The sequence below is a fragment of the Pseudochaenichthys georgianus genome, chromosome 10 (genome assembly GCF_902827115.2).
Source record: "Pseudochaenichthys georgianus chromosome 10, fPseGeo1.2, whole genome shotgun sequence".
NCBI lineage: Eukaryota > Metazoa > Chordata > Actinopteri > Perciformes > Channichthyidae > Pseudochaenichthys > Pseudochaenichthys georgianus.
Genome location: NC_047512.1, coordinates 18755765 through 19044122, shown reverse-complemented (window position 1 = coordinate 19044122; position 288358 = coordinate 18755765). Strand labels below are relative to the sequence as shown.

The 288358-nt window shown below is 41.1% G+C and overlaps 2 protein-coding genes across 7 annotated transcripts in view; one reads left to right on the top strand and one right to left on the bottom strand.

Annotated features, from left to right (window-relative positions):
- Positions 1 to 25081, top strand: part of klhl4 (kelch-like family member 4) — a 32783-nt gene extending 7702 nt beyond the window's left edge. The window contains exons 2-13 of one of the 5 annotated variants that reach the window (XM_034092774.2): positions 1966 to 2850; positions 11994 to 12161; positions 13304 to 13440; positions 13777 to 13973; positions 16757 to 16969; positions 18057 to 18243; positions 18321 to 18545; positions 20692 to 20854; positions 22135 to 22347; positions 23779 to 23850; positions 24182 to 24353; positions 24753 to 25081. In XM_034092774.2, coding sequence (XP_033948665.1) covers positions 2390 to 2850; positions 11994 to 12161; positions 13304 to 13440; positions 13777 to 13973; positions 16757 to 16969; positions 18057 to 18243; positions 18321 to 18545; positions 20692 to 20854; positions 22135 to 22347; positions 23779 to 23850; positions 24182 to 24353; positions 24753 to 24812 — 2268 coding nt within the window. In that variant the 5' untranslated portion in view covers positions 1966 to 2389 and the 3' untranslated portion in view covers positions 24813 to 25081. Of the gene's footprint in view, positions 1 to 1965; positions 2851 to 3674; positions 3995 to 9869; positions 9937 to 11993; positions 12162 to 13303; positions 13441 to 13776; positions 13974 to 16756; positions 16970 to 18056; positions 18244 to 18320; positions 18546 to 20691; positions 20855 to 22134; positions 22348 to 23778; positions 23851 to 24181; positions 24354 to 24752 lie in introns of those variants that run through there. The other 4 variants (XM_034092777.2, XM_034092778.2, XM_034092775.2 and 1 more) reach the window with 4 other exon arrangements.
- Positions 25082 to 107699: 82618 nt separating this feature from the next.
- pcdh11 (protocadherin 11) lies at positions 107700 to 257865 on the bottom strand. Of its 2 annotated transcripts, XM_034092901.2 has the most exons (7): positions 257121 to 257865; positions 250980 to 251560; positions 242290 to 244797; positions 206995 to 207054; positions 171935 to 171970; positions 159982 to 160180; positions 107700 to 109608 (listed from the first exon to the last, which is right to left on the bottom strand). In XM_034092901.2, the coding sequence occupies exons 2-7, from the start codon at positions 251517 to 251519 to the stop codon at positions 109148 to 109150; spliced, it is 3804 nt and encodes a 1267-aa protein (XP_033948792.1). In that variant the 5' UTR covers positions 251520 to 251560; positions 257121 to 257865; the 3' UTR covers positions 107700 to 109147. The 2 variants fall into 2 exon arrangements, with proteins under 2 accessions (XP_033948792.1, XP_033948793.1); XM_034092902.1 differs by lacking the exons at positions 107700 to 109608; positions 159982 to 160180; positions 171935 to 171970; positions 206995 to 207054 and adding an exon at positions 235745 to 237772.
- Between the last annotated feature and the right edge of the window lie 30493 nt (positions 257866 to 288358).

Sequence of the window (288358 nt, the reverse complement as noted above, 5' to 3'; positions counted from 1 at the left end):
TCAGTATTTACATTCTTACATTCAAAGAAAATCAGTAATATCTTTAAAAACTACAGTCTACTACTGTGAATTAGATCAAATGTAAAAGTCAGCCGAATTAGTGTTGATACTGCAAGGAGACGTATTGTGTGAAGAGAAATTGAAGATGTTGTTTAATTGTTGAATATATTTATGATCCACGTCAAGTATTCAGTTTCGGCGGCATTTTCTCAGTTTTTCCAAAGGTCTTCTCATCAGGGCTCTATACATAAAGAACTACGGCAGATCTGTAATATACAATGCAGCCGAACCGTGTATTACAATGCCGTTATGTGATGACTTTCAAAGAGAAAAGCAAGAACACTCGGAATTAAGTATTATTTTATTCTTTTAAAATGTTTTCCGGATTTCATATCATATAAACACCAAATCCCAGCATGCATTGCGGCTAAAACATCCAATGAGCGAGCTTAAAACCATAGCTGAGGATCTTGGGTAATCGCTCGAAATGCCTACGTCTGGTTCCGGTTATTTTTATTTTGAAATTCAGTTCCTGACGGACGCCAAAAAAACCCGAGATTATGGAATTAAACCAATAAATAAAAGCAAGGATAATTGAGTATTATTGGTGAGTAAATAACAGTGTGTTATTTTGAAAAGAATAACAAATTAGAAGGAAAAAAAGATTTAAAAAATACAGATTTCAGTATCCTGAGGCTCTGAGCCCCATTTATTTTCCTCACAGACGGCAACAACAGTCCGAAATTATAAGATTTCAAATAAAAGCAATAACTGTGGCTTGATATTGAGTAAGAACATGTTTTTATGAACCACACAGCTTCCGGTCTTCCTCGACCCGACCGGAGAAAAAGACGTGCTGCAGGCAGTAGAAATACATTGCTTTTAAAATCGTGCTGTGCAACACGAAAAAAAAAGGTGCAAATCGTGTTGGTGAACACGAATCAATAGATTAAAAATCGTGTTGGTGAACACAAAATGCCGTGAGACTGGGTTGGATATATCCACCTTGGGACCCGTTATCGTTTGCAGGGTCCGTTTCCGAGTTTCCGTACGGCCTTGTGTGAACGAACGGGCTATACGAAAGAGAAAAGTAGCGGATACAACCGTTTGTGTTCTCGTGTAAACAGCACAAGGTGAATATTTTTTCTGTATGGCTACATATACTAAGATATTTTCCCATGGGATTCAGATTGTTGTGGAATAGCAGACTGCATACAGTAGATGTGTATTGTGATTTACTTTTCACTTGCCTAGGAACGAGTGTGTTGATTGATGAGAGTTACTAATGTATCCTGCTTTTTTGTTTATGGATGAGCATGTTAGTGTATTTACATACATTAATGGATTACAAGCTCCTTGTAATAGTCCTGATAGTTCAGCCTATAGTCTTTCTCTTTCCCTGCTTGAGCAAGCAGTGATTTACTTTGTTAAGGTGTGACCTCATCATCCTGCCTCTGTGATACCCCACCTCCCTCTAACAGCAAGAGCAGTGGGCCCTGTTATCACTCACATTCACATGCTTACACACACACACACACACACACACACACACACACACACACACACACACACACACACACACACACACACACACACACACACACACACACACACACACACACACACACACACACACACACACACACACACACACACACACACACACACACACACACACACACACACACACACACACACACACACACACACACACACACACACACACACACACACACACACACACACACACACACACACACACACACACACACACACACACACACACACACACACACGAACAAAGAGAACAGCATCAGCATCAGAGAGGAATGGGCATGGCTTGGAAGATTTTCTGATTTTATTTTCAGAGTATAAATGTCTATATCTCAGTGTGTGTGTGTGTGTGTGTGTGTGTGTGTGTGTGTGTGTGCGTGTGTGTGTGTGTGTGTGTGTGTGTGTTTGCAGAGCAGAGACAAGACAAGGAGAGAGGGAGAGAAAGCGAAACAGGGGAGACGAAGGGGAGGGAGTGTGGATCATGCATGTGCATTAACTCAGCTCCAGCGGCACAGCAGCAGCAGAAGCAGCAGCAAACAGAAACAGCAGTAGCACAGGAGAGGAATAGAGAGAAAGACAGAAAGGGAGAATTGGAGGGAGGGTAGTAGTCTCAGGCACAGGAACAATAGCTGCAGAGGACTGCTTTCCATCTCCACTAAAAGAACAACGGAGGAGTCATAGAAGGAGGAGGGGATGTTCATGATAGTAGTGAGGCAATAACGAAAGAGAAGAGTCACATTGTAGGCACTGAGGACTGGAATCAAGGCTCTTCTCTGCTCTCCATGTTTTTGGGGACTCAACATACCATTGCCTTCGTTTCCAAACCCAGAGGAGGATGTCTGTGTCGGGGAAGAAGGATTTTGACGTGAAGCAGATCCTCAGGCTCCGCTGGCGCTGGTTTAGCCATTCATCCCAAGGTTCGGCTGGCAGTGGAGGCGGAGGCGGTGGAGGGGTGGGTGGGTACATCCAGCAGGATGGCCTGGACCACAGAGGGACGCCCGTCCAGGGCCGGCTGAAAAGCCACTCACGTGAAAGAGGCATTGGAGGACTACGAAAGAATAACAGCCCGGTTCACAGTATTTTGGCACCTACGCCAGGGCCCACACCTGTCTATGTCAGAACGGGTCAACAATCATGGCACCATCAGCAAAACACCATTCAGGGTCTCCAGGTCAACGAGGAATCCTCAAAGAGCAGCTCCTCACCGAGCACCACAAGAAAGGAGGACACCATCACTGGCCAGGAAGATGTAAAAAGCAGCACAGAGGAACCTGCAGAGGTGGAGGCCAGAGAGAGGTACGACGGTTAGGAGTCATTTGATTCTTAGGAGACAGATTCATGCTACATCAGTAACCTTGTGTATTCTTGATTAGCCAAAACCCGATACTGCTATTCTGGTAAGAAGTTGTCTCTTCCAGTTTTGTAATGAAAGTAAAGCTGCTTCAAAATTATGAATTAATTAACAGTTTTGATGATGTTTTGTTAAAAAAATAGCCCAACACTACTTGGATGTTGCTTATTTAGCACATACCAGCCATACTTTAAATCTATTTAAAATATTTCTAAATGCATACATAGTATATCTAGAGCCTCTCAACTTCATTCAATATTTACACTTTCATCCTGTCCATTAATCAAGCAAAATGTAAATACATGCACAGCTTTCATTTTCCAATGTACTCTTGCTCTGCAGCTGCTCTCATGGCTCACCTGGGGGAAGATCACTCTTATTGTCCACGGCATGATTAGGCAAGGTAAACCAATATAGCACCATTTTAATTATTCATCGGACCAAAAGCCAAGGCTTTATCTGTTCCATTGTCTGTGTTGTGGTCCAGATGACATGCACTCTATGACTTTACTTGATTCCTCCAGATTCTTAAGTTTGTACACATTACAATAATTCATTCTTCCATGGAGTTAAAAGCGATAAATAGCTATTGAATCACATAACCATGTGCAGGAACTAAAAAGAGGAAACATTGCAGTGACTTGAATTTCTAGATTTTTTATTTTAATTTTTTTATTTTGATATACTTTATTAATCCCCATGGGGAAATTGTTTCTCTGCATTTGACCCATCCTAGTGTTAGGAGCAGTGTGCTGCCATTTTGAACGGCGCCCGGGGAGCAGTGTGGGGAGCGGTGCCTTGCTCAGGGACACCTCGGTAGCACTTGGTCTTGCCGGGACTTGAACTGGTGACCTTCCAGTTCCATATTGCTTCTACAACCACTTTATAAGCCAAAAGCTCTCATAGCTAGAGGCTATCACGGGTATTATTTAATTAATTTCCTAATAACATCTTTTCACAAATCCTGATACCAATCATGTCATCCATGTTTATTTTCCAGTAATAAATCCCACCCCCTGCTTTTCCAGGTAGTGTTATTTTCCCCCTGTCTCTTCTGTGATGCTACATCTTCCTCCAGGAAGTAAACAGGTTAGAGGTGTGTGTGTGTGTGCGCGCGCGCGCGTGTGTGTGTGTGTGTCAGTAAACTAAAAGCACCCCACATCAAGGATGAAAAGCCCAAGTCTCCCTTTTATCTGGTCTGTGACATTCTAAGATGATTGGTCCTTAGGCTTCCCTGTGTGCCTTTGTTTTCATGCACCTGTGGGCAATGATAGTGTACCTATCCCTTTGTTTTACAAAGAGCTCACCGTGATTAAACAGGTAATTCTGAATACAGACTCTCTGTCTACAGCCAGAAATATGTCAATGTGGATTAAATCAATGCCACGAGCAGTGGACGGTTGAGTTCCCTGAACAGAGCATGATTTATTCTGAGTTAAGATACCGTTTTGGAATCAGCCTGACATTCGGCATCCAGTGTTGGTATAATTGGCAGATGTTCATGTTTGTGGGTCCCTGTATGTGAAGAATGCATGCATACAATATGTGCCTCAAGGTACAAATGTGTAACTCGACAGCTCTCAATGCAGACCTTGAGTTCAAGATGGCCATGTAAAATATAGCACAGCCATTATATTTTGACAATAATACAGAAACATTAAAATGGTTCTTCTCTGGTGGATCATAAATATATCTCGGGTAGACTTGTATTGATATCCATTCATGAATATGATAATCAGCAATGTAATATAACAAACAAAAAGTGTTTTGAATTATTTGAGGATTTTTCCCACCCGAATTGTCAACAATGTCAGAGAAACAAATCCTCTGTTATTCTAGATAACACTGTATAGAATATTGACAGACAGTTCCATCAATTTATCCCTTCATTTAAATAAATACATCGTCCTCTGTGCCTATTTTACATAATTATTCAATCAAGACATTTGCATTTTTCTGTTTATGCAACAGCAGGCTGCCAAATGAGTTTGACCAGGGCTATCAGGGAAGCACATCATTTAATGTGGTGAGATGATACGGATGTTCAATTAAGTGTATAATGTTAATGCAGTCATTTCTTACCTGTGAAGCACTAGTTTCTGAGAGGTTTGGACAAGCACTGCATTTAGATGTAAAAGATTGAGCTAGTGACTGTGTGATACATCATGGCTTGTATGTTCTTCCATGGCTAAGTAGATGTCACTGAGATATGCACATTCATTTACTCCACCAGCTGGGTGGCCCTATTACGTCTCACATCATAAATCCTTGACATATAATTTGTCACAATCCCTCAGGCAGAATGAAAAAATTAGTTCTGCTGGCTGCGAGTTATACAAAAGTTGTAACCGTTCCTTTGTAGTTGGAAAAATATGTGACAGTCATTTTGTGTGACGTGCCCCTCAGTGATTATTAGTATCATTCAATGTCTACCGAAAAATCTGTCCCACCACTTTATTCCTTTCTTCTATAGATGTGTTTCTCACTTTTGTTATTCATATTGCAGATTGCTGTCAAACTGAACTAACTGGCACATTCAACCAAAATATTTCATCCTAATTGGGTGGTTGTACTATTGGACAAAATACTGTGGTCACAGTGGCTATACATTTAGCATTGTGCCTGAATTTAAGAAAGTATTCTTAGTATTAGTCGGCTTATTAATCATAAATGTATAAGAAAATGTATATCAGTTGAGAGGTTATTCAGCAGCAGGAAGGGTATTGGCAACATTACCATTGAGCTTGTGTCTTTTTTGTTATTATTTTTGTTGTAGTTATTTAAGTTTTGTCACACATTCTAAAAACCTGCCTTGATGAGTATTGAAGGAATTTCAAAAGGTAAATTGATGTTGTGGTCTATGCTGATCTACTTATTGTTGCTCTGTTAGCTTTCTCTTGAATGTATTTTAAGGTTGTATAAATAACATTCAGAACATTAATGAAGCAATAAACGACTATGTGCTTTGTAAAGACATAGTGGAATATCGCCATGGTTAGCACAGAATGAAGGCACACTTCCCCTGTTATTGTTGTAATACAAGTGTTTCTGTTCTTTCTTTATGTAACCGGGTTGGCAGTGCATGCATGTTAGTGCATGTGAGTCCCATCATAGATATACTCTGAATATATTATTTAGCCTATCCAACCTTTTACATCTGACTAACTGGTAGTTATCCACAGAGTTGTTCAATCAAATGTAGTTTAGTAAGCAGCAGATAATACCACGTTGTTTTCCACCCTTGCTCCTAATGCTCTATATTCAAATATATACTGTATATTTGTTGTGTCCTCATGACTCATCCAAATAACCTCTCCCCATCGTTGACAGAGAATATATGACAGAAGTTAACCTGATTGGAATAGAAACCCTGACCTCTCCCACATAAACACTAACAGAGGATTGAGTCAGCGGACTGTTAGTTTGAATGATATCTCAATTCTCTCTCCACCGCCTTGGAAAAGAAATACCACCACCTCACGCCCTGTCAACAGCAGTAATTCAGATATTTGTTGGATGTCTCATAACACCACATTGCTTACAGGGTCTCGGTCTCCTTGTGACACATCCAGAGGATGCCTTAAGAGGCTGTAAATGGCAAAATACAGTATATCTGTTGTAATATCAAAATGACATCTTCAGGGATGTAGGAGATATTGCGATCGCATATAATTGATTCTGAGCATGCTTCAACTTTGCCAAATCAGCATTCTGTGTGCAACAAGGCCATTGCAGATGGAAGATAAAGATCAAACCAGAGGTTTTAGTAACCCCTCCTTATGCTTTTGCAGAAGGCTGTGGACAGAGGTACGGTTTTATTTTATGCTGGACACATTACTAATTTCTGTTCAAATGCAGATCAGTCATCTTTTCCACCCGAATGGACCCAGTTCAAAGCAAAATATCCCTCACACAGCTTTCTATGAATGTTACACCGGCACTATGAGTAGGGGCTATGACTTCTGAGGCACTCACGTTAACTTATTTGCATTGAAGAAGTTTCTTTGAGGCGCAGACAACTGTGATCACGCTGAAAATGTCATAGTTAATCATATCCGACCGCAGACAAGTGTTCAGTATTTTTTTCTGTAAAATGCATGGTTTGCATATTCAATAACATTTAGATCTGTTGGAGGATTTCAGGAAAATTAATTAAAAAGATGTGGTTTTAGTCACCAAATAAAAATGGCACTTAAGACATTTTTAAATCTGAGTTTTTAACCCTCTAAGCTAGAAAGGTTGGAAATCCATATTGTATCTGGAGATCTAAATCTATCTAATACACAGTATAAACCAAATGCATGCAACCCAGGCTCCACGGTTTTAATAATATGGATTAAGTTGTTTACCCACTAACATCCAATGTAAATACATTACAGATGTAACAATGATGACAGACTATGTGAGTAAACTGCCATCAGCAAAGCAGGTAAAAGCTTTCTGCTAAGATCTGCACATTTTTCACTTAGAATACACCCACAACACACACACATACACACACACACACCCACACACACACACACACACACACACACACACACACACACACACACACACACACACACACACACACACACACACACACACACACACACACACACACACACGCACGCACGCACGCACGCACGCACGCACGCACACACACACACACACACACACACACACACACACACACACACACACACACACACACACACACACACAATCACATTTTCAAGCATTATAATGCAGAGCTCAGCATTGTATTCAAAGTTAATCTGTAAAGCCCCTGTCACACTGTCCCGAAATTGACCCCACATGGACACACGAATAAGGAATTGTGAATTTTGCACGAAGATGGCCCGAACCACACACAAAGGCAACATTTACATTACATTTAAGACAAACAACTGCATCGAAAGTAACAAAAACAATTATGTTAAAGTATTATGATACTGTACTGATATGTTCAGACTTTCTTCTTTACTTTCTCCGTCTTTATATGTAGAAGATATTAAGTTTTCTCCATCATGTTGTTTCCATAGCAACAACAACTTCCTGTCAACTCGCCTTCAAAATAAAAGCATCTAAATAAAACAGGAAGTTAACCTAAATTACATTTAAGACATACAACTGCCACGAAAGTAACAAAAACAATGTCATATCCTTTTCATTTTCACAGAACACAAATTGGGTTATTTACATAATATGTTTACATGATTTTGTTGTGCAATAAAACAACCCGATGGACACACGATAAAGGAAATGTTCAAATTAGGCTCTGATCGTAACAACATCGGGCCATTCGTGAGGGCATCTTAAGCCATCGTATGACCGCCGGTGGAGTTTCTCAGGCTCCGGCAGCAACTTCGTGAGCGGTGGCAAAATCTTTGGCATGCCAAAAAATTGCCGATGGACCTTGCGAAAGGTTAATTTTCGCGTTGAATTTGTGTGTCCATTTTGCCGGGGCGAAAAATGCCCGATGGCACCGATGATCAGACGAAGATGACACGATTTGACAAGATGCCCTCACGAGTGACTTACGAAGGGCAAAACGGACACACGAATTCAACACGAAAATGAACCTTCACAAGGTCCTTCGGCAATTGTTTGGCATGCCAAAGATTTTGCCACCGCTCACGAAGTTGCTGCCAGAGCCTGAGAAACGATGGCTTAAGATGCCTTCACAAATGAGTTCACACACACGATATTTCCTTTATCGTGTTTCCATCTGGTGTCAATTTCGGGACAGTGTGACAGGGGCTTAAACAATGCCATTATTGAAATAAGATTTACCAACTCATTAAAATGTACCATTCCAATCCCAGTGTTAATATTCTGTGTTTAGCAACACTCAATTATAATCTCTATTTTGAAATATGTTCATCTACTGGCACATTATTCCTCAGTGGCTTCAAGCAGATATTTCCCTTAAGTTTTCAAGTCAATTATGTAGATTTTCATTATTAAACGGACATACTTTGACAAATGATTTTCATTTTTAATGTGTAAGATGTAACTCCTCTTGCAGTTTCTTAATATTCAAAACATCAATTAGTATGCCACCTTACCTGAGATGTTCATTAGCTTTTTGCAGAAATTCTGCTGACATGACTTCTCCACCATCACTTTTTTCTTTACAACGTGTGCGGTTTTGGTAAAAGCTGTAAGAAGGCAATATGTGATTTCTGTTAATAGCAGTGTACATTTTCCACCGCAGTCTCTCACATAAAGAGCCCAGAGGCCACATTCAGAGCAGATTTCAAAAGACGTGGATCCCATATGCTGCTTCATTTCCTCCATCAATTATCAAGCATGTCCGGTATTACAATGGAATGAGAAGAAGGAAGTCTGTTGCGAAGCCTCAGTGAGATAGTAAAGTGCAGAGAGAAAAATCTATTCCTGTCCAGAGTTATCATCTCAGCCTTACTGCCGGGATCAAGCTATTACAGTCAGTGTATATATTTCTCTCCACACAAAGCCGAATGACAGTAATACAGACTTTCAAAGCACAGAGGCATATAGAGATCTCATGGAATATATAGACTTGGCACATGCTGCATGAGGATTTGTTGGAGTTGTTAGATTCTCAACCCAACCCAAGCTACTCAGCAGCCTTTAGGGGCAAATGGCTATTATAATCCATTTTGAAAGAGACATTTCACATTTGGCCCAGGCAGGCACGACTTTCCCTCTTGTAAAGGGATGGAATTGACATTAGTTGGAATAAGACTAAGATTTTCAGCAACATGTCTAACTCATAACCTTTACAGCTACAGGCTAATCCTCGATAACCAAAGTGTATCAGGAATTGTCCCACTTTTCAACTAGGATGACCGTTTTGACCCATCGAGAATTCAGAATGATTATAGGAACACAAACATGATATTTAATATGCTGTATAACTCATATATTATTTGTAATGAGTGTTGTATCTTCACCTAAAAAGCTTTTCAGGTTTTTTAAATGAATATGTTTTTCTCAGATCCAATTTGACACGTTGTGGTGTGATAACTTCAGGAAGGTGTGAGGAGATAATGACAAGACTTCAGGTGATATGTGTTCAGTCAAGGAAGACAACGTCACATGTACTGTAGGGTGAGGAGGGATGAAGCCCTCTATTTTATTCTATTAATGCATATAGGCAATTTTACTATTGTTCTATACTGTTCTACCAATACATGTTTGCACATTGAACGTTTGTAGATAACAACATAAATCTACAGGCCCTGTTAGGGTGTGTGACTCTGTGAATGGCTCAGTATTATGTGATGTACATCAATGTACCTACAGCAGTTTCTCTGGAGTAAGGTGTTCTGGGGCTTTAGTGCCTTAATACAATTGGGCTATACCTCTGATGATCCAACCCTCTACTGAAAGTGAAATATATCCCTCAGAGAAATTTACTGCTCCCTAGAATGTGATACCAAAGCAATTAGTGTCGGAGAGATTGGTGGGCATGAAAAATCCTTACAGCATGCTTTGGAGCCAATACAAAGGCAATGCATCTCAGTTTTACGGCCCCATTGCTTATTCAGTCTTGTTTGGTGTTCCTCTCCAAGACTCCAGAGTCAGTGGGGAATTATCGTGACAGAGCAATAAATTACTCTTGCATTTAGCATAAAGTCTCCCAATAAAGGTTAGACTATAGGATTCTGCAGTGACCGGGGGGCAGTATAAACAAATCCCCAAGGGAAAATGTTGCTTTTGGTAATCAAAGAGGAGAAATCGCACACCAGGCTAAAAACTTTATAATAGTGTCTTAATCAGGATATCTATAAGGGCCATCACTCCCTTACACCCCTCCTGTGTTATCAATCTTTGTATGTGCCAATATATTGTGCAGCCAAGGGTTTTCATTTAATCTTACATTACATTGCATTTAGCTGACGCTTTTATCCAAAGCGACTTACAATAAGTGCATTCGACCAGGAAGATACAACCTTGAAGAAAACAGAATCATATAAGTACATCAGGTTTCTTAGAGCCAAACATTTCAAGTGCTACTTAACTGGCTTTAGATGAGCCAGTCCTTTATTGGTATCAGTGCATTGTTAGCAGTTCTTTGTTAGTAATTCTATCGCTCATTCTATCGACAAATCTGTAACTTTGCTAGTTTATGCAGCTCTCATGTTGGTGCATAAGTGGTAATGGGCAGGGATATTAAGTGTTGATTTAAATAGCAGTGAGTTTTTTTTCCTTGAGCAAAATCAGTCTTTAAACAGCCGTGAGATGACAGTAAATTCCCCCGGGAGAGGCAGCTTGGGTCTGCTTATGTAGCGTAACAAACAACCCTAAATGTCAATGAGTGGACTTGCTCTGTGAAGGACACCAAAGTGTCTGGGCTGCATTATTTGTCACATGTATGAGGGATTACTTGGGTGCCTGTAGAGCCGCATGTAATCTAGCAGCCTGTAGGGACAAGGACTCAGCCTCAACGAAATGCTGTAAGAAACAGGCTTGTTCACTTGTTAAGTCCCTGTCTTTGGAAAACCAACGTGCACACACAGATATATAGATGCACACAGGAACAGACACAAAGGCATACACACATTACAGACACAGTGACTTTCTGTCTGGAAAGCTGTTGCATAGATTGGGAAGCTCGCTTGTCCCATCGGACTGCAGTGCTCAGTTATCGACTTATGTATGGAGTTGTGTCCATAACAGTTTTAATTTCAGCTTAAAGAAAGCTGCAGATACACCTCAGGGAGTAGAGTGCGATGTGTTTGACTAGGCCTTTTTGTGTCCTCAATAATATGTTGCTTATCTTGCTTCGTACAGATTTTTTATTTAATTTTTGTAATTAATGTTATATTTATGATAGGGGACTGGGAGAGGAAACAAAAGTTGGTTCAATTAATTAGTCCTCCTAAATTAAATGTCTTTATTATTTCAGTGTCCGATCTTTTCTCTTTGTTTTTGTCCGCATTATGCGAAGTCCTCGTCAAGTGAAGTCATGCTGACGACTAATTCTTACATATGTCTATTTCCAAAATAAAAAATAAGAGGAAAGCTCATTGCAACAAAACCTTTTAAGCAATTTAAGTAAATATTCATGCTTTAGTGCATTGTTTTAGCCTTAAACCATCTCTCTTCTCTTCCACAGGTTGGCCCTGAGCACCTTCTCCAAAATGAACACCAACTCCTCGGATGAGTTTTTCCAGGCCACAAATCATGCAGAACAGACTTTCCGTAAGATGGAAACCTACCTCCAGCACAAGCAGCTGTGTGATGTTCTCTTGATAGCGGGGGATCATAAGATACCCGCTCACAGGTTGGTGTTTGCGCTTCAGTCCTCTTTGATTTCATTAATTACACTGCATCGGTTTAGTTAAGAGATACAGAAGCTCATCTGAATTCACTTCATTTGGTTGCAGATGCGAGCGCCCAGGATTTGGTCTGGACCACATTTCGCATGTTAAAATATATTATGTCAGTCCCGATTCATCTCAGGAATAATCGAATAATCTTTAAAATGCAAGAGCAAGATTCTTCAGATGTTTCAGTGACAGGAAAGATATGCATACTCTATGCTCACTGGTTGGCATCTAAATCATGCACACTGCTTTAATCTAATTACACCACTGCACTTCCTCATTTCCACGTTACAATTGTGCAGTGGAGGAGAGCAGTGAGATTCAATACGTATGTCAATATTGATGCATCAAGCCCTCGGCTGGCAGAATTGAACATATCGCATGACATCCCCAGAATGCAGAGAGGCATCACGTTCACTGAGTGCATCTTTTTGTGTACGTCTTGCTACCGGCACATTTTGTTAGTTCATCAAGACAGATTTATAAAACAGAAACCAGAATACTCCACAGAGAGGAATTATAAGTGACTGACCTCGTTGAAATAGTCAGTTCTCTGTCTGCCGGTTCAATGTGTGTATATTTGTAAACCAGGTAAAGCAGGAACGGTGTGTCGACAGCCAAAAAGAATACAGGATGAACCACAAATATTGAAATGTAGATGTCGATTGCTGGACTGTCCTTTCCGCTTATCACAGTGTGATCTCTCCTTCTCTTCATGATCAACCATTGTGTTGTATGAGCTAGGCAAATGAGAAAACATTAGGAGTTGGAGCAGAGTAACTATTAGCAACATTAAGTCAATGAGATAACTTAATTCATTATACACTGAACGAGTTGAATGTGGGGGGGGGACAATACCAAAAATGCTGCAAGCACAGAAGCAGAATAAATCAAGTTAAGAAACAGTTATACATGAAAATACACAGAACATTGAAGCCGAATATACTGGAAGGATATGCCCTTTTTTGAGGAAACACAATGATTGATTCACTTACCCTTTGGAACAATTCTGCATTCAGATCTCACTTACGGTATATTGTCAGACCAACTAATGTACAGTACACAAGAGCAATAATTCACTGTGTTTCATTTATGACAGACTGGTGCTGAGTGCTGTGTCGGACTACTTTGCTGCTATGTTCACCAGCGACGTGAGAGAGGCAAAGCAGGAGGAGATCAAGATGGAGGGAGTCGATCCAGAAGCCCTCAGGTCCCTGGTTCATTTCGCCTATACCGGTGAGTGCTCGTAAAGACGTTCACTAGCTCTTGTAAGTAGTTATGAGACTTCTGAAATCCAGCATGATTAAAATGGATCAATAAGGTAATTCACCACTGGGCTTACTGACTGCAGCAATCCAACAGTGTTGTTTTGTTTACTAGACAAATCCCCTTTGATAAGTCTGTTGTTGGGAATATCCAAACCCCCATTTTTTTAATTCTATAATACGGTAAAATAACCCAATGTTGTTGATCCAGTATGAGATGTTAATAATTATCTCCACAATGTGTTTGTCCTTACGGCTACCACCCGTCATGACATAAAAATACATTCTTTGTGTCCTGACATTGCAGGTGTCCTTGAGCTGAAAGAGGAGACCATTGAGAGTTTATTGGCGGCAGCTTGCCTCCTCCAGCTTTCACAAGTCATCCAGGTTTGCTGTAACTTTCTGATGAAACAGCTTCATCCCTCCAATTGCCTGGGAATACGCTCCTTTGCAGACGCCCAGGGCTGCGTGGACCTGCTCAATGTGGCTCACAACTACACCACGGTAAAAGAGCGAGTAGAACTAGAATATATTTATATGGCTGGGTGGGCTGAATTATTTATTTTGTAACTACAGTTTGCACCCTGACAGTGGTTATGTTTTGCATACACAATAGCTGCGGCAATGGAAGCTTTAACATTAAAAAGATGATCTAAACATGTTGTTTAATCAACGATATCCACTTTCACAGGACAGGCGATCACCATTGTAGTGAATCAAAATGAACTCTGTATGTAAGAAGCTGAGGATTCAATTTCATATTTGTTTCTAATTTAAATGTATAGTAGCCTGTGTGATAAGCATTATTTTGTCAATGACGTCAGGTTTTGGTATAATGTACATAACACAGTGAATTATTGTGACCATGGCTAGGCTAGCTAAGTCAAATAACATGTCATGTTATTTAATGTTATTTAAAACATGTCAACCTGTAAAAGAATGACATATTTGTTTCTGGGTTATTTATTTAATATAATTTGAGTAGAGAAACGGAGGACGTCCACATTTGAATAGAAATTGAAAATGTTCATGCTTTCACTTTATCTAATTTGGTTATGTGGCTGTCAGTACCAGATACCACTACGCTTCACATTGATTAGTGCACTGCCAGACCTAAGAAATTGCAATTTTTATATATATGCCTGCAAAGAGTATTTGCATTGGATTAAGATTCATGCACACATTTGTCAGATAACGTCTTGCTGGCCATGCAGAAGTGACAGCATGAGGCAGGCGTTATCTCCTAGAGGACATCTGCTCAGTCTGTTTACATAGCCCCCATCCAGGACCAGGAGGTTAATCTAATCATCAAACTGCACAAGAGGGCCAACTTCCTGTTCAATCACTTGTGTAATGAGCAGCGAGAGCTGTGGGCTTCCTGGAAGTCCGTTCTCCGGGTTGTGAGTGGAGCAAGTTTTGTTTGGATAAGCTTGTTTTTCACGGTTAGACACAGTTGAGATCCGCCTCAGACATCCTTTTCCTTTATGAAATAGTGGCCATTTTTATATTGCAGTAGATAAGACTGTATTGTTTTATTTTTGGGATGAAAGTATTTTCTTTTAGCAATAAAGCATGTTTATGTTACATGTCACAATAAATACCACAGAAATCGGATGTTATAAAATGAATCTCAATTAAGAAAAATATTAGAATATAGCAATCTGACTCTGCCAGGCCTTGCAAATTGTCTGGTAATCAAAATGTTCTTGAGCAGTAATTATGCTGCCTCACTCCCCTTAACATCAGCGTTCCTCCTCAGAAAACACCGTTATTACAGAATTACTAATTTGCAGTCGTTAAATCAATTAGTTTCCTATCCCGCTGATCTTGTTTTCCAAGCAGTTTACCACCAATGAGTTTGCCAGCATCTGAAAACACATGCTTTTAAATGTTTATGAAACACTCTGTTGAGCTTTCAATTTGGTTGTCAGCTGTTCAGTGGTAATCACAAATAATTGGCCTGAAGTAACGTCAAAGAGTTGGATGGCATTTCTCCGTCCTTCTTGCCACAACAGATCAATAGATGTCCCTCATTTCATTAGGGCTGTTTCTGTTAAGCTCTTAAAACCTGCTCTCATAATAGATTGCTGTAGTTTGTTGCAAGTTGATGATCAATAGCGTCCATGTTTTTTCGTAATTGTTGAGCATCCAGTCTAAGTTATTCAGGCGGCTTAATATTTAATGCTTAGCTGCCTCGTTAAAAGAGGGAAATCACTGCGTGATTATGGCACGGATTGCTCTGTATGTCTTTCATCTGTTTTAATGTGGGATATAACATATGCAGCAGAAGCAGGAGGGTGTTTTATATAGCATCATTTTAATGGAGCTGCTGTGAGACAATGTCCTTGAAGAGGTAGCCATGCAGCGTTGTAATGTCGCCTGGGCTACTGGCCAGTAAATGGAAGATCAATCTTAAGGCAATAGAAATAGAAACCGTGCAGCTTCTACAAAACTTAAATCTGGACACTGTCTGTGTGCCTTTTTGTTTCTCATCAAAAGGCTTAATGGTTTCATCTACAATAAGCAGCACAAATGTTGTGTAAGCTTATAAAGAGGCTTTTTCTGGAGGTGTTTTATGCCAGATTGATTTGAAGCCCGCTGCTATGTTGATTCTTGTATATAGTGAGCCAGCTGAGTGTAAAAATGTGCAAGAGATAGAGTGTATTTCATCAATGTAATCTGTGGGGCTGCAACCAACGATTATTATCTTTGTCAATTCATCTGAAAATCATTTTCTCCATTGAGAGATTAATTGTTTGGTCAGTGTTATTCAGTGTTTGCCAAGCACGAAGATAGGGTCCTTAAATTACTTGCGTAATTTAGATATCTTACTGTCGTTAAGTAATAACAAAACTAGAAAATAATAGCTTTTTTATCCGTAAAAAAATATTCAAACTGAAGAATCAAATATTAGAATATTTTGCCATTAATTTAATGGTTGACAACTCATCTATTTATCTTTACAGCTACATTTGCTCTCTCAATCTATTTGCATTATTTTTACTTATTGTCTCTGTTCTTGTTCCATTTGGTCCTCACACCCTCACGCCCGCCCGCCCACACGCCCGCCCGCACACCCACCCGCACGCGCGTGCGCACGCACGCACGCACGCACACACACACACACACACACACACACACACACACACACACACACGCACACACACACACACACACACGCACGCACGCTCGCACGCACGCACGCACACACACACACTGCACCGAGCATACTCCCTGGCTAATGACTGATTATTATCTGCCTCCTACACGTCTCCTCTGTGTACCAGGAACACTTCCTGGAGGTCATTCAGAACCAGGAGTTTCTGCTGCTCCCCACGGCTGAGATTGTTAAGCTGCTTTCCAGCGATGACATTAACGTCCCCGATGAGGAGACCATCTTCCAAGCTTTGATGATGTGGGTGCGGTATGACGTCCAGCAGCGACAAAAAGACCTCGGTATGCTGCTCGCCTTAATCCGTCTGCCTCTTCTTCCTCCACAGGTGAGATCACATGGAAAGGGGTAGAGGTGGTGTCTAGGAAAATGTATGATTTGTCTATAGGAAAAAAGGCCCCTACCAATGTTAAATAAAGCATGACATACTCAAATGTTGAAAATCCAAAGATATTCAGTTTACTATCATTGCAAATTTATAATGTTGGAACCAGGCAATACAAAATTGCATTTTAGTTTGAAAGTCAATCTACTAAATGATGAATTGACTACTTGTTTCAGTTATAAGTCACATACATTAACTGAAAGATAACCACCCAGTTCACATCCAATTGACCACTGTAAGGCCGCGAACTACCGTATTGTCAATAATCATTTTGTTTAGTGGCTGTACAAAAACAATTCTACTCTCAATGATAAATCAAACTGACAGTATGACAGCTAAACATAATTTGTTATATGCATTACCAGACTTTAAATTGCTTGCTTATGTTTGATTTATTATGGTTTCAAGAACAGCAACTCAAGTTTTATGACAGCTGCATTTCAGATAAGAAGCATTTACAACTGTGTCATGTCTGACCAATTTACATGCCATCCAACCCAGATGAGCAATATTTTCCAGATCTGAAGTATGAAAACATCTCCTTTTTTAAATTATTACTGCTTTATTTTCACTGACAGACTTCCAAGACTAATTATGCACATGGTTTTCACTCTCACTTTATATTGGTGAAATAAAAACATAACCCTCAACATTATTCTCAACACAACTATGAAGTGAATTATTTTTATGAATAACACAAATAAGTGGTAAATATTATCCAGCACAGAAGTTATCTCATAAATTGTCTTGGGAGATTTTGTCGGTTGTGAGGCAAATAAACACATGTGATTTTCATAACCGTTACTGTAGAAACTGAAAAGATGAGCCGCGTTGTTCCACATAACTTGCAGGCATATCAAATAGAGGTTAGATGTTTAAAGAAGCCCTATTATACACATTTTCAGGTTTCATAATTGTTTATTGTGAATCTACTGTGACATGTTTTCATGCTTTATTGTTCAAAAATTACTTTATTCCTTTTTTCCATTTTTGAGAATGTAGCCTATTGATGTGATTTCTTGAATTGTAGCTCCTTGCAGATCTGGAAAACAACAAGATGTTCTCTGATGATCTGGAATGCCAAAAGCTTCTGATGGAGGCCATGAAGTACCATCTCCTGCCTGAGAGACGTCCGATGTTTCAGAGCCCAAGAACCAAACCTAGGAAGTCCACTGTGGGCGCACTTTACGCTGTAGGAGGGATGGATTCTACCAAAGGTACATGGCCCGTATGCTCGAGGTATCAATACGCAAGATTGTATTTGACTTAATTGTATTACTTGCTGTGGTTTTAGGCTCCACCACCATAGAGAAGTATGACCTGCGGACTAACACTTGGGTCCAAGTTGGAGTAATGAACGGACGCCGGCTGCAGTTTGGTGTAGCAGTAATAGACAACAAGCTGTACGTGGTCGGAGGGAGGGATGGACTCAAGACGTCCAACATGGTGGAGTGCTACAATCCTATCAATAAAGTGTGGTCCACCATGCCACCGATGTCAACACACAGACATGGACTTGGTAAGTGTGTCCAATGAGATAAATGTAGCTCAAATTACTTCATTTAACAGTAATAGACACATGTCGTAATAGCTCGATAATGATATGCTCTACTATTGATAGAGTATAGAGTGGTGCAGGGATGAAAAATGTACCCAGAAGTAAGCTGCGCATGGGTTCCCTCGACAAAAAAGCAATGGGATTTCTCCATAGGATTTTGGAAAATAGCTCGAAATAACGTCTGTGGAAACTAACCTGTTTGATAAATGCACGTTTTGTTCAGCCGGATAATATCCACATGTCTACCCTACTTTTATAATTTTCTAATCATAAATCGAATGGCCAGAAGCAAAATGCTAACGTTATGCTATAAACGAACTACAGCAGGGTCACACGACTTCAACGTCACGCCAACTTAAGATCGATATTTAAAAATACCGATTACAAATTGTAGAAGTTGAAGCGTTTGTTTGAACAGTTTGCAAGAGCGCAGGTACTTGCTTTCAAGCAGAAGAGGGGCAAACAAACTTAGCGGGAGTGTTTACGTGTTTGGCGTAATGACGTACAACGTCCTCGACAACTTCTGTAGTCCTATTCAGCCACTTGTTAACAACCATCGTTTTTCAGACACGTAAAACCTTATTTCCAGCTATTTTCCAAAATCCTATGGAGAAATCCCATTGACTCTGAGACGATGGAACCGGTAGTGGTCGAATGCTAACTCACTTCCGGGTTTTAGGACTTGGCACTGCACCACTCATTAGGTGATCTTGAAAAAGAAAAGGGCACATTCTTTCATAATCTATTGATTAAAGACATAACAAAATTACTTTGCCATTCCAAAATATAGTCACTCATCAACCATTTTAAAAAGTACAACAACAATTGGACACTCTCTAATGGCAAATACAGTATGTCAGTAGAGCTGCAACTAAATATTGGTTAGTCTTCTCATATCAAATGTATTGATGAACAACTCCACCATAGCACCATGTGGTATTAAGAAAACGATTTCCAAGTCCTCAATTTTTCAATGTTTTTCTCACTTCCATTTATTTATTGTGTGTTAGTTTTTGTCATACTCAAGCCGAATGTATTTTGACTTTGTTATTAGGTTTTTTTATGATGTATAAGCTTGGTCAGGCAACCTGGTGGTAGGAAAAACCAACAACTGCAGGATGCATGCTCAGGAGGGTCACAGCAGGCGTGCTGTAGAAAATAATCATACATTTATTTTTGAGATACGCAGACCTTTGATATCTTCACATTCGCTTATCAAAGCTGGGCATGCTGTGCTGGCTCTGCTCCTCTTTACCCTTTCCTGCCCAATACATCTCATATCAGAAGCATTTTGATTCACAGTTGAAACAGGTATTGGTAACAGAACAGGAAGATCTTGTCAAAGAGTTCATCCCGCTCAGCTCACCCACTGTGGTCGGACGTATCAGCCAGCCCAGGAGATCACACTGTACAGATTACCTCTGTTGTCTTTGATCCTCCCCGCAGCAAATGTCTCTTGCTTAAATACATTTAAGCTTTTATGTCTACCAACATCTCAGCCCAACCATTTCATGCTGCATGCATTATCAGTAAGGACAAGTAAAAGTATTTATTTGTATTCCAAAGCCACTAGTCGGCAATAAAAGGAGTTTAACCACAACAATTGCTTTGGTCTGACAGTGTTTATGACATTCGAGGTTTCTTGAATGCGGTCTTGCCCTTATGTTCCTTCAAAAATAATTGAACTCTCACCAAAGGAAATAAGGATGGTAATATAAAAATCCATTGTGTAAAACATCCTGTGCAATGTTGCTGGGTGACAACGCTTTCCTCTGTGACTTGGGAATGAGAAAGAACCATGCAGTTTTATAGTCTTCCTGTTTTTCTGAATGCAGTCGGTCAGCTACATGACTCACTCTGCCCAAATCTAAAATGAGAAATGTACCTCTGTCGCAGCTCTTTCTAAGAACTGTTGAAAGAAGACAAGAGTTTAGTTTGGTAATGCCATTTAATTTAGATCATCCTATACAAATACATAAGGTGTATTAATAAACAAAATATAACAATATAATAATAGATATCATAAGTGTTCAAGAGGATTGTTTTCCTTCTTTACTAAATCAAAATGTATTTTGGTCATTTGTATCTCTTGTTTCTATTTGTGTAGGTATAGCTGTGCTAGAGGGCCCCATGTATGCTGTGGGAGGCCACGACGGCTGGAGCTACCTCAACACGGTGGAGCGCTGGGACCCGCAGGCCAGACAGTGGAACTACGTGGCCAGCATGTCGACACCACGGAGCACCATGGGAGTCACAGCACTCAATGGAAAGTAAGTAACTTAATCGCACCTACAGCCCTGCAGTCATTGTAATGCTTAAAATGTGCAACCTCACACTATGAGGATAAGTATATTGTCGTATTTCTGTGTCTTTGAAATATATTGGATCCTGAGGTCGATCGAAGTCACTGGCATCTGTAAAGCCACAACCAACAGTGAAGTGGTGCAGGGTCTGCTTTAATACAAGTTTTCCTTTTAAATGAAGATGAATGTTACAGTGTTGAAGAACAAAAGACTCCCCCACACTGTCCTCTTCCCTCCATCAGGTTATATTCATTGAGTTCTGCTCTTCCACATAACAATGGTAACATATGAAAGCAAATTGTGTATAGAGTTAGAATGTAGATATTAACATTATATTTGGTTTTAGATCAACATCTGTTATCTTCATGAAACAAATATTGTAAATTTGAGAGGAACCTAAGTAGAGATAATCTTTATGATGATAATAAAATATTCTGAAAGTTGATTTGCGGACTGTTTGAAATGTAAAATAAACATGAACAATAAATTGCCTTGTGAAATGGTCAGCAGAAACGTAACTTGAAATGAATCATGCAAAAAGCACAGGCATGGTTATGTAACTTATAGTGCACTGGTCCAGGAAAAGCTGTGCAGCATTAGTGCAGTTGTAGTTTGACAACATTACACGTCTTGAATGCAAAATCAACCCTTGTGGTCTGTGTGAAATAAACTACAACATGGCTGCAGTAGTCAGCAGCACACAGCGAGGGCTGTTCGGATCTCTGAGGTAATTCATACAGTGTAATTTAGACTCTATAAAAACACTTTGTATATTTGAATGAACTAAATGCCTGACAACATTAGTTGAAAGTAAATTAAGCAAAGAAAAGACCGGCTCTCAGACTAATTTAAATATGTTTCTGTGCCGAAGGAGAAAAGAGGCTGCTGCTCTGCTACATCCAGTATTCAGTGTACAAGTCTATGCTGAGTTATTTCTGCAACTAGGTCAAAAATAGACAAAAAAGAAGCTGTTTCCCTAGCCTCTACTTTCTTGCTGTTGGGCCTGTGAGCTACAAGCACTAAAAACATTGATGTGATATCTCTGGGAGAGAACACTCTCAAGGAAAGGGCCTTTGAAAAATGGCATTTACTAGTAACTCCTCTGACAAAATCTGTCATGTTATCATTGTTTTGTCATGCTTTTCTTTTTAAAACATCTGATGTGAGCTACTCCTGTCAGATCGACCAGTACTTTATGTACATGCCTGATGTTAGGGATTTTTAACTCATTTTGTTATATTGCTCAGATTGTTTGCAGTAGGTGGTCGAGACGGCAGCTCGTGTCTGAGGTCCATGGAGTGCTTCGATCCGCACACCAACAAGTGGAGTATGTGTGCTCCCATGGCCAAAAGGCGAGGAGGAGTGGGTGTGGCAACATACAACAACTTCCTGTATGCCGTAGGCGGACACGACGCCCCCGCTTCTAACCACTGTTCCAGACTCTCCGATTGTGTTGAAAGGTCTTTGAATGCTTCTTCTCTGGAGAAAACACACACACATGTTTTGTAACAGGTTTTGGATTGTTGTTGAATTCAGTCATGGGTGGGGAGTGGGGAGTGGGGACCAGGCTGTAGAACAAAAGGGAGACAAACTGTTCCTGATCCCCACCCTTTTCCTGCATTTTAAGACACGTCTGTGTTATACTACAACAATACTCAATTGAACACACATTGTTTTATAACATAGTATCTGGCACCATCTGTTGGCCATAATACCCCCCTGAACCTGAATGGGATGTGACTCTGTAGCACCTCCAGTCGTTATTTAATTATAAGAATCCAACTCCATTAGACCTCATGTTTGTGTGCTTACCAAAATTGTGTATTCAAAGCATAAGATACGCTGCTTCTGCAACCTTTTAATTCACATCAAATAGTCCATCATTATGTCTTAAGCGGAGAAACGAGAAAGCCCCTACATATACATTTAAAAAAAATGTGTAGGATAATACTCAATTGTTCATTTTGCACAATATGCTGTTATACAATCATTTACTTCAACTTCACCCCTTTCAAAAAACACATGGTTAAAGTATACACATATCTCTTCAGCAGTGTCTTTCTTTCTGATCTTTAAAACAGTGATTTTACTCACAGGAAGCATTGGGGATATTTTGTCTTGAGATTTTTAGTTGATTAGCCCCTTAGGATAAAGCTGGACCAATGGACGTTTTTTCACCGCCCTCTGGCAGTGAGAGGTATCGCCACAAAAAAGAGACCAGAGCAACAGAGAAGCAGCTATCTCCAGATAGAAGAAAGCTGAGTTCAGAGGAAGGATAACATGATAACAATACAAAGTAAGATTTAGTGAGAGTGCTCCTGGTGTTGGAGGAGACGCAGATATCTCACCTGCAGGCATTTGTGCTCCAGCATGGGAAAGTCGCTACAGACACCAGACACCATAACTCCTTCGTTGTATCGAATTATACAGAGAGCTTTCCCTCCCGGCAACAGAGTGCATAAGCATTGTGTGAATGTGTTAAGCAAGGTCTTAATTGTACCAAATGTTAATTTATCTAAAAGTCCCCCCACTACAGCTTTAATGTCTGACTGTCTCCAAGATCAGTGTTAAACACTTTTACCCTAACCCTAACACTCACTTTTAAATGCAAATATTTTAGTTAGCAAAACAAATCAGAGATATATAATATTGAATAATTTTGAGTTTAATGGTGCCTTGAATCGCTGTTACATATTATTACATCGGACAGTGTTTTGTCATTGTTGCATTTGGTGTTTCTATTGAAAAATGTCCTAATTACAGATACATTTCTTCTGTCATATCATTAGTTGAACTTGTTCACTTAAAAGTGTTTTATAAATATAAATGACTTCATTACCAACAAGTTATTGAAGAGGAATCATGTAAAGTATCATACTTTCCCTCAACAGCATGGTAAAGAGAATCTCTCTGAGGACCCAGCAGCCACCAGCATCTGTCCAAGAGACCATTTTTGCTTTTAAGTAAGCAATCTGGCTCTCTATTTGTGCTAAAAAAGAGTTGCCGCCAGTGACCATTCAGACATCTGTGATTAAAGAGTGGGAATATAAGGATGTTTAAATTGGTGGGGAAGGGACACTGTTTCCTCTTGAGATTAATGCTGATACGATGAATCTTTTAGACCATATATTTAAACTTTGAATAACCTTTAGGGCTTTTTGATGTACGGAAAACATAAAACATAATTTAGACACCGTCAAAACACAGGACAAAAGAGACAGCAACATGTTAACATAACATCCTTATCATCATCTCAATCATAATGCAAAAACAAGTAAAATATTGCAATTACAGGTATGACCCAAAGACGGACACATGGACCACTGTGTCGTCCCTCAGTGTCCCCCGGGACGCAGTGGGTGTTTGCCTGCTGGGGGACCGGCTCTATGCTGTGGGGGGGTACGACGGCCAGTCATATCTGAACACTGTCGAGTCCTATGATGCACAGAACAATGAGTGGACAGAGGTAATCCCAACATCATGTTGTTACATAGCACGGTTTAAATATGATATTGACATTGTATCATATTTAATAGAAATATTGGGGATTTTTAACTTTTAAAATGGTTTAACTTTTTAAAGGAATTGCTGATTGTTTTTGGCAGAAATGGTTGCTAATACTGTAACATCAGTGTCCCAGCTAACATAATAATAATAGTAGGCCTAATGCATGTGATTTATATAGCGTAGGCTACATCCTTTGGGAAAATAAATGAAGTTGTTGAATCCTATCAATATTCCTTAGCTTGCTTTGTGTTCCCACTCTTGCCTCTGTAACCCTCTTATCGGCATGAAGTATCTGGGATTCTTTTTGAAGACGGCCTCAGATGGGAGGCTGCATGTTAACCTCTCTGTCTTCCTGTAGGAGGTCCCTCTCAACATTGGCAGGGCAGGCGCCTGCGTGGTGGTGGTGAAATTGCCTTGAGCGTTTTGTCTCACGACATCATGGGAAACAAATGAGAAAGTGGCGAAGAAGAGTGGACAAACAAAACAGCGGATCAAGGACACATCCTTCGAGAGTCATGTTTTTTTCTTTTTAACTCGGCTTTCAACATTTTCAGAGGGAAACACAGACAGAGCCTTGCCCATAAACCATTGTTCCTATCATTAGTGGACATGCCTTCCCACTGGGGAGGACTTATTCAGAAACTGGAATGCAATGCACATTCTCCACATTCTCAACCGATCAAGAATTTTCAGACTTGGCTAAGCTGTAGCAAGTGCCAAGCCTTTGTTGTACTGTTTTGTTAGTTTTCTGAAATGTTCTGTGTATGTCCATTACATTTAATTTAGAAGTGACATTTTGAGCAAATTAGCCATCTATACAGAGACTTTTCTTATCAGTGCCATCACATACAATATATTTTGGGCTTTATATTTCACTTTATAGCCACTCAATTGAAAGTTGTTATGATACATACATGTAACCAAGTACCTGTGTATTTCCTTAGTGAGTGGTCTGTACAGATTCTTACTCTTTAGCAAAGAAGACCACTGTGATGAGTTTGTCCAGACTGGTTTAAAGAATAGGAATGAAATCAAGATTTTTGCTAAAATATACAACTGAACATTTTCTTTTTTATTGAGACTGTAGCTGCAGAACACCAAAGTAATTTGTTTGTCTTAGAGGTCTTGTTACACTTTAAAGAAAAGTTTACAAAATTGTAAATTACAGAAAATATATCATATTGATATTTCACACTGCTGTACATATTTTTGTGAACTTTCTGAAACCACATGTGTGTTGTTAGAATCATGCCTAAACCAGTGCACTCTGCTGACCACCAATGTGATTACTATTGTTATTATTCTTTTTTATTTCTGGGCATGCTGGCTGAGCGAATGTTTGACTTGATTTATACAATATTATATATCAAGATCCTTGTCTGTTCTGCATTTTTAAGGATATGATGCATTTGCGGTCATGTGGATGATCTTATAATTTATAACATACCCATTGGATTCATTTAGAAGAAAAAGCAGATTGTCTAAGTGACAGCAGTTGCAACTAAACCGGCTATCTGAGTCTTATGTGCATTACTCAGAAACAAGATTTTACTTGTATGTCTTTGCATATTTAGGTCCATAGTTTATTGTTCTATTCATAAAAGTAACAACAATAATAACTTTATCAGAATAAGAACACTTTGTACCTGTGTTTGGGGCCGAATGTTAGTTTTTATCATAATTTTGTACAGCATGCAAACCTATAAATAAACTTTCTTCAGTCTTCTCTGCAAGTCAGATCCTTGTGTAGAGCTGAATGAGGCGCCTAGGCTGGGATATTTAAATGTCCCTTGATCTGCTTTAAGTAAACTAAACCGATTCCTTGACTAAACAGACTTGGAAGCTACTTTGATGTCGGCATTAACCTCAGTGTTTTTCTCATTGCAGCACCCACTTTTTAAATCATGCAAGCATGTTTGAGGCGCCTCTCGACAGACTGAGGACCAACTGCTATTGTTTGCGTTTGATTTATTTTCATTGTTTACCATCTAAATAGTTCACTCTGCCTCACCGTCCTCTCACTTGTTTGGTAAGATTGTTTTTGCAGACACAATTTGGGCTTATATGTCCACAGTTCTTCTCGGTATACACCAAATATAACACTCCTTTATCTTTTATTTATTTTGAAGCAAAGCCCTTTTTGCACAATATGCATCTCATTTGATGTGAAGATAAATCTCCTCTAACTTCCTATTTCTGTTTATCTGCATCTCCTGTCAGATCCTGTAATGGAGATCAATAAAGGATAATAGCTTTCTCCTTAGTTCACCTCTGGAGGGTATAATATAACCGAGAGCCCTACCATGTAGAATATATATCTCCATATATCTCTGTCTAATGAATTCAGCATAATATAATGGCTGTAGTAACACGAGCCAACAGTGATGAAAATAGCTTTATTCAATTTGTCCCTGCAATGGATAACATTTTTGCACATTTGTAACCTTATATTATTTTCTTGGGAGGTCTCTCACTATCGCTAAATCCTACATATGTTATACTAAACTGCTTTGCAGACTCCGGTCAAGTTGCTACCCAATAGTTAGCAACTGCAGTTTAAAATGTGGTGAGAGTATGACACTCTCCCAAAGTCAAGTCTGTTTCTGGCAATAAGGGCTGTAGTAAGAATTAGCTTTTTGCTGCTTTGACTCGTGTTAATTTACTTTTGCTTAATGTTTTGCAGGAATTTCTATTTACATTTAGAAGAAAGGCGGTGCTGTACTGATCTAGAGCTGGCTGAAGTTTGATATCAAAACCATGTCTATCTTTAACATATTATTACCTAAACACTTTAGTATTTCAAATGATTAAATAAAACATATTGATTTATAAAAGTTTCCAAGTTTCTCCTTGAATTTCTTCATAAGAATTCAACATGCCGGCTTATTAATATGTATGTCCATTTATTGTACATTTCAGTCATCTTCAATTTGATCGCTGCACTTTTATCCAAGTATGCCATCTCAACACAGCCCAATTAGTTCATCCTTCCCTGCAAAGTGTACATTCACAACCGAAAGCAGGCATTATCCAAAGATAAGTGAAGATACAACATCAGGTAACAAGGCCACATTTTATGATGATTCCATGTTTTCATGTTGAATGAACTTGAATATAAACTACTTTCCTTAAATAAGGTCCCCTCAACATTATTACAAAGGAAGAGACAAAAACTGGAAATGAAATGTGGTTTTGTGTATTCAGTTTAGAACAAAATAATACAGAAAGTTGGAACCAGATGAGAGCTTTTAAGCGTGAAGGTCCCAGCACAAGTTTAGATTGTTAACTACTATTTAAAGAGCCTGTGACACGAGTTTCCCCCATCATCCAAACCCATCAATTTGAGTAAAGATTGTCCCCTTGAAAATCGTTACTGAACTAATTTTGGATATTTGTACTTTGATAACCATTAATCTGCCTTCAATGCTGACCATTTTCTGGATCTTCTCGGGGATTCTTCAAGTCCCGCCAAATGATGTGTGATGTAATTGCGGGCACAGCGCTCCAGCTGCACCGTCCAGGATCCCAGCATCTGCATGTAAACCTTTATATATATACAGTCAGATGTAAACGCACGACGGCGCACACAGCAGCAAGCTCAGACAGCGATGACAGGTTAATGTTGAACGTGTCTGAGAGCTCATATGAGGCTGAAGGATCGGTTTATGTTGTATCTGTTAGAAGTTTAGGAATGAGGTGCGTCAATATGGGCGATCATATGGTCATGTAGCCAGTGGTGGACTGGGACTAAAAATCATCCCGGGACTCTCGACCGGCCCACTTCGGTACCGCTAGTAAATTGTCAACGGGGGGAGTGGGGGATGTGACTTATCCGACCGGCCCACTTCGGGACCGGCCAGTCCGCCACTCCAGCCCACGTAAACTGTCAACGGGGGGGGGAAACGGTGGACCTAGTGTCCCGATCGGAGTGGGAATATTAATAATAATCATAATCCGTGCATTTTATCCATTAATTTCCCCAACATTGTGGTAAAAAAAAACACACGTTTAATCCATGTTGGCGTAGGCCTACTACAACTACAAAAAGCATCGGTTTGTTTTCTCATCAGGAAATGCAGACTGGTTCAAACAAACGATTTTTAAACCATCATCCTCACGATCATTTAATGTATCATATGTTCGCCGAATTGACATGAAAGCACTAATAAATGTAGTTTAATCCACTTGAGTTTACAACTACAAAAATAATCGATTTGTTTTTATATCACATCCGACGGGTGTGACTAACGGCCCGTCCACACAGCTGCGTGCGTTGACGCTTCCCCATTCACTTTGAATGGGGTGACGTCACTTTTAGCCGAAATGCATCGTGGGAAGCGACGTGGAGCGTAGCTCGCTGCAAAAGTTGAGCAATGTTCAACTTTTGACGCCTCGGCAGAGCGTCAGCCAATCAAATCATATGCCAGTACAAGCTCTAGCCAATCAAACCGCTGCTTGTGTGTCAGGGGCGGGAGATTCATGTTATTGGTTATTGGTCGAGTTTCAGACACGCCCGCCGGCAAGCGTCAGCGCACGCCGCTGTGTGGACGGGCCGTAAAGACCGGAGGGCGCGCCGGATGAGGCCGGAGGGCGCGCTGGATGAGGCCGGAGGGCGCGCTGGATGAGGCCGGAGGGCGCCGGAGGGCGCGCTGGATGTTATCTGGCAAAGTGAAAAGCTGCAGTTACCACCTTCGGAACATTGGAAAGATCCGAAAGTACATCACTGGAGATGCGTGCAAGGCAGCAGTCCAGACCCTTGTTGCTTCGCGCATGGATTACTGCTCCACTCTGTTATTAGGAATTCCACAACAACAAATCCATCGCCTGCAATTAGTACAGAACAATGCAGCGCGTCTCATCTCTAGAGCTGCATTAGACGACCACATCTCGCCAGTGCTCGCTGAGCTGCACTGGATTCCCTGTCCCTCCGGCGCCCTCCGGCGCCCTCCGGTCTTTAGTCACACCGCATCTGGCGGGAGGAAATTCAGCAGCTCTCACTACCGATTTTTAATCCTAATTTAATCATCATCTTCACCACGATCATTTATGTTTATGTTCGCCGAATTGACATGAAAGCACTGACAAATATGAATATACTGTAGTCAACTTCATTACAACGTTATTAACGTGCCTAAACTCAGTAATTCACCATTTCTACGCATTACAACACACTTTGTCCGTGTTTGGCTCTCTCGCCGCACAGTGAAGCGTTCCCGCATTGACGTCACTTCCGGCTTCCCCCAAAACTTCAAAATGAGTCGAAGGAATTTCGCCCGCGATGTTCGAAATTATTGATATTTATCGGAACGGTATCGCTTTTTCTTTTTTAAACTGACGGTTCGAGATGACTATAGTAGCCCAATATTTCATTGCACAACAGTTGTTGGGATGCTGTCACAGGCTCTTTAAGGTACTAAAAACGAATGCAAACAAAGTATTGATATATGCATCCATGATCGATGATCTAAGGGACAGTTTCACTTAGTTAATTTTAGCAGTTTGAAGACACACTCATACTGTATGCTCCTTGATGGTGATGTAATAATATCATACATTATCAAGAGAGGGTGCTGTTGCACTGCACAGAACACACCAAACCACACTTACCACCGCAAACGGCAAATCAAAGCTCTCCAATACCATCACTGTTCATAATAAATGTCAACCGGCATTAAGAATGCCAAGGACAAATATTTGAGCTAATAACCCTGCATAATCATTAAGACATGATGATGAAATGTTGTGAAATTGGATGTTAAGGCGTCTCCTCTTACTTTCAAATGAGCATCATGCTGAGTTTTAAGGGAAGCACGGAGACTATACAAGCAAGATGAATCCCGACTTGAGAGGTGATTTGTCAGGTTTTAAAGGGATTTTGGCATCACAAAAGTTTGATCAATCTCACATAATTGTGTGACAAATGTAGACAGATTGTTCTATTTTTAAGCTCAGCTCCTTGCCGTGTTAGGGGGATATTATTTCAGGAGTAAGAGTGCAGCTCTGCCTTGTATTTAATTCTCTTTTGTGTGCCTGACAGTTAACAGAGATGGAAAGCGATGAGAGAACGCTGCAACAGCAGAGTGTGAGGATAGCAAACATTGTACCAAGAAGACACATCATATGTTTACCAGATTGCTTTCTTCTTATACATATTCCTATAAAGATAAAACGTTTTTATAAATAACAAAACATTGCATTGCAAAGATAACATGTTACAGATATTTGGATTGCACCAAATACATTTTCTTCTGCCAGATAAATGATAACGCTGCATAATTGTCTGCTGTCAAAATACTGTCTCAGAACTTCAGTGCAGATCAGTTGGCCTAATGCTCACTGAAGAATGTCTGACTAAAAAGGATTTGGATGGTTTATTTGTCAAAACACAGTGTTCTAAGAAAGACTGAGAATAAAAAAAACAGCATGCGAGGGATCGTCTCCACCATGGGGACAAAAGACAAGATGGATCCCCTACAAGTGCCACAACAAACTGTCAACTTAGAATAAGATTGTCTCGTCAAGCCTGCTTAAATAAGCCACACTTTTGACATGTTGCATTGGAGTGCCATGTCTGGCAAAATGTTGTGTCTTCTCTTCCCAGGTGACGGCAAATCTAAGTTACACTGTGACACATTTTTTCAAGCGAATGAATTCAGAAAGAGGCAAATATTTGAACATATCACATGGGCAGCACAGTAACCAGAGATGTGTGTTTCTGTTCGGTTAATAATCCAGATGTGCCTGAGAAATCCCCTGCTTGAGGAAATACAGTACAAACTATGGCCTTTCAGTGACACTGGCGGTGAGTTGGCTGCGCTTTCTTGAGTCCAGCACTAATACAAAGAATGACAGTTGCTTTTCTCGTCTGATCAAAGGCTGCAGACAAGTGCTGTAGAATGTTTCTCACCCATTTCTCCCCCCTAAATCCTGTCTCTATCTAATGATAGTTGAATACATTGTCATCTCATTATCTTTGAAGAGGGGATGGATCCCTCCCGTATGAGTGGGCACTGTGTCTCTTGCCATCAGACGGGCCCTGAGATTGGTGAAGCGCATTCTGGTCTCATTATGTTGAGTGAGAGATATCAGACACATCCCATCTGCCTAACGCCTTCCGCACACATGCCACCATGCTTGAGTCATGCAAGCTGGTTGAGAAATACTGCAAGCAGTATCTGTAATTCTATAATTCAGCTGTGAGGCTTGAAATCTAAGCAGGTTCGGGCACTGGTATTAACAAAATCACTGCATGGTTGCATATAACTTAGTATTAAGAGAATACAAAGGAGCAGGGAGGTTTTTCTTTTCTGTGACAGTGGTAAATATCAAAGAGGCCGTTACTCTTAACGTGCGTCTAGCCTGCATCTTATATATCATTAAAATGTCGTTTTTTTCTGTAATGGTTTTAAACTAGTACCCAAAACTAATTTCCCCCCCGGCAACAGGCTGCAAGGTTTATTTTATAGTTCCTTCAGACAAATAAAAGGAGAATAGAATCTGCAGTCCCTTCCAATTTTCCAATTTGCAAAAAACCCTCCGCGGGGTAAAGAAACAGCATAGAATCACACAATCTGATGCAATGGCACCTTAAATTGCAACCGCAAAAATTATCTTCAATGAATATGATTAGCTTTATATATTGTAGCTTATTCATGCTTTTAAATTAACTTTTTTAATTTAGACATACAATTCAATTCCATTCAGGAATAGTTTTGATTAGCATGACTTTTCTAATAAGAATGAATAGTGCTCAAAGCCAAAAGCCAACAATAACGTGTGACAGAAAGGCCAATTTGGTCCCAGTTTCTCTTCACTGGCTCTAACAGATGTCATGGGCCAATTGCCAAACATCTTATCGTGGACACAGTACAGTGAAACCACAACACTGATGATGAATGTCAGATCAAAATGAATCCAGCCATGGTTGTACCAGCTTTGAATTCATGCATGGGGAAGCCTGTCAGGGGCGAGAGATGATGTGGACACTCGCTCTCACTGTTTGTCAAGATTTTACATCCCTCCCCCTCGCTACTCGTTTGAAGCTAGTCATCTGCCGTCTAGCAGCTTGCTGCCAATACGCCTGAGAATCTAGATTCAACATTTGTGGACTTCTTAAAAGAATGAATGCAATTAGACTGTTTTGTGGGTGTAAGCCTGCCTTTGCATACACCATGCAATCTATCATTTTAATGGGCATCAACGTTCCCAGGGACCACGCTTTAATTTGGTAACAGCACTTGTCTATTCCTTTTTTTACGTCTCTAATGCTGACAGTAAACTAGTGACCCATCAATAGATGTGTTCTTTCTCACAGCAGTTTTTCCTCTTTGGAAGGCTGGGTGGAATGGAGAAATACAGAACTAAAAGCAGACTTTTGGATGTTGAGCTTCAAATGATGTTTTGACATCAAATGGGATAATGAGGGGCCATCAAAACCGGAAGAAGATCACCTACGCAAACAGCCCAATTCTTTAAATAAAATGTGTTGCTTGTTTTGTGACTGATATCAAGACAACAAAGTTGCTTTTGTCCAACTCACTTTTAAATTCTTTGCAGCATCAATCATCTAGAAAGCATGATGTCCACTTCAATAACACAAGCTCTCGCTCCTCTGAACGACACACGCAATATACATTTTACTGCCTCTTTTTTCCGATAAATCTTTGCAATGGGAGGGAACAGCGTTGCTTGTGTGCCACTATTGTATCGGCTATGCCTCTTACCCCGTATGATCTTTCTCTCTGCACATTACTGCTGCCCTAGCAATGGCCGCTTACGAATTGCCTCCAGAACTAAATCACTTCCTTTGTCAGACACGACTGCCTTTCTTTCCCAGACCCATTGCTTACTGCTATTGTTAGTGAAGATGAACAGCCAACGACAATTAAAGGTGTGGACCATTACTTCTGCTGAGAGGAAGGTTAGGCCTCATGCTTTACAGCCTTGGGGAGAACATCGCCGTATCTACATCTGTCATCCACAGCCATAATGGAAAGCCTTGGAATGGATGAAGAGCCAACAAATGTCCACCGCTCGGCAGGCTTTGGGTCACTTTTACGCTGCCCTGTCGGAGGGCTGGATTCAGGTTGAGAACATTATGAAAATAAAATTAAACTAAGGTAGAGAATTTAAGCCCACCGCAAATAAAGAAAACAGAAGCACACAGAAATGCTGCAAGTTTCCAGGGCTCACAACAATTGATAAATATGACTTCTTATCAATGATCCTGTAAATTAGCTATAGCCAAAGATGTTTATTTAAAAAAAACAAACATTCTTTACACAGACACAGCCTTTTATCGATCAAATTATTTTGTTTTTAACTTTGTTAAGGGGTACACAGTAGTGTAGGTTAACGTTTGGCTAAAAAAACTGGCTTACTGGCTTAGAAAACACACATTATAAATTGTAAGTATTTAAATATTACTGGTAAGCTAATAGATAATAAAGTCAATAGTTGTTGGTTCATTCTTTATATTGCTTTATACTTACTTATTCTGTCTATGTTAAGGTCTTAGTTTAGGAGAAGCATTGTCCTCTTCCTCACAGTCTGTTCAAGGTAAGATTGCGTCACCATTATTCTGCCTAGTTGTTCTGTATAAAAGCTACAGACCTGGAATGATGGGAAATTGTTTCTCCGGCGCTAAGCCAACACCGGAGGTAGATACAGAGCTGTATGTATCTCTGCGTAAAAAGGCACACACACACACACACAACCATTATTTGTCACTCGGCATGCTATCTCAAATCAACACAAGAGGGGTATTCTTTAAAGTATATTGCTAGATATTAAAGGCCTGCTACAGTGTTTCTGCAGGCATGTCTGTAACTACCTACAGATGGGATTTAGACTGAGGCACACCACGGTTGATTTAATCAATTTTAAGAACATTTTGTTTCTTGCTCCTCCCCAGGCAATTAGCATCACACAGGCAAAACCCACATGGCAGCCATATTGCCAGGAGGATTGCCCACGGTGGACAAAAGCTGAACCTTTCTTATCCTCCTATAGCCTGGTATCTGAATCTCATAGCATATGCATGCGGATAACAACTTCAAAAGATTAATTCTCTTCTAACTACACATCTTTTTGCGAGAACATTTCTTGTTCTCAAAGTCTTTTGTTACATAGCCTTTAGCTCTTTAAAGAACTTTCCCTTCACATTCATCCTGAGGCTCATGCCTGATACTCCTGTTTGACGTGCAGTGGTGTTAAATTATTTAGGTTGAATCTGTATTGTGTTATTGAATGGAGTTGGATGGAATACTAAAACGTATCAAGTTACCAGCTTTGAAGGCTGCTTTGGGTGAATCAAACACACAATATTGACCTTGTAAATAGTGGGTTTGCACACCTGATCATTACATAACTAAAGGTTTCCCCCGAATGCCCTTAAGCATATCACATTTTTGCAAGTGAAAGTACAACATATATCTCTAGATGTCTGCATCTGAGCTGGCTTTCAATTACTATATTCTTAAAAGTCAACACATATGCTACATTTAAATGAAATTAATAGCAAAGCACAATAAAAACAAATAAAAACGAATAATAACAAATGTAAATGTGAAAAGAGTGCCAGGGCAAACAGTTAAATATATTCAGTCTTCCCGTTTTCTTCTCTTGCTCTGTAGTGTGAGGCTTATGTACTTCACATTAAAGGAAACCATGCATTAGACCCGGCTTCCCAGCATGCCACAAGCTTTCCAACATGGTTGCCAGCAGGATGCAACACTGTGAAGGTGCTGCCTCTTTAAGTCTCCTGTGTGGCATGTTAAGCAATGATAATCTGCCGCAGTGCAGACAATAAATTCCGCTGCATAACTAAGCGTCGCCATGACATTGTACCTGGATGGAATATCATATGGGAAAATGGAGGTGATAGATGGATGGGGGCCATGCCCCTTGCAGAACGAGTCCCAAATGTTTACACAAAAGGGACAGAATCTGACAACTAGTCTCAGTGTCATCGGTTGACCATGCTTCGCATTAGTTATCTCCCCCAGCTTCGTGCCGCTTTGGTCAGCATGCAATTCATCTGGTCAGTGCAACAATGGAGCTCAATGCTATGACAAATCTAAAGGCTTCGGCTGTCTTCCCTTTTCCCAGAAGCTTAATAGTGTGCCATGTGGAATGATGTAATGCAAAAACACTGCAAAACTTGAGTGCTCACCAGCTTTAGTGAGGACAGGGGAAAGAGGGAGAGACAGACTGGAGAGAAAGTGAGAGAGAAAGAAGGAGACTCAAAGGGCCTGATTACTGCATATCATCTAGCATACAACTTGTACCACACAAATCTCCAGTGAGATCCCCATACTGTTGGAGTATGATAACAGAACTGAAAAGCCAGTTTGTGTTGGGGCTCTCTTAACGCAGCTGCCTCGCAGTGTTGAGGGAAGTGATCTTCGAAATGTTCACTGTATGACTTAGACAGCAACTCTGCAGTTATTTAACAAACTGAAAGCCATTTCAGGCTGTTGCAAGAAAAATTATTTGGAACACCCTGTAGCAAGGACCTATAATCCCCAACAAAGGAATGTTATTATTCACAACAGTGTGGAAAGAGACGCATCAAAGCTGTCCTGCACAGGGTTTTGCTACAGGGTTTTGATCTTTCCCTCAATTTGTTCATAAAACATATTAGACTGGCTTTTATTCTTTTGACTTATTTTAAATACAGAAGATTAAGGGGTGGTACTCAATAGCAAGCACAGTAACCCTTGATAAAACAGCTCTTTGCATAGAAGCTTCTTATTACATAAGGGACACCAGTCAATACAGTTTGTGCGTGTGACAGCATGCTGTCAAATGTAATGAGAAATGCTAAATCTGAGGCAATGAAAATACAGAGATTATTGCTCAATTGTTCTAATCCATTCATATGATCTCTTCCATTAATTTTGGTACCAAACCTACGTATAGGCAGGACTAATTATTCAGACTGTTTAGAGGTTAATAATCTCAGTTAAAGGTAGGGTACATTTGAGAAACCGGCTCGAGATACACTTTTTGTTATATTCCATGGAATGCTCTTAACATCCCGATAGCAATGAATATTGTGCTTTGACAACAAATCCATTAAAAAATGTTATCTGTGGAAGCCGTCAGCCTTCCATCTCGGGGCACAAACTTATCTCGTGCCCTCATTGGTCATGTGCGCGTTCGTGTGTTGTAGGAGGAGGGGCTCTGTAAGGAAGTGGCAGATTTCTTCCGGCTGTGCATTTTCAAATTCTCGCGCACTCGAGCTGGTTTCTCCAAAATTACCTACCCCACCTTTATGGGTATTCTATTCTATAAACAATAGTGAGGTATTATAAGAATAATGTTTTGTTACAAGAGGTTCTGCAACTCAAATCACTGTGGCATTTAAATAACTTAAAAATAAATCTAATAAGATTAATTTTAACCACCACTGTGTGGTCTGTGTCTCAGGTCATGCTGAGCAAAAAATTGCACAAGGAATACATATCAGATCTCAATCAGAGAATCGCAGAGATTAATCGTTGTAACCAACAGTTTTTTAATAAGGTACCAACCAAATTACATGATATCATTAGGCAACATAATTGCACAGTGTATTTCAAATCCTGATTGAGAGGAAAACATTAGATCTGGGGTGCAATAAGGACTGATTCTTTAAAGGTCTCGTAAGAGTAGTTTTTCTCATGGTAAGTCTTTATTATTGCATGGTACAGAAATCAATTAGAGTTTTATAGAGAACCGTGATCCCTTTACGGGAAATTCATAAAGGAACACTTTGCATTTCTCAGGTCTCCAGGAGTTAGACAGCAGAGAAATTCTTCAAATATTTTATTAATATTAATAATAATAACAATAATACCAACTAAAAAAACACCAACTCAAGTATACTTTCTGCATCCAACAACCCAATAGTTATATTAATATTGAAATACAATTTGTGGATATTTGGTGACTATATGACAATCTTGGCATCCTCACATTCCTGGTCGATTTTCTATTTCAATTCAGATCCCAGAACAATTTGTTGCAGCCCGTGGAAACACGCTCTTTACTATGAATGGCGTTTTAATACCCTTAGCCCTTTTTGGACAAAAGGCAGAGCAGAGAGCCAGGGGCATTTCATTTCATGCTCTGCCTCCTCAACCCCAGATGTTCACCTCGAAAACATCTCCACTGATACAGGTAGAAGCTTAATGGCCTGCAAATTGCCCCAAGCCTAGGTAATGAAATGCAACCTCTGTATAATTTTAATTGAGAACTCTGGATGGAAATCAAATGATAATGTGCTCCATGCATGGAAAGTTTTCAAGTAACAGTGAAATGTGTATCTGGTGTGTAAGTGCAGGTTGGGCTAAGGTAAATGGCTTTTTCCTTGTGAGCCTCTCTCCATTTTAATTGTGAATTGCCCGGTGTAATAAACGGGTTGGTCATGACTTAGAATCTGGTAAATGAAGCAGAGGATGTACACACCTCTGAATGCACAATGGTGCTCCATATTTACAATTCAATCCGACAGGGTGCCTATTAGAAGCCATAAAGCTGCTCAACTGTTAGATAAGATACCCTCAATAACATCAGCCCCCGTCCCCCCTCCTCACCCGTCCCCCCTCTACACAGACACACACACTTAATTCCTGCTCTTTACACTGTTCAATGTGTCTTTATTACATTACATGTTTTCTCAATGTTAGTCGCAGCTATCTGTTGTATTTAATTAAGACCAGCACAGAGCAGTGACCTTATATGTAAACACCTGTTCTTATTTCAAAAGGGTTGCAGCAAACAGCTACCCAAAGACCTGCAAAGACAAACGAAGGGAAAGGCTTGGCTGAGTATCTAAATCAGGGTTTTTCCAAAAGTAAGCAATAATGATTTGTTTTTTAGAATGCTAATATTAGCCACAGTTATCAGAACGGTCATTGAAAATGTTTTTATTTTTGCCTATTGTCTCCTGAAACTATAATATCGATTTTGGGATGAGCTTACAGGCAAACGGAAAACACGCATCATTTAAAATATGGCTCCTATCATCTGCACAATCTGCTTTGAGAAAGTGCTGGGAAAAAAAAAAACAACGCTAAATATCCCTTGAAACCTCCATTCATTATTTCTTTGGGCCACTTTGTGACTTTATTCATTGGAATATTATTTATTAACTTAATAAAGAGATGCGTTACAGATACAGTAGATACGTAGCAACATTAGCAAACTATTGACAATGACTTGATTAAAACATTTCTTGAGATACAGCTCAAGTATTCGAAATAGAGAGAACAACACACTGTTGGCAGTTTCATTTGAGATGAGGGGCAAAAGTGCAAACTAATGGAAATGTTGGTATCATTTCTCCCAGACGTTCACAAGAGTTCTAATGACGTGCTCTCTCCGTCCTTCTCACTCCAGTCTTCTTTAGGACGTGGATGACATTTTTGCTCTGCTTAAAGTTGACTCTCAAGCACATTGCACGTGTACACAAACACACACATACGCAGACATAGATCCATACACTTAGGGCATGGATGGACCATATTCGAAAGGCTTCTGACAGGCAGCAGGTGAAGGTGCCAAGGCCAGCTGCTCCTGCCCCACCTCTGCTCAGCTGTCCGAGCCCAGAGCAGCCTTTGAACAGCCTATTACCCCAACACAGCACCAGGGGAAAGCAATCAGCTCCAGAGGTACACCGCTCTAACACCAGATGGTGTGGGAGATGAATCGGGCCATTATATTAGTGCTGGATAATTCCTCAGATGAAGCTAATTAAAAAGAAAAATAAGTGCTATCCTCCCTCTTCTTTCCTCCTTCGCAATCTGAATGGAAACTTCACTGGCACTATTTCTCTTCATGTGAAAAAGAGAGAAATTGGCTTTTTTACGATTGCCTCTGATTCTTTCCTCCAAACATCAAGAAATGCAACCTTCCTTTATCAAATCAGATAGGGTTTGAATAACACCTGTTCTTAACAAAAATAATTGACAGCACAATCTGATGCTTCTTTTTCAGAAAATAAAGAAGGTTTTTGAAAGTAGACACGCAGACTGAAAACCTGTGTATTTTAATTAAACTGAATAATCTGATGAGATCATCAGCTCATGATTGCCTTTATCTCAATATGTTTATAATCCTTTGTGATTTGACACTTCAGCTGAATGTGCAGTTCGATTATATAGAGGCAGTTTTATAAAGGTATTAAGCACATTAGGAAAGATAAAACTATTTAGAATTAGGACACTTTCAACAACCTTCTACAATCAATATTTAGCAATAACCTTTCTTTTTCATTCACTGTGAATGTCAAAACCAAAGATAGAGGCACAGAATCTTCGAACATGTATCTTTCGTGTTTGTTAAGTTCACATGGCCAGCTGTGCAATTGACAGTGTCCCTGCAATTGTTTGTAATCACACCTTGAAAATAGCCGCCAAAAAAGTGTGTCAAAGAGCTCTGTAAATACGGTACCTGCATTGGTTTAAGCCCAAGCAGACAGAGACAGGCAACGCCAGAATGTGAATCTCCGTTAGCTTTAAAGGATTTAGGTAAACTCTGAAACAGTGCTTACTGCTCTCTTATCCACTTTTGTGTTAATGAAAAGCATGTCCTGAATCTGTCAGGGGAGATTAGGTGAATATCATTTCTATTGTCCTTTTGCCGATGTAGATTCAGTGTATTCACAGGGATTATAGTCCAACCCATCCCAACGTGTATAACTCTCTCTGCCAATACAACTTAAGAAGGGTTGAGCTGATGATATGGACTAGAAATCATATGTCAGACAAAATTCAGACTGCATCAAATTCTGAGAGGTTGATCTCTTTTTGACTGCCAATGACGGTCACCTCCCTTTACAAAGTACTGCACTTCAGTACTTTGACAGGTGTTCTCGGACATGATGTGTGTGTAGGTTTTACAAAAAGGTAACTCCTAAAATGAGTCACAGTATGTGTAATGAAAGTCAGAATTTTATAAAATGTAACTTGAATTTTTTCAAATTCAACACACATTCATCATGACTTGAACATAAATTGATATATGTATTGATGACTTTAAATACATAAACTGACATCAGCATGACACAATCTAATCCAAATCCTTTTTTTTGTTCTTAGGGTAATATAAGTAGCCACCAACGAACAAGAAAGCAGATTTCTCAAAGATATATATGTTATATCTTTATAAATGGAAAACACCATCTTGTGCTTAATGTAAGATTATGATTTATAGGAAATGTGCTTTTAGGTTTATTTCCCACCCTGGCATCAGACATTAGTTATATCAGCAGTCTCGGTGTGCTGAACCGGCTTTAGTTTATCTTTAGTGTAAAATAGTTTTCAATGGCAGTTCCCAAAAAAAGGCTTTTCCATCTTCAGTCTTTCAGCTGCTCGTGAAGTTCTTCGTTAACTCTCAGAGGCCCATCACAAAACAGACTTCCTGTTTTGATGTTTTTTTTTAAATCCACAAAAATCCATATCAAAATAAATTGAGTTCAGAACCAAGCTGCGATGGAGCTCTAAACTTGGGCACAACTTCAGAAATATTTGATTCACTTAACTCTGACTGCTGCTCCATAGCTCTTTGCCTTAATTCCAAGAAAATAGACTCACCTGCCGATGCCCTGAGATACCTTGAGGGGTTCACCATGACAAATTGAATTATAGCAACTGAATTATAGTTTTTAATTAATGTTAATCTTTATATTTAACATTTGCACAAAACACCTTCAGTGCAAGCCATATCTTGAATATACATTCAATACATTTAAAAATGTAATAGCTTGATGTTTGATTTAACGTTGTCCACAAATTAGAAAATGCTCCAAAATGTAATATGTGTTGTTAATCTTAAGGACTCTAATAATATGAACACTCAAATATCTGAGGGAATAAACCAAACGTCTCAATACTCCTTGCATTTTTCCAGAACTGACCTGAACATAATAAACACCAGCAGTACAAAATGGCACATGTCAGTTCAAAGAAGTGAATGCCATCTATCAGAGGTCATACATAAGATAACTACTTCCATTGTAGCCAATGCAATGTTTAGAGTCGAGAGCGTCGTTCTTTGCATGTGTTCAGCATTCTAAAAAAACCAACACAAAAAGCCAGCTGAGGATGTCAGCTGGAAATAGAAAAAAGTCAACGACATACAGAAAATGCAAAGCAGCCAATTATGTAGTCTGTGTAAGTTGGTGTTAGTTGCAAATACATCACAGGCATGCCAGTAGCTGTCTGCGATACACTACATCAACTTTGTTTTAGGGCACATGCACAGTGGTCAGCAGTGGAAATAATTCAAAGAAGAGTTAACCTCAAGTCTGTTATTGAAATCCAACCATATTCTGAAAAGTTTGATCCTGAAATGGATAATGTTTACTTTTCAATTCTCATGTAAATGAAATGGAACAACGTAAAACTGAAACAACTCCTTTTATTACAGACAGGAGAGCAAGGGCTTTCTTTACAGATCCATCACTGGCACTTAAGTGTCAGCACAGAGCTGAGGGAAATTAAATGTGTAGATCTTCCCATCTACAGAATGCAATTTATTTTAAAGCAGCAGTGAGGTCAGGAGAACAACAGTCCATTTGGAACAATATGTCTCAAATGCCTACAAATTTGAATGGTTTTTAACATTATTATTCTGAAAATACTGGGTACACCAAGGATCCCCTGTGTCTGTCTCGTCAAGATAAGTTTAGTACTTCAAACTAAACTCAGAGCTTTGAGGAGGACTGAAGGCACAAATGAGATTGTCAGTGCCACAGGTTACAGGCTATCCCCGAAGCTGAGATGCGCTTACAAATTCATAGAGTATTGATCCTCACACTGGAGCAAAGTACAACACCTCTCATAAAGGCAATATTGATGTATACAGTAGTTGAAGTATAATGTTTAAGATATAAGTTCAGTAGACCAGATAGTATAGGTCAGAGAGTAGGCCTGCTTGGGTCTTAGCATGTGATGTGAAAGTCCTCCAACATTTGTGCAGAATAGCTTCGTTGGGGGAAAAAGGAAAGTTGAAGTAAAAGGTTGAATACAACAATGATTAGGGAATTAGCGATAACAGAAAAAAGAAAATGAACAACTAACCTTTACTCAATGGGCACAGTTAGGTGTTTACCGAGATTCAAGTCGTGTTCTTCAGACTTTTTTTCTTCACTGTTAAAAAGTAATCCATCTCTGGTCATTTTCTTCCCTCTGTACAACTGTAATTCCGGGCAAGTGCTCAGCCCTGTCTAGCAATAACAACTAATCATGCAAATAGCACCAAGAGTGCCACTTTGGTCTCTTTCACAGGTTACACATTCAGTGCCCACCACACATCACATGCACAAACACGTCTACACAAAACTAACACAAGCCTGCACTCAAAATAAGTACCGCAGAAAAACATTAGGACATTTCCATACAGTTGTTGTTCAACACAATTCCATCATACAGTCGTTGTTGTACTACACGAGTACAATCAGTGGCAAAAGTAATCCATAAAATAGCCATGCACTTGTTCAAGGTGTAATTTCCATTTCAAGATGTGATTGCATGCAGTTGCTGAGTGAAGTGAATTGTAATTGTTTTCTTTTTGTTGATTGATTCTTACCAGACAAGTTGACGTGTTATGCACTGTTTTCTATATAGAATGTAAGGCGCAGTTTTTCTTGTTTCTCACATTTTTAGGTTATTAATATTTAATGCCTAAAATCTCAAGTATGTCTTTGGTCAGACATAAGCAACCATATAACCGTAAATTAAAAACACACAAAAATAGTATATGCAAAATAGACGTGAACATAGTGTAAATGCAACCTTGAAATGCTAATGTTTTGCAAGTCTCAAGAGTTTCCCTGACAGATACTCTGAAAAATAGTTTGATGTTTATGTAAATCATGTCTTGCTGACAGATGTAATGCTGTCTTTGGAAGTGGAAACAAAGACAAACAGGGAAGGGGAAAGTAAGCACTGAAGAGCATGTCTATTGTTTCGACAGCTTGTGTCCCCAGCATCTGGCATCAAACAGGAACAGCATGTCAAGATTAATGAAATGTTACTTTTATTGATCTACAGCACGCAGTATATAAATATATACTTATTTAGAAACTAGAGGCACTCATGTTGTACCCTACTGTGAGAGCAAACTCAGTTTGCAAAGTTTCTGACGTTTTAGGGCTGCAAACTGAAAAGACAAGTTTTCAGCCATACTGTACAGCAATTTAAAAACAAATGTTCAGTGCATGGTTTAGGGAATATAGATAATCTTAATGTCTTCCTTGCTATATTCCGGGGCTTTAAATTCCAATCAATGAACTGAAATTAAAGACTACGTGAATGACTTTCAGCGCGAGTCGACTGAGCGGACTTGTTAGTGGGAGCAGGGCACGGTGACAAGAGCGTGGCAGAGACTGCTCCCTCACTCTCCTCTCCCCATTTAATTTTCCAATCCACTTCCTCCACATAGTTAGGAGAAGTGAGTTTTGTTCTGGTTTGATACACCATCTAATGAGAGCTACTAAGAGCCTGTTGAAATCATTCCCTAATAACACATTCGGAAGGCTCCGAATGACGAATATTTTTCTTCCATTTCTCCATTCAGAGCTTAATATATTCTCTTCCCCACCTCTGTTCCATTTCCCTTCCTCCACTTTGTTTCCCCACTTTCATTAATTGTATTTCGGAGGGGAAAGAAAAAAAAAGATTTTAAACAATCATTACTCTTTGATTTGAAATGATTTTAACAAGCACTGCATCTGGTTTTACAGTATGCGGTCAACGGCTGCTGATAAACTTCAATGAAAGCTAGAAAGATGTCTTTGAAACAGCACAAGACTATAACATGTGCAACACAAGGATTCAGACTTTCTAAGCAGAGATTCACAGATATGAGTGTTGATGTAAGCATACATTCTTATCTCAGTACGGCCATAGGCTTCACAGTGTAACCTTGAAAATGGGTTGCGCTACCATAAAGATCTGTTATATTCCTGCTTATCAGGCATATAATGTTGAGACATTCAATGCTTTCAACAAATAATAAGATATTTAACACTATACATAGGATATGCCCTATTGAACTGAATGGTACATGACAGCATTACTTGTCCATTCTACTTGCTTGACACACCCCAGCTGTAACAAGAACAAGTGACCTGACCTGTGCTGCTATATGCCGTCTGCTTAAAACTCCTCTGTGGTTTAAATGCTATCTCTTCCAAAGATAAAGCGCCCTCCCTTACACTTCCTTGGGCTACGGGTATTAGTTACAGCTGAAACACTGGTTGGTATTCTGCTTTGAATCCTGGAATTGTGTCGGCACCTTGACGTTTGATTGGATCTGTGCAAATGCATGTATATGCAAATTTGCCAGATATCTGTTCTTGCTCGGGGTGAAATGGGAAACAGTGGTTGCATTCTGACGAGCCTCCTGCATGGACTTTCCCTCTCTTCCTCCTTAGAGAGCAGCATTTGGCGATCTATCAATTCCCAGTAAATCTCAGAGCCTGGGTGCCTTCCCTGACATTTCCACGCTCCCACATAGCATATTTTTAAGAAGGTGAAATCCATAATCTGTGTCAATGGTATCACACGGTGTATTTGCAGGGGGGCCCACACACATTAAACTGGCCAGGGATGCAGTGCAGAGGCTCAGAGGAGGTACACATGTTTGTTCTTACCTCTGTTGTCATACTCATGCCTCAGGCCTACACCAGAGTTACTCATACATCTGCAGAGACAATCCAATGTTCTGCTCCCCATTCTGCAAGGACTACATGTTACCGTAGGAATGAGCGATTATTGGTGAGTATGAATATTGGTGAGTATAAATATTGCAATTATGAATGCTGCCGAACAGTACCGTAAAAGTAAGTAATATCATATAAATGTAGTAAGTTAAACATGGTTATTAAGTTGTACACTCAATGTTTAAAATATTAACATCACTTCTTTGTGGAGATAAAGGCTATAGGTAAAGACAGATAAAGATGTGGATGCTCAATCCACATCTTGGTTTCAGCATCAATAATAATAATAATTCCTTACATTTATTATAGCGCCTTTCCAGTGCTCAAAGCGCTTTACAGATACACATATTTGTTATACATGCAATGGTCACTGTGGACAATACCCACAGGAGCAAGTTCGGCTTTACAGACGCAGCAGCTGCGGGTTTCACCCCTTGATCTGATGATCATTGCACAGCACACTGCGCCACACCGTCCATCTTCACGCCTCAAAGTCATCGAGGCGCTTTTACAAGTACACATTGATATTATTCATGTACTGTGGACAATACCCACAGGAGCAAATCCGGGTGAAGTGTCTTGCCCAAGGACACAACGGCCTGACGCAGTGGCGGCAGGAGCAGGTTTCGAACTGGAGTGCCCCAGCACCCCCCTTGATCTGATGATCAGATGCACAGACCACTGCGCCACCCAACCCGGCAATCAGCATCACTCTATTACTGTACATGTATTTATCTTTATCTCTTCCTTTTCAAAGTTGTTTACATTACATATGGATACATGCTTTAATCATTATGTAAATCACATAAATAACATGTCCCTATGCAATTTAACATTATATCCCTTATTTATATTTGTTTCCATTGTCTTTGCTGAAACTTTATACCCAAAATGATGATTCATTACTTGTGTACACATGAACTGGGTGCCTCATATTGTATATCATTTTCTGAGTAATTCAGTTGAATAGCAAAGAGCCTAGAAATACTTCCCCATTATTCTGTAATGACGGCTCAAAGTTTAAACGTTCTAATCATTTGTGGTATTTGGATTTAGACGCGACTTTGACATTCATTCTTGCAGAGAAGAACAGATAATTGTATATGATGCCTGCCCACTAAAAAGTGGTTACACTGCTGTGGCGTCTTTGCATTCTGACAGTGGTAATCATTAGTCTTTCAGTGATATTTGCAATTAATTTATCTTGACATGATAATTTGCGTCAGTTCTATTGGAGGTGTTTTTGTGAACCTTTGCTTAGCAGGGTGGCATGGCGGTGTGCTTCTGTAGAAGAAACAAGAGGGACGTGCATTCAGTGTTCCAGTCCGTCAACACTACACAGGCTAACAGCAAACATCAGAACAGAAAAGGCCTAATTTACCAAATTACACCTGACAAGTCAGGGGAAGAATAGCTTGATTGATGAACAAAGTAATTCTGTACATGTAATTAATACACTTATAATGGCTTTCCATTTGTCTTCCATACTACGCAGTGAACCCAGAGGAAGGCAGGGAAATATATTGTGAGAAAAGCTCTAAACTGACCGCCCTGCAATGTGAAATACTAGGTTTCCTTCCTTCGAGATTTTGTTACCTAATGGCTTGTCGGGAAACCGTAGGGACAATGTAATGGAGCATGTAATGGATAAAGGATTGTGTTGATGGGCATGTGTTGACTTCACAATATTGATCTGGTACATTTATATTGATAAATGGAAAAAAAAATCTTCCAGTCAAACTCTAATGCAGTTTTTGTGATTTATACAAGGAATAGCTCAGAGCTTTTGCATCAACATAAAGTAATAACGTGTGACATTTCCATAAGAACAAATGGCTAATTTCATACTCGTTATCAGTACATAATATCATATAACGTGAAAGCTTTTATATGTTCATTTCTCAACACAAAAGGTCTTCTCCGGTGCTGCACATAGAAGATAATGATTTGCACAAAAAGAAAATAAACATTGGTTTGCAAGAGACAACAATAAAACAATTGAACACAAGAAGAACTAAGCTGCTATAATGAGCGTAGATGCCCATTTAATGTTGAGCAGACACAAAAAGAACACCAGGTACAGACAGTCACATTTTATAAATGGGAAATCAAAGTAAAGACATGCAACACCCTGTTTGATTGACAGGATATCTCGGGGGACCTTAGTTCAGCCACACCACATAAATGAACACTTGGCACCAAAGATAGCTGCAAAGACAACAACAAAAACAAAAACACTTTGTGTCAAGGTCTTTAAATTAAACTTTAAAAGGAGTGGGATTATTCCATCAATTAAAAGTAGATAGATGAGACGATCAGTTAGACAGAGAGATAGATAGACAACAGAGCCCCTAATAAAGCAATATGAGAACGGTATGATGGTAGAGAGGGAAAGAGAGATGTAGAAAGAGAAAGAAAAAGAAGGAGATAGATTGTGATGGATGACACAACATTCAGCATAGTATCATATCTCTGTGGATTAAATGCTCTGGGAAGCTGGCCCCGGAGTGTGCTTGTGCATATCATTAAGCCCCATGAAGAGGAGGAGGGCACGTTGGAGCTGCTGCCAGACCCAGAGCACGGATAGGCCACGTCTCACAGCTGGCGCTTGCTAGACTCCAAAGGAATCCGTTTCTAAAAAGGATTGGGTTTTATAACTTGTATATTTTTTACACACAGTATTTGAGATGATAAACATTTCATCTGAACAGAGGGAGACAAATCAAAGTAGCCCTGCAGGACCAAGTGGTAGTTTGTGCGTGCCTCAGTGTGTCTTTGGGTTTCTTTTGTGTCTGCAAGGTTTTGCAAATATATATTTTGTATGCACATTCTTGTATACCGTTCAGCTTGTGTGCTCTCCAAAGTGTATTTACCTGTGTGCGTTGGTGTGTGTGCACTGTGTGCACTATTCTTCCGGAAGGCAGTTTTAAAAACACACTATGTCAGATATTGGATGGCTACTGTATAATTTGACGGGTCTGTGCACAGAAGACGGCTGTGGTATGAGTCATTGATTACACATCAGCTTAGTATGCTGCAGTGCAGACCCCTACATTGGAGGAGAGGCAACTTGAAGCCCCCAATCAATAGCTGCAGGCCTGTGAAGCTTCCGTCAGGTCCGGACTCGCCACCTCTCCTGGTGGCCCAGGACTAACCTTTCCCAAAGAGAGGTGATGAAGAAGCTCATCATTTCTAATGAGGAATTAGTGATCGGTTCAGAAGAAATGACTGTCAGCACCGAATTCAGGAGTCATAAGGGTCTCGGAGACTGGGATGTGCCAAACAGTATTCATTAGAGACCAGAAGAATGTTTTTTGTATTTTACTTGAGTGGCAGTCAGCATAGTTAAACGGCCGAGCTGGGAAGTGCAATAATTAAATATATGTGTGTTCCTGTCATTACATTTTTTATGTTGTGAATTGCGAAAGAATGAATTGTGCTAGATAATCCAGAGATCTGCTCTTGGAGAGGAGCATAAATCAAGAGTCATAAAAGACAGAGAGACCTATATTCCAATTACAGAACTCAACCCAGAATGGTTCACTAAAATCGGAACCAATGCACCCTCCCTGAAATCATGGGATATATTTCATGTTTAAGAGATGAATCACTCCAATTGACAGAAACATATTCACAGCTAATTAAAAACGTAATTGCGTGCACTTTAGCCATTTAGAGGAAGATGAATGTGAAATCATTAGGCATCCTCAGAAAACCAGATGTTCATTAAATTATGTCTTTACAAATGCCATTGTTCAATAGATTGCCAGAATATATGCTTACAGTAAAAAGCTGGGTAAATCATCCCTTAAAACGCTTTAATTGATTTAAGCATGCACAAATACACAGCACTCACTTCAGCACAGTATTAAAAACCAGAACCAGCATGAACAGTTAAATGACAGTTACATGTTATTATTTTTTCAATTTCTTTTATAGCTCATCTATTATTAAGATCCATTTAAGAATCTCAAATGAATTGTAAATGAAAAGGACGTCTGATAAATCTTAACATACGCAAGGTTGCTTTTTAATAAATACTGCCTGTAACCTATAGTAATACTTATGAGTATAATAATGCTTTTGACAAATGGTGATAGCAGCAGAGATAAGGCACTGTTCTCCTTCGCCTGGCCTCAGACAAAACCATCTCTAGAGAATGCAACAATCATGCCTCAGTCTCTATCTCTCAATTAGCCCCTGCTGTGCAATTCATTGGTTGGCTGTAAGAGTCCCTTAACAATACTTACCCAGGCTAGTCATTTCTCAGTTCTTAGGGATGGGGCCCTGCTTTCTGCATATTTTGGAGACTTAATGTACAGTCTGATAAAAGTCATTCAAGCATGATCCTCCTGGTTTATTTATTAGAGATCTAAATTCATCAAAACCAAGTGAAAACAGTTTCATTTCTTGTTGAAGCCACCTACATATTATTTGTCTTAGTTCTTGTCAAGTTAAGCTCAAATGTTGGCCATAAAACACCAAATCTCTGTTTGGACTGCCAAGTGGCAATCACAGGCTGGAAACAAAAATCATCACAATGTCTTGCCCGTATTTCTTTTGCTTTTGATTTTCTGGCTTTTTCGGATATGAGAAAAGTTGGTCTTACTCAGTTTGTAGAAATTGTACTTTTTTTTCTGTTCTAAGGCATGATGAAAAGGCTCTGCTTCAGTGGAGGGGTAACAGTTGTTTTACTGGTAGACAAAGTTCTCTGACCGTTCTGATATAATTATTTTATCCCACTCTTGTACATTTCCATCTTTCATATATCCAGTGAATACCTCCTTTTTGTGTTTTGACGATTATATGAGACTCTTTCAGGCGCACTCACTACGGTTTGTGTTCATAATAAAAGCTGTGCTGAGTCATTTCAATTTCTCCGAAACCACTGCCTCTGCTTTTTACATTAGACAACTCTTCCACTCGCTGTGGATTTCACTAATGGAAAGTGTACTTTTGATTTTCCCTTGGAAGGATGGGGTGAGGAAGGGAAAGTAAAAAAGAGGGGGGGAGAGAGTTAGGTGTTGAGGGTGACTGATGGGTAGACTGCAGTCCTAATTGGTGATGAAACTGCATTTTCTTCCTGAAAACTCATTTCTGATTTACAGTATTCGTCTTAAATTACAGACAAACATTTCAATGTATTTTATATAAGGACAGTTTTAAGTTTTAGTTTTAGGAATATCAAATCTAAAATGTCTAACAAAGCAGCAAAGTGTAAACTGATTGGATTCTTTATAGTGATTTTTACAAACCCATAATTAGATTTCTCCAAATGTGTTGCCGTCAAAAAGGGTCTGCGGGAGACAAGCTTAGACACCTCGCTTTGGGTGAGAACCAGAGAGGGACCTTTTAGGTGCATTCACTAGGTGGCAGTCTAGTAACATATAACCTATTGGCTGATAAGCCTGCATGCATACATCAACAGACAGAGAGATGAGCCGATAATATGGATAAACAAAATGTGGGGGTCTTACAGCTTTATCAAAATATATAATTTGATGTTTCCCTTCTAAAATATAACTTAAAAATAAGTTTTGTAAATGAAGAGTCCTATTGGCTATGGTAATCACTGTTTTTCTCTTTCCCCCATGATCACTAGTTTTGTCGATGCAGTTGTAAAGAATAGAGTCTGGGCTGCGGTGGTGGGGGGATGAGGTGGTCTTTTTACTTTAAGCAACTGCAAATTGTCAAGGCTGTGTTCTCTCTTGTGATACCTACCCACCTGAAACTGGTGTTACTACACTTCACTGGAGCAATTATAGAATAGGACTTTGGCAGATCAATGAAATCCCCTTTAGATGAGAGAGCCGTACAGGCGTTTTGATCAATTCCGGATCAATTCCACTGTTTTGCCCAAACCTTGAAAAAAGCGAGACTTTTAGTTGAGAAGTAGCACTCGCCAATAATGATCACAGTCGACGGCTGCCTGTATCTGTTTTGCAGCTTGTGTCTGGCTACAGTATATTGTCTACACTGCTAGGCTTAGCACACACCTGCTGATCCCCCTCTCTCTGTACGTCTCTCCATCTCCCCTCACTCGGATGTGGAAAAGTGACAGGTGCTTGAATGCAATCTGAGTTGGCAACTCACATCAAAGCTCTCCGTAAATTCTAAAGACGAGCTGAAAGTCGTCATTAAAGAGACTCTGCTTGGCTAAATCTGACAAGACTAAGTCCTGAATGTAATTGAGATGGCAGGAGATTGAGTGATAGAACAGCTGTAAATTATTCTGAAAATGACTTTCATTGTATAGTATGTTCGTAGAAGATTATTCTGTAGGTATAATTTGTATGAATAGACATGAGGTATGTCTTGATTTAAGGTCCCACATTTATATTATAAGAGTAAAAGTCATACTCATTACATACTGTAAATGTAACTGTATTTCTAGGTTGTTCCCAAAGCAGCTGTTTGAAAAATGATGACTTCATATTCTAAATCTATAAAATGACATCAGTGCGCGACAGATAAATATGTTTTTTATTTCACTGGTTTTATAGTAAAAGACACCAAAAGAGATAAAAGAATCTGCTGCTAGTTATTCATCTCTCTCTTCACAGAGGTTTGGTTGCTGAGACGTATCCATAACAGCATCAGGATTTTATCTCGGCAGATATAGGCCAAATCAATGCATGTTCAATTAGTGAGGGATGGAACTGTCTTCTCTAATGTAGCCTCACTTTGTGAGGGGCCTGATAAAATGGGTGTCTTTTACATAAAAAACTGCCTTGCGCAGCTAAGAAAATATCGACTACTGCTGCAGGAATTTTTTTGCCATCTGAAAACTGCTTTGTTAGATGACAAATGTATTTGTTGAATCCTCATTTTATTTCTCCCATTATGTTTTTCCCCCCCTCTACTTCTCTTATATTTTAACCCGCTAGTCATTTGAAGCTCTGTGCTCTTAACATAATTAACACAATGTGAATGATGATTTAATACACTTGAAATATAAACTCTGCTCTGATCACCACACACACGCTTCGCCTCTTCTCCTGTATACATGGGGAGCACAGGCAATATTTGTAGAGTCAAGCATACTCATCCTGTACTTTGCACCAGAGCAAGTCAGGAGCTGTTAATACATTGCTGTGCCGCTGCAGCTCTCCACAGCTTCATGATAATATATTTCCATCAGCTGAAAACAAGAAAAACATATCTAAGGCCTTTAATAATGTAGACAAGAAAGCCACTTTGCCCCACCCTGCACAATGCATACAAAAAGTAAAATGCATGCATCTTCTGAAATAGCTTGGCAGCCAAAGCAGACTGAAAAATAAACATGTCAAATGTATTGGCGTTTCCGTATGAATAATGGATATTCTAATACATCAGCACGTTGTATTGTATTGAAAAAGAGTCATATGAAATATACATCATCTAATTAGACAATGTTCTTGGACGTGGCGCAGCCTGTTTTTGATCAATATATGCAATAAGATCTAGTATCAATTAGTGATGCTTGAAGGTAGAGATTTAGCTTCACATGAATGGCAATTCTAAAAGTAAGTAAAATAACAGTAATAATGCTGCAACAGCAGGAATAAACAAATCGCACAATAAAGATTTAAAAGTTCAATTTTGAAAGCAGAATATTGAAATCTTTAGATGTACAGCATCATTATGCTGTGGCACAGCTATGACCACTCTATTGATCAAACATATTTATGTATGCCTGGTTTTCTACAGTGCGTTTAGACTGTTCTATTAGCAGGATGACAACTTCTAAAAAGGTTACAAAAGTGACAAAGAAATGGCTAGCATAGCAATAAATCCAGCAAAAAATATTCGGTTATTTAAAAGTCTCAAGGCTTTTGCATCCAAAATAGCTGTTCTTTGTTCTACTAACTAGCAATTTTTTTCTCAAGGAAAACAACATAAGTGATAAACAAAAAGATCAACTTCTCATGTGATATAGGAAGAACACTAAATGAAGACTGTTATTGCACGGGTTATAAGTACAATCCATTTATTGAAGTCAATACTCTGCCTTGTAACTGCATCTGAAAGATTAACTCTGCGTAATATGCACATCTATCAATGCTCTCATAACTGCAAGTCAGTCCAGCACAAGGATCCCAACCAGGGAGGGACAGTAAAGGAAGATTGTGATCTGACCTGCTCTGCCGCTGGTGGTGGTGGCAAGCCGCCTATCTGTAACACAGGGGCAGTGTATGTGCCTTTGTGCCTCTGAGTGTGTGTGTTGAGGGAAGTCACTGAAGCAAAGACAGAGCATGCACTTGAATGATTGAGGTTACCCAGGTGACCTCATAAACCAAAACCCATGGCAGTCTCCCAAGGTGAACGCTGAATTATGCCGTCATTAAAGGACAGGCCCAGTTGCCAAGGTTAGTATGTAAAGTATAATCATCTTCCTCCCCCTTCTTCCAGTCACTCATTAGTCCCCCTCATGGGCCAACAGAGATTATACCTTGAACTTGCTTGACTATCACTATCTGCCCGCTGGGAATGGTTCCGCTATGGGCCATTTATATCCCCTCCTACTAAAGCCAGCTAGTTCGGCCTACAATTCTGCAGGTGTAGTGTCTCGATGTGCCTGAGAGAGTCTGAGTGCATTGGTGTGTGTGTTCTAGCCCACACTACTCATACAGATCATTTAGTAAACTTTGTCCCATAAAAAAGGAGAGATGCTTTGACTTACCGCCGCATTATGTCCCAATTTATAAAAGAACCGCTGGGAAGAAGCCCACTGGTGTTGCATCAATTTGTTAGAATAAGGACCATTTGTTTTGTTTCCCTGGGTGCTCACTCATTCAAATCCCTTGCTACTTCTTTGGTCTCAGTACCATTTTAAGTGCATTACTACTATCAAACATCACATAAATATGTGTCAAATGCAACCTCAACCTCCAATAGTAAAAGATTATCTGTCAAAGGTAATGGCAATCAGAAAACATATTGCAATCAAGCATGGACACTTTGGGGCACTTCATCACATTAGTATGCATGCAGGTCAGCCAAGTTTAATCAAATCCTGGAGAGCAACCAAAGGTTTCGTTTTTAGAGGAAATCATATGCTGCTGCTAAAATCAACCAGACCACTCATCTCATTATGTTATTTTTGTTTACCTGACATTGACCACTCAGAAACAAGTGCCATTCAATGTCACAGCAACAGCTTGAATGAAGACTTTGTTTTCAATTATTGAGTGTCATTTTGTCAGGTGGTTCCTCTTTTGAATATTCAAGCATATTACTTTGTGATGAGTAATCTTGTTTAATATGTTAGTGGTAATGTGTACAGACTGTTTATGTTTTCATAAAGTGATTCCCAAGTTGTCTAGCCAATTGCCTGCTAATGTTGCTACCGGACGCTAAGAGAGGGTATTCATTTCAAAATTGGCAGTGGCACTAAGCACACTTCAAGCTATGAGTGCTTCTGGTCGTACGTACAGCTGCTAAAAAGTAACACAATAGGACTCAATTGATGTGTCTACTTTGAGTTAGTTGTACATTGCCATTCCATTTAGTGAGTATCATTTCCGCCGCTTTGTGAGAATGGTGTTATACCAATAGATTGTGTGCATCAGGTAACCATTATATTGGAGGTTTAAAGCATCAGAGTCCCTGACAGCACATTTCAATCCCCTTGAGAGAATAAAGAACTGCTTTGTTCCTGGAAAGTAGAGAAAAAGAGAGTGTGATCAAGATAACTGAGTTTTTTGCTGGACAATGATAGAGAACTAAAGAGAAGACCTAAGAGCCTAAGAGAAGGAAAGATATATCATACACTCAAAGAATACAAAGCTTCATTACCATACAGTAGACTTTGTATTGGCAGCTAACGTGATCTTAGTGTCTTTCTAAAATACTGTCTTGTGATGTACAATTCTTTCAAATGGATTAAAGCCAACTGACATGCGCTGCAAGGCAAAGACTTTCTTTGTATGGTTCCAACAGGCTTTGATGTAGGATTTGAATGCATTGCAGAGCAATAGACACATACTGTATATTCAGCTCTACAGTACTTGGGAGTGATGAGTGACCCACAAATGCAACAGGTAATGTATTCCTTATCAGCTTTCCCATTTTAATATATTTATAATTTGTAATCAGGCACATTAAACAAAAATGTACAACTTTACAGTGAGTAACTTTTTAATGTACTTCTCATATTACTCTTAGATTAACTCCATTACACAAACTACTGTATTTGAGCCTTTTCCCAAATTACTGAAAACAGACTACACTTTTACTTTTAAAAGGATTTAATTTATTATTTTACCCGTGAACTGTAACAAAGTCTCATAACGAACTATACAGTTGTAATGACTTCTAACTGGTTTTAAATTACATTTTCGACCCTTTACATAAAACTCTTGCGCAACACGTGTATGCTTCATATCCATTACTGTAAGGGTAATCACCGCCCTGTAGAAATACCCAGATATTGACAGGGTAACTTCCAACAAAAATGTCCTTCGTACACCGAAAAGCTTAATGCCATAACACTTTTTGAGGAATGCGCGCAAACAGCTGTAGGAGGACTCCATTTTGGTTTGCTATCTTCCTGGGACAAATGATGCAACCTCTCTGTCACTGTCCCTGTCATGCTTACGGGTGGGAGGATTGAATGCATTGTGCTGATGAGTTAGAGCTAAATGTTGTCAGGCAAGAGGGATGGATTAAGTTGAGGCACCCCTTAGATCTGCTCTTTTCAAAATGCAGCTCACGTTTACTGAAAGATTCACAAATCACTCAATCTCTTTGTTGAGGTCATAGCAAGACAACACCTTGATTGCCAGTAAATTATGAACAAAATTCCAAATGTGCTTGAAGAACCTTGATAACCAAGAGTAACCCAGTGAACCATTCCTTACCACCCAGACCGAAATGCTCATGACAGACTATCTTTCTCCTACTCGTCATGCCAACTGATGCATACACTGTGATTTAAACTATAATTTGATTAACATGTAGCCAGTCCTCCTCCCAACAGCTGAATACATTGCACTGATTCTTTGTCATAAGACATACAAAAATCTGTCAACAACACAGTGGATTGTTGGCTTAGTTGGTTAGGTTGCCGGTTTACTAAACAGCAGTTCCTGGGTTTGGTAAGCTGTGCTTTTTGCTGATTGACCCTCTGAGGATCAATAAAGGCTTCTCTTCACTTGTCTTATATTTATAGAAAAATGGCTAAATATAATTATGAAATGCTAAATTTTTACTGGCAACAAATTAGCTAACAATAATCTGTAAATATAAATCAAAAAGTTGATTTTGATTCTACATCAAAACAACAACAGTTGCATTATGACAGTAACACGTTACTTCTAAGTACCGAATTGCCCAGGCCATGACAATAAGTGATAAACAACCATGAAAAAACAACCTGTTATTTGGTTCCAAATAACGTATTTTCTTTGGAAATGTTGAGATGTTTTTCTGCATCACAAATAACTAAGTGACCTTTATTATGCATCCAAACGAGGCTGCCAGCCATGGCTAAGTGTAGCTTGATTTGGCTTTTCTTAAGAAGAAGCTGCAAGCCACTCATAGGGCCAAGACCAGTAGCCTGCTTTTTCCTACTTAGCAGCTTAACCAAGACCAACGGCAAAAGATTTACTGTGAAAGGTCATTGCACTCTGGGCCAATGGATAGAAATGTAAGAAGGGCACTTAACCCACTTCTTATGTTTTGACAGAAGAAATATAGGTAGATGTGCTACATGTTAAGGGTTCTGGTTATTGTAGTATTGAAGTTTCCAACCAGATAATCGTCTCATCATCAAAACGGCTCAGCAGTTAGTGGACTGTCAGCTCCGCTTGTGTGCCATACTGGTTTTTAGGCATCCAATGCTCGACTGATGAGGTTTGTCCATGGACAAAAGTGTTGCTTCTGCTGTATTCCTCATAGCCACTTTTGATTGAATAAACACATGAACATTAATTTACGATTTCCATTTAACAGAATTCCAGAACTGTGAAAAGCTTTTTCTCTGGTACAATGTTTCAAGACAAAGCACCATACTGTCAGGTTAAGAAATAGGGACTGATAACAGTAAATCATCCAAACACTCAATACAATGTTTATTGACTTACAAATGTCCTTAGACATAATATGTAATCAATGACCTCTCATTCAACGTTTCATTGTTGTACCATTACTCCGGTTGTGAGGTAATTGTTTGTGATTGCTAAAGATGAATAAATAACAGACAGAATATAGTCTATTTAAAAATTATTAATTATAAATCTTGTTTCAATTTGGGAATCATAATACACACATTTGTCATCTAACGTCCCAGAGTTCAAGTATTGACCACAAAAGGTATTAGAATTCAACATTTTGCGTTGACTGTTAGCTGACTGATGGCATTATTTTATTAATGATTTAGCGCTGAACTTTGCATTGTGCTGACACCAGAGATGGGGTAGCTAAGCTGTGAATTAAGCCCCAAATCCTTTCGATTCCCCCTGGCTGGCAGTCTGCTCATCACCATTACTTATTCACCAGAAAAAGAAAAAAAAGGGACTTCCAGTGTGGTTGCAGCTCTCTACATACACTATATCCTCCAAGTCCTTCCTACCTGTTCTAATCCTGCATAATGGAAAAGTGGAATGTCACCTTGTGTGAGAGGCAGCTGATATCTCAGCGGCAAAAGAAAAAGTCATTTAGCACAAGTGCAGATCACATTTAATTAGACGAGAGGATTTAAATTGCCATGCATCAAACACTGAGGATGACCACAACGGAAAGAACTTGGGCCGCGGGCCAGATTCCATGAGCTCTTCCATAACCCATCAAAATCCCTTGAGCTACGGGGGTCAATAAGTCAGAACACAGCCGCCTTAATTAACGATGACCATAGCTGGGAGGTGCCCAGAATTTCAATGGATACCACCTGCATTCCCGTGAAATATGGAGGAAATGTACAAATGAGCAACTTCTGTTGCAAGACTGCCATTATTGTTTTATTCAGAGCGAGGCATAATTTGAATGTCTGTCCAGGAATCTGCCATTAAAAATCCTCCTGCATGGGCAAGATCATCCAGAGGATTATACAGCAGTTACTCATTACATGTGCAAAATAGATATCTCCATAAAGGGTCTCAGATAAAATGAGTTTGATGTTCCTACTGTAGTTCACTAATGACTCCAGACTAGCTATGCTGGGGTAATTTTTTGATACATGTTAACATGTCAGAGCTGCAAATATTTTTACCATTTAGCTGCCACCTATTGTTGAGGAGTGATTTCACTTTCATTATGCTTTGGAGGGACATCAATAATAGCCACACAGCTGTCAGAGTCCATTAAGACACATCTACATAAGGATGGGAGCAAATATTCATAGGCATATCAGTTTTCAGGGAAGAGCTCGGTGAGATGGATTGGAATTACACGAAGATGAACTCCCCTTTGAATCCATTGTGAGAAGGGAACTGCCACATTGGCTCAAGGTAAAATATCACCCATATATGTGCACACATATCGAACGGCACACACACACACACACACACACACACACACACACACACACACACACACACACACACACACACACACACACACACACACACACACACACACACACACACACGCACACACGCACGCACGCACGCACGCACGCACGCACACACACACACACACACACACACACACACACACACACACACACACACACACACACACACACACACACACACAGTATTTGCTTCACAACCCCTGTGATTAGTCCTCAAGCTCTGTGATTGGTTGACCTCCAACTTCATTCCATATGAAAAAAAACGTTTCGTAAAAGATAAAATCATACTTTATTCAGCAGTGCTTGCTTTACTCTTTGAAAGTCATCACATGACTGCATTGTAATAAATGGTTCGGCTGCATTAAATATTACACATCTGTCGTAGTTCTTTATTTATCTACAGAGATCGGGCCTCAGAATAGACCGGAAACTATTCTTTTACCGTTCTGTTTTAATTTTACAATAAAGTTAGTAGTAGTATTTTGTTTTGATATCATTGTTTTTTATTAACTACTTAAGACCATCTTTTCTATGTTGCTGTGGGTTTTTTCCATCGCTTTTGTGTTACAAATATCAAAACAATAACAAAATATATCCGTCGTAAACTAAACCGGAAACAGCAGTATATTTTATTTTGTTAACACTGTAAACTTGACAGCTTTTTAACCCAAACCCCCTACTGGTTAAAGCACGTTATTACACGTTTAGAGTAATTGCAATGCAGGTAGATTGTGTTGCTTTTTAATGACTGTTTAAAATGCCTTTTTCTTAATGTCTCTCACTTTTGTAAAGCACTTTTGAATGTGTTATATTTTATGAAAACATTTAAATATTAAGAGTACATACAAAATAGGAGGACAGTAGAAGGGCAATGATAGAAATATAGAATAGAAAATATCAAGAAGATACTGTTAATGATCCCTACAATAAAAAAGTGTAGTGCCTGATAGGAGGATGTGCAAAACAGACAAACTAATTAGGCTTTATTTAAACATTAAATACTACTTTAGGTTAAGGTCTTCTTTTAAATACATGTAAGCAAAAAGCTTTGGGGGTATCTGATAAATATTAAGCCTGACAAAGTACTTAACGTTTAATATATTGCATGGTTTGTTTTGGGACTTGACAATCAACTTTCCTGCAATGTTAACTATGTTGAAACACTTATTTTAACCAATATTATACATATTTATTATACTCTTATAAGATGTATGTAGATAGAATAAGAAATGTGCAGAATATGACAGTTTAATGGTAGAGGTATACACATATTGATAGATCTCTTGTTGAGGAACCTATGACCCAAGTTTGTCATCATTGCATAACTACACCGTAGTTGTGTATGATATGTCAATAAACCTTTGAAAATCTTGAAATATTGAAAGGGATGTGAAAAATAGCCATTATATACAGTTTTTGATGAACGATTAGAGAATAACGAGTAATGAATATGCTTTATACGGATCTGCAGATACATTTTTAGTCTTCTCAAGCACCAACTATCAAATATCTCGCCTGATTGTTTGCACTTGACAATCACCTTCACTGAATTTTACTCAGGTGTAACTAAAGTCTGATGTAAGCGTTGTTTATATTTCACATAATTAATCCAAATTTGTAAAGTAACTAAAATAAATGTAGTGGAGTAAAAATACCACGTTAACCTTAAAGAAAGCCGTCAGGATTATAAAAGACCCCCATCACCCCAGCCAAAAACGGTTTTGTCTGCTGCCGCCTGGTAGGCGGTACCGCAGCATCCGGACTAAAACCACCAGACACAGGGACAGCTTCATCCCACAGGCCATAAGACTGTTAAACACCTGCACTTAGAAACAACATCCATAACATTCATCTGGCTGCTACTTAGAAATTATTTGTCAAATATATCATATTCCAATCACTTGTATATAGACTCTTATTGCACTATTTCACTTTTTACTATTTACTATTTTTCTTTTTGTATTTACTTGCACTATTTTCTCTGTGTATCTTTTATTGTGTTGCACTGTTGGAGGAGCCTGTGACCTAAAGGGGGAGGGGGGGTAGGACATGTTCGATTCCTGTTTTGGTTAGTGTGCCGGCGATGGGATTCATTCCATTTCAAAGTGCTGTTTGACACTCCGTGTAAACTTCGGGCACTGCCACTCCAACATCCAATCACAGAGCTTGAGGACTAATCACAGGGTTTGTGAAGCAAAGCACATGGTGTAGTCCAAAACGATAGCTGAGGATTCTGGGTAGTGTAGTGTCTTCTGCCATCCTAAACTCCGAAAAAATATTTGTTTCTCCGAATCGAAGAGGAAAAATACAAAAGGATTGTACACAATTTAAACCAATCAATGTTGTGTAATTAACAAGGATAATCTGGTGTTTTTGAGTTGATGAGTAGTGCAGATATCACTGTAAAATCAATCGACAGTAAAGAGAATACTTACTTCCGGGTGTAAAATCCTCCATTATCCAATGGGAATGGATGCTTACATTGCCTTTAAATGCCGCCGACATGGACCGATGCGGTGCTTCCCTGAGCGTCAAATACCGCCGCCGATGGGAATACATTGCAATCAGTTGAAAGCTCTTTGCGTCCGTTTATGAAGCTGAAGGAGCCTCGGCGCGTCACAACTGCATGCCAAAGGACCCTGACCAAGTGTCGCTCCTGGACGTTCAAGGAGTGAGACTGTGTTGGTGATGGTGATGCAGCCAGTCAGGACACTCTCTATGGTGCACCTGTAGAAGTTGCAGAGTATCCTGGAGTCCATGTTGAACCTCCTCAGCCTGCGGAGGAAGAAGAGCTGATGTCGAGCTTTTTTGGTGATGGTGGTGGTGTGAAGAGTCCATGTCAGGTCCTCAGTGATGTGGACACCGAGGAACCTGAAGCTTCTGACTCTCTCCACCGTAGTCCCATTGATGGCGATGGGGACGTGTCCCTCTCTCTGCTGCTTCCAGTAATCCACAATCAGCTCCTTTGTTTTGCTGACTTTGAGATGGAGGTTGTTATCCTGGCACCAATATGTCAGGTTTTCGACCTCCTCTCTGTACGCCGTCTGGTCGCCGTCTGTGATCTGGCCGATGACGGTTGTGTCGTCAGCAAACTTCACGATGGTGTTGGAGCTGTGTATGGCCAAGGTTGACACGAGCTGTGACATGTCAGACACAGAGAAAGCAGGCACAGGGGGTAATACGACCTGGCCCCCGCAGACTCAGGCTGTGTCCGTGGAGGAGAACGGAGGCCGGTGACGTCACGAGTCGTGGTGCGCGCGGTGGTTGACGGCCCGTCCACACGGCGGCGTGCGTTGAAGCTTCAACGCTTCTGCCCATTCACTTTGAATGGGGTGACGTCACGCTTTGCCGAACTGCATTGTGGTTCCGTCGCTTCGCTCTAGCCAATCAAACCGCGTGCTTGTGTGTCCGGGGCGGGAGATTCATGTGATCGAGTTTCAGACACACCCACCGGCAAGCTTCAACGCATGCCGCCGTGTGGACGCTGCATGCCTCTGAAGCGGGAAGAGCTGAGGGTCTTGTTGTTACTGGTGTGCTGCTGTAGGCTTAGAGGTTGAACAGTCTTGCCTTGTTGTCGTTTAGATGGAAGTGGATGCCATGTTCTTTCAGGAAACATTGAAGTCGGAAGACTGTCCACTTCCTGAGTTCAAGCTCCGTTTGCAGATTCATCCGAGAGGCGTGTTGAGTGCTCCGCGGTGAGTGGCCGGGGGCTGTGGATGAGGCAAGCTGCCGGTGGTGGGGAGATTGGAGCTGGCTGTGCCTTTTGTGGCCCCAATTGTTTGCCCTCGCTGGCGGAGGAGATGAAGCTTGGGATCTATCTGGAGTTGGAGGTATTTCGTTGGGGGAGCTTGAGTGGAAGTGACGGCTGGTGTGTGGGACACTGATTGCCGAGCGCAAGCGGCTCCGTTTGGATGGTGGCTGTGATCCGACTGCTTTGCCGTGGATGGCGGATAGCCGATGTCGAAGAGATCTTTGTCTGACTCCGGCGAGTTGATCAGCAGTTCGGGATCCTTGATGAGTTTAAATAGTTTTAGTAGTAGCGTTTAAAGTTTGTTTGAACCGTGACGACGCGCGGCGTGAATCACGGTCTGCCTGTCTGGCGTTGAGTGAATGGAGACAGGAAGTGACCGGACGTTTGGCCGGATATAAATAGGGGTGGCTGTGATTAGAGACGGGGTTTAGGCGTGGCTCCTGAACCTAGGTTAACAAGTTAACTTCATTTATTGAATTTCCCCACAACAGCCTAATTCCGAATTTCTTTTAAATTACTAGCCATAATGGTGATAGCTAAATCTTATTTTGTGGAATACTGTCATTGAAATAATTACGATTGTGTGATATGACTATCGCAGGGGGAAAATGTATAGGTCTATCTAAATAGGAAAAATAAGGAACCAACTCTCATGCAATTGCAACTCGAGCAGTAGGAGCATAATGCTCCTCATTAGGCAAGTCATTTGTTTATTATTTATTTGTTATTATGTTCTTTATTCACATATGAAACTTACAGAGCAAAACAGACAAAATGAGTTTGCATGACATTATTATTTGTGATAGCTCTATAGCCTCCAGCATTCTCTGTATAACTAGAACAAAACATAAATGATATATCTCACAATTACGGTATATTGCTTTGCCCTGGTTTACGTGCATTGTACTTATTTCAACATTTAAAGGCCTGCTGCTTTTTGAGTTCTTGTCTGAGCTCAGCAATAGAGAAACAAAAAAACAAATGCCCTGCAATCAGCTCCAGTGGATCAAGTCCCAGATGGAGCACTATCATTACAATGACCGAATATCCCAGCCCACATCCAGGTGTCCCTGGAAGCACCGGTATTGACCATCACAACAGTGCCGGAGCCAGAACAAGCTTCCCTGTGGGGCCCAGATGAGTAAGGAGCTGTCAAGCTTGGCTCCCCTAAGTGTTAATAGACCCCCTGCCTGCACCTATCTCCAGGTCTGCATCTAGCCTCCAGCTGAGTTCTCCAAAGCTCTAGCTGTGGAAACCTGATCCCATATTCAACTCCATCTCATTCAATCTTATAAATGAAGAAATGGATAAAGTTACCACACAGATATAGTGGATAGCAAAAGTTAAGCAGCTGCAACAGAGAAACATGATTTGTTATAGAACAGCAAGGACATTTTGTTACTATTATAATAAGGGATGCATTAAATATTTAATGCAATATGTTAATATTCCACTGAGTGAAACGTTTGAAACTGCTTTAGTTGAACACCTTTTTTTTATTATCAAAAAACACATGATTATATAAATGCAAACCTCATTCAACAAAATCAATTATCTGCCTAGAAATATAACTTGGCAAGATCAGACATAAACAATTCAAGTGTTGTGTGTTCTTTTCAAATGCCACTTGTAATAATACTAATACAATAATTACTTCCATTTACATAGTTTAGCTTAAGCTTTCTCCTTGGACAAGCGTCTCAGAAATGTTTGCAGGGAGATTGTATTTATAAAGAGTGGTTAGAAATGCATTTGTGTGGGACAAACAGAAACCACTTTTTGCTTGAGCATCATTTTTCTCTTCTGTATATTTGTGTAAACATGTATCTAAAATATGCAAAGTTAAGACCAAGCTTGTTTTGCCAATTATGGCTTGCATGGCTCTTTTTGGGTAGATAGTGGCACCATTAGAATGGCAGAAGCAACTAAATGTTTCCTTTATGAGCAGCAGCGGTTAATAGTAGTTTATACAAAAATTTAAAATAAAAATAAAGTGGAATGACAACTGTTTTTAGTGCCCAGTCATGACTCTTCAGCTGTGTAATTGAAGCCATTGCCAGAAAAATTGACAGGAGTAATATCTTACACATTCATACATCCATCTTAATTACTTCTGTTGGTTTCAAGAAAAGCTCAGCAGTGCCTTTAGAAGAGTTTTGAAAGAGAAGGCTGAAGCTGTCACAGTAGGCCTAAGTGGAGAATGGCACGGATTTGCTTCACACAACGGAACACATTGTAGGGTGAAGCATTTCTGTTAATTAAGTTAGATCTAAGGCCATATGTTTCTTATCAATAGACTTAGAGTTTTATATTCTCAAACTTTCTTCATTATATGATGTGTGTCCTTAACTCCAGCTAAAATCCTTTCACTGCCAAACCTTCATTAAAGTGATCTTACTATCCCTTTCTCTCACCTTAATCCAGATATCAATTTAAACAAAGGATTGTGGCTCTAATTGGGAGAACATTATTGTGGAGGCTTTTAAACTGTGGAAATCTTGAAATTCCACTGCATATTAAGCAAACTCTACATTCAAGAGCACACCAATATGCCTGTTGGAGCTCAACAAAAGTCGGTCGTCATGTGTGAGTTTACAGGCCAAATTGTCGAAATTGTTATTTTATGATAAATAAATAAAACAAGTTATTTTCTTTAATGTAGGTAACTTAGGAAAAATTCATTGATGAGATTTCTAAAATGGTATTTTCATTGTCCGATCTGCCATGTTTTTAAGGACTATCCCACGTGTCAATTTTTTCTCTGTCAATTAATTCTACAGATTTGGTCAAGTCAGTATGTGCCGTCCAGCTCGTTTTTCATCTATTAAACAATTTCTAGTAGTAAACCAACATCATACAATTCGGCCAGTTTTGGATATTGCCTCAGGGCATGCCACAAATTAAATATGAGATTACCAAAAAATTACACTTCATGCTTTGTTACATTTATATATTATATTATGTTATACATTTTTTTAGCTTTTTCTCTATAACAATTTACAATGCCCCTTCCATAGCGAATGAGGACATTATTTTCAATATTCCTGAACTTCAGGGTCTATCCAGAATTTGTATTCACTTCATGGCATGCCATAGCATTCTCAAAAGTGTGAATAGCAGTGTTATGTTATGCTATTCTCAGTTTTAGAGCTTGTTTAGTTTGGCTGACATACAGCAGACCACAGGAAAATGTCAATATGAGTTCTACGACACTTTATAAACCTCTGGATTTATAAATGATTCCCTATATGCGTGGGTGCACAAAATCCTCTGCATCAGTGGAGTTAGAGTCGAGAACACCAATAAAACCAGTCAGAGGGAGATGGTATCCATGAGGACAACTGAGGTTTGGAAAGGCCCTTCGCTACCTGTCGTCCCTGTTTCCCCTGTCATTCCTGTCTCTCCCCAAGATCAAACTCAGAAAATATGTTTAAGGGAAGATATGAATGGACGATCTTAAAGTGACATGCTTTTCTGAAAGAAATGTTCAAGGGTTTCGGAAATGTATAGTTTGTGTCAAAGTTTAGGTACTGTACTGATCTACACAGACGCTGAAGTTTAAGGACACACTTATGCTCTAGGTCAAGGGTGTCAAACTCAAATACACAGTGGGCCAACATTTACAAATCGGTACTAGTCGAGGGCCGGACTGGTTCAATGTTTATTGCAAAACGTATTGAAATGAACTTATTGCGCATATTAAACCTGGAACTAACAAAGCTTACATTATTGCCTATAAAAACAACATTAAACATTAAATAATCAGTTGCATTAATTTCTTATGGCTCTATCTACAGATTTTCCGGAGTCATTTCTTATGATTACAGCTTCAAAAAAACTATTTCCCTCAAAGAAAAAAACAAACATGCCCTGTTGTCTCAAGAAAAAAAGTGCAAAAAGAAAACATCCATTTAAACTCAGTTTGCTGCTCTGTGATGCTCGTTCAAGCCAGATACTTGGCATCTCATCTTGGGTGCAAGTTCATCAATGTTTGGGGTCAGGCTCTGAGCTGAGGAAATCCTCAGGATTGAGTGAAGGTGTGCGTGCAATATACCGGCGGGCCAGATCTAATTGTAATTCGAAATTAAATCCACCAAGGGCCTGATTTTGCCCCCGGGCCTTGAGTTTGACAAATGTGGGTAGTCTGGCGTTGGGGGAAGCAATACCTCCACCCATGGGGACTTGACTTTGGATCCAAATGGTCAGCAGTTCACGCACAGTAACGGCCCGTCCACACTACAGCGTCAACAGCGTCGACAACTCCAATCTGCCCATTCACTTTGTATGGGGTGACGTCACGTTGCCTCGCTTTTTCGTCGAACTGAATTGTGGGTAGCAGAGCGGTCCGTCTCCGCCGGAGACGCCGGAGTAGCCAGCGCCAGCCAATCAAATCCCGTTTCGGAAAATCTGACAGCTCAAGCCGTAGCCAATCAAACCGCGTCTAAGCTGGGAGAGATATCCCGCTGTTCATTTCTATATTTCAAAAAAAGTTGGAGGAGAAACTAACTATCGCCGTAGCAGATCACCCGGTTTTGTATGACCAGACCCTCTTCACCTACCGGGATACAAACCGGAGGAACCAGGCATGGAGGGAGGTGGCAGAGACAGTGGGGGAAACTGGTAGGTTTTCGCCTGTTTGGGGAGTTTATATATATGCTTTGTATGTCAGGGGCGGGAGATTCATGTGATTGGTTGTTGGTCGTGTTGCTTGAATAAAATCCCCAAGCTCCAGACACGCCCAGCTCCAAGCTTTTTTTGAAGCTGTAGTGTGGATGCTCCGTCAGGCGTGTAGCTGGAGGGCTGCCAGTTTGCCTCCAGAGCGATGCTCTGAACCTCCTTTTGCTGGGGCTGCCATCCTATAAGGCAGCCCCTGGCTCTTGTATCTCTAAATACATAAATGCATATGTATAGGTCCTGTTTGTGTTGTATATAAACAGTGTCTGTGTGTGTTTAAAAAAAGTGAAACAATTACATTTGCAACCGAGGGATTGATAATATAGTATGCCTTCTTGCCAAACAGTAAATGTTACTTTGCTCACTGTTCTCTGATAGGCAGATGTTATGTAATAGGGTATCCCGGGGTCTTAAATCAAGGCATTTGTCAGTACTGCCAATGTTGTGGATGTACAAACTCTGATCATCAAAAGTCACAAGTTCATTGTCATCAAATCCACATTATTTAACCTTTGATACGTCAGCAGTATCATCCAGAAAAGTGGTAACATATTTTCTGATAATATTATTGGGACATATAATACTAACTAACGTATGTCTCAAGGGAGTATTTTGGAAGGATGTATGGGTTTGGAAGAGCCATTTAAGGCTGGGCAGATTACACGTTTTATGCAAGGAAACTCTTTTTCTCTTTCTGTAAACCAATTTCTTTTGAAAACACTGTCAATAAAATAGTCAAGCTCTTTTTTTTACTTCATCTGTTGGATCATTAGTCATTTATAACTACCTTACTCCAGGTAGTTCTCATTCATAACACTCCGTTCGATGTCTCACTATGGGATGCGCCTCATCGCGGAGCAAACAGAAGCATCAATCTCATTACGCCAATCCTGATTGGCTGGTGATCTTGACGTCGGCGTCAGGGAAATCACCCCCTATAAGTAGCTTGCGCCACGACGCATGCGTCATTCAAACACCTCTTCTCGCTTCAGAGCACATCTCTACAGTAGCCGGGCAAGCTTCACTGTCCACAGACTGAACCCAAATACCCATTTCGGTCGACGGGCGCGAGCCGGCTACTCCTTCTGCTTCGCAGGAAGACGGTAGTACTTAAAAATCGACCTCGCCCTTCTCTACGAGAAAGTAAGGTAGGTCAAATTTTTTCAAGCGAGCAGCACACCTGTTTCTAGCTCGCTCCCTCTCTACCGACACCACGGTAGCGAGGAAGTTTTCTTTTCTCTTCCTCACGGAGGGGAAAAGGATTAAAAGAGGAGCATACTGCCACACCAGTCAGTATTCTCCGGGATTAAAAGACCCACCGTCCTTCTTTCTCCGGATTAAGGACAAGGTGGTAATACCTTTTTTCCCGTCCCACCTGTCGAGAGCGGGCCCTCTCCATGCCACGAGGCGACAAAGATGGACGCCCCTCTCCCTCACACCAGAGGAGTCAGGGACTCGGTGGCTCGACTCTGCGGCTGCGGGTTGAAGATCTCGGGCACAGACACACACCAGGTCTGTTCGTCCTTCCTCGGGCTGGAACACGCCCGAGGCGCTATCGACAACCCCGGCTCATGCGGGCATTGTGTCCGCTTCACAGTCAAGAGCCTCCGCCGACGGCTAGCGAGACAAGCTAGCCTGTCGGAACAGGACCCCCCCATGTCGATGGACCCGCCGGCCGGCAGTCATTATCAGCGATGGCCTCAGAACCGGAATCCCGCGCCCTGGCAGGCCGGGACCCGGTGACGACAAGACACGCGGGAACGGATTCCCGCGCTTTACCAAGCTGGGGCTCCCGGTTAGACCTCACCATGGTCTCACCCACGGAGGATGTCCTCGAGTTGGACTATGAGGAGGACGATGAGGGGGACGCCCTGGCGTTCCTCCTGTCCGAGTCGGATGAACAAGAAGAGGACACCTTCATGTCATCGGCCCAGGCTGCAAAGCCTGGAGCGAGGGCTGCTCTCCCGGGCGACAGCACACCAGCTTCGCCCGGTCTGAGCATGGACCTGCAGGCCGTGTGCAAACGTGCTGCGGTCACACTCAATGTTCCGTGGCCTGAAATGGCCAAGGAGACTTCCAGGTCCCGCTACGAGGGGAAGCATCTTCCCCAAACAGCGGGCAAAGGGAGGCAACTCCTCCCGGTTTTTCCAGAAATGTTGGATGAAGTGTCGGTCTCATGGAGAGACCGGCCCTTCAGCAACAAGGTCCCAATCCAGGGTGCCTCCTCCCTGGATTGCGATGGAATGGAGAGGCTCGGCCTGCTCCGCATACCGCCCATGGAACCGCTGGTGGCAGCGTTAACTTGACAGCCCTAGTTATTATGTAATGCGTAGTGGCACTACACCCGACTTTTCTAGTGCGGGACGCGCCTACGGGTGCCGTCCTTTCACGGAAGGTGGTCACCACGGACGCATGTCAGACAGGCTGATAGGGTATTTACGAAGGTCGCCCGGTGAGAGGTCTCTAGAGCAGAGGTCTCTAGAGCAGAGACCTCCAGCGGGCGCACGTAAATTACCCGGAGCTTTTAGCGGTGTTCCCCACCCTAAAACGCTTCCTGCCTTCTCTCAGAGGACACCATGTCCTCGTGAGGACAGACAACACGATATCGTGTATGAACCTCCAGGGGAGGTTGCGTTGTCTCCAGTCACACACACTGGCACACAAACTGATCCCTTGGAGCGGCAGACGTCTCCTCTCTCTGAGAGCGACACAGGTACCGGGAGTGATACACCTCGGGACAGAACTACTGTCAAGAGGTGCACCACTCTATGCAGACTGGACTCCACATCCAAGGATCGTGAGTCCGCTGTGGGTGCGTTACGGCGGAGCCGCGTTAAATCTGTTCGCATAAAGAAAAAATGCTCAATGACAGCTGTTCTCTTTAATGCACGATTTAAACGCACTGTTAGGCGTGGACGCACTCGTACACGATTGACCTCCGGGTCCTCTGTGCGTGTTCCCACCCCTGGTTCTGTTCCCCTTAACTCCGGCCAGAGTGAAAGAGCAACGCCACACACTTACTCTGATGTTTCCGCCCTAGCCCGCAACGTACGGGCTGGCGGAGATATATCAGCTGTTGTGCGGGCAGCCATGGCAGCCCCCATCACGCAGGGACAGATTGTCTCAGGCGGGGGGGGGCGATCCTTTACCCACGCCCAGAGCACGGGGCACTATGGGCCTGACCCGTGAGTGGTACAATCTGAATACTGTGGGACTCCCTCAGAAGGTGATAAACACTATTCAGAGTGCGAGAGCTTCCTCCACCAGGTCTCTTTACGACTGTAAGTGGAGGGTGTTTGAGGAGTGGTGCCTTCAAGAAGGACACATCTCTTTTCAATGTCCTGTCGGGGTGATTTTATCATTTCTACAGGACTTGATCGATAAACACAGAGCTTTCTCCACGATCAAGGTGTACCTGGCTGCTATTGCTGCATGCCATGTGGGCTTTGAGGGTAAGACGGCTAGCCAACATCCTTTGGTTTGCCGTTTTATGAAGGGAGCACGCAGGCTCCTCCCTGTCTCCAGGTCGCTAGTGCCCTGGCAGTGGTTTTAGATGGGCTCAACCTGACCCCATTTGAACCCCTGGAAGGAGCTGACATGAAACATCTGTCACTCAAGACAGTGCTGTTACTGGCCCTGGCATCCGCCAAGCGGGTCAGCAATATTCATGCACTGTCTGTACATCCTTCATGCACTCAGTTCTCCCCAGGGCAAACGAGAGTGTTGTTGAAGCCCAACCCTGCCTTTACACCAAAGGTGGTTGGTTCGTGTACCCCAATTGACATTGAGGCATTTCCTCCGCCGCTGGTTTCCTCTGGGGAGCAGCAGCAGGATCTGTTGTGTCCAGTCCGTGCTTTACACACATATATGGACAGATCAAAAGAGCTTCGTCTTAATGACCAACTCTTCGTGTCCTGGGCTAACCCTCACAAGGGCAAGCCTGTTACTAAGCAACGGCTATCCCACTGGATTGTGGAGGCAATTGCTTTGGCCTATACAAGTCAGAATTTGCAAGCACCTTCGGGTCTGCGGGCTCACTCGACTCGTGGCCTGGCTACATCCTGGGCTTTGTTCAAGGGTGTTTCCATCCAAGACATCTGTGCAGCGGCAAGCTGGTCCTCGCCGCTCACTTTTGTCCGCTTTTACAGGCTAGACGTCTCCGCTCCAAGCGTGGCCCGAGCAGTGCTGGGCACCTTGTTGAGTCGGGACTCCACCTGTTAAATTCTGGTTGATCGGTGATTTTCGAGATAAGCTCGTCTGGCAATACGGGAGCTACAATATCCCATAGTGAGACATCGAACGGAGTGTTATGAATGAGAACTATAGGTTACTTACGTAACCCCAGTGCTCAGAGTAACATGAAGTGAGATGTCTCACCAGACGGCCCTCCTTGCTATGGTGAAGCGAGAAGAGGTGATTATTTTGAATGACGCATGCGTTGTGGCGCAAGCTACTTATAGGGGGTGATTTCCCCTGACGTTGACGTCAAGAATCACCGGCCAATCAGGATTGGCGTAATGAGATTGATGGTTCTGTTTGCTCCGCGATGAGGCGCATCCCATAGTGAGACATCTCACTTCATGTTACTCTGAGCACTGGGGTTACGTAAGTAACCTATAGTTTTCACTGTTGAAAGCTTGCTGCTCGTAGACGCCGTGTCCAGGCTTCTCCCCGGCAAACTTTCAAGCGTGGTCTGCCGCGAGCGAGCGGCAGGAGCGGGGCTGTCAGCAAGAATCTTCCACCATCCAACTAACAACAACAACAACAACGTCAAGCCTTTGGGCTCTGAAATTATGGGGCGGGCCGAGGACAAATACACATGCATTACTCGCACGTTAAAATAATTTGCGGCGTGAATTTCTTTTTGGCGTTAGCGTAGCGCGTTAACTTGACAGCCCTAGTTTTGTTATGATGTTTCCTCAAAGCTTTCTATGTTTTTTTATGGTATGTATTTATAAAAGCTTTGACAACATGGTATCGGCTTGACATAAGCAACCTGGAAAACATATAAGGCTGCTATTAGGTGGGCTCGGCATCTTATATAACCTCTAGAGTGACACTGCCTATTGAACATCTTTCCAGGTTCATCTTCCGTTTTTTTGCATCTATTGTATGTCCCTTAGCTGCTATGCTATTGCATTTCCTTTTAGATACAAGTGTATTCCCCTAAGCCAGGGTCCCACAGTGTTTTGTTTGACGCATGTCTCAGAGTTCATCAGCTCCTACAACCCTGTTGTATGTGTCTCAGAGTGAATACCATCAGAACTGTGCCTCATTGAGATGGACAAGCACAAAAACATAAGTGACAAAAGGACAAAATGTTTCCATGGCAACAAAAATAAAGGCCTTCATACCTCTGGACATGGAATGACGATGGCGGAGACAGCAAGCATTAATCTACAGTATGTCTCAGCTCCTTGTGAATAGGACTGCCTGTTGTGCCATGATGAAACCTTCAAACTTCTAAACTTAACTATTACTTTTGTCATCCATTCAAGTACAAGTAGGCTATATGCTAGAGAATAGAAGGACAGTTATTTCACAGTCTTGCATGCTGCATGTCCTGCTGAGACGTTCACCTCTGTTGCTTTGCCCTTTAATAACTAACACCTCTGTTTATATGCTTCTTTCAAATTAATAACTTTGTTACCAGACAATTAGTCATGTAATCATTTTTTCTTTGTAAAATGACATGCCATGCTGATGTGAATATCTGCCCAGTTTTATAGCCAGCCTGTCAGAGTAGATTATTACAAGCCTTATTGGTTCCCTGATTTTCATTTAATCTGCCTCCGAGATGCATTATCGCTCACCCTTTATGATCTCATATTGTTTTATTGAACATGCATTGTGCTTCTCTGGTATTGCTTGCTTTTATGGCAATGCAGTAAATTCCTCTCTTTTAAGATGAAATCTTGAACTACTTTAAAAAGTTGTCGCGGAGAAGCAGAGAGCGAACAGGATAAATGTGGAATTTATGAAGTGGTGAGGTGTGGGTTAAGGTAGAGTTCACAGTGGATGAGAGGGATTTATTTAGCTGATAAACCAGTTGAGCTTCACAACAAGACCCAGGTGCTTTCCAAAAGCTGTCACCATAGCAGATTCGTAATTACACTGACAAAACTTTAACAACACTGGTTGTACTACTTTTAAAATATTCTATAGCACGCGCATGTGAAATATGAAGGTGATTATAATGTGCCTTAGGATATGAGCTGATGACATTTCACCTGATGTCATAAATGAACACATTCCAATTACTGAGGATGCCAGATTTATAAAGGACAGCAGTTATACGTGAGAGGGCAAGGATAGTGGTAGTGTACTGGCAGGATGTCATGCCAACATCCTTATTAAAGTACACAGAACTTTGAGTATCACATTGTGCACTTGATAACAAAGGGGTTTCATTTTAATAATCTGCAGAGAAACTATTGTTCTCATTCATAACACTCCGTTCGATGTCTCACTATGGGATGCGCCTCATCGCGGAGCAAACAGAAGCATCAATCTCATTACGCCAATCCTGATTGGCTGGTGATCTTGACGTCAACGTCAGGGAATCACCCCCTATAAGTAGCTTGCGCCACGACGCATGCGTCATTCAAACACCTCTTCTCGCTTCAGAGCACATCTCTATAGTAGCCGGAAAAGCTTAACGGTCCACAGACTGAACCCAAAATATAACCATTTCGGTCGACGGGCGCTCGCCGGCTACTCCTTCTGCTTTGCAGGAAGACGGTAATACTAACGCCAATTAGTATTGAAATCGACCTCGCCCTTCTCTTCCCCGGAAAGTAAAGTAGGTCCGATTTTTCCAAGCTAGCAACACACCTGTTGCTAGCTAGTTTCCCCTTACTACCGTCACCACGGTAGCGAGGACGCTTTTCTTTTTCTCTCTCACGGAGGAGAAAAGGATTAGAAGTATATTGACACACCAGTCAATATTCTTTGAGAACAAAGGACCCACACCGTCCCTTTTTCTCCAGATTAAGGATGGGTTGGTAACACTTTTCTCTCAACGACGTACCTGTTACGAGCGGGTCCTCTCCACGCCAGGAGGCGAACAAGATGGACGCCTCTCTCCCTCACACCAGAGGAGTCAGGGACTCGGAGGCTCGGTCATGCGGCTGGGGGTTGAAGATAGCAGGCACAGACTCACACCAGGTCTGCTCGTCCTGCCTCGGGCTGGAACACGCCCAGGAGGCTATCTACAACCCTGGCTCGTGCGGGCATTGTGCCCGTTTCACTCGAAAGAGCCTCCACCGACGGCTAGCACACCAAGCTAGCTTGTTGGAACAGGACTCCCTCATGTCCACTGATTCGCCATTTGTCAATCAAGACACGGGGGGTGTCCGCCGCAGAGACTGAGCCCCTCACTGTGTCGGTCTGGGGCTCACTAACAGCGGCAGCTGCGGAACCGGGATCCCACGCCGTGTCAGGCCGGGACCCGGTGGCGGCAAGAGACGCGGGAACGGAGCCCCACGCTTTACCAAGTTGGGGCTCCCGGCGAGACCTCACCATGGTCTCGCCCGCGTAGGATGTCCTGGAATTAGACTACATGGAGGACGAAGAGGGCACCTCTGAGTCCCTCCTGTCTGATTCGGATGAGCAAGAAGAAGATATCTTCATGTCATCGGCTCAAACGGCAAAGCCGGGAGCGATGGCTGCTCTCCCGGGCGATAGCACACCAGCTTCGCCCTGTCTGAGCATGGACCTGCAGGCCGCATGTCAGCGCGCTGCGTCCAGGCTAGACATCCCGTGGCCCGAAATGGCCAAGGAGACCGCCAGGTCCCGTTGCTTGGGGAAACATTCTCCCCAAGCAACGAGGACAAGGAGGCAACTCCTCCCGGTCTTCCTGGAGATGTTGGATGAGGTGTCGGTCTCGTGGAGGTACCGACCCTTTAGCAACAAAGCCCCAATCCAGAGTGCCTCCTCCCTAGACTGCGACGGTATGGAGAGGCTCGGCCTGCTCCGCATACCGCCGATGGAACTGCTGGTGGCAGCCCACCTCCTACCGAGGATGGGCCCGTCACCAAGCAGGAACCCCACGCTGCCAACGAAGGTGGACCGTTTCCAGTCGACCATGACTGAACGGTCCTACAGAGCCGCAGCGTTGTCCGCCAGGGCTCTGAACGTTTCCTCACTGCTAACCGCATACCAAGCGGAGCTCTGTGAGGATATGTCGAGTAATCCTGGACCGGCCGTTCTGGACGAGTTGGCCGCGGTCACAGACATTTGTCTCTGTGTCCAACGCTGCGCCGTCCAGGCCACGGGCAAAACAATGGGGATCATGGTGGTGCAAGAAAGAGCTAGATGGCTCAACCTCACCAACCTCCCAGACCGGGAAAAGGAGGATGTGCTTGACATGCCCATCGTTCCCGAGGGGATTTTCGGCTCCGCTCTTGCCTCCATGCAGGGGAGATGCGAGTCGAAAAAGAAGGAGGACGAGGCCCTCCACCTCTGCTTGCCTTCGCAGCGGCAGCCCTTCGTCCAAGCTGCCCCGAACCCTGCTCGGTTCAAAATACCGAAAACGCAGAGGTCGCAGTCCGCCCCGAGTCCCCAGCCCAGGCAGGGGATGAGGGCGAGCTGGCCTAGAACATTTCCGGTTCCGGCTGCAGCCCAAGCGCAGCCAACCCAGAATTTCGGCCAGCAGTCGAGGAAGAAGAAGTGAGCGGCGTGGCAGCCCCTCCTTCTCCCCTCTGTGACAGAGCTGGAAGTCTACGGTTCCCCAGCTCTAAATGTGTTCCCGCCGCCTCGAGAGATGCCTCAACACCATCCTCAAGTCCGCAAAAACACATGTCACACACTTATTGATTTTTCTGTAATAAAACATTTTCCGCTGACGCATCCAGGCTTCGAGCCAAGGGCGCAGCTCGAAAAAATGAAAAGAAAAACAATAAAAACAATAAACAGTCCGTCAACTGTTCCCCTTCTGAGAGCAGCTACGGCCTCTCTCAAAGGGCGGACAATTGACGGGTCTGTGAAGGCACCACCGTCACGAGCATGCGCAGTGCCGGCTGGGGCTGTAAGGGCACCACCGTCACCGAGGTTGCGTTGTCTCCAGTCACACACACTGATCCCTTGGAGCGGCAGACGTCTCCTCTCTCTGAGAGCGACGCATGTACCAGGAGTGATGTACCTCGGGACAGAACTACTGTCCAGAGGTGCACCACTCTATGCAGACTGGACTCCACATCCAAGGATCGTGAGTCCGCTGTGGGTGCGTTACGGCAGAGCCGCGTTAAATCTGTTCACATAAAGAGAAAATGCTCAATGACAGCTGTTCTCTTTAATGCACAATTTAAGCGCACTGTTAGGCGGGGACGCACTCGTACACGATTGACCTCCGGGCCTTCTGTACGCGTTCCCACCCCTGGCTCTGATACCCCCAACTCTGGCCAGAGTGAAGGAGCAACGCCACACACTTATCCTGATGGCTCCACCCTAGCCCGCAACGTACGGGCTGGCAGAGATATATCAGCTGTTGTGGGGGCAGCCATGGCAGCCCCCACTACGCAGGGACAGATTGTCTCAGGCGGGGGGGGCGATCCTTCACCCACACCCAGAGTGCGGGGCACTATGGGCCTGACCCATGAGTGGTACAATCTGAATACAGTGGGACTCCCTCAGAAGGTGATAAACACTATTCAGAGTGCGAGAGCTTCCTCCACCAGGTCTCTCTGTAAGTGGAGGGTGTTTGAGGAGTGGTGCCTTCAAGAAGGACACATCTCCTTTCAATGTCCTGTCGGGGTGATTTTATCATTCCTACAGGACTTGATCGATAAACACAGAGCTTTCTCCACGATCAATGTGTACCTGGCTGCTATTGCTGCATGCCATGTGGGCTTTGAGGGAAAGACGGCTAGCCAACATCCTTTGGTCTGCCGTTTTATGAAGGGAGCTCGCAGGCTCCTCCCTGTCTCCAGGTCGCTGGTGCCCTTATGGGACCTGGCAGTGGTTTTAAATGGGCTCAGAATGACCCCATTTGAACCCCTGTAAGGAGCTGACATGAAACATCTGTCACTCAAGACAGTGCTGTTACTGGCCCTGGCATCCGCCAAGCGAGTCAGTGATATTCATGCACTGTCTGTGCATCCTTCATGCACTCAGTTCGCCCCAGTGAAAACGAGAGTGTTGTTGAAGCCCAACCCTGCCTTTACACCAAAGGTGGTTGGTTCGTGTACCCCAATTGACATTGAGGCATTTCCTCCGCCGCTGGTTCCCTCTGGGGAGCAGCAGCAGGATCTGTTGTGTCCAGTCCGGGCTTTACGCACATATATGGACAGATCAAAGGAGCTTCGTCTTAATGACCAACTCTTTGTGTCCTGGGCTAACCCTCACAAGGGCAAGCCTGTTACTAAGCAACGGCTCTCCCACTGGATCGTGGAGGCGATTGCTTTGGCCTATACGAGTCAGAGTGTGCAAGCACCTTCGGGTCTGCGGGCTCACTCGACTCGTGGCCTGGCTACATCCTGGGCTTTGTTCAAGGGTGTTTCCATCCAAGACATCTGTGCAGCGGCAAGCTGGTCCTCGCCGCTCACTTTTGTCCGCTTTTACAGGCTAGACGTCTCCGCTCCAAGCGTGGCCCGAGCAGTGCTGGGCACCTTGTTGTGTCGGGACTCTACCTGTTAAGTTCTGGTTGATCGGTGATTTTCGAGATAAGCTCGTCTGGCAATACGGGAGCTACAATATCCCGTAGTGAGACATCGAACGGAGTGTTATGAATGAGAACTATAGGTTACTTACGTAACCCCAGTGCTCAGAGTAACATGAAGTGAGATGTCTCACCAGACGGCCCTCCTTGCTATGGTGAAGCGAGAAGAGGTGCTTATTTTGAATGACGCATGCGTCGTGGCGCAAGCTACTTATAGGGGGTGATTCCCTGACGTTGACGTCAAGATCACCAGCCAATCAGGATTGGCGTAATGAGATTGATGCTTCTGTTTGCTCCGCGATGAGGCGCATCCCATAGTGAGACATCTCACTTCATGTTACTCTGAGGACTGGGGTTACGTAAGTAACATATAGTTGTGTTCTGGTGTCCTCTTAGCAGCTGCCTTAAATGTCCCTGTAAGGGTCAACCATGCATACAAAGGTATGTTATTATGAGTAGACATACAACCTAAAACTGGCTTGGAACAAGACAGCAGTTTAATCGTAGTATAATTCATTTCCCAACCACACTCTGGGTCCCAAAATACCCATGGCAATTTCCACTGAAGCCTGCTGTCTTATAACTGCTTCACAAACTTTCTTCTTTAAAATGTTTGTAAAGTATTTATATATGTCTTTGTCAATATTTGCACATCTATTTCTCTTTACTTCATCCACTACATTTTTGACTTTCCATGCCTTCAGCTTTAACTGTTGACATTATTGCATTCAAAGGCAAAAGGAAGATGTTGTCACGATCTGTCTTTATGGTGTTTTGTCTATATCTGTTTTTGGTTTTCTGTCTGCGTTGTGTTTTGTCTTGTTTAGATCTGTCTGTGGTTCCCTGTCGTTAGTTTCCCTGGTGTGTCTGATTACTCCATTGTGTTCACTTGTGGCCCCTGTGTTTTCTCCTCCCTCCTCACCTGTGTCTTGTTTGTGTGATTAGTCTTGTGTGTATTTAAGTTCTGGTTTTTCTGTCTGTATTTGTCGGTTCGTCTTGTGTCATGACTAGTTCGTCGGTGAGTGTTCTGTTTTGTCTTTGTTTATCACCTAGCCTTGAAATAAAGGAATTTTCACTTTATTCTGCATTTGGGTCCTGCCTGCTTCACACACCGGAACAGATGTAATCTCATAAATAACTAGCTCGAATAAAGATACACTAAATGAACAAGCAAGTTGTACCAAAATACACACCAGTGCAGCTTTGATTGGAGATCATATGTATTTGACTTAATTACAATTACCTATTTAATTTGTAGTCCAGTTGGATCAAAAGTGAAAACGTTACCAGTCTAGAAATGGACTAGCTGTCATACAAAATCCCATATGAAGCCATTGGCAACGGAACAATGTTAATGCCCGGCAAAGAATGTCCACCTCGTAATGCAAGCATGATGTCTATAAATACATAGCGAGTGATTATTCCTCAATGTATAGTTGTGTGGCCTTGTAGAATGGTTCCAAAGACATGTTTAAAGGAAAAGTTTTCTTTGAAAAAGCATGCATATATAATATAAAAAGGGTACACATAATATATTATTAACAAGCTCCCTGGTTTCAACAATGATTGGCATGGCAACCAATAAAACATGTCTAGTGTTATGGTAATTTCTGCTCAGTTGGAGCACCTTTGACCAAATTACTTGGCTGAAAAAATACATTATATAACAGCAAATAATCACAAACTACATATAAAATACATTTTGGATGCATTTATTATTACAGTACATATATGGCAACACATATTGCTTTTATTTCACTGATAGATGAGTGCAATAAGGCACAATAGATATTGACCAAACTTTATGACGTTAAAAAGTGGGGTTTATGTAATCTATACATCCTGCAATGAGTTCACATTACACATAGAACCATATTGCGCTGAAACATATTTTCTGTGTATAATGTGTACTATTATTGTTGGTGTTAAATAGAAATTCTCTGTTGACCTTGAGATATCTGTCTAAATGCAAATCTAAGTAAAATGCAAATGTTTCTATTTCACAGCATCTAAAAGACCACCGCTTTTCTCAGTGTAAGATCATGTGTATTTTAATCACTTGAACTTAAGTCGAAAATAACTACTGAGGTAATGCTATTGACATTTGTTTTGCAGAAACCTCCTGTTGATATTTCCTCAAAGTTGGTAAGAATTTTTCATTGCAACTATTTCTCATGCTCAGAAGCCCCAGCCCCGGTGGGGTGTGTAAGGGAATTCTTCACAGTGAGGAGAATCATATGGACATATAAATCAAAAAGTGCATTTCTCAACTGATAAAGAGGAAGATAAATAGGTTCAATCCAATTGTGCCTCAGGAAGGAGATGTGGGCTTGAAGCATTCAAAAGCAGCCCACCCTCTTCAATAAGCCATGAGCAGATGAATGGAGCCCATTCTAGGCTGATTGGTGCTGACAAACTATAGATCACTTGTAAGGGAGTAGCACACTATTTTACCAGGACTTGTTTTACTCTATTCCTCAGCTCCCAAGACAAAACCACAACTTGGACCTTTTGTGTGCTTTTTATATCACTCTCATGGCAATGAAATAGAAGTATTTTTTCAGTATATATCATGATCATGAGCTGGAAAATCTTTCCCCTCTAGTTAATTTCTAGGCAGTTATAGTCTCCTTTCAAGATAGTTTTCTCTTGTCAAATTCTACTCTACCCACACTCACATGAGAAGGTACATTTGGAATGCTTGATTTTTTTTGTTTCTGTGATAATAGTGTGTGCTTATTTTTGTCTAAATAAGTAATTTTCTAACATAGAAACAAATATGCCTTGATGGCTGGTAAAAACATGTACAGCATATAACACACTCTGTCCTATGACCCTGGCTTTGGATAAAGACAAACTCCCCAAAGTCCTTTAACAAGGAAAATAGAAGAAACTTCAGGAAAAGTAACTGAAGAATAATCCTTCTCCCTAATTAGAATGAAATGCAAGACATGGTGTGTGTACAATTATAAAACTACAGTATAGATAGCATGTACATATATATATAAAATGGATCCAGGAGGATGTCAAGCAGCTACCAGGTGTCATCAAAGCCAAAGCCCGAACCTATTGACCCTACTGTATGTAACCTAGAAAAGGCTTATCACACACGAAGCACAACTAAATCACATCATTCATACAGGTAGGTGAACAAACAATATCACAGAGGGAGAGAAGGACAAGAAGGAAAACTCTAGGATGACAAGATCAAGATCCCACATGTGAAATGGGGCACCGACAGCCAGAGGAGAGAGAGAGAGTCCCCAGGACGTCCTCCTAATTGGAGAGAATACTTTTTATACAAGTGAGAGACTCACACTGATCTCAGCTGGTTTGTGTCTGCAATCACTTTTTGTCCGCATGTCTGATGAAAGCACTCAGATTAAAAACCCACCACATACAGAGACTGTAGCCACATCATGCTCATATAAAGTGTGCAATGAATCCCACGTGACAACCGAACATATGACAAATTATTAGCCCAGGCCCACTGTAACTTTTACTTTGAAAAACAGCTCATTAGAGACAGAGAAAAAAGGATGTATCTCTAGTCATAACAAAGAACAGTTGGTTTTGTAGTTAGCCGAGCAGTTTTATTTGTGAACGATGAAAATAGTCTGTGAACTACAGGCAATGCTAAACTTATACATTGAATACATTACAGGATTTGTATCCGGTAATATATCCTTCAAACTCATTTTTAATACATATTTTATCGCCTGGGGCAAAACTCTGTTTCTTTGATCCCCTGCAAGTCTGTGTACAAAGGATCATAAGGAATTGTGCCATTAGGATTAGGGGAACAGCTTCTTTTATCAATTACATCAAAGTTTCAGCTGGTCCCCATTAAATACATGCTCACAAAGACACACCAAAAAAACAAATACACATGCACACCATTTAATTCTCTGGACATCCAAAATATTGTTTGTATAGATAAGGAGCACATTTTTGTACTCAGTACTCAGTGTCTGCATAATAATCAGCTTGTAAATTTGGGTTGAATCACAAGTCAATCCTCAAAGCATCATGCTTGTTAGACCCCTAGGCTTGAGGCTAGGAGCTTGGAAGAAAGCCAGGGGCATTTAAAAACAGTCTTCTATCCAAAGGAGGGATGAAAGCTTACTTTTAACCCCTGCTATGCTGCCAGTGTTGAAAGTGCACTGCTGACACTGTTGCTGTGATGCTTTGCAAACATGGTGACATGTACACCATCTGAAAATGACACTAATGATAATAAGCAGCAGGGAATATTTTTGTATTACCGAACAATTCTGAGACTCTCCTCGTGGCAACTGAAATTGTAGCTAATGTTTGTGAAAAAGGACAGCCTTGTTTCTGGTCTAGACAGAAAATAAACTTTATTTACTGTAATTACTCAAAATAACCAGTTGAGTTAACACTTAGTTGTTTGACATAAAAAGCACAATCTCTACAATGCCCTTGTGAGACGGTGCAGTTTTTTGATGGAGCCCTCTGTGTCGGGTATCCATTAAATAAAATCCCACATGACTTGTTATGTGGCAGCTAAGAGGAGATGGATCACCCACACAAAGCAGATGTTGAAGCCAGCCACAGGGCCCTGTGAAAACAATGTGATCCTCGAGGACCAACTAAAGCACACAGAGAGGCAGACACAAACAAAACACAGACTAACACACACTGATCTTAATATATTGCATGGTCTCGCCCCCTGCTTGTAGGCTACGCAGACACACATGAATATACTCCTTTATATACTTTCATAGCACGGACACACAAATACAGCCACAGATACACAATGGGATTTCGCTGGCACACAAAACATGCATCATCCAAGCTTTATTTGTTTGCGTTTTATCCTCAGAGCCTCAATCGGAGAGAGGACATCACACAGCGAAGAGCTGTCGATAAAACCCGCGCAGCGTGCCCCATGCTGTTTATTTTAGTATGAAAGGTACGGTCACACCATGCACCAGCTAGAACGTTTCTATAGAGCAAATACATGCTAAACACTAACATCAATTGCATCTTATTTGATGTATTCTCAATTCATATTCAGGAGATGTTGCACTACACTTTTGTTTGGGGTATATTATTTTTCAAATAAGAAAACAAGAAATTCAAAATCATGCTGGATCTAAATCCTTTTTAAAATCTGGGAGCTTCTTAATGAAGAAGCAGGTCATACAGTAGGGGACGCTTTTCCCCCTTTTTAATCTCCCCTTGTAAAAATTCAGATGCTTGCATGTTTTGTAAAGTCAAGTCATTGTCATGGGAATAGAAATGGAGTACATGCACAGACAGAGCTAAATGTCAACCTGCCGCCCCTGGGTAAATGACTCATATGTTGTTTTAGAGACTGAAGTATTAAGGTGTGTAATAGACCCAAGTTAAAAGTTGTTGTCGGCTGGCCTATTAAGAAAAGTAAGAGCCGTTTCTATTTTGGCTTTTCTATTATTTTTTGTTTTCAAATTTCAAACATTAAAACTCTTTTCATCTTAACCTTGGTGTGTCCGTTTACATTGGATTGAGATAAAGTGAGAAGTGTTTATTCAGTTCAAAGAGAGAGGCAGGATGAGCACACACAAAGTACTGTAAGCATACTGACCACTTTTATCTTGCGATCTAAGGTGAAAGCCCATCTGTCCTCAGCAGGAAGGACAATGCCACGAGCTCTGTGTGCAAACTTCATTCATTGTCTCTTTTGTGTGATCTGTAAATGAGAGACAATTTGCATTATGTGGCCTTGGTAAAGGGATTAAGGGACATGATTTATGCTCGTAAGACATTTATCGCTCAAAGCAAATGAGTTTCCTTTCTCAGCGGTACAATGGAGGGCTGCCTGACTCCTCCCTTAATCTTTGTGAACAGAAAGGGCTCACTAAACTGGAACTGAGGGTCCATGTAATTCAGACCATGAGGCCACTTCTCCCTAATTTTACATTAGCCTGGGTTCCTGTTCCCCCAGTAATGAGCATTAATCACTGTTACACAAGCCAGCAGAGGTCAAAACAACATGATGGGTTGCTTTTATGTTATTGTTCAGAAAAGAAACAAAAGGGTCTTAATCAAATGTCATTCATTACTCAAATAGTTTAAAAATTCAGAGAAGACCAAGTAAAATTATTTATTTTTCTAATCGTTTTTGCTTTCTTTTTCTCTTTGTCCAACAAGCCATTTGTAGACCGTGAAGGTGCCTTTCATTTCTCTGAAATAGGCAGTAGCAAAAAAACAAAAACTCTACTGTTTACTACTGTCGCTCTTGAAAATGATTTGTTGGAATTGGTCCCTGACACAGCTCCAGGATATTTTGTAGTTAACATCCCAGATCCAGAACGTTTTTGACCTCCTTCTCCTCCCGCCCCTCTCCATCATAGCACACCTGCACCCCAGATATGAAAACACACACATTGACTCAAGTTTCAACCTCAGTGCAGGAAAACAATGCTAGCGGTGTTGAATAAAGTGTGTCCTGTTTACTGTATATTATGAACTTTTCACAGTCATCGGAGGTTTGTCCATAATCACTATGAGCTCAAGGGGATATCAGAGGCAAAGAAGTCAACTTGATTGGCATGACTTTCAACCTTGGGGCTTGGCGGTGAAGTGAGGTGGGGGGAGGGTCTTGGCTGTTAACACATGGCATGGTACTCAGCCAGGGAGATGAATGGTTCTGACTGCATCAGCCTAGTGACTCGGGATCAGAGGATGTAATTGGGTCAAGCCCAAATATGGGCATTTTAGACAGCTGCTCATAGCAGGAGCCAATCACACGCTGCCATCCCTGCCATGCTTCTAGTTGTTCGCCACCTCAGGTAAAGACACTTGAATCTCTTCGATGACCGAAAAGCTTCTTTGAGATTTTGATTACATGTCTTTAAGAAGTTTTTCCCAAAATGAAACATCTGCACATATTGTACAATTGCTTAATCCTTAACACAGATATGGACAAATATGTTAAAGCAATTTTTTTCGAATGTATGAAAATACTAAATGTGATATCAATGTACCATTTAAATGATATGTTCAGGTTTTCCCTTCTCTCCCTCCCATTTATTTACCATCCCTCGATAATGTCTTACTTTAAGATAAATGCATAATCCTTAAAAGTAAAGCATGATCAATGAAGGAAATATGTGCTTTATTTATCAGTTGAGAGGTTGACAACTATATTGTGTTCTCAGGTACACACATTGGTGATTTGAGGTTTTATTATATGAATCTACTTTTAACTGTCCCTAAACGAAGTAATAATCTTTACTTCAAAACTAGTCAACTTGAAACGAGCTGGTCCTGCACTTTTGACATTGACACGCTCCCCTAATTCCAGCAAAGTCCCCACTCTGATCCCAGCTGTAGCCGGGAAGATATCATGTAAATTTATTGGTGACATTGAGATGGTTCTTTGCTATTCAAATGAGGCCTGGCTCGTCAGACGCTAAACGGTATTGCGTATTGGCTGGTAGCGGTAACCTCCTCGCAAACAGCTGTGACCCCATGCAGGAAGTCAGACATCCCACTTCCTGTGGCAAGCTGTGCCGCTGGCTCTCTTGGCCGAGGATGGCTTTCTAATTGGTGTCCTCTCACCCCTTTACTCTGAGATGCTCCTGCCTGACAGGTCCTGGCAGCAGGAGGAGATGTCCTTGGGGAGAAAAAAGGAGGAAGATCTGAGAAAAAACTGAGTACAACATTTGAGAAAATGTCCCTCAAAGTATTTTTAGAAAGTAAACTGAGGGGGAGTTATGTTAGATAAAAAACGAACAATGAAGAAAAATTATCCCTGTGAGCCTGGAATGAGCTACTTGGGATGCTTTGAGCAAACAGAACTTGTTTAATGTATAAGCTGAGTCAGTGCTAATTTATAGGTCCCATGGCATGCTTTTCTGGTTATTACCCGTCCCCTTGTGTGTTATGAAGGTTTGTATGCATGTAAACGGTCTGCAGAGTCAAAAACCCTCAAAGTACACCCGAGTAACACAGAAAATACCTGTCTATGCTGCCCCAGAACGCCTTGTTGGAGATTTCTCTTTTTCCATTTGTTTCTTCCGGGAACCGCATGACGTCATGCGGTTCCCGGAACCAACATGGACCAATCCGCGGAGCTCCTCACACACCGGGATCCCTTGGTGTCACTATCAAACGCAGTGGGGGGACCTTTAGCATACATTTTCAACTAACAGTCCCATTGGCTTGCATAGAGTCCCCTGGTTGGTAATAGACGAGTTGGGATGGCGGAGAAATGCTCTCCGCAGACCCATTCTCACAGCGTTTATAAAACTTTTTCTTACCCAATATCAAACCACATTTATTGTTTTAACTTCGGCTGTGAGTGTTTGTGTGTGCTCAGGATGAGTTTTGCGCTGTCTCGCTGTATCGCAGACCCGGAAACCACACCAGTAAGCCAGCTCACAGAGCAGCGAGCCTCACAATGTCCCGACCAATCAGAGCACACCGGGCTCACAGGGAGGGGGGCAGGAGCTCCAACAAGCCGTTTAGGACAGAGAGTGAATACACATACTATACAGAGATGCTGTACGAGAAACCAATGTGAGTTTGGAAAATTGCACAGTATAAATGTATTTTAGTGTACCTCAACCTCAACAATGGAATTATGATGAGTGATGACATTAAGTCCATCAAATATTATCTTTGGAATGAGAGGCTGAATAGGTTGGTATGAAATGTGAATTGTGCATTTATAAAACTCACCCAAGGTTTAAGCAAGCTGCAAATGTAAAATAATGTGCTCTGAGGAAGGCTAAGATCTTCTTACTCTCTTCTTTCATGAAAGTGCAGTATTCAGTAGGCAAGTGTATTTATTTTTTATAGTAATAGTTTATAGTAAGTAGTAGTTTAACATTGTTTTACCATTTAAAAGTAAACACCAAAAAAGAATGAAAACTACACTACATTCAAATATCCTTTCCTTTGCAATTGGGTGTTTTAAAATGCATTTAGGCATATGCATCATCAGATAAATAAATCATACCTACTTAAATACACAAGATTCACTTTTCCCTCATGATTCACACACTCAGTTTTTCGACTTCAGGTTCAGTCCCGGACCGTGCACCCTCCAGCAGTTATTTGATGATTTCGTTATAATGGGTGTCTGGTGGAGTAAGGAGAACCATCTGCTGCTAAATGTCAGTAAGATCAAGGGGCTGGTGGTGGATTTCCAGGCAGACCGAGGGGCTACTGACACCTGTCATCATGAGGGGTGGAGAGGTGGAGATGGTGTAGACCTACAGTACAAGTACCTGTGTGTGTACATCAACACATCTAGCCAGTCTTACCAAGGCAGACTCTTTGCAAGAGAGGGCAGCGCAGACTCCTCTTCACGTTTAATCCACCAGCTGAGCCCAGGGCATATTTCTTATCTTTTTTGTATGTTAACATACTTATTTTGCTCTATATTTCATATTCTTCACAAAGGTATACTGTATATTTGTCCCCATAGCAATCCATCAGATGTCCATGTCATCTGTCCATCTCCTATTGACAGAACACATTGTTTTCAATTAAAATGTCTGCAACCTATACACAATCTAACTGTACAGGTATAGATGATGCGGTCAGAGTTAATAGAATAAAGGAATTCAGTCTGCCGAACATGCAGCCTGCCTGATAGGCTTGGATTTGTATATTGAGTACACTAGCTGTGCTTTCAGACTTTATCTGATGATGCACAGAGGAAAGGAGCACTATCAATATTGTTAAAGCCAAAGCCTGTGGGCATCAAACATCGAAATGTCAGGGTTGGGCTAAATTCAAAGGATACATTATTCATATGGCCCCAGTAAAGGCTGTGTGCACGAGGTCACCAGAAGGCCTCACAATCACAGGAGAACTTGACAGGGAGCAGCACACAACTAGTCTTCCTACCCCTGTTAGGAAGAAGGGGATGGGCGGGGGGGGGGGTCATCGATGAAGCAGCTGTTCAAGCAAGCAGGGGAAGTGACCTGCTCAGTAAACCATAAACAACTGTGAAGAATATGCAAAAAAGGCTTTTGCACTTTACACTGAGTTGGATTTGGCAAGATAACATGCTCACCTTGGGGGGGGTGAACAATTTAGATGAGAGAGACACACCAAGTAAAAACACTGATGTCAGCGCAGACTACGAAAGCGCTTGATCTCGCTGATATACCAAACATCATGACAAGACTCTTTGCCACCACCATTAGATCAGATGACAAGAATTTCAGGTCAAATGAAACACAACGTTGTTGATTGGGTTGCACTGTAGGTGTGAAAGAAAACATCACATTTTGTTCTTTTCTTTCAGCTTGATTTAGATATCAAGAAAGCGTAGAGGATTACAGGCACATCAGGACAACATATTTAGACAGTTAACAAACATTTGATCTTACAGTTCGTCTACTGAGGAGTAATTCCAGGTAGATATGAAAGCTTATGAAAGATTATTTAGGTTCATCCTGAGGGGGAAGATGCTGAGTTCCAGCTGTTATTCTTATTTTCTGGGACAGTTGAGTCTGTATTAGAGAACATTTAGAATCCCCACAGAGCCAGAGAGAGGACACAAGTGTTTATCTGCTGCTCCTAATCTGTGTGCAATTGTATCTATATAGCCCAATATCATATTTGCCTCAGGGAGCTTTATAATCTGTGAAGCATTCGACACCTGTTCTTTTCGACCCTTGCTTTGGATAAGGAAAACTCCCAAAACCAACCCCTCTAACAGATCAAGGCTGTCATTTATATGATTTCATAAATTAGCTTAGGTTGTTTGCCCATGTTAAAAAACTGCTTTAAATGTCACCAACAGAAATGATGTTATTTAGCCGTGTGTTTCCATTAAATGCAGCAAATAACATATTTGTCTTGCTGTATGTGCGTGCACTGTGCATATACATGAACATTGTCTCTTTGTGCAAACCTGTAGGCCACACCAATCAAATGGTGTTGCTCGAAGGCGAAACGTTTAATTGAGCCAGTGAATCCTTAAAAGCCAAAAGCAACCTCTTATCGTCGTGCAGGACCTTTTTCTTTCAAACATACAGATTGCTATATTTCTATTGTACATCTCTGTGTTAGTGACAAGGAAACCAATGCTGACCTTCAATTGGACTCTCGAATGACAATCCCAGAGAGGAATAAGAAAGTGAGGAGAAAAAAAGAAAAAGGGAAAATCAATAGCTAATTTTCTGCTTTTTTGTATAGGGATTCTGATGTTTGCTGAGATAAAGGTCGACAAGCCTAAAGGAGATCCCTTGCACCATCTCAACTTTAACACCCATGAAATTGCTATTGTGTCCATGGCATTTTCAAAGTGTGGAATCAGTGAAGTCCCTATAGACCCTTTGACATGTCTTATGGAAATAGATCTGTGCATATTTGAGCGCATTGTGTTAATTCCACAGGGAAAAAATGCATAATCTTCCTTAACTTTACTTAAATTAATATGTTAGACCAATAAGTAGTTATCCAGAGGCTAGTCGAGGCATCAAAAATGTGAAGTGTATAATGTTTATGAGAAAAAGGATCAAAAATAACTTTAAACTATGGCAGTAGATAAGAAGATAATGTGCTAACAAGATACAACAGTATAACGGTTACGCAAATGGATCCCACCGAAAACAATAAATTACCGTTGGATTCAGAGAAAAGCACTTGGACAGCTGGTAAGGTGTGTCTAACCATTATATCAAACATTAGATACAAGATACTTGAAGCGAATCATCAAAACCATGAAAGCAGCTTGGATGGGAGGACCAACCAGATGTTTTCTGATATTATAAATTACAATTGATGATAGGACGTCTGTGAAGCACAGCTATCGACGAAAGTAGAGCAATTTGCTACTTGAATGAAAAGGCAGTTAACAATTATAAATACACACAAATCTAAACTGTGGTCAGGGAAGAACAACTAAAGATACTATACAAGTTGGTATTTATAAAACTGAACTGAATAATGAAAATTACAAATACTGATTTTTTTTTAAATTAATATATATTTAATTTAATTTGACCAATTACACCATCCATCCATCCATCCATCTTCTCTCGCTTATCCGTGGTCGGGTCGCGGGGGTAGCAGTTCCAGCAGAGAGCCCCAAACTTTCTTTTCCCTGGCGACATCAACCAGCTCTGACTGGGGGATCCCAAGGCGCTCCCAGGCCAGCGAAGAGATATAATCCCTCCACCTGGTCCTAGGTCTACCCCTTGGTCTCTTCCCAGCTGGACGTGCCTGGAACACCTCCCTAGGGAGGCGCCCAGGTGGCATCCTAACTAGGTGCCCGAACCACCTCAACTGGCTTCTTTCGACGCGAAGGAGGAGCGGCTCAACTCCGAGTCCCTCCCTGATGACCGAACTTCTCACCTTATCTCTAAGGGAGACACCAGCCACCCGGCGGAGGAAACCCATCTCGGCCGCTTGCATCCGCGATCTCGTTCTTTCGGTCATGACCCATCCTTCATGACCATAGGTGAGGGTAGGAACGAAAATGGCCCGGTAGACAGAGAGCTTTGCCTTCTGGCTCAGCTCCCTTTTCGTCACAACGGTGCGGTAAAGCGACTGCAATACCGCTCCCGCTGCTCCGATTCTCCGGCCCATCTCACGCTCCATTGTTCCCTCACTCGAGAACAAGACCCCGAGATACTTGAACTCCTTCACTTGGGGTAAGGACTCATTCCCTACTTGGAGTGGACAGTCCATCGGTTTCCTGCTGAGAACCATGGCCTCAGATTTGGAGGTGCTGATCCTCATCCCAGCCGCTTCACACTCGGTTGCGAACCGATCCAGTGAGTGCTGAAGGTCGCAGACCGATGAAGCCATCAGAACCACATCATCTGCAAAAAGCAGTGGTGCAATCCTTAGTCCACCGAACTGCAGAACCCCCCCCCCACGACTACGCCTCGAAATCCGATCCATGTATATTACAAACAGGATTGGTGACAAAGCGCAGCCCTGGCGGAGGCCAACCCTCACCGGAAATGGGTCCGACTTACTGCCGAGGACCCGGACACAGCTCTCGCTTTGGGAGTACAGAGATTGGATGGCCCTTAGTAGAGACCCCCTCACCCCATACTCCCGCAGCACCTCCCACAGTAACTCCCTGGGAACCCGGTCATACGCCTTCTCCAAGTCTACAAAACACATGTAGACCGGATAAGCGTACTCCCAGGCCCCCTCCAGGATCCTTGCGAGAGTAAAAAGCTGATCCGTCGTTCCACGACCAGGACGGAATCCGCATTGTTCCTCCTCAATCTGAGGTTCGACAATCGGCCTGACCCTCCTTTCAAGTACCTTGGAGTAAACTTTCCCGGGGAGGCTGAGTAGTGTGATGCCTCTGTAATTGGCACACACCCTCTGATCCCCCTTTTTGAAAAGGGGGACCACCACCCCGGTCTGCCACTCCTTCGGTACTGTTTCCGACTTCCACGCAACGTTGATGAGACGTGTCAACCATGACAGTCCCTCAATACCCAGAGCCTTCAGCATTTCCGGGCGGATCTCATCCACCCCCGGGGCTTTGCCACTGTGGAGTTGTTTGACGACCTCAGTGACCTCCCCCCGGGAGATTGGTGTTGATCCCCCGTCATACTCCAGCTCTGCCTCTAACATAGAGGGCGGAGTTGTCGGGTTCAGGAGTTCCTCAAAGTGTTCCTTCCAACGTCCCAACACTCCATCAGTTGAGGTCAACAACGTCCCATCCTTACTGTACACAGCTTGGATGGTTCCCTGCTTCCCCCTCCTGAGGTGTCGGACAGTTTTCCAGAACAACTTTGGTGCCGCCCGAAAGTCCTTCTCCATGTCTTCTCCAAACTTCTCCCACACCCGCTGCTTTGCCTCGGCCACGGATGAGGCTGCTGCCCATCGGGCCTGTCGGTACCTTGCAACTGCCTCGGGAGTCCCCCGGGATAACAAATCCCTGAAGGCCTCCTTCTTCAGTCGGACGGCTTCCCTGACCACCGGTGTCCACCAGGAGGTTCGAGGGTTACCGCCCCTTGAGGCACCTAGGACCTTGAGACCACAGCTCCCCGCCGCGGCTTCGGCAATAGAGGCTTTGAACACCGACCACTCTGGTTCTATGTCCCCAACCTCCACAGGAATGCCCGAAAAGCTCCGCCGGAGGTGTGAGTTGAAGGCCTCCTGAACTTGGGCCTCCTCCAGACGTTCCCAGTTCACCCGAACTACACGTTTGGGCTTACCAGGTCTATCCAGAGGCTTCCCCCGCCACTCGACCCAACTCACCACCAGATGGTGATCAGTTGACAACTCCGCCCCTCTCTTTACCCGAGTGTCCAAAACATACGGCCTCAGGTCCGATGATACGATAACGAAATCGATCATGGACCTTCTGCCTAGGGTGCTCTGGTACCACGTACACTTATGAGCATCCTTATGTTCGAACATGGTGTTTGTTATGGCCAATCCATGACTAGCACAGAAGTCCAGTAACAAACCACCACTCCGGTTCAGATCAGGGGGGCCGTTCCTCCCAATCACGCCCCTCCAAGTGTCTCCATCATTGCCCACATGTGCGTTGAAGTCTCCCAGCAAGACTAAGGAGTCCCCTTCAGGAGCCCCATACAGGACTCTTTCCAGGGTCTCCAAGAAGGCCGAATACTCTGAACTGCTGTTGGGTGCATAAGCACACACAACAGTCAGAGTTTTCCCCCCCATAACCCCACTGGGGTAAACTCCAACAACGAAGCACCTAACCGGGGACTTGTGAGTATCCCCACACCCGCCCGGCGCCTCACACCCTGAGCAACTCCGGAGAAGAATAGAGTCCAACCCCTATCCAGAAGTAAGGTTCCAGAGCCGACGCTGTGCGTAGAGGTGAGCCCAACCAGATCCAACTGGTACCGCTCCACCTCCCGCACAAGCTCCGGCTCCTTCCCCCCCAGAGAGGTGACGTTCCACGTCCCCAAAGCCAGCTTCTGCCGCCCGGGTCTGGTCCGTCGAGACCCTCCGCTTTCACTGCCACCCTTCTGGCAGCGCACCCGACCCCATCGATGTTTCCCGTAGGTGGTGGGCCCGCGGGACGGAGAAGCGGAGGTGTTGCCCACGTTGCCTTTTCGGGCTGGGCCCGGCCGGGCTCCGTGGCAAGCCCGGCCACCAGACGCTCGCCGACGAGTCCTCCTTCTGGGCCTGGCTCCAGAAGGGGACCCCGGGCTTCCTCTGGGCCGGGTATCCTCACTTCTTGTTCTTGTTTCTTTCATGAGGTCTTTTGAACCAATCTTAGTCTGGCCCCTTGCCTGAGACCAATTTGCCATGGGAGACCCTACCAGGAACACAAGGTTCCAGATAACACAGCCCCCAGGTTCATCAGGGCACACAAACCTCTCTACCACGGTAAGGTGCTGGTTCTTCAGAAAGGCCAATTACACCAATTACACCAATTACTTTTAAATCATTCATCAGAGGAAACGACTCCAAGTAAAAATGGATAATTATGTCAAAATGGATTCCAGCTTTCTATTTCAGCAGAGCTGTCTGGCCCTTAGATGCTACCCGTTGTGTGTCCTCACAATAATGTCTAGGTTCTGAAGATGGTGTGATTATTCTTCACAGGAGACTTCCACATCCATCCTCAGTTCCATCATTCGTCTAATTTAAAAAGGGAAGAGTGTCAAGTTCACATCCTCTGGTAATTATGATGTCTTTTCTCAGCAGGAGGGATGTGTTGAGATGGACCAGAGACGTCCAAATCAACCTGTGACAGGGCTACTTTAGGAAGGGAAAAAGGGACAGTACTTTCACACAAGACGTGACACAAGAGCCTATAAAAATTCAACTGACAGACAAAAACTTTATCGTGACATTTTCATTTATAGCTGTCTGTGTGCTGTGGGGAAACTGTCCATTCCTCAATTGATAGCATCATCACCACTGTATCATAAATGTGAGTGTGTGTGATGGAGAATGAGGAGCAGTGTGTTGATGGCAAATAGCTCAAATGATCAGCCAACCCAGCCTATATAAATAAACATCAAATAAATAACATCATAAACTGCTCTGCTAGCTGGGGTGGGTAATACAAATTAGATAGTGTTTGTTTCCTTAACGTTGTACCATGCAGAATTAAACATTATGCCATCAATCACACACCAAGAGAGCACGTACTGAATTATGCTGTCTACTGAATATTAAATTCCATATTTTGTTTTGGTTGTTCCATTTTTAAGGCCATCATTTCGTTCAAATTATTTTTATTAAACAATTTGATTTTCACAGAGTACATGTATTTAATAGATTACAATTATAAGGTTGTTAATGAAATGTATAACAGCAAGTTTTTGAATATTCCTTCATTGACTTAGTGCTTAGTGGTATATGCGTAGATTGCTCTTTTTTTAAGGATAAAAAAGCAATATTTTATATTATTTTCACGTCACCAAATCCCATCAAGAGACTAAAACATATCTTTAAAAATATCTGTTGGATCCAAGTGATAATGGAAGCAGGATGTGTGACTTAAATACTGTACATGATCTTGTTTATTGTAATGAGAAAACATCTCCACCAGTAGCTCATCAATATGTTTTTAATAGTTTATGATCAGTAGAGGTATATGGCACATATGATTAAGATAGACAATTGCATCAATTCATTGTTGGTTTTAGTCTTTATATGGGTTATGCTGGTTGGAAGAATTTAAAAGATATTCAGCTTTACAAGAGTCCAACAAATATTGCATTAGGGAATTTTCATTTATACATTTTCTAGTTTTGAGATCTTATAATGAATTGTCAGGTTCTCCTATAACAGTCAGTCATTTGTTTGTCTGTCAATAAGTTGTGGTTACAACAGGCCATGGGTATAATGTGCCAAATTCCTTGCTTTTAAATCTATTACAAAATAAAGCTTCAAACTGAAAAAGCTAAACACTTATAAAGTAATTTGCATTAAAAAACGCATCTCATTCTCAATAATCTCAAATATGACACCAAAGTTGTATTTAAATAATGGATGAGTAATAATGCAAGGTAATGCAGCAGGCGCACTGTCTAAGCACCTGTAGCTGTGGTGCCACCTGTTGTATGGGATTATTTGTGACATTGATGGCATAAGGACTGGAACCAGATAACAGATGCTTTCATCTAACCAGTCTGTTGGGCGACTAATGAATCACAAAGCCCTTGAATGTTAAGTGACATTTGGGAAGATGCAGGCTATGCTTGTTTATTTTATAAAGTCAGAATGGTTTTCCCAGTGCACCTGCACTATGACAGATATACACCTCTCTTCCCATTCATCATGGGCAGCTTGTCAAGTGTGTGGTGAGGGATTCTGTGAGCTTATGGTTAGAAATAAGGTTAAACTAAAGGCTTGTATTTATAGGGATGGTCAATTTATTTTTAAAGAGCCACCCTCTCACGTTGATTTCCTGTCCATAATGATGTCCACCTATCAGTGCGAGTGACTGGTGGGGATGCTAGAGATCTTTAATCTGCATAAGCAGTATCCTTTTGCCCCCTACAATTGACTTGCACACATCAGCTGTTGTCTGCCGTGATCAATTACCTCAGATGAAAGTGACAAGGCTTTACAGTGCAGCATTTCCTGCATGAGCCTCAGCCCAAGGAGTGATGGGATGTCTCTGTCAGCAAATCTATCTCTAGAAAATCAGGCCTTTCAGCTGTGACACATGCTCAAACAGCAACAGAGATGTGACTACGGTATGGAAGAGAGGTGTCAGTTATTGAATGACCCCCTCATATAGTGGTGGAAAAGAATGAGGTGTCAGAACAAAAGTGGTAATAGACTGGAATACATTATATGAAGTGGAGTGTCCGTCGGACTGGAACCAATTCAGCCCGTTTCTTTAAAGCTCAGCTGCTCGAGAATCAGCAGTGTAGAGCGGACCCATGTGGGGTTTAAGGGATTATGTGAAAGTGGGGAAATAGAGATGAAAAACAGAATGTAAACAAATCTGTGAATGTTCAAAGCCATATTTGATTTCACTTTTTATTTGTGTGTCAAATGGCAAAGACGTTCAAATTGCTGTTTTTGATTATTCAATCAAACTGTACATCTACAGGGCATATATTTATATATAATATAACATGTATAACATCCAGGAAATTATGAAAGAAAAGCTAATTATTGACACCATTTAATTCAATTAAATACTGGCAAAAATATTTACAGGTAGTTATTCAACTTTTCAACTTAAAAAAAAAAGGTATTTGCTTTGAGTACAATGTTTTGGTAATTTGCAACAATTCATAAGCTTGACACTTCAAAGGGCACATGGTAAATGGGAAATAAGGCTTTCATCCATTTCCTAAGCCTTTCAAAAAGAGGAAGAAATGTCACCGGTATACTATCTTTTTCCATTTGCATGTTGACGCCACACTTAAGCTTCACTGCATCATCATTATGGAAACATAATGTCTCTTGTGACTCTTATTTGTCTGACATTCGAAAAGATTTCAAAGTACATTTATGCCCCTCCGCACGCACGCACGCTCGCACGCACGCACACACACACACACACACACACACACACACACACACACACACACACACACACACACACACACACACACACACACACACACACACACACACACACACACACACACACACACACACCCTTCCACTCCATCCTCCTATAGTCTAGTAAATCTCATAGCATCGGCTGTGAAAGCTGCTGGGATCTGCTATTTTGTTCTCTTTGGGATTGCTGCCTCTACCCACTTGATCCAAACAGTCAGCTTAGGGAGCTTGTGGCGCACAGGCGTACAAGTTGCCAAGGAGCTGTCACAAAGATGTCCGCACAAAGGATTTCTGCTGCAGACTAGTGGAGTTTGATATACAGAACAGCACTTTCCCTTGGTATTTGAATGTACATAGCGGTAGGGGGGATCTAAATGCAGCCCCAGGAAACACTGGATGTTATGCCACAAAACCAGTTTGGTAATAAAATGAAAGCTTGAGAAATAAATGGGCGTCGATTAGGTACAAATCGAACTTGCCAAAGCTGACGACAGTATTTATTCAACAGAAAAGAAAGTTGATTACTGATGCCATGCAAATGAAAATAGGTCAGAACTGACAAGGCAGTTGGGGATGATAACATGCTTATTAAATATATTTTCTACCCAGTGCTCTAGCGTGTTGAATATACAAATCAAGAAGGCAACAACACAGTAAGGTAGGATCTGAAACACAGAACATTGCAGTGAATCTTGATCTATAACCAAGTCTGTACTGTTTTTATGAAAAATGAGCCTTCTTTTTTCGTGATTATTAGGAATAACACAGCCCCGATGATTGTTGTTTATGTCGTTAAGTTTCTATCAGTATGCCCCGATGATTACTGGCACAGTAGTGTCATTTAGTTTGGACAGGCTTGGTTCAACTGTTGAAAAACTTCAGAGTGAATCTTCAGCTGCTGTCCATCTAATGGCATCAGAGGCTCGAGCAAGCCCCCGACCAGAGACAGCACTCAATCAGTCTGAGCCTTCAAACTGACCTTGCTCTGCAATCATCTCGCTGCAGGGGATTAGGCAATCACTCAAACCACCTGGAAAGGACTGTTTGTTCACATCCCACAGCCTCCATCATATCGCAGATATACGTCAAAGTTCCAGGATTCATTCATATCGCTCTGATGAGGGAGCAACCCCAATTTCGTAAAACACATTTACAGCATCAATTGTTCATTTACCCCTTTCGTTTTTAAGCTAGAGGCATGCGTAAGCACCCAACATCTGACATTGTTGCTTGATTATATCTACAATCAGAATATTGAGGAACTTCACAAGGAAAATGTAGCCTTGTCTGCTTTTGGCAATTACACGCACAGAATATGAAGTTCGCTCATTATTCCACATTTCTTTTTTTCAGAGTATTTAATAATTGTTTGTCTTTGTAATTGCTGCAGAATTTGAAAACAGTCCTACTTTTTGACACTTATTCCCACCAGAGAGAGGGTGTCATGGAAGTGTCCCCCTCCCCTCCTTCCCCAAGCAGCATCAGGTCCATTTATCCTCCCGGTGGCTTTCATACTTTACAGATTGCTCTTTAATTGTGAATGAGACGATCAAAGACACATCTTGACAGAAGATCGCAATGATAACGTTCTTTTATTTATGTCGTTTTGACCTCATTTCACAAAACCCACTCAGAAAGTGGGAACTATGTACACAATGATATCAACATCTACACTAAATGATTCCCCTTCAAATGTAAAAGAATATCATCAATGCTACCTTTTTTCTCTATGTAAATGTTATGAAGAGTACAACTAAATTCACGATAACTGTGTATCAAAGTGGCCATTAGTGAAAGCACTTTGAGGAATCAGAATTTAATGAAAATTGTAGCTCTTAATTCAGTCCTTTCATTTAAGTGTTGCTCAATTGATATAGCGTTAGGCGAGGCGTTGCTCAATAGCTGAATGGAAGCACAAGAGCGCTAAGCACATAGCAACAAACTGTTCTACAAACTGAAGGAGCCTCTACAGCAACACACTGTGGCATGTCCATGAAGCATATATTAAATCCATGTAGTGTTTCCATAGAATATATAAATAATATTTTTTGAGTAAACAGCCTGAATTTATTCACCTGAAACTTTTGTCTGTCAAGCAAATCCATTGCTAAGTGTCCTTGAGGAGGTAAAGTGAACTTTCAGTTCCATTCAAAACACTCAATGACAAATGTCAGTGCACGATATCCGTTATGCATATTAACATGCTGATGCCAGCTGATGGAAAGGAGCACCTGCAAGACCTAGCCATTGCATAAATGCTAATACATGTGGTACTCATGTCTTTATGTGGTACAAATAGCATTGAGGAAATGTATTGACACGTCTGTCCTCATCTATGGTACAATTTCTGGTTTAAACCAGCTGCCCTAAATCAGTGACATCTGACCAAACACGGGAAGAACAATGATTACTGCATGAAGCGAGGAAGCCAGCTTAGGAATGACTTTTTAACTCAAGACACCAAACGACTCTGCTCATCCCTTGACTCGCTGCTAAATGTCAATGTGTTACAACAAATGAGAAGGATTTGCTGGCGGTCATTTTCAATCACGATGCAGCGTCTCTCTCATCATCTCTGTAGTGTTCTCTATTATAAAGCCTTGTTTCAGTAGGAAAAAAAAGCCCTATCGCTTTCTTGCTCTACGTGATTCTTCCTACATCAAATTACGGGCCACATTAGGATAATTTTCTCCCAGTGCTGCATCGGCATTCTGCACATCACATGCGACAGGGATGTCAGTCATTAATCATGTCCCAATGAGGGCTGTCAGAGCATTGTCATGCTTGTCAAATGTCTGCTCTCTAAACTCCCTCCAGTTATCACATCCAGATCTCTGACCCACCTGCAAAGCCTGACAGAGCTGGAGGTGACCTCTTTCAAGGGAAAAGAGTAGGGGGAGGATATGTGTGTGAGTGTGTGTGTTATCCGTTGCCCTGTCCTTTTCTTCCTGTCCTTTTCTTCCTGTCCTTTTCTTCCTGCCCTTTCTACATGTCACTCTGTGTGTGTGTGTGTGTGTGTGTGTGTGTGTGTGTGTGTGTGTGTGTGTGTGTGTGTGTGTGTGTGTGTGTGTGTGTGTGTGTGTGTGTAATGTATGTATCTTGTTGTCTGAGATCTTAATTAGCTAATCGCTGTGTGTTTTGCTTTTGTTTCCAGGGTCTTTGCAGCCCATAAAAACACAATAGTGTACTGAGTTCTTAGGCTGGTGGTTTTGTGTGAATATAAATAAGAACCACATGATAAAAGAGTTTTAAATATTGCTAATTCAGCTGTGGCAATGCAGGAAAACAACACAAAAACACTCTTGGTTTTCGAGAGCCTGCTGACACTAAATCTATGGCAGCAGCACCAGATGTGAAACAATGAAATGTTTGCACTACTTGAATTGGCTTTGTGTCACCTCTTCTTTTCGGTCACTCCAAATAACACCTTGATGTCCATTATCTGCACACATAATTGCTATATTGATTTTCCCTGTTGCTTCTTTCTTTTCATCCTACCATGCTTTTGCTTGCCTTTGTTCAATAGTTGTTCTTGAAGGTAAAGGTTGATTGGCTAGAATAATACTGCGTTAGAAAGGGATTAAAGGGCCATACCAATGTTTTTCCCAATTACTAAAAATCACACATATATGTTGCTGCCTGCTTTGGGAATCTCTCGTGCACAGACCAGATATAAGGAAGGATAACACAAAGTAAACATACAATGTGGGGAGTATATTATCACATGTATTATCCATTTAACAATCTAGCAACAATACAACAACAAATAAAATCCTCTAACCATGGAAATTGATTATATATTCAAATCACAAACACAACACACCCTGCATCAACACTGTTGTTTTGTTTGATCTTCCGGATTTCAAAGAGGAGGGAGCGGCGTCCTACCATCGGTGGGACTCTGACAATAAACTCCATGGAGGAAGAGCTTCAGGGACTTGCTGCCTTAACGGCAGGAAAGCTGCGTGTGTGCTGAACGTGAACAGACTTGTCAGGCACAGTGGCTGCCCTGTGATACCGTCGTTAGATTCGCACAAAGAACTCGCAGTAAAAGAAGTTTCTCTGAACTATTTCCTCACTGCGAAAGGGGCATGATATGAACTAAGTTTCTCTTTAATACCATCAGGCAAGCCAACAGTATACATGTTTTGCCTTGGACTTTGTTTTTTTGCTGAGGCACGATATATATATATTTATTTTTTTATTTTATGCTTAAGGCATGGCTCTATGGCTGGCAATGATGTCAGGCCACCACTTAGTTCCAGAATGAAATATATCAAACATGTTTGAATTAATTGTCTTGCATTTTCAATTGGGAGTTCTTTGGTCATCTATCATTCATCATTTTTTTATTTTGAAGTAAATATCTTTATACCTATCGATGTGTCGCCATAAAATGTGCTACATGTACAGTATTTAAGGTTATGCTACCAAATACATACCAATTAAATGACACTCATATCACAGTCATCTTTGTGTTTAATGCTAATAAGCATATATGTAAACAATAGAGCGTTTCCAAACTTGAATATTTAATGTTGAAATCTTGTGATCAGCATGTTGACAGTCTCATTGTACTGTAAGCTTGCTGATGTTTGCATTTAGTTCAAAGCACTGCTGTAACTAAGGACAGTCTTACAGACCTGCATGTTCATTCCCTGTCTCCACTGAAACCCTGAAAAAAGAGTTTCTGAAGCCGTTTTGTCATTAAAGCTAGTTGTTCTGGGTCTGGTCTCTCGTGCTTAGCAGGACAAGTCATCTGGCAAGTGTGAATTACAGTATTTAAAACTATTTCAGGAAAAAGGACAGCACTGTACTGCAGACATTTTGATCACTGGGAACGGCAGTGGAGGACGTTATAGAAGTACCTTTAGCTTTAGTTGACCGTTGTCCGTCCTGGGAGAGGGATCCCTCCTCTGTGGCTCTCCCTGAGGTTTCTCCCATTTCTTCCCTTTAAACTGTGGGTTTTCTCCGGAAGTTTTTCCTTGTACGATGTGAGGGTCTAAGGACAGAGAGTGTCGTTTTTTCTCATACTGATATTCTGAACAATCTGTGTTGCTGTATTTGCTGTAAAGTGTCTCTACTGTAGGCTATTTTTTATTATATGAACAGCACTTTGGCACGACCAAAAATCGTTTATAAATGTGCTATATAAATAAAACTTGATTTGATTTGATTTAGCATCAACTTTCACACAAAAAGAAAAAAACATTATCTTGCCATTTACAGAAGTGTCTTTGAAGTACATACACATTAATGGCCTTGGCCTTTAGTACTTCTGCACATCTTCTCACATCAGAAGTGTACAATACACATTAGAAGATAGACAGCTGCATGGACTTTATGTTGCCGTATGGTCTACTGTCTGCAGTCAGTAATTGCTCTCTAATGGCAGGGGAAGATTTTCTGGCCTGGCTTCAGTTCTCTAATGTCCAAGTGGACAAGGTCAATGTTAATTACTACCAATTACCCCAAATTTTGACTAATCATTTAGGTCCTTTATGATGGCAGTGAAGAGCACTTTCTCTGACCCTTTTTCAACCTCCCATAAATACTCAACTGTGATCATGCTGAATGAGGCTATTAAGAGGGCCTGGCCATACGGTTAACATCATTGTCATGGTGCTCAGTCCACTGGGTGACTACTTGTGACTTCATAACAGAGACACTGGCAACCTGGAAGTCGCCATTTAAAAAAATCAGTCTTTGCCTTACAGCCTGCAGCACTGATTCATCAACTATATTTCTCAACAAGTTCATATTTGGTGACTTCCACATGTTGCAGTAGCTTTGACGAATCTTTTCACCGCTGTTTATGTATTTATGTCAAATGGAGATGTGGAGACTTCTTGTGCAAGGTCTCCGGAGTAATTTCTGCAGAGTGACCCTAAAGGTAGAGCTGAGATGGGAGGAAAACATTTAACGACCTCTGCCCTCTCTGTGCAGAATACCCTGGGAAACATTTAAAGCAGGCGGGAGTAGATGCTGTTGGTGGTTTTTGAAAGTCACCACAGGAGGATGACTTTGTTGAAAAGTGTTTGCCACTGCTTCTTCTCTCTTTATTTCCCCATATCTTCATCTCATCGCATTTAATGAACAATATGTATTTTTTTAACAGTTCATCTTTTCAGTTTGCATTCTGACTTGAAAGGAAATATGTTTATTGTCATGTTAAACCATCAGTACAATCGGAAAAGTTAAGTCCACCATGAAAAGTCTCAACACAGCAGGATACTATTGCTGCTTGAGCCACCCTGTGACAAAACTATCTTCTCTCTCCAAAATAGTGTACATTCACTTTACATGAGTCAGTCTATTTTCTGGTTAGTAATATTCCTCTTTTTGCTCTGAAAATATTCATTTGTCGTTCAGGGCTTATCAAAACCATCTCTATTTCTCTAACACAAAAAAGCTACAGTTTCATCCGTCTGCTGACCTCATTCCATGGCAAAGCTGACATCTTTGAGTGGAATGTTCTGTGTGTGTACACTTACCGTCCCTTGGATGTCGTTGGCATGTCTCCGAAGCAATTTCCTCAACTCTGAATAATTCACCAGATATTATTCCAAAGGTCATCTTATAGTAATTAGTGCCCTGCTGTTGACTAAACAGCCTCAAGGTAGCTGATGGCCAGTTTAATTACAATTTGAAATGAGTGTACTATTTGACAGTCTCTATATGTTCTCCTGACACTTCAACAGATGACACCTTGAGAACTAAGTAGGCTTACAATAAGTTGGCTTGTTAGCACATGGGGATGGAGGGTTTGTGTGTGGGGTGAGAAAAGAAACAAGCACTCAGCGTGCTGTTAAAATCACAAAGTCCTTCTGTTTAAATATTCAGTAATTACTGGAAATGCAGATTGGTGTATTTGTGTATGCGCATGTGTTGACAGTGTCGACATCCTCTGCGCTGCCACTGTCTCATTATTAGCCAATTACCATGGAAAAGCAATGGGGCAGGTCACAGCCGGCTCTCTTAAGGAGATTGGGGACTGAACATATGCTGAAGATGAGGCAAGATGACAGTCCAGCAAGCCTTTGGCACATTACGAGATACAGGACATGTCTCTTTGTGTCGCACAAGTTACGAGTCAGTGCCAAAATATCCTGTCATGTCCTGTTGTTGTGAACATCAACCCCGGCACCATACTGTAAGCTTCAAGTTTCCCCTCTGAGGGCTTGTATGTATTCATAAGAGCACAGTGGATAAAGCATTAAGGCAGAAGGGCCTCGGGTAGGACACGTTGCCCAGGGGGATTGTCGAAACTGTTGCAGAGTTTGCCTTTGAGGCATCAAAGCTCATGGATGGATGGATGGACACAAGGAGTGATGGAGGGGTGGGTTACATTGATGGATGGATGGATGAATGGATACACAAAAAGTTCTAAAACAAGCAAGAGCCAAAAAAAGGAAAACTAAACAACTAAAATGCAATGTACAAAGCTTTCTATATCTTTACTGTACGTGAGGTCACATAACGACAGGTACAATAGAAAGCATCCAGATATTACCGAAGGTGCTGTGAGATTATAATGCACAGTGAGTCTACAAAGAATCAAAGTTGACATTCAGGAGAGTCATGACACATCAATTAAAATATTCTTCTTCTTTTTATTCCTGGCTTAAATGTGTACCATTAAGTTCTTGACCTTAGAACCAAAATGCTAAATTTAAGGTTTATTGTGTTCTATTGATTTCCCTCTGAAATGTATAGGCTACTTCCTGGAGCCGTTGGCCCATTCTGGTATGATAATGGCTGAACAGTATAATGAGGAGAGGAACGACCTTGTGACAGGAAGCTCATTGATTTGTACCAAATCAAAAATGTGGGAATTGATCGATGAGTGCTTATGCCCTTCCTAAACAGATTCCATCAGAGTGCCCTTTAGACAATTTATTAATTTTATATTTAGTTTGATTTACTCTCATGTAAACATACATGTGTAAATCCTCTGTGGCTGAATGTATGTTGGGTACACAAGGATATAAATAAGACCTGGGACTCTGGTGTGTGCATTTATTTATTTTTCATCTACTTTCTTTCTCCCTTGTTTTTGAATACTTTATTTTTAAGTATAAATCCAATAATCTATTCTATATGTACACATTTTAATAATTTAGATGTTTTATTTCAATGGTTTTGGTTGTACACAAACTGCAAACAATAAAGCGTAATTAAAATAAAGTGCCTTTTATATTTGTTGTGAGCAGCTGTTTTGAAATCTCGGTATGCCCAGCTACACAGCAGCAAACAACAGACACAGTTAGCAACCAGATGTGGAACATTTAGTGGCCAATACTATATTTGATCAGGAATTGGCGGAGACCAAAAACTGAGTATTTTTATTTCCCTAAATCACCCGTTTAATTTATATTAAGGCTTAAGATCAAGGATATGGCTGCTTTGAGGGACAGTTGGGTGCGGGTCACTCTGCTGCTGGGTAACTCGGGTCCATGTTCGGTGGAGAAAAAAATGTATACAGCTCTTTGGAAATCTATGGCTGACTTTAGGGAAATTGCGCCATTATTTTATACACTGGTATGTAACCAGTATGTCACTATAATGGCAATTGAACACTGAACAGCTGCAATGTGGCATTTCCCTTCTATTAAGGACATAGAGGCACACAGAGTGTTTTGTTGGCTGCAATTACACCATTACGTTTTTGTCAACTAGCATGCTAAACCCTTAGCTGCTTCAAATATTGAAGAACAAAGCTGCTAGTGCTTTATTTGAGATGTTAAAGTAACTCCTACTTCAGCCTATACTCCTCATGGTATCTGTGCTACTTACCGTGTTTAATAAGAGTTACCTTTCTTCTTTTTTCACATAAATATACACATATGTCATAGGTTGAGTTATTTTCCCTGCGGTACAGTATTCATTTTCAGAAATGATGAAGGTGAAATGCCATGTCCAATTTGATGGGTCTTATATCATTAGCTTGTAATTGCCATAATTGGAATAGTGTGCCAGTATGTCCTTATGTCACATCTATCACTGATATGACAATGCTCTCAGCAATACCTAATCAAACAACAATGTAAAGTGAAGGACAAGCGTGATCCGTGCATTCTTTGAGGACTCAATATTTAATGGCTCAAGTAAAACTCAATGACAAGAAAAATCATTTCACCATATGGAAGGTCATTTTTTTCATAGATTTAAATGGGATATTTTACAAAGGCATGACAACACAGACTGTATAGCTTTAACTAACCAATACAGATTTGCTGGCAAGCAATCGAAGCCTTCTGTCAAAGCAAAACTTGAACTTACTCACCAATGACCAATTACAAGCATATACTTAAGTCTTATATCATATTTTGATATTGTTTTTATACAAGATACATTTGTGTACATAAAATATCCTGGCAAGGTGCATGCCAGTACACACATGTGCACACACACACACGCTCATACATGCAAGGAGACACACACACATTCTCTCAGGATCACCTATAAACACATTCAATCACACTCCCATCAATATTATGCATATGTTCCATTTACATTACAAGAGAGATCGTCATCTCATCATTTCTTATGGTTTCCCCTTTACCTTTTTATCAACATAGTGACTTCCAGTTGTTATCCTGTCACTTTTTTATTCTTTACTGTGTATGTATTTCCATGTTGTGTTCATTATAGTAGTTCACAGGGGTACTGCTATGTACAGTTTAAAATCCAGTGTACCTGTCAGGATAGATATGTGTGTGTACGTAGAGGCATAAGTGGTACGCACACTTCACAAAGTTTGAATGTTTACACCGTGTAACATTTGTTTTCTTCCATAAGACAGACAAACAGGTAGAGCAGTAAACATCAATACTGACACTGAATATAATGATGGATGCATGAACTACATAGTCAAGTGTCAAGAAACACCTTGTGGAGGTCCAAACAGTTCATGCAAATCATGAGACACATTGACATGGTAATCATGACACACATTTTGAATAGAAACATTCTGAACATGAAAAAGCTATCTTCAGTTTTATGTATACTATCTTTTGCTTTTGGGGCAGAGGGACTCAGAAAAATAGGAACATAACAGTGAGAGCAGAATCATGCAAAGTGGACACCTGTGATCGATTTCACTGTGTGTTTTGTGAAAGATGAAAACCTTTGACACAGAGCGACATTACTTACTCTCAGGGGAGCATCATCCCAGAAAAACAAATGCACATTCATATGGTATGCTCTTTGTTTGAAAAATAAATGAATCAAGCACGGGCACTTTTGCCTCCAGACGGTTATATGATCAAAACAAAATAGGACTGCAGTAGACCGACACGTCATGTTTGTAATAAAAGCAACAGCCTAAATACGTACATTCATGCAGTTCTTAATCTATTCCTTCTAGAAGATGTCTTTTAATTAATGTAGCGGATTTATTAAAATACACAAGAGTTATGTAGGCAAGGTGAGTTACAGATAAGTAATGTTGTGCTTACTGTACACATGTGACTGGACACAGTATTTCAAACAATCACATTTTTGTGTTTTATTTTGTATACATTTCATGGGTATTCTCTCCCTGTATGTGTACTATTGAAAAACTCTCCAGCAGAAACTGTCTGTCCTTATTATTGTTAATGAATGAGAAAGTTTCTTGAAAGCCTAATTGTTCTTTTTTTGTTGAACAGATCCAACCAGGAATCTGTTTGCCCTACTTATTCTCATGACTGTAAACAGAGGCTGAACATACTTTTTTGAGGCAACATTAGGATTAAAAAAGAGAGGGTTGGATTTTGCATTTGTCAGTCACACAATTACAATTTTCAGTGATATCAGTTTGTATTTTTTCTTGATATGTGCTGCTTTTGACAAATATGTATTATTCATACCATTTGGAGCTGCACGTCTATATCATAACAAGGACATTAGATTAAAAGTGATAAGAGGAAAAACAAGGTATTAATAAATGAGCTGAAATTGGATTCCCATAGTGGGACATTTTCAATCCACAGTTGTTTGTCGCTCGTTTTGATTTAAATTCATTTTCGTAATTGACTGAGGTGAAATTGAATTGCCCTGTTTGCGTGTCCTTGAAACAATGTTCCTTTAAGTGATCATTTTACTGACTCTCAGATAAATCCTCTTATAATGATCAGAGTCCTGACCCACAATGACAGAGAGAATAGGTGTGGTTGCTAAGACCAAGCAAACACAGATTGCCCTGCGCCATTCCCGAGAGAATGCCACGTTGCCTTATAGGTTTAGGCCTGTTCCCAATTTGCAAGATGGTACGGGAAAATGAATCGCATGAATCATACACCTGATGATGTAGACACCTGGCTTGGGTTTTACTGAAAAGAAAAATGGATATCAGCAAAGTCACTTATTTCCATAGCAATAGATTATACTGCACCCAATCTGTTACAGCAGTTATCATCATCAGTACAATTTACACACACACACACACACACACACACACACACACACACACACACACACACACACACACACACACACACACACACACACACACACACACACACACACACACACACACACACACACACACACACACACACACACACACACACACACACACACACACACACACACACACACACACACACAGGCCGTGTATGCATGAGGAAGTCATGGCGATAGGCAGCCTGCAGGGAGGTCCTTTCAAATTATGCCAATGCTTATCTTTATAACTGCAAAAAATAATATTAAAATCAATAATTCAGTTAGACTAGGGCGCTAAAAAATGTTTGCACCCTGATCTATTATACCAATGTCTACACATGGTAAAAACTGATAAAAAAAACGTTGCAGCACAAATGAGTTGTAGAAACACACACTAGTAATTAATAGCAAGAACAAAAGGTGTTATTAATAATATGGTGAGAAGATAGGGCGCAATTTAAGCTGTATTTTCTCAGTGCTTGCCACCTTTTCATTCAGAGCATGTTTCCGGCTAGCCAAGAGAACCATTCCAGACCTCCTAACCACGACGAGGGTCGCTACTGACTACACACATCAAAATAATTACATAGAGATTTTTTATAATTTGCTCCATAGCCGTTATTATGGTATGTGAGTGTTTCTGAGCAGCAATATGTGAAAGATAGAAACAAAGGGAAGGAAACAAAGCACATCTGTCTGTGCCTTTTGAGACTAAGCTGCTGAGATAATGCAAGAAGTGAACATTTTCTTAATAGAGTTGGCAGAGATGGAGCAACTACCCAATGAGAAACATCTTGTGCAAGTGTGGACATGCTGGAGTTTTTTTCGGTTTCATTATGTGTGCTGGTCCATGGTGAAAATGTAGAATGCAAAAGATTACCGGTGTTGTCTACCATTGGCCTAGTTATGCTTTGTAGACTTTTTTCATCCGTCTGCAGTCCCCTGACCAAAATAGACTCCTGAAACACTTTCAGGCAAGACAAAAGAAAAAATGCCACCACCAAAGGAGTTTGTGCTGCGTGTTGTACAGAGCAATACTTCACTAGAACTTGAACAGAAACACCATCCACTCAGAGCTCATAATTAACATTTAGCCCAATTTAGCTCACTCAACACAGAGTATATTTGTAAGAGTTTCTGCACAAAGAAATGCTATTTTTAGGACACAGTCCCACTAAGCTGGGCCCAAGCGTACATAAAGCGTACATTGCCCTTTCTTACCACTATTTCTTACACATCAGCAAACTGAAAGCAAAATTATCTTTTTCTACAATGGAACTACTTTGGTATAGAACTACCTTTATTTAATATACATGGGCCTGCTATGTTAAGACTTACATTTTTTTTTTCAACTGCTTTAGCTGTCAGACTGATCCCATGTGGTTTTGTCTGAACAACATCTTCATGATCAAATCCATTCTCAGAAGTCTTCATTAGTAGAACTGAGCTGGAGCTGGTCAAAGTTATTCAGATTATGCATACCTCCACGCGTACGCATACTGATAAATAAAGTCACAAGCCGTCTATGGATTCAAAGTCAAATGTATGTCAGGTTAATGCAGATCTGTATGTTACTCTTACAACTGGTGCTCGTGTAAGAAAGAGCTGCTGCCCACGCCAGTGGGCGTCTGCTGCCCATGGGAGGAGAAGCTCGCCAGTGGTATCACTTTGATCAGGTCTTCCTTCTTACTGCAGTGTCTATCCAGGGTGTTGTAGAACTGCGGCCGGTTGATCCCTTTTTCCAGATCATCTTTTTTGGGCACAGACCTGCCCAGTGTATGGCGACCATCCATGACCCCCATGCCGATCATGTTAACTTTGGCTCCCCGGGCGCAGCTCTGCTGGAAGCCAAAAGAGGGCATTGTACCGATGATGGCGGTGGTGATGGGGGTGGAGGTGGGGCTGTTTATGCCAGGACCCTGGAACTGGGCCAGGGCTGGGGGCATCCAGCAGCTGTCGGAGTGGCCCAGTATCAGACACTCCTGGGTACAGGTCTCAGAGGCCTCAGCCAAGGCTTTCTGTAGGTTCACCTCGATGGCTGCAAAACATAAAGAGAGACGAGGGGAAACAACAGTTAATCTAACAGGTGAGAAAATACAGAGAGTGCAGCGAGCAACGCGATGACTTTGCAGGGCTGCCGTAGAAGCAGTGCATAAACTCATGAATCCTAATAAATACAAGAAAGGTGTCGCCTTGTCAGTGTGACCCACAACATGTCAGCCTTCTAATGGAATGAACGTCAGTGATAAATGTTTCATTTCATCTTGTAATGAGAAAAACACCAACAGAGCATTTCATTTCCATCGGCATTCCCATGACTCTGTCTGTTTACCTACAATATGCAAGGAATTCCCTGTAGCTTAATTATTGTTAGAAAAAAATGTCTCGCTGTTTGTGTCTCGGATTGGCTTTGCGGTGTTAAATATTTTATGAACATCTTAACAAAGCATTGTTTATTTGAATCCCTGTCAAAGAGGCACACCTTCAACACTTCTGATCTTTCAGAATCCAAAATAAATCTGGTCAAATAAGAAACCTCAAAAAGGAAGAGCTGGGGGAAACAAAGTATTATACCAGGATCCTTTAAGCCAATTCTAATATACGGGTCAATTGTGGCAGCCTTTAGGTTGCAGATATGAACTGCAAGTCAAATCTGAAAAGTGAACAAGGAGGCGACAGGGCAAGGCTAAGCACTATCTTATCCCATTATCCCGGTGCTGACATCACATGTGGAATGAGTCTGGGAAGAGGCCTCAGCAATAAAGGCTGTCAAGCCGGATAATTAGAATGTAAAACAGTGTGCACCAAGGCAACCAGGACCCTGCAGTGTTATGTTTCGTAGGCCATGCAAAGGAAAGAGGGGTCCTCATTCAAACATCACATCGCTCCTCTAGTTCTCAGCTTCAAGCTGTCATGTAGAAATTATTTAGTATATTTGCATAAGTAAGTATGCCATAAATAATTAAGCGGTCTTAGACCCCAGTACACGGGGACAACTATCTCACACACACACACACACACACACACACACACACACACACACACACACACACACACACACACACACACACACACACACACACACACACACACACACACACACACACACACACACACACACACACACACACACACACACACACACACACACACACACACACACACACACACACACACACCACACACACACACACACACACACACACACACACACACACACACACACACACACACACACACACACACCTTCTGCATGTTCTATTCCACAAACATCTGCAAATCTTTTAGCCACCTTGTAGATGCCATACTACTAAATGAAAAGTCATTTTCTGATTACCCTACATCAGTGATTCCAGTCCGGACTCCAAAAAATAAAAGGTTGTATAACGGATTGAATAGCACAGCGTCAACTTTAATTACGAGAGCAGTGTCTGAAAATGCAGTGTCTGAAAATGAATCGCCTGGTATAAATTGTGAGGATATATTTGAAGTGCCCACGTGGAGTCAAATCTGTCCTCTCAATATTGAACTGGAGCCTTGGAGCAGGAGTGTATAAATCCCCTGGGCGGTAAATGTGTCACCTTTCAGAGGGTCACTAACTTCATTAAGGCAAAAATGGATGCTGCTTTCTCATTCTCTGAGCTTGCACAAAAGGGCTAAGCCAAGTCTCGGCTGTGCCCTGACTCAATCTCTCTCCGAGTATTTTCTGCTGTTGGTAATATCTTTTCAGGGTACTGTCATTTTTGATGAGGTAATGCTATTACCATGAACTTCTTATTCCACGAGCATACATATTGACACACACAAATAAATGTTCCAAACAGAAACACTCACATTAAGAATTGAATCGCTGCCAGATTTTCTCTCTCCTCCTCAACTTGAAATGATCTCTGCAGCCATAGGTGAAGCTGTCTTTAACTTCGCGTATTTTACAAATGAAAGGGAAGTCTGTGGCTCTGTGACTTCACACAGCTTGAACTCACAGCAGTTCTGTTTCAACAGCCTTCAGTGCCTCACCGTTCTGCATGCAATATTTCATATCCAGCCTTAACAAAAAAGAATCGGGCCCGTACTATTTACTATTCCAGCGGGATAGTTTGGATAGGCGGTGGCGGGTTTGGGAGGGTGGGAGCGCGGCGTGAGTGATGTCGCTGACAGCTCTGGCTGCCTTCGTCAGCTAGAGGTATGCCGCAGCCTGCTTGTGATGCCGTTGTCTTTTGTATTCAGGGAAACAACTGTACCCCGCGGAGCTTTTGGGATGGAATCACACATCACTGACGCCACGGATCCCCTGATGCTGAGAATAGTCTTTTCTACATTCCCTTTTAAGGAATTTGAATGGCAGACAAGTGGGGATAATGGCAAACAATTGGGTGTAATAGACATCATGGCTTGGATCAAACCTTTTCATTTGAAATGATTGTTCTTTTCTGAGAAGTGGTGATGGGGTTGAAACAAAACTGTGTTATAGTTACTCTGCTGACTTGAATGACTATGTAACACAAGTTTACCTGCAATCAACTGACTGCTGTTGACTCCAGGAATAAGGTGAAAATATTCATATCATATTCAAAACAGCCTTTAGGCGAATTTGATTGCTCTGTTCCAGGGCAGCGTAATCTATTAACTATTTTGTGGTGAATTTCCAGACACCCCTGCAGTGCCACAGTCCTAGGTGTTGATCTTATGGTCATATGCAAGGTCAATAACAGTGGTAGCCTACAGAAATCTTGTTCTGCAACATCAACACATCCGTTGGCCAGCCTGAGATCGAACACCGCTGCTTCCACCTTCAGCCGACATTCCATCCGCGCGGTCAAACATTACAGCTTGTATAAGCGTTGGGCATTTGTAAGGGAGAGGTTAGAGAATGCTGCATGGCATACAAAACATTACAGAAAAGTGTGGTGTGCTTTTTGCACTTCAATACAACTTGGAATTCCCCTTCCCACGGTATTTAATATGTGATTACTTTCCTAATATTTTAATTAGAAAAGATAAAAAAGTTATAATGAATCACTTTAATACCTGTAATATGATTGAAATTAAATCCAATTTAGTGGCCATACAAAATTGATTAGTTTTTTATTCCATATCTTTAGTACAGAAATATGGAAAATAATTCCATAAATCAGAGTATCGCATACATATATTTTGATGTAATGCAGTTTAGGTCACCACCACATTCATGAGCCTAAATGAAAAGAAGAAGCTCCTCCAATCCAGTCTTAACAAAATCTCCCTCAAAAAGTCTTCATCTATTATATTATGTTATATTATTTTGTAGATGTGTTCAACTTATTGTTCACATCGCTTGTTCGAACACTTTTTGTGGTATTCCAAACAGCTGACATGCAGGTGATTCATGGATAATAATATTCCTTAAAGTGCAGCTCTGATTCTAAACCAGCCAAGAAAACTCATTTGTGTTCCAATGTAAAACATTAACTGCGATGCATGGCACACCTGAGTCTCCACTACAAACATCTAATTAGATGTGAATATAAGATATTTCTGGTAAAGTTAGCTGTGTGTGTATTGTTATTTCTATACCCGTAATACGTCACTATACCCAAGAAGTAAATGGAAAAAGAGAAATCTCCAACGAGGCGTTCTGGGGCAGCATCGACAGGTATTTTCTGTGTTAGAGTTTTACTCGCTACAGGGTGTAGTTGAGGGTTTGTGACTCTGCAGACCGCTTACATGCAGAAAAAGCTACATAACAACAAGGGGACGGGTAATAACCGGAAAAGCATGACATGGGACCTTTAATGCAGGTTATAAAGCTGAAATAATAAGGTGAAATAAACATTGTAAGGCCCATGCTGCTGCATGCTAATGGCCAGATTACTGTACATAGTAGGTAATCAAAAGATACATGTTTACATTTTGCCATCAAGGTGAGGTAATAGTTTGAATTAGCCATGATAAACAGTGCAATGCTCAAACACATGAGGTTGTTCAAAGATGTGTGTAACGTTGAGACATTTTATGAGTTTCATATTTATATTTTAACAGTATGCTCTTCATTGTACTTGTTTTCTCTAATGGCCATGACATTCACTTATGCAGATACAAGTTCTGACAGGCAGAAACACATGCACGCAGATAGGATGCATAGTAGACGGCTTTTCAGCACAATGGCATGAGATATTTAGCATGACAGTTGATATTTACTGACAGAGCCAGTTACAGTCACATTAAGTTCTCCAACCTATTATAACAGCATGCACAAACCAATTATTGCTAATTAAAAGGATAATTGCATGCATCTAGGACATTAGATTGCTCAAACAGCCATCAGGAAGGTGGACTACTCCTCTAACTCATTCCACTGTGTTAATTGGTGAGGTATTTCTTTTTTTATATATTGATTGTGTGTGATCTTAATGTGTGCATGTGTAAATATCTGTTGATTGTATATATAGAGGATATACATATTTGTATTATTGTATTTAGTATTCGGGATTGTTGGAAACGTTATTTCGATCTCTCTGCCTGTACAAACACACAGACAAATTGACATTAAAGTTGACTTTGACTGATCATACTCAGTATTTTCAAATGAATATCAAATTGTGCATAATTCCTCCATGTAACCATGTTAAGCTATGACCATATTTAAATGTAGGTTAGTTGGTTTTACGTAACATTGCTGTTTTAGGATTTCAAATGTCTAGCCCACCATATACAAGATATAATTGTTGTCTGATTTGATAGACGAGGCAAAACAGTTGTTTTCTTCAAATGTTCACTGACTTAGACAAGAAATTGAACGCTCAAAAGTTGTTTGTTTTTTGTACTCGCACAACATTTACAAAAGTGCAAAAGTTCATATATATACAAGAATATAACTATGCCAAGAAAATAATCCGTTCACGTCCCAAAGCATTATCACCTACAGCCTTGCGCTCTTAATGTCAATTAAAACAGGTTTAAAGGTGATGTATTGTTGTACGATATATTTGAAATGGCCAACATGTCTTTGATCATGAGTAAAATAACCATCTTGTAGAACCATAAGAACAGCGCTATTATGAGTGCAAACATATTGTCGTTATCATATTATTCTAATGTGATAAAGGACAAGATGAGCTTGAGAGTGAGAGAAAAGAGACACTGAGGCTACATGTGCACATGTCTCGTTGAAGACAGAAGCACACAAATATGGAAGCTTTCTTCAAACAAATAGAATCACAGTAGAAATAATAGAAATCGTAATTACCAAGACTTTCTCACTTCACTGGGCCTCATACCCACTCCAAACGCACAATCTGGGTAAGCAAATGGATGGTCATTAATAATAATAGCACTATTAAAACCCTTCGGTGCTGAACTGAAAATATGCCATTACTTTCTTCAGAGCTCTGGCAATCATCATTTGAAGGAGAGACTGATATCTCACTGTCACAGAATTACAAACACATGACAGCCCGCTTAAATTCAAGATTACATTCAAGATATCACAAAGCTCATAAGAGTCGGCTTTCCGCAGAAATTACAACTATATGAAATACTTAGAAGTCCTGGATACACATTGCCTTAACTATGAACAATTAATATGCAGAAACAGAGGCAAGGTCTGTGACTTCCCTGAGAAAGCCTGTTTCTATAGCAATGAGACTAAAAATGTACTTTCCAGTGCACGTCAGACTCAAATGCTATTTGCATTTCTTTACTTTTATCAGGAAGAGGTACTGTATAATCCCTGGTAAAGGCATTAAGAGCTGTCATTGTCACTGCTGACAAGGGCGTCGAGGAGGAAGTAAATATTCTATTGTAGCAATAAAACTTGGCGTGCTCTTTGGAATGCAGATATCAACTGTGCCGCAGAGGTCAGGGGTGCCATGTAGGAGGCTGACATGTATTAAGATCTATAAGGAGACATGCAGGGGTAGACAGCTACTGTATAATTTCATTAAAAACATTTTATTATAGACTGTTGAATGAAACAATAGAAGTGTCTCCATACAGAGTCTTATTCTTATAGCCATTCTATACGGCTATCACATGCTCTCAGAGCTGCCTGCCAATGAATGCTAAGGAGTAACCAATGATAGAGAAGTGTATTTCTCAGTAGAAACATACATTCAGATACAACGCTGTGCAGCTGCGATACAAAGTGAGATATAAGAAATGGCAAAGGCATTCCTCCTTTGCTTTTAAAGACAAATAGTACCCTTTGCAATGAATGGCCTTTTTAAAAGGAGACAATGTGAAGCAGATAAGAGGGGAGCGAGGTTGTCCATATATACTCCTGACTAATTACTTTTGATGCATTTACTGAGACGCCGCTGAACAGGGAGAGTCTCTGAGCCACATACGTATTTATCAGCACTTGTGGGACCTATACAGTTCTTCGCCTGTAATCCATCTAGCCTCGTCTCCTCTCGACCCCTTTTGCTTTCCTAGTGTTTGACCCATTGTAACTGAAAGTAATTGCAGGCAGAAAACAACATCTAATGATTACTTTATCTGGGAGTCTGAGAGAGAGTGAAAAGTCGCAGACAGGTACTTTCAACAAAAGGAGGAGGCCTTTTTGTTCCTGACACACAATTTCAGACAACAAAGAATATTATTGACTTGGTTGAGATTAGAACACCAAAACAAATAACAAAGCACAGAGAGAGGACAAAGTGCACAAAGAGAGAAAGGATCTCTTGAGCCGGGCACTTGTTTCTTTCTTTTTGTTACAATTGATTAAGAACATGTTGTAGGTTGAAGCACCCCATTTCTCCACTCAGAATATACAACACCAACACAATGTACGGACTCAATTCATGTTAATTCCTTTATCTTGAATTCTCCATTGTTGTCAGAGGGAGAAAAATCCTCTCATTTTCACATCACCTGTTTTAAGGCAAGCAAAACAAGTAATTGTGTGATTTCCATCAACAAGGAGCACAGTTGGGAAGGTAGAACACAGACACAGCTTTCTCCTTCACACTTGATTTTTTGTGTGTGGCATTGCTTGATTACATCTCCTTCATTTGTGCTGGACTACTATTGGGCCTCCCCACCAGAGGACAAGATGCCTGTGTGTCACCATCAACACAATCAGGCCTGGCCAAATACACAGTGTAGATGAGAAGTGCAAACACCATAACAATCTTCAATCAGCGCTCATCACCACCATGACACACAGGGGAGGAGGCACAGCGTTTCTATGGGGGGTAGAAACACAAGGCAAGCTCATGTACATGCACACAAACACACACACAGCGAAACCACCACACACAGAGGCCCACACACACATACACCATCCCTCTTTAAAATGTCATACAAGAGCAGGAATTCATTCTGTTCTTTGGGAGTCGTCACTTGTGCCAACACTGGCCGATGCTGTGGATATACTGTAGGTGCGCCGTCACTGACAAGAAAGCAATACATAAATGCATATTTATGAGATTAAAAATGTGAATCCACCTTAAAATTCATTGCACATGGATGAACATTTCCATATTGTGTACTGTAGATAATGTGAGGTCTGGGAAATGAAAATAAAGAGCGCAGAATAAAAAGGAAGTGGAACTTTTTTTTAGAAAAGAATGGAAAATAGGCTGATTAAGTAGGACCTGACTTTAGCTGTTTGATATTTGCAAGAAGATTGGATTGTTCCAGGAGGAATACTATCCAAACAATCATGACTTTTTAGGCAATGACTTTGATCTAAAAATGTAAATGTCACTTATAACCCTCTAAGCTTCCCTTTTTAAAATGAAATAATTAAAAGCCGATTCGAAGCATAAGCAGGTCCTGAAAGAAAAGAAGAACTTGTTGCGTTAACAACAAATATAGCTGATAAAAACAAGGCCTTCACATGATGGCGGAGAGACAAACTGTACAACAGCCACCTCCGTGCTCCATCCCGTGTCATGGAGCTAGCAAATTCATCACACTGACCCATTGCCCCCAATTATTATGGAAAACAAGAATGAATCAAATTAACATTGAAGAAGCGTGCGGATCTGGCAGCCTGACTCTATAGCCGATGGATTCAGCAGGAGGAGAAGAGAGGGTAATAAACAAGGTGCCACTGCATATGCTATATATCTTGCAGTCATTGATGATTAGCTCTGTTTTCCCTTAGCCATACATTACTGTTATTGCCTCCATGGTCGGGCAGATAGGAAGTGGATACAAAGGCATCGTGAAGACCATCTTTCAACGGATAACTGGCAGGCTGAAAACCACTCAGCACCAGCGGCGGCAAGTTTTCAGTGAATGAGTGTTCTGGGCATGGTGGAAATTGTAATCTCTTCTTGCTGAGAGGAGGACCTGCTGTACATTTTGTGTTGAGTTGTTGGTGTGCGTTTATTGTACAGTAACAACAAATAGTCACTCTTCAGATGTCAACAGCTTAAGTCCCTGTGTTTTGTCCGACTAAGCATTGTGAAAATGGTAATCTACTGTATATGAGGCGTCAGTGTCAGGAGAGGACACTATGCTATCCTTTTTCTGTTTCTTCCTCCAGCCTCAACATATTATGAGGACAGCTTAGGTATGAATGCAGACTGTATACTGTATTAGTCACAGTCATTAGTGCTGAGCAAACTTATATTTGCAGTATCAGTGTGAAGTGTAGCATGGTAAAGGTTTTAACATGAGGGGCAGACTCTGTCCAGATTCCCCAGTGCATGTAGTCTTTAAAGGTTTTCCTTTTCCAGAGCGCCACAGATTCTCCTCCAGGGACAACTATTAATTTTTCACTGAAACCTCCCCTGAATAATGAATTCTGTCCTATTTATACGCTGTGATAAGTCCACTGAATGTCTAAAAAGGGGTTATCATGAAAAGGGTAAAGCTTTCACAGAAAGACCGGTTCCTGCTTAACATGTTTAATTCATCCGCATCGCCATGTTCTTGAAAGCAGCAGAGAAGTCATATAATGTATCGCTGGCAAACATGAAAGCAGATCCGAGGGGCACTTTCAATAAATCACAGCTTTGCTTTTTACTGTTTTGATGTTGATTGTCACAAAACTCCACCCAAACACCAGCTGTTGAAGGTTCAGATATATATATTTTACTCCTCCAGGCCCTGTTGACAGATATGCTTTCACTAAAATCACGAAGGTACTCAGTGGCTTGGGTTAATGTTTCTGTCACCAAGCACTTCATTTGGGGTGTGTTGAGTGCAGGCATTGTCATCTAACATTCCCAACAGCCTGAGTGACGGATACAGATAGACACACGGGGGAGAGACTATGTAAAATGGCAGTAGCTGAAACATAAGCAAAACAGGGGTGAAATGAACAGCTAGATTTTTCGGAAAAATGTATTTGATCAACGTTTTCGATACTTTAAATAACTGTTGCTGCAGTGCCTTCATTTTACCCGCGGGAAAGGAAAAGCCTCCATTTGCTGCTGTTTGTAACAGCACTCTAAGTGAAGCAACGCATTCATTACAGTTTCACTCTCAGACCAAACAACCATAAGGCTGTCTCATCATGAGAACTGTTCCCCTTACATAAACACAATTAATAGATGTAAACGCTAGTCCTATCACACAGTGCTATTGACACAAATGAACTGCACATAATAAAGATGTGTGGTGATCTTATTCACTACTCTAGCTCAAGCTTTTTTATATCATGTAAGTACAAATGCAATTAGAACTGAATGTAATTAGTTTGCAGTCAGTTCAATTCTACTTCTAACTGAGGAATTGCATACTGATTATAATAAATCATTGGCCATAGTTCTTAAAATATATATATTTTTTTTATTATTGTGAAGCATATAATTTGTCTTATTCACAGTTTTAGATTTGATCTGAATATATTGTTAGCATTGTACATCACAATTCAATCAGACCATTTGGGCGGGAAAACCATCTTTAGTGTCTACAGCACTGCTCTAATTTCTTGGGTGGCAAAAACAGCTCCTATTTGGTTTCAAAATAGTCGCAACAGAAAGAAATCCAATAAAATAAAAGGGCAAAAGCAGAAAGTAGGTCCGCTGATTGTGTTCTGTCTGCGATGATGAAGAGAATGCTCCAGTGGTTACAACAGTCCACAGAGGAGGACACGGTGAAAATAGCCACACAACCGCTTTGCTCTCGAGTCTTCCAGCTACCCATTGCCCTCAATGTCTTTTATGCTGTTTTGCCTAGAGCGCTAACTATCAGATATTAACACCGAACCTCTTTGATTGTGTGTGCCTATCAGGCCCTGAGGACTCTTGTTGTTTTTCTCGGGGTGCCAACCTCTTTATGTCAGTTATTTCATTGTTCTCTAACACCCCACAAAGAGGCATGGCTACGTCATATTTTTCTGCCTGGCATCTTATATCAACTCTAATGTTGACATGTCTTAGCAGAGCCTGGGGAAGGTTTGGAGAGACAGGAAGTTTGCAAAAATAAAGCCCTGAATGTCCTGGTGTCTGTAGAAATTGGCTATAGTGATGACATCACTATAGCCAATTTCAGCCTGCAGTTTATTTCAAGCTATTGCGTTTGTGTGTGCGAGTGTGTGACAGAGAAAAACAGGATCGCCCCGATGTAATTCAGTGTGTGAAGGCACCAATACTCATCTCTATGATAATTTCCTATTCACTATGAGCAAAGACAGCAACACGGATACAATCCATTTCCCCTTTATTAACTGGTGCGGAAATGTTGGGCCCTGCAGAAGTGACTTCTGAAATCTTTCAGGGGTGAGGGGTGGCAGAGTTTGTTTTACGGGTGGGAGGAGAAAGCCACCAGGAGCCTACAGGGTGGAGGATTATAGGAGGGCATGCATGCATAATAATGTATCTGCCAGAGACAAGAGGCTTTGTTTCCATTAGCGTTCAGTGGCCATTGCATGAGACCCTGGGTCAAAGCAGCTCCAGCGATACACTTTCCTAGGAAAAGAGAGACTGCTAGTCACATCTCCTTATTGGCAGAGTTTCAGTATCATATGTCTTGTTTGCATTACTTGTTTGAGTTTCATGTGTGACATCCAGACTCAAATGCAGTCAATCACAGTGACATTCAATTCACCAGAATTGATGACTTGCCACCAGTCTGCCGTTTTTATCTGGAGCTGCATGATGTCCTCTTTACTTGTTGTCATCCCAGACTCTTCCTCTCGCTGCTATGATATTGCTAATTATTTCAAACTATCAGATAGACAGTTTCAATTAAATGACATCTTCTCCGCTGACCTTGGGGTGGAGAGCGGTGTTGCTCTCTCAGCACTGAACAATTTCTCTGGCAGTTATGGGTGCCATTTAAGAAGACATTTCAACTCAATTTTAACCTGACTTCAGTGAATACACGCTGAGTTTCTCCTTGTCAAGACAGAAGTGTGCACAATATATGTATTCCAGTAACACACTTAATATGATAATTGAAAGTGGCCCAATTAAAGCTTCAAGGCATAACTGGCTACTCTGATACATCCTTGGGTAGCTGTGAAGGACAGATTTACAACCATATGCAGCTAATCTGGCTGTCTGGTATGGGCTATGAATCCTAATGCACTGATGTTACGATGAAATATTGGGTGATTGTATTGTACCAACACTATTTTTAGCTCAAAGAGTCAACATCAGGATAAATGCAGCTATAAAATCACTGTATGGCCAGCTGATGGGTGCACTTCATGATAATAGATCAAGATAGTAAGTTCTGCAAAGTAGCTGCACAATGCCGTGAAGGCAAATTGAATAGTAGAGCCTGCTGCAAAAACAGAGGGCACCATGTATGTAAGAAAAACAATTATGTGATATTGACAGCTCGTGCAATCAAAGGCTCCCCCGCCAGACTCAATGAGGTGCCAATCAACGGAGTGTCTGTGCCTCACGTTGCCGCTGCTGCCGCTGCTGCCTTTCATTTTGGAGTCAGAGGAGATTCTGCCGTGGTGAATCATCAGTCAATAGCTCAGAGCTGATGGTTAATGCTGATTGATGACTTTCACACAACCCTCCCCCCACACTCACTCCTCAGCATCATCTGCAATAAACAGTCAGGGTGCAAGCTAAAATCAGGTGTGGAAATCAAGGGAAAACAAGCAAGTTAGGTCTACAAATTATATTGTTAATATTATTGTTATTAAGTTAAAGGTTGTAGCACTCAAAATCTTGTTTGGATTAACATTTAACTCTAAACAGCCTTAAAAGCCTCTGTCACATGGTTTGATGGCTTTATTGTTTCTCTTTGCAAGACGTCGGTTGCTAATCGAATTGTACTAAAGGTTGTCCATAATTGATTCAAGCTATAATGAAAATGATGATTAAAATAAATGATAAAGAACCGGAAACATTCTCCTCATTCTTCCCTGAAATAATGTGAGTTAGAATGACATTCAAAAATGGCATTAGCAACACAATTAACAGGCATTGAAGAACAATTGAGTACACGTATACAATAACTGTGATTATATTACATGTGACATTTCTATCACGGCATTCTTCTGCCTTGCCCTTCCTTCCTCTCACCTGTGGTGGTGGCTCACTTAAATCCAGAATAATAGCGCCAGAGTGCTCTTCAACGGAGAAACGGATCATTTCTCTGCAGATATCTCAATGTGAATTGGTGTGACACACGGCCATGGTGAGCTGTTTTAGGCACTTTCAAACCCAGAAATGTCACGCAGGAGGAGGAACAGTGCAACAAAACACGGGTATGATATTGAATTGTTTAAAGTGTCACCCCTTGAAATAAAATACAATTATTTTGCTCTCCCTCTTTCGTTCCTCCTTTGCTCTCTCCGTCTGTCTCCACCTCTTGTTATGCTCTCTCTTATAGACTTTCTTCTGTTTATTTTGAAGATGTTATTCTCTTTTTGAGGGGAACATTTCAGGTACTCCGTTTTATTATTAAGGCATGCACTGGAGCAGGCAACTTCCTCTGCAGGTTGTCCATATAATAAGAAAAAAAGGCAGTGCGGATACAGTCCGAAAAAACGTTTATGTTTGATTCCAATACAGCATGGTTTGTAGCATTTCTTTCATTATCTCTTTCCACTCCACATCCACTCTATTCATTTACACTGGCTCTCAGGGAGTCAACATATTCAAGTCAGAATGAAGAAAGGCCGGATGTTAACCATCCATCTCTTTGACAAGCAGTATAAACTAATTTTCTAATTTGCAAGCATGTGACCCAAGTCATTTCTATTCATATTTCATTATGGAAATATAATCAGACATCATACCTCACCTCAAAACATCAATGAGATGTTAAGTTTGCTAGATTGAATGACTTTAATCAAACTAGCTGCACTGCTAATACAATCGCAGCAACGTGTTCAGTGCTTAGAGATGTGAAGAATGCATCTGGCTTCAATCCTCTTTTCAATTGCTCTTTGATTCATACAGGTCTTTAAAGAGCAGGGTTGTACAATTAACATGTTAAGTGGTTAACATGCCCCAAATGGTATTTCTTTCCATTTCCATTTGAAATAGTATCCATTTTTAAGATTAAACATGTTGAGAGCACTTCTTTTATAGTTTGCAGGGCTATATTGAACATCGTAGCCAGGAGTAAACAGGCGAAAAGCTTCTGAACCCAAGTGGCAAGAATGTACTAATCATTATGAAACAGCTTCCTAGGGACACTTTCCAGGCATAAACAATTATCAAGAATTCAAATGCTATAAGAAACAAATCACAATGAGATTCCATATACGGCACTTAGCTCATCGTTATTTCTCGTGCAGACCACACTTCACAGAGCACACAACAAAGAATTGTAAACTCTACTGGCAGAAGAAGAAAGGGTATTATTTTCCAACCTGGAAACTGGAAACTGAAAATACCTGTGAAGAGGATAATTCTGTCAGGGGGAGACATGTATTTTCCCCTTCCTTGTGTCAACACAACTTCTTTTGAGGTGTGCAGCGATGTCTGTATGGACCCGATAAGTCTCTTATTCTCAGCAAAGTGTAATTTGCAAAATGCAGACGGCTGTACACAGACTCTTCTCATTGTTAATTAAATCACTCTTCCTTTGATGTTTTCTAGGGTGTTAATGGGAAAATAACAACATTAAATAGGATGCTGTCTTCCCTCCTTGTGAAAAGAATGATCCATGGATGGTGCATCAATTATTGCAGCTGAAATACTGTACGAAATTAAATTAACCATGAATAAAACTTCATACTGAAAGTCAATAATTGTTTTTCCTTGAAGCTGTTGATGCGCTTCTGAAAGCAGGCAGATATTATTCAGTTATTTGCACTTATACCTGTTGCCAAATGAACATTAACCATATGATCAGGAAAATGAAATGGGTTCTTATCAAGTCATCTTTTAATATAAAAATCAAAGGGTGTCTAGGCTTCCCTAAGACAGTTTTAATTTTCGGTCTAACTTGATTAACATGTATTTAACCATGTAAAGCTGTACATGCTGGGAGTATTACATGGTGACCTTTGCACCAATCAATCCACTAACACTTTGTGTCTTAAGAGGAAAGTCTGCAAATCAGGCAGAGACAGTGTCTTTTTCAAGTAGGGTCAAGCTGATAACTGAATACAGTCCTAAGGTGTTAATGGCAGGCTGATTATCTGAATGGTTAGTGTTTTTTATACCGACCTCTAATTACTTCCAAGGCTAGTCTTTGAAAAAGCAATTATGGGTTGGGCCAAACTGTACATCTCACTTTAACGCTTCAATGCTGTTATAATTCATTTGTTCCAATTTGCAAACATCAGCAATAAGTAGATGAAAAAATAAATAAATAATCTCCCTTTCTTTAATTATTGTACAATGTGCCTCTATTTCCAAGTTCCATTCAAAATCAAGTGCCTATAATAATTCAACTTAGCCATAATCAAACCAACTTAACCAATAACACATTTACACAAGTAATCATACTTGCAAAAACTGTAAATGGTTACAGTTACTGTAACTTGCAGCATGTCACAGCCTCAAGAAAAAGCTCTAAAGGTCACGCAGGACTCATTACTCATGTACTGGTACCATGTACCTTTACATGTAATATCTTTGTTAGACACATTTCCAGAATAGTAATATTGTCAAGTGGACGCATAAGGAAGGCACCAAACTCTCCTCAATGATTTGCTTGTATCAACCAGTAGAGGGCATATAGTGTCCCTCAGTGTCTCTTTTCAATGTATTGCTGTATTGAAAAGTTACTTTAAGCCTCACTAATACTGCAGCTAAGCTGCTTGATGTGCCATTCGGTCGGAGGTATCTCTGCAGGGCTCTCTGTTGCAGCGTTTAACCAGCAATGCATCCACCTTACAACACATTCAGCATTGCACAAGGGTGAGCAACAGACATGCATAAACCCCACCTTCAAGAAATGTCCAATGGCTGATCTTGCTGCTCACTTACCGAATGCACACAAAAATCCATGTTTTACTTACTTGTTAACTTAATATTTATATTAAAATGTATTTATAAATGTTACTAAACTTTACATGCATCAATGTGTATATATAGTAACAGCAAATGTGTGAGGTGCCTGCTCAGTGCTTACATGATGTGTCCTGCTTCTGTAGCCACAGATGTCCAATCCAAAAACAAGTTGACAGTGTGGCCCCACAGACGGGCCCGAGATTAATGAATTGTGACAGCTTCAACGAGCCACGATATGAACAGTCATCCTGCAGCCATTAGACAAGTACAAACAGCTGTTGTTTCAGCAGATGATTTGATTTCTTACTGTACCCAATCCTCATACTGTAGAAGCGTGGCAGGAGAGGGGACCTCCCGTCACATACAAATAGGCAGAACGATATTGTGGATGCAGCAGGTTTTTACAGAGCGAGCGAGTGGCTGCAGCACTTACAGCAGTTACAGAATAAAGTAACTCGCTCAGGTCCAGTGTTCCTTCGAATATTAAGACAATATCAATGAAAACAACCAACTGTATGTAGATTATACTGATGGCTTTGTAGGCTCCTGCCAATGCCAGTTGTGTAATCATAACAGCCTGAATTATGTTTGGCAGTAATTCTGCAGCACAGACTATGTTGTGATTACCACGGCCATGAATAGAGCTAGATTAGACCCAGTTGGTGAATATAGTGAAGAAACTGCAATTAGATACAACATTATTCCTTTTCTATTTGATTGTGAGAACACTGCCTTGTTCTGCCACAATAGGATTTAGATGGTGTCATTGTGATGAAAGCCTATTTTGGAACCTGGTGAATGTACAGAACATGACGAACCACTTTGTTTCAACAAGACAAAAGGCAGGCTTGGCATGTGTTTTCTGACAATTGCCTTTGCTTGCTATTTGCTAAGTCTTTTCTTTCCAGATCACCCCAAAGAGCCAGAGAGGGGCTTTGAATAGATGTCCTGGAAACAGTCGAGAGATTGCTTTGTATTGGAGGTTCAAATGCCAGACTGAAGCCTTTAGAATGTCCATCCAACTTCGGTTGTAACAGCATCATCGCTCTTTTATCTTGAGATACTATTCAGTTATTGTGATTCAGAAAAAGTACCTGCATCCAGTATTTTAAAGTAACACTTATGTAATTTATTTTCTTTTAATTTGAGCAAAACTACATTTATGTTCACACAATTGCTTTAGTTATTTTGGTAACTAACGACAGTATGTTGTTAGGGTATGTAGCCCTACTGGACTAACAAAATGTAGATTTCCAGGAGATATACATAATACATCCTAAAAACAATTAATAATTCTTCCCCTTCCAGCTTTTGTACACTTCTACATAAGGCATGCAAGATGTCAGTGTATGGGTTTGCATGTCCGCTTGCACTGTCCTTGCTTAGGATTCAGCAGATGGAACCAAGGGATGGAGGTTATCAGCCATCCCTTTCCCCTCTGGACTGCAATTCGTTGTCGACAATGTGCTTTGGACCCTAAAGGCCTGCCATCTGCTTACTTTCGCTCCTTCCAAAGGTGAGACATTTCAAATCACCACCTGGTTGATGTTTTAGCCACTCGTGCCACCAAGTCACTAGTGCCCGCGTATATGGTGTGTCGAAAGCAAAACATTTTAACTGCATATTCCATGTGGTGACGATGGTAATATTGAAGACCGTTTTAACGTTTCTTTTTGAGTATTTACCAACATTTAACTTTTACAAAATAGATAAAGCATTGCACATGCTCATTCAAATATAGAACAGGATAATACATTTAGTGGAACCAATCGGAGTTTAAAAAAAGTCTCTTTCAGATACATTTTGTTCACCACTGTTACTAGTGTATTAGTGATTGTATATTTTAATAGTGCATAGCAAAAATGACAGATACATTTCTTCTATAAAGAGCAGGTTTGAAATGAAGTAGTGGCCCAGATCAAATGTGCTCACTCATTGTCTGCTTATTCATAATTTGTCCTGTCACTCAATTGTTTGCAACTTTTCGGTCAAACTTGAACAGATGTCTTTGCTTACGGATCATCACTGTGTTCCGAGATTGCGTTTTTTGACAAGCAAGCCACTCTTAATCCATGGTGACATCCAGTTGCCAAGTCAATATGCCCACATTTCTTCGCCTCGTGTACATTTGGGTAAGCACATTTAGGGGTAGGCCCTGGGGTTTACACACAGTATACTAATCTGATCCGCCTGGAAAATGCTGGATCTTGTACAGTACATAAGGTTCCTTCATAAAAAAAAAGAAAGTTTTACGATTTATAGTGCATTCAATTTAGGAAATGCAAAAACACATTTGAAAACACTTGAGAATTGTGTTCATATTACAGTTGTTTATGATTCAGCTTGTGAACTAAATGGCCATAAAAATAGAAAGAGCATTACTGGAATACTACCAGTATATTTCTGCAATCTCAGAGGTATTGATAATTTAAATAATCCTGAATGCGCAGATTTATAGGTAAAGGAAAAAGCACAAGTACCCTCACATCTTTTGGTTTAGCTGTTGAATTTAAGCAGCTGATTCAAATTCCGAATATGGCTCATTAAGCAAATAATATACAGTATGAGAATGTACGACTGCACATTTACTGCAAAGTTGGGGCATTTCCAAATGCAATGCTATGCTACATTTCTTTTTGCTGAATTAAGCAGATGTGAAAAAAGTTTAGAAAACACAGAGGTGACTTAACAAATACACCGTGTCCCAAGTGTCTCTTTATACTTAGATATTGAGCTCTCATCCCAAGCGTCCTGCCTAACCCTCAATACATCTTAAAATTGATCAAGTGAGAAAGATTTAAGCCTGAGCTCAGGGACATAAATCTCGTTCCAAGGTCAGCTAGTGGGAGGCAAGGGTCATGGGTCACCTGTCTCCTCACACCTGCCCTTGATGTATCCCCAGCCCAACTCCCTGAGGACCGAAGAGATTTCTATTCTGCTGATGAGTTAAACCTGCTTGAGCCATAGAAATCCACAGGCTTTCTATTGGCCTTGTCTGCTGCTGTGTAGGACAACAATCGCAATACTTAGCTACATCAATCAATATCCACGCAACACGGACACAGCATGTAACAGCTGATGTGGCCAATGCATGACGTCCAAAGTTTGCCCAGCAAGTTCATCCGAAAACCCAAGGCAATTCATCATGAGATGGATTATTCCAAGAAACTTTGAATCTGCATGGGCACATGGATTCCTCAGGAGGTGTAATCCCATTAATCTAAATCACTCATTCCCTTGATGCATAGATAGGAGAAGTGGTAAACTATGTTGCTATACAGTGAGTTTAAGGGTTGCTAAGTATAGTGCATGCAGCCCATTGAAACTGTGGACAGAAGGTATCCTCTGGGCGCTCAGAGAAATACTACATATTAAATGGAGCGGCAAACATTCTCTTTTTTGAAATGAGGCATTATGTATGCATGTGGGGATGTTTGTTAAAAACCCTTGTCTGCTGTCAGGCTTCACCTCCTTTCCCCTAAGCTCGGAGAAGGAAACGTAAGCTGTTTACAAATACAGTATGACAGGTCGGATACAGCTAACTTAAGTTTTCATGTCAAAGCTGTCGGTGACATTTAACAAGAAGAAAGAGCACCTCAGATCTAAAATGCTTCAGAAAAAAGGACCAAAATAGCACTTAACCTAGGAAGCACTAAAGCACATTTGCTCAGAAAAAAAAGAGCTCAATTGTATACACAGGTTTATCTGTTGTGATCTGATGTATATTGTGTATATATATATATATATATATATATATGTATACTGTATATATATATTTATATATATATATATATATATGTATACTGTATATATATATATATATATGTATTCTTACTTATTTGTAACTGTGATTTTATAATTACTCAGAGGAACAGCTCATTTCTTAATCTTATAACGATGATTAGGATGATGAACAACAAACTTTTTTTTTGGGCGCATTAAGTAAATTATACTGTAGGTGTGCTGTGATTCAGGAGTCGGTTACTACTGTTCCTTTTTGTTTATGTTTCTTGGCCACCTATAGCAGAATGTATACAGGAAAAATATTGAGTTTGGTGAGAAAAAGCTTCGGGCTATTTTGAGTTCAACTGGGAATAGATTTTATTTCAAGGGCAGTGTGCAATCATGGAGCTGTGTTATTCCCTATGATTGCCAGACCGATGGCAAAATACACGCACGCACGCACGCACACACACACACACACACACACACACAGTGAGGTGGTGAAGCTGTGTACAAATATGACTTCACAACATCAACAAAATATTCAAAGGGAAGATCAGAGTGAACAGACATCAGACATCCAAGTCCAGGTGATATTACAAATGTTGTGCATCAGGCTGCCCTTTTTATATGGCCCAGCAGTTGTGCCTCTTGCACTTGGGATTAGCCAAATCCGTTGTCAAGGCAACATGATAGACATATAAAAACAAGAATTAAGAGGCTTTTAGAGTTAAGAAACGTCTTAATATGATGCTGTGGCAAAAAGGTTAACTGTAAAAGCAAACAAAAAAGCAACAGGACAAAGGGGCCAGAGATAAAGATTCAGTGTGAAGTCGAGAAAGGAGATGGATGTCCTGTACATGTTTTTGACAATTCAAATGGATAGCTTGAACTTTGCTGCAAAACTCATCAAACTGTGAACATGATTGTCAGGTTAAAATTGTTGTCTTTTGTTGGGGGTATACCGTATCTGAAGTCTCATAGTCTGTCTCACATACAGTATATGCAAAACAAAGGGATATTATTCTCTGTGGATGGGGATGTTTTTCTGTTCATATGAGCATATAACACAGCTTGTTAATATTTAAGAAGACTGCACTAAAATGTCAACAGCCATTTCAAATGCATGCTGGAAAAAATTAAATTCAACATTTGTGTTATCTTATGAACAGACTAGTACATGCATATTGCCCAGTTGTGGTCCTCATTAATTCCTTTTATTAAGTTACCATTATTTAGATTTTTAATTTTCTCAACTTTATGATTTGTGTGTTTATCCTGTATGTTTTGCCTGCATGCAGTGCTTTGGGGTTTTAGTAATGAAAGGGAAACAACTTCAAAGAGATTAACTCATCTGTGGGTAATAATGAAACAATGAGATAGCACATCATTTTCTCCTCCTGTTGCTGCCATTGTATTAGATATCACGAAAAAAATATGGTGTGTAATTAGATTATATTTTTCTCTCTTTTATTAGAAGGAAGAATTCAGGGCAAGGACTGCACAATGGCAAACAGCCAAATAACTAAAGAGCGGTTTTAGGAAACCATAATTGAGCCTCGAGATCAAGCTATTGTTCTTCCATTACCGAAAGCAACAGTGAAAAGTCAGGGAGCATGTCAGGGCAGATTGTGAACTTAATTGCTGGAAGAAATATTTGTTTTCCGCTATAACTTATGGTAGCTGCCAGTGCCAAGTTAGTTATTCAGGAACACAGCGAACAACTTATCAGGGCAAAGTATATTAGAGAACGATCCAAATCTGCAGCCGAGTCTGTGGGTGGAGAATGGCTTCGAGCTTGTTAAAAGAGCATGGTCAAGTTATGTGAAATTTTAACAGCCATTCGCGCAGATCGACCTCTTGGGCATTCTGAAGGCTCATAAAGCCTGATTCATCACCCCTTTTGCTTGCAGAGGGGGCGCAGAGGCAGGGAAAGAGCAGCGTTCAGGTATGCTAAAGTCATCCATGATGGAATCTGTCAAATCTGCAAATGGCTCCCTTACGCCCTCCTGCCTTGTGCGTTTTATCAGCTGAAGGAGCCGATGGCAGAAAGTCTATTGAACTCTGACTGTCTCTCCATACAAATTATGTATTTCCGTTGAGCAAACGTTGTGTTAGGAGAAAGCTTGATTTGTCAGTCATATTTGAGCCTGGCTTGACAGTAAGGGGAAGAAGTAAGGAGGCGATACTTGTCAAAAGCGCTCAGCCCCCTTGTTTGCTGCGAGCATCCCCATTTGCCTCATATCGGCTCTTTTTTTTCACCTTCCCTGCAGTAATCATAATTATATTTGGGGAAATCTATTTGGTTGCAAGGCTGCTGACAACCCTTGAGAAGAAAAAACACAATTTAATAATTTGCTGCCGACACATCTTCAGGCACAGCAGGAATGGGGGGCAGAAAACAACGGGTGGGCTTTAGCAGCGTTATGAATGCTATTGGATCAGCTTTTGAGTGACAGATAACAAGCTTAGAGGCCCAATGAGGTTTTCCTCAGATGGATATGCTGTGCGCTTGTTACCAGAACTGATTATTCTGTAAATGTGGAGGTAGTATTGACATAGTGAATTTTCAATCGATTTTGTTTTTGTTTAATCAATAACTAAACATTGAATATTTTTTGAAATATCTTAAATATCTTTCATCCTGTCTCCTAAAAATGCTCATCCCTGAAGATGCTCTAAAATATTGTGAGAATGTATGTTATTGATAACATTAGCCTCAAAGGTAGAGAAGCATAAGGATTTTTGTCTTCCTTAAAGGTGACATGTCATGCTTTTCCAGTTATTACCCGTCCCCTTGTGTGTTATGAAGGTTTTTATGCATGTAAACGGTCTGCAGAGTCAAAACCCTCAAAGTACACCATGTAGGGAGTAAAACTCTAAAACAGAAAATACCTCCCCAAAACGCGTCGTTGGAGATACGTCACTGTCCATTTGATTCTTCCGGGGACATCATGATGTCATGTCGTCCCCGGAACGAAATGGACCAATCCGTGGAGCCGTTACGTTACGTCCGCGTACGCGGAGCCGTTACCTTAAGCCCCCGCTGATTGGTCCAAATTGACCAATCCACGGACTTCCTCACACACTCAGTGCAGGCAGCTCTGCTGATTTCTCCTCCCTGGCTGCAGGCTGATAACAGACAGTTGGAATCGTGGCGAAATTCTCCCTGCAGACCCATTCTCACAGCGTTTATCAACCTTTTTCTTACTCAATATCAAGCCACACTTATTGTTTTTACTTCGTCTGTGACTTTGTGTGTGCTCAGGGTGAGTTTGGCTGTGTTTCGCTGTGTATCGCTAAACAAGGAAATCACACCTCCACGGAGCTTAGCGCGATTCACAACGTCCCGACTGGTCCCGACCAATCGGAGCACACTGGGCTCACAGGGAGGGGGGGGCAAGAGCTGCAACGAGCCGTTTAGTGGAGAGAGTGAATACACATACTTTACAGAGATGCTGTATGCGAAACCAATGTGAGTTTGGAAAATTGCACAGTATAAATCTATTCTAGTAGACCACAACAATGGAATTATGATCAGTGGAAATGACCATGACCATGTGCGAGTGATTTGAGCACACCAAGTGCTAAGCTGCCCCCTTACATTTTGTTTCCCTCCACTAGTCCAATTTCATATTGATGAGCTCTGCAGCAATTCAAATTGCATGTCTTCTTTAAACATTTAACTAGCAAAGAGAGCAATCACAGTCTTTGCTCATATCCTGCCTCAGTGGAGAAATGCAAATGCCATTGCTGTGAAAGGAAAATCGTAAAGATGCACCTGAAGAAGTCAAGATTTTCTCGCTCATATAAACAGACTTTGTCTTACAGCAACAACTCCACATTATATAGTTCAGCGTCCACTGAGGATCAATACTGCATTTTAATTTCACCATCTGTTTCAATATGAAATTGCAAGTTGCTCTCAAGGATTTGCCGTGTGGACATGTTTTGTTAAATAGATGTCAACTGCATAAAACAATAAAGTGGGATTCCTCTCTGATATTTGCGATGAAGTCTATAGAGAGTCCGCTGACATTTGTTTCCAAAAAAAGAGGCTTTGCTCTACCCTCATGAGTTCAAGTCTCTTTTTCCAAACTGAAGTTTGTATTAATTCTTTAAGAAAATGAAAACACATTTCGTTGCATCAGCACTGGGTATTATATTGCCATGTTAGTCCCTCACCATTAATAAAACGTGTAACTGCTTTATTCTTATGACAGCTTTTGCTCAGTTAGTGAAATACATCAATATGACAGCATTGTGCTGGGGCTGGATGTGTAAACGGAGTAAAGCTCACAATGGTTTTGGAATATGCTTTGATGAGTGTGAGCAGTATACTTTGGAGATCATATGAACGAGAGTAAATTGGTGAAATAATGAAATAAGTACGATACATTTTGTTAGGTAATGCTCATTCGGGATGGTCCCAAGGAAGCTGCTTAAAAATGATAATCCAGGAGAGGCAGACCCGGCGCCAGAACAAATCTACAGAGAGGGCATATCATTTTCATGGGAGGGCACACAAAACCGCCATGTCCGCGGCCAGAGGCGGCGCTAGAGATTTTCTTTTGGGGGTGCTGTGGGTCTTGACGTTTCATAGAGGGTGCTTAAACATGTAGTGTTTCCCATTAATGTCCCGGGCGCTACAGTGGAATTTCCTACTGCAACACTCCCCACACACACAAACACAGTGTAACCGCGACTGTTACAATGAAGGCTCGATAATCAGCTCGCCGCATATAGGTGTAAGCAGGGGTAAAGTGCTATTTTTATAAGTGGGGGGCGGACCTCACCTCCTCTAGGGGGGTCCGGGGGCATGCTCCCAAGGGAAGATTTTTTTTTTTTTATAATATTGAAGTTAAAAGCATCAATCTGGTGCACTTTGAGAGCAAAATGAAGAGATCTATGGATACATCTCTCAACACCCATATGAAACAGAACTGTAAACAGATTTTCTATTTCTTATACAAATCACTCTCCTTTTAAACTGTATTCTTGTTTTACTGTCATATAGTATTTCACCTGTTATTCATGTATTACTCTTATATTACTATCTGACATCACATACATTGTAGCATTAAAGTTCACAGTTTATTTATAATAAAAAAATATATATATATATTTTATAAATAATAAAAAACGTATTTATTGGGGAGGGCAGGAATGTCAAATGGTAGGCCGTTGCCCTCCCACGGCGCCGGGTCTGAGGAGAGGAAGAGACAACTTCTAGAAACCTCCCTCAAGCATGTTTTCAACACTCTTCACTACGGAAGAGGATTAGGGCCACATGAATATATTTTTTTGGGAGGATTTTAAAAAATATTTTTTTTTTTTGTTCTGGGAAAAAAGTCAGAATTCTGACTTTAATCTCAGAATTCTGACTTTAATCTCAGAATTCTGACTTTTTTCTCAGAACAAAAAAAAAAAAATTCGTTGGGAGAAAAAAGTCAGAAATACCGGTAACTGTCAGAATTCTGACTTCTGAATTCTGACTTTTTTTGGTGGTGTGTTCACAAACTACAACAAACACAAACCTGACTTGACAGAAATGTAATTTGTTCATGTAATTCAAGACCTTTTAATACTGCTAAGATGTTTAAGGATTCAAACAAGAACAGTTGCATGCTTCATTGTTCTTATATGAAAACAGACAGTTGTAAAATACAATGTACTGTTTGCTCCCTCTTACTTTTTGTGTAAATTGTAAAATGATATGCCACTTACCCAGGTGAATAACTTGTGTAAGAGCATGAATGTGGAGCTAACCCCTTATCTGACCATTGACTGGAATATAAAGTTGCAAAGCAAGTGCCTTGTTCAAAGCATACTTGTTTATTTAGAACATATTTTATACTAGTGTAAAAAGTAATTAAGACATAATCTTAAAATAATGCTTAAAATGTTTTATGATCAAATGTTTCCTCAGGTGTCACATTGCCTTGATTTCAAATGTCTTACTAAGATTGCAAGTATTGCTTTGATACTGAAAGACATTCTGAAGGTAAATTGTATTATGTCTCAACATCTGTTTTGCAGGCATTGTTGTGTGCAACAAAACCTATCTTTTATTTTTGGATACTTTAATAATTGTTATTGCACTGGCACATTACAGGCAGATATTTGTTCCGTTTCTATATTTCACATCTTGTGGATCAACCAATAATTAAAAAAAAAAAGCAAAGCAAAAGGGCTGTAATTTTCCGGTCATCCTTGTGCGGAATTGCCTACTGCAATGTGTAAATCTCTCACTGAAGCTGGTTCTACAGTTACCGGTATTTCTGACTTTTTTCTCCCAAAGAATTTTTCTCAGAATTCTGACCAAAAAAATAAATGTTTTTTTGTTCTGAGAAAAAAGTCAGAATTCTGAGATTAAAGTCAGAATTCTGACTTTTTTCCCAGAACAAATTTTTTTTTTTTTTTTTTAAATCCTCCCAAAAAAAATATTCATGTGGCCCTAATCCTCTTCCGTACTTCACTAATATAATTCAGACTTGAAAATAAACCTTAACTTCCTCTATTACTTCCGCTGGCCTCATCCTCCCTGGCTGAGCAAGTATGATAGTTGAAATCACAGATCACCTGTCAAAAAAATCTAAAAGGATCAGCTTTCAAGACATTTCCACACACAATACAAGGTACGTTATGAAACACTGCAGTTTAAAATTGAGTTATATTTTGAATTTGATTACATTGATAACAACAATAAGGCCTGTTTTACCATTTGGGAACTATTTGTGGGAATTGTCAAAATTGACTAATTTCAGTGAGTTTTTAAGAATGATTTAAAAGATTAATGAAATCCCCAAAAGCTGTTCAAGGGATGGTTGTACCTTCAACAAGTTGAAAAATGCAGATCTTAGGTGTCGCACTCTCCCAATTAAATCCCAAAACACTGGTCCACAAAAAGTGCTCTGCTGGCTCCGAGCTATAAGTGAAGCAGCCTCAGGCAAACTCTAGGACTCTTTATTACGTGGAGTCTTTATTACGTGTATTATGAAGAAAATGCTTAATACCGATTCGGAATGCACTGCACATTTTACTTGTTGATGATTCTGTGTTTAAAAAAGCATGCAGCCCGGACCTAATTGGTATCAGTGTGCCTCATCTAGATGTTACCCTTTGTTTTGGTTGTTTTAAACTAAGTGATAAAAGCACATTGGCTAAGTTAGTCTTCCTCCGTTTGGTTATGACTAAAGGAGTGACATGTTGGGAGGTTACTGCTAATATATCAGCACTGAACCGTACAGGCGTCTCTACTGCTTCTCTTAAAACCTGCAAACCTAATGTTAAATGTTTAAAAAAAAAATCAGCATCATTACCTTGTTAAACTGTATGAATAAGGACATATGTATTAGGTACTGTATGAATAGATATTACGTTGGAGCATCCCCTACCCATTAGGTGGTCTTGTTTACCCAGCATGCATATATCAAATCTCAGTTTACAATCTTCTCTGCTAGATGAATGCTTGTAATGGATTCCAACATTGAATGAATGCATTAAAGATGCAATATATTTGATTTGTCTTAGATTACACTCAATGGGCATGGACAGTGAGGGCCCCCTGTACAGTGTGGGTTGCTAAGGCGCCATCCAGATCCATATGGTCAGTGATATTTTGTGGAATTATTGGATAAGTGTGGGCCCTTGGTTTGTTTTAAAACTCAGTGCTTTGTCAATATCCATCAAGGCTGAAATTCTTATAGCACATGCAGCTTTCAACAGCTCCTTCAAAGACAGTCTCTCCTGTGGCATACATGTCAATTTGTCTGGTCATTTATTTGTTGGCTAACAGGGCGTGTATCACCTAACTCACTCAGGTAGACAGAGTGTAAAAGTGTGTGTATGTGTGCGTCACAGAGAGAGAGAGAAACAGACTATGCTATGCAATCATACTTGGCTTGCATCTACTCACACTGTAATGGAAAAAGCAGCGTGCAGTCATAACTCTCCTGAGAAAACAGGGAAAGATGAGTAAATAAGTGGGTCAAGCACTAGGCGTGAGGGGCAGAACTGGCAAAGAGGACCCCCCAGAAATCAATGCACTTCTTAAGGTTTGCTTTGGTAGGATATCGAACACCAGAAAAGTGTATTGTGGTGGTAAATGACGGGCTAAAAGCCAGAGGTGCCCCATCGGAGTATAATTATATCATTCCAGAGGCGCTTTTTGTCATCAGATCTTGTGAGATAAGTATTATAATAGTTGTATGTTTTTGCTGTTACAGTAACATGTAACAGCTTCTAAAATTGCCGTCCATTATAACACTTGTCTCCCAAGATAGAAGGAATAATATATCACTGGCGTTCTGGTGTTAAAGAAGCTAATTGTTCTGTCAGTCCCTGAAAGCTGGCTTTCAAGGCAATTACAAAAGGTATTAAAATAATAATATCAAAGTGACAACATTTACAATACCAATATCATATTCATTTTTTTAGTCTGACCTTAATTTACTGTCAGGTTCACACTCTTATGAAGCATTGTTGTGATTTGTGGGCGTGAAGACCATTTGGCAGAAAGCCTTGACCCTTCAGAGAAATCCTGGCGAGGTTCTTAACTGTTTTGCAGTTGATTAATTTGCAATTATGTTTATTGTATTTAGCTCTTCGCTATAAATCAACCAGGAGTAAATAAATAGCTTGTTTGATCATAACAGAATTATGACTTATTATTATAAGTAGCATTATACAGTATTACTATTTTAAATAATGCCAATTTAGAAAATGAATCCATGCATTCATCCATATAAAATGATAAGAGCAAATTATCTCATATCTCAAAAATCTGACCTTTGTGATAATATAATGGGAGGTCACACTCATTCAATTTAACTTTGAATGCCTCTCACTTTAAATGGGCAATTGACAAGGTTGAATAGGCAATGTTTAGCCGCGTGCTCACACACTCAAAATCTATATTGACTTTTCAGTGTTGCGGATGTATCAATAATAGTCAACCTATCATGTCATTTATTGCCTATCAAAACAGGATATTCATAGTGCTTTTTACACAAACAAGTTATTTTAAAGATCTGTCTTGATCACATTAAGGCTCGAGACGTATATAGATGAGATTGTTATGTCCGTCAGGCAGGACCACCAACTTAAGCTTTCTCACACCCAAAAAGGAAAATAAAAAATCAAAGTTTGAGTTTCTTTTTTGGTCCATACTGTATGTGCCTGAGGGAAGTAGTTAGTGAATACAATCTGAACATGAGTAAAGTAATTATACAGGTTTAGGGGTAAAAGCTAAGTCATGTTAAATTGAGCTAATCGGAGCCAACATGAATGAATTCACATTTAAATAAGTTTAAAAAACGCTCTATTTTATGCTTCATATGTCTAAATGTTCTATATTTTACAAATGATTGTGAATGTCTGATAATTAGCCCAAAATATTCCCATCTATAAATGTTTATGTAACTTGGCTGCTGAGATTCCTAGTGACATGTTGAAACCTTTTTGGGCTTTTGGCTCAATTACCAGGGGCGCTGCTGTGAGAAATTGCAAAGTGCTCTGTCACAAAACCTCCTTTAGCTAGACAGCCTTTTTTTTTTCTATAAAGGGGATCAACATATGGAATCCCTTACGCACACAACACAACATTGACCATAATTGGGACCACTCTAAATAGAAAATGGGACACTTTCTAAAGAGCAACCAGCCGTGTTTGAATCATAGGTGACCTCGACTCAGTCTCTGTCGGCTATCGCTCTGTCTTTCCCTGTCTCCCAAATGCAATGACATTTTCTATATTGCCTATGTTTATTTCAGAAGCCAATCAACATTTTAATTGAGCTCATGATAAATATAATGTAGTGCCTATCAATATATTCTACATAATGTATGATTTTGACTCAAACATATGTACAGAATCACACTACTCGATGATGATTTCGTAACTGTCAACTCTTCATATTAAATCCCTATAAACCATGGCTTTTTTAATATTTGCTGGCACCAGGCACACCACTAGAAATCAGCACTGTGTGATGTTTTTACAAATGAGCTTCAACAAAATTGGAGCAAATGATAAAATGATAGAACGATGATAGAACTTTTCCAGAATCCGCAGGGGAGGATTCAATATTTCAATGTCATATCCACTTTATATAGTGTTTCAATTTGATTTTGGTCAGCGCTTTAATGTGACATAAAACACCGTGGGTCCAGTTCATGCTGGGGAAAAAAATCCCATTTACAAATTGTGTCCTCGTTTGTTAGTGCCACGGCACCTCAATTACCCAGTGAGCAGGTTTTTATTTATTCATGCAGACAAAGTCACGTATTCATGAGGATTAACCCGAAACTCGCTCATAGACTGGCAGGCACAGATTGCATATTTTACCATATGAGGAATAGCTGACGCGTTAACCCTCAGAAGATTGAGAGAAAGCAAGATGAGAGAGGGAGGAATGGCTGCCTGAGCCTTTGGGTCACTGCATGGTGAGTTTCAATAACTTTATTCTGATTTGTGTTTTCAGGAATATATAAGAGGGTGTTATGAATAATATGCGTGCGTGGAGAATGTTCTTGCCTTGGAGAAGTGAAAGAGCATATGGTGCTATAAAACTAGACAGGAAAAAGTGTATCACTTTATATTTGTAATCCTACATTTTGTTTCCCCCAATGGAATATGGCATCGGGCTCTTAAACTCCAGAAACTATTTGAAAGGAACTAGTCTGAAAAAATCAAAATACAATATCCACAAACAACAACAGAAAAAAAACAGACAATATAGGCATCAATTCCTGTAACTTAAAACGTCTTTAAATGTTGCACTGAATGCTACCAAAATACATTCCCATCAGATTGCATGTACTCTCTCTGGAAAAAATCAAATCATCCCAATAGCCAAACTTCTCTTCAGAAATTGTTAGGGAAATCCTTTTTCCCCTGTCATATTACCCATATTTATCAGGATGCAGCTTAGCCATTACGTCTGGGGGTTTATCAAATTATCTACTTGCAGAATGGCCGAAAAGGGACACATTACAACCGGCCGACTTTGTCTGAGCTGATGCAAAGCAATATTCCGGGATGCTGTAGCAACCAAAAGCAAATTATGGTGAACATAACACAGAGTTCAGTGGAGCGTTAACAGAATGGATGGCCCTATCCTGAATTTCTATCTGTTGGGACAGATGTCCCTAAGTCTCTGTAACTCGTGAGGTGGACAGCCCTGTAAGCTATGGCAGATGCTCCAAGGTAAGACAGATGGATTTTGCCAGGGTTCTTTGGAAGCATGCACATTTTTCACTTTTGGAAAAATTAACATTAATAAATTATAACATAACAATAGTACGAGAAATGCCTTGTTGAACATGAGGAAAACTTAGTGATAGGTCCTCAATGTGTGATGTTATACGACAATACAAAAGTTTGATCGTTCTCATTGCATAAATATTTTATATTATTATGTACGATATATTGCATATACAATATATTTTTAAGGAGTTTCACAATTAAAATAAATCTTTAAAATATATAAACTTCATCGCTTTTACTGGATTTCAATGACAACACATGGTATTCAACACTGACTAAAAACTAAAAATGCAACTAATGTGTCCAATATATTGTCTCTTTTGTGTTTCTGATAAAAAGCAGTAATAATGCGTCCACTTTGAGCAATCAACGAAAAAAATAGCTTAAGAAAAGGCATCCATTCCCTGCCTTTGATGACTATGCTCGTCTTTCTCTCTCCATTAATGTGCAGCGCGAGCAGTGGACGCGTGGGTGTTTACGTATATTAAAGTAAATGAGCGCCTGCTCGAGATCACACAGGGAAGTGCTGCTGCACATGTATGAAGGTAAGCCTGTTATATTCAAATCCCGTCAGCTGTTGACAAGTAGCCCAAAGCCAGTGTTTCACAAACACCATGCCTTTTAATACACCGATATATCGAGCTCTCATTGTTGGGTAATTGCCACTGATGCAGAAAAGAAAAACAATATTTCATTCAACACAATCTGTGGTAAACTGAAATCAATGAGGCTGAATAGTGTGATTAAAATGTGATCGGATCACTGACAACCAACAATGACAACAAACACAGAACAGAGCTCTTTTTTTTTTTTACCAGTGGTTGAAATGTTGCTCAGTTTGGCCAGGATAATGGAAGTCTATTGATCCTTTAGAGATTTACCCTGAAACCCAAACCTTTTCCATCACTTTGTATTCATTTTGGAAAAAGGCAATGATTCTAAGCAAGACCTGTTTTTTAGACGTTTCTGTTTTAGATTTGGAACGTACTTGTGTCTGTGTTTGTGTTTGATCTCCTTCAGCAGGAGAACCATGCTGAACAAGGATCAGTGAGTGGAGGCTTTCAAAGACCCTTAGGTTGTCAATGGTAGTGTTTTGTGCTCCTTAGTTGTACAACGTGGGAGGTTTGTTCACCCAGATGCAGATCAAGGTGCATGTGTATGTATGTGCTTGTTTATGCCTGTTTTCTTTGTTTGCCTGGTGCTTGAACTCTCTGCGCTGAGCATCTGTGAAACATAATAGTGATTAATCAAGTTACCAAACACAAAATAGGATTTAAAAAAAGAAATGTTTTAGAACAAGCGCAGATAAACAGAAGAGAAAGGGAAAGTAGGTCAGGTTTAAAGCTTAAAGTATGAAGAAGTTGGACTTTAAAAGGAAACATTCCTTGCAACCATTTCACTTGTATTCTCAGCAGATTCATTAAAATGAACAATTAGGAAAAAATTAGTGTTCCTTTTAACAGAACACACATTCTGTATATGTGTGGTCCACTTTATTTAGTCAAATAGTGTTAACACTGAACTGCATTATACTTGTTTTTACTATAAGACTAAAACAGTCCCTGATAGACATTTGTTATCTACTTTGCTTCATCTTGAACATTAATTGTTTTTGCTTTCCCTGTTTGGACGGTCATAATAACAATGACATTGACAAGTTTAACAAATCTTCAAGGAAACAACATTTTAAGAGACCTTTCAGTAATCAGTTCCTTAAGCCCCTGTGACACTGTCCCGAAATTGACACCCGATGGACACACGAATATGGAATTGTGAATTTCGCACGAAGATGGCCCCGAACCACACACGAAGGCAACATTTACATTACATTTAAGACATACAACTGCAATGAAGTAACAAAAACAATTATGTTACAGTACTATGATACTGTACTGATATCTTCAGACTTTGTTCTTTACTTTATCCGTCTTTATATGTAGAAAATATTACGTTTTCTCCGTAATGTTGTTTCCATAACAACAATTTCCTGTCAACTGTCCTTCAACATAATATATTATATCCTTTTTAGTTTCACAGTAACACCAATTGGGTTATTTACATAATATATTTACATGATTTTGTTGTGCAATAAAACAACCCGATGGACACACGATAAAGGAAATGTTCACATTCGGCTGTGATCGTAGCAACATCGGGCCATTCGTGAGGGCATCTTAAGCCTTCGTATGACCACCGGTGGAGTCTCTCAGGCTCCGGCAGCAACTTCGTGAGCGGTGGCAAAATCTTTGGCATGCCAAAAAATTGCCGAAGGACCTTTGCGAAGGTTCATTTTCGTGTTGAATTCGTGTGTCAATTTTGCCCTTCGTAAGGCCATCGTGAGGGCATCTTGTTATCCTCGGTGCCATCGGGCATTCGCCCCGATCAGAGTGAGGGCGAATGCACCGATGATAACACGAAGATGACACGATTTGACAAGATGCCCTCACGAGTGCCTTACGAAGTTACCGCTCACGAAGTTGCTGCCGGAGCCTGAGAAACTCCACCGGCGGTCATACGATGGCTTAAGATGCCCTCACGAATGGCCCGATGTTGCTACGATCACAGCCGAATTTGAACATTTCCTTTATCGTGTGTCCATCGGGTGTCAATTTCGGGACAGTGTGACAGGGGCTTAAAGGGATGATTCCAGGTGTGCATTAAACATGTATAAGAAGTTAAGGTGCAGCTGAGATGACGGTTTTCTATGGTGTGTTATATGGGCCTGCTGCTTCAATCATCCTTCATACCATGAAATACAAGTCAGCATGAGGCCCCATGGCACCTCTGTCCACACCACCATGTGTTGCATTAAGGGTGTATAATGGCATGGACCAGTGACTCCCAGATGCGACAGCAGGGTTGATTATCAATTATTATACCTCAGTGGCTCAAAATGAGCATATCCGCTCAATCCAACATCCCCAGAGCTGGCCTGTGGCGGCTGAGCGACGGCTTAGTGCCCCTCCAACCCCTCAACCCCCCCATCCACCATCCCCTCTGCACCTGTATGCTCAGCGACACCAGCCTGAGCCCTTGCCGAGGCAGTGGGACATGCCTCGAGACAACATCTGCCTCCCCTTGGTGACCTGCCGAGTTAAGCCAACTGTAGAATCAAGGGCACGCTTGCAGAGGTCCCCGATTTTATCATAACAAAGATTTTGCTGCCGCTGCTTCATGTTACTGGCTTCAGGAGACGTTCCAGTCTATTTTCTGCTAACACTGTGAGCTCACTCCGTCTGTATTTATTTCCCTTTCTTGCCATTCTATCTAAAATGAACACCAAGCGATACACCGACATCCAGATATGTCTGTGAAGCCATCCCTTGTTTTACAAAAAATGATTTTAACAATATATTTTAGAACCTTTAAAGAAAAGTATTTCCCCTGCAAGATTGGAAATATGCCATTTCTTTTTATAAATCCAATTCTTGTTTTATGCTAACAATCGGTTCCGTGAGGATTTAGCTCTTGTGAGGCTGCTGCATTAGTCTGCATGAGGGAATCTCTGTATGACAGATGTTTGACACTTGAAATCCAGAGGGACCCCTGGCTAAATGGAATCAGGACAAATCAATGCAATCACGAAGGTGCCTGCGGGAAATGTGGACAAAGGGACACAGTCTGTGTGCCTGCCTTGCAAGAGCTTCTGGCGATGCTCGAGCACCAGTTCTGTTTCTGCTTCTGCATGGCATGGCAGACAGCTGACTGACCTCACAAGCGATACATTGCCTTGAGGTTCTCACAGATGCCGAAACTTGAATCCAGGCAGAAGCGCCCTGAAACTTGACCACAGTGGGCTCATATCAAGAGGGTTTGTATGTTCAGAGTCAGGTCCCTCAAAGGCCCCATGTTATTTTCTGGTAGGTCAGAAATATCCTGCAGGGCATACCTGAAATCTACTCACTCAGCATATCACATCTTAAAAAGTGCATTCCTTTTTTTATGCTCTCATTGAGTTCAACTCCTTCTTTTCTTTGCCATACTCTCACTCCATTTGTCAGAGTTACTAGCCTGTGAGTGGTTTCTGAAGTGATCCATTTGTCCGTGAATACCAATGTATCAACCAGTCAGTGTATGCATTGATCTAGTGGGGATAGGGCCCTATACAGAACCGTTTGGAGAAATCCCATTCATGGATGTGCATTCAATACCCGGATTAAATCCCTGCGGTATCTCAGGATGCAGATTAAACACATACTGCAACCTGCATGCTTTATTATATACCAGCCAATTGAATGAACTTCTCGTAACTTCATCAGCATTGGAGTGTGCGTGTGCGTGCGCGCGTGTGGGTGAGTCAAATTTATTGCAATTCTATTCCCGTGCTTGTGAAATTAATGCTTTCACAGGAAAATATTGCATCGCCCGTGAATGACACATTTTACTAGAAATATGTTAATACGTGAAATATAGACAGATGGCATCATAGTTGTAGCCGTCTGTCATCATATCATTGATGTCATTGCAGCAATACTGCAGCTATCACTGTAAATTGAATCTCATCAAAACTGCAGTTTATCTCATGGGGAATTCTTATTGTAAAAATAAGCCAGGGAAAAGCAGCAATGTAATTTTATATTGGTCACAGAATGCCGTTCTCTAAGCAAATCTCACTTGTTTTGTTCCCTCTTTCTCATCCGTCAGCATGCTTGTAACATTCATTTTGCTCTGATGCATCAATAAATGTGTCCTTTTTAGGACAATGAAGCTTTAAAATGGCTTAGCCATTCTCTATATTTTTAGCCTGGCATGTTGTTCTCCAGCATATCAAGACAACCCAGGTCAATAACATTAAAGGCTGAGAGGGTTGGGGAAAATACAACCCCTGTGATGCTGTGGTCTGCTCAGCCTTCAGGAGACATATTGATGCACATTTATTTTGGTCAATAAGTCCTTCTGAGCAGAGGCCATCCTTATCCTTGATACCGACTCCATGTGAAAAATGAGAAAGGGATGAGACCATGCATTTTAATCTGTCTGTGGCGCTATATCTTAAAAGGGGTAAGAGGGATGGTGGGGGGATGGAGCGTGTTGGGGGGAGACAAAAAAGGAGGGAGAGAGAGATGCACTTCCTCTAACCCCGTCTCAGCCTCTCTAATGCAGTTGTTGACAACAACCCATTCCACCGGTTATACGGAAATGCAACACCTCCAAGCCGGAGCATAATGGCTTTGATGAAATACAAATCAGGCTGACCTCGGACCTCATGATAGAATTTTATATAACATAAAATCTCAGATTAGGATATATTGTGTTTACACTTTGTCGTATGAAAACATGTTACAATTTTCAGTTATATTACAAAAGAAAAATTCATCCCCATTTGAAGGACATGGATTTATTGTTTTAAGGCACTGGAAATGAAGTGGGGCATCGAGCAATGCTTTGGATTCTATTTTGAACAGGGAATTGGCCTGCATGTACTTCATGTATACTGTCCAGTGTGTGTATGTGTTTTAGTGTATGTTGTGTGAGCAGGGGTTGCTGGGAGGGACAGGAGCAGCTAAATTGCGGTGGAAAATGTTAATGCAAACACAAGCTCTCAAGCTAAAAATGAAAAGCAGTTGGGATTTTCGTAAAAAGCTATCTATAACAAATGGCCTTGAATAAAACATTAGCACATCTATATTTGATAGCTTCCCATGTTTCCTCCTGCTTTTGAGGGGAGTGAGAGTTTCTGCTCTTTCAGACAGGTATAACCTCGGCTCATCACACTGAAAGGACAGCGTGGTTCTTATGAAGTGTTGGAAGGTTTGTGGTGTCCAGATCTGTGGTGGGATTTCTTCAAAGTTCAAGTGATTTAAAAATGAGCTGAGAGGCTCTGACTTATTACAGTTTTCTGCCTGCATGACTTCAACCCGATTAAATTAAAAAAAAGGATACAAATATTAAATACAACTTCTCGTTTTGCATGATTTGCCAAAAACACTACAAGCATCCAATAAATGTCTTGCCAATGTTTACTTACAGATGGTTGGTATTGTTTTTAATGATGTAACTGATATTCTATCAGCTGCATTGAATCAAAAACAAAATAAGTTCACCACTCTTGAACCTAGCGTTTCACAAGTTTAATAAGCAGTTGAACCATATTGTGGTTTAGGAATCACAGAGTCAGTGAAATGGAACAAAGTGAATTGCTGGCTGGGCCTTTGAGCCTACATCCTTGTTTGAAGTCTCTGCTATCCTTGCCGAGTTCAGAATACATTGTCCAGAGAAAAGATCAAACTTGGCAATTGATCCCTTCCCAAACCAGACACCAGACCTACTGAACATGTTAACAACTTTGGAATAAGTATTTTAATTGTGCAGATCACTCAAGTCACAGGGCTGCTCAGTGAGCAGCAACTTTTGTGTTCTCTCGTAAAAATCAAGCTGAATGAAGCTGAATATTTAAAATCACACTTCTCAGGGCATTACCAAATGTTGCATCAAAGTAATAATTGATGCTTTAGCTGCAACCAATCTGTTTCTAGTTTTAAAAGTTCATTAACCTACTAAAACATTTTTATGAAATAACACAATAAAGAGAGCCAAATGTGTCTGATTAAAAACAACCTACAGTAAGTGTGAGTCACTCATAATGTCTCGTCAACTAAGAGACCTGTTTTCACTCTAATCACTGTCACGTCTGTGTCAATTAGATTTCAAAGGGGACCTACAGTATCATACAAAATGCACTTTTTGATGTCTTTTATAGATAATTATGTGTCCCCGGTGTGTCGGGGAACTATAGGTTACTTACGTAACCCCAGGCCTCAGAGCAACATGAAGTGAGATGTCTCACTATGGGATGCGCCTCATCGCGGAGCAAACAGAAGCATCAATCTCATTACGCCAATCCTGATTGGCTGGTGATCTTGACGTCAACGTCAGGGGAAATCACCCCCTATAAGGGGGTGATTTGCTGGGGTTACGTAAGTAACCTATAGTTCTCATTCATAACACTCCGTTCGATGTCTCACTATGGGATATTGTAGCTCCCGTATTGCCAGACGAGCTTATCTCGAAGATCACCGATCAACCAGAATTTAACAGGTGGAGTCCCGACTCAACAAGGTGCCCAGCACTGCTCGGGCCACGCTTGGAGCGGAGACGTCTAGCCTGTAAAAGCGGACAAAAGTGAGCGGCGAGGACCAGCTCGCCGCTGCACAGATATCTTGGATGGAAACACCCTTGAACAAAGCCCAGGATGTAGCCAGGCCTCGAGTCGAGTGAGCCCGCAGACCCGAAGGTGCTTGCAGATTCTGACTCGTATAGGCCAAAGCAATCGCCTCCACGATCCAGTGGGATAGTCGTTGCTTAGTAACAGGTTTACCCTTGTGAGGTTTAGCCCAGGACACGAAGAGTTGGTCATTAAGACGAAGCTCCTTTGATCTGTCCCTATATGTGTGCAAAGCCCGGACTGGACACAATAGATTTTGCTGCTGCTCCCCGGAGGAAACCAGCTGCGGAGGAAATGCCTCAATGTCAATTGGGGTACACGAACCAACCACCGTTGGTGTAAAGGCAGGGTTGGGTTTCAACAACACTCTCGTTTGCCCTGGGGCGAACTGAGTGCATGAGGGATGTACAGACAGTGCATGGATATCACTGACCCGTTTAGCGGATGCCAGGGCCAGTAACAGCACTGTCTTCAGTGACAGATGTTTCATGTCAGCTCCTTCCAGGGGTTCAAATGGGGTCATTTTGAGCCCATTTAAAACTACTGCCAGGTCCCATAAGGGCACCAGCAACCTGGAGACAGGGAGGAGCCTGCGCGCTCCCTTCATAAAACGGCAAACCAAAGGATGTTGGCTAGCCGTCTTACCCTCAAAGCCCACATGGCATGCAGCAATAGCAGCCAGGTACACCTTGATCGTGGAGAAAGCTCTGTGTTTTTCGATCAAGTCCTGTAGGAATGATAAAATCACCCCGACAGGACATTGAAAAGAGATGTGTCCTTCTTGAAGGCACCACTCCTCAAACACCCTCCACTTACAGTCGTAAAGAGACCTGGTGGAGGAAGCTCTCGCACTCTGAATAGTGTTTATCACCTTCTGAGGGAGTCCCACTGTATTCAGATTGTACCACTCATGGGTCAGGCCCATAGTGCCCCGCGCTCTGGGCGTGGGTAAAGGATCGCCCCCCCCCCCGCCTGAGACAATCTGTCCCTGCGTGGTGGGGGCTGCCATGGCTGCCCGCACAACAGCTGATATATCTCCGCCAGCCCGTATATTGCGGGCTAGGGTGGAAACATCAGAGTAAGTGTGTGGCGTTGCTCCTTCACTCTGGCCAGAGTTAGGGGTATCAGAGCCAGGGGTGGGAACGTGTACAGAGGACCCGGAGGTCGATCGTGTACGAGTGCGTCCCCGCCTAACAGTGCGTTTAAATCGTGCATTAAAGAGAACAGCTGTCATTGAGCATTTTCTCCTCTTGCGAACAGACTTAACGCGGCTCCGCCGTAACGCACCCACAGCGGACTCCCGATCCTTGGATGTGGAGTCCAGTCTGCATAGAGTGGTGCAGCTCTTGACAGTAATTTTGTCCCGAGGTGCATCACTCCCGGTACCTGTGTCGCTCTCAGAGAGAGGAGACGTCTGCCGCTCCAAGGGATCAGTTTGTGTGCCAGTGTGTGTGACTGGAGACAACGCAACCTCCCCTGGCGGTTCATACACAATATCGTGTTGTCTGTCCTCACGAGGACATGGTGTCCTCTGAGAGAAGGCAGGAAGCGTTTTTGGGTGGGGAACACCGCTAAAAGCTCCGGGTAGTTTATGTGTGCCCGCTGGAAGTCTCTGCTCTAGGGACCACTCACCGGGCGACCTTCGTAAATACCCTATCAGCCTGTCTGACCTGCGTCCGTGGTGACCACCTTCCGTGAAAGGACGGCACCCGTAGGCGCGTCCCGTACTAGAAAAGTTGGGTGTAGTGCCACTACGCATTACATAATAACCAAAACCCGAACGCCGTGGCGTTCGGGTTTAGTTTTATTATGAGGCCCATGTTGAGTGGGTGCTTTACGAGGACATTTTCCTCCGTAATCTGACTCCGCTCGGCGGGCTTTATAGATAAAACCCTTTTTTCTAGGAGAGAGAGAACCTCTCTCTCCAGAATATGGGTTGACTCTCTCTGGGCTTGTGAAAACAGATCAATTATAACTGTTTTGAGAAGCCCAGGCAGACGTCGTGAGTATCTCCTGCTGTATGCTCCTTAGAGCCAGCTGGGATGTCACGCTTACGGCTCTGGCCGGCACTGCGCATGTGCGTGACGGAGGTGCCTTCACGGCTCCAGTTGGCACTGAGCCTGCGCGTGCCGGTGCTGCCCTTAAAGCCCCAGCCGGCACTGCGCATGCGTGTGGCGGTGGCTTCACGGACCCGTCAATAATCCGTCTTTTGAGAGGTGCCGTAGCTGCTCTCAAAAGGGGAAGAATTGGCGGGCTGTCCATTACAGCTCTAGCCGGCACTGCGCATGCGCGTGACGGTGGTGCCTTCACAGACCCGTTTATTATCCGCTTTTTGAGAGAGGCCGTAGCTGCTCTCAGAAGGGGATTTATAGTTAACGGACTGTTTATTGTCTTTCTTTTCATTTTTTTTGAGCTGCGCCCTTGGCCGAAGCCTGGATGTGTCAGCGGAAAATGGTTTATTCAGACAAGAAAGATGTGACATGTGTTTTATGCGGACTTGAGGATGACGTTGAGGCATCTCTCGAGGCGGCGGGGACACATTTAGAGCCGGGGAAAGAACTTCCAGCTCTGTCACGGAGGGGAGAAGGAGGGGCTGTCAGGCCGCTCGCTTCTTCTTCCTCGCCTGCTGGCCGAAATTCTGGGTTGGCTGCGCCTGGGCTGCAGCCGGAACCGGAGATTTTCTAGGCCAACTCGCCCTCATCTCCTGCCTGGGCTGGGGACTCGGGCGGGCTGTGACCTCTGCTGTCCTGGTACTTTGAACCTAGCAGAGTTCGGTGCAGCATGGGCGAAGGGCTGCTGTTGCGAAGGGCTGCTGTTGCGAAGGGCTGCTGTTGCGAAGGCAGCGGCTGGACCCTTCGAGGGAGACAGAGGTGGAGGGCCTCGTCTTCCTTCTTTTTCGACTCGCACTTCCTCTACATGGAAGCAAGAGCGGAGCCGAAAATCCCCTCGGGAACGATGGGCATGTCAAGCACATCTTCCTTTTCTCGGTCTGGGAGGTTGGTGAGGTTGAGCCATCTAGCTCTTTCCTGCACCACCATGATCCCCATTACCTTGCCCGTGGCCTGGACGGCGCAGCGTTGGACACAGAGACAAATGTCTGTGACCGCGGCTATCTCGTCCAGAGTGGCCGGTCCAGGATTGCTCGACATATCCTCACAGAGCTCCGCTTGGTACGCGGTTAGCATCGAGGAAACGTTCAGAGCCCTGGCGGACAATGCTGCGGCTCTGTAGGCCCGTTCAGTCATAGTGGACTGGAATTGGTCCGTTTTTGCTGGCAGCGTGGGGTTCCTGCTTGGTGGCTGGCCCATCCTCGGTAGGAGGTGGGCTGCTACCAGCGGTTCCATAGGTGGTATGTGGAGCAGGCCGAGCCTCTCCATACCGTCACAGTCAAGGGAGTAGGCACCCTGGATTGGGGCCTTGTTGCTAAAGGGCCGGTCTCTCCACGAGACCGACACCTCATCCAACATCTCCGGGAAGACCGGAAGGAGTTGCCTCTTTGTCCTCGTTGTTTGGGAAAAAAGTTTCCCCTCGTAACGGGACCTGGAGGTCTCCTTGGCCATTTCGGGCCACGGGATGTCTAGCCTGGACGCGGCGCGCTGACACACGGCCTGCAGGTCCATGCTCAGACAGGGCGAAGCTGGTGTGCTATCGCCCGGGAGAGCAGCCATCGCTCCCAGCTTTGCAGCCTGAGCCGATGACATGAAGATGTCGTCTTCCTGCTCATCCGAGTCAGACAGGAGGAACTCAGAGGTATCCTCTTCGTCCTCCATGTAGTCTAACTCTAGGACATCTTCCGCGGGTGAAACCATGGTGAGGTCCAGCCGGGAGCCGCAGCTTGGTATAGCGTGGGGCCCCGTTCCCGCGTCTCTTGCCGCCACCGGATCTCGGCCTGATATGGCGCGGGATTCCGGTTCTGCGGGTGCCGCTGTCGATGAGCCCCAGACCGCAGTGAGGGGCTCCATCTCTGCGGCGGACGCCCCCGTGTCTTGATTGCCGGTCGGCAGATCAGTGGACATGAGGGGGTCCCGTCCCGACAGGCTAGCTTGTTGTGCTAACCTTCGGTGGAGGCTCTTCATAGTGAAGCGGGCACAATGTCCGCACGAGCCGGGGTTGTCAATGGCCTCCTGGGCGTGTTCCAGCCCGAGGCAGGACGAACAGATCTGGTGTGAGTCTGTGCCTGACACTTTCAACCCGCAACCGCAGCGCCGAGCCTCCGAATTCCTGACTCCTCTGGTGTGAGGGAGAGAGGCGTCCATCTCGTTCGCCGTGAGGCGTGGAGAGGGCCCGCTCGTAACAGGTACGTCGAGAAAAAAGTGTTACCGATCTGTCTTTATTCCGGGGAAAAAAGGACAGCGTGGGTCTTTTTTCTCAAAGGATATTACCTGGTGTGGTAATATCCCTGTAACAGGGTTTCCGCTAGGATTTTTTCTCGCCGGTCAAATGTCCGGGCAGAATTTATTTTACCGGACAAATGTGAAACTTACCGGTCATATTTCAATAATAATAAGAGTTGTGTAGCAGAGTTTCCGTTAGCAGGTAATTACCGGACTATGAGCAGATATGCTTCAGTTTAAAACTCAGTTCACGGGCTCATTTTTATATTGCTTCAGTTTATAATCGTAACAGATCGAAAAATTCAGATTCATTTTTCAATAAATTATTCCACAAACAACAAACAACATAATTATTACATTCAAACAAACTACTTGTCGTAGATGAAGTACATTATTCAAAAGTTTACATTACATTTGAATAATAACACGGGAGAAACGGATCCTCTCTTTTCCCCTCTCTCTCTCCTGACAGCACGTCAGTTTCTCAAGCAGCTCCTGCAGCTCGCTAAACAGAGGGCGGGGCTTCAGGTGATTATGCAGAGCTGCATGTCTCGGTCAGACTTAGCAGCTGATCTGATCTCTCTCTCGTGTCCGGTTATACTTCACTCGCGTTTATGTCCATATCGATCAGATCCAGCTCTCCTGATCGGCCTTTATAGAGAGCACCGATCAAACTATTAAGAGTGAATATCGGCCGATAATGACCGGCGGCCGATCTATCGGAGCCTCCCTAATTATTACCAGACATTTTGACCGGCAGGTTTTGAATTTACCAGTTTTTAATAAATGTTACCAGCTAAAAACCGGTAATTACCGGCTAACGGAAACCCTGCCCTGTAATCCTTTTCTCCTCCGTGGAAGAGAGAAGAAAAAAGCGTCCTCGCTACCGTGGTGTCGGCAGTGAGGGGAAAAAAACACAAGCTAGCAACGGGTGTGTTGCTAACTTGAAGTCAAAACCTTACCTTAACTCCAGAGGAAGAACGGCGAGGTTGACTATAATACTAACTGGTGTGTTAGTACCATACTCTTCTGCGAGGCAGAATAGGGTAGCCGGCTAACGCCCGTCGACCGAAAATTAGCTTTGGTTCAGTCTATGGACTGTTAAGCTAGCCCGGCTACTATTAGAGATGTGCTCTGAAGCGAGAAGAGGTGTTTGAATGACGCATGCGTCGTGGCGCAGGCTACTTATAGGGGGTGATTTCCCCTGACGTTGACGTCAAGATCACCAGCCAATCAGGATTGGCGTAATGAGATTGATGCTTCTGTTTGCTCCGCGATGAGGCGCATCCCATAGTGAGACATCGAACGGAGTGTTATGAATGAGAACTCACGCAGCATCAGAAAATAAAACCCTCTCTTTTCCTCCGTACCCAAATCTCAAAAAACGGGGGTACAACGGAGCTGATCCAGATTTGCATCCGATATGATGTAATATCTGAAATGTGGACCCACGGCACTATCAGAAAGTTGCTATCAGAAACAATGCCCGACTGTTTTAAACGTAATATGGTCGGTGTTTACATTAGCATCGCTAACACTCAGAACTAACCTGTACTGGAGAGCATGTGTGTGAAGAAGCAGGAAATAAAAAGGAACTCACCTTGTGGTATAACCGGAGAGAAAGCCTTTGAGCTCCATACTGTTTCAGAAATAATCCTTGATAATCCATGATATGGCGTTTAATCACGGCAGTATTTAGTTTAGACAGTAGCTGCCGGGTTCCACATGAGCTCAGCCCAAGCCCCCAGGAAGTGCGCTGGACTCTGAGGAAAATATCCGTTGTGGTAAACGGCGGTACTACACTTCCGTATCAGTCGCTGGGCCCGGAAATACTTTTTCCCAGTGTCGTTTATTTAGTTTTTTTTAAACTAAATAAACTACCCAGCATGAACATTTGTATAGCCTTTATTAAAAACATTCGGTCCTCAAGTTGTAAAATGTGCTAATAACGTTATTCTGAGAGTTATTTTCCTCGGGATTATGAACGCGGGTCCAACCCACGGGGCCGCGTCGCCCGGCACGTTCATGTGACGCGTTCAGTACTACATGAGTTTTACCTTTACCCATGGATGCACAATAAGAACGGATTATATGATTATATGAATACTTTCGTGATGTTTCGCTCTCTCAAAAGTTGGGCCATTTTGTCTTCATGCGCCAATGAGCAACTATCATAGGAGGCCCCGCCTCCCACGTTGTATCCAGTTCTTATTATACATCCATGGCTCAGCCCCCTCCTTTTTTTATAATTTATTTTTTATTTTTAAAGCTTTATACCCAAAATCAGCACTTTTGAAACAGGAAGTAAAATAGAGGGATATGAGGCATGGCTAGAATGGGTGATCCGTTGGGTATTTTGAGCAAAACACTTCATAGACATGTTTTTTTATATATTTCTATATATCTGAGACCTATGCTATTGCCTAAAAATAGCATGATAGGTGACCTTTAAGTCAGCTCTAAACACTCATCATGTCATCATTAAACTTTTATTATATGTGTTATTTTTCAGGTTTTGAAATTAAGCACTTACAATATTGAAACTGTGAATGCCTTACTCCCAAAATGTAACATCTTTTCCCAGCATGTTCTGTATAGATCTAGATGTGTGTACCGCAAAGCCCCTGTCTCAACTTCACAGAGGACTTTGGCAGGGCAACAGAGAAGAGGTCTAATACTCTGGAAAAGGAGGTTTCTTACATGACACTTCTCAGTCGTTTGAAGGAGGGTGGAGAGAGATTTCTTCGAGCCGAGTTGACTCCTTCAGATCAATAGCTCGTCTGTCTCTCTGAGACAACTGGTGTGGCATTTGAACCAGATAAAACAAGGGTTCCCCTCCATCTCACCTCTGAGAACTGAGCGCTTCCACCAAATCCCAATCAGTTGAGAAGGATACAGATAAGTCCATCTAAATCCCCTTCTGACTCAGCGCTAGACCCCCAGCGGTCAAAACAAAGAGAGGAAAAACATTCTAAATCATCTTAAAAGGAAAGGTCCAATCTATGTAGGTTAATACTCACTGTTGCTTCATTTAGATCTGTTGCAGGCCCACTGGGGCAGCTGTAAACAGTTCTGGGAGCCAGAAGGCACAAAGGCTTTTATTTATTTATATGCAGGAAAATATATAGCGAGAAGCAAACTGCTGCAAATTATGTGAGAAAAAAAAGGAGTTGGAAAAAGTTATCTTGTAGATTGTGAAATAACTGCAAAAAGAGGAATAGGCTGCATTACCCTTTTATGTGAAACATGAATAAAATATACACGTCACAGCCAGCATATCTCTGATAACATGACAATTTGTAAGGTCATGATGTGAAATGAATGAGAAATGCTCCCTCCCATCTCTCAACAACCACCAGCAACCCTCAAGCAGCGTACTTCATTCTTAATTACTTTAGTGAAGCTGCTCATTTGTCAGCAGCAGATGACGAGATGGGATGGCAGGAGTAAAAGGCTGTGCTAAGTGTGTAAATGTGTAGAAGGCCATACATATCAAAGATAATTCCTGCTCAGCCAACTTAACATGAAAAAAATATGTGTTCGAAAAAAAGTCAAGCCTTGCAGTCTTACAGTTCATCATCTTTTTGACCTATTGTCAGCCAATTATCAGTAAACTCCTACAATGCTGGACTTTAAACTCTCTGAACAAGGGTCCTCTTCGCCTTTGCATGTCAGCCTTTTCCCCTGGTCGTTGATGACATTGTAACACTAATTACAGCTAATTGTTCTATGCTGAGTGGATTTAGTCACATTGCAAATGATATGCCATTGGTCAGTGTCACAATGTTTCCACAGAAAAATTCAATGGGGAATGGAAATTTGCACAAATGAATGTAATTAAGAAGCACATTCATTACTTCTAATTGCATATGAGAACCCTCAAAGTGAAACTGAGATTGGACTCATATGAATAATTAATGCGGCTAACTCTACTGAACACGATGGCGTGCGTCGTTGCCGTCACATAATGATGTGCTAAACTATTGGCTCGTATGACAAAATGTAGCGCTTCAGTTTTGCAAGATGGTTGGTCCCGCTTTGTCTAAGAGTTCCAACCAACACCATGCAACTTCTTTTAGGATTCCTCATGAAATCACTTTATTCACGGGCAGATTGAATTCCAATCTTAGCACTGGTATTGGCAGCCAGACATACTGGGTAGAGTCAGTGTTTGAGAAGTATTACGATTTCAAGTAGTCCCTGTACACTAGATCAAGTCAAGTGGCCTTTTCCAACAGAAGTGAAAACGTGCAGTTGTAAATCAGTCAACTGGAAACTCAGTCTGAGAGCTTTTATGAAAATGTTGGACGTGCTGAAATCAAAGAGTTGTAACACAAAGTATGAACTCAGCAAGCCTTTAATCAGATTATTTGTCTGCAGGCATTAGGAATTATACATAGTTTACTTTTAAAGCCTTAAAAACTAATTTGGACAATGTTAAATGTCATTTAAAAATCAAACAACATATTTGATTAATATCTAGTTATTTGATGAAGCGATTCCTTGTTGTTAAACATTTTTCCTTTATAATACACTGTAGCACATTTAAAGCTGTAATCTTATTATACTTGCAGTGTTTAAAACGGATTGGCTTATTTTAATAGCAGATTTAGATCTTAGACAGACAAGGTGTAAGCTGGTCATTTCAAAGCCATATGCCACAGATTAAGATACGGCATTATATTGTACAGCTTTTTCATGTTTCTTCTGAAGACTAATGCAGTGCTTCAAAACTGCCTGTAGTGAGCTGCTTGTAAGTGGGGGAAAGCACAAGCTCTTAAATCCCTCAGCTCTGACAACAGGAGAAAGAAATAAGTATATTACAAATCGCCCAGAGAACAAAATTGTGTATTGTTTGAAAAATGTGAAGGATTTAGACTCAGGGATTTGCTCCCACTTTGCTGCACTTTGTCTGAGGGCTTAGTTCTGTTTGCCGTTCATGACATGATGATTCCCATCATGCACAAATAATGTTTTTCAGGACTTCATAAGGTCAAGAACAGATTGAAAAAAATATAATAACATAAAAATAAAAACACAGGATTTAATAATTCAATTGCAAATCTTAAGTGATCACAAGTGCAGTCCCACGGATCAGAACAAGGCCACTGATACTTACAAAAAACTAAAATCCACAGGAGGAGTTTGTGAGCCAACATGGATCGGAAAAGATATGTTTAGCAACGTCTTTCTTTTACTTTTACAATTAAACCGAGCACTTAGTGAATCTAGGAAAAGGTGCTGCAGATGCCTAGAAGGCGGTTCTTTTTAATACTGTGCAGAGGATGCCACTGAGTCAGTAGAGAAAATCAGCTGAAAGAAAACTTCATTCATATTCGAGGGAAGAAATGCATCGCATATCATTATGCATTCTTGTTTTTGATGTGTTGATGAAGTGTTGCAATTTAGCCCAAAGGGACAGGTACAATTCATCATGCTTAATTGTTCTGGATGTGCAGTTCTGTAAAAGCCAGCTGTAAGACGCAGGGGGGTTGGACATAAAAACACACATGCTAATGATATTAATTTTCAGCTTTTATCTATTTGTCGAGACAGAGGAGGAAATATCAAAACCTTCGGAACATCGTGTGACAAAGGAGGCGAAAATCAGAAAGACTGATGGCGGGTGGTGAAGTAAGCCTGGAGGGGGGAGCAAGAGCCCATAAAATGAACAGCCGCCTAACTCATAAATAATAGAAACATAAAATGTCATATGAACTTTATTTCAAGAGTGGGTGGTCTAATAAAGATGCAGGTTTAAAGAGGAGTTGAGAAATTCATTGTCATAAGAAGGCCACATGGCTTGCCTTTGGCACGGACAATTATTCAGTGCAAGTTGACATTCTGGTCCAAGCTGAGGCACCTTTACGAAACAATACCACGTTTGACTCCTGAAATTCTCTTTCTACCAACATGGCTTTTAAGTATTTCAATCTCTCAGCTCTATTTATTCCTCTTCACTTGGAGCCTTTCCATCTCCTCTCCACTCTTTCTAGTTCTCTCTGCTTTACAAATGCAGTCGACATAATGCGAGATTGCCACCGCCTGCCGGCCTGGTGCTCATTGATAAAACCAAATCGCATCCATCTTAGGCCGCCATCTGTCACCAACGCACTTGTCGTCTGAGACGGTCAACATCCACAGGACCCATCTCTCTTTTTAAACTGAGCAGCACAGAGTCAGGGTTTATCTTTTAACTTCTGGAAGTAGAAAATGAAGCCAGATGAGCCAGGCGACATTCACTCACTCAAGTGATGTGCGAGAGTGTGCGAGCATGTGTTAAATCAGTGGCATCTAACAGCAAATGAAGGACCTTTATTGACTTTAGGCGAGAATATATGGGGTGTAAAGTCAATTTACCTAAATTATAGAAATATTAAATATTACATTCCTGTATGTCTTGGCAGCCTGGAAACTCAAGCAATATGAACACTGCATATTTCTACATATATTTTACAAGGGATAATATTAATCATATCACTTCTTATGGTGTTTACTCAACCCTCAAATGCCATAAGGCACCTTTTTATGGTTTTATCAGTAAGAATTACATTTAATATAATTTGGTGGGATATCGTTACAACAAAGTATTACTAGGGGGATTGTGGTCAAATAACTAAACTGACTTTTCCAATTACCAATTTTAAACACTCTCTCAGTTAGTCTGTTAAAACACTCACACTCTGATTTATAATGCAGCAATTTGTATAAGTACACATGCATGTACTACATTAGCATGGTTTTCTATCTAAAACTAATCCACTTCAACAAATATTACCCCAGAGTGAAAATGGGTAATAAGTGCAGTATTTGAGTAAGTTTATGAAGTAGGAGATGTTTATGTCACTGAATATTAATGAGATGATGAGCAATTGCCTCTGTATGTGAATGAATCACATATATGAATCACTTCTGTCACTGTGGTGAATATATTAAAAGGGAACAGCTGAGGAAGGAAAGGTTTGATCATTAGATGTAGGTGTTTATATGTGTGTTTATTCACGTGCCTGGTGTGCAAATATGTGTGTGTGTGTGTGTGTGTGTGTGTGTGTGTGTGTGTGTGTGTGTGTGTGTGTGTGTGTGTGCGTGTGCGTGTGCGTGTGCGTGTGTGTCTGTGGGGAATTGAGGTCAGCTGGTTGTGTGTAGCTATGTTGTGAATATTGTAAACTTGTAATATCTTCTTATCAGAAATATAAAATATAAAAAGAAAATAAATATAAAAATGACATATGTAGCGGACCATTGCATGTAAATGAACAGGAATCTATCGCCAGGATGTCACCCATCTTGTCTAATGTCTAATAAATGCATTCACAATCACACTCTCACTCTCACTGACACCCATGCCCCAGACCTGTCAACACAGCTGCTGTGGAGGCAGATGCACCATGGGCCGTTGTCTCACTTACAACTATGACACAATGGCTATACTGCACGTAGGTGTATGCAAAGCAATCTATTTCTACCTGTCCTATAGATGGTTTCTCTGCCGGATAGAATAAGAAAAGAACACACTTGTTTTTGTTGACAGGTAACTCTGTGCAATGGCTAATGCATTTCTAGGAATGATACACACAGGCCACAGGAGGAGTGAAGGTCTACACATATATGAGCCTCCACCAAGCCTGTAATATATGGTGCAGGGTTACCTCCAGAAAATAAAATCTAACCCACTAGGACTAGAATACCGAGCCTGAAATGGAGGGGGTTGGTATGTGACAAGGACAGTGATAGGGGACTCAGAATAGCCTTGTTCATGTTAAGGTGGAGCAAAATCATTTCAGCAGCATCATTGGCATGCTGCTGGTTCACGGGCTTTGGATCCACACTATGGTTGGTGGAAACACCCAGGGTCCTCTGTTGTGTGTCTTAATCACATTTCTTTTTCCACTCAGCCAGTTATTTGAGCCATGATTTTTTTTTTATTGTTGTTTATGTATGAGGAAAGAGTTGTGGTTCCCATCGTTCAATGGGGCTTTTTTATGTAGAACGTCATTGGGCAGTGAGCCAGACAGTGACAGCTGTCTTCTGAATCATTTGAGCAAAATAGTCTCAACTTCAGAGGAATAATTCCCCCATTGAGTATGTTACAATATTTGAAAAATACATTTTTGCAAAATAAATTGTCGATATTAAATGCACCGTCGTGCAAGTTACACCCTTAATATTATTTGTGCACTGCCTTGACAACAGATTTGCAGCTTGTTTTGATTAAATCCAATTTATTTGCATTTCTAATACGAATGAGAGGGGTTTTTGGTTTTAAATCTTAATAAGTAGAACTCAACAAAACTGTTGTACCACTTATCTAAAGAATGACCTCACAGAAGCATTATATGTAGCAGACATATTTATGTGTAAGTAGCTTGTTACTAGGTGTTTTAATGAAAATTGTATCTTGTTAAAAGTTTGGAAGGAAGTCATGTTCCTATGACTAACACAACTGTAATCCCTTGAAATTATTTTACTGCATAACAACACAGATGGCCACTTGTAAATTACATTATGTTGAAACAGCCAAAATAAATAACGGAACATTTAGAAAAAATGAGAAAAACTAAATATCATAATGCGCCTGCTGTCTGAGTAAAAAGTAAAAAGTACTCACTAGATTCAGGGTCTGAGTTTCCATCTCCCTCGGTGCGGCTGTTAGGTGATGTTTGCTCATAGTACTCCTCCTGGGGGAAGCTGAGGGGAAGGGGAAGGGTGGTGCTGGCCGTGCTGCTTGGCTCCGGGTCTCCCAACCCGCTGTCACTGCAGCTCTCCTGGGAACCGTCTGGAAGATGGAACGTCACGCGGCGCTGCGTCTGGAGCAACCCAACAAACAGAAAGGTTCTGTTAGAAACCCCTGTGTAAAATGTGCAAAAGGTGTACACAAATAGGAAATAAAACAGTGTAGTGTAGCTAAGAGTGCAATACACATTACAAATCATTACATGACAAGTTTGTGGAGTGAAAAAGGAATAGCTGATGTTTGGCTCCAGCCAATGGGGAGCTGTTATTCTGAAGGTCACGGCTATAGTCTCCTATTCAAGGCCCAAGCACTAGAAAGGACGAACACCATAAAGATAATTGTTCTAATTATCAAACAACATATTTTTCTAGGGCCCTTGATTGTGTAATGACTCAAATACTAAGTACAGTAATACAATGAAGAAAAAAAGGTTGGAAATAAAATAAAATGTCCAGGTTGAGAGAGAATTTAGCTTCCACCATAAGTCAAATGAAGAGGAAATGATTGGTGATCACAGCATTGAAATATGACATTGAAAAGTATCAAGGTGTTCTTGATAACTTTATAGAACATTATCAAAAGAGTTTTTGCAGGGACGTTGTTTGAAATAGAGAGAAGTTCCATCGCCATATATTCTAGTGAGTTATGAGCTACAAGGACATTTTCTGGATAGACACATTGATTCTTTGTGGTAAATGGAAAAAAAGTTACCACATTAGAAATTCCTTTCTTCTCAATTGTATTGAGATACAGGACACATGAGATTGCAATACCTTGGCATTCAAAACTGTAACTCACTGCAGGGTTATATCAGCTAAGGGAATGACCAACCTTGTAAAAAGACAATGTCATCGTCAATCCAACGTTTGAGATTTGACCTCAGATAGTGCTTGTCTTTAGTGTTTTTCTCAACAAAACACTGACAAATGTATTGGCCACCAGAGAGAGAGTATTTCAAATCCAGTCCTGTCGTTCCTGAGATGAATGCACATCGGTATAAAACTACGAATCATTTATAACTGTTCTCTCTACTCCTAAAGACAGTCCTTGTTTATGGGTAAATGAGTAATGTGAGATGGTATTTACAAGGGAAATCCATTCCGAATTGTATCAGAGGTTATTGTTAGATAACAACCATTGCATCTATCATCTTCAACTGCTTTTAGTTATAAAATATGGCAAAATGGCACCCTTCACTAGGGGCACTAATTGAAACAGTGACCTCATAACCCAAAAATTATTTCTGGCCTGTTGAGTTTAGTGAATTACTTTCCAGATATTAAATCCAGTAAAAGATTTATAATTGCAACTTCCCGTCCTGATAAAGATTGGATGTGTATTAACAGGTTGAACTATGTCCTAGTTTCCCTCTCACCCAGTTTAGACACAAAATAAGTGGAATGTGTGTGGAGGCTGAGACTTTGATTTGTAAAGTCTTGGAGATCACAGGAGTGTGGGCATTTTCTTCTGAAAGGTGCAGGCCTCTTTGATTTCTCTGGTGGTTTACAGAAGTTCATGTTGCGACCTTTCTTCGGAGCTTAAAAAAGAAAAACAAATCCTGTGTGGGGAGCGATGTCTGCCATCATGTTCGCGATTCCTCCAGAAAACAAACCGCACAGTTACACTCATTCATTTTGTGAGGCACCGTGGGTTCTGTAGATACCACTGATTTCATATTTTTCTTCAGTTTTTGTCATATCATTTCCCTCTACTTTGACAAAAAAATGGAGGAGCGAGGCGATCCGACATAGCTTTGAGGTAATATCGGTAAAATTGTCATAGTGATATATTCTGTTGCTTAAATTCCTGTCTTCACATGACTCCCTCAGTAGCATCATACTGCCTCACACTGTATAGGAGCATAAAACACATAAAATATAATTACGCCCTCAGCTTTGGATATTGCGGTGAATTTTATATCCCATTATTCAAACTGATAAGAGATTTTTTTTCAAAGCAAATATAACTATCTTGATTTTCTTCATCGCTGTAGCAAGAAGAGCAATAGGCAAGTCCTGAATTAAAAAACCTTATTAAGACACGCTCCTTTAAGCTCAGGAGGAGGTGATGTCTCTGTGTGAACATACTTTACCGCTTATTGTTCTTTGATTAGACTAAATAAGGCTTAGAAAATTGGAGCGCAGGAGAGTGAAATAAAGTCTGCCACTAATGAAGGACAAACTGCCAAAAACTAAGTGCACAAAAAAGCTTCATTTAAAAACTATCAGAGAGGGTTGACTAACCTAAATCCACACAATTAGCACTCTGAAAGCACAACGGAGTGGTTTGCAATGCTGTGATGTTGAAACAGCTAGCTTATTATTCTATTTACTTGATTCATCTAGATCCCAAGGCCACACACATCACTGTGTGTGTGTGTCAGTGTGTGTGTGTGTGTGTGTGTGTGTGTGTGTGTGTGTGTGTGTGTGTGTGTGTGTGTGTGTGTGCGTGTGTGTGTGTGTGTGAGTGAGTGTGTGCCACCAAGTAAAAGACAGGTGAGAAATAAAGAGTAAAAGGGCATGCAGTCAAAGAAACGCACACAACCTTCAACCTGTGTGAGATAACAACTCAAAAACAAATGCTTTTTGTTGCTGTTGATTATATTAAGAAAATAAAACAGTAAAGAGCTCAGTATCTGTTCATATGCACCATACACATTTCTGACCAATCTGCAAATATTTTATGCAGGACTCCTTTCAATTAATCTTGTTTTTCCAGCAGTGCATATTGTGCTGCCAAATGATGAGGTATATTTCTAAGGTTCGGTATGAAAGAGCTTTTTGTCCACTCCTCATGCGGATGTATTCATTTCCTAAGACAGAGAGGAGAAGGATACCTTGTTGGCAAAATCATATAGTTCTATGTGCCATGTTTGCCTACACTTTTCAAGGAGTCTAAATATCTCTTGTTCTCAAACAGTGTTGGCAGCTGTTTCTCCAATTACTTGAGGATGCACGAAAAAAAGGTCCAGGTTCCAGCAAAAGAAAGAGCCCACTTATGGAAGGTTGGCAGCTCTACAAAAAGCAAGCTTCCTCTCCACATGACTCTAATTATTGGAAACTTGCTCCAACAATGGCATCCAGAATCTATTAGAACAAACAGCTGCCTGTGACAATTAGGACATAATCATTTTGCATAAGGGAGTGTGTTCATTTTAGACGGCCCTTTCAGGTTGGTGCAAGATGTTAGGAAAAGCCGCATTTGATTTTACAATGAACTCAATGCCAAGACGTATTTAATTACAATGTTAAGTAGAACAAACACCATTAAATGGGATGGAATAAATAAAAGGTATGCTGTCAGAAGGATTGACTAAGGTGAATAAAACATCAATGTTGAAAGACAAACATGACAAACATTCACAGAGGAGTCAAGGTGAGTGTTTTGCTAAGCATTATCACTTATTTAAAGAAGCTGCCAGAAATCCATAAAGCAAAGACAAGCTGCGGTAAGAGATATCAAGACCAAACAAAGCCCGTTCAGCCAGATAAAACACTGCCTTGAGAAGTATGTACACAGAGATAAAATTAACAGGAGAGATGGGTGCCAAGTTCCACCATATAACAAGCCAGCCAATCCAAAACCCTCCCTCTGGTAACCACCCAGACAATAGGCAGATTGGGCTGGATTCACACGTTGCAGGATTAGAAGTATGTTATATTTAGACGTAGAGGGAATAGCAGCCTACAACCATGTCCTTTAGAAGCCCACGGCTCTGAGTTTTATTAGAATGAACGTTACCCCCCCAACTACTGCTCTCAAGAAACAGCAAATATTTCAGTCCTACACAGAGAAGTAGTTCTTGGCTGACAACCACCTCACTTTGAGTGATAAACAGGGACCACTTAGGAGTGAATCAGGGGAGATTGGCTCTGCCATTTCAGATAAGGATCAGCTTGCGGGTACACCTAGACCTGCATAAATCTTTTCAGAGGAGATGGTGATTTGTCATGTCTCACATGTCTTATAAGGAGGACAAAATAATAAAAACAGCATTGGCAAGGTATTTCTCCCAAAGGGTTGTGCCACATGTTTCTATTCTGCTTGATGTCAAGATCGGGCAACATCCACACAAATCTGTTAGTGATTTCGCTTTGTGGGTGTGTCCTTCCTTTTTGTACACGCTGTTCCAGCGCGGCCTATTACGTGTGAGGTGATATGTCACTGTTTATGAAATGATGAGTTTGCGGGAACATGCAAGAAGGAGGTGATTGTAGCAGCTAGTGGGCAGACAGAATACTGGGTGATTTTTGACCTATGATTTATTTATTAGTTTGAATACATTTTAACTGTTAATGAGTCATATGCTATGATCTTTCTGTGCAACAAGAAATATGACAGTATTAATGCAAAGTATTCCCCTGAATAAATCCACTTAAAAGTAATATAAGAAATATTTGACAATTTTAGAATGATACTTTGAGACTGCTCGGCAAAAACTAGTTGGTACGAAATACAAAACCTGCGGTGTACACATTCTCTGCTGAATTTAAAATGTTTGAGTTGAAACTCCGACAGCCCTGCTCTCAGACTGGTGAACTGTGAACCTGTGTGCAGACATGAACTACAAGATAAAGAGAATAAAGCGGGAGGGACTGACCTCAACCCCTTTGGATTAAATGTTTTAAAAGGAACTGGGAAATGCCCTTCAGCTGAGATGAAACATTTACCCCAACTAGTGTTGTCACGATACCAACATTTTGGTTTCGATACCGATACCAAGTCAAGAATTGCGATTCCGATTCTTTTTCGATACTTTTCTTAAAAAAAGGGAAACAGTCTTAAATATAATCAGGGATGCAAACTCATCAGGTATGAAAAAGGTGACAAGGATCCGAGCCCCCGACCCCACGGAATATCGGCTTTAAAATTAGGAATAACAGATGATTTTAGCAGTCAGAACAACTAAAGCAGCAGTTACTAAAAACAGAAACGCCAAAGAGTCACATCTAATAGAAATATATAAAAGCATTTATTTTAATTGTGTAGCAGTGAGTTTAACATTTTGGCAGCACTGTTGAGCATTTTGAAAATGTATTTTCATGCCTCTGTGCAAGGCTTAGTCTTTCTATCTTTATAGCCACTGGTGTAAAGTAACTAAGTCCATAAACTCAAGTACTACTTGGGTACAATTTTGAGATACTTGTACTTTATTTAAGTATTTCAATGTTTCTTTTGCTACTTTGTACTTCTAATCCACTACAGTTCAGAGGTACATGGTGTACTTTTCCTCCACTACATGTATTAATACCTTTAGTTACTTCACAGATCTGGATGAATGATGTGAAATCTAATCAAGTGTTGAATCAGACTTTAGTTCCACCTGGAGTAAATCCACCAGCTACCCTGCAGTCTACAAAGTACTTCAGACTAGCTGCACCTTCACCAGCTACCCTGCAGTCTACAAAGTACTTCAGACTAGCTGCACCTTCACCAGCTACCCTGCAGTCTACAAAGTACTTCAGACTAGCTGCACCTCCACCAGCTACCCTGCAGTCTACAAAGTACTTCAGACTAGCTGCACCTTCACCAGCTTTGAGAACACTTTCATGATCAATCATTATAAAACATATCATATATATTATTCTGAAATGGACCAATCAAACAATGACTACTTTTACTGTCGCTACTTTTTACTTTTACTGTAACAGAGTATTCCTACACTCTGGTGCTTCTAGTACAAGACCTGAGTACTTCTACTTTTACTGTCGCTACTTTAACTATATTTTGATGATAATACTTTTGTACTTTTATTTGGGAACATTTTGATTGCAGGATTGTTCCTACATTCTGGTACTTCTACTTTAGCTCAAGTACAAGACCTGGGTACTTCTACTTTTACTCAAGTACAAGATATATACTTATACCACCTCCGTTTATAGCCTATGAAAAAAACTAATAGAAAACGAAGGCTAAAGCTAACGTTAGCAGATAGTGATGCTAGTTTGCTAGTTAAGTTTGCTCAACGATAATATTGCGACAGAAACACTTTTCAGTGCACATCACGCTCTGCCGCTCCGACAGGGAGCTCTGCTCTGAACACCTGAACGGCCCGTTCACAGACTTCTGGCGTCTTTTCTGTCAACAAGCCGAGGCGCAGCGGTAGTTGCACTCCCACTTGCAGCCATGCTTCTCGTTTTCTCACATGCTCTGGCAGCTAGCGCGTGGCCGCGTGCACGAGAGAGGGGCGGGACTTAGAGCGTGCTTGAGAGGGGCGGGACTTCAGGCACGGCTGCAGTGCAGGGAGTGGAAGCAGATCGCTGAACACACACGGCTCTTATTAAAACGGCGCTTTTTCACGGGAGTGAAGTGTTGTTACAGCAGGATCAGTTTGTGTGTTGTGGATACTTGTGGAGTGGAGTGAGCGGAAGGAGGAACCTATTGCGGTGAGCACGTTGCACGTTGTAACTTCCGGTTGTTGTTGTTTTCATCTCCGGGTATCCCGTGTGCCTGTTCTGTTGCTGATAGCTTATTAACTTAAACTTAATCGATCGTTTTAAAACTCTTGATCACGGCAACTGCCTGACGTTGTAATCACACGTTACTACAGCTTAAGCACTTACAACTCTCCTTCTCTTAGCGACTGTAACTCCACAGTTGCCTACACTCTTTTCGGGTTTGCTAACGGTAGCTACTTTAGCTTGATAGCTAGCCATGGCTCTTTCCCCACCTTCTGGTGCTATTTCCTGCTCTTCCTGTCTCATGTTTGGTTACTTCCCGGCCTCCCTTACTGGTAAGGATACATGTGTTAAATGTAGTATAGTTGTTAGGTTGGAGGCAGGAATCATAGCCATAGAAGCCCGGCTCCGCATCTTAGAAAGTAACTCAGTTAAAGTAAAGCCCATGTTAGCATGTGCGGACCGGCAAAATGTAGCTCCTCTTAGCCGTCCCCCGGCAACTCCCGAGCAGCAGGGAGGCTGGGTGACTGTTCAGAAGGGGCATAACGCGAAACCCGCAGGTCCCCACCAACCCGTTCACGTATCTAACAGATATTCCCCACTCAGCGAGACACCCGCTGAGAAGCCAACTCTGGTTATTGGTAGCTCTATTATGAGACACGTGAATTTAAAGACCGAAGCCTCCACAGTCACATGCATTCCGGGGGCCAGAGCGGGCGACGTTGAGGCGCATCTTAAACTGCTGGCTAAAGATAAACGTAAATACAGTAGGATTGTTATTCACGTCGGTGGTAATGATGTTCGTTTACGCCAATCAGAATGCACAAAACTTAATGTGGAGTCGGTGTGTAGTTATGCTAAAACAATGTCGGACACCGTAATCTTCTCTGGTCCCCTCCCCAATCTGATCAATGATGACATGTATAGCCGCATGTCATCATTTCAGCGCTGGTTGTCTTGGTGGTGCCCAGCAAACAATGTGGGCTTCGTAAATAATTGGACAGCCTTCTGGGGAAAACCTGGTCTGATTAAGAGAGACGGCATTCACCCTACTTTGAAAGGTGCAGATCTCATTTCGGCAAACATTTCAGGGCTTTGTGGACTTAATCCATGACAAACTGGAGTTGAGACCAGGAGGCAGAGTCGCAGTCTTACACGCTTCTCTGCGCTCTCTCCTAGGCAGTCACCCATAGGAATCCCGAACCCAATAAAATACCCAATATTAGCGGTGTGTGTGTGTCTGCCCAAGGACAATTTAAGGTAAAACCTAATAGAGGTGTCATACATAATAACCTAATAAAAGTAAATGTAACAACTACTACAGTGCAACAAAACAGGAAGATTAAATGTGGTCTCTTAAACATAAGATCTCTAGCATCTAAAGCAATATTGGTAAATGATTTAATATCAGATTATAATATTGATATATGCTGTCTCACTGAAACTTGGTTGAGACATGAAGAATATGTCAGCATAAATGAGGCCACTCCACCCAGCCATGTCAACACTCATATTGCTCGAGGCACGGACCGAGGAGGTGGAGTTGCAGCAATCTTTGACTCAAGTTTACTTATCAATACTAAACCAAAATGTAATTATACCTCTTTTGAAAGCCTCATTTTTAGTCTTACGCATCCGACCTGGAAAACTTTGCAGCCAATCTTATTTGTTACAGTGTATCGTACACCAGGTCCTTATTCAGAATTCTTATCAGAATTCTCTGAGTTTTTATCAACTTTGGTTCTTAAAACAGACAAAGTAATTATCGTAGGTGACTTTAATATTCATGTTGACGATGATAAAAATAGCCTTACTGTTGCATTTAACTCTATATTAGATTCTGTTGGTTTCTGTCAGAGTGTAAATAAACCAACCCACCGTTATAATCACACTCTCGACCTTGTTCTGACTTATGGTATTGAAATTGAGCAACTATTAGTCGAACCGCATAATCCTGCTTTATCCGACCATTTCTTAGTAACTTTTGAAGTACTGTTACTAGACTACAAAGCATTAGTCAAAAGCTCTTGCAGCAGAAACCTATCTGTTAGTGCTATAGCCACATTTAAGGAAGAGATTCAACCAATACTTAACTCGATAGCATGTCTGCATGTAGGGGAGGAAACTTATACAAAATGTACACCACCCCAAATTGATCATGTTGTTGATAGTGCTATAGATGCGCTGCGAATAAAATTAGATTCTGTTGCTCCTTTGAAAAAGAAGAAAATAAAACAACATAGATTAGCTCCATGGCATAATGCCGAAACCCGCAAAATAAAGCAAAAGTCTAGACAACTTGAAAGGATATGGCGTTCCACTAAACTTGAAGAATCTCGTTTAATTTGGCATATTACTCTCAATGAATATAAGAAAGCACTGCGTAAAGCGAGAGCAGCCTACTACTCTTCATTAATAGATGAGAATAAGAATAATGCAAGATTTCTTTTCAGCACTGTAGCCAGGCTGACAGAGAGCCACAGCTCGATTGAGCCTTCTATTCCCTTAGCACTCAGTAGTAATGATTTTATGTGCTTTTTTAACGATAAAATTGTTACTCTTAGAAACAAAATTAATGACCTCTTGCCTTCGACCAGTATAGTGTTATCAACAGCTCCCGGAATCGTAAGTTCTAATATTACACTAGATAGTAAACTAGAATGCTTTTCAGCCATTAACCTTGAACAATTACATTCAATGATTCTCTCTTCTAAACCATCAACGTGTATGTTAGACCCAATTCCAACTAAGCTGTTGAAGGAAGTTTTTCCATTAATTAGCACTTCTTTATTAAATATTATGAATATGTCTTTATTATCAGGCTATGTTCCACAATCATTCAAAGTAGCAGTGATAAAACCGCTTCTTAAAAAGCACAACCTCGATCCAGAGGTTTTAGCCAACTATAGACCTATTTCTAATCTTCCGTTCCTCTCAAAAATTCTTGAGAAAGCGGTCGCAAAACAGTTGTGTGATTACTTAAAAAACAATGATTTATTTGAAGATTTTCAGTCTGGCTTTAGAACACATCATAGCACAGAGACAGCTCTGGTTAAAGTCACAAATGATATTCTAATAGCCTCAGACAAGGGACTTGTCTCTATTCTTGTTTTGCTCGATCTTAGTGCTGCATTTGATACTATTGACCATGATATCCTATTGCAAAGACTAGAGCACTTAGTTGGCATACAGGGAACTGCTTTAGGCTGGTTTAGGTCCTATCTATCTGAACGCTCTCAGTTTGTACGTGTTAACGATGAATCTTCCACGCAAACCAAAGTTAGCCATGGAGTGCCACAGGGCTCAGTGCTCGGACCTATTTTGTTCACATTATATATGCTTCCGTTAGGCAATATTATAAGGAATCATTCTGTAAACTTTCATTGTTATGCGGATGATACTCAACTATATTTATCAATCAAGCCTGATGAAATTAATCATCTAAATAAAATTCAAGACTGCCTTAAGGACTTAAAAACGTGGATGACCTTAAACTTTTTGATGTTAAACACGACCAAAACTGAAGTTATTGTACTTGGCCCGAAGAATCTACGAAACAAATTATCTAAAGACATACTAACTATGGATGGCATTAATTTGGCCTCCAGTGAGACTGTAAGGAATCTTGGTGTTATATTTGATCAGGATTTATCCTTTAACGCCCACATAAAATCAATTTCAAGGACCGCCTACTTCCATCTACGTAACATTGCAAAAATCAGGCATATCTTGCCTCAAAACGATGCAGAGAAACTAGTCCATGCATTTGTTACTTCTAGGCTGGATTATTGTAACTCTTTATTATCAGGGAGTACCAAGAAGTCAATCAAGTCGCTTCAGCTGATTCAAAATGCTGCGGCTCGTGTACTAACCAGAGTTAGGAAAAGGGACCACATTACTCCTGTTCTGGCTGCCTTACACTGGCTCCCTATAGAACACAGGATAGAATTTAAAATTCTTCTTCTCGCCTACAAAGCCCTTAATGGGCAGGCGCCATCTTACCTTAAAGAACTCATTATACCCTACTGTCCTACTAGGGCATTGCGTTCCAAGAATGCAGGGTTGTTGGTTGTTCCTAGAATCTTTAAAAGTACAATGAGAGCCAGAGCCTTTTCTTATCAAGCTCCACATTTGTGGAATCAGCTTCCAGTTTGTGTTCGGGCGGCAGACACCCTATCCGTTTTTAAGAGTGCGCTTAAGACCTTCCTTTTTGATAAAGCTTATAGTTAGGGCTGATTAGATTCAGCCCCTAGTTTTGCTGATATAGGCTTAGTTTGTCGGGGGACATCTTACTTCTTCCTTCTCTCTGTCTATACCCGTGTACACTCATGTTCCGATTAACCCAGCTTCCCCAAATGTCTTTCTTTTTGGTGTCTATATACGCTGGGATCCGGAGTCATGGATGACCCTGCGGTCCTGTGTCCTGGATCGCGAGCGCTGGATCTTGAGTCGTGGCTGAGGTCCTGGATCATAGGTCCTGGATGGATATCCTCGTGGATTCATCTTCCTATTATACACACATGCATTTCCAAACATTTGGACTACCTATGTTGCAAATGTATTATCTTTTCAATTTAAACACGGCATCTATTGCACGTCTGTCCGTCCTGGGAGAGGGATCCCTCCTCTGTTGCTCTCCCTGAGGTTTCTCCCATTTTTCCCTTTAAACTGGGTTTTCTTTGGAAGTTTTTCCTTGTACGATGTGAGGGTCTAAGGACAGAGGGTGTCGTATTGTCATACTGATATTCTGTACACACTGTGAAGACCACTGAGACAAATGTAACATTTGTGATATTGGGCTATATAAATAAACATTGATTGATTGATTGAGTACTTTTCCCCGTCATTCTTAAAGTACCGATACTAATGAAACGGAGGAATCGTACCGTTTTTAACGGCAGGGTATCGCGGTACCTTTCAAGTATCGGTACACCGTGCAACACTAACCCCAACAAGCAAAAACATCCAATTGAAAGTAAATACATTGGCATTTTACTCTCAGCAGAACTTAACAGTACATCTACTTCTGTTATATGTACATATGTAGCATCACAGAAACCCACGCACAACCTCACATATTTAAAAGCTTTATACAAAATCAAAGATCATGCCATGAATGAGATAAATAGATAAGTTATTGCTGTAAGATAAAACTGTAATTTTAAGATAAAAAAAGTGTTTTCTACAAGTGTTTCATAACCTTGATGGTTTCTCTCTTTTTAACCAACAGAACCTTTCAACTAAAGTTACAAGATTGAACTCTAACTGTGGTTTTCAAATGGAAACAATTATGTATATTCCCAGCAAGAAATAGTAGGCTATAGGGGAGACATGCCGATTTGTTTAAGCTGTAACGTGTGAAAAAGAAAGCAAATAGACATTTTAATGATGGAAATGCACATGCAAGAAGGAGCAGAGAACAGACTTACATTCACAGAGGTTATCTTGCCGAGTTGACAGGCCTCCTGCAAAGACAAAAGAACATTTCACATCACTGTCTGATTGGAACTCTGCAGAGGATTTACTATAGAAATGGATATGTGAAGCAAACAAAGGAAACTTTGTTCAACATTGACACCCTCATAGATTTTGAGGTTTAAAATATATATATTTTTAAGTTTGAATTGAGATTTAGGGTACATATCGATTTCTTCCTCATGTTTGTCGAGCACATAAATGGTGGGTACGCCAACAAACTGACTGCAGAGCACACACCCTCTCCCCAGAACTGTAGAGAATAGGGCAAACCTGACATCCTGGCAACACAAGCCATACAACTGACACTTTGATAAAGATGTTTTCTCTGCATGTCAGAAAGCAAAGTGAGCAGAATATCAAATGAAGCATAAAAAATTAACAATAAACAGCGTCAAGCTTCTAAATTGGGAACAAAAGACACCCGCAAGCCTGCGAAATAGCATCCTCTCTCTGGGGACTGAGATAACTCACAGAGAGATAAGAGTATTTAATTTTTAATCACCAATTTTTTTCTTTGTACTGTGTATAATAATCCTAGTACATGACTTGATTTGCAAAGAAAATAGAAGACATCTGGCAGGGAGAAGCCACTGAGACAGGGGGAGAAGCAGAAAGGACTGCTGAGGTGGAACGGTAAAACAATGAACAGGAAACAAGTTCATGTCAACAGATTATCCCGCCATAATTGTTCACGAAGGGATGTTGCTACTAACTGAGCGATAACGGTACAACCAAAGCCATTGATCAAAAACAAAATGGAGCTTCAGGGTGGAGAACCAAACTAAATTAAGAAGTAAGGTCTCCAAACTTCTGACAAATAACTACCTGGCACAGTGATATCATTTGTATTGAAACGTATTTATCACATACTGTACTGTATGTATACACACATATATATACAACATGTTTGTGTGGAGACATATTAAGACATTTGAGAATTGTTTACCATTTAGACAACTAACGTCATGCATGCATAACATTTAAGGCTGAAATGTTCTGCTATAAGGAATGGTTAGTGTGGTTGATACTGTATATACAATTATTATTATATTATTATATATTATATTATTTTGCTTTGCAAAAATGTAATATACTGTAGACACGATCTGACACATGACATGTTGTGCATATGGTGACATGTCAAGGTTATAAAAAGCTCTTATAACCTTGATATGAACTGGAATTATTCATAACGTACTTATCACTACACCAAACTGTCATTAAGTCTGGAACTGCTATAGCACTAACCCCTAATAAGTAATTGACAAGGATAATGAATGAAACATGTTTTAACTTTATGTTTTAGTATATGAGATTATTTTCAATATAAATAATTGCATATTTGAGCACACCAACATTTGTCAGGTCTATTTGAAGAGTAACTCATTTGCATCCACTGACTGGTCATTTAAAGCAAGGGTTTTACTTGAGGCTGCCATCAAGCAGTTGTTTCTTCTCCAAGTAATGTTTTATTCAGCATCTTGTGACACACACTTCAAGTTAGAGACCTTGCCAACCAATTAAATATATGATAATAATGTACATGGGATATCTGAGAAGGTGACCTATGCTTGTCTCGTACTTAGATGACATTCAAAATAGTAGTTGAACATCTGATTGCTGGAGCCCATAAATCAGAGAGATATCTATTTTTTTCTCCTCAGCAAGGATTGGTCAGTGACCCTCTCTCTGTTATACGCCTCTCAAACTAGTGGTTTCAAAGCACCCACATGCAAGCCTGGGAGAGAGAGTTATGCTTAAGATAAGTGCATTTGTTGGTGAACCACATCAAAGTACAGAGGGATGTCTTAGCGAGCAAAGGCAGTGGAGCTTGAACCGAGCCTTTGATCACCCCAGGCACTCTGATCATTAAAATATTGGATAAATAATTGATTAAAAACACAAGACCTTATTGTGTTCTGTTTCTGTATCCAAATGAATCCCAATTTTGAGATACAGTGGCTGCACAATGAATACATGCATGTAGGTAGGAGTTAAGGAATCATATAGCATACTGTAGCATTATATGGAATGCATTTATACACACGTGAAGCACATGCTCACTATACAGTGCAGTCTATGAGTTCCCCAGCACTCAGTTACAGTACCAACCAGAGACGGGCTGAAGTGCTGCAATAACCCCTGGTCTCCAGTGAGGGTCTGAGCTATGGCATGGCAGGCTGGCACAGAGGGAGGAGGACTGGGTAATAATCAAAAGGCTTTGACAGAAGGTAGGTAAGAGTGCATTCCAGCTGTGCGTAGGTGACTGGAGGGTAGCTAATATTACATCTATGGCGGGAGCCTGCAGTGTGCAAGAGAAAGACAATGAATCCACTGTGTGCATAGCAACGATATTAAAAAGACAATTCCCATCAGCTTTTGTCTATACGATAATAATTTTCCTTCACTGCATTTATCATTACATTTATAGTATACAAAATAATCTGAATTAATACAAATATCAACACCTGGCCAGAGAATTCTTTATGTTATTACCATACATAACTCGACATTCCTGTACTATTGTATGGGGAGAACATAAGGAATAGAACAAAAAGATATCTCTTAATAATTGTGAGAAAACAGCAAACCTAATTATTAATTACAAATTCGAATTACAATTCATTGACAATTCTTAGAGAGCTATATCAGCTAATTTTGTGTTCCTACAGCAACACTCTAAACACATAATTTTTGAAATTCAAGCACAATTAAAAAGCACATGTTCTCAGCCCCTAAACTGTGTGTAAAACATAAAAAACAGACTTGTATTCAAACAAAAGTAACCAGAGGTACTGTTTCCCGAAAGCCATCTTCAAACACACAGCCAATTAAATAACTATGTCTGGATTTTTCAGGTCTTGTTATTCCAATTTCTCTGATGGGAAATTCCCCTGACCTCTCTGTCATCAAGCTCACAAAGGTACATGTCAACATTACATTGGAATATCAATCAACTTCATTTTCCTACTGCTCATTTTTAGCAATTACCAGAGCAGTTGTCAAAATGATCAGATTTCCAGCTTCACAAATACGTATTCTTCATAATAGAACCAGTGAGAAAAAAAGTGTATATGTCCTAGCTAAATTGGCTGACCTCTTGAATCTGTCAGGAATAAGACATCAGAGTTGAGTTATTTAAATTAGCGTCTTTAGGCAAGTTTGTGAAAAACAGTTTTAAAAGAGTGTATAATGCGATAACTTCAAGCTCCAGTGAAAACCTTAAAACCCCTCATCCCTGGGGTCCCCATGCTCCTAATAGTTTAACACTAATGAGATCTGCAACTCCCATCTCTACAGTCTCGAACATTTCCAGTAGACTTCGTAATGTAAATACCTTTGAAGGTGTGAAGAAGCACCGAGTGAAGAATGGGACAGGAAGCCGGATAGCTAGCCAGTTCTCATTCATAACACTCCGTTCGATGTCTCACTATGGGATGCGCCTCATCGCGGAGCAAACAGAAGCATCAATCTCATTACGCCAATCCTGATTGGCTGGTGATCTTGACGTCAGCGTCAGGGAATTCACCCCCTATAAGTAGCTTGCGATACGTCGCATGCGTCATTCAAACACCTCTTCTCGCTTCAGAGCACATCTCACAGTAGCCGGGCAAGCTTCACAGTCCACAGACTGAACCCAAATACCCATTTCGGTCGACGGGCGCTCGCCGGCTACTCCTTCTGCTTCGCAGGAAGACGGTAGTACTAACGCCGTTAGTATTTAAAATCGACCGCGCCCTTCTCTACATGAGAAAGTAAGGTAGGTCCGATTTTTTCAAGCTAGCAGCACACCTGTTGCTAGCTCGCTCGCTCTCTACCGACACCACGGTAGCGAGGAAGTTTTTCTTTTCTCTTCCTCACGGAGGGGAAAAGGATTAAAAAGGAGCATACTGCCACACCAGTCAGTATTCTCCGGGATTAAAAGACCCACACCGTCCTTTTTCCTTTTTTCTCCGGATTAAGGACAAGGTGGTAATACCTTTTTTTCCCATCCCACCTGTCGAGAGCGGGCCCTCTCCACGCCACGAGGCGACAAAGATGGACACCCCTCTCCCTCACACCAGAGGAGTCAGGGACTCGGTGGCTCGACTCTGCGGCTGCGGGTTGAAGATCTCGGGCACAGACACACACCAGGTCTGTTCGTCCTTCCTCGGGCTGGAACACGCCCGAGGCGCTATCGACAACCCCGGCTCATGCTGACATTGTGTCCGCTTCACCGTCAAGAGCCTCCGCCGAAGGTTAGCAAGACAAGCTAGCCTGTCGGAACAGGACCCCCCCCATGTCCATGGACCTGCCGGCCGGCAGTCAAGACACGGGGGCGTCCGCCACAGAGAGCGAACCCCTCTCCGTGTCGGTCTGGGGCTCATTATCCGCTATGGCCACAGAACCGGAATCCCGCGCCCTGGCAGGCCGGGACCCGGGGACGACAAGACAGGCGGGAACGCATTCCCGCGCTTTACCAAGCTGGGGCTCCCGGTTAGACCTCACCATGGTCTCACCCGCGGAGGATGTCCTCGAGCTGGACTATGAGGAGGACGAAGAGGAGGACGCCCTGGTGTTCCTCCTGTCCGAGTCAGATGAACAAGAAGAGGACACCTTCATGTCATGCCTAAACACCATCCTCAAGTCCGCACAAACACATGTCACACATTGATTGATTCCTCTGTCATAAAACATTTGCCGCTGACGCATCCAGACTTCAGGCCGAGGGCGCAGCTCAAAAAAATTAAAAGAAAATCAATGAAGCCAATAAACATCCCGTCAATTGTTCCCCTTCTGAGAGCAGCTACGGCATCTCTCAAAAGGCGGATTACTGACGGGTCTGTGAAGGCACCACCGTCACGCGCATGCGCTGTGCCGGCTGGAGCTGTAAGCGTGACATCTCAGCTGGCTCTAAGGAGCATGCAGCAGGAGATACTCACGACATCTGCCTGGGCTTCTCAAAACAGTTACACACTATCTGTTTTCACAAGCCCAGAGAGAGTCAACCCATATTCTGGAGAGAGAGGTTCTCTCTCTCCTAGAAAGAAGGGTTTTATCTATAAAGCACGCCGAGCGGAGTCAGATTACGCAGACAAATGTCCTCGTAAAGCACCCGCTCAACATGGGTCTCATAATAGAACTAAACCCCACGCGCCACAGTGTACGGAGAGTTTTGGTTATTATGTAATGCGTAGTGGCACTACACCCGACTTTTCTAGTACGGGAAGCGGCTACGGGTGCTGTCCTTTCACGGAAGGTGGTCACCACGGACGCATATCAGACAGGCTGATAGGGTATTTACGAAGGTCGCCTGGTGAGAGGTCTCTAGAGCAGAGACCTCCAGCGGGCGCACGTAAACTACCCGGAGCTTTTAGCGGTGGTCCCCACCCTAAAATGCTTCCTGCCTTCTCTCAGAGGGCACCATGTCCTCGTGAGGATAGACAACACGATATCATGTGTGAACCGCCAAGGGAGGTTGCGTTGTCTCCAGTCACACACACTGGCACACAAACTGATCCCTTGGAGTGGCAGACGTCTCCTCTCTCTGAGAGCGACACAGGTACCGGGAGTGATGCACCTCGGGACAGAACTACTGTCAAGAGGTGCACCACTCTATGCAGACTGGACTCCACATCCAAGGATCGTGAGTCCGCTGTGGGTGCGTTACGGCGGAGCCGCGTTAAATCTGTTCGCATAAAGAAAAAATGCTCAATGACAGCTGTTCTCTTTAATGCACGATTTAAACGCACCGTTAGGCGGGGACGCACTCGTACAGGATTGACCTCTGGGTCCTCTGTATGCGTTCCCACCCCTGGCTCTGTTACCCCCAACTCTGGCCAGAGTGAAGGAGCAACGCCACACACTTATCCTGATGGTTCCGCCCTAGCCCGCAAAGTACGGGCTGGCGGAGATATATCAGCTGTTGTGCGGGCAGCCATGACAGCCCCCATCACGCAGGGACAGATTGTCCCAGGCGGGGGGGGGGGCGATCCTGGAGGGTAAGTGGAGGGTGTTTGAGGAGTGGTGCCTTCAAGAAGGACACATCTCTTTTCAATGTCCTGTCGGGGTGATTTTATCATTTCTACAGGACTTGATTGATAAACACAGAGCTTTCTCCACGATCAAGGTGTACCTGGCTGCTATTGCTGCATGCCATGTGGGCTTTGAGGGTAAGACGGCTAGCCAACATCCTTTGGTTTGCCGTTTTATGAAGGGAACTCGCAGGCTCCTCCCTGTCTCCAGGTCACTGGTGCCCTTATGGGACTTGGCAGTGGTTTTAAATGGGCTCAGAATTACCCCATTTGAACCCCTGGAAGGAGCTGATATGAAACATCTGTCACTCAAGACTGTGCTGTTACTGGCCCTGGCATCCGCCAAGCGGGTCAGCGATATTTATGCACTGTCTGTGCATCCTTCATGCACTCAGTTCGCCCCAGGGCAAACGAGAGTGTTGTTGAAGACCAACCCTGCCTTTACACCCAAGGTGGTTGGTTCGTGTACCCCGATTGACATTGAGGCATTTCCTCCGCCGCTGGTTTCCTCCGGGGAGCAGCAGCAGGATCTGTTGTGTCCAGTCCGGGCTTTACACACATATATGGACAGATCAAAAGAGCTTCGTCTTAATGACCAACTCTCTGTGTCCTGGGCTAACCCTCACAAGGGCAAGCCTGTTACTAAGCAACGGCTCTCCCACTGGATTGTGGAGGCGATTGCTTTGGCCTATACGAGTCAGAGTGTGCAAGCACCTTCGGGTCTGCGGGCTCACTCGACTCGGGGCCTGGCTACATCCTGGGCTTTGTTCAAGGGTGTTTCCATCCAAGACATCTGTGCAGCAGCGAGCTGGTCCTCGCCGCTCACTTTTGTCCGCTTTTACAGGCTAGACGTCTCCGCTCCAAGCGTGGCCCGAGTAGTGCTGGGCACCTTGTTGAGTCGGGACTCTACCGGTTAAGTTCTGGTTGGTTGGTGATTTTCGAGATAAGCTCGTCTGGCAATACGGGAGCTACAATTTCCCATAGTGAGACATCGAACGGAGTGTTATGAATGAGAACTATAGGTTACTTACGTAACCCCAGTTCTCAGAGTAACATGAAGTGAGATGTCTCACCAGACGGCCCTCCTTGCTATGATGAAGCGAGAAGAGGTGCTTATTTTGAATGACGCATGCGTTGTGGCGCAAGCTACTTATAGGGGGTGATTTCCCTGACGCTGACGTCAAGATCACCTGCCAATCAGGATTGGCGTAATGCGATTGATGCTTCTGTTTGCTCCGCGATGAGGCGCATCCCATAGTGAGACATCTCACTTCATGTTACTCTGAGAACTGGGGTTACGTAAGGAACCTATAGTTTCTTAAGCGGCTACATAGGCCTATTGCCTTTGTGTATTTCACATTTGTTTTGAGTCAGATTAAGGTAGTCATTGGTGACTCACTCACTACCTCAGTTCTCCAGAAATATTAGGGCAGTGCCACTGTCTACAATGTGTTGAGAGATTGGGAGAAAAGCATGTAGCCTGCTATCCCTGAGCTGGATGTAGCTAAAATATCAAAATAATTAAATTAACAGTTTCTTCAGGTGTCATATTCACACATGCAAACATATGCACTCGCAATATAAATATTCACAGTGGAAAAAACTTTGACGTGCATTCCATCTGCTCATGTGTGCACTCGACGTGCATATCTCAGCCAAGAAACAGTGGGCTGAGTTCAAGTTTACATCCCTTATATTTCTAACGCAGCATGTCTTAGGGAGCGTGATAAAACTGTTGCAAACAAATCACCTCCTCATCAAAAAAGGCTAATAAAGTCTTCAATATACTTAAGTGTAGCCTTAAATAAATAGAATCCCCATTTCCCTCTGCATTGGTGTTCAGTTGTCCAAAGTGTATTGACGTAGTTATTGACATTCAATAAAGGGAAACCCTCTCAGCAAACCGCTGAGTGGTATAAATCCTTTACACTTCTTGAGTGTGCACAAGGACCAGCTTTGCTTTAACACAATTACTAGACAGCAATAATGTCACAGTTTGTTCGAGCCCATTTTGATTTACAAGTGGACAACATGTTGCCTTTTCATCAGCTTAGTATTATTATTAAGTGGTCCTCTATATATGTGCTTCCCCTGGACAATCACCCCCTCTTGTTTCACTCTTAGCAAAATATTGATCCTCCCAGTGTACCGGCCCCTCCTGATTTCATTAGGCTAGCTGCTGTTAATTACTCCACACTCTAACCTTTTGCTGTTTCATTTGGACCGATAAATTGGGTGAATTAAAGAAGGGAAGGTTGAAAGAGGAAAAAATGGGAAGGGAGAAAAAACTCCCTAGCAGCTGTATGGAGAGCCCCCCCCTCTCTCTGTGGTGCTTGTGTCAGAATCCCAAGCGGCGTAATAATTAAAAAAGTTCATCAATTTTCTTTTTGCTCATCAAATTATGCAGAGGGAGGCTACTCCGGTAATTGTTGCAGAGGATTCATTTACGGAACCATACCAGCTTGATCTTGTGTGATTATCTGGGGAATTGTAGAATGTTGCCTTTTTTCACTTCTTTATGTGTTTGTAAAAGATGTTGCATCTTCAAGAATGATGATCATTAAAACACAGTTTATGCTTATTTATTTATAAGGATCATGTGGCAGACCAAAATGTGTTTTACACCCTGTTCCTGACACACCAATCTGTGTACTTAGGGAAGGTATTATAAGAGATGGATATGACACATGGCTGCAAAGTTATAATTAGACTTTATTTAATACCTTATGTCATGAGATTACATGCGCGGTGCATGGCATCTAAAGCATACTTAAGTCGCAAGGGAATGTAATTGATTAACCACATGAGACTGGGAACCTGATGATGAGGACGATGCTTTTAATCCATGTTAAATCAATATAGCCACTTCCTACACATCAAGGGATTATTGACAGAAATTACTACCAGCTATAATTGCTGATTTACAACACATGAAATCATTTCTGCCTCTCTGCATCAATGTGGATGTGTACAAATGAGTCAAAATCAGTCGCTGGCTTTAATCACCTGATCAAAGTAGGACAATGTTTCAACTTGGAAACATTTCCAACCAAGCGAGTGACATTTATAGGATCTTCCGGTTCCTTAATACGAGCGATGCCCTTTCCTCAAGGTTGAGTACATTCTAGTTGAAAAGATTTTCCATGATGCAGAAGGAGCCATTCAGAGTACTCCCTTTGGCTGAGATAATAACTTCATCATAATTAGCTTGTGGTGCTCAGGAGTGTTGAATTGTCAGTTGCAGTGGGATCTGGGCTGATTTATTGCTTGATTTAATTACGTATCAAAATTCAATTAGACATGCTTCCAACCAAATTTAAAGTGAGTTTTGTCAAGCTGTCCCTTGAAATCAGGCACGGCTTGAAGGACATCCTTCATAACACAGTGACATCTAACTTAATGATTATCGCTTACAAAAAAGATTACTCTCGTGCTTAAAGATGAAGATGGAAGACAACAAATGCAATGCCAGTTTTAGAGCATATGTGCTTTTTTTTGTCTTCCATTACTTGTTTCACATCTCAAGTGACATCAAACAGCATCAAATAGTGTGACACAGACCTTGATTTAGTACTGATGTGAGGAGGGTTGCAGGTACTTTACTAAAAGAAGATACAGGACAAAATGCTCTTTGAGGTTGACTCTGGCTGAGGAAGTGTCTGACTTTCTTTATCCATATCACTCACTGCTAACCCCTTTTTGCTCTAGAGTACACTAGGGAAAAGAAGGGGAGCTTTTTTTGAATAAGTGGCACCAGCCTCCAAGAGCTACATTGATCTTTACTACTATGCAAATCCAGGATGTCATGGTGTCTATGCTAAGAAGCCGAGGAGGGGAATATTTCAGCAGGGGGTCTTAAGTGGTTGTAAATACACTTATTGACAATTCAGTGTGTGAAAAAGTACACGTCCCACCGTCCGGGACGTGTTATTTACAATATCGGACAAGTAGATCTTTCAATTGACTTGTCCGGCGGACAAGTGACGTTTTTCGGCCTGATTTATTGACAAAATTATTGATACATTCAGTATACAAAAGGCAGAACTCATTCGCAAATTGTACGTGTCTGCCATTGTTCGTTTAGAAGTGTTAGTTTCGGTTCTGCTTGTCGATTCCTAAGGAAATGCATCTCACCGTTTTCTGTACAGTTAGACAGGGGCGAAGCGGGGTGGGAAGTGTAGCACAGTGGCAGGGTTGGGCAGTAAAACTCGTTCCGAGTAGGAACAAATAACAATTGTCCGGTACCGGGATTAATAAGAGTTGTGAGGACAGGAGGCCGAACCCCGCGGATTGCAGCTCTCTCTTTGCTCCGTATCAGCTGATCGCTGCACGGTGCAGCTCAGCGTCTCTCTCTCTCTCTTTCTACACACGCTGCCCGTTTAACAGCCTGTCAAACTTTCTTATGTTCTTTCTCTAACACGTAATGAAGGTTATTAAGCGTTTTAGCTCCTGAGTTGTTAATATTGACCACCATTTCCTTTATGAAGTGAAGCAGCCTCCCTGTCTGTGTCCTCGCACTGTCCTCACATCCCCGGATCCCCAGACTCGGAGGAGCACAGGGATGTCAGTATTGTTTATGAAGCAGGGTATAGAAAGTACATTATTGAAATGAAAATACTATTTATTTACTGTTACAAACAGTGAGCAGCTGCAGCATGTGTATTGCAGGACATGTGTAAGCGTGCAAGCCTCTTTGAGTTGTAGAAAAGTGCTAGGCCTATAGGCTATACATCTAATGTGTCATTATTATTATTATTATTATTATTATTATTAGGTCATGTCCTATGTGTTGGACATGTGTGGTTGGACTGTGTCTCACAGGCAGGTTGCAGTGTAACATCAGAGGAAACTGGGCCAATTGTACATTCTCAAACTGCACCACTTAGAACTAACTAAACAATGCAGAGATTATTTTTATATAATTGTATTCAATAACCGTAAGAAATTAAACAGTATGAAGTGATTTGTAAATAGGAATACAGATTTGACTTAATGTTTTCATAAATATATTTTTCTCCCAGTTTGTCATGGGACTTATTTACCCTCTCAAAGAACCGGAATCGAGAACCAAAAATAACCGGAATCGAAAAGCAGAACCGGAATCGTTAAAATCCAAACGATACCCAACCCTATGTGTGATGCAGTAAAATGTTACCGCTCACTTACGTTAGCGGTGTCATAAAAACCGTGGGAAAATGTAAAATACGATGACGAAGAAGAAGATTCCAGTGGCCCCAATTTTTGTCCATTCTGGACAAGTGAAAAATGTATTCGGACAAGTAAATTGCCAAACTCACTTGTCCATGGACAAGTACTCTCTACAAACTTTTTCTCACACTGCAATTGTATTGGGTACACCTTGGTATAACTGTATATGGCATTATTTGAACATCAGAATCGTAATTTCACTTTTGAAGAATTGATTTAACAAGGGGCCACACATGTTCTGTAGGGATTTTGATCTATCCGGACTTGACAGAATAGTTTTTTCAGTTTTTCAGGGGCGTGAATTCTGTGAACATCCCACTTCACCTCTTCTCCAAAGTGTTTTATTAGGCTGTGATCTGGGGACTGTGCACACCATTGAAGTAAAGAAAAGTAATTTCCTGAAACCATCTTCTGAAAATGACACATCTTGCTAGAAAAACCCACTGGAAAAAAGTCCACTGTCAATAGCAAAAAGCAAACATTTTATTAGTAAACCAACACCTGGCCAACTTAAGATGTTTTCCTGAGTTAATTTAAGCCCCAAGTTGTTTCCTACAACATCAATTAGTAATTGCATTGCAGAGATGAACACTTTGTTCTAAGGGATAACAAACGTGTAGAATTGCATCCTAGTTATGGTCACGTTGGCACATTTTAGCTTTTTAATCTAAGGGTATTTATCTGAGTGTGCAAGAATATTGAATTCAACGTTTCAATACACTACTCCTTGTACTGTAACAATGTTTTCCATCCATTAATGGGTATTGCTAGCAGACGTTTTAGCCCCATTTAGCAGTAATTAGCATTAAACCAGAATAACTTAAGCATGGCATCCAAGTGCGCTTGTTGGTGTTAGTAATATCAAACACCATGTGCTTTCGGCTCTGTATTTTCACCCATGCCAATGTGAGGAAATACCAGTGCCCTGTTTTGCGGCATTGACGCCTCTTTACTATTTCGTCTCAGATTTTCTCCTCAATAAGCACATGCCACATATACACATAATAGTGCTGTACGTTCATGTGTGTCTTGTTTGGTAGTAGCATGTCAGGTGCAGCTGTAACAATGCATTACCTTAAAGGGGAAAGGAAACACCAATTACAGTTATAATATTCCGGTAGTTTATTCATTTTACAATGGATATTGATCGTAATATTTATTGTATATGATATTACTCGCCAAAAGAAAATTAATTATCTGCTGGCGGGGTGGGGAATTCCGGGACCAGGCCGCCACCATTAGGGGAGTCCCAAATGGTGACGTCACTGGCTGTGTTTTCGCTCCACCTGAAGTCAACACAACGTAGCAGATATGGCAGCGATGGAGGAATTTTGCAATGAGATCGACGTTTTGAACGATGAATTTGACTATTCATTGGGAGATGACATTGATGTGGAAGCATCTACAGTTACCAGGCATCCCATGGCCTATGCTTATGAACCGATTCGGTTGAATAGAGTGGCATACGATCCGGAATAAAAAAAACACAATGCTAACAGTGAGCCTCTGAATTAGCCCCGAGCGAAAAATGCTAATCTATTACTGCACCGAAAATCACTCCTAGCTCCCTTATTACTTATCCTAGCCGCACATCCAACACATCGTTTATGATCGCAAGGAGACACAGAATCTAACGGTGCCCACTCAACACTGAAAGATACAAACTCGCGAGGTTATCAACAAAAACGTACATCAAAACAAGTGGCGCTAGGTACTAACATACGCCAGGCTAACATAGCTTACCTTCCTCTTTGTCTGGTCTAAACTGGTCTTCAATGGCATTACAACGATAACAACGATGATGTAGTTAATCCATAGGTTAATATCCAATGGGGCTGTGTCCCCTTTGAAATGTTCTGATAATCTATAAGCAATACAACTGCAATTCCGTTATCTGCTGTCCGCTCTGTGCTCCGTGCGCTCTGGGTCCTGCAATACCATCCATCAATAGCAATACTAGCCTTTTTAGGGCTGTTTTCGACAGATGAGCGTGTGTATGCCAGTTTAATTAGTTGAGCTATAGAACACCCCCAATTCTCTATTGTACGTCATAATAATAGCTACCATTTAGTTTGGACGCGATTGCGTTAATTAATAAGGTCACACTGTGTCAGTAAATACATGTGTGAGCTAGTAATCTGGTAGTGCTGCAATATTTACCTCTCTCTCGGCAGCTGAAGCAACTCGTTTGGTGGCTCGAACTTCACGTTTGTTGACACTGTCATTGTCTTGCGCGGCCGACGTGCTGGGACGGTCGGTGTTCCCGACTGCATACGTTGAGAAATCGAATATTGTGGGAACAGATCCTGGCTTCAAATCCAATGTTTTGTATTGAACCAGGCATCCAGACTGGACTTTGAGCAGCTTCTCATCCTTTAGTGGCAGCCTATGGAAATGTACTTCTTCCTTCTTTGTATAAAATCCATTTGTGCAGCCTGGGGCAATACAATAAACTCCTGACGACGACCGTTTTCTTGTAATGTAAACTACTGGTGCATTGCACGCCATGTTGTTTGTTATTGAGCTTTGGCCCAGGAAGCCGCACCCATACAGTGACGTCACTGGAAAAGTCCCGGAGCAATGGCAGCGCCCATGGTCATTAGGCACGTATTTCAAAAAGTAAATTCGCGTATCTCGATCGTTTACATTGGAAATAGACTAGATAAATACATTTCCTAATGGCAATATTGTCGCATGGAAAGCAGTTTGAAAAGTGTTTTCATTTCCCTTTAACAAAACTAAAAGCAAGTTTCCCTTTTAGCCATAGCTGGGTAAAGCAGAGGAATAAAGTAAAAAGACACAGTGAAAAGTTTGTTAACGCGCTCCATCTTATTCATTTACCTTGTAGAAATGGGTCCGTTCTGCCAAACAGGAAGTGTGAGCTCCCAATGGGCTTTACGGAGCATGGACTATACCATTTGAGCAGGGGGGTTTCATAGTTTCAGGAAATAGTTTTTTTAAGTGCCCTTTGTATTATTTATTTTATACATTCTAACTCTTATCATTACACTTATTTCTAATACCATTAAAGTAAAACTAAATATTCAATTATTAATGAAATAAAAACCCTATGATGTTTACACAAGCGATTTTCCTAAACATCTATAGACCAACCAAATACTGTGCAAGCTTTTTTGATGATTTTACCGAGTTGTTGTCTATAGTGTGTATTGACTTTGACCGCCTAGTCATTGTTGGTGATTTTAATATCCATGTTGACAATCCCCAGGATAGAGGGGCAAAAGAACTGTTTTGTGTTATCGACAATTTTGGACTGACTCAGCATGTCAAGGGTCCGACACACAATAAGGGGCACACCCTGGACTTAATTGTATCAAAGGGTCTGAACATCTCTAAGCTTCTGGTGACTGATGTAGCGCTATCCGATCATTCCTGTGTTTTCTTTGAGAGCTCTATTACCGTCCATACAATTGCTAAGAAAGAGGTGACCACTAGACGTCACTTAACTGAAAATGCAGACGAAATGTTTGCTCAAATGTGTACTCCCTCAACTGCCCATGCTAACTTCTCAGTAAATGAGCTAGTTGATCATTTTAATTCTAAAATAACAAATGTCATGGATGCCATTGCTCCCATTAAAACAAAGGAAGTATCTAGCAAGAAAAAATCTCTATGGAGAAAATCCATGACTGTGAGAACAGCAAAAACTGAGTGCAGAAAAGCTGAACGCAGGTGGAGAAAAACAAATCTCCAAGTTTACTTCGAAATATATAAAGAGAGACTCTGCGTCTATAATCAGGAAATAAAAAAGGCACGACAGTCTTTTCTGACATCATTACCAAAAATAAATAACAATAATAAAAACAACTCACGTACCTTGTTTGCTACCGTCAACAAACTAAACAAACCCCCCAGTGTCAGTAGCTCCAGAATTTCTATCCACCAGGGCCTGCAATGAATTTGCCTCCTTCTTCACTGACAAAATCATGCAAATTAGACAGACTGTCAGTGCCTCTGCATCAGGTACAGCCAATGTGTTGTCCCTGTGTCCACCTAAAGCCAATTCAGACATCATGTCACAATTCCGTCTGATAAATGCTAAAGACCTGGAAGACATTATTCAACATCTGAAGTCCTCCTCCTGTAGCCTCGATATTATTCCGACAGGATTTTTCAAAACTGTTTTTCCCTGCATGGCCTCAGATATACTTCACATAGTAAACAACTCTCTTCAATCAGGTGTATTTCCACAGGCCCTGAAAACTGCAGTAATTAAACCTAAAAAAACATAACTTAGACACAACCGTAATGAATAATTACGGGCCAATAACAAACCTTCCTTTTTTAAGCAAATTGATTGAAAAAGTTGTTTTTCAACAGTTGAGTAATTTCATGTTTTTAAATGACGGTTTTGATGTGTTTCAGTCAGGCTTTAGACCTAACCACAGCACTGAAACTGCACTTGTAAAGGTCTTAAATGACATCCATTTAAACACAGACAGTGGCAGAATATCAGTTTTAGTATTATTAGATCTCAGCGCAGCCTTTGATACTGTTGACCACAACATATTGCTAGACCGTCTAGAAAACTGGGTGGGAGTTTCAGCAACAGCTCTAAATTGGTTTAGTACCTACTTAAAGGACAGAAAAAACGTTGTCTCTATAGGCAACTACACATCAACTTTGACAAATATGTCATGCGGGGTTCCTCAAGGCTCCATCTTAGGACCTTTGCTTTTTAATATTTATATGCTACCTCTGGCTGAAATTATTAAAAAGAGCGATCTAAGCTATCACATCTATGCAGACGACACCCAGATTTATTTTAAAAACACACCAGGAGACTATTCTCCGATTAGAACACTGAGCAAGTGCATTGAGCACATCACTGACTGGATGACTCAGAACTTTCTCCAACTGAACAAACAAAAAACAGAGATCATTGTTTTTTGAGCAAAGAAGGACCGATTAAAAGTAATTGCAGAGCTTCAGTCGGCAGACTACAAAACCACTAATAAAGCCAGAAATCTAGGTGTAGTGATGGACTGAGACCTGCATTTCAACAGCCACATTACAACAGTCATTAGGTCTGCTTATTATCACCTGAAGAATATATCGAGGATTAAAAAACTAATGTCACAACGGGATTTAGAAAAGCTTGTCCATGCTTTTATTTTCAGTAGACTCGACTACTGCAATAGTGTATTCACAGGGCTGACAAAAACATCCATCAGAAAACTGCAGCTGATTCAGAACGCTGCTGCACGTGTCCTTACTAACACTAAAAGAGTGGATCACATCAGTCCGGTTCTGACATCTCTACATTGGCTTCCAGTCAGCCAAATAATTTATTTTAAAGTACTATTGCTAGTTTTTAAATCATTACATGGTTTAGGACCAAAGTATATTGTTGAACTCCTACATAATTACGAGCCGTCAAGGTGCCTCAGATCTTCTGGGACCCGGTCTGCTATCGGTTCCGAGAGTAACAACAAAACATGGAGAGGCAGCATTTAGCTGTCGGACAATCTGGAACAAACTACCCAAATCATGCACGTCCGCAGAAACGCTTACTATTTTTAAATCGAGACTAAAAACATATCTCTTTGCCGCTGCTTTTAATTGAGATGATCATATTCGAACTACAGTATGCCTTTTAAACATGTGGTGTTTATTTTTATTATTTTATTATCTTCGCTTTGTAATGCCTGTTGTAAAATGCCATTATATAATGTTTTTTTACTGTATTTATTCCTAAAAAGTCTTTTAATTTGTTTTGTAAAGCACTTTGAATTGTCGCGTACAGAAAAGTGCTATATAAATAAACTTGCCTTGCCTTACACCAGATAGGAGAAGCCGTATAATCATACAATCAGGTTTTTACCATATTCATGTTGCAACATTAACAAATATTAGCTATGCTCTTAAAGAGATTGAGTTTTACTCATCCATGGCACGTCAGAATCAATAAAAACTAAAATTACCACAATTTGTTGACCTCATTAGTTAGTCAATTTGCATCCATGTCTGTTCAATCTCATAGTGAAAGTTTGAAGGAATTAAATTAAGCGAATAAATTATATTTGTTGGTGTTACAGTAGTTATCACCATATTAACATATGTGATTCCAGTGAAAATATACTATAGCTTCTTTGAGAAACATGCTGTCTTCACATAGAGACTTTTTACAGAGATGTACAGAAGACTGATACAACAATAAGAGTTACAAAAATAACCTGAAGCTACACATCCACAGACTATTGAGCTTGTGGTGGACAACCAGAAGAACGAGAGACACCCTGCTAGTTTTCATAGAGGGAGAGTGCTGTCGGTGAATAGAGGGGACTCATATAGGAACCTTGGGGTCCACTATAGTAAAAAAAAAACGAAATTGGACACGATTCACAAAGATGAAGCCCTTCAGAAGGGACAGAGCAGTCTGTTCTTCCTGGGGTGACTCAGATCCTCTAGTGTGTGCAATATGCTCCTGCAGAGCTTCTATTAGTCTGTAGTAGCCAGTGCTCTTTGCTTTGCCGTGGTGTGTGGGTTGGTGGCATCATGGTTTGGAGTCAGCAATCTCTACGAATATGGTATTAGTTTTGTATCATAAAGATAAAGCAACACTTTGTCAGAATATAGCAAAACTATGAATTTAAAAGAAGAAAAAAACGAAGTCAAGCAAAATAAAATACATTTCAAAAATAAAACTATAAGTTGCAAACAAATCATTTGTGTAATCATGTAAACTATAATTATTTTTTCTTTGTTTTAACAAATTGTTTTAAGGTTTTTGTTTGCAGTTCTTGTTTATTCTTTCTCAATGATCAGACTTAGGTGGGCGGGACTTTCAGGGGTGTGTCCCCATTGGCTACTCAGCTTTTGAGTGACAGCCCAGTACACCACAGATCATACAGTTCAACTCATGCAGCAAACTCCGGAGTCCACTCGGCCACGTTAGTGTTGGTGTCTCCTGGGGAATTTTCATGAACATATCGGACTTATCTTATGGATTGCAGTGCATTATACTTGTGATGTGTAGTTTATACTTTATTCCAACTTTAAATATTGTAATACCTTAACACACTGCTGCTGTTATAAATAATTTCCCAATTTGGGATTGATAAAGTGTCTGTCTATTTATTTTATAGATTAAAAAAACACATCTATGTATTTTTAAGCTAAAGGTGATACACAATATAAACTGTCTACTGTTATTTTTCAAAGACATGTTACATTTCAAAAGCATATATTGCTATGTTTAGGACAAACAATTAAAGACTGCTTTAATTGAACAAATTCTACAATATAAAAGTGACAGATTTGCTTTATTAAACAGACCAGACCTAGGTTGCATACCAACACAATTAGGAACATGCTCACATCTTACTATGTTGGTCTGAAGAGCTGAAGCATTCATACACAATGGATAAAACCGGTGTTGTTTCATTTTATATCCTGTGAGAAAATGATATACATTTAGCATTAACAACTCTACATACTATTCCTAGCCTGAGGAAGATATGAATAATCAACAGATTTGAATGGAATCTCTCACATTTTCATGTAGAATAAAGACAAAAGAGTGATTATCCAAATTACATTTATTGACATTTGAACCAGAAGAGGAAGTCTCAAAGAATGTTTTAAATAAAAGGACATAAAACAAAAAGGTGGATAATAATAAAATCTATTAAATGTATATGTAAAGACATTTGGTCAAATGAAATGACACTGAGCAAGTGATAACAGTAACGCCAGCGATATAAGATATATATATATATATATATATTAGCTGTAGACTTTACGAATATAATAGTTTTTTATGGACAACTTTACCATTCAGTCTCGTCCAACTGATCTTGCAGCTGTCACTCCTTGGCTCTTGGTAGTTCAGGCATTTATCAAACCTGGCAACCTGGCTTCCTTGCAGCTGTCAATCAAAGCTAGCGCATAGCCGCTCGCGGGGGTTTAATCTGCGCACGGGGGTCATTGTATGCGCGTGTAAAAGCACATTTTCCGCTCGTGAGTAGCTTGTTTTACGTGCTAGAATATTGACCCAAATCTGACTCCATAGAGCGCAAATATGGAGTCAGATTTGGGTCAATATTCTAGCACGTAAAACAAGCTACTCACGAGCGGAAAATGTGCTTTTACACGCGCATAAAATGACCCCCGCGCGCAGATTAAACCCCCGCGAGCGGCTATGCGCTCGCTCGCGAGAGAGACAGCCCTCTTGCTCCCTCGCGGGAGTGTCAGCCTCACTCGCTCGCGGAGTCTGTCTACACGCGCGTGAAAAGTTTCTGACACTTTGGGGCGGAGCCACTAGACTTTGATTGACAGCTGCCAGGAAGCCCGGAGTTGCCAGGTTTGATAAATGCCTGAACTACCAAGATCCGAGGAGTGACAGCAGCAAGATCAGTTGGACGAGACTGAATGGTAAAGTTGTCCATAAAAAACTATTATATTCGTAATTTATATTCGTAAAGTGTACAGCTACACAGCTATATATATATATATACATTAATTTGATATAAAAAAAATTGCACATTAATTCTCGGAGTGCAATACTTTTACAAACACTATAGTAATAATATGCATTCATTATGACAACATCATACTATTACTATAGGAGTGTTCTATAGTGTGTTCAAAAAACAACTACAGAAACACTATATATTATACTATAGTTATACTATTTAAAATAATATAGGAATACTACAAAGATCTAGATACATAGTATTACTATCGAAATATTATAGGGCTACTATAGCTAATAAAATGGCACTACATAAAAAACTATAGTAATACAATAGCTGGTGAAAAATACAAACTTACTAAAGGACACTATACAACTCTTATAGTATACTATAGTAATACCATAATTCAGTTATAGTTCATTTAGTAAGGGAGGTGCATACAGCAGACAGCAGTTTTCGACAGATACAGCCAGGGTTGGGAGGGTTACTTTGTAAATGTAATCAGTTACTGATTACTGATTACATGGCTCTGAAAGTAATCCGAATACAGTTACAGTTACGTGTCTTAAAAAAGTAACGTAATCAGATTACTTTTAGATTACTTTTGGATTACTTTCTTTTTCCATCACAGATAGGTATGTTTTGGTGAACAGGAGACACAAAAAGCAAAAGGAAACTGAACGTGTTTTTACTGTTGTAATGGCTTATCAAGAGCACAACTGAAACATCACATCTGAAACGATGTAACAACATAATACACTTGTTGGGGATGCAGCTTGGGATGTGAGGAGTGAGGGACACGGCTTAGAACGGGCGTGTCGCCTTCTGTCCTGCCAGTGTTGGCAGGACATGAATTCAAATGTCGAACTCGGACTTCATTTTAAGGACATTTCGGCCAGGGGTGTAGAGCTATAGTTTAAGCACCGGATTGGCAAAACAGGAGAGTGTGTGCACCAGTCTGCCTTGATCTATGAATTCATGTCCGTGACACTCACAGTATTTGCTGCCCACAGCTGTTTTTTAGAAGGAAAACCTCCTTCACTTCATGAAATCTCTGCAGCACCAGGAGGCAGCGGGAGGGTTAACTCAGCCTCTGAGAAGACGAGCGAGCCGCGCAGTGCCTTTCGCAGTGCCTTTCGCAGTGCCTTTCGCAGTGCCTTTCGCACCGCCTTTCGCACCGCCTTTCGCACCGCCTTCACTGTGTATACCTTCAGAAATAATCATTAGTAAGACTAAAGAGCGACCGCAGGCTGATGTGTTTTAATCACACACACCTATATATACAAACACGCGATTTAAACGCAGACTTTTGTTCCTCCATGTTTCGTTGTTATTGTTTCACTGAGCGAGCGGACCCGCAATTTTTTTTCAAACGCTTTTTTGGTCCATCTGCGGTGGTTTTGTGGGCTGTGATGATTCGGCTGTAACTACTTGAATATTAAATGTTGAGAGGAAATCTTTCCACCAATAATTCCAATAAGTAATCCAAAATGTATTCACTTCAGGTTTACGAAAGTAACTGTAGTCAGATTACTCGTTTTTCAAATGTAACGCGAGCTGAATACAGTTACTTGATTTTTGTATTTTGATTACGTAACGCCGTTACATGTATTCCGTTACAACCCAACCCTGGATACAGCCCACTCAAAAATATATTGTTTATATAAAATGCATTAAGATATATATATATATATATATATATATATATATATATTAGCTGTACGAATATAATAGTTTTTTATGGACAACTTTACCATTCAATCTCGTCCAACTGATCTTGCAGCTGTCATTCCTCGGCTCTTGGTAGTTCAGGCATTTATCAAACCTGGCAACCCCGGGCTTCCTTGCAGCTGTCAATCAAAGTCCAGTGGCTCCGCCCCAAAGTGCCAGAAACTTTTCACGCGCGCGTAGACAGACTCCGAGAGCGAGTGAGGCTGACACTCCCGCGAAGGAGCAAGAGGGCTGTCTCTCTCACGAGCGAGCGCATAGCCGCTCGCGGGGGTTTAATCTGCGCGCGTAGGGTCATTTCATGCGCATGTAAAAGCACATTTCCCGCTCGTGAGTAGCTTGTTTTGCGCGCTAGAATATTGACCCAAATCTGACTCCATAGTTAAAAGAGAGTGCTGCAGCGAGAGCAAAAGGCTGATCATTGAGAAAGAAGAAACAAGAACTGCAAACAAAAACCTATGTTAAAACAAAGAAAAAAGACTTATAGTTCACATAATTACACAAATGATTTGTTTGCAACTTATAGTTTTATTTTTGAAATTTATTTTATTTTGCTTGACTCAGTTTTTTTTCTTTTAAACTCATAGTTTTGCTTTATTCTGAAAAAGTGTTGCTTTATCTTTATGATGCAAAACTAATCCCATACTCAAGCTGTTCAGCAAGGGCAACCAAATGATCAGGTTATAACTGGAGATGGGTTAGAACTGGAAACCCCTTGAGCATAGGCGGCGCGTGAGGCTCAGGTTTGGGAAGGCTAAATAACTTTTATTACCTGACGCTGCCCGCCTCCGGCGTGTATAGAAAAGAGATCAACTCAGTGTGCGGAGTTTAAATCTCTCAAGTCATATTTCAGGATAAAGGAAATACAGTTTAAACTGCCGTATGCTGAGAAGACGCCGACGTGTCGCACTTATCATTCATATTACATCATCAATCAGATCATCGATCATATAATATCATAATATATCATATATTTCCTTATCTGAGTCAGCTTCTCCAGCCGTGCAACACTCACAGTGTCACAGACTTTATGCAGAAGTATTATTTTAAGCAACACATTATGTTGACGAAACACTCGAGTCAAATGTAATTAAAGTCAGATCCACTCGTGTCTTAGATGGGGCAGTGATATCATAAAACTATACGCTTTCAAACACTCGGTAGTTATTTTTTAACCAGTTGTTCTATATTCACCTTGCAGGTGCAACTCTGTGGCTTGTATCCTGGATTATATGTTTAAGTCATGGCTGTTTAAAGCTCATATTTGTCTAATATTAGTTTACTTTTCATTAATGAAGTATGACGCTGCGCTGTCAGTACACTTGTCCCTGTTTGTGATTGGTCAAATGTAGCTAACCCCGCCCCTGTGAACGCGCTCTCAGCTGGAGAGAGAAACCCTGGCTTGATTTACCGAGTTGATAACCAGCGTCGTAGGACCGCTTAGCGAGATCTCGTTTGTTAGTTTGTTGTTGTTAGTTTGTTTGTTACTCAAACATATCCAGGGTCTGTTGAACTGGCTTCGTAGTACAGGGCACAGGTGGCGAGCAGCGCTAATGTCAAAGACACAGACATTATACATTATATTTGTATTCTACCAGGATGCAGTGACACAAATATTTGGGAAGGCTTAGCCTTCCCTAGCCTACAGCACCCGCCGCCCCTGCCCTTGAGGTATTTTTGGGGATTTAAGACATAGAGATACCTCAGTAACTTTCACTTGACTTGCCTCGTTATATTTTAAGCTTTGTTGATCTTGTTCCGCTGTAAGTCGATTAGTGAGAACAAAAAAACACCATACAATTCTGTATGTGATAGAACACAAAGCTAAAGTCATGACAGTAGACAATGCTTCAAATATGGATCATATGATGAAAAAAAGCTAAAACCTTTAAATTGTGGAAGCTTCACACAAATCTTCAACTCAGAGAGCACAGAAGTTCTAAATAATCACTGCCGTTTCAAGGGGACACCCAAGATTAGGGTGAACAATTCACTATCCAATTGTGTAATGGCCAGAATCTACCATTCTGTTTCTTAGTTATGGCATTGAATAATGGCCAGAAGAGTGTTTTTGTAGAACATTATGCTTTGACCTTGACCACCTTTTGGATATAAAATGTCATCACTTATTAATTTTATACTACTACTACTACTACTATTTGTCTGAAATTGTGTCATAATTAACGTATTAATTCTTAGGGATGCCAAGAAGATACTGTAGTTTTGTAAGCCCTGTGGGACCTTGAACTCCATCCTTCAACCACCACAATATATTAAGTTCTTCCTTCAGTCTCACTGGCCGTCTTTGATGGATGAAATAAAAATCCCTCCAGGCGTTATTAAGGTTACACTTTCACAAGAAGGGAACAGATGCGCGTTATCAGAAACCTTTGCTTTTGACCTTTGATAACCAAAATCAATTGATCCTTGAGTTAAAGTGAACAATATGGTGCCACATTTGAAAATGTTGTCTCAAGGCTGTCCTAAGAAGTAATGTCCACCAAATGGGACAGACGAGCAACCCAAAAACATAATTTCTCCTACCAGTCAGTGAGATACAAACAGAGATGCAGGATTTGACTTAAATGAAATTAGACCTGCTGTAGATATCAGTGAGATATGCTTGGAGCCTTCAGGTTTGGCTGGACCGTAAGGAAACCTCCAAACCTTGTCTGCATATGCTGTCTGTCTGCATAGTGAGTCACCTACGCTTGACTCACTGTCTGGAGGAGTGAGCTGCATTAATGCGGAGGTGCATGTAATAAAGTGGCCACTAAGTGTACTGTCAAAGAGAAAAGAAGGTGGAAAAGAGAATAGAAAGCCCCTTGATGTGTCAAAACTTCCTTTTATTGAGATTGACTAGTAGCGTGAAATGTTCATCCGTTTGATCTATCTCCCATTGAAACATCTGACAGTTTTCTTCATTGAGACTGGCAGAGGCATTGTCCATAGACTGTGATGTACAATGACATACTGTATCACAGGCCCATGTTTGAAGCAAAGGGAGAATGATCGTCATTCTCTGACAAACATGAGGCGAAATGATAACACTGATCAATGATTTTTTTCAGAACATTTATGTAAAATATCTCCTTAAACTGGGAGTTGCTTCTGACTTGAATTTGAAACAAACTCTCTGATAGTCAAATGGTTAGTTACAATGGCATGTAGCTGATTTTGATCTGGGTTTCAAAATGTATTCACTTCCATTCTTCACATATCATCACAAGCATAAGGATTTCACAAAAAGCGTGTTAAACATTAGCATTCCATCGACTGTGAACAAGCAGTGATAATACTTCGCTCTAAGAATAAATCCTTTTTTCTGCTGAAGTGTAGACAGGTCTTCGCTTCAAAAAATATTTCATTTGTTGCTATTTCCAGTGATATGTAATCTGATCACTCAACATAGATCATTGTTATCATATGGAGGAAACGGCATTATGCACTATGTTTGCATCTAGAATAGGCCTCTATATATCATTTACTGTGGTTGTAAGACATTCATTTTTGTTACATGTTCGTATAATAAAGAAAACCATCTCTGTCCAATCCATTGTCTAATTATCGAAGCATTATTGGCGAAATAAAGGGACTGTTTCTGGTAGACATAGAACAGTTTAATATGAATAACGAGTACACTTTAATAGCCAAGTTGGACTAATTATCATTGTTGCAAATTTAACATAAGCCACACACTCCTCATTGACGCTGTCAAGGTAAACGATTGTGAGAAGGTTTTGAATATTGTACATTTGGATTTTTTTGTTCAGTATCATTCATTTGCTATCATGTTCCCTTCTACCAGTGACGTGAAAATAAATGCTAAAGAATATAAGATTGGCTGACATAGTTGTTAACAGAAGGACTCTACATTCACAGAAAAAAGAACAAGTTGTTGCTTAACAACAGCACCATGTCATCAACCAAGAACACAAGAACCATTTGTTTTACTACTGATAAAATAAAATACGAAAAAGATCTACAAATGCGAAATGCACGTATAAGGTAACCCATATAAATGTGAAAGCCGAGTTAATTATTCAGCAGTTGTTGGAAGTCACGCATTTCTAAACTCACAGGAAGATGAAGTAAAATGAAATACTGGGTCATGGCATCATTTTTCCTTCTGTGTTCCTTAATGGTGACTTATACAAACAGCATATATTTCATCAAATGTATTTCTGCAACTGACAACTTCTTTCCAATATGTAATATGTTTAAATGCCATTTTCTTAATGTCTTTCGTTTTTGTAAAGCACTTTGAATTGCCTTGTGTTGAAAAGTGCTATATAAATAAACTTAACTTGCCTTGCCTTGCCTTGCCTTGCCTTGCCTTACTGTAACTGTCATGTCTTGAGAGGGAACAGAGACATATCCTTCTTGCAAAGCCAGTGGCACAGACTTGGTAAAACATTGATAAAGCGCAGAGACAAGGCTCACAGTCATATCCCCATTTGCTCCACGCATATCTTTCTCAAATATGTTTATGTCAGTTTTTCTGGCAGTGCAGTCAGTTAAAAGTGTGCCACTGATGTAATTCAAAAGCCACTGAGCACAGAGCTGTCTCTCTTCCCCAGCCTGCTTCAGCCTCAATTGGGGTCCATAACCATCACCAAAACAAACTTCTCCTCACTGCCAGGGTAATGTTTCTTCCTCTTCCACCACTGAGCAGCAGTCATATTAATATCTTTGTAGAAGGCGAATGTGTGCTCCAGGAGACCGGTCCCATGTGTTTTTTTTTCCTGAAATCTCTTGCTGTTTCTCTAGCCACAGCCAAGTGCATTAACATATGTTCTCACAGTGCACAGTGCTACTCTGCATTGGTAAATGCCTTATTACAGCAAGACCAGCTCTGTGCTCTTCCACTGAATATCCATAAGTAGTAAAACACAGCCATATCGGCCCACTCAGAACAGTAGGGATGTGTCCCACATGACAGGGGGGCTCCTTAACATTTTGTCAGAGGCCCTCTTTGTCAAATTGATATTCCGCCTACTCACAGTAATGGCGGGGGGTAATAATGACAAATAAAGGCAATATTGCTACTGCATGGTACACACTGAGTGTAACTAATAAGGTCATCTGCTGGTTAGGTTTTTTTTTCTCCCATATTTATGCCTTTTTAGCATGCAGAGTCAAATTCTCTCAGTATGACTTACATCTCCAAAGACTACGCCAGTGTGAAATATGCAAAGGCAGAGGGTGAGAAACATATCCTTTGCAATGCTGCATGTGCTTGCCTTAGAGAGCTTACACGCTCGTAAACATTTCCAAACTGCAATTTCCTATTATTATTCCATTTGTTTCTAGATTTTCACAGAATGAAAGCATAATAACTGTGTCCTTTACAATTTAAGTACAATTGGCAGAGGATGTTCACATGGTCTATCATTTGGTAAGGATGCACAAACTACAGTGCACTGACTGAAGCAAATACATATAATGAGGCACGATAAGACACCTCACGTAGTGTAGTGGGATATTTTTGACAAGACATAATATTTTACTGTTAATTCAATGGCTGTGTGAGCATGTATTAGTTATATTTCAGAACTAAATACCCTCTTCAGCTCATAAAACACAGAGGTGATGACATCCAGGGAAACACTTCGCATATTAACAAGAATTAGGAATGCAGCTGGATTAGCACCTAAAGTGAAAGTGTTGCTTGTATGAGGACCATAAATTGTGAAATTGGAGAAATGTCGACACACCCGCTGGGCTATCTGTGAATGCAGCAGGCTGATTATTATGTTGATTGCTGCTAAAATATGGCTTTGGGTAGAATGTGTTTGCAAATATCAACTGGCCACTGAGGTCTTTTCAGTTTGTATGCTTGCGGTGGCTCCTCAGGAGTTTTGTTAGGATTTATTTTTCCTTTCTAATTTGGGCGATCTTTTCTTCTGTATGCCAGAGACACAGTTGTGCTGTGTTGATCTGAAGAAAGGCTGTGAAAGAATGTGAATCAAACACTACAGAGAACTTTTCGTCTTCTTCTTGTGCAAAGAATTGAGTGCTGGCTGGGATCCATGTCATCCCACGGCACTGCACTGACTTATAATGGTAGGGAGGGAAAAATAAGAGGCCAGGATACATCATTGAAACATGAAGGCATTGAATAGTATTTTGCTCATGAATAAAATCATTAAATTATGTTCTTTAATGTTAGACTATTACTGTGAATCTTGGAGTTTTATTATTTATTTGTATGAATCAAAGTTTTTAGATTTAGCAGGTTTTAATTATAAATTGATTTATATTTTCTTCATTACTTAATGTTTTATTTCCGTTTTGACACGCCAGATCACCTGAGGACAGAAGTTTTGTTTGCTTTAACTTTTGAAATCTCTTTCTTAGACAATCTAGTTCGGTCTGCACCACTGTGCAAACTAATGAAGCCTCAAAGGCTTTGTTTAAGTCATTAAACATGGAAATCTAACTACACGGTTTTCTTCTAATGGCAAACAATTACATGACAACAACCTGGCTAAGAAAATCAATGTGAGTGAAAACTCATGTGGTTGCATTGTTTATGTTTCAGCCAAGGGAATTTCATGTCTGTTCAGTATACAGAATGCTTGGTCACTCAAACAACACAAGAATAATGAAAACATGTATATATAAATAAAAAAGCAAACTCTGTTTCACTGGCATACTAATACATCCCATCCACGTCCTCTATGTTTTTCATTAGTCTGTAAGAAAACAAACATCACTGTAAAACATATATGTGTTACTAGTCAGTCAGTGAAGGTCTTAAGGCAAAGTGTTGATGAGTTAGGGCCAATTTAGGTACCCAATATTGGATTGAGGGCCGCCCAAGAAAAAACGGAACACAAAATAATTCCAAAACAAATCCTTTCTTTATTGTACTAACCAATTACCGCAACTCGCGAGATGCCTAGTTGCCATGCAACCAGTAGTCTAGCAAACTTTCCACAAGCTGTCATTCATAATTTAGGAATGACAACCCAGGGGGTGCAGTTTTACCATTCTTAAATTCCATTCTAATTCTTACTAGATACAACCATGGAGGATTAAAATATAACGCATGCATTTCAGCGTGTCACATTAACTATCGCGGGCCGCCAGAAACATTTCCGAGGGCCGCCATTGGCCCGCGGGCCGCACTTTGAGAACCCCTGTCTTAAGGGATATACATCTCAGAAAACAAATGACCCCAAGGATGCTTTTGGTAAAACAGTCAAACCTTTCTCAGTCAGTTGGAAAACATATCCTCAATCTCAAAATCAGTTTTGTTTTAATTAGAAGTCATTTGGGTCTAAATTAAAGTAAACAAATCACTTTTATCTGATGACATTTAATTGTCTTTCTACATCACAGATCAATGCTGCATTTTATCCTTGCCAATGTAACATTTAACATTGAGACAATCTATAATACTCATTATTTCCATTACTTACTAGCCTGCTACTTATTGTATTTATGATGCAGGTGAACCAATGCTTATTCTAAAAGAACACATACAATACAGCAGAATTCAAAATACTAAGCCTTCATCCTGGACTGATACAACTGACGCTGGTAAAATAGTATTGGCAACAAAGATGACTGATTATAACTGTAATATAAACCTTAGCCACAATTTATCATTAAATATATCAGTTCTTTTAGATTTAAGTTATTTCAGCACTTCTTTATTAAGCTGGTGAAAAATACTCCCACATGTTTGCACTAAGTGAGTAACCACTAGTGTGAAACACTCAGAGATGGAAATGACAATGTTCTCGAATTAAGTTAAATTATCTTTTTTGACTGACAATTCACTTTAGTTTGTTCATGATCTAAAGAATTCCAGCTAGATAATAATGTCATTCTGTTGGTGGTTAAAACTTAAACTAAGCCTACATAATCACTGTTCATGATTTCAATAGCTCAGAATTTGCATCAAAGTTAGCACATGTCATTTTTTCTGTAGCTTCTTCTGCTTTTAAAGTGGGCTTTTAACCAATAAGTAATATGGCTAATGACTGATGAATCAGTAGTTAGTTCAGACTGTTAAAACAATTGGTTTAGTGTTACAGATGTGTCTGTAAATGACTGTCTTACTGCAGGGAGCAGTAGCTGACGCAGAAAAAACGTCCCAAATATAGCGTACACTTAAACTGATATTGATTGTTTTAGGTGGGCCTTTCTTTTATCTGGCTCTACAGAATATATCTTTATCACATACACGTAACTATTTTTCCACAACACTTTTTGTACTTTGCAAATCATACATATTTGTTTTTAATTGTCATAGTTCAGCCTAGTTTACTTGGCGAAGACATTAAGGCCACATAAATATGCAAAGAACCTCAAGAGACAAAACAACACCTGGTGAGCCAGGGCAGCAAATGTTTAGCAAAATAAGTTGTCGAACAGCTCCTGCCACACTGACCTAAAGAAGTGACTTAAATATGGGTAGCTGAGACAGCACCAGTCTATGTATGTTACATGCATAACAAAAACATAATGCATTACAATTATAATGTCTAGAATGCAAATATGTGTTGTGTTTCAGTCAGTTGCTGTCGTGTATGTTACTTACACTTTTCGTCACTTAGATGAAACTGCTTGGAGTTTTTATGTTTAAAAACCACACAAAGTTTACAGGGAAAATTCCTCCAACTATTCAACACTACATCAACAGTGGCAAATTGATTTTATACCAAGCCTGTTTAATGAATAATCCAATCATTGATTAATTTCACAATCTACGGAGGAGCGCTCCATGTTTAGACTCTTTCTTCATTTGAAACGCAGTTTGCAAATACAGAATTGACTGTTGACATTGTGAAAAGAAGTGAGCAGAAACGCAGACGAGATATTAATAATTACATTTCTAGTGTTGATATCAACACGTAAGTACAATCTATCCTGCTTTAAGTTGAAGATTTTAGTGTATCCTTTAACTATTCTTTACTTGTTATCAAAAGGCAATATTATTTGTCATGACTGCACCACTAATAAAACAAGTGACGACTGAGGCCAGTGTTTCAATTGCATTTTGTCTTTGTTTAGGTGCAAGTTGACATAATCATTTACATTCTTATTATTTATGTCACATCTAAATTGTTTCTTTTTTATAATTGTTCCCCTTGCTCTCTTAATCTTAAGATTCCACTTTTTCTATGATATTTTTTGTTTTATTAATTGACTTGACTGTGTCCTCATTTTATATAATAACTGTAATGCATGTCTTGGGTTTAGCGGTATAATTGGTATTGTATAATCGGAATCTTTTGTGTTCAAAGTTGACATACACCTCAAAACATCTGCACTAGCATGAAGCTCATTTACTGAGGTGTATTTTATTGCAGCAGATCGCGATTTACTTTAAAAATACATCTTGGTATACTTCCAAGAGCTTTCGGGCGTTTCATATGAACACCTAAGTAGGATCTGTGAAAGTCACATTTCGCCTGCATTAAATATAGTCCAAATCATTACGGTAGGCCCTGGGTCTTGGTATTATCCAGTGATGGGGCTAAGATGCTTATACATATAGCAATCTGGGGGACCAGTCAGTTGGACAGGATTCCTGGAGCACACAATGACTTCCCATTAATGGGTTGCAGAGCATCAGGAGAGCCCACCCTGAGCAGAGATGTCCATGTGGATGTGGCCCGTGGCACAGGGGTACCTGCTCCCAGCCATCTGCACTGATTTGACAAATTATTCTATATCAAAGGCCTCTGCCCTGATTTGGGTGGTAATTGATTGGAAGTGAGGCACTCAAATCCCTGATTGGTTTAGCTGGATGTGGGGGGGGGCATCCTAAGAGAGAGAGAGAGAGAGAGAGAGAGAGAGAGAGAGAGAGAGAGAGAGAGAGAGAGAGAGAGAGAGAGAGAGAGAGAGAGACTTGCACGTTACGATAATTCAGCATTTGTGGGAATTTGTATGTTTGCTAGAGTTTTATACAGAACCATCCATGCCATCTCTGTGTTTCTGGATATCCAATTTGTTAGTGTGTCCATGAAGATTGGATTTCACCATTCAAAAAAAGGAATTTGGTTCGAAATGGAATATTATTGATTTGTTCCACATGGAGGTGTGGTCTGATGCAGATATATGAGCATGGCGAGCCGACTGAGAAGGACGAATGGATTATATTCCTTAGTCAATTTCCCCAGAATTGTTGATGCTATTATCCCTTGTTGTGAAAATGGTGTGACAGAAGAGGGATAACATCAAACATGGAGGCTAGTCATTGTTTGTGGTTCCCTTTGGGATTACCTCAACCTCACAGCAGACAGACATAAATGACATCCTTAATATTTATTCTATATTAAATGTAATCTGCTTTATGTAAGGCATATATTTGAATTGGTTTGAATATTTAATTTAAAAAGTACATTTGAAGCAGTCAAACATTCTCTTGACATGACAAGATGACATAACCTTCGCGGAGTTTTCAGTCAAATTCCAAATATTGATGTGAATTCAATCATAAATTACAGTGTTTAACGTGGGGCCTTATGAACCATGCAAGTATATAAAGCTTGCACAATGTAAGCCATGCTGTGACCAGCTCTACCAGTTATCCAACCAATCATGTACCGAAATGGCATGTTGGATGTTCTGCAGATAAGCCAGGAGACTGTTAATGCAACTGTGACAGTGATGCAACAAACGGCCTACCTCCTTTATTACACGGCAGGCTGGCTGCACCGCATACCTTTTGCCATTTGACACAGACATGTTGTGCTTACTAGTGACAGATGCTGCACAGCACTGGTCCCAGAGGACACAAATGACCTTTTGGATTGTCTTTTTTTCAGTCACAAAGCATTATTTGTTCGACGATGGCCACCAATGCAACCCCAGGCACCCTGATGGGGCCGTGGGTTGTTACTGCTTGTCTTCTGAGATCACATTTACCTCATATGTATTGTGAGTGTGCGTCTGAGACGAGTTGAGTGAGTGAATGTGTGTGTGCCTGTGTGCCTGCACTTGCAAGGCATTGCATGTTGACATATGTGTTCAGGAAGATGCCTCACTAACCACCCCTGCTTGATGCCATAGCTTAATTGATGCATGACTCTTGTTTGGATGCCTATGAGGGATCTCATTTTATTATACAGAATGAATTATCATTAAGATGTGCTTATCCGGTGGCCTTTCCTTGACTTAAAAATGCTACTGCACACAGGATCTCTTATCTGTGGCAATCAGCATGTTTACATTTACATCTCGAACCTCACAGAATAAAGTTTGATTCAAGGAGCAGCATGTCTGTCTTGCATGTTCAACACTCAGCTTCTACATTGTTGGGTGAAATTGCACCGGGAGGCTCTCATCTTCTGCGGAAAGTAAAACTGTGAAATGGCCTCCTGTTGTTGCACGGCTTTAGTTTACCTTAGCCATTTCAAAGCTGGCAGGAACAGGGTGCAGTGAAGGCCCCATACTGTCAGAGGTGCTTGATCCCCACCCCCAGCCTTGCCCTCTCCATCTGTCACCTAACTAGAATGCACTGTTCACAGAGACACACAACGTGTAAATACAATGTATTTATGCATGTATGCACACGAGTTATGCACGTTCTGTACAGACACAAACACTATAATGTAGGCCAGAACACCTACAATATCAAAGAACTTGATTTCATATTTGTAATATAAAATGTTGTCAGTAACAGAAAGAAACATGCGGTGAATAGAGATATTGCCGTTTCTGTTTACCCCTTTGCTACAAATGGCATTCTGCAGTTTATGCACGGGAACATGTATGAACCCTCACATCTCTTTTAAACAATTCATTCCTTTCCTGTTGTGCGATAATGAGAAACTATAATTCATGCTGTAGAGTCACAAGAAAACCTTGTGAAAAACTGACACAATTTTCTGCCGCCCGAAGCCTTGTGTCAGAAATATGATCTTACCCTCACCTCTTACCCTGACTGCCGGACTGTAATGATGCTCTGAGGTGAGACCACTCATCAATTATTCACAGAATGCAAGATTTTCACTCTTTATCTTCTCGCCAGCTAGAGGAGACCATTTAAGAAAAATAGAGGAGGAAATAAAGGAAAAGAGAGAGAGTGAAAAAGCAGCAAGCTGTTGGCGGTTGAAAGTTTGCGGTGGACCGACAATGCTCTCTCGGTGAGTTATAATTGTAGTTTAACAATGTGTGGACCCCCGAGATTTTCAGTATGCAATATATGGCCTTTAGACTAGGATCGCTATGGAAACCAAAGGCCCTGAACGACCTGCAATGCCCACCCACTCGGACAGCCGTTAATCATCTTCGCTCAGATCCTGGCACTGCAGAATTTGACCAATGTGTCAAGAAGCAATTATATATACTTAGTGCTTGGGCACCCGATCTCCTCCCTCCCCTGTCTTCGCTCGCTCTCACACTCTTAATATAATCACAGAGCAGTCAGTTTAAAAGCCCTCTGTTCATTTCACTATCTATCTGGGGGTTGCACACAATGCAGATGAAGAGAAGTGTAAAAAGAGGGTATTCTATTTTGAGAGCCGTTATAATCAGAATATTCTTTTCATATAAATCATATCAGCCATTTACTCGTTTTACCAGCCTCCTGAGCTGACTGACATACTAAATTAGCCCAGCTGGCCCATTGCATTCGCGGCACATATTGGGTTGGTACGGATCATGGAGACTAATGTGAGCTGACTAGAGGGAGATTATGTTCCGCTGCTAACAGCTAAAACGTGAATAACAGGATCTGCAAACCCACGGTGTTACCCCATTACATCAGCCCTGATCAGCTGTGTGAAAATGTAAAGAGAGCAAGTCAGGAGAAGAAGGAATGAGAGGGAAACGTGGCAGCCCGTAATAAAGGAACAGACACAACATTAGAGTGATCTGACATATCGTATTGTATTATTATTTATTGTCATACCACCGTCTGCACTTTCAATGGCACCAACATCTTTTTAGACAGATAGCCGTGCATTAGTGATGTATGGAGTGTTATGCTTTGAACAGTTGATGACAGGCTGTCAGACAGCTTCCCTCTTTTGGACTCCTTTTACCAAGGTCCACTCTTGCAACAGCCACTCTCACCATACCGGCCATTCATCCAGAAAAGGACACGGCATTTTTGACACATTTGGTGCTAAGTGAACTGAAATTGTGTGAATTTCACTACATACCACATTATCACATTTGCAAGAGGCATGCAGCAGGAGCAGGAAGTGAAGGGGAAAGTTACTTCAGTCAGTATGTGCGTGACTCGAGACCATCAGAGTGAAGTGGTGACTTTGACTGTGCATGTACAGGGCTAATTAGCATTGAATAAATCTGCCCTTCTCGCCGCATGTTAGATGAACGTTGAATCATAATCATAATGAAATGCAGAGATAAAGCCTAGCAGGAACGTAGAGATATTCCTGTTTTTTACATGAAAAACTCTCTTTTTAGAAGAAATACATTTGCATATCCTTGGCGAAAAGTCTTGAGAAAGACATATGGTGATAGAACATCACAAATGTGACAAGGGCATTGACATGGTTTAAAGCTAATGACACATATAAGATGTAAATGGGCACACACAAAAATAACCTACTAATAAAATGTAATTATTAAAATATATTCAATGATTTTACATAATGTTGTTTCTCCCCTGCCTGAAAGAAAGCTGGAGCTTACCTTATGAGGACACATGGGGAGCGGTGAGTTAAAAGACTTCTCCGGTGTCTGGTTCAGGTTCTACAAGAAAAACACATTATCAGGGACATGTTTTCAGAGGAGGGCATCTCCCAGCAAATCTTTAGTGACAGAAGTTGCAGCTTATTTCCCAGTCCTTGCCGTTAGCATTTTGCAATATATTTTAGAGGGGTTAAGCGACTCTCAATCAACAAGCTCGTCTGCCGCCCACTAATCTAAGACCACAGCTTTGGTTGACAGTCATATTTTCAATCTTTAGCTTGACAATATCATCTTATCATATGTCCACTGAGTGGGTATAGTGATGTTTTTGTTTTGTTTTCCACTTTCCCTGCTTTCTATCCGCTTACAAAGATTATAAATCCTTTTCTGTCAGAAGATTTTACTGAACATATGTTCAGACTTCTGCACACACGCCCGAATGCATTTTTTAGGTTAAATGATTATCACATTGTTAATACACCGATACATCACTCAGATACAAGAAAACACCATTAAAAGCAGACGCAAGGTAAGTCAACAAGCCAACAACAGATGGTCCTGCTGCTTGTGATTATGCAAAGATCCAAAGTATTTGCATTCTCACAATGCCATCGAAAAAAAGGGAAGCAGAAGCCATCTTCGGCTGACCCCAGAGAGAAACAAAAGAGCAATGGGTGAGAAAAACCCAGCAGGGGTGTGGATGGGCTCTGCAAACTCCTCTTGGGAAGGCCCTGTTGGTTTTTAAGCAGGTGCTTTTTTCAATTATGTGCATGTGGTACGTCTGATGCTCCCTGACACTATTAATGCCTGCCTTATGGTATCACCAGGACAGATAAGACACTGAACTCTCCAGACTCTTAACATCAATATTTCATTGCAACTTAGAAGCAGAACACCTCACTGGCCTCTAAAAGTAGAACAAAAAGCAGCCCGGCTTTCTGCAGCATAAACACGTATCATTAAATATGCATGATAAATGGGACTTGCTGGGATGATGGAATTAGTTGACAAATGCTTCCCTATAGATTGAGAAGTCTATACAACGATGATATCTTAATTGATGTGACAAATAAACACAAATTATTTTCTTTGGGGACAAGACCAAGAAAAAAGGAATTAGTTTTGAGTGTGGTGCATGCAAGTAGATGGTAAGATCTCCAGTGGTGAAAACAGAATGCCCTTGGTTTTATGCAATTTTGAGTTATATATTTTATATTGTGGATGAATGGGGATAGATGAAAAATGAGGATAGTCCAATTAATTATGAAATGAACCTGAACTTTTGAAACATTATTCTGCTCTGTACCACCACTGATGGTTAATCATCAGCAAAACAGAACACTTAAAAAAAGACCAAACATTTCCAATTAATTTAATAACTCCCAGACACTCTAGGATAGTTTGATGTGCTATTCAAAAGCAAAAGGTCAACATCTTCTGTATAATTAGTATACACACAGATCCGATCAGATCCCAAATATGCTACAGTAAATTCCCTGAGCAGAACATTTAGAGAAGTCTGTTTAAAACTGCAAGTGAACAACAGGGTTTCTATGCCATTTCCATCAATCATTGTAATACACAAATGATGTGATAGAAGCAATATTTACGGACACAAATATGTTGTAAAAACTTCCTTGGATTCAGTGCTTTGATGCATAAGGCAGCCTGTTTAAGCTTGATACCAGCCATCGAGAATCTAAATCTCTAAGCCTTTCCTGGACTCAAACACAAACAAATAGCAAGATCTCCCATGGCTATAATCACTGTTGTTTTATTGTTTTCTGATTTCTTTCTGCCCAGTGCAATCTCAATTTCTATTTTGAAAAGAGCAAAACATCACTTTTCATGTTGTTTTGTCACAAAGCTCCAGTGTGACACAGATGTGTAAAGGTAGTTGTTCATATTGAATTGCTCACCATTATAGAAAGCATGCAGTTTGTGAGCAATAACTCATATGTATACAGAATACACAAATGGGATGATGATCATGTCATAGGAAGATACCTTTTAAATAGAAAAGGAATGATGATACAAAAAACTGCAGGCATTTTTCAACCCATTTTGGTCTGGAACATTTTGCATCTGATCGGGAAACACTATTGACAAGGCTCGCAACAGAGGGACTTGGATTACACCATGTATTGATGTTTTTGTCTGGTCAGAGGGCTTGGGGTGGTTATTGTAATTTGATGAGGCCCAAAGAACAGAATGCTAGGATATACAAAAACATGTATTTTCTGAGGAAACGGAAAGAAAACTGAAACATGATGTGTTTTTGTCTGATTTCTTGGAGACATGCTAGTTTGGCAAGGATCCATCCTGCTGTTCCTTAGGATGGTCTTCCTTAAGCATAATTATTACTCTCACTTGAAAACTGTTATAACCTGCAAATTGTCTTAATTACAGTATGTGCTGAATAAAACATATTGAGGTGAACCTTCAGTACAATGCAGAAACAACCAAGATTACATATTGCGTAAAATACATTTTGCCCAAACCTTGTAACTTCCTTTCTGTTTCTATTTGCCAGATGTAGTAGTCTAGTCACATTCAACAAGCCAACTTCCCTTACAAGCCCCATGAAATAACAAGAGCACTATTCAGTGCTGAGTGGACAGGGACTTGTGGCACATTTGTGTTTCCAGCCCCATCAGCTCAGCCTCCATTCTCCACACACACAAGAGGGCTCTATCCTGTCGTCTTTCCCCGGATACCTCACAAGTGGCATGCTACATTTAGTAAACTGTGTTTCCAGCAGCTAGTAACTGCTTTTTCTAGCTCTTTTTGCCACCCCGAAATTAACCCCCCCCACCCAATAAAATATAGTCCTTGCACTAGGATTAAAGGGGAAATGTAGTTCAAGGATTATCAAATGCCTTTGATCATGTGACTGCCATGTTTTTGATCTGCAGCACAGCACCAAATATATTCTCTTTTTCTTGCCTTCTGTCTCCTTTCCCTCTCCATGGATTTCCCTTGGCTTGATGGTTCCGTGCAGACAGTGTGAGAAAACCTCCTGACAGACAGTCAGAAAAGAGAATGTAACCAGCGTATTAACACGTTTATAACATGTAAGATGGGTAAGCGTTAAATGCATTTTTATTTTAGCCACTGTGGTGTCCGTTATAGCTTTTTCCCATATAGAATGTATGTATTTTACATTTCCAACTCCTTTTTGAGGCAATGACACAGTTGTGTTAGGTAGGGAGAGGCGACCACATATTATTTGCCTTTGAAACAGGAAGTAAGGTTTCAGATCCCCTCCGCACCCCCAACTGCACCCCGCTGCTGTTCATTAGCAATGTCTGAGCCTAGGGCTATTATGCAGTGTTTCAATCCCTGCATTATTATTATTTAGAGAGGGAGACTTGGACATGCAATCATAGGGACACGCAACACTTGTATCGCAAAGCAATGCCTTTTCCATGATGCCCAGACTAAAACCCTATAACTGTGAGCCAGGGGATCTGTGGCTCAAATTTAGTCAACATACCTCGAAAAATGTTCTTTATCCTCAATGTACGATCACCCCTTATTAGTGTCATTGTCAAGAAAAAAAACGGGGCATATCAAAACAATTATTTTGATGGGGCTTCAAGCAACACAACCTTTCAATGTGAATGACATTGGAACCTTGCATCATAATGAGGCGTGGTTTCAGGCACACAAAAAAGCCCATCAAAAAAATGATTGAATATCGTTTTAATGGGTAAAAACCTAGAAGGCTTTCATACTGTTTACCTGCCATGTTTCTGATAGACCATGTCAGTCAAGTTGAAGAACACATAAACAACATGGAGACAGGCAGACAAGACATAAGTATACTGCCTTCCATCTTCGTCTCGGCTTGCCATGTTTATCTAGTCTTCCCTGTGAGCTTAGTGCAGTACTGTGCATATGCATACAAAATGATGAAGGTTCAGAAACTAGAGCCTGAAGGAAGCTGCACATATAGCACAAGCTCTTTGAAACTGTGCCAGGGTGGGCCTCATTTGCAAAGCAATTTGACAACAAAAGTAAAATACTCTACAACTTCAAACCAAATTCTCGAGATGCCGGCTCTGCAGTTTGCTCACAGAGGAAATTCAAGAGGGTTACATCTGGTGTCTTGTGTGTGTGCTTCTGACATGGCTTATTTGCAGACCTAGCATTGCACCGGTGCAATGTCATGATTGTTTTGGCAAGGAAAGAGCCCTAATTTACATGAGAGGGAGTCCTGGAGCTACACAGGAGCTTGCCTTTGACCAAGGTGCCAACAATCCGGCAGAAAAACAATGTAATTACAATGCTGTTTAGAACAAACTCACTGTTTCCTGCAGGACCACATACAAATCACCCATTCATCCAAATGGGCATGACTGAGAAATGTGATTAAATAGTTTGTATAATTGTATACATTTTTAATAACGAAAACAAAACGTGAACTATAAAGACGATCTTAGATTTATTAGATGTATAGCTTTATTTTGTATATGAATTGATATTTATGCAAATCCTCTATTGCATTCTCTTCTCCTGATATAGACTGGAATCGAGCAAGCTCCAACATCAAACAGCCAGCCTCTATCACCAGACCTCATCATTTGATATTTAGTGTTCTTTTGTTTCTGTCCCTGTGATTTTGAAGAGTCCCTGGAACCATGGATTGTTTTGACAAGTGCAATATTGCTGTGGATTAACTAGAACAGGATTTCATACCATGTGGGTTTATGATAATCTAAAATATGTCGAGGAAGCTTAATATTGTTATTCCTGCCTATACAACTGCTGGGACTTTGCATTAGGACATTACACTTTCAGAAACCTGATACCTACGGAAAGGGCTTGCAGTTTTATATTGAGATACTGTGTACAACAATAAAAACAGTAGCTCAACAAATGTTTTTGTATCAATTCTGTGCCATGCCTTTAAAAATCAGGTCACATAGTCTCTATGTTCTCTAAGTTTCAAGCTTTTTATATTTCCACTACCTGCAAGTGAGACAGAGGGTGACTTTATTTATGTTTTAATATTTGGCTACAGTCACAGGTCAACAACACCTTGTAAGAATCGTTCCAAAGTGCAAGCTCTACCTCAATACTAAACAAAAAAACAACATTTGTTTCTTAATATCACTTTCTGACAAACTGTAAAGAGGTATCCTTATTTGCTGGCTGTAATCATGGAAAAAGTCATTTGGAAATGAGGAGTTTACTACATAATTTAATTAAATAATACATTCTGATTAAAAAATTAGAGATTCATATTATCCTGGTTTTATTCAAGCAACAAGATGTGTTGCTGATTATTCCTGTGAATGTCTTGAGTGCATTATGTAAATGTTCCGTTTTTTAAGGGGAGAGGTCTCAATGGATGACTGGAAATAATGACTAGTGTATTCAGAAATGTGTGTCTAATCAGCTAACAGGCAAACACTACAAAATGGCTAAGATAGTTTGGAAACGAGGGGGCAGTTTTGTACAAATTGAGGCCATGAGGCGAGAGACTATGTGCTGAAAAACTCTCTAATCCAGTAATATTTGTGGGTGACTTCCTAAGATAATCACTTTGGCATTGTCTTGATGAGAGAGCCTCGCCTCATTTAAGTTGTCTTTGGGATCCGGATCAATCCACATGGCGGGAGTCAGACTTGTACACTTGACCATATAATGCGGCATGCTTGTCACAAACCGGAATGCATTTCTCTCTTCAAAGTATATTTCTTGGCCTGCGCTCGTCACTCACTCCCTCTAACCAATTTGTCATTCTAAGCCTAGCCTCTCTGCTGCCAGCGCCTAGATGATAGCAATGGGCCTCTCTGATCCAGGCAGTGGCGAGGGAGCAGGCCAAGTGTTAACGCGAGCCACCCTGGGACACCAAGCAGGCGCTTCTGCCGGCTGATGCACGACTCCACGGCCGAGAGGAACTGGCTTTGCAGATGCTTCCAATTCGACACAGAGTGGAGCTCATCTACTTTGTGAGGACATTTGCTTTGTGTTTGTGCACTGCATTTGTGCTTGTTTATGTATTTTGTGTGCAAGTGTGCATGCATATGAGTGTGTATCTCTGAAAGATTAAGAGAGGTCTGTTTGTGTGAACACAGTGTTTGTGCATGAGTGAATATATCTGTGTGAAGCTGCTTTTCATATAAAAACACAATTATCCTGAAATGAGGCTGAGCTTTTTCTTTTCTTCTTTTGGTTAGAAATGATAGTTTTTGCTAATTTTCAATGACCTACTATTTTGTTGCTGATGTCCTTTAGAAGTGACTATAATCAACGTCCTCCATTGACAGACCTTCCTCTCAAGAGCATCACTGTAGTCGTCACTTCATTGTTCCTGTTTTAAACAACCATTAATATCCTCAATCAAATGCCTGGATGCTGCTTTGCTGTTGAGCTTATCAGCAACTGTTAACCAATGTACTACTGCAGTTCTCTCTCTAGTCGGGTGAGCAGAGCATTAAGTGTATTCAAAATTACATTAGCTGCCATTGTTACTGACTGCTTCTAACGCTCAGGCTAAACTTTATTTTGATAAATGAAAATACACACCATCTTATCAAGTCAAATGAGCCGGTGCATGTGGTCCGCTTTAGCCGGTCCACTTTCCTCATTTTGCTGGCATTTTAAGAAAATGGATCGGAAATTATACAGTTCTTTCGAGATTTTGATTATTCACAACAGTGTGACTAGAGAACAAAATAATGGCCACTATTTGGGGGTACATTTGGCAAATGTATGCTAATAATATTCTGTTTGTCAAATTACAGAGAAGGCGCTCTGTTATAATCAGCAGTCTCTCTCTGCAGAGGTGCTCGAACATGCACCTTTCAAACCCCTGTGTTTTTTATGTTGCATTCGGTGACCAGGTTCAGGATTAAACAATGCATGGATAATGCATTTTACAGAAGAAGACATATTTATCTATAGCGCATAGACTAGCATCCACAATTCTGCTCCTAACAGTAGGCTCTCTGAAAATAGACTGGTAGACCTTCATCTGCATGAGAATTGAGACTTGAAGTAGCTTGTTGAATGCGTAGCCCGAGCTTTCTCGTTAGACATTGATACCCATCTCACAATGCAACACCAGCATTTTATCTGTCTGCGAGATTCAGTATTTGATTGGGAATGAATCTGGAAGGCTCCAATCAGTTTCCCTTGTATGAGCACAGTTAACATGTGTGTGACTGCTCCTTGAGCACTGATGGCAGAGACATGGGCGATTAAGGCCAGAGCCCCAATCAAACCAGCTGTGTGCCATTCCCCTCATGGCACTGGTTGTGCCAGGCATGTGTTCCACACGACCAGCAGGCAGAAACGCCTCGACCAAACCCCCAGTCTGGGGAGTTACGGCCACACATGAACCAGGACATGTGGGCAGATTGGGGTTTAAGCTATTCAAACATTTTACAGAGACAGAGCTGCTATGCAAGCAGAAATAATCTCATTGGTTTCGTAAACCTCAGCGGAGAGTTCTTCTGGCCAAGTAGTAGTTGGCTGCTGAAAGCCCAATGCAAAATGTAGGGAGTAAGACAGTAAATCATGTTATGATCCCAGGGCTCTTCCTTAGTAAACTAATGTAATTAAGGAATACTTAAAACAAGAAATGTAGGTTATATTGATTCTATTTTTAAGCGATCATTCCTATCTTGTATTATATCGCTTAGAGCAATCCAGCTAGCTTTTGCTCTGAAAAATATATAAAAAAGATAATGACATCATCACAATTAATTACATTATATACAAGAACTGTCAAAAAGATGTGAAAAACGAATAAACATGGCAAATCAATTTTACAATCTCATATTGAATGAGAATATAGCCACTGCATTCATCCTTTAGGCACTTGCGCCCTGTTTTTGTAAAGTAGTTTGATTCATAGAGGTAAAATGGTGGCTTCTTCTTCAGGATAGTTAGACAAAGGGACTCTGATTAACAAGGAATGTTTTCGACATAAGCATGTTCTACTTAAGTAAGTGTCTTACAAATCACGACTGGGGTATGGGGAATGTAGACAGAGAAGTAAATTCAAATTGCAGTCATTTAGAATGAAATACTGTCTGAAAGACATGGTCAATAACTAGAGTGGTACAGAAATCAATCTGTAACATGTAGCCCTTCAGGCGGCCCTGTCAATCCCCACATGTGTTTCTAACATAATAACTGAGCCGTTCAACACAGATGAAATAGCAATACTTTGTTTTGTGTTTTAGGAGGACATCCATGAAGTATGCAAATCTATGTTGTTACAAATGTATCTGAGATGTTCAATGGACCTCTCTTCAAATTGTAACCCGGCGTTTGCCCCACCCCCTTAACACAAACCGTTTTTCTCTGAATGACAAGCCATCATCCAGCTATCAAAGAGAGGCACATACAAGGCCTTCTAAACACCTATTAGAGCTATCGATGGCAGAGGCAGAGGTTACGGCCATGGAATGGAGCGGATATGTGTGTCTCTCAATCCACATTACCAGCATCTTTGGAAAAAGCTTTATAGATTTGGACAGAGGCGAATGAAGGCTTTATCAGCACCAACACAGAGAAACACATTAAGGGATCAGAACCCCAAAGGTCAATTGTGGCCGTGGGCAGTGCTTTGTTGTGGTGTCCTCTCTGTATCTTGCACTGAAGCACAGACTGATGTGACAACAAGTCATAATACCAATGTTATGCCATCAATATGAAACACAGAAGCTGATAAGTGTTCTTTATACTTATCATACCATTACTTAACATTTAAAAATATTCTCATTTTCTGTGAAATACAATGCACATGCTTGGTTAGCTCTTTTTTGACATGCAAATGCAAGTATATAGTTGCTAATGTATCGAGGGAAATAGGTGCTATGGAGTCAGAAAAAGCTTGTTTGTAACCAGCTTGCAATTTCTGGAATGTATTCATCTGTTGTCTATCTCACATATCGGAGATGGAATGCGCTTTTATGATTGCAACATCTTATTGAGACAAATGTTACTGGAACTGTAGCTGAACTATGCTGCCAAACATCAGTCTTCTTCCAAACCTCAATTCTATGACATGCCGTCAATACTGTACATGTCAACACATGTCAACACATGTCAAAACAGCACATTGCCCTTGTTCAGAGGATGTAAAACCTCTCCTTTTTCAAGATTTATTGTTTTTTATATATATATTTTAGGATCTGAACAATATACTTTGTCAGACTGTGTTGAGATTTACTTATATTTTGCAGGGCAACACTCACTGGTTGAGACAAATCCTTAATCCCTCACAAGATAATAATAATAATAATAATGTAATCCTTATTCCCAGATGGAACCATTTTCTGAAAAGACAGTTGTTGGCCCCGCAGAGGTTCTATTCAAGAAGAAGAGCAATGGGAAGTTACTTTAAATACACAGCAATTAAAATAAGACACACTGCACAATCCTACCAACCATGCTAATCCTTTCCGATACAGATGTAGCTATTGTAGTGCAAAACTTTCTCATTTGTACTGTATTGGTATATAATATTGCACTCTTACTCCATCCCTGGCTGTATTACTGCAGAAAGAAAACATGTATTGTTTTCAGTTGCCAGTAGTTGAAGTTGTGATCTGAATACCTGCCATTGAACAAGCAAAATATTTTAGTTTGTGGAATATCAAGTTTACTACACCTCTAAAAGAGAAAAAGGGAACACATATGGCTGCAACAGCTGCTGCAATACTACGGTAGAAATATTCAGCACAGATGAAAAATTATGAGGGCCTTTTTTCTCGTGGACTTCACAAAAGTCTAAGAACACAAACATGCGCAGGCGTTCGCACAGTGAAATACATTCATGAATGCAAAACGCTGGTAAACATGCGACTGAAGACATGCCGCTTGATGTTGTTAAGCGGGAAAATCGTTCATGACCACAATTAATGATTGTGAATATCCTAATGAATGCTACCCGTGTTCATGATTGCCATCTTGCTATCTGTATACAGGCGATAAATGTTATGTGAGAAATTGTAATTGTTATGCTAACCTTTGAAATAAATACAGATAAGAAAAAGCACATGTATGAGGGATGTCAAGATAACTTAATGTCATATATTATAAGGATACATACATGATGCATATGTTTCTCTTTGATTTTCTGTATTTATTCCTGATTTATTTTTATATTTGATCTGTTTCTCTCCTTTCTTTCTTTTTGAAAGGCAGTCTCTCTAAATCCAATATAGTTTCTCTCAGCGTGAGGCAGCTTCAAAGCCCTGCTCTGTGGTCAGTCCCGTCGATCCTCTCACCCACCTCCTGGTTGTTTAAGAGAGCAAAAGCACAACAGTGCAGTTTCTTAAACACACAGATCCAGCCCAGAACCAACAGAGGGGCCGCTGTTTGGCAGAAGAGCCTCTCTCTCTCTCTCTCTCAACCTTTTCTCACCTTGGACTATGACTCTCTCCCTCCCTCCCCTCATTACCCACCCTCCTCTATAGACCTTATTATACCCATATACTCCTCTCTCACTCCACCTCTCCCTCTCATACAGTTTATCTTCCGTTGTGTCTCTCACACTCCATCTGTCAGTTACCTCACCCTCTCCATTTCTCTACCATCATTTACCTTTTCTATCCCCGGCCACTTCAGCTGTCCTCACTCTTCACCTGGCACTCCATCCTAAAGTCCTGTGCCTCCCCTCTATCTTTGCTGCAACTCAATCCCTATCGCAGCCTCTGCCTTTAGCCTCACTCTCGATGTAGAGTGATTGATGCCAAGCCTGGGCTCCAGGCCATCCCTCCTACCACACACGTGGGAACATCGCACCGAAGCAGAGGGGATGCCGATACCTCAGAATGGGAGTTGAAGTGGCAGGCTGTGACGGGAGGTTTGGCGAACAAACCGTTCCCACCCATGTCTTAGGGGAGGCAGGCTTGGGGGGCCCCTTTGTGGGGAGCAGGAATTGGTACACTGGAGTGCTCATTATGGCACTGCAGGGACTGTCCTGCGGGCTATCCACTGTATGGCTGTGGAGCTCATTACGCCGAGCAGCCACGGTGCTCCAGGCACCCAGAGGCAGCAGGGCTCATTGCAGAGATAAGAAAGGGGAGGGCTGCCCAGATTACCGTTAATCAGAGGCACCTGTAGACAGTCTGCGCCTCCCTCCTCATTGCCTTCCGTTAAGCCCCCACCTCTCCCAAAGCGCACGCACTCTTTCTTTGCTGCTGTAATTATTGCAATTGCTTCACTTGACTGTCATTCTTGAGCAAGAAGTTGCACAGCTTGCCTCCTAATGAGAAACCCAAGCTATGATCCGGAGGTGTTATTTATTTATTTAATTATTTATTCAACACAGCACATATATAAAGTCAATTATTTAAATTAGTCTGATTTTAGCCCACCCTGCTCTGCGAAGCTCTTCCTGCATTATGCACATTCGACTCACATAACTCTCCATTCACCTTTATGTGGTGGATGGAGAGTTAATTAAGTTTTAATGTGGCACGTGCACTAAAGAGGAGGAATGTGATTCAAATCAGCTAATATTGAAACAGGAGGCGACACATAGTTTAGTTACATCAACAGTTCATCCCTGCAATATCGAGTAAAATGAAGGTAAATGGTTCAGACAGTGCCCAAAACAAAACACGCGGAGTATCTGAACAAATGTGAATGGATTAGAAACGCCTTGTTCAATATCATTCAGATGCAATCACACTTTCGCTGTTTAAAATGGGTTGTATTGGAGTCTGGGTATAGTCAGATTTCAGCAGTTTTAACTGACAGAAAGCAAACCACTTGGGATCCTTATATCTGTTCTTAGATCAGCTGGAGCTATTGAAATCACCTAAAGGAAGTGATAATCTCATTCACTCAGTTCATCACTTTTCCTCAAACTGTAACCTGATGTGAAACCAGCACTACCCTACACTGAGAAGAACGTGAACTCCTGCCTGCCTATTTGCAGAACAAGACATGTTACTGTGAGTTGTTTGGGCAAATGTCTATTTCTAAAGATGAAACAACAAACAAGTGTTGACTTTGATGTGAGTTAGAGGGTGCTAGCTAAAGTCTGTTTTAAGTGCTGAAGAGATGTACAGTAGGGATTAATAAAAACAAGAACGATGTGATGTGCATGACTGAACTACTTTTGTTATTCTCTCCATCCTTACACTCCTCCCTTCAGGTGCTGAGATGTTCTTTGAAACCAACTGTCAAGCTGTTGTCTGTGCAGGAAGCATACAAAGAGTTCATACAAAACCTGCACTTTATTTTTTGAAGCGCTTGAATGGATGTGAGGCTCGGCTTTTTCTGATCACACTGTGCGTGATATGTTTCAGGCAACACTTACCAACATGTATCAATTCTTAATAGCATGACATAAACCATGAAACTCAGTGTGACTAGTTATAATATGTGTAATATTGGTCTAATTATAATATTTACACCATAATCACACGACAGGGGAAATGTAAGACTCAATATTGGAATACTTATTTTGTTATTCTTCCTGCAAATTACATTATTTCCTGTCACTCATTGGGTATTAGGAATTATAAAACCAAAAAGCATAAACGTTAAACTCCTTAGCCGCTAAAACTCCCCCACAACCCTCTATCATGTTACCCAACAGATTCTGCCTCAATTAGATTAATACGCCCACTTTTAAACTCGTTCCCTGCATTTATGGTTTTAATGTTCACCATATGCAGACATGTGTTACGATTAATTTGATTTGAGCCTCTGTTAGTACGTTATTTTCTGGTTCAAAAAGCAACAATTCTACAATTCAGTCTGAATGTAAACGATACAAATAAATGGTGGTAGGATCTTCATTGGAATAATTGCAAGAATAAACTATTTGACAAAGCAACTGTTTATAATCAAATACATATCTAAAGAGTTTTGTCACTAATCATGGAACATGGCCTCATTATTTCAGCTTGATAAACTGCCACACCTGACAGAAATATGACATTCTAACAAAAACAAAAGATTTGTGTTGAGAAGATGATCAGCTCATTCCCTCGGTGCCAAATACGCTTATGTACTTCATGGGCTACACAGTTGTTGCACCATGGGGGGAAAATCAAGTTCAAAGAAGATGTCGTCTCGCAAACGAATAAAGTGGTGAAGAATTCACAAAACATCAAGTTTTTTTACATGTTTTATCTCCGAGTTTAGTTGATGAAATGGAACCGCCACACATTTTGTTTTGCCTGCAGTGGTGAGGCAAAAGGTGAAACAAAGAAACGAAACGCAAGAATGAAACAAATTATAAATAAATAAACCCTTTCAACGTAGAAAGCAGTATTCTCAATGTCTGTCATGGTCACAAATCAAAATCCCCTACGTTTTATGAAACATGTCGCCCCACGAGCCTTTACTTGTACTCATGTATTCTGTTTGTAGTTATGCAACTCAGAAAACTAAAAGCTAAGGGTTTATGACAGAATAACTGAAAGTAAATTGTCATATATTTCCGTTGCTTACCAGATGATGGATTATATTCATCAGTGCGAAGCCTCTAATTTAATCGGGAGCTGTGCTCATCAAACTCCTCTCAAAGGAGGTGTGCTGATCTGGGATCACTAAATATGTCCTTGTTTTTCTTCCATTTCCAGCGTGATCTAAAGGTAAAACTGATGTTAGATCAGCATGGGTACTTTGGAAGTAATAGTCCTGATCTCATTTGTGCTTTTGATGAAAGAGCTATGAGAGACGTGCATTGAAACGTCGCAACACCATCCATAATTTCTAATTCGGTAACAAAATGTGCAATTCAAATACAAAGGATACATATATATGTTCTTGATCATTGTTCTACATGTTGTTCGGCATTACAGTAACATTTCTATAAAACGTATAACTACACTCTGGATTCCAGTTTCAGCAGGAGTCTGCTATTCGGACACTTTTTGGCTTTTTCCTCTCCCTGCCCACACACAATGACACACTTGAGTTGTTAGGCCTGCCGTTCTGCATTAACCAGGCCCACAGTTCGCATACCAAATGACACTGGAACCTGAACTGATTTATTTTCTTCGGCATGCCAGTACATTTGTTTTCATTAGATGGGATTGGTCAGCAGTCTGGGCCCTTGTGTCCAGTAATGGAGCATACAATTGCGGGCCCATTATAGACGCAGAGTGAAATAAATGATATATTGATCTTAAATATGTCACACTCTTATGTCTCTCTGAACAGCTGTTACTACCACCACACACAAATCCCATTACGCATCTCCTTAAGGGAATATTCAGCGCACTTCATGCATCTCACTCATTGGGTGTAACTCTAGCAAATGCGATTCTCCAGCAGATGCGGTATACTCTGTGAGACATTTCTTAAGATATTAAGATCTTGAACAATAATGCACAAGGCTCGGTAAAGATTTACAGCTAATATAAAGCTGTAATGAAAACAAACTATACACTGAGGTGCGAAACTGAGCATTAATGAAATTACAAAGCGGGAACTCAGTACACTTCTCTGTGTAGTGTGCAATGAAACAGAACAGGACAGGAGAGCAACTGATGCATGCGAGTCACAATTACTATTTCATTAAGGAGCTGCTATTGGAAGACGTTCTCTGGCATTGTTGTGGGGAGGCTGGCACGGCACCGGAAGGGGGGTGGGGTATGATGGTTTGGGGGCGGTGGCGAGGGGGTTCTGAGGAGGAAGGGGGAGCAGTGGGTGGAGAGGAAACACGATTTAATTTGGGTCATCTCCCAGTCTGCACGAGGTCGGGTGACAGAGCCTCCCCTGCACCTAATCTGAAAACACATATGTTGTACTGGGTATCCACCTGAATTAATTGACCTAATTATTCCTGATATAAGAAGGAGGGGGAGTAGCAACAGAAACACATTTTTTATAAAATGCCATAGCATGTTTGTTCCACAAAAAGTCATTTAAGTGGCATGAATGCATTTACGAAGATGGCGGCTACTTGTCACGATGACATGTTAGCGTGCAACCGCTTTAATAGGGGTAAGCACATGCTTCACGATGAAGAGTGGAGTGTGGTTTTGGGGGGAGGGGTCATTTTTCTTTCCATAGACTCTCAAATGCACTGAAGCAGACAGGCACCACAGGTCAAGATGCCGCCTCAGATGCTACATTCCATCAGGCTAAGCCGCTCTTATGTGTCTTTCATGGCAACTTTTCAAAATTAGCCAATGGGATCAACAAGAACCGATGAACAACAATAAAAACAATATTCTTAGTAGAAATTATACTTTTGCTTTTGTGACACATTTGAACTGATATGAGTTCTGTATTAAATCATATAAATGGTCCCAACAAGGGTTTGAGGGTGATTGATTAACAAATGTACTATATTTGAAATAATTTTAGATCCCCAGTCGCATGTTTAGTGGTAAAAATAACTGCATCTAAAATGCAGTTGAGAGATGACAAAGAAAGCAGCAACTCGTTGCATACATAGCTAGAATTATAGTTCATTAATGTTCATTTCTAAATTGCCTTCAGTTAGCCTGACCACTTCAACCATCACACAACTGTGACTGATGGTGGCTAATTTTTGCAGGTGTTATACTGCACTTTATTCATCTCACTCTATGTGTAACTGGTTATGTTAATAGGATTTCAACTCAATGTATTCAAGTGCTGATCAATGGCATGCAATCTCGGCACTTCATGCATTATGTATTTTAATGAAACTCACTTGCTTTATAGCTGAATGGCTAAAGGTTAACAGTCCCAATAGGTGGGACTCCCTGAAGACTAATCTGAACTTCAAACACAGCTTTTTTTCTCACTCCACGAGGCAAAAGCGCACAACAACAGAAAAGTTGTTTTTATCACCTCTTCTTATGGCTCATTGGGAGAAAGAAAGGGATTTATTACCGCACATCCTTTGCTCATATTAATGTGACTGTAAATGCCCATAGATAGACATTTTACTCTCAGTAGGAAGTGAGGCAGAAAAGGAGGAATTAGAGGTTTGCGATTCAGTAAGAAGTACTGGTGCAAGGGAGGGGAGAAGGGAGAAATGGGGGAGAAAGAGAGGAATGTGTAGGTGGGGAAGAAGTAATAGGAGAAGATGAGAAGGACTGGAATCATTAACGTAGGATAACATCTCTCACCAACAACAGAGATAGATATGTCACAGAATCTATAATTATGCTACTTTGGCATTTTGATTTCGAAAATGGAAGTCATTTCACCAGTGAGATCTTAAGCTCCTCTCTCTGCAGTTTAATATGGAAAAAAACCAGGCGTCTCTGAGGGCCCTCGTCTCTCTCCACTGCCACTCCCTGCTCAATAAAACTGGCATGCTATTCCCAAGATGAGGGTCCCAATAGACTATGTGAGGACTGTGAGGTAAAATACCCTCCGGTCCCTACTAAATCTAGAAGTGGAAGACAGAAGGTGCTAGAGACATATCCTGTGAGGGTCACTTGGCAGTTTTCACCTTATTGTATTCTCGGTCATCAAGATTTGCCTGTGGCTTTCAGGAAATGATGTTGAGCTGCCCATGAGAGAACTCTTTTCTATTTCAAAGGAAACTGTACTGTGAGCGTGGCAAAGCAGAGCCGTATGGAGATATCTGTCTATTATTCAGATGACATTAGCAGTGTAACAAAACGGTAAAGAGATGTATAGATTTGATCGGTAGTCGTTTAAAATGAATGAATGATGAACGATGAAAAAATGAAATCTGGCTTTTTCAAGGCTTTAATGGACAAGTGCTGCAGTGAGCCTCACAGCTGGTCTGCATTAATATGGATTGCACGGCTGGGACACTTTAAACTATTGCTAGGTAAACAAGCATGAATGCATGAATCAATTCAAACCCAGTTAATGAGTGCAAATCTTGACATATGCAATCAAAATGTGGCTGCCATTAACATTCTGTCATTGTTTTGGTTTCACATGGGTGAAAGTGGATTAATGGTAAGATGTACGATTGCAGAGGGAATAGGGGTATTTGGTGAGGCGACTGGAGGCTTAAAGCTGTCAGAAAATCACTTAGTCAACAGAAGATTCCAGTCAGACACATGACGTATAACCTGTAAAGAAGCACTTGCCTTCAACACAGCCTGAACTGGGGCCAGCCGTTTTAACTGGCGCCATCAGTCTCCTCCAGGTAATGCAATTAGATGCCACTAATATCTTGGGATGCTCTTGAAACTGCAAATGCACTTTTGCTAAATAGCATGCACTGTAATAACTAGTGACAGCACTCAAGGAGCCAGATTGAAAAAGCTTTTGCATGTGATTGGTTTGAGTAATTGCACATACAGAATGCTCCTACTGATAGAATTCATGAACAGAAAATAGATGTTATCCAAATGTATTCTGGCTTGTTTGCTTTGTTGCCATGCAGTGCAACTCACCTTGGGTTAAAACACGGATGGTACATTTGTAATATGGGCTTGTCCGTCCTAACTCGCAATTACCCTTCTGTGGCTTGCTTGTTGGAGTTCTGCCGAAAATTAAGTCCCCGGGGTCACTACCCAGACCACAGAAATAATAGTTCACTCATCTCCAGGTGGCTGCTTTTTAACTCAGACCTATATATAAAATATATAATAAACCTGCGATCAAGGCTCCGTTCCATCTAAAAAGGGAATCAGGTGTCTTAAGACTGATTATTGTTAAATAAAATGACTTAAAACAACATTAAGAAAGCTCATACTCTCCTCGTTCATGTCTAGCTTGTCCTTCATGTTTGTTTGAAATGCAAACCGCTTACTGGAGCTCACGTAGATTAAGGAAAGCTATCACACCATCGATGGCAATGCTCTCGCTATCTTGTAACAGTCAAAATCGCCCACATGAGAGATGAAGACAGCCACCTTACTTAACATACACATACATACAAATGCAAATAACATGCATCAAGAACACGCCTTAGGGCTTCATACGCGAGTAGTGTATCATCAAAAGTTCATTGAATCACTGTAATCTTAGGCTAAATCTCTTCACTTGACGGATTAGTTGGAATATCAAAGAATACAATGCAATATAAGTAAACAGGGCTGATCAGGAGATGTGATAGTGACTATGTATTCAAAGAAAGAGAGATAGAGAGTTAGAAAGGGAGAGAATGGGATCTGCTTCTTGCTCCCACCATTCCCCTCAAGGCAACGTCAGGATAAATCTTCTAAGGGATTATCCCAGCTACACAATGTTCTCTGTTCTGTCCATTGTATGCCTCTTTAAGCACAACTGATACATTAGTTATTTACATTGTGGATGGATGTAAGTCAAACACTGGATTTTTCTTTGATTCATCTGGTTTAGGAAGAATTAGAAACAATGGACTGTGCATTTCCCAGTGCCAGATACCACCGAGTAGAAATTCATGAATCTGTATAACAATACAAAATGGAGTCTGGAGGCCTGAGCATGCCAGAAGTTTTATTTTTGTATATAATTGTACCTTGAAGATCTGGTTTTCAAGTACAGAATCGTCAGCTGTGTTTCCAAGCTAGGAAAAAAGGCACTGAGCCAGCAAGAGTTAGACAGTGCTTTGCAGTTGAGATGCTTTGGTCGCTAATTGCAGTATGCCTTCCAGCTCAATAGGAGCCCAAATCAGCCTTAAATGAGTTACACATGGGATCATATATCTCTATGGGAACTCCCCTGCTTTTAATTTAAGGTAAACCATTGGCTTAATTTATTTGTAATTAGAAAAATATATATATAAATATATTTCCTGCTTTAACATTGGATCATGTTATCCACTTTCGACTGACTCTTCAATAGTTCATGAATTGTAATCAATTGTTGTGGTTAAGCCAATCCCCCATGCAGTTGTATAAAGCAACGGAGAGTTTTAGTCAAATTGCCCTCTATGTTTCACTGGTCTCACCCCCTACTGTCCTCATTTCCCTCATCATTCTGCACCTCCTCTACCTTACTTTTTATTTTCCCTTCCATTTTACCCTTCTAATCTTTACTTATTTTACCCATTCCTTATACCTTCCATATTTTCCTCATTGACTGCCTCTAGACAGCAGCAAGTTGTATGTCTGTGTTTTAACTCTGGTTGCCCCTAGCACATGTAAATGACTTTGGTACTTGATGTTTGAAGAAAAAAGATGAAGAAAAATTCCCTAAGTGCAAAATCAAACAGATAAGAGGCAGGGGTTTTCACTTTGCTGGGTATATGTGTCTTGACAAGCACTGCCTTCAATTTTCCTTTTAAAGCAGTCAAGGACAGTTCGTTTTGGAAGCATTCTAATCCTGAATGTTAAGGATACATTTATGGGTTTCCATTTCTGACATAAAGTATTTTTTTATGTTAAATCCTATAGACGGAGAACAGACATTGCTATAACTTTCACACTTAACCAAGTAGATGTGTACAGGTTGGCCTTGCTGTTATCACCCGGGCCCATATGTGTGGCTCTGCACTCCGGAAATAGTGTATGGAGTGATCGTACATACATCAGCAACCAGCCGCAGTCACATAAAAAAAACCTGCTAGAGAGGAAATATCTCACATGCCAGGAAGTCGGTTGCCTAGTGCGTTTAAGGCGGCCATATGACCCCACATTATACAAAGTCATTCAAATGACCTCCACGGTGATATCTCTGAAAGACAAGCATGGCAGCATTACTGCCCCCTCCTCTTTGCCAAGAATGCCAGTACATATCTGACATTGCAAAGATCCAGTCTCGCTGCATCTGCACATTCACATTTTTCAAGGTTGAATGTTGAATTCCAGAATATGAAAGATAATGGTGTTACAATAAATTATGGGAATGCATCTCTTCCAGAAGAATAAATCGATGGTCGTCAGTCCTTAGTGATAAAGGAAGGGACACCTTTGCATGTCCTGTGTTACAGACAGCCGCAACCTTGGCAAGATTTAGAGGAGCATCACAAACAAAAGGGATAAGATTTGGTGGGAGTTTGGGTTAAAGGTAATGTGATTAACGTTTAAACTATGACATCTAGAAGGTTAAGAGGTGAGTTTTCTGTCTCCTGATCCCTCTTAAGAATCTGTCTTAACTTCTGGTGTGGACAACTCTGACCTGGATCATCAGCAGTAAACCCATTAGAAAGACCAGATGACAAATACCCCAGAATCATGCTGATTATTCATCTGCCACATTTGACTGAGTGACAAAGTATTTCCTGCTGGCAGGAAGGGTCATCTTTCAGGGTTATCATCATGCTTGTTGCTAATGGATACGATCTGGACATAACTAACACAACTTGATCATATTGATGATTTCTACCATTTATCATGGTGGAAAAAATGATCATCCATGGACACATACATCCAGTGAATCCCACAGAGGCTTAATTGACACTGTCTGCGGGGACACAACATCCTCCATTTCTTCCCAGCATGTGTCTAAGCCCTGAGACAAGCGCTTGTACATTGACAAGTGGATAAAACTCCATAACTTAACCAGAGAGACTGGACACCCCTGGCAATCTCTTTGTTGTGTCTAAAAATAGTGGTTCCCAATGGTCCCTCTTGAAAAAAGCAGCCACATTTCATTATTTCATTATATCCCCCCCTCTCTGATTTACATGCACACTAGAGGAAGAGGATTTTTTATCTGGGCGTCATGGCTTTGGCCAGGAGTTGTGTACTGCTCCCCAGCAGAATATCAAGGCACAAAAACAAGCCGGAGATCCACTCAATCTATCCCACCCTCAAGAGACAGACATGATGTCATGTTATCCATGTTTCCTCCAAAGCAACGAGGCATATATATATCATGTCAATGAGACCTGGACTAGGAAACAGTCTTTTGAGTCCCATGTTAAATAATGTATCATGGAGCCGAATGGAGTTTAATTTGAGATGAATCCAGGATTCAGTGTTGTATCATCTTTTCTGATGCATTCAGCTCCATTCACTTGATGCTATATGTTGCTTGTATGTGATGCATACTTAAAGGGGACCTATCATGCAAAATGCACTTTTTTATGTCTTTTATACATAAATATGTGTCCCCGGTGTGTCAGCGTCAGAAAATAAAACCCTCTCTTTTTCGGCTACTACAGAGCTGATCCAGATTTGCGTCCGATATGACGTAATATCGGAAATGTAGGCTGGCTTTACACCCACATCCCTATCAGAAACAATGCCCAACTGTTTTGGACGTAATATAGTCGGTGCATGTTTACATTAGTATCGCTAACATTCAGAGCTAACTGGAGAGCTAACTGGAGAGCATGTGTGTGAAGAAGCAGGAAATAAAAAGGAACTCACCTTGTGGTATAACCGGCAAGAGAGAAAGCCTTTGAGCTCCATATTGTTTCAGGAATAACCCTTGATAATCCATGATATGGCGTTTCTGCTGGTAGAATCTCCCGCATGAGCTCAGCACCCTCCTTTTTTTTGTATAATTTTTTTTTTTTAAAGCTTTATACCCCAAATCAGCACTTTTGAAACAGGAAGTGAAATAGAGGGATATGAGGCATGGCTAGAATGGGTGATCTGTTTAGTATTTTGAGCAAAACACTTCATAGACATGTTTTATATATAGTTTTATATATCTGAGACCTATGCTATTGCCTTTGCTATTGATCCACTTTAAGTACTTAGATGTATTTGCATATTCCCCCAGAAACTATAAATAATTATGTATTCATCTTATTGCATTGCCTGAGTGATATTGCTCTGCATTACTGTGCACTTCCACTGATAGTTGCCATTGAACTATTTGTGACCTCTGTGACTCTCCCTCTGTGCAGTCAGCACCCATAGCAAGAACACAGCAATATTGGACACATGAGTCGCAGCAAGCTGTGCACCATTCGTCTATTGAACTGCATATCCTATTGTTGAACAGTTGAAAAGAAGGCCAATTGAAGTGTAAACTAATGAGTCTTGTGGATCACATATGCGAACTGGTTGCATTAAGAAAATGTCTATAAAGAAATACATTTGGCTACTTGTCGAGTTGAACATTGATTTGTTACCAGAAATCTATAGCCTTTATGTCATGTCAGGAGGGAACAACATGTTGTTTGCACCTCTCAGGACAATAGGGTACTAAATAATCAGTGTCTGTTCTTGCAGGTGTATTTAATCACCCTGACACTCTTCCCAAACATGTTATCAATGGCGTTTACATTAAGGAGAAATCCCACAAAAGACTCCCAAAGGATTTGCAGACATTGGTCGATGTGAGTCAGCGGGGGGGTCAAATAAATGTTGTGTGTCTGGGTGACCTTAATCACTTCCAGGTTCATCCAGGCTCGGATTTCACTTGTGTGCCTTATTTCAGGTCACTGCCTCAAAGTCAAAGTAGGGCACAGTCATTATCTGTGGGGAGCATAACACAATCATCCACACAATACAATACGGTCGGCACAATTCACTGAAGTGTTGTCCATTACCTCTGGGCTTGAACACGTGTGCTCCATCACAAGCAGTGCCAGTATATATGTGTGGAGCATCGGTAATATATGTAGTGAATTTATCTGTAATACATGTGCAATTCTCCAGGATACCCGGGTCTTTTTCTTTCACTGGAAACAGAATATAACCCCAATCACAGGTAAACACAAGCAGAGAAAAAACGGATTTGGAGAGAACATAGTGCGAATTGCGAAGTATGAACTGTTTACATAGACTCTTAAAAATAGAAAGAAGTAGCGTAAAGAAAGATAACAATAGCCTTATTATTGGAAGATGGGATTAAGTTGTTCTGATCCAACTATTCGAATCACGTTGGGTTGGCTAAAAAGATATGTATTGTAAAAGAAGAAGACCTTCAACAAATGATTTTGAAAGTGGTCAGGTTCTTTTATCATGAGTTTTCCCTTCGAAAAGATAGAAAAACTGAAATACATAACTGCAAAGGGTTGTTAAAAAAGAAGCGTCTCAAGGGGTGTATGACGAGCACCAATTTCCTCTAAAATTCATGGCGCAGCATGACGTGAAGCCATTGCACTCCATAATGACTGTCTGGCAAGTCAAGCAACAAAGACCTCTCCAACAAAAAAAAAGAAAATGACATGTAATAATCTGACTGACTGATCTTCGGAATCAGTGGTTGCTTCTTTTTGAAGACTGCATGCACATACATTATTTATGACCATCAGTGAATATCACACACATTATTTGAGAAGACTCTTCAAAATATCCCTGATTCTGTTCTGCTGTCATAAAGCTCTGACTATCCTTTTACTTCATAGTGGACTATGATCCCCAACACTAACTATATTTTACGTTGCTATCTACCATAAAAGAAAAATGCTATTAAAGTAAAGGTATTGAAGATAGCAGAGCTGCTTCTGATAGTGTTTGCCCCTGTTGTGCAGGTTAATGCTGTAGTTTCCACTCAAAGAGCCAACAGCGTCATATCATTGATATACAGGTAGAGATCCAAGCCATTAGAGTAAGCTGTACAATGTGTGTTACCACTGAGTAGCATTAGCTGTTGGTGGTTCCAGATCTATTATTCTCTGCTAATGGCTCAATGTATACCTCCATACACATCTCAAGCACATTCAGTGTGTTTCTATTATAAAGAAGCACTTACATAGCACAGCATTGATGACAGGGGACAAATGTAATTAGCGCATATTATCATAGCAAGTGTGACACAAAGATATCAAGCCCTACTGTAGATGTAGTTCCAATTACAACGCAAAACGTTTGTGGCTCTCATGCAAACTGCTTTGAATGTAATCAGATATTCACATTTGAGGGAAGTTCAAGCATTCACGTTGAACCCTTGTGATTGTCACTTGGATGAAGTGAGAGAGCAGAAAGAAAATCACCATGCTATTGTGTACATTTGGATTAACTTGCACTGTCTACATTTTTGAGCGGGATGCATTTGGGGCCTCTGCTAGTCTTTGTGTTTCTGCCCCAGATTGAGCCTGACAGCCATGTACCAGATCCTGTTAGAGAACACAACCGCGCTGACACAGAGCGAAGGAAGAGCACCACATGCTTTTATTTCCAAACATTTCCACTGTCATCCTACTTATGTCATGGGAAGCTCTAATTAGTTAATGGGCTGATCTCATTAGACAAATGCTATGTTGCAGGTGTCCAGTCCAAGCTTAGAAGATTGCCGGAGGACTAAGGTTAGAGATGTGGGCTTAGTAAACCAATATGAACGAATTAGAGTAATAGCTTATATGCAGTCATGCTTACACACTGCATGTGATCAGAGGTATTGTTTTGCCACAGACATTATACGGCATCTTGTTGTAACAGTGAAATGAAATGCAGTCAACTCCAGCAAATAGGAGTTGCCTTGACATCTATTGTGAGTTACAATAGCCTACGGCCGTGCAGTTGCATTACATGCGAGTGTTCTTTCTGTCTTTCTTTTTACTGTACAACATAGTATGGAGGGGGCTTGCCTCTGTCTGAAGTCAGAAGAGGTCAGCACACACAGTGCTCAGTCCTGAAGTGTTGCAGAAACCCTGGTGTAGATCTCTGGATTCATAGTGTGAGTGTCATCACATTGAGGAACAAGGAGCTTCAAACACCAGTACTTATAGAGATATCACCTCTGGGATGCCTTCTTGCAGTTTCAGAGTACAGGGGGTGTTTGAAATGAAGATATTAGCACACTGTCCAGTTTGTTTTAACAGGGTTTGCAATGGGACTGATCAGGAATTAAGAGTAGACATCTACTTTAAACTGCCTTCTTTACGCATTCATTGTGGGATACTGGCAGGAGGGAAAAAGGCAATTGTCTGCGGTCTCCCGATTATCCCCTACAAAAGCCTATAATCTGGCTGAAAGTACTTAAAGAGTCAAGCAGCAAAATAAACAACATTGATTATCATTCCACTGTTCTTTTTTCTGGAAGTGGACCATGCAGAGAGGGGGTTGGACGCTAAGGTTGCACCTTCCCCCGTCAGCGCCATCTGCTTGGGCAAATGTTAAGGCAGGCTAAATACCCCCTGAGTCCTCTGTTGAAACCAGATTATCAGCTATTCTAAGGAGGCGGAAGAGCATCTTATCGTGTCCCAATCTCTTTTACCAAAGCAAATGAAGAATTCCGTACGAGGATTACCAGGATTAGGGAGGACAAAGACATGGCCCTCCTTGGACAATGTCTTAAGTGTTTGCCTTTCAGTCTGGCATGGTGACATGCAACTGCTCCAATCTGTCATGTCCACAATATGGTTAATTCTCTCAAGCTAAAACATCACTTTCAGGAATAGTCGTTTTTGTTATCAATAGTATACGGTTCACCAATTTCCACATTTAGTGTAACACTACAGTGTTCAAATGCATTTGTTTTTGACTGTTGTAACTCAATTAGTCTGGCGCTCTGTTACACTTCCGAAAAGAGGCTCTTCTTTACACGACATTGACAGAATCACTGTTCAACAATGACCCACAATGGGATGTGCCCCGGTTTGAAAACTGCATGTATAGCCCCAACAGCATGAGAGATTGCTGGACAGGTTTTCCTCTATAAGCTTCAAAGAGGATACAATCAGGGCCACATTTCAATGCAAATAACCTCTTTGGGATATAGCTTTGTCGCAGATGTCCACAGAATGTAGATGCACCTGGTAGCTACAATGATAAATGCATTTCGCCTTCTCTTTACTGTATTTGGTTTTGAATGCAGCAGGGATTAGTGTTAAATCTGCATTAGGAGAACTAAGGTTGAAACCTTGTGATTACTTCAAAGACGGGTGGGGCGAAGGAAATGGGGTGTCTACTAAAGAATGCTTGTAAATCTCACTTATCCCTACTGTAACAACTGTAGTAACATATATTCAACAAAACAATCAAGCCCTGACAAAGCCATGTCCTAGCAAATACATCTCTAAACATTGTGTGTGTCTGTAAATCGTGAGGGGATTATTAATCCTACACAAGCGCTCACGGTGGACTTTTCTAAACGGGATGTTTTAAGAGGGGACAGTGACAGACTAACTGTCTCGCAGGCACACTGGCAAACCACATGCCCCTTGCACACTATCAACAACTAGTGTTTTAGATCACACTTTAAACAAGGAACAAACAGTTGTACAAGCAATCGATGTTCCTCAGATCCTCGCTCCACAGTCACACCTCGTTTAATCAACAGAATTGTTTTCAATGAAAACAATCTCCGGGCTGTAGAGCTACTCAGTGTCTCAGAAAGAACCACTCGACGGGCTTCCACACTGATTTGATTGTTGCAAGCACAAAGGTAGCTAGACCTCCGCAGCTATGGGGGATGATTGAATTATTCAGTTTGGCAGAGATTTGGCAGCAATTGTGTGGAGTGTTGCCTTGAGTGGAGTGCAACTGAAAGACAGCATCTTCTTGTTTCCTGCACCACTGCACAGCACATGCATAAATAGCCCCTGCTTAGACAGTCAGTATCGCTTCAGGACAACTTCACATCTTACCCTGAAAATGCATGCTGCTAGGTTAATTGACCTCAACTATAGACACCCTTAGCATTACATCATCACATTAAGACATTTCACGTTAAATCTTATAACATATTAATATTAGAACATATAAATGGTTTTAAGTAGAAGTACAGAATGCCAAAATACAAGATCCATGTTGAGGGCACCTGATGTCTCTACTAAAACTAAACAGGTGTGTTAGGATTTACAAGAAGAAGTTGGCTGGCTGCAAACATCTTCTAATTCATAACGTGTAAAGAGGGAGGAACAAATCCATACATTCTTCTTTTCACTGATTTCCTACAACTTTCAAGAAATGTAATTAAATACCACTAAAAGTGTTCAGATTACTTACTGCACACTGATTCCTATAAAAGCTAGCTGCAACAGCAGATTTATTTTTAAATCATCTGGAATTGTTATTCTATACCGTCTGCAGCAGAAAATGTAGCTTGTAAAATCAATGTAATGTGAAGAAAATGGGTTTTGCCATCTCAACAGCTACTTTGCAATGCTACATGAATAACTAATAGCTTCTAGTATTATGTTATATATCAAAGGGGAAGCATGGATATCAGGGATGAGGTACTGATTGCACTGATTGCACTTTCAAGGTTGGGAAAAGTCACCGGGCCAACTTTGTGTGCTCCTTTTCACAATGACAAACTTTACTTGTGGTTAAAAGGCTTAAAGGTTTTTATTCATAGTAATAAACATTAATGCTTGATAACTGCAGTGCATCTGAAGGTTTTATACGACAGTAAACTGCACACCATGCTTTACTGAGGAAGCCCAAAGCAATACTGTGAATGGTGAAAGAAAAGAAACTAAAGAAAAAAGAAAAATGCAATTAATGAAGACCATATGGTTTGCCACCATACGACAGCACAATGAATTGCTGCTTGTGTCTGTGTAAGTTCCTCTGTGCAGTTCTGTATATTTTGCTCCATCAGCGGACATTTTATTGCATTACACGTGTGTAATCAAACTTACTACATATAACTAGCTTCCTGGCCTGTTAGATGAAATTGAATACTGCTTCCTCATAAATCATGAATCAATATGTCAGCAAAGAAAACCTGGAATCACTTCCCTCAGTCACATACTGTAATACAACCACGGGACAACCTTTAAAAGTCGTTTTATAGATGCTAAAAATCTCTAGGAAATGCACTTAATGTGAGTGACCAAATCACAAGCACATGCTGAGACTTGTAACAACTGCCGGTTCTGTGGAAACAGAGGAACAACAACACAATGGTCCTAAGACATTTTCGGTTATAAACCGACAGGCAACTCCTGCTTCCACTTAATGTGTTTCTCTTTCCTATCATCCCTTCTTTTTCACCTTTGACTTTGCACTCCAAAGAAGAAGGAACATCCATTTATCGCCCACTCTTTCTTCATGCACACATGTTAATACTCATTAGTGCTGTGGCTTTGTTGTTTTTTTTGTTTTACGGCTCATTTGAAAACATATTATTACCTAATTATGCATAACATGAAAAATCTTATCATAATTTATCAAGCTCAAAGAGATACAACTACCTTAAGATCTACCAAAGCTCTGTGTTTTCTAAGTAAGGACGAGGCATTTAGCGGGTTTACATTTATCTATTATTAGAAGGCTGACATTTATGCTCCCTCTATAAGAGAATGCTCTACTTGAGAGCGCACCATTTTCTCAAATCACCAAGGACACATTTCCCGAGGGAACTGATTAGCTCTTTCTCAGTTTTAAAATACGAAGTAACTTTGATAAGCAATTAAACATTTTCTGTCGTCTCCTCTCTGGCTTTGTTTTATGCCTTTCAAGTCTGTATTTCTGGATCAAATCCGCATAAATACTGCATAACACAATGTTATTGCACCCTCTAGCATCACTCTTCCTTTCAGATGTGTTAAACCCTGTGTCTGTGTATAACTGTATATCATAATAGTAGGGTTATCATTATCAAATGATAATTATCAGCTCTCATGGAGGAGAAATACAAAAAAAAGATGTTCCAAAAAAAGCTTTTTCTACTGCTGTACTGTCTGTGTACTTCAAAGGATGTGCTCCCACCAAATTTCCATAACTTTTATCTGTAAGCTGTTCCTAATGAGCGATGTATATCCAAACCATTTCTTCGTCTCATTCTCCCTGTTAAATGCTATATTGTTGCAAAATGTAGAAGAAAAGAGGGCATGGGCAGTTTTTCGAACGCTGAAATGAGCCAATTAATGGTGTCCAAACACAGCCACACATACTTTACAGGCCATAAGCCTGTTTGACATGTACTATATGCTTCTAGCTATCTATACATGAGAAAAACAAATGATTACATCTTATTATAGCTTTACTGTTCACATGAAGCATACTGTGCAGAAAACTCAACTGACTGAGTGATGCAGACTAATATTGGATGCTCAAGGCAATGAATAAAAAGAGTCGTCAAAATGTGCAATACAATGCAAAAGACTTTAATAAATTTCAGAAGCGCACACATACATAAACAAAACATTTACAGTTTTCTCCACACTGGCAAATCAAAGTCAATTACAAAGATCATGTAAGGTGCATATTGTACTTCACATTGAATAAAAGTGAGGTTCTCTGTCTCCCTTACAAGGAAAAAAGCTCTCCCCGTGTATGAGTATTTTTTTTCTTTCCCCCAAAGATCAGGCAAATCTAATCATTACACAGTGCTAGGATGCTAGGTTTACTTCATACTGTGGCCCCTACGCAGTAGTGAATACATTTGATACCATAATTACATGAATATACCTCCTTCAATAATAACAACCTGCCTTACAAAGAGGCACTGCACATACAATTAAAAGCGTTAAAATAGACATAGTCTGTAGTAGCATGACATATTAAGACTGGCACTAAATCCAAAAGGCTTCTGGTCCGTGAAGTGATTTCATTTATATATAGTCAGTCACAAGAAGAGAAACAGCCTCTGGTCCAGTCCATCTGTACATTTTTAACTGAGTACACTGGCTATGTCCATTTTAATGATAATAATTATATGGTTATATGTATGCACTGTAGGTGCCTTTTATGCCTTACTTATCAAAGCGCTCACCAATTAACAGGACTATTGAACAACAATGCTGCTAACCCATCAAGCCATTTACTGGTGTATACTGTAGAGATTATTCTAGCAGGACATACTGTACCTAATAATTCTATAGGTGTAGAAACGGTAGAAGCAAAAGGATGCTCTGAACAAAACGCCTAAGAACTAGTAGTAAGTGCACCATAGTGGATTTTCTGTCAAATATGAACTTATTGCGGTTTTTAAACCAAAGCCTGGATTACCTTTTCATTTTGGTGTTTGATGTTCTTCTCATCAGAACATTTCTTTTGTCAGTGCAAATACATGCACATAGTCAAGTAATTTATGCTTAAACCCAACAATTTATTTTAAAGACTGCCAGAGGATTATTTATTTGTTTTCATCTGGAGTCATTTTAACGCGGATCTTACAGGTTAAATCACTTCCGAATTGAAAGCGAAACACAAAAGGTCAGGCTTAGTGCTCTTCAAATCTGCCCTACATAAACAGCTTTTGATTATATCCCCGGCAGTTAGTCCCTTGTGAATGTGGCTTTGTCGAAAGTATTAAACTTGTCCTGCAATTCCTGCCGCTGTAATAACAGCATGGCGATCGGTAGCACGGTATAGCACTACAAATGTGATCGTTTTGTGGGGCCATGCATATTTCTGTAGCGCTAGCCACACTCTTCAACAACAATTGTATCAGTGGCAACAGTGGGACAGAAAGGTCCACTGTGATGCGGGCTCAATACGTATGTAAGTCTACAGGTTGTCGACTTTGCATCATAAATACACTATAAATCATTAGTTCCATGAGCAAGCCCAGGTAGAGCAACGTCAAATAATACAAAAATCAGAAAGTAAGAAAATAAAATGGCCACCAGGCAGTTATGAAAACAAGGCAAAGAAATGGAATCAATAAATATAAACACCATCAACTCTGTGATAGATATACATACATACATATAAACATACTTTACAGAACTACTGACTGTATTTGACACCTATTTTACAAAGTGGGTGCTGCAGAGGGACATTTCTCGTGGAGGGTCAGGGCATACAGTTTAGTCCTCACTGACACAGGTAAGTAATAGCATAGGACTCGATAAAGCATTTCAAATTCCCAACAGATTAACAGGAGGACCTTTGTCAAGTTTCAGGCAGGCAACATCAAGCGTCTCTCTTTTTATGAGAAACCCTCCTCCCCCCCCCTCTCCAAGTTCATCTTTTCTGTCGATTGTATGAAGAGGTGGGGGTTTGAGGCTGGAGAGACATAAAGTACTTGTTTCACCTCTTCAGTTTTCGCATTCCTTCTTTCCTCCCTCTGCCCTCTCTCTTTTCTCTCTTTTTCTCGCTTTAGGTAGTGGAAGCTAGAGATTGATTTTAATCCTGTGGGAGCGAGCTGTACCTGTGCCACAGAGTGTGCCATAGTGTGGTGGTTTCAGTGACGTCTCCTGAAATATAGAGAGACAGACAGATATAGGGAGATTGTAGTTACAATATCATCGAGCTCTGAGAAGCCTAAGCTGTAGCCTCATCAGTGTGAGGACACCCTGAACACTGAATAAGAAATCTCCGAAGAGAGTGTAGAAGATAAAAAAAAGCATTCTTCAAGGCATGGCTGGCAATCAAACCATTATCTTGTCAGGTATCCTTGAAGAATGCTACAAGTGTCACAAGCTTGTGCATTTTTCCTGTACTTATCAGAGCATGCAATCTTATCCAATTATCACTCCCAATTTGTCTTTTTGTCTCCCACCACACTAGTGCAGCACTCTTCCTTTCCCCTCAAAAAGCCATTTGGATCAATTTAGGCCCACTCTTACTTTCGGACCCTTGCCAGTGGGTCCTCTGATATGTACAGAATATGACATTTTGCTGATCTTAAGAGCAACAAATCTGCCAGTATCTGAATTGGGAATAACCTGAACGTTTAGTGCTTACATTAGCAAGGCACAGTGATGCAATGACTCAAAATAAATATAAAAAAAAAAACAAAAAAACAATGGTGATCAAATAAAAATTGAAAAAATAGAGCATTAGATTGTTTAACAAGCGTTTTCAAATCATGCTTCTACCCTTGGCTATGCACTGCTATGAGTCAGATAAGTGTTTTGTCATCAGACCATGGGTGGCTAGTGTGAGAGGCCCATACCTTCACCCACACAAATACATGAACGTATGCAAAGATTTGTTCCATATGGCCCTTGTTTTCTAATGCATTCATTAAATGATATTTTTATACAATATGATAAATTGGATGTATGAATAAGGCACAACTACAACAATTATGGTCTAAGGGGTAGTTAATAAAACTGCGATGTATTCTTGCGCAATTCTACAAAAACACTGACAGCAGCTTCTCCTACTTTATACTAAGCCATAGGTGATTTTCGTTAACCGGTGACCCTACATGCTCTGTGGGCCCACAGTTACGGGCCAAACTAGAGAATGTATTAGCCTTTTATCCCTGCATATGCATGGAGATGTCTGAGATCACTCGGGCGGGGGGTACCCGTTTGATCTGCCTCTACTAAAGCACATACTCTCTAAAGAGCTCCTCATCACTGGAGGCAGATTGACCTCTAATATCACAGGGTGGGGGTTAAAATAAAATGATGAGATGTGTGAAAACTCAGAAGGGAGGGTAGGAGGGAGGAGGGGTTTTATTTGCAAATACAGCTCTCGCTGTATAATGAAGCCATATGGTGACACAAATCTGTGGTCTCTGAAGTATTTTTACAAGCTTTAGTCTTTACCAGCTACATCTGTAAAGTCCCTGAAAACATTTTGGTGACCTTCAACCATAATTATCTCCTCGTATGTGCCCTCCACATCGTTATTCGATGGGTGGGCTTTTTGTCTTTGCTTTTTGTTTGCTTTAGGAGCGTAGGAGGGTGCTGGGCAAAGAGAGATCACTGTAAGGGCAATAAAGCACCATCTGTCACTTTGATAAACAACAAATAAAACATGACAACCTGGCTGTAATCTTCACTTTTTGACTTCTGGCATTAGGTTAAGGCTCAAGAGAGAATGAATTGCTGGCCTTGACAGAACAAATGCAGCTATTGTTTTAACAGCCACACTTGAAATAATCTCTTGATTTTCTAGAGTATTCTCAAGTGTTCTCTTTTTTTACCCCCTCAGATGAAAGCAGCAACCACACTCTATGGAGGAGTGCTGTTTTTAAGTGTTTTTCTTTAGACTTTGGGAAAAAAAGATTTGCTTTAAAGAAACATGAAGATAATGAGGAGAGGAAATTATAATAGCTTCAACAAACAGGACAGCCGATCACCTCTTGTCACATCGCTTGGATGTAGAGAACGTGAATCTGCTCGGGGTAGTGCGTGGCATCGCTGATAATCTTAAAGGACGGCTGCCTTTTTTCTTCTTTCTTATCAGCTTCATACGAAACCTAATTACGGTGATTTTAATCATACTGTATTACGAGTGATTAACCCTTTAGTGCATTTAATTAACCTTTGCAGCCACCGATTCTCATTACGCAAAGCTTCATGCTTTTTTTCCATGACACAGGCTTTAAATAAGCACACTTAAAACTGGTGGGAAATCTAATGTCTAAAGTGGGAGGCATCACTTGTCAATTGCTTAAGGGGACAAAAAAGAAAAGATGTATTATCAGCTTATTATCCTTGAAGATATGGTTGGTGAGTAGAACCCATGGGTCTTTTTTTATAGTATTCAAATTCCGCGAAGCATGTGAAACCAAAATATGACAATATTAAATCTGACCTCTTTTAGAGAAATGAATAAAAATAGAGTACTTTAGAAATAAACTGATTTAAACAGAGACTGAATATTTGGCAGGGTGTTTACTAATCATATATTCATTGATTTTAAATTATTCTGACAAAAATGCTCCACTCTGATCAGCCACATAAGAGAAAACCAAATGAAATCCTTGATGCATAAAATTCATGACGGATAATAATTTGGAATTGGAAAGCAACGAAAGGATATTTATGCATATTTCAGGGCAGTCACTGCCAGTAAGAGGGGAAAATCATCCTGACATCTCGTCAGTGTGTCCTATGAACACATTATGAATTAAATCGTTGGTACCACGGGCATGTTGGCTAGTGTTTAATTTACAATGGCAGAGCATAGCTCTGAACCAGGATTTCAAATAAAAGGTGGATGAAGGGAATGCCTATCAACACTGTGTGGGTGTCTTCATAAATTAACCTAAGCACAATATTTCGTGGGATCAAAAGTCATTTATCAAAACTATGCCATGAGGAATAAATGTTTGCTGGATGTCACACAGAACATACAGGGAGCAAAAAGACAGAAATGAACCCAAGATCTTAAAAATGTCTGCAATATCAGGCATCACACAAACAAAAGCAAGCCCCTCATCATCAAACAAAATCAATTATTGATGCAATATTATGAAATTGAACCAGAATTGGATGAATGGCAGTTGTAATAATCATGAACAAAACAGTAACAAAAACAAAAGCCAATGCTGCAATGAAACAACCAAACCCTCAAAAAAAAGAGACACAAAAACAAACGAAAAGCAAAACATTAAAATGGTTGAATCTGGTTCGACACTGAGGGAATATATGGATATATCCATGTATGCAATATATTGTTAGCCCATGCACAAACTATTCAGCCTTGATTAGTTCAATTGTGCTGGTGATAGCAGGACAACTATCATGTACATAAAATGCAATGTATTAGAGATACTTCAGTGTAATCTCTAACAAACTGCAACAGCGGCAAGCCTTTATTGTGATGTCATTTCTGCCTCTCCTATGTGGCGTCATTTAGAGAATGTAAAGAATGTGTATCTACATATGTCGTTTATAACAATAATTGCAGTCATTAAAGTAGAGCATTTATAGACTAAAAGCAACATTGGCCTGGCAGGCTTTTTATGGACTACTGCTCCTTCGTGTTTAAGTATATTGGTCTCAAGGCTCTGCGTCACCTTGATCCCTGTGACCCCCTCCCCCCGCCCTAAGAAGTACTCAGTCTTCCCCATAGCGCTCTGCTCTGGCTGTCAGCACTAAGCAAGGCCACCTCTCCTTACCTCTGATTTACATGTATTTCCCTGGCCAGCTTTTATTTATTGGGGCACTTCGCATTCGGCATATATCTCTTACAGAATCATAAGCCCTTTGCTGTACCTTGGCATTCAAATGAGCCTCTCTCCCACAAAGACTCCCTGGCAGTGCTAAGATAGCACTTAATATTTTGAGGATAGAATCCACAAAAAGTGGGGCAGTTTCTAAAGTTGTTTAAGCATGTCAAGAGCAGTTTGTTTTTTCTGCTATTACCTTCAAAAATGTTTGACAAGATGAATTCAGGATTAAGTGTCACTGTGGCTGCCATATGTATTTGTTGCTTAGCCCTCTTGAAAACAAATATTAAGAGCTATCTTAGCACTGCCAGTGAGTCAGTCAAAAATATTAAGAGCTATCTTAGCACTGCCAGTGAGTCAGTCAAAAATATTAACACAGAGCATCATTCGCCCTTGACCTTAAATACATCAGTAGAGAATTTAATCAATGCCACCCATCCCAGGCTCTTCTGAATCAGGCTACATTGCAACCAACCACTCACAGTGAAGTTTAAAATAGCTATCCATCCTAATTGCACTGCTTTCTGTTCTCACGTTTTTGAATATGAAATTAGCCTGCAGATGTATTTTTGTAAACGATTATGCAACTATGATTGCTAATGAAGGAGGGTGAATATATGAATTAGTAACAATCAGTATAGTGAAAGGTTTTCTCTATTAATTGCGACAAATTATCTTATATTCTTTCACTTTTTAAGTGCAAATGACATTCATGTAGACATGGTCATGGTCTGTGTGGGAAAATCCCATGGTTCCATGCTGCCACCCTCCCCCATTCACATCACCTACCATGGGACAGCAAGGGGAGTGTGAGTGGGGACTAGTGTGGGTGGGTTTAAGAAGGAAGTCATGAATTACCTGTCGGGTGGAGATTTGCCCCGTAGTCTTGAATCCCCCCTGACAGCTGCACTCTGAGACACTGTACGGGTCGGAGCTAGTCGATGAGCACTTGGAGAGTGAGTCACAGCCCACCACGAACGTGTTGTCCAAGGGGAGCTCCTGGATCACATGGTGCTTCTTTGGGGCCACTGGAGTCTCAGGTTTGATTTGAAATGTAGGCTGAGGGGACGCAGACTTGTAATGTTTGGCTAAATCTGGGCTGTCAGGTTTGAAGGTGGTGGGCGTGGTGGCCCAGTTGTACTTCCCCATGGTTTGCTCCTCTAGCTCCACAGGGAGATCAAGTGTACCATTAACATGCTCATGGGTGGAATCGTCAGGCTTGGATTCATCTATTGTCACAAAGTTCAAGAGGAGGCTCTTTGGGGATCGCTTCTTTCTCTTCTTCTTCTTCTTGATCTGACGGTTGTCTTGGTTGGGGGACACCCACTCGCCACTCTGCTTGCCCTTTTGTACCACTTTATGTCTGGGTGTCTGTCGGCAGCGCACCAAGGCAGTCACAAATATCACCAAGATGACAGTCATTGTCCCTGCTATGATTGCTATGACAACAATAACATATCCGTTGGCTTGAGGTGTTACCTCACCTTCCCCTATGTTACGATCCAAAGGTGTCTCCATACTTTTTCTCAGCTGCTCTTGGATAAAGGTAGCATTTGACACAGTGTCATTGACAAACAAGTGAATAAGCGCAATAGCATGTAATGACTCAGGCTGACCTAGATCTTTGACCTTGACTACCAGCCTATGCAGTCCCTGATCAGCTGTCACTATTTTCTCCTGCAGTGTTATGTTACCCGTTGCTTTGTCGATGGAGAAAAGACCTCGAGGGGAGACCCTAGATGTGATGATGATGCTGCTGATAATGCTGTACTGCAGCTCAGCATTCATACCTGTGTCATTGTCAATGGCAAACACTCTGGTGACCACAGCGCCAGGGGTGATGGTGGTTCGCACTAGGTCATATGAGTAATTGGAGGATGGGATCACGAACACAGGGCGATTGTCGTTCACATCGACTACATTAATAGTGACCTTGGCGTAGGAGGAACTTGGAGGGTGCCCCGCATCAACTGCCTTAACCATAAAAGTGTAGGAGCTTTGCTGCTCCCTATCAAACGTTATATTGGGTTTGATAACACCGGTTTGGGGGTCGATGATGAAATTATCTTTTCCGTTCAAAACAGACAGGGTTATAACCGAATTATCTCCCGCATCTGCATCCGTCACTGTGATTAAGCCCACAGTTCCATAGAGAGGCAGGTTCTCAGGCACATAGAAGTTGTACTCGGGGTGTGTGAAAGCTGGGTTGTTGTCATTAAGGTCCTGGACGATTAGCCTGACGGTGACATTGCTCTGCAGGGAAGCAGAGCCATTGTCCCTCGCTATGACAGTGAATGAGTACCTCTCCTGCTTCTCTCTGTCCAGTCGTTTGCCTACAGAGAGAATTCCTGACCGTCTGTCTACGTTAAACCCGTCAGGCGCATCAGGGCCAAGAGTATAAATAATCTCAGCATTATGTCCGCTGTCTGCGTCAGTGGCGCTGATTTTTATTAACTGTGTAGAGGGGTCATTGTTCTCCGGTATGGAAAGTTGGATTTCCGGCTGGGGAAAGATGGGTGCGTTGTCATTCTCATCCTTGATTTTAATTAAAACCATAGCTGAAGTGTTCAAAGGAGGCGTCCCCCTATCCGAGGCCACTATCTTAATTGCATATTCTCGAGTCGTCTCATAATCTAGGGGGGCTGCTGTCTCTAGTAAGAATTGATCATTAAAGACAGGCTTCAACCGAAAAGGAACGTCATGTTCAGTGTAGCAAGCTACTTTGCCAAAAAGATCTGCATCCTTGTCAGTAACAGTGATGAGAGCTATTTTTGTATTGAGAGGTGCATTTTCAGATAGCAGAACAGTCCCATTAACCAGGTTGATAATGTAGCGAGTGTCTATGGAGGGAACATTGTCATTAACATCTGTTACATTAACAATCACTGTGGCTCTGGAGGGAGTAGAGCTGCCATCACTGGCAAGCACGATGAGTTTGTGAACAGGAGTTACCTCTCTGTCCAGAGACTGCCTCACAGTGATCAGTCCTGTTGAGCTGTCGATGGAAAAGTGACGTTTGGTTGAGGCAGAGATCTGGTTGCTGAAGGCGAAGTGGATCTGCGCGTTGGAACCAAGGTCTGCGTCTGAGGCATGCAGCTGAGCAACCGATGTTCCCATGGGGGCATTCTCTGGCACCGAGACCTCCAGCTCAGTGTCTTTGAAGACGGGACGATTATCGTTAACATCGGAGATGGTGACTTGCAGGATGGCAGTGCTGGACTTGGGGGGGTTGCCACCATCCTCTACCTTTATCTTCATAACGAAGGTGTCCTTCTGCTCGCGATCTAGGTTCTGTTGAACAATGAGCTGCGGCCACTTGTCCCCTTCAGGAGTCTCTATGATGTCTAAGCCAAACTCGCTGACACTCTGCAATGACAAGACAACATTTTGAGTTATTTTTATTCTTTTGAGCACAAGTTTTACCAACACAAGTGTACTGACAAATAATACCATTAGTAAGAATATCACATTTTATTTTTGTCGTAATAAGATAAAAAGAGGTACAGATCGATACAGTGATGTTTAATATATTCTGAGATATTCTTCCTCCTGTTTTTGTTCTTAGATCGTAGATTTGTCAATTGTCTTAGAAAGCCAAAGAGCTTGTCAGGGTATGTTCTTTCTTTACTCAGGTTCATTTGTAACCATTCTACGGACCAGGCTTTAAGGCAGAGATTAATGTTAAGAGGAAAGTAAACAGACCAGGACATTTTTTAACAAGGCAGTTGGTTCTTTGCCCTGCTCATCTTCCTTTTAATCAAAAGCATTTCCAAACCTGCTAATCATTAGCTTTTGCTCCTGTTTTACTTACATTTTTTCAATACTTGCCCTAGAAACATTGACATACAATGTAAGTTATTTAGCCTTTTTGCAAATGTGAGCAATCATTGTAGTAAATCAAGTCCCTCTGCCCCCCTAGCAACTACTTGAAGGGATCCCTTTACCTCATAGGCCTTTTCATCCAATTTCGTTCTGCCTTCACTAAAATTACATTTCACCCCACCTTCCTGTTGTGTGTCGAGTTAGAATAGAGAAGGCAGCCTTGCAACGTTTTATCTGTCTAATGAGAGGTAGAAAGCTTGTAATGAAGACACAACACTGAGCTCCAATTTAAATGCACTACACAATCAGATCACCTCAGATAAAGACAATAAAGTTAAAAACCCTACATATTACAAAAGGCATTTTGCTCTAGAAGGGCTGTATCTAGCAAAAGTAAAACTGGACAAATTGAAAACAAATGCATAAGTAATCCAAATGAGAAACGGGAGGAAATTGTACTGCTATAAGGAGTCCTACATCCAGGACATGGTTAAACCGTACACCCCAGCACGTGCACTACGCTCTGCATCAACCAAACGGCTCGCTGCACCCTCGCTGCGAAGGGGACCCAAGTTCCCATCAGCAAAAACATGTGGGTTTGCTATCCTGGCTCCAAAATGGTGGAATGAGCTCCCCATTGAAATCAGGACAGCAGAAAGCTTACACACCTTCCGGCGCAGACTGAAAACTCATCTCTTTCGACTCCACTTCGAGCGATAGAACTATTAACAAAGAACTTATATACTAATAAAGGGCTGGCTTATCGAAAGCCAGTTGAGTAGCACTTGAAATGTTTTTGCTCTATGAAGCCTGATGTACTTATATGATTCTGTTTTCTTCAAGTTTGTATTTTGTTGGTCGAACGCTCTTATTGTAAGTCGCTTTGGATAAAAGCGTCAGCTAAATGCAATGTAATGTAATGTAATGTAATTGCCTTCCACAACAAAAAAACTAGCACGCCACTAATATTTACAATTTCAGACTGGGTATGGATCCATGACTGTTCTCAAATTAGGCTGGAGGAGAAGGAATGGAAGGCGAGAGAGGGAGAGGGAGAGAAGTGACAGAAAAGCAGAGAAAGAGAGAGCGGGGGGAGGAAATAAGAAGAAGATCAAGCCCATGAATGAGCTGCATGCACATTATGAAACAAAGAAGCCCTTTGAAGCTCTTTCAGTCAGAAGCAGTTTCATGGTAAAACAAGAAAAAGCATCCTCTTTAAAGAGATAAGCTTCACGCTGCACATAATGTTGGAAGAGATTACTCTGTCTAAGCACAGCTATCAAATGAGATTAAGATATATACATTCTCCTCGTTCAAGGAAGGAATATTTCAACCAAATTGTGAGCACAAGAGACCTCACTAGGTTTTAAAATCTAGAACCGCCCTCGTGCCAGCATAGTGTTGTAGCACAAGGAAACGTGCAGCTGCAGCATGTAAATTATTATGTACTCTGAAAAACTGCTTGCTGAGCGAATGTTGTCAACATGTCAGTGATTGACAGAACTACTTAAACCAGCCAACGCTGCAGCAATGATCTTTCATACCCTATTTGGTGATCATTCTGGCAAGCAAGAGTCAAATGGATAAGCAGACATGTTACATAAGATATGTGTGGAAACGTATAAGGACAGCCCGATGGATGAACTGTGCCGAATCGTTATGTTTGACGCAGAACTATTTCTGTCATAACTGAAAGGTCCAAGACTACATACTGTGGGTTCTACTTCCAAGCACTACTCCATCCGCACAGAGCTCCGCAATCCCCAGTTGTTTGAATAGTTCACAGATTCGGCACAGTAGCTGAGTATCTGCACACTGATATTTGGCAACGCCTGATTTAATAGTAGGTTGTTGAGTTAGGATGTGTCAAAGGGAATGCTGCACAATGATTTATGAGCCAGCATTTCCTCTATGCTTTTGTCTTGGTTTCACACAATTTTACAACTGACAAGACGGCACACAGCGCATTTCAATAGGTTGAAGGGAGCTATCTTCTCAGGCTGTGCCTCCTCCTGAATGCAAAATTAGTCTGGTGGATTCTGATAAGATCTAGGGCAGGCTAAGCAAAGGCCAAATACTTGCATGAATCACTCACTAGAAACCCAAAGGCTGTCCAAGAAGGACGTAGTTCTTTAGATGACTAAGTGTGCACTCACTCTTTCCGCACACATCTACTGTTCAGGTATTCTCAACCTTTGATGACTTGCCTTCAATTCAACATTATAGATATGTGCAGTGATCAGAAAGGGGTCAGGTCACTGTATTTGTCAGATATAATCTAATCCGAGTTGGCTAATTTAAATGAAAAATACTGAGGGATGATGACAGAAATAGAGGACGCTGATGACGAGGGAAGAATGTCTCTGAACTCCTTTTGCAGACAGGACCTCGGATTATACTGTAGGTGGATGCATCTTTCAGTCAAGTTGATGACCTTATTAAAACTAAGAGGAGACTGAGATTGGACTGTGAATATATCAGGAGGACTCTAGTCACGGTGCTGCCCATGGATAGGACTAACTGGGGAGGGCTATTCATCATCACAAGCTATAGCACCTTTTTATACTGCTGAAAAAACTCACCCTCTCTGTCTCTCTCTCTCATTCCTCCCTCATTCTTTCTCTGCATCCCTCATCCAAATGTGCCCCTGGCCATGATCTCATGCATATAATTAAGACAAAAGAAGCTGGAAATTGTTTGTCTCTTTTTGTCAATCACTAGAAGTGGATAATGTGTCAAAATGGAATGCTAATGAAAACTGGAAATGCTTGAAAGTGAGCCTTTTGCCTAAAATATCTATTCACTGCCTATAGGCAGCAAGCAAAGCATTCATCAAAGCTCTCTTGCTTCTTGGGAATAGGGTTTGAATAATTTTTGCATCTTCAAATGCAAAGTTGGAATCCTAGGAATAAAGTTATTCAATATCAGACTTGGTGGACCACAAAATCCAATCAAAAATCTAAGGAATATTTCAGATAGTGCTGCCAGGAAAAATCCAAGAGGCAAAAGGTTAAGTGTAAGAGCTCTCTGGATTGCCCAAGTCAAAATACAGACACCCACTTCATCATCTACTTTATCAGTAAGGCATGCCCCAGCCAGCAGCAGAACATGGATCTACATGATGTGACTTGAACAAGACGCTCATCTTAAATGTGTCTGAAGATGCTGACAGAGATACAACGTGGATTAATGTAGTGTGTGATGCTGCAAACACATAAAAGAGACCAATGTCCGTGAACAGCCAGAATCAGGAGCAAAACAAACAGCAAAACCTCCTTTAGGCTTGAGTATGTTTCCCTGTGGGCCTCCACGTTATCCTGTGAATACGTAAAGTGATAGAATTGGCTTTCATGGGACATCCTCCTCCATCCATGCATGTTATTACTTTCAGTGACCTTGACCATTTCTTAGGATGCCTTCTCTGCAGTTCAGGTGACGTAGCATACAACTAGACTGATGGCAGAGTTTCACTTTAAGTGTGATTACCAATCATTATGTTAGGTGTGGAGCGCAGTGTTGAATGAAATTACCCATTGTCCTGCTTGAAAAAGGAAGAAATTGAACAAAAGAGGCTACCATGTTTATTTCATTTGTTTTGTATGTTGACAATTCAGGCTTGCTACATGTGGAGTGGTGGACCATTGAGCCTGGCTGACTGTGCAACACAATGGTAGCACTTTCAGCAACGTGCCTTCTCCAACACAAGGACAATGAGTAAACTATCATTTTGAGGGAGCTTCTGAGACAAATCTCTGAGGACCATACAAAGATAGTCCAAGGGTGGCTTAGCGGCCACGAGCTATTCTAGGAAATGCTTGCACACTCTTCCCCTGTAAACCCTTGGCTTTCTACTGCACTTCTGAACAATTTGTTCTGGCTTCTTAAATGCCTCTTCCTGTGTCTTGCTCACATGGAACCTGGAATACAAGGAAATTAATCTCGAGTACAATGAGAATGTAATGAGAAGAACTAAGTCAGGGACACAGTGCATAGGATGCTCTAAAAAGAATCTCCTGCAAATGATAATACAACCACAGTGGAGGCGAGGGTTTTAGTAAAGCTTTATAATGTAAAACGGGCAAAGAAAATGATTGCAGATGATCATCATAATGAGCAGAACATTTGGTTGGTGATTTTCCAGCCATGAACAATTCAGGACATTGCGCTGGAGAAGCCTTGGCAGTGGGACTCTTTAAAAATGCAAATTGGTATTCAGGGCAGGGACGGACAGCAATGATTCTGTTCATACCGACCCAGTGTTAACTTCATTTAAGAATCCAAAATGGACTTGTCATTTTAGTCTCACACCATGCTCTCAAAATCTAGTAATCTTTCTTTATTTATAATTTTTGGGCTTTCCTCCAGAGTGCTTGCATCTGACTCTTTAATTACGCTTCATTTGTAAGGGCTCATGTCATCTACAATATGCATCTAACCACAAATCATAGAGTATTGTCTAGACTGTAAATGAAGAATGCATGATAAAATCCTACATTTTCTGGGTTTAGGGCTGACTCCATTAGTATAGGCGAGAAAGTATGTTGCACCGCAGTTTAATAAAGCATCAATTAGATGATGAAGAAAAGCTTCCCAAGTTCTGCAAGAGACACCTATTAATATAACACCATCCTCGCCTTCTCACTTGCTTTAATCTACAGTGTTCAGCACATGTAACCTGTTGCTGGAAATTGGACATGCACTTTATGCTGTGTGTGCACTTTTACTGCTTTTCTCGATATTACTTTACATTATGAAAACTTCACCTTATTTATAGCCTTTGCTCATAATGACATAATGAACATGGAAATATGAATGGCTGATATAAAACATTGTCGGATGCATGACATATTCCATATTATGAAAAAGTAGGTAATATTTTAAACGCATCAAAATTAATTTCCTTTATTGATGTACACTACAGCAATATGGCAGGTTTACAGGAGAAGCTACAGTATAATGCAGATTGGGAATCTTTATTTCATGTAAGCCATGATAAGAACAATCTGAAGAAAAAATGATGTTGTAAACACTCAATGATTTGAGCCCATCAGTCCTGGTGCAGACAGGTGGCATGCTGCAGGCATCGCAGTGTGTACGAGAGCCATCAATAACTGTGTGCTGACTGATATTCTTCTCGCATTGAAGACATCTTTATGGTTATTTAAAAAGACAATTCATTTTATGCTCGCTTTCCCATTTGTTAGTGTTTCTTCAAAATAGATTGCTACAGGTTTTTTGCTTCATCAAATGATATCATTTTACTAAAAGCATGTTATTCTATTAAGTCTGTGAAGCAAACCATTAACTTGAAAACTGAACCAGTACGATGAGGCTTCAGGCCTTTATATTTCATTATCAATAGCTTTCACTCATTCATTATTGAACTAAATGAATTTGTACAAGATGCATTTTAGTGTACGCATGATATTGCGTACATTCAGTAATAACCTCCATCAACTTCAGTTACAAATTCTTCTTTAGGTACTTCGGTGTCTTAATTATTGATTATTCATTTACAGCTGACATTTCAGCCAATGTTGAAAGGAACAGGGATGTTTGACTGATATGTGCTCTGAGATTGTAATATCTATATTTCAGTGATATGTTTTATTTTATAGATGGACCGATCAACACTTATTGTACAACATTAAGATAACTAAGGAAACCCTGAAACAAAGATTCTTTTTTTATATGAGTGTGTGAGATGAAACAGGAGTGGGTCTCACCTTGACAAGTTCATAGTGTTGAATCCCATTGATCCCTACATCAGGGTCAAATGCTGAGGGCACCGGGTATCGGGTGTTGATCGCTGTGTTCTCTGGGATGGAGATGTTTATAACCGTGGACTGGAAAAGCGGTGCGTTGTCATTTACATCCTCGATCAGGAAGCGGATCTTGACCAATCGGAAGATCTCATCAGGCAGAACGGCCACCTCGATCTCATAGTAGCAGCGTTTCTCAGCGAAGACTCCTGAGCACAGCTTCTCCCGGTCAATTCTGTGATTGGTGGTAAAGATCTCCCCCGTGTTGGCCTCCACCCTCACCAAAGGCACGTCACCCGTCTTGTACACAGGCTTGAACTGCAGCGGTGAGGATAGCCTGACGTTTGGGTCCAGGTTGAGATCCAAGTCCTTGCGCAGGTTCCCGATACGGATGTTCTCTGGCTGCTCCTCCTTCACCGTGTAGTCCCGCTCCTGGGCCCGGCATACCAAGACCACACAGGTGAGCAAGACCACCAGCACATGAGCCTGACTTGGTAAGTCCATACTCAAGTGTGGATGGGAGCTTCACTTCAACGGCAGCAATTCTGCCGTAAGAGAGGTGAGAAAGAAAGAGAAAAATAGAACATTCAATGTCAGTGCACAAAATTACATGCCATTCAAGTTCTCTTGCAATTTGCACTATTTTCCCTCACAGATAGTTTTCAACTTGACCTATTCATTCTAACTAGTTATGAGCCCACATCCTTCGCATGTCTTTGAGAGCAAATTAACAGCGGTTTTACACAATTAACCTTTGATAACATCCATTGAGCAAGTGGACACGTAAAGGTTAGTAGTTCACATATTCGTCAATCCATTACATTGCGGTAATGAACCGTTTCATATTTTTATTAAAAATTATGAAAGCAGTCAAGTTGCAAAATAATAGTTTGCTTTAAAAGCTTCACAAACTGCTGTGCATAAAGAAATGGGATGAAGTGAAAGAACTTCAACTCATATCTGATTCAATGTAAGTCAATATGGTGTCTTCATAAACTGCACCCCACATCCAGAATTCAGCTGATATAGAGGCAGCAGAACTGAGCCTTAAGCCTTGGTGCTTCCATATACACAAACACACACACATTAACACACTCACTTGCAATAGTACCGCTTGACAACAGCTATTAATGAAAAACCTAATTTGCTCTGAATGCAAACAATTAAGCTCTCAAATATTTCATGAACGCCCATGTGTGTAAACATACACAGCATGATAAGAGCACTGTTTAGAGAAACTGTTGCGGAAGGAGACAACAATGTGAAATAATTTATTACGAGAGCGGCCATCAGTCAAATTAATGAAATGTAAACATAACTTCATTACACCCTGACAAATGAATTTTGCTCCAACATCAAATGTACACAACATCCATTTGACTTATTCTGCTGAATGATGCTATAGTAAAAGCCTCAAGGGAAATGCATTGCATGGGTTTACCATCACTGAAAATAAGTCATTAATACATCAGTTTGTGTTGCTTGCCACTTTATTTGATGCAGTTGTTCTACCAAAATATTTAACTGTTGTACTCGTGCAAATGTTTGCCAAAGGGCAAGGACCCCATTTGCCAAAACCCAAGTAGGTCATTGGAAGATGATGAAGGAGTCATGATCCGCAATTCCTTCCCTGCCAATATATGCTAGCATGAAATATTGACTACTTTCCACCAGTTAATTAGTAGCATATTTAGTAAGTTATTAGCGGAGCCACTTCATTTGGTTGACTAACTCACATTTGGACTTATTTATTAATTTAATCCAATCTTGTTTATCTTTAATAAATGACATTCTATCATTCCCATCAAAATCACACTGGTCTATTTAAATGCTTCGCCATGCATGCTTTAAATAGCTTTTGCAATTACAGTGTTGGTAATGTGGAATATTATCAAAGTATATCGATGTTCAGTAGATTTTTTTCAGTAGAACAACAGAATTACACACTACTGGCCTTACACTTTTTTAGAATGTGCAATGACAACTCTGGTTAAAGCCATACAGTAAATGCAGGGGTATACCGCTTCTCATAACAATCCTGGTTCCCCTTGTGTATTCCAGCACAATTTATTTAACAACGAATATAATTTCATTGCTCATATCCCACTGTGTATTTAGGTTCACCAACCCCCCTGAGTGCTTATCAACCATATGGTTTTCTTCAAGATATTGGCTTATATTTATAAGGCAGCTGCCTTGAAGTCAAATATCCACTTCCTTCTAAAATGGCAAAAGTATATGACAGCCATCACAGAAACGATATAAAGCTGCTGAAAACGCATATGTACGCACAGCAACAGGGGACCAGAAATAGCTCTTTGGGAAGAGTAATATTCCCTACTTGATGACATTTCCATCCATTAACAGGAGTCAAACAATATCCTGTAGAAAAGGTAACACTACCTAAACTGCTCTACAGGGGTTCTCTAAATTGGCAAGGCAACAGCGTTCATTGCCATTGAAGCTCTCGGCCTACCGACAAAGGGGAATTGATTAAAAATAAGAATTTAATTAAGCTGGTTTTAAATCAGCAACAATTGCAAGGCATTCATGAAGCCTGTAAGACAGATTTCTTTTCACACATTTCATGAAGCAGTCACATGAGACTCATTAAAGAACAGTTGGAGAGGAAAAATCATGGCTGACATTGATCAGGGTGAGGGTTATTCATTCTACACATATTGCACAGGCCACGTTGCCCTGTCATGTCAAAATATTGATGCGATATATCCCATTAGTGACTGTGACAGACTTCACTTTGAAGTGTGCATCTTTCTGAGAGTGAGCAGCGATTGCTATACTGGGATGAACGCGAGGCAGTCCAAGGCTGAGCTCGCACGACGCTTAATGAAGTGTAAATTACATCCTTAAATCGGATGTGATTCGGCATTGAGAAAAAAACTGAAAAAGATCAAAGCATGATCTAGATTTCCTTTTCCTTGTAAGTGACAATAATGCTTCGCTGGATGAAGGGGTGTATGTTTTTTGGCTGAGAGTACAAGAAAGAGTACAACAAGGACACTGTGGCACCCATTATTATAAAAGCAGAATATATGCATATACAGTATCATATATTAGATGTATAAATAGTAGATAGTTATAATCTAAAATTATAAAATCATGATGTGAGGTAATGAATGGGCAAGAGTTACATGCTCTTCACGATGTTGCGGCCAATCTTGTTTACTTCTCATATTCTATTATCTTTCTTATCTATCTGTTGCTGTTCCAACATTTGCATGGCGTTTCACATGTCATAGCTCTGTCCATGAGGGATAGGCTAGGTGAGAGAAGGAATTGTGCTGGAGAGGGAAAAAAGTAAGAGGGGGGAGAAAGAAATCCTAGGTGTCAGTAAGAGTGTCTCGTTTGCTTACATTTCACTAGTCTCCTGAAATGCTATTTTGCAGCAGGTTGAATCCAGTAGGCAAACTCAAGCCTCCCTCTTGGGAGACACAGAGTGAAGAGGGGCAGGACGGCCCAGGATCACTTTGCACAACAGTGTGATGGACAGGCCTTCCTGGTGTGTGCATGCTGAAGGCAGCAGTGAGGGGAGACATAGAGGTACTGTCACCCCCTACCTTCACCCTACCCTCAACTGGAAACTTTCAGTGTAGTTAATCTGAGGCTGGGCAAGACATTTGGAGTGCTTTAACCGTCAAAGACAGGTTTTTCGCCACCGTTGTATCCATCAATATTGTCTTTGGATCCAAAGAGATTTTCAAAAGAGGGCATTGGAAGAAGTAATACTTTTGATTGTCTTAGGCTTTTTCTCTTTTAACAGCTTTAAAGATCGCTGAGAGCCTGACAGACCAGGTTTCTGTCAAGATCAGTCAGTTCTTTTTCAATCCACACAGCCAGAACTGTTCTCTTTTCAGGGTGGAGGAATGAAAGTTGTTTTCTCTAGGGGAACTTCAGAAATGACTATATTCCCTAAATCGAGCTGCAAAGTGAAAAAGAGCGATGACAAATGTTGCTTAACATAAACGGCCACATTGACAAGGTTAACTGTAGATTTCATACTGACAAAACACATAGACTTAAGTTTAAATATCACATGGATTTTCACATCATGAATCGATCAATGTTCTAAAATAATTTGTAGCACAATGTTTGCTTTAAATCTGGCAAAGATGTGAAGATGCATAACTCAGCATCTTTTTCATATTTTAATCATTGTGTTAATTGTTGTATAGACCTAAATTATGAGCTGTATTACTTTGAAAATTAAATGCTGGCTTCATACATTAGCAAATTGAGGATATTTGGAGTTATGGACCTCAAGAGGGCAGTCCATGGATGAAAATATAATCCTAATGATAAATACAGTATATAATACATGTTAAAGTTAACTTTGGCTATAAACTCCATTATTTTTGTATCAATGTTGATATATTGTAATAAAACTCAAAGTTATAGACAAGAAAGAAAACGTGCAATTCATTTTAACAAAGAAAAAATAATGAAAATGTTATGTATTCATGTATAGTAGATTATGAAAAGCTGTTTGAACAACTTTATTTGTTGATGATACTGAAAAAACACATAAGAAAACATTTGTATTATATTTTTCAGTGTGGGAATATTTCAAGTAAGAGTTACGCTGCAGTCACCAGCATGGAGACTGATATAGGCAAATTCAATGTTGAGTGTTATTCAGTATGGTATCCTTTATGGGAATTTAAAGGACAATGCAACTACTCCATGGCAAATGTCAAGCTTCAGGAGAAGATATAAATGAAAGATAAATTATAGACAAACAGCTCAACTGACTGAGTTTTTTAAGAATCTTAAATATTAATAATGCATCAGACACTTTAAAATGAAAAAAAAGCAACAAACATTTCAGTGTTTCAAAATATTTGATGCCTGGGTATATATGAGACTACATGTTAATTACTCTATGAACACTTAAGAAGACATGGAGATTCCTATCAAGGTAATGACACCCAAGCTCATCCCTTTGTAGTCAATATTATGTTAAATTCATCAGAGGCATGACATATAATTGGAGATAGGCCTACAGTACCCAATATCAGTACATTAAACACTATGGTCGATTGCTCTCTACCTACTTATGCATTTGAAATGCATATGTGGACAAGCAGACACTTTATTGCAAATGTAATGAGAATTTCACAAATACTTAGCTTGCTTTAATTTACTCACTGACTCTACTTTTAATATAATGCTTCAGCTCAGAGCCAACATATTCTGCTCACCTTGGGAAGGCTCACGTTACTGTTTGATTTAATTCTCCAGCAAATATTGAGTTCAATAGGCCTTTTGGGACTCTTTAAAAAACAGGCCCGATAATAATCTATTGCATATTGAGCAGGTAACATTATTAGGAAGTCAAACAACCAACTGTGGCGGTTAATCTTCAGGCCAACAGGGATTTACGTCCTGATAATTTGAACTATTCCTAGTAGAAAACAATATGTTGATGCAGTTATTTATTTTTTCCTAGAGTCTGAGCGTGAACAGACTGTTAGCCCCTGAGGTTATGGTCGGTGACAGCTGAACCGCTCGACCAGGAACGCGCTGTTACCGCGCACCCACGCACCGAGCTCAGCGGCCAAACTGCTGATAAACCTGCACTGACAAGTCCCTGCAGTTGGATGCTCTTGTGAAGTAGGGCTATCTATTTAGCGATCAGTGTTGGGCAAATAACGCTCGAAGTCGTGCCCAGCCGCGCGGTCCACATTCATAATGCAACAACTCATTTTATAATCTCTACATTGCACCGTGGCCGTGAACAATTTCTATTTACATCAGGTGCGGGGGGACGCCTGTTATATCTGTGGAGCAGCTCTAGGAAAACCACGGAACAGTATCATGACCGACTATCACACGCACTGATTTATCAAAGCGTCACTAAATGTTCACCAAGCTTATGTTGTTCGCAGTGATTGTAAATATACTCGCTGGTATTGAGACATCAATTAGATTGTATACGGACCGGATAAATGAGGCTGTTGGGCGCTCTCCAGTGTCTCTGAATGCGCTCAAGAAACATACCGGTCATCTGTATACATGTTCAGAGACCACTAAAGTATAGCACAATTTGATCCCAACAGTAAAGTGATGATTTAGAGCAAAGCTTACCTTTTCCACTCGAACAGGGTGTACAATCAACAGTCAATACCGTCGCGTGGAGACATCACTGATTTACGAAAAAATAAGTGCCATGAATTTAACTGAAGTGGGGGAAAGGATCCTCATCGGCAGCGGCAGCAAAAAGAAATGCAAGTCGAAAATAACGATATCCACTACAAAAACTTATCCGTGCGCTAAAAAAACATGGTCCTCATGTGCAAGAGAAAAAAAATCGTGCACAGCGATCAACTTTGTTTGAAAAGGACGCTGTAATTCCTCTTCGGATGTCTTGGGCTCGCAGTCCCCCGGCTGGTGATACGCATTGATCCAAGCTTGTTTTACATTAACTTTGTATCCCTAGCCTACTGCCTTGAATTTCCTACTTGTTTTACCAGCTCCAAATATCTGGCACTAAACTTACGCGTGTGCTCTAAACGCTTCTTGACTCGTGCGTAACACTTCAATCCAAGAGCGCAAAAAAAAGACTTCTGATGAAAAACAGAAAGCTTAAACCTAATTTATTTTATAATCACTTGTTTTGACTGATTCGAGGTTGTACAGGCTCCCCAAAAACTCTTGAAGGAGGGATGCAGAGAGCGCATCGCCCCCCAATGGAGTTGGATCAAAGTGTGCCTCAGTGCAGCATCACTTACTGGGGCCGCGATAGGCGGTTCACCGTATCTGTCTGCTAAGCTGTAGATGTCTCAGTAGTATTGTATGAACTCAGCTCCTCAATGCTGCCCACCTCTCTCCCTCTCGCTCTCGCTCTCCCTCCGAATGACATCATGGTGGAAGGAGGAGCCAACCGCAGATTTAAGAGACCGGTCCTCTTAAAGCCGCACTGCGTTGGAGAGTTGCGCTGAGATGTAGGTGGATGGCGGGGTATGTGTGGACCACAGACGCCTCTGCTGTTTGCAGTAGCAACAGTGCTCCAGAAATCAGCCTGAAAGCAAGAGGGGGGCACTGTTCACATTCCTACCGAGTTTTGTTTCTGCTTCTCGTTTCCAATTAGGTAGCTATAGCCTACTGTATCCTCGCACCTCTGAATAATGATGAGGTTCAAATTCTTTTCAGACATTCCCGAGAGTGTCAACAGGCCGTGGCAGAGCTCTTATCAGGGATAAGAGGGGAAATTAGCCTGAAAATGGATTTGTTCTCAGTTACCATAGTTTCCACATATGGTGTCAAATAATTCCTGTGATGTGTGAGCTTATCGCTGTTCAGCTTTTTACCATGAACAATAGAATACTTACAATTCAAGAAGTGATAGCTACAAGCAATTACCTGGACAAATAGAGGAGATGTGATTGAATACAAAAAACTGAACTGAAATTCCTCCTGACAATGATACTAAATTATGACTCGGATGTCTAGTATCTGCAGAGTGCTAAACGTTGTTAAGAGCATGTAATTCTGCTCGTAAAACATATCGAGGTGAAACATCAACAAATCTGCTTGTGGCTCAAGGGCACAATGTCATGCAGCCATCAATGAAACATATCGAATGGCTCAGAAATCACTGATCACAGTCCATCAAGCTGTCACTTTTCTGCTCTGGCAAATTGAATTGGTGTTCTGTCCTCAAATACCCTAAAGTAGATTAACAGGTGCTTTTATGGGGGTCGTAAAGGGTTATGTTCACACAAAGGTCAAATCGTCAACACCGTCGCTATGTTACAGCTGATTACCCTCATCCCTTTGCCATCAAGGCATACAACAAATGGCTGAAAGGTTGCATTATAACAAGTTTAGCCCGTAGCAAGGTTTAATAATCAGCATCCTTCACTTGTTAACCATGTCCCACCACATGGTACAACACTCATCCCTGAAGACAAAGGGACAGGATTAGGGCCGGGCGGCTGTTTTTTTGTTTTGGCCAAATCCTATTTTATTCTAAAAGTGACTAAAAACACAGCATGCATTATTTCGTTTTTTAATTAACTAATCTGATCCGACTGTCAGATGGCCATCATTCTTCATGCATTATACATATGGATATTTAGAATTTTTTTTAATACAAGTTTCAGAGTAAAAACTTCTAAAAAACTGCAGGAAAATTGCACTACATGTGTGAGATTTTATAGAATGCATCAGTTGGCTGTTTAAAATCACCACAGTGAAATATAGATATATGTGTGTAAAACCTGTCTGGCACTGGTGGAGATTACTGTTTTACCCTTGATTGATTATTCATAGCAAGACATCTTTAGTTTTAATGTTGCAGCAGCTTAACCAAAGCAGAAGATTAGCTTAAAGGTACACTCCCCTTACTTTCTCAGAGATTGTTCTCCTAGTGTTCAGTATCAACACGTTTCTTTCTGCAGCTCATTGCTAAATGTTCTGAAAAAGAAAAAACACAGTTCAACTTTGAGTTTAAAAACATTAGGTAGTTGATACATTCGTCCAGAGAACATACTTTCTTCTATTTACCTTACAGGGTAATTGAATATGAGAAGCTAATGCAGGACAAATCTTTTGATCGTGTCTTCTGCCCGCACAGTAAAATAATGTCAACTTCTTCCCACATAACAAATCAGAATGGCTAGCAACTTAATTGCAGACATGCATAAAAGCAATGTTTGCTTTTGATTTTCTTAAGGTATGATCAAAAATACCTTTTTTCTCAGCATTGCCTTTAATCATGTTTGATATTTGGCCTCCCACTGAATCAATGACTTGTTATGCACACATGTAAAATAAATAGTTGGAAGAAAGAGGACACTCACTAATAATCCTTATTAGTCAGACACGGCAGGGCAAGGGGATTGGTGAAGGAAAGCTAAATTGCAAGACTGCCGTGTATTTAAAAAAAGTCACTATCCTTTGCCGTTGTCCGAACAAACAACAATTTGTATCACCAACAAGTGTATCACTCCGTCAAATGTAAGATAGAATTGTATTTGTGAGAGTCAAGCCTAAATTGTTGATGTTGTCCGTACATCCGTAAAACTAAGAACATCCGTAAAACTAAGAACTTCTACAACTTAGAAAGAGAGAAGTGCAAACTTATTCAAGAAATATTCTGTAGAAATACAAGAGACATCTTGAACAAATCTAATTCATAAAGGCTTGGTTTGTATCCATGGCAACTTTTAAGAACCACTGAGAATTACCAGAACGAGTTAAAGCTGTCTCTATTGTCTCGTTTCTTCCTGTCTGTGTCTTTCTCTCCCACGTCCTCAACTATCTCTGGAGAAAGACAAAGATTTGAGAAAGATGGAGTGGGCAGAGCGAGGACAATTCAATATTTGCTTTTTCCTTATTGGCAACAGAGGTAGAATTTCAGAAAAATGATATATACGCAAGAGACAAAAAGATAGCTTGAATTAAATAATATTTGAATTGTTCATACTGTATGAATATGCAGCATGCATGACACTGGTTCCATTCAGAGCAGTAGATAGTGCAAAAGAAAAACTTTCAGCCAAGACAGTCCATATTGTCTGAGGCTAAATAAGTAATAGACACAGAGACAAACCCTAGGTATCTCAGGGTAAGCCATATCAGACTTGAGCTTGGAGTTTTAGCAAGTATTTAAAACAAATGTCCAAATAATGATATTTACTGTAGTGTTGCATCAATAATAGTGAATCGACACTTTATTAGACTGTGCCTAATTAGTGTTTGTGTTTACTGTAAAAGAAGTCCAAGTAACAAATAACATGCCAGTGACAATGGGATTTAGAGAGGAATTAAATGTCACTTTAACTGACCATAGTTACAGTTGGGAGTAAATCTTCATATTATAGTGCTCAATAAAGTTATCAATAAGAGACCATCAGTTACCAATCGCGTCAATCCAATGGTCGATGCTCTATCAAAAGGTAAACTTATATCTTGACTGAGAAAGTTGGTGCATGTACATTTTTAGGACTCATTGTTGATGAAAAACTCAACTGGAAGCATCATATAAATTATGTACAAACTAAACTGTCAAAAATAATAGGTATTTTGTATCGTACTAAGAACATTCTCGAGGAAAAAATACTCAGAACTCTTTATAACAGTCTATTTCTCCCTTACCTTTATTACTGCTCCGAAATATGGGGAAACACGTACGCAACAAATCTACAAAAAATAATAACATCCCAAAAAAAAGTATTACGAATAGTCTGTGGTGTTGGTAAATATGAACACACAACTCCCATATTCAAAAAACTCAATCTATTCAAATGTGTTGATATAGTAAAACTTAAAACAGTACTGATTATGCACAACATTTACCATAACAAAATGCCTACTAACATTCAAAAGCAGTTCCAAACCACAGTTAGGAAATACCCAACCAGGCATCCTAACTGGTTGTATAGCAAGCCCTGTAGAACAACCATCAAATCACACAGCTTATCCATAATCGGAGTTAGAACGTGGAATGGACTTCACTCAGACCTTTCAAGTATTACTAGTCATCAACAATTGAAAACTAAAGTAAAAACAATTATATTTGCAGATTACTCCAGCTAACAAGTATTTGATATTCCCAGTGTTGCTTATATATGCATTTACTTTTTTCTTGCCCTAACTGTTATTTTATTTATTTTATTTTTTTTCCAGTTTTCGTTAGTTTTCTTTATTTTTTTGTACTCCTTAATTTCTATACGTTTTTGACGAAATATGTGCCATTACTATATTGATGCTAATGGTGATGCACGGGAGGGCTACTCCCCATAAGCTATGCTTCAGCCCTCCCGCTTCTACTAATTTTGTTCAAAAAAAAAAAAAAAAAAAAAAAGAAACCTGACTGCTACGTCCCCACTAAGGTCTGGGGGACCTGGAGACAATAACACACAACAACCAATAATTATGAGGGAGTCAGCGTAAAGTTTGACAAAAGGTTTATTCCTTGAACAACCTATCTGAACAGAAGTTTAACAGAAATACTCTTTGTGTGAGGAGGAGGAGGAGGAGGAGGAGGAGGAGGAGGAGGAGGAGGAGGAGGAGGAGGAGGAGGAGGAGGAGGAGGAGGAGATTGTGCCAAACAAAATAAATAAGCATAACAAAACCAGGCCTATCTCTACATCTATCCTTTGAAACCAAAACTCAAACAAAAACCATCACTAACTAAACTACTCAGAACTGGACAAAACTGAATACAGGTGGTGGCAATAATCCGCTAACCTAGTGTGTCTTAACATTAGTTACCTACGTGATGAGAAATGTAGAGGGTACCCCAGACTTACCTAACTCCCCCACCTCTCAACACACAGACATTTATCAAAGGTCAGAACAAACAAAGTAGAATGACTTTCTTAACAAGGCAGTCAATTGCAGGCTCCTCAATCAGCAACAGGCCCAGGGTGAGAGAGAGCGAGAAGACTTCCTGGGTGCCTCCTTTATGGTCGGCCCTGGCTGCTGATAGGCCAGCTGAGGGTGAGAGGATCCAATCAGCCATCAGACTCAGGTGCACAGGCAGACACCGATCAGCTGCTGATTAGCTGTGCAGAAGACAGGGGGCCCTTCTCACTTCTCTTATTTTTCATTTCCTCGCTCCTCGGTCTCGGTCTCACCGGAAGTTGATTTGTCTGCGCCTTCTTGAGTAGCGTCCCAATGGCCTTATTTCTGCCAGAGGAGCGAGGAGCGAGGAGCGATAATGGAGGAGCTATAATCGAGGAACCACCAGACCATCCTCCGATGAAATCCTCAGACACTCGCCCCGCCCCCTTACTGTGTATCGCTCACTGATTGGACGATGCAGCGCATGCACTGATCTAATGCTTCTTGACATGAGAGCATTTCTCATTCATAACACTCCGTTCGATGTCTCACTATGGGATGCGCCTCATCGCGGAGCAAACAGAAGCATCAATCTCATTACACCAATCCTGATTGGCTGGTGATCTTGACGTCAACGTCAGGGAATCACCCCCTATAAGTAGCTTGCGCCACGACGCATGCGTCATTCAAACACCTCTTCTCGCTTCAGAGCACATCTCTATAGTAGCCGGACAAGCTTAACGGTCCACAGACTGAACCCAAATATAACCATTTCGGTCGACGGGCGCTCGCCGGCTACTCCTTCTGCTTTGCAGGAAGACGGTAATACTAACGCCAGTTAGTATTGAAATCGACCTCGCCCTTCTCTTCCCCGGAAAGTAAGGTAGGTCTGATTTTTTCAAGCTAGCTACGCACCTGTTGCTAGCTAGCTTCCCCTTACTACCCACACCACGGTAGCGACGACGCTTTTCTTTTTCTCTCTCACGGAGGAGAAAAGGATTAGAAGTATATTGACACACCAGTCAATATTCTTTGAGAACAAAGGACCCACACCGTCCCTTTTTCTCCGGATTAAGGACGGGTTGGTAACACTTTTCTCTCAACGACGTACCTGTTACGAGTGGGTCCTCTCCACGCCACGAGGCGAACAAGATGGACGCCTCTCCCCCTCACATGAGAGGAGTCTGGGACTCGGAGGCTCGGTCATGCGGCTGCGGGTTGAAGATAGCAGGCACAGACTCACACCAGGTCTGCTCGTCCTGCCTCGGGCTGGAACACGCCCAGGAGGCTATCGACAAGCTAGCTTGTTGGAACAGGACTCCCTCATGTCCACTGATTCGCCGTTTGGCAATCAAGACACGGGGGCATCCGCAGCAGAGACTGAGCCACTCACTGTGTCGGTCTGGGGCTCACTAACAGCGGCAGCTGCGGAACCGGGATCCCACGGTGACCCGGTGGCGGCAAGAAACGCGGGAACGGAGCCCCACGTCTCACCAGGCGGGAGCTCCCGGCGAGACCTCACCATGGTCTCGCCCGCGGAGGATGTCCTGGAATTAGACTACATGGAGGACGAAGAGGACACCTCTGAGTCCCTCCTGTCTGATTCGGATGAGCAGGAAGAAGATATCTTCATGTCATCGGCTCAAACGGCAAAGCCGGGAGCGATGGCTGCTCTCCGGGGTGATAGCATACTGTACCAGCTTCGCCCTGTCTGAGCATGGACCTGCAGGCCGCGTGACAGTGCGCTGCGTCCAGGCTAGACATCCCGGGGCCCGAAATGGCCAAGGAGACCGCCAGGTCCCGTTACGAGGGGAAACATTCTCCCCAAGCAACGAGGACAAGGAGGCAACTCCTCCTGGTCTTCCCGGAGATGTTGGATGAGGTGTCGGTCTCGTGGAGGGACCGACCCTTTAGCAACAAGGCCCCAATCCAGGGTGTCTCCTCCCTAGACTGCGACGGTATGGAGAGGCTCGGGCTGCTTCGCATACCGCCGATGGAACTGCTGGTGGCAGCCCACCTCCTACCGAGGATGGGCCCGTCACCAAGCAGGAACCCCACGCTGCCAGCGAAGGTGGACCGTTTCCAGTCGACCATGACTGAATGGTCCTACAGAGCCGCAGCGTTGTCCGCCAGGGCTCTGAACGTTTCCTCACTGCTAACCGCGTATCAAGCGGAGCTCTGTGAGGATATGTCGAGTAATCCTGGACCGGCCGTTCTGGACGAGTTGGCCGCGGTCACAGACATTTGTCTCCGTGTCCAACGCTGCGCCGTCCAGGCAACGGGCAAAACAATGGGGATCATGGTGGTGCAGGAAAGAGCTAGATGGCTCAACCTCACCAACCTCCCAGACCTGGGAAAAGGAGGATGTGCTTGACATGTCCATCGTTCCCGAGGGGATTTTCGGCTCCGCTTTCGCCTCCATGCAGAGGAGATGCGAGTCGAAAAAGAAGGAGGACGAGGCCCTCCACCTCTGCCTCCCTCGAAGGGCCCAGCCGCTGCCTTCACAGCAGCAGCCCTTCATATAAGCTGCCCTGAACCCTGCTCGGTTCAAAATACCGAAAACGCAGAGGTCGCAGTCCGCCCAGAGTCCCCAGCCCAGGCAGGGGACGAGGGCGAGCTGTCCTAGAAAATCTCCGGTTCCGGCTGCAGCCCAGGCGTAGCCAACCCAGAATTTCGGCCAGCAGTCGAGGAAGAAGAAGCGACCGACGTCTACGGTTCCCCAGCTCTAAATGTGTTCCCGCCGCCGAGAGAGAGAGATGCCTCAACACCATCCGCAAGTCCGCATAAACACATGTCACACACTTATTGATTTTTCTGTCATAAAAACATTTCCGCTGACGCATCCAGGCTGAGAGCCAAGGGCGCAGCCCGGAAAAATGAAAAGAAAAACAATAAAAACAATAAACAGTCCGTCAACTGTTCCCCTTCTGAGAGCAGCTAGGGCCTCTCTCAAAGGGCGGACAATTGACAGGTCTGTGAAGGCACCACCGTCACGCGCATGCGCAGTGCCGGCTGGGGCTGTAAGGGCACCACCGTCACGCGCATGCGCAGTGCCGGCTGGGGTCGTGAAGGCATAGATATATATAAACACTAGATGGCTCATGGGAGATTTTCCAGCGTAGCTGACCGGCCGCCATCTTGCTACAGTCAACAGTTACTATGATTCGCTTTATGGTAGCTGTTGTAAGGTGAGTGATCTGCACAAAAATACTCTTAACTCGCTGAAATCTTGACTGATTTACAAACGGTTTGGTTTATTATTAACATTATTAGCATGGCTATGATACAGGATGCTTGGACATGTTGAAATTGCAGCTTTTCTTTGTGTATGTGGTTGTATTTATTAGCTGGCTAATAACAAGAGGCTGTGAGTGAGACCTAGTATTACAAAGTTCACCCAGCAACTTTATACCAGTGGGAGAGGCAGAATTGCTCTTTCTTTTCAACATAACTTAAGTTACACATGATTTCTTCCAAGTGGTTTGGCTTGTTAAAAACATCTTGCATGACTTCCGGTTGGGCATGACGGAGTAGAGACGTGCGTAGTTCTGCTCCCGCAAACTTTTGTGTTGTAACTTTTCTGAAGCCCGTAACTCTTCTCTAACTTACATTTAAGTGAACAATAATATTATTCCACTCACAACGCCACCGTAGTATGCCGTCCAAACCGGCGAAAAGCAACAAAAAAGAACAAAGCGCCAGGACCGATAGCCCCGAGCTAGCTAGGAACAATCTCAGCATGGAGGGCATAGCTGGCCTCCTTGAAGATCACCGTAGAGCTCTCTCTGCCGACTTTAAGTCTGCCATCTCAACTCTCGAAGCAAAACTAGACCGAATCCAAGCGACTGTGTCAGACCAGGGGTAGACAATTGCTTCGCTCGATTCCAATGCTAATTTGCAGGACGAACGCATGTTAGCCCTGGAGGCTACTTGTGCTACGCTAACGGACAGCAATGTTAAACTGCTGGCCAAAGTCACTGATCTCGAGTCCCGCAGCCGGCGCAACAATATAAGAATCGTCGGTTTGCCAGAATCCATTGAGGGCCCTCATCCCTCGACATTCTTCCCGAAGCTGCTGATGGAGGTCTTTGGTGAGGGCGTCCTTGATTTGCCGCCGGAGTGCGACAGGGCCCACCGCTCACCGCTCACCGACAAGCCCAAGCCGGGGCAAAGGCCACGGCCGGTCATCATCCGCGTCCACAGGTACCAGCAGAAGGAGAAAATTATCCGCGAGGCCCGGGCCAGGAGAGGCAAGCTACAGTACCAAGGTACGCCCATCGCCATCTACGAGGACTACACACCTGAAGTGATGGAACAGCGCTACAAATACCGAGAGGTGATGGCGGAGCTTTACAACCTAGGGCTCAAGCCAGCCCTGCTGTTCCCTGCTAGGCTTTCCATCGTATCGAAGGAGGGAGGTAAGAAGAGATTCTCCTCGGTGGCAGAGGCTAAAGGCTACATAGCATCCATTCGTCCTGACGCTGACTAGCACTAACGGTGCCGATAACTATTGCGTCTGATGGGACGTTTAGTAAGAGACTATTACTTCTTTTTTTTCGGATTCTGCTTTCATGGACACTTTTTGTACATGCTCCTTAGCCACTCTGGTATTTGCACTGATAGTTTGAGCCTAGTGCTGATATTGCAATGAACATGAATGCACCTGCTACTGTTTACACTACATGGGACCCAAGTACTTGGACTGTTCTGAATGCTGTTTGAACTGATTCCTACTATGGGTTTTAACCCTTAAAGTGCAATTTTATTCTGTTTTACTTTATCTCTGGGCCTTATTTTGTTGTATGTATGTTACTTGAGATCTATGTCAGTGCCTTATTGCCCTCTGCTATGCTTATATTGGCTGGCTGTTTACCTATATATGGATGTTGTACTATTCTATGCATATAGATATACACTTGAGTCTTTTTTTTTTTGTTTGTTCACTTTAATACTATTCCGTGTTACAATGGGCTTCCCGCTTTTAGTATAGGGAACGGGACCCCGGAAGATAAGTTCAGCTGTTGAGCTTTGAGCTATAGCGCTCAGACAAGGTTTGTATTTGGGATGCTCCAGGTATGGTCACATTATGGGTTGTGTTTTGTTTATGGTTTGTCTATTTTCTTTGCCTTCGCTTGTTTTTGTTGTACGGTTTTTGTTTTTTCTCCCCTTCCCCGGTCTTCTTCTTCCCCCCCACCACTCCTCTCCCCTCAGTCCTCGGGAAGCACAACGGTTTCAGACCACCTTCATTAGACTCCCCATATGACTAACAGTATGACGACTGCTGGCAGAAGTGTGCGTCTGATCTCCTGGAACACCAGAGGAATGAACAAAGCTATTAAAATTGGTAAGGTCTTGACTCGACTGCAACATCTTAAAGGGGACATTATATTTTTACAAGAAACACACCTTAAAACGTCTGACACCCTTTGCATCAAGCGGGCGTGGATGGGCCATTACTTCCACTCAAGATTTTCTAGTAGAGCCAGAGGTGCTGCCATTATTATTCACAAGAGTGTGATGTTCGTACCAACAAATACTATTCTCGACAATAATGGCCGCTACGTCATAGTTTCAGGTGTCTTGCAGGACATGCCTGTAATTTTGGTTTCCGTTTACGCACCCAACTGGGATGATGACCAATTCGTTATGAACCTTTTTGCTAAAATCCCGAACGCAGACAATCACCGCATAATCATGGGTGGAGATTTTAACTTGATTCAAGATGTGCACCTCGACAGGTCATCCCTTAAGCTTGGCACTCTCTCAAAATCCGCTAATGTAGTCTCAAATTATGCAGCACAATTAGGAATCTCAGACCCTTGGAGATTTAAAAACCCTCAAAGTAAGGCTTTCTCTTTTTTCTCACACGTCCACCACACATTCTCGCGAATAGATTTTTTTCTGCTCGATGACAGCTTGCTACACCTTGCCAGCGCGTGTCAATACCATCCTATAGCCACCTCAGATCACGCCCCTGTATCAATTGACATCCACTTCCCTCTTAGTGTTACTCCCGCTAAGTTGTGGAGGTTTAGTTCCCACCTGCTGTCAGATGACAAGTTTAAGGACTTTGTTAATTCACAGATTCGTTTATATATCGAAATTAATGACACTGCTGATGTAAGTTGTGGAACAGTGTGGGAGGCTCTCAAAGCCTATGTTCGTGGGCAGGTTATTTCGTATGTTTCCAAACTAAGAAAGGATGAAAGGGTTCGGCTGTCTGCAATTTTGGAAGAACTTCTCCGAATTGATGAAACGTATTCCTCCTCCCCCTCACCGACCTTATATAAAAAACGCATATTATTACATTCGGAACATGACCTTTTAATGACGAGCGTAGCGGAGAGACAACTGAGGCAAACTAAGCAGCTCTTTTTTGAACAGGGGGACAAGGCTGGGAGGCTCCTGGCTCAACAGGCTCGGGCAGTTAACGCCTCCAGATTAATCCCCAAAGTAAAGTCGCCCGAAGGCAATTTAGTCTCTGACCCGATTGAAATAAACAAGTCTTTCTTTGAATTTTATAATAATTTGTACACTTCTGAATGCCCCATAATTGGCACAATAAACCCAAATCCTCTTGACTCCTTAACTTTCCCCCAAATTGACGTAGTTAACACAGGCAGAATGGGGGACCCCATTTCCACTTTAGAGATACAGGAAGCCATCAAGGCGTATTCCTTTCTTTTGGCCCCAATTCTAGCAAGGATGTATAATGATTCCCTTAAAGAAGGCAGATTACCTCAAACCCTACACTTTGTGGCAGCTACAGACCAATTTCCCTCCTAAATGTTGATTGTAAAATACTGGCTAAGATTTTGTCCGTCTGCCTCCAACTCGTGATACCTACTATAGTTCCGCTTGACCAAACAGGCTTTATGATAGGGAGACACTCTTTCTTCAATACCAGGAGGCTACTTAATGTTATTTTCTCGCCCCCGTCCAATGTCCCCGAAGTCATAGTTTCACTCGATGCGGAAAAAGCTTTTGATAGGGTTGAGTGGAGCTACTTGTTCTTCATTTTAGAAAAATTTGGCTTTGACTCCAAATGTATTTCTTGGATTAAACTTTTATACGCCTCCCCTTCTGCATCGGTAAACACAAATGGCATTCAATCGTCTGCCTTCCCTCTCCAACGTGGGACACGCCAGGGCTGCCCGCTTTCTCCCCTATTGTTTAATTTAGCCATCGAGCCTCTAGCTATATGGCTCAGAGGCCACAATGGGTTTGAGGGCATCACTCGCCATGGTATAGTTCACAAACTTTCCCTTTACGCGGATGACCTTCTCCTATACGTCTCCAATCCTGTGTCCTCTCTCCCTCCTATATTGTCAATCCTTGAGCATTTTGGTCGTTTATCAGGCTACAAATTAAATCTCCAAAAGAGCGAACTATTTTTTGTAAACCAACTGGCGAAGACACTCCCCCCAACCGCTTTTCCCTTTAATATTGCATCAGACGGCTTCAGATACTTGGGGATATCCATCACCAGCTCCTTTAAAGATCTGTTTCCCAAAAAATTTCAACCACTCTTAGCTAAATGCAAATCGGATCTATCTAGGTGGTCTTCCCTTCCCTTATCCCTTGTTGGCCGTATCAATCTTATTAAAATGGTAATTCTGCCAAAGTTCTTATATCTCTTCCAGCATATCCCAATTTGCATCAATAAAGCTTTTTTCACCAGTCTTGATAGTCAACTAAATGCGTTCATTTGGAATGACAAACCCGCCCGTCTTAAAAAATCAATTCTTCAGCTCCCCAAGTCGGAGGGCGGCTTGGCACTCCCGAACTTCCGTCACTACTACTGGGCCTCTAATATTAACCGACTCCTTTACTGGACTGGCCCCAAGACTCCTAACTCCAGCCCACCATGGGTTCACATGGAGATCTCCTCCTCCTCTAGCTCCTTACACTCTGTGATTTGCTCCCAACTTCCCGTAATGACGCACAAAATCTCAGTCAACCCAATTGTTACCAGTACTATTAAGATTTGGCTTCAATTCAGAAGGCAACATGGCTTACACAGAGCCTCAATCCAAGCTCCGATTTTAAATAATCACTCATTCTCTCCATCCTGCTCGGACCCCACCTTCCGAATGTGGGCTGCCAACGGGCTTGTCACAATCAGTAATCTTTACAAGGATGGGGTTTTCTCTGACTTTGCATCCTTGTCAGCCAAATATCACCTGCCAAACAGTCATCTTTTCCGCTTCTTCCAAATTAGGCATTTTGCTCAAAATCAATTTCCCCATTTTCCCAACCGCCCCCCTGAGTCAGGAATTGACCAGTTTCTCACCCTTGATTGTGACCAAAAAAGGCTGGTATCTACTATTTATGGAAAACTTGCCTCCTTTGACCTAGCCTCTACTACATCTATAAAAGAGTCCTGGGAGGGTGAGTTGGGTTTAGACATATCTGACAGTAAGTGGAGGGACATTCTTCGTTTGGTGCAAACCTCATCTATCTGTGCTAGGCATGGTCTAATGCAGTGTAAGGTGCTCCACAGGGCACACTTTACCAATGCTAAACTAGCCAAAATATTTCCTCTTAGAAGCGATGCCTGTAACAGATGCAAGCAATCTCCTGCCAATCACACACATATAATTTGGTCATGCCCCAGCCTGAATGCCTTCTGGTCTAGTATTTTCAAAACCCTTGAGCATGCCCTTAACACACCCATACCCCGTAACCCTCTAACTGCCTTGTTCGGCGTCCCCCCAACACAGAACATGCCCACCACGACTCAGCGGGTCATCGCCTTCACAACCCTGCTGGCCAGGCGTTCCATTCTTCTTAAGTGGAAGCACGTCTCCCCACCCACACATGACAGGTGGATACAGGAACTATTACAGTGTATTAATCTTGAAAAGATACGATTTTCACTACAAGGATCCCTGACACTCTTTCATAAGACCTGGACTCCCTTACTACTGCTAATCAATGACCTTACAATCAACCCTGATGCTGATGAGGTGTGAGTGAACCCGGTGTTTCCTCATGTAACTTGCAGTACCGTTATTTCCCTGTTATTTATTTTTACTGACTATTAACATGAAGAAGCATCTGTATTTGTATGTACTTTTCAGGTATTGGTCTTTGTATTTCATGTAATTTCTACCCCTCTTTTCTTTCTTTTTTTTTATGTTTTGTAACTTTTTGATTTATGTCTTGTTTATAATGTGATCATAGCCCATAGGGGTGACGGTGGGGGGTGGGAGGGAGGGGTGAGGTAACTATTTAATTTTCCTACAGACCGTCTTCTATACATGCGTACCTACTGTATTGCCATTGTGATGTCTGTCAAAAAGCCAATAAAAAGATTTATAAAAAAAACAAAAAAAAAAACATCTTGCATTATGATACAGGAATTTGCTGGCTTTGTGTTTACAGAAGTACCTGACTATGCCGGACTTTTGTGCAGCCTACGGATGCTCCAATCGCCGCTGTCTGCAAACAAGAACCCGTGGGATCACCACATATGTTTATGTTTGCTCAGTCTAATAAACCCATAATATGGTTGTGAAAGAATACCAAAGCTGAGGCTGGACGATGATTGATTGTTGGTGTGCCATGTGTCACCGTGTGTCTTATTGGTTTTGTGTTATACTGTATTTTATTGTGTGCAGCTGGTCCTTATCTCCAAGACACATTTAAAACAAATAACCTTGAACCTTGAAGCCCCATCTCGCCCCACCTGCTCCTGCTTCCTACATCCCCTCCACACCACACCAAGTTGTTCTTCTTAATAATAATAATACATTTATGTTGGGGGGGCCGCCTTTCATAACACCCAAGGACACCTTACAGGGGCATAGGGGCAATATAGGGAACAATTTAAACAGTGGATTTTGTGATATATCAGCCGGGGTGAGACACAAGACAAACCACAAATGGACTACAGAAGGACACAAAAGGACACATGGTACAGTTTATATTATTCTTGGTCTTTTTTCAATAACATATTTCAAAGGTTCTGGATTTGTTTACAAATCTAGAAACTAAATACAAAACTAGGATGATATGAAGATCTCATGTCAAACATAATTGTGATAAATTAGACAGAACTGGCCTGTCTGTGAGCACATTTTATGTTGGTTTGGTTCTTCTGATAAAAGGTGTGAATATCTAAATAATATACCAACATATGCTATTGTCATTAGTTGTGTCCCTGTTCCTCAAGCTAAGGCATTGCTAAATTAACAACTCTTGGCTTACAGAGTGGTAACATGAGACCGATTTTTATATATAAAATATAAATGTATTTTAATTTTATAATTTATTTATAATTTATTTTAAATATTAACAATATAATAAAATAAATGGAGATATATACACCGGCACATATTTAATATAAATACCTTGTGTGTGTGTGTATAGCTATTGCTTTATCTGATTAATGTTATTTTCATATGAAAGTCCATGATTATAAGTATGCAGTATCATAACTACATCTTTGATGTTTATAAAAAACCAAACCGTTTGAAAATTGGTTGAAAATTGAGCAAGCTATGGTTATTTAAATAGTAAACCTTCACGCCTTCATGCATAGATATATATAAACACTAGATGACTCACCCGCGCTGCTGGCCAATGGAGACCGACGTTGCACGCATAGATATATATAAACACTAGATGACTCACCCGCGCTGCTGGCCAATGGAGACCGACGTTGCCACTTGGCCGCCATCTTGCTACAGGCAGTGCTCTCATTCATAACATTATGGTTTACTATTTAAATAACCATAGCTTTCTCAATTTTCAACCAATTTTCAAACGGTTTGGTTTTTTATAAACATCAAAGATGTAGTTATGATACTGCATACTTATAATCATGGACTTTCATATGAAAATAACATTAATCAGATAAAGCAATAGCTATACACACACACACAAGGTATTTATATTAAATATTTGCCGGTGTATATATTTCCATTTATGTTATTATATTGTTAATATTTAAAATAAATTATAAAATTAAAATACATTTATATTTTATATATAAAAATCGGTCTCATGTTACCACTCTGTAAGCCAAGAGTTGTTAATTTAGCAATGCCTTAGCTTTAAGAACAGGGATACAACTAATGACAATAGCATATGTTGGTATATTATTTAGATATTCACACCTTTATCAGAAGAACCAAACCAACATAAAATGTGCTCACAGACAGGCCAGTTCTGTCTAATTTATCACAATTATTTTTGACATGAGATCTTCATATCATCCTAGTTTTGTATTTAGTTTCTAGATTTGTAAACAAATCCAGAACCTTTGAAATATGTTATTGAAAAAAGACCAAGAATAATATAAACTGTACCATGTGTCCTTTGGTGTCCTTCTGTAGTGCATTTGTGGTTTGTCTTGTCTCACCCCGGCTGATATATCACAAAATCCACTGTTTAAATTGTTCCCTATATTGCCCCTATGCCCCTGTAACTGGTGCCCTTGGGTGTTATGAAAGGCGGCCCCCAACATAAATGTATTATTATTATTAAGAAGAACAACTTGGTGTGGAGGGGATGTAGGAAGCAGGAGCAGGTGGGGAGAGATGGGACTTCAAGGTTATTTGTTTTAAATGTGTCTTGGAGATAAGGACCAGCTGCACACAATACAATACAGTATAACACAAAACCAATAAGACACACGGTGACACATGGCACACCAACAATCAATCATCGTCCAGCCTCAGCTTTGGTATTCTTTCACAACCATGTTATGGGTTTATTAGACTGAGCAAACAAACATCAACAAACAGACAGCGGCGATTGGAGCATCCGTAGGCTGCGAAAAAGTCCGGCATAGTCAGGTACTTCTGTAAACACAAAGCCAGCAAATTCCTGTATCATAATGCAAGATGTTTTTAACAAGCCAAACCACTTGGAAGCAATCATGTGTAACTTAAGTTATGTTGAAAAGAAAGAGCAGTTCTGCCTCTCCCACTGGTGTAAAGTTGCTGGGTGAACTTTGTAACACTAGGTCTCACTCACAGCCTCTTGTTATTAGCCAGCTAATAAATACAACCACATACACAAGAAAAGCTGCAATTTCAACATGTCCAAGCATCCTGTATCATAGCCATGCTAATCATGTTTATAATAAACCAAACCGTTTGCACCCTAAAACGCTTTCTGCCTTCTCTCAGAGGACACCATGTCCTCGTGAGGACAGACAACACGACCAGAGTATCGTGTATGAACCGCCAAGGGAGGTTGCGTTGTCTCCAGTCACACACACTGGCACACACAAACTGATCCCTTGGAGCGGCAGACGTCTCCTCTCTGAGAGCGACGCATATACCAGGAGTGATGTACCTCGGGACAGAACTACTGTCCAGAGGTGCACCACTCTATGCAGACTGGACTCCACATCCAAGGATCGTGAGTCCGCTGTGGGTGCGTTACGGCAGAGCCGCGTTAAATCTGTTCGCATAAAGAGAAAATGCTCAATGACATACTCTTTAATGCACGATTTAAACGCACCGTTAGGCGTGGACGCACTCGTACACGATTGACCTCCGGGTCTTCTGTACGCGTTCCCACCCCTGGCTCTGATAACCCCAACTCTGGCCAGAGTGAAGGAGCAACTCCACACACTTATCCTGATGGCTCCGCCCTAGCCCGCAACGTACGGGCTGGCGGAGATATATCAGCTGTTGTGCGGGCAGCCATGGCAGCCCCCACCACGCAGGGACAGATTGTCTCAGGCGGGGGGGGGCGATCCTTCACCCACGCCCAGAGCGCGGGGCACTATGGGCCTGACCCGTGAGTGGTACAATCTGAATACAGTGGGACTCCCTCAGAAGGTGATAAACACTATTCAGAGTGCGAGAGCTTCTTCCACCAGGTCTCTTTATGACTGTAAGTGGAGGGTGTTTGAGGAGTGGTGCCTTCAAGAAGGACACATCTCTTTTCAATGTCCTGTCGGGGTGATTTTATCATTTCTACAGGACTTGATCGATAAACACAGAGCTTTCTCCACGATCAATGTGTACCTGGCTGCTATTGCTGCATGCCATGTGGGCTTTGAGACGGCTAGCCAACATCCTTTGGTCTGCCGTTTTATGAAGGGAGCTCGCAGGCTCCTCCCTGTCTCCAGGTCACTGGTGCCCTTATGGGACTTGGCAGTGGTTTTAAATGGGCTCAGAATGACCCCATTTGAACCCCTGGAAGGAGCTGACATGAAACATCTGTCACTCAAGACAGTGCTGTTACTGGCCCTGGCATCCGCCAAGCGGGTCAGTGATATTCATGCGCTGTCTGTACATCCTTCATGCACTCAGTTTGCCCCAGGGCAAACGAGAGTGTTGTTGAAGCCCAACCCTGCCTTTACACCCAAGGTGGTTGGTTCGTGTACCCCAATTGACATTGAGGCATTTCCTCCGCCGCTGGTTCCCTCTGGGGAACAGCAGCAGGATCTGTTGTGTCCAGTCCGTGCTTTACGCACATATATGGACAGATCAAAGGAGCTTCGTCTTAATGACCAACTCTTTGTGTCCTGGGCTAACCCTCACAAGGGCAAGCCTGTTACTAAGCAACGGCTCTCCCACTGGATTGTGGAGGCAATGGCTTTGGCCTATACGAGTCAGAGTTTGCAAGCACCTTCGGGTCTGCGGGCTCACTCGACTCGGGGCCTGGCTACATCCTGGGCTTTGTTCAAGGGTGTTTCCATCCAAGACATCTGTGCAGCGGCGAGCTGGTCCTCGCCGCTCACTTTTGTCCGCTTTTACAGGCTAGACGTCTCCGCTCCAAGCGTGGCCCGAGCAGTGCTGGGCACCTTGTTGAGTCGGGACTCTACCTGTTAAGTTCTAGTTGGTTGGTGATTTTCGAGATAAGCTCGTCTGGCAATACGGGAGCTACAATTTCCCATAGTGAGACATCGAACGGAGTGTTATGAATGAGAACTATAAGTTACTTATGTAACCCCAGTCCTCAGAGTAACATGAAGTGAGATGTCTCACCAGACGGCCTTCCTTGCAATGGTGAAGCGAGAAGAGGTGCTTATTTTGAATGACGCATGCGTCGTGGCGCAAGCTACTTATAGGGGGTGATTCCCTGACGTTGACGTCAAGATCACCAGCCAATCAGGATTGGCGTAATGAGATTGATGCTTCTGTTTGCTCCGCGATGAGGCGCATCCCATAGTGAGACATCTCACTTCATGTTACTCTGGGGTTACGTAAGTAACCTATAGTTTCCCAGCGGAGTGAAGAAAACACATGAACCTCAAGGGAGTCACTCCTCAGTTTATACTGTGTTTTGTTTCAATTAATGTATCATTTAGTTACAAATATGTGATATATCTGAACAACAAAGTGGTCAAAAATCATTTTATTCATTTTTTGGAAACATTTTCATGATCGCTTTTTTTGTTTTACATTTTCATTTATTGTCATTTCCATTCAGTCAGTCATTAAGTGCTATTAAAATGTTAATGTGCTACATATCCACACAAACAAACAAAGTGTGCAATCCAATGAATGTTAATCTAATTGGGTTTTGATAGATAATATAACTCTTTTTCTTATCTCAATTATTTTATTTATTTTGTGCACTCTAATCAATATTACTCAAACTATTGTTCGTTTATACATTTTAAGAATGGCGTTTATCTTTTTTGAGAATGAGTTCTTATTTGATTTTATTTATTTGGGTCTACAACAGATGATACAAATGTTTGTGTCAGTAAATGTGTACTAACAGAGGCGGGGGTATGTGTGGAAATAACGGGGACAGAGCTGCTGTCAGACATCAGCTGTGCGGCGTCATCACAAACGGACGTCGCTTCACGTGACGCTCCGGAGGAAAGGACGTCTCTGCTTCTCGTGGTTTCTTTGGCTGAAGTCGAATAGTCCATTTAGCTTAGGAACCTTCCTAAAGGAGTGAAATGACCCGGAAGTCCCTCAGTGGCAGCCATGATAAGTGCCGTTTGAATTCTCTAGAATGATGAGAATGATAAGAAAGAAGGTTTCAAACTTCCTTTATAACCTCCTTTAGCTTAGGAACCACTGGACCTCCCTTAACCGACAGGAGAAGCGAAAATGCTGCCCCACAATGCCTTGCAGCCGCAGCATTTGCCGTCACTCAACAGTCGGCCGTTCACGGAAACAACCGATTATGACCGAGAAATGATATCATGAAAGTTACGGTGCTTATTAAGCATTTTAAAACATAGGTGGTAAGTTGCCAAAGTGCTTTGTTTTGAACGTTCATCAGTATTATAATCAAAAAGAGAAATATGAACGTTAGTTTTTACTGAAATGATCAAATAAAGTCAACATTTCAGTCTTTACTGAGCTGTGTGGGGTTTGTTCAACTTTTAAAAGATGTTTGAATGGTGATGTACACAGTGATAGATGTTAAGGACTAACGTTTATAATAAATACATTTGTATTGATTTTAAGATCTTTAGTTCATACAATCATACGTATTGGGATCATTGGTATTAATGTGGACCGGAGGGAGAGGGTGACGAGCAGAAGTTTCACTTTCCTTTTTTATTTCAATTCCAACTTTGGTCATGAAGAATATGTTTCTCTGTTGTCCACGTTCATAAAGCATAAAGCAACAGCATCAGAACACGGTGCAGAGTCTCTAGATGAGTTTACAGTAGTCCGTCGTTCTTATTAAACATCCATGTTGTAGTCCGCTGTATAGAAAACTGTGGTTTCCATAGCTCCCCCACAGCAGCAGACGCACACAATGACGTCCGCTGGCGCATCATAAACACGTCGGATAGTGAAAGTGCATTCGGATTCTCTAAAGTACTGCAGTCTCTTCTCCTAAGTCCTTTTGAATTCTCCTATCCACTATCCCTTAACCCCGTGACGTTTCACTCAGAGGTCAAGGAATAGACGATAGGGTTAGAACTTAGGAGCTGATCTTTGGACTATTCGACTGCAGCCTTTGCGTCTCTCCATGCTTCTCTGGTGGGAGGGACTAGTCGCAGGGAAACGACGCAAGATTTCATTTAACCGAAGTGAGAAGGACCCAGGGAGAAGAGAGAAACACAGGAGGGAAGGAAAACCACACAAGTACAGCCTGCCTGGCACGTAACACTGACAAACATCCTAAATGATCATAGATCCAACATAATATGTTCATGTTAGTTCTGACCAATAGAAGGCTGTAGTTGGAATTCAAATTGATATTATTAGTAATGGACTTCACATGGTCTATATGCTTGATATATTTGTGTGAAACATCAAACATTTCCTTTTCTTAATCAACCAATTCCTTGTCTTAATTCGTTTGCATTGTCAATAACATTCTGTCAGGGATAGTTGAAGCTTGGCTGAAGCAGGATGAGGCAAAATCCATCACAAGGCACAGAACTCTTGAGGCTAATGAAGGGTCTTACGTTGAGTGACGTGTATTTGCAACACACCAATTATACTACAGCCAGCACTGTGAACCACCATTATTGTCAGTTGACATGTCCTCACCTAATGTTCCGCTGGCAAATGAATGTGTGTGTGTGTGCGTGCGTGTGTGTGTGTGGGTGTGTGTGTGTTACAGGTTATTGTTACTCAAGGACTGATTCAAATGTGTGTTCTTGCCTGAAAACTACTAATTGTGTATACATATTTATATTATAGTCATCTTAGTCTTGAAAGCAGAATGGTCATGAAAGGATTAGGGTTATTGATTTGAAAATAAAATGTAAAAAAATAATAGGGTTTTTTGCTAAAACATGCTCCATGTACTGTAGTGTTATAAATAGTGTACAATACATGTGATCATTGTATGATAATGCATGAGTGGAAAAGTGTCAGTTAATGACAACATATGTAAAGACCCTACTGATCATCTTTCAGAGGAAAACGAATAATGACTAGTATTGTGTTGCTGTCGTGCTCTGTTTCATTTGCATCACACCTTTGCTTTCTGAAACAGAACAGCACAAGATCAATTTATAGAGCAAAAGAAGAATAAATGTTTCACCTGTTCACTTTTATCTGTCACTTTTTGCTCAAAATAAACACAAATATTACTAAGGCTCAAAAACACATGCAGAACATCAACTTGACAGTGTTTCCTTTTTAAGAATGATACATAAAACATAATTCAGATTTCTTCAAAAGCTTTCTCTTTCCCAAGAAGTTACTGTTAAAACAGTCTCTGTGTTTTGTTTGATGGAGGCTGTTGTACATGCTGTGGTGATGTGTCCTTCGATCTGTCTACTGTGAAACAGAGCCAGGGGCAACACTGTCAGACGAGAATGGTTTTCTTGGCTGTCTTCTGTACATTCAGCGGAATAAAGTCACACCCTGTATACGTGTGCATTTTTTAATTCATTCATGCATAATAGTTGCATAAAATCCTTTACAAAAGTTACTTGGACTGTTGAAACGAATCACTCGCTATTCCTACACTATGATTAATAATAGTATTAACTATAAATAATAACTATTTTGATGAAAATGGTCTTTGACTAAGTAACACAACTCCTTAAAAAAGGCAAAGAAAAACACTCGTGATGGAGTTTGAGTTATCTTTTGAAGATAATTAATTTATTATTATTATTGTTGTTCGTGAAGCTTTAACCAAGTTAAATCCTAAGAAACTGGCTGGCCCGGACAACGTAGAACCTTTCTTTTTAAAGATATAGCTGCAGATGTTATTGCTCCACCTCTCACTTCTCTTTTTAACCTCTCCCTCAGCTCAAACACAATTCCAAAATTGTGGAAGTCTGCTTATGTCCTGCCTCTACTAAAAGGTAGGGAGGCCACTTTATTAAATAATTATAGGCCCATCTCTAAATTATCAGTTCTGGCTAAGGTTCTTGAACGCCTAGTGAGTGAACAGATAAAGGTGTTTTTATGTACAAATGACATCCTGTCTAAACATCAGGCTTCAGAAAGCAACATAGCACCATCACTGCGACAATGAAAGTGGTGAATGACATTACGAGTATTTTAGATAATAAGCAGAGTTGTGCAGCTCTATTTATTGACCTGTCCAAAGCGTTTGATACCGTCGATCATCGCATCTTAAAGCAGAGGCTACTGCATGCAGTAGGTTGGTTTGTGAACTACCTCTCTGAAAGGTCCCAATGTGTTCACTTTGATGGGCTGTCTTCTGAGTGGTTAAACATTACTAATGGTGTTCCCCAAGGTTCTGTTTTAGGTCCACTTTTATTCTCCATCTACATCAATAGTTTAGGTGAAAATGTCGATGGAGCAACCTTACATTTGTATGCAGACGATACCGTGATGTACTGTGCAGGTCCCTCCATTAAGGAGGCTGTTGTTGAATTGCAAGCAGTTTTTAACAGACTCAGCTCCCTGAACTAAAGCTTCTTTTAAATGTTGATAAAACCAAGATAATGCTCTTTTCAAAAGCTAAAAAGACACCAGAGCCTGTTGTAGATATTGTAACTATGCATGGAATAAAAATGGAAGTGGTTACCTGTTACAAATACCTTGGTATCTGGCTTGATGATTGTCTCTCTTTTAAACGTCATGTAAATGAAAAAGAGATCAATGATCTCAATGGGATACACCTGGGTAAATAAAGGTTTGAAATGAAATGAAATGTATCAAGATATGCAACACTTGTTTAACAAAGTGCCTCAGATCAGGATGGGTTTGGCAATGTGTTTTACTTTGCATGGTGAAGGTCACTGAATTGATTAAAAAAAAATGGTGAAGATTTCGATCTTAATGACGATTCTTTGAGGTCAGAGACTGGGCCTCGTGGCAACAAAAGCAAATGGAAAATAAATTGCATGGAGATCACTTAAAGGTGGGGTATGTCATTTGTTTCAGAAACACTTTTTGTTATATTCCATGGAATGTTCTTAACATCCCGATAGCAATGATTATATTAAGTGCTTTGACAATAAGTACATACAAAAATGTCATCTGTGGAAGCCGTAGCGCTGTAAAAAGCACAACCAATCAGCCCGGCTAAAATAACTGGATGGCCTACCTGCCTGTCAGCCTTCCATCTGTGCACAAACTTATCTCGTGCCCTCATTGGTCATGTGCGTGTTCGTGTGTGTTGGAGGAGGGGCTCTGTAAGGAAGTGGCAGATCTTTTCCGGCTGTGTATTTTCAAATTCTAGCGCACTCGAGCTGGATTCTCCAAAATTACATACCCTACCTTTAAGAGCGGATGGAGGGGTTTGAAATCCTTTGAATTGGCAGTATTTATTTCTCAATGTTAAAAATGTCATGTAATGTTTCCTTTTCACACAGAAAAGGAGAATCAGACCAATGTCACAGGAGCGAATGGTAAGATCAATAGTCCCACATATTTCTCCTTCATTAACTATTCTTTTTTGGTGTGACAGGAGAGAAAAAGATTAGTGCTTCCATAATCACCAAGGAGTCATTATTTGGCACTCTTCCTCCCCAGATGGCCAAATGCTTGATGTTCATGTCACGTTGTGTTGCATTTTCCCTGCCTTGAATGGGCTGTGTACACACCCATTGTTTGATGAGTAAAATTGAAGGCAAGCCTTGTAAACTGTGGATGCCCCTTTGCCAAAGACACTGCAAAGACAATGTGTGCAGACATCTCTTTCACACTCTTGAGACTTGCTGCCCCTTAGCTTTAGAAAGAAAGTGTAGAGAGGACAATACTGTGGGGAAAAAATGGCACCTTCTATATGCTGTAAAGCTTCAATGCTGTTAGTTGAAGAAAAATAACCTTTTACCACAAATGTAAAAAAAATGTATATATTATTATTATTACACAATTTACACAAGAACAATACTTTAGGAACACCAGACATGAAACATGACCAATATCAATAAACTTCCAACTACTGAATGTATTTATCAGCTCATCCAGCATTGATAACCATCTACACTGAACAAAAATATAAATGCAACACTTTTGTTTTTGCTCCCATTTTTCATGAGATGAACTCAAAGATCTAAAACATTTTCTATATACACAAAATAACCATTTCTCTCAAATATTGTTCACAAATCTGAAAAAATCTGTGATAGTGAGCACTTCTCCTTTGCCGAGATAATCCATCCCACCTCACAGGTGTGGCATATCAAGATGCTGATTAGACAGCATGATTATTGCACAGGTGTGCCTTAGAATGGCCACAATAAAAGGCCACTCTGAAACGTGCAGTTTTGCTTTATTCGGGGGGTCTGGGGGGGTCCGAAAACCAGTCAGTATCTGGTGTGAGGGGTAGGGGTGGGGTTAGGGTTATGGTAATGTTGTGAATCGAGTGGCCCATGGTGGTGGTGGGGTTATGGTATGGGCAGGCGTATGGTATGGGCAGGCGTATGTTATGGACGACGAACACAGGCCACTCGATTCACAACATTACCCTACCCCTAACCCTAACCTTACCCCTCACACCAGATACTGACTGGTTTTCGGACCCCCCCAATAAAGCAAAACTGCACGTTTCAGAGTGGCCTTTTATTGTGGCCAGCCTAAGGCACACCTGTGCAATAATCATGCTGTCTAATCAGCATCTTGATATGCCACACCTGTGAGGTGGGATAGATTATCTCGGCAAAGGAGAAGTGCTCACTATCACAGATTTTTTGAGATTTGTGAACAATATTTGAGAGAAATGTTTATTTTGTGTATATAGAAAATGTTTTAGATCTTTGAGTTCATCTCATGAAAAATGGGAGCAAACACAAAAGTGTTGCGTTTATATTTTTGTTCAGTGTATATAGCCTTGTTGTCCCGGGGAAGGGTCACACTGTATTTCAGAGATTCGTTTTCCAAACATATCCCTCTAGCTTTTCCTGGGCTTATCTTAAAAATGTCCACACAAATGTTGGAGGACAAGCCAACATCGTACCCTCTGGCCTGAACATGTATACTTTTGATTGATGTACTTTTTAATTATTTAGTGTCCAGCATGGCATTGACATGACAGTGCCCCCAGTCCGCTAAATTAAGTCTATAAAAAACTGAATTGGTCTGCTCAGAGGCAAGACCTTACTGATGATCTTTCAGATGAAAACGAATAGAAGAAGAATTCCTTTATTGTCATCGCACAAGGTACAACGAAATTTAAAAAAGCAATCCTCGCAGTGCATTTCCACATACAACGAATAAATATATTATCTATATAAACATATGCACATTAAACATGCTCACACATCCATACATGCCCGCACATTATTTAAATACAGTTTACAATATAAAAAAACAACACAGGGATGATATTTTGCATCTCTGATGTCGATCAGTTCATAAGTTAATACAACTATTAAAAAGTAGTGCAGTTGGAAGTTGTAACTGTTCAGTTCAGCGTTTGACGGTGTTCAGTTCTCGTATGGCTCTGGGGTAAAAACTGTTTTTCATTCGGTTTGTCCTTGATTGAATTGACCTGTAGCGTCTACCGGAGGGCAGAAGAGCAAACAGGAAGTGTCCAGGGTGTGAAGAGTCTGCAATTATTTTGCCTGCTCTGTTGAGGCAACGTTGGCTGAAGAGTTACTCCAGAGAAGGCAGTGAGCAGCCGATGACCTTCTGGGCTGTGTTGATGACCCTCTGAAGGGCTTTCCTGTCCTTTTCGGAGCAGCTGGCACACCACGTGGTTAGGCAATATGCCAGCACACTCTCTATGGAGCAGCGGTAGAAAGACACCAGAAGCTTCTCCTCCAGGTTGTTTTTCCTGAGGATCCTCAGGAAGTGGAGTCGCTGCTGGGCCTTTTTCACAGATGTTGTGGTGTTGATAGACCAGGATAGATCTTCAGCAATGTGTGTGCCGAGGAACCTGAAGGTGGGAACCCTTTCCACACAGTTGCCGTTGATGTACAGTGGATCTGGTGTTGTGCTGTTTTTCCTGAAGTCTATAATGAGTTATTTTGTTTTGATGGAGTTCAGAACAAGGTTATTATCTGAACACCACACTGCCAGTCTCTGGATTTCATCCCTGTAGGCTTACTCATCTCCTCTTGTGATCAGTCCAACCACGGTTGTGTCGTCCGCGAACTTGACGATGGTGTTGGTGGGGTGAGTGGGGGCACAGTCATAGGTGTACAGGGAGTAGAGCATGGGGCTCAGCACACAGCCTTGTGGTGAACCGGTGCTGAGTGTGAGGGTGGAGGAGAGGTGAGGGCCTATTCTCACTGTCTGGGGGCGGTTAGTTAGGAAGTCCTTAATCCATTGGCAGATGTTTGGGGAAAATCCTAGGTCAGATAGCTTGGAAACCAATCTTCCCGGGATGACTGTATTAAAGGCAGAACTGAATATGACTGCTAGCCAAGCCTTATTAACAAAGATCATTGCTAAAGCTCTTATAGCTGTATGGAAGCCACCAGCTGTAGCAAGACAACATATTAACCAAAAAAGTGGCGGGTTCTATCGCTGTATATCAATGGCTATAGTTTTGGAAAGAGTTTGTCATCAGTCACACACGTCAGAGTTTACCAGCTTCTGAAGATTATCTGGGAGAACGATATCTTTGATTATGGCTATGCCACTCAAAAATAAATATAGTGCACAAGTAAACAGTTAACACAGTAAGTCATCCATAACAACGTATTTAATAAACAAGAAACACAGTGTGTACTGTACTTTCAACAAGAAGCGTATGCTTGTTTTTGACTACTCCCTGTTGTGACAGCATATTAAACGGTTGGATATGATTATCCATGCCATAACATATAGATATTTACAGCTACCACAACCGACCAAACAGAATATGGCCACTTTTGCTAGTCCCCTATTTGGAGCTGGTACCTAGTTCTCCTGTTTCCTGGAGAATTAAAACCTGCATGAGTTATATGTTTGTACTGTAGAGGCCTATTTAATCTAATGTATGAATGGTACTGATGCAAAGCCCAACTGATAATGGGCCCCAAGGTGATTCAATGGTTTCTGCTTCCATTACTACTGTCACACAAGGATGTTAGATTATTGAGTTAAGGTGGTGTTTCTCAATGGAATAATTACCCTGCTATGTCTGGGACATTTCACATACTGTAGGGGAGATACACTGCACAAGCTTTTCTTAAGGGACTGGTGGAGCAGAAAGAGTAAGTGACAGCAAAGCCAGATTGAAGAAGTATAGCTTGACAGGGAGAGCATTTAGGAGGGAATCAGCATGTTTAATCATCAGTCAAACACATTTTTCACAATTTCTTTAGGTGAGGAAGGACGGGTGTCATTATGCCTAGAATACATAGTTCACTTTAACCAACACTTTTTTATTGTTTCCCTTGCGACAATACAATTGTTAAGGCCACTTGGGTGAAAAAGAATCAGCTAAAATGTGCAGAATAATTATCCAATGAATCTTAAATTCAAGGTGGAGTGTAATAATGGGAGCAAATGTGGCTTCAGTGCTTGCATTTTGATGTGCATAAGTAATCTGTGTATTACAGGAATTGAGATTGCAAAATGGTTCTAATCGTCCATAAAATGTCCATCTGAAATCCCATAAAAGACAGCATTAAATGTCCTCATGGATAAACTTGTTTGCGCTTTAGATTGTGAAAGAATCAAACACTTTTCTAGATTCACTTTGGTAAATGTTAAGATCTGTCTGTGTTGTGTTTTGTCTTGTCTTTTTCTGTCTTTGGTTTCCTGTTTTGTTTTGAAGGGTGTTCACCTCCTGTTTTTCCTCCCTGATTACCCGATTGTGTGCACCTGGGGCCTATACTACGAAGCTGGTTCAACCTAACCTGGATATGTTTGAGTTAGCCGGTTGGCCTAATCCAAAACATACGCGCTCTCGCTAAACTGTACTACGACGCTGGTTATCAAGTGGATCGCTCAAGCCAGCCGTGTCCTATCTAGTTAGGTGCGCGTTCACATGAAAGGGGTGGTATCTGGAGCATTCGACCATTCACAAACATGGAGAAGCGTACTGACAGCGCAGCGTCATACTTCCTGAATGAAAAGTGAACTTTAATACTAGTCAAAAATGAAGAAGTTAAACTTTAAACATCCATGACTTAAACACTTGATCCAGGATCAAAGCCACATAGCTGCACCTGCAAGGTGAATACAGCTGGTAAAAGAAAAAGTGTTTGAATGCGTACATTAACAGGTTTATGATATCACTGCCCCGTCTAAAACACGATCTGACTTTAATTACATTTGTCTCGAGTGTTTCGTCAACTTAATGTGTTGCTTAAAATAATACTTCTGCATACAGTATGTGACACTGTGAGTGTTGCACGGCCAGATACGGCTCAGCTGACTCAGATAAGGAGAGATATGATACATTATGAAGTGATATGCCGCGGACTGTATATGTACTCTGATCCGGTTACTTATGTTGTGGCAGATATTTAAGCAAGCTTTCTTAACGCTAATGTTATAATAGTCAGATTGCTCTGAAGATGGGAGGTGATATTCTATTGATGTTCACGTTCACGTTCACACAGTCGTTGATTTTTGCCGGCCGTCTTTCCTGCGACGGCAGCTTTTCTGTATTTCCTTTCTCCTGTAATATGACTTGATCGCTTTAAACTCCGCACACTGAGCTCTGATTGGTCAGCAGGCGGTGCTTTCACTGAGTTGAGCTCTTAGCCTGCAACCGAACCTGGTCCCGACCAGGTTAGCCGCTAAGCATAAGTTACCATGGAGATCTAGCCTGCTAAAAAGAGAACCAGCTTCGTAGGACCGGAAAGCCGGAGTTTCCCCTGAATTTAGCCGGCTAAGCGAAAATTCTGCTTCGTAGTATACCCCCCTGGTGTCCCTGTGTTTTCTCTTCCCTCCTCACCTGTGTCTTGTTTGTATGATTAGTCTTGTGTGTATTTAAGTTCTGGTTTTTCTGTCTGTCTTTGTCGGTTTGTCTTGTGTTATGACTTGGTCTTCGGTGAGTGTTCTGTTCTGTCTTTGTGATTAATTTAGCCTTGAAATAAAGGAGTCATTTTTGTCACTATAATCTGCATTTGGGTCCTGCTTCCTACACACACCGTAACATTACGAACCGACCTGAGATATGGGCCCAGCAGATCCGTTTGAGCAGGAACTATTGGATTTTACCTTTTCTTTGTCTGTCTGCTCTCATCGATGGATAGGAGCGGTCAGGGTTCAGCAGCGAGATATGGGCTCAGAACAGTCTCATAATACACACATGCGCACAGAAGGATTCACACTTGTATTTCATGATCCGCAAAAGGATTCACACTTGTATTTCCGGATCCACACTTGTGTTTTTCAATGCACACACAAATGTATTCCGTTTCATATACATGTAAATAAAATCCAAATACAGAAAAAAGTTTTACATGTGTATTTTTGATCCTCACATATTTGTTTTCCGTTTAAATCAGATGTCTCCTCAATTCTAAGCCAATCACATGAGCGCGCCCCCACGAGGGTAGATTTCTTGCGTTCATGACGTAGTGCTTCATGTACGCATTTTGCGCAGTCCAGAGCTGACAGCTCCATGGAGCCTGCCTGCAGGCGCTAATCTCAGGACACCTCCACTCTCAGTACAGCGCCACTTTCCGAACAGGAAATGCACGAAAATACAAGCCTTTATATTATTAAGGTACAGTGTCACTTTCCAAACCATTGATGAATGCTTGTGTACACAAAAACGGCAGGCAAAACCGTTTTAAATGTGTGTTTCCTGTATGGCGAATACAGCTGCTTTATTTATGTCTGTATGAAATTGTTTTGAGTGTGGAGGGAGCAGCTACAGGTTAGCTTAGCCTAATCGATCAGTGCACTACGAAGCCAGTGCTAGACAGTGACCTGTTAACGGGGGGAGCCCCGCCGGTCATTATCGGCCGATATTCACTCTTAATAGTTTGATCGGTGCTCTCTATAAAGGCCGATCAGGAGAGCTGGATCTGATCGATATGGACATAAACGGGAGTGAAGTATAACCGGACGCGAGAGAGAGATCAGATCAGCTGCTGAGTATGATGGAGACACGCTGCTCTGCATGAGCCTGATGCTCCTCCCTCTGTTTAGTGAGCTGACCGGACTGCGCAAAATGCGTATATGAAGTAATCTTACCCTCGTGGGGGCGCGCTCGTGTGATTGGCTTAGAATGAAGGAGACATCTGATTGGCTATAGATAGAAAAAATTACAAGTACGAATCGGCTGACCGTCAGGGGAGTCTCAAAAAACCCACACAC

Excerpts from the sequence above, each read along its gene's own strand:
- pcdh11 (XM_034092901.2), bottom strand. The coding sequence starts at position 251,519 with ATGGACTTACCAAGTCAGGCTCATGTGCTGGTGGTCTTGCTCACCTGT. Across the intron at positions 171,971-206,994 it reads TCCCCATGTGTCCTCATAAG|GAGGCCTGTCAACTCGGCAA; the intron begins GTAAGCTCCAGC and ends TTGTCTTTGCAG. Across the intron at positions 109,609-159,981 it reads AAACTCAGACCCTGAATCTA|CCATCGAGGTGAACCTACAG; the intron begins GTGAGTACTTTT and ends TATGTTTTGCAG.